The 218,693-nt window shown below is 39.8% G+C and overlaps 8 protein-coding genes and 3 long non-coding RNA genes across 23 annotated transcripts; 4 read left to right on the plus strand and 7 right to left on the minus strand.

Moving 5' to 3' along the window:
- Window positions 1–15,553: 15,553 nt before the first annotated feature.
- On the minus strand, window positions 15,554–20,106 carry LOC135327485 (tetraspanin-7-like). The gene has a single exon (XM_064506386.1). The coding sequence runs from the start codon at window positions 19,980–19,982 to the stop codon at window positions 19,266–19,268; it is 717 nt and encodes a 238-aa protein (XP_064362456.1). The 5' UTR covers window positions 19,983–20,106; the 3' UTR covers window positions 15,554–19,265.
- An 11,761-nt stretch (window positions 20,107–31,867) lies between these two features.
- LOC112990962 (uncharacterized) lies at window positions 31,868–39,239 on the minus strand. 2 transcript variants are annotated; one of them, XR_003261196.2, is made up of 2 exons: window positions 38,937–39,239; window positions 31,868–37,790 (listed from the first exon to the last, which is right to left on the minus strand). It is a non-coding gene; the product is annotated as an uncharacterized LOC112990962 (long non-coding RNA). The 2 variants fall into 2 exon arrangements; XR_010387673.1 differs by having other exon boundaries at window positions 38,726–39,239.
- A 24-nt stretch (window positions 39,240–39,263) lies between these two features.
- On the plus strand, window positions 39,264–77,266 carry TRABD (TraB domain containing). Of its 4 annotated transcripts, XR_010387671.1 has the most exons (11): window positions 39,264–39,438; window positions 49,534–49,596; window positions 51,743–51,821; window positions 54,459–54,625; window positions 55,651–55,791; window positions 61,195–61,305; window positions 63,817–63,956; window positions 66,276–66,448; window positions 69,182–69,293; window positions 72,169–72,548; window positions 77,026–77,266. XR_010387671.1 is itself a non-coding variant. In XM_064506395.1 (10 exons), the coding sequence occupies exons 2-10, from the start codon at window positions 49,573–49,575 to the stop codon at window positions 72,344–72,346; spliced, it is 1,125 nt and encodes a 374-aa protein (XP_064362465.1). In that variant the 5' UTR covers window positions 39,264–39,438; window positions 49,534–49,572; the 3' UTR covers window positions 72,347–76,962. The 4 variants fall into 4 exon arrangements, 3 of the variants coding, with proteins under 3 accessions (XP_064362465.1, XP_064362476.1, XP_025968836.1); XM_064506395.1 differs by lacking the exon at window positions 77,026–77,266 and having other exon boundaries at window positions 72,169–76,962; XM_064506406.1 differs by lacking the exon at window positions 77,026–77,266 and having other exon boundaries at window positions 39,264–39,434; window positions 72,169–76,962.
- Window positions 77,267–79,027: 1,761 nt separating this feature from the next.
- Window positions 79,028–85,700, minus strand: LOC135327489 (uncharacterized). The gene is made up of 2 exons (XM_064506425.1): window positions 81,500–85,700; window positions 79,028–80,934 (listed from the first exon to the last, which is right to left on the minus strand). Exon 1 carries the CDS (start codon window positions 84,828–84,830, stop codon window positions 83,355–83,357), a length of 1,476 nt encoding a protein of 491 aa, XP_064362495.1. The 5' UTR covers window positions 84,831–85,700; the 3' UTR covers window positions 79,028–80,934; window positions 81,500–83,354.
- Window positions 85,701–85,718: 18 nt separating this feature from the next.
- On the plus strand, window positions 85,719–101,674 carry SELENOO (selenoprotein O). Its single transcript, XM_026113032.2, has 9 exons — window positions 85,719–86,358; window positions 87,865–88,068; window positions 89,025–89,205; window positions 91,938–92,068; window positions 92,467–92,747; window positions 93,123–93,273; window positions 95,500–95,685; window positions 95,970–96,126; window positions 96,849–101,674. Exons 1-9 carry the CDS (start codon window positions 85,790–85,792, stop codon window positions 97,047–97,049), a joined length of 2,061 nt encoding a protein of 686 aa, XP_025968817.2. The 5' UTR covers window positions 85,719–85,789; the 3' UTR covers window positions 97,050–101,674.
- Window positions 101,675–107,027: 5,353 nt separating this feature from the next.
- Window positions 107,028–131,719, minus strand: TUBGCP6 (tubulin gamma complex component 6). Of its 4 annotated transcripts, none has more exons than XM_026113041.2 (26): window positions 131,440–131,716; window positions 130,134–130,947; window positions 128,470–128,633; window positions 126,866–127,076; window positions 126,158–126,331; window positions 124,953–125,074; window positions 124,500–124,575; window positions 123,559–123,668; window positions 121,587–121,678; window positions 121,356–121,495; window positions 119,583–119,732; window positions 118,954–119,035; window positions 118,787–118,875; window positions 118,488–118,603; window positions 117,682–117,820; window positions 117,474–117,590; window positions 115,920–117,231; window positions 115,363–115,424; window positions 114,910–115,099; window positions 114,461–114,629; window positions 112,934–113,078; window positions 111,569–111,763; window positions 111,153–111,285; window positions 110,687–110,900; window positions 109,414–109,613; window positions 107,028–107,509 (listed from the first exon to the last, which is right to left on the minus strand). In XM_026113041.2, the coding sequence occupies exons 2-26, from the start codon at window positions 130,878–130,880 to the stop codon at window positions 107,418–107,420; spliced, it is 5,241 nt and encodes a 1,746-aa protein (XP_025968826.2). In that variant the 5' UTR covers window positions 130,881–130,947; window positions 131,440–131,716; the 3' UTR covers window positions 107,028–107,417. The 4 variants fall into 4 exon arrangements, with proteins under 4 accessions (XP_025968826.2, XP_025968828.2, XP_025968827.2 ...); XM_026113043.2 differs by having other exon boundaries at window positions 112,937–113,078; window positions 131,440–131,715; XM_026113042.2 differs by having other exon boundaries at window positions 131,349–131,441.
- A 1,803-nt stretch (window positions 131,720–133,522) lies between these two features.
- HDAC10 (histone deacetylase 10) lies at window positions 133,523–152,516 on the minus strand. 4 transcript variants are annotated; one of them, XM_026113065.2, is made up of 22 exons: window positions 152,409–152,516; window positions 151,604–151,971; window positions 151,428–151,494; window positions 150,384–150,518; window positions 148,094–148,190; window positions 147,308–147,405; window positions 147,123–147,227; window positions 146,839–146,907; window positions 146,082–146,208; window positions 145,412–145,477; window positions 144,971–145,030; window positions 144,497–144,586; window positions 143,489–143,595; window positions 142,065–142,132; window positions 141,299–141,572; window positions 140,576–140,666; window positions 138,807–138,892; window positions 138,268–138,321; window positions 136,760–136,844; window positions 136,132–136,317; window positions 135,043–135,202; window positions 133,523–134,320 (listed from the first exon to the last, which is right to left on the minus strand). In XM_026113065.2, the coding sequence occupies exons 3-22, from the start codon at window positions 151,490–151,492 to the stop codon at window positions 134,295–134,297; spliced, it is 2,049 nt and encodes a 682-aa protein (XP_025968850.1). In that variant the 5' UTR covers window positions 151,493–151,494; window positions 151,604–151,971; window positions 152,409–152,516; the 3' UTR covers window positions 133,523–134,294. The 4 variants fall into 4 exon arrangements, with proteins under 4 accessions (XP_025968850.1, XP_064362521.1, XP_064362525.1 ...); XM_064506451.1 differs by lacking the exon at window positions 138,268–138,321; XM_064506455.1 differs by lacking the exons at window positions 151,428–151,494; window positions 151,604–151,971; window positions 152,409–152,516 and adding an exon at window positions 148,619–148,866 and having other exon boundaries at window positions 150,384–150,512.
- Window positions 152,517–152,680: 164 nt separating this feature from the next.
- On the plus strand, window positions 152,681–155,702 carry LOC135327492 (uncharacterized). The gene is made up of 3 exons (XR_010387690.1): window positions 152,681–152,928; window positions 153,312–153,462; window positions 155,572–155,702. It is a non-coding gene; the product is annotated as an uncharacterized LOC135327492 (long non-coding RNA).
- LOC112990936 (secreted frizzled-related protein 2-like) lies at window positions 154,110–158,522 on the minus strand. The gene is made up of 4 exons (XM_026113040.2): window positions 157,923–158,522; window positions 157,173–157,342; window positions 156,175–156,267; window positions 154,110–155,108 (listed from the first exon to the last, which is right to left on the minus strand). The coding sequence occupies exons 1-4, from the start codon at window positions 158,207–158,209 to the stop codon at window positions 154,798–154,800; spliced, it is 861 nt and encodes a 286-aa protein (XP_025968825.1). The 5' UTR covers window positions 158,210–158,522; the 3' UTR covers window positions 154,110–154,797.
- Window positions 158,523–163,809: 5,287 nt separating this feature from the next.
- LOC112990937 (uncharacterized) lies at window positions 163,810–178,861 on the plus strand. Of its 2 annotated transcripts, none has more exons than XR_003261189.2 (3): window positions 163,810–164,027; window positions 164,377–164,531; window positions 177,944–178,861. It is a non-coding gene; the product is annotated as an uncharacterized LOC112990937 (long non-coding RNA). The 2 variants fall into 2 exon arrangements; XR_010387691.1 differs by lacking the exon at window positions 177,944–178,861 and adding an exon at window positions 167,563–168,026.
- Window positions 173,534–217,710, minus strand: MAPK12 (mitogen-activated protein kinase 12). Of its 2 annotated transcripts, XM_026113038.2 has the most exons (12): window positions 217,490–217,709; window positions 216,506–216,635; window positions 205,274–205,332; window positions 200,534–200,645; window positions 189,859–189,888; window positions 188,035–188,082; window positions 182,712–182,826; window positions 182,005–182,076; window positions 179,698–179,777; window positions 178,855–178,933; window positions 177,092–177,265; window positions 173,534–176,355 (listed from the first exon to the last, which is right to left on the minus strand). In XM_026113038.2, the coding sequence occupies exons 1-12, from the start codon at window positions 217,603–217,605 to the stop codon at window positions 176,285–176,287; spliced, it is 1,086 nt and encodes a 361-aa protein (XP_025968823.1). In that variant the 5' UTR covers window positions 217,606–217,709; the 3' UTR covers window positions 173,534–176,284. The 2 variants fall into 2 exon arrangements, with proteins under 2 accessions (XP_025968823.1, XP_025968824.1); XM_026113039.2 differs by lacking the exon at window positions 189,859–189,888 and having other exon boundaries at window positions 217,490–217,710.
- Between the last annotated feature and the right edge of the window lie 983 nt (window positions 217,711–218,693).

A 218,693-nucleotide genomic window follows, 5' to 3' on the forward strand; every position in this document is an offset into this window, starting at 1 on the left:
GAGTCAACTTCTCTAAATTAGCCTGGTCTATTTATATGGAAATCAGTTGGGCTGGACCAGGAGCTATTCCCCCACTGTCTTGCCAAGTACAAATCCTGCTGGTCAGTCAGGATGTGCTCCTGCGCATTTAGGAGACAGAGGCAACAAATGTGTTGCCCTTAGTCCTCATAAAGGCTGTGACCATTAACCTGCCACTGAGTGCCCTTCACCAGAGCAAACTTGTTCAGCTGAAGTTTGTACTTCAGTAGCGTAACTGAACCGTAAATTTTAAGCCACAGAAATTCAGATGGGTGTAATGATCATGTTAAGATTGACTGAAGTGGATGTAAACTGCCTTTTTTCTCACAGACTCCACACAGGACATATTTCATAATCTATAAATAATTTTTAAGGTTAGCCAGAGATATGTGGGAGCACATTAACCTAATACATTTGGTTTTGGCAGGAGAATATGAAAAAAGTAGAAGCACACTTGTGAAATCTTTTCCCAGGTAGTGCTCTTTCTCCATCTTCTGCAAAAATGCTGATGGTCATGGGAGTGAAAACACCTGACCTGAACAGTGCAGAACTGGAAGAGAGAGAACAGCAGGTACATGCATGAAATTACTAAATGAAAACTCAGTAAAAACATGAAAAAAACAGCTTGCATTCTCCTGTCATAAATGCAAGCTGTGCAAAATTGTGTGTTTACTTGTCCTGTTAGAGGGTGCAAGTAAAATAAATGCTATATGCCATGCCTAAACTAAATGTGAAAATCAAGTGCCAGGCTGCAAAGTACTCAACACTTCTCTGTGAAATAAGTTTTTATTGACGTTCCTGTATCACTCCTTTTTTCTTTCTCCCTTCACCTCTCCAACACACTTGTAAACAGTGTGGCAAGCTGGTGCTGGTTTTGGGAAGCAGCAGTTGGGTGGGTTGAGTCCTTAGTGGGTTTGGATGGGTTAAGAGGTCAGGATTGTCACCTGCCTAGTTTTACAATGGACACGTCTGTTGCCATCTGAATTGTCATACACAAAGACATTCACCTGGGCAGGCATAACTGCCCTTTGTCCGAGGGGGTTAGCGTTTTTTAATTGAGACGCAGCAAAACAAGCTGAGGCATCCCTACACCATACATCCCAGGCCCTGGGGTGTCTACATTTTAGCCAGTGGCATATGCAAACTGGAGAAAGCTGGGGTGCCTGGCTCCTGCCAGAGTCCTTTGAGGATTCCCAAACTAGACTTCAGCTACCTATCTCACCTGCAAAAGCCAGCCAGCAACTATCTGGGGCTGCCTGAAAAAGACAGTTCTCCACTTTTGAGACTTTTAGGGTGGACAATGTGAGTATAGGCACATATGCTGATTTACTTAATAGTATAGTGGCTGCAACAATTCCATCCCCTTCTCATACCTGATATGAAGCAAAGACTTCAGTTCAGTTCTTTCATTTCCTAAAAAAAATATACAATTTAAAATGTACGTGGTAATTTTGGAGCAATGGATAAAAAACACTGAAGCAAAGTGATTTTTTTCCCTTCTCTAGGAGTCCAGTATTTTGAGGTAGGATAGGGCTTTCCTTTCAGTACCAACTCTACTTTACTATAGAAACTGCTCTGATCATTAAGAATCTAGCAATAAGAAAGATTGCCAGTAAGAAGATGGCCAAAAAAGATCTAGCAGTAAGTCTGATATCTTTACTAAGCCAGAGATCAAGTTCAGGAGCTGCAGCATGACTTCTGTTAAGCTAAAAAGGTGCTGTTCAATATTCACTTTCAACTTGACTGGAGTGTGATAGGTCTGCTCAGTCAGAGTCTGAGTGACCGACGCTGTATGCATGTGGTAGGTATGTATACATAACATTTCTACATACAATACATACCAAGCGTTTCGAGTTAGCTCATGCCATCTCCTCCCTTTCCCCCCGTCTCTCCAGGAGAGTTTGTGTTGACAGTTGCTGATGATACAAAACTGGGAGGAGTGGCTGATGCACCAGATGGCTGTGCTGCCATTCAGAGGGACCTCGACAGGCTGGAGAGATGGGCAGAGAGGAGCCTCATGAAGTTCAACAAAGGGAAGTGCAGGGTCCTGCACCTAGGGAGGAATAACCCCAGGCACCAGTACAGGCTGGGGACTGACCTTTTGGAGAGCAGGCCTGCAGAGAAGGACCTGGGGTTCCTGGTGGACAACAATTTGACCGTGAGCCAGCAGTGTGCCCTTCTGGCAAAGAAGGCCAGCAATATCCTGGGCTGCATTAGGAAGAACATTGCCAGCAGGCTGAGGGAGGTGATCCTCCCCCTCTACTCAGCCCTGGTGAGGCCACATCTGGAGTACTGTGTCCAGTTCTGGGCTCCCCAGTACAAGAGAGACACAGAGCTACTGGAGCCAGTCCAGAGGAGGGCTACTAAGATGATGAAGAGATTGAAGCATCTCTCATATGAGGAAAGGCTGAGAGAATATGTGTAAATACCCGAAGGGAGGGTGTAGAGAGGATGGGGCCAGACTCTTCTCAGTGGTGCCCAGCAATAGGATGAGAGGCAACGGGCACAAACTGAAGCACAGGAAGTTCATTCTGAACATGAGGAAAAACTTTACTGTGAGGGTGACTGAGCACTGGAACAGGTTGCCCAGAGAGACTGCGGAGTCTCCTTCCTTGGAGATATTCAAAAGCCGTCTGGACACAATTCCATGCAACGTGCTCTAGGTGACCCTACTTGAGCAGAGGAGTTGGACTAGGTGATCTCCAGAGGTCCCTTCCAACCTCAACCATTCTGTGTTTCTGTGACAGGAGTTAAATTCAGCACACATATGGAAATGTCTCCATTAACTTCAAAATTGCATTTAATCATAATCAGTGGGTTGAAGTAGAAATGAAAGGTTCAGAAAGGAGCAACTTTCTATTTCCTCTAATGCACTGATCCAAAAGCTGACATTTTGTATGTGATTTAACCAGCTGGAACATGAACCAGTCCTGAATATATTCACTAAATGTCCAATTTGTTGGTTAATACAGAATGCTACAGAATCCATTACTAATGTCATTAGAAGAGATAAAACATTAAAATTCATTAAATCTATCATATGAACAATTTTGACCAGTAGTATAAAGTATTTGTAAAAACCTCATCTGTTATCCAAGTAACTACTATCAACAACAGGCTTTCTAAAAGAACTATAAGAATAATTAATTAGACATTACCTTAATCACATGTTGCATTAATTATGCATTCACCCAGTCACAGCAATTAAAATTCAAGCCTTGCTTGAAGGTAGACTTAAGAATCAACAAACACATTCCTAACAGCTGAAAGCTAAAATCACCTTTCATGCAATTTCTTATTAAAAGATAAACATAATATTGCAAGTAACTTGCAGACATGGTCATTTATATGAATTTTTTCATACATATCCATTTTTTGTTATTATACATTTTTAACAGTCTAGCGTGCTACATGTTTTCACACGTGTTGTGCAATCTTATCTCTCTAGAGATTCATAATCAGTTTGTCAGGAAAAATTCTAATCTAAAAAATGCAAAGATAAATCCAAAGTGCTCTCAACTGCAGATGACAGAAATACGGAAAACTTGTTTTTACAAAGCTTGTGTAATAGGATCTGAATTAATGTCAGTGATGGACAGGGAGTAGAAATTCTTGTTTTACTAAGTCTTCTGCAAAAAGACTTTTTCCTAGCAAGAAACCGCAAGGTTTATTCCTTTGCTATCACAAGCCCTATATAGCTAAAATCGTTTATCCCTGAGTTGTGAGCCTTCATTCACAGCTTCTTTAAATAATAAATTAATATTGCAAAGAAAGAACTTGGAATAGTTTTCCATATATCTCTCATGTGTGCTTTGTGTTTATGTTAATTTATTTTATGGATTTAGAGTGTTCCCAGTGGTACTGCAATGAAATCAGTGCAGTCACTGTAATTTGATTTACCATGCAGGAGGAAAGGTCAGCTTTTGAAAAAAGAAAGAATTATTTTACCTTCCTTTTATCAGCAAGACTCCTCTCAGATGTGTATGCATAAAGCCTCAGTTCCCAGTTCTTTTGTTGATCAACAATTTTATCCCATTCTGCTTGAAAAAGCAAGAGTAATCCTCAGCTGAAAGCATTTCCCAGCTGCATTTAGAAATCATTTTACTCACTTCTGTAGTGCAATCACCACGAGTGAAGTGAAATGGCTTTTCTAATAGAAAGCAGCAATCGAGAATTTCAAAGTGAAATTTCAGGGGGAATGGAGGGAAGCCAGACTGTAATTACACCTGGTGAAAATTACCCGGGATTGAGAGCATCTCTTCTGGAGTCTCACGGGAACTTCTAAGCCACCAAAAGCAGCAGAAAATTCCCATCTCCGAGCGATGGGACCAACGAGGGGGAACAGGCAGAGAAGAACAGATACATGACAGGCCAGAGCTAATGCAAAGGACTCAGAGAGTCCCTGAGCAGTCGCTGATGCTGGCCTGAGCAGCGTAACTGCTAGCTCAGGCACAGCGCTGCCTTTAAACCACTTTCAGGCTTTCACCACTTTCAGGCTTACACCACTTTCAGGATCAGCTTGCACCTTACACTGCTTTCAGGCCTGCACTAGTGCATGTGTGTGTGGCACCACGGCCCCCCGCTTGCACACACCAGCTCCGGCCAGGGCTTACTCAGGAATTTCCATGCCTCCGTGTGTCGTGTTCTTGCGCTCTGAAGCACCTGAATAAGCACATTTCTGGATATCCTGGCACCCCAACAGTTACCAGGGAAATTAAATGGGGTTTTCCAGGCAGACCTTATTGAAAATCAGTCTAGAGCTAAACTTCATTTTGGAAAATCTTAACTTTGTATCAACCAAACTCTGTATAAACCAAACTTATACAAACATGGTAAGAGACTGGAATCACAGCTGGCGAAAATGGCTCCAGGTAGGGTAAGTGACAGCAGCTGACAACTCAGCCCCTATTTAGAAAGCATCTGCAGTGTGCAGCAAATATAATACAACTGCAACCAGTTTTTTCTTCAGCCCTCTGTGTCTCTCTCTGCAAGAAAGATTAAACATTTTTTACTTGTATATTTTTTGATGGGCAAGATCAGCCTCTGAACTGATGGGTATTTGATCATGTCATGCCTGAATACAAGTGTAAGTGACCCATGAAATTAAAGCACATTTTGGGGAATTCATCCAGGACAGCTGAAGTTTCCTGGAGTTATATCAGCCTAGAAAGTCCTAGCAACACGGAGAAGATATTCATCTCTGGGTGGAAGAAATAGCTGGAGTAAAAATATACAAACAGAAAGAGCCTGACTTGAATCTTGAACAAGTGTTTTTTTCCAAATAGAGAACAAAATGCAATAGAGGGAAAAAAGAGAATTCTATAAATAGATTATATCTTGAAACCTTTAAGGTACTGACACTATATAACATAAGTGACTATGGCTGTTTATAGGCAAGACAGCTCAGGTCTGTCTTTGTGCTACAGGGCTTTAGGAGAGACTTTGCACAGTATCTGTCTGATCTAGCCCTTGAAAAACAGGGGTCGATGGCTTAATATCTAGTACCTCTTGGATATCACTGTGTCCATTATATTGCTAAAAACCTGCTGGAGTGCCTACGGCCATATAGCCATAGCTGTCTTTTTAATAATACTAATAAATATATTTCAGAAAATCAGTTAATGTATAAGAGCATCCATCAGCTGTAACAGCCCAAACTGGCCTATCAGATAAATTGCAAAACTTGTGTATTTCTTGGGTGCTTAAAAATTGATGGTCTCTAAACAGGGAGATAGGAATTAGTTTTCAAACACAAAACCTGAAGGACCTGACTAATGTCTGCATCAAGCAAAGTGTTCACATCAGCTTTCTAATATCTGATGTAGCATGTCAAACACTGACTTTTTCTATTGCCCCAAAAGCCCCATCCAAGAAAATGTGCCCATGCACTGTTTTAATCTGAACTACAAGCAGCACTGCTGGGCATTGCAGTGACCCCCCACACCTGCCTGGTGTTTCGAACCCCTGTCACACTCATAATATCACCTAGTGTACAAGTGGAGATTTTCAAGAGGAGGAAAAAACAGCTCAGCATGAAACTGTATAGTACAGTTCCTGTTGCCAGAAATGGCATTAATATTAGAGACAAATACCTGCCCTGTCAAAGTATAAAAATTTTCCTAGAGCTTTATAAAACACGTAAGATACTCTGCCTAGAAATGAAATGCCAGGGAATTAAGTGAACAACTGACTTTTTTTTCTGTTTTTTACATAAGGGCCTTTGTGGATCCTACTTATTCCAAAAGAAATATGGATTTCAAAGCTGGTAATTACATGTTTTAAATGCAGAAGTTTTTGTTAAAAATAAAGAACAATAAACCAGGAAATCTTTACGTAAGGGCTTTATGAAAAGGTTCCTGGGATTAATAAACTAGGCTTAAATCATACAATATTGATGGTTTTTCTAGTGTTCTATAATGAATTTTTCAGAGAGATGTTCCATTAACCTATTGAATTACTGTATTTGTCCCAAATTATAAAATACAGAGCTAAGGTATTCATTTCTCCTACTTATTATTTTCTCCCTAGAAAAAGGTCTAACTGGATTTTGTGATTTAGCTATAGTTCCTATAAATGAATGCAAAAGGACATGGTCAGCCAGTGAAGAGTATATAGACCAGTAAAGGTATTTGGGGTCTTCTAATTTCATTTTTACACATTTCAGATTTTCAAGCACTGTGTAGACTAAAAGTCTATCAAACAGCTCTGATTTTCAGTAACCTCTTCATAGCTCCCAGTGCGAAGACCTGTAGCCCAGCACAGTCAAGCCATTCCCTCTCACATTCTCAATATGTTCTTTGTAGCCCACAATGGTTGAAGTCTACATGAGACATGGGCATATGGCTGGTCTTCTGATGTTTCTGACATAAAAAAAAATCTTTTCCTGCTCTTCCTGCCTCCTCTAAGTCTTCCTTATTGCTTCCAGCATAGTGAGTGGGGCAAAAATATCTGTATTTCCAGTAGCTTTTTGATTTGAAACATTACTAGCCAGCAATGTACTGATAGCTTAGTACTTACTGTCTTTCCAAGTATTTGTCAATTCACAAAGCCCCTTAGATATTAACCTTGCTTTGTTTGTGTTATAGATATGCCTATGCCCCTTGCCTAACTAGAGAAACAGGAAGATTGGGAATGTACAGGCTGTCATTTTTACATTCCACATCCTTCTTTCAGATGAAAACTGGCTTAGAAATGGCTGCTCAATTCTGGATATCAGCAGAGTTTTTTGATTTATTTCCATTGTAAAGTCAGTAATCTTCACTAAGCATTTGATGGCCATCTAAAGTACCTAGCACTGAATATGTATGAAAAGGTAACCATATAACTGCCTTATATATTACATGTGTACATGAATGTATACATGAAAGGTATGAATTTCATTGGAGCAGGGCTTGCTCTCCCATAGCCAAGCTTAATGTCAGTGTTCAGTCATCATGTTACTGTCTGAATTTGCTTGCAGTCTGCTGCTACACGAAGACTTAACTGAAAGGAAACCTTCCTGTTTGTGTCTATGAAATTCCTGCTTCCAAAAAACCATTGTCCCAGTGGGCGGTATATGTCAGCAAATTGCTTAAAGGTACTTCCTGAGATAATATCTTTGTTCTCCTGCTTTCTAAAATGTGCCCACACAAATGAAAGTAGCCAACTGTGGCTACAGTAGCCACAGCCAGTGGCACACTGGGTAGTAAGTACAGTACCATAATGTAAGCTTCAAAGCATTTTACTAAACCTTATCATAAAGAAAATGTAGCTGAACATTTATGTGCCAGAAAGAATATATTGTAGCATATTTTCAATACCCAATTTCTCTTTTCAGGTTAGGGTTTATAATACATTTGTAATCAGCATTTATCCTGGCCTCTTCAGAGTGTGTAACACATTCCCAGGATGTATAAAATAAAGATACAAGACTGTGTTAAACTATATTCTAGCCAAAAAGCTGCTGCATGTCAAGGCAAGATATCAAGAACACTTGTCTGGTTTAGTCACATCTGTTACTATTCAGTGACTATTGTTCAACATGTGGTTATATTTTTCAAGAAGTTTTATTCAATCCTTCTACGAACCAGAGGCTTGATTCATGTGTACACAATGAGTGCAGACTCATGGATGCACACAATGACTACGGACTCATCCAAGCTGGTAACCGCAGTGAGTAAACCCCAGGAGTGGCATGCAGAGATGCTTCAGCTAGCCCTGTGGGAGCCGTCACTGCAACTGGAAGCCGGGTACCCTATGCCAGTGTGTGCTCTGCGCAAGCTAGATGGACCTGCCAAGAGGCTTCAAGGCCCAGGCTGGCAGATTTACATGGTGCTTCGCTGAGCTGCAGGGACTCAGCAGCTGGCATGTCTCTGCGCTTCTGCCTCTGGCCATGCCATAGCTCTTCAGTCCCTTCTGAGTGGAAAACCTCCATCAGAATGGGTGAGAGAAGGACAACTGCACAATAGGAGCTCATACCACTTCAGCCAGAGTGCCCCCTCTCCATACAGTTTCCAGTCAATCCTGGCTTGGGAATAGGAACTGGAGATGATGGATGAGGTACAAAATCTATGGTCATACATATAAAATGAATTGTCCTGAAATGGCTGGATAAGGTAGTGAAATAGCCACAGCTTCTTGTCCCAGACGTACTGGTATTGAATTTAAGCATTCGTCTTCCTTGTAAAATGGATTGCCATGATCTCTCTGGAGGTGCAATGCTGTGGCTTCCTAGTGGTAATTTCTGATACACTTTATTCCCTCAAAGTTTGTTCTTTCCCTCTCAGTTTTGCCTCAGACCTGAAGTGTGACTATGATGTGCCTCAGTTCCTGTATGAGTGATCACTGCTTGATAAACATGGGGTGCAGGATCTGCAAATTAGGCAGCTCTAGTACACAGAAAACTGCATACTGGGCATGCTAAAGTATGCCACCAGATAGGTGAAGACAGCAATCTGACCTGCTGCCAAGCCTCCTCTTCTTCAAGCTGAACAAACCCATTTCCCTCAGCCTCTCCTCATATATCATGCTCTCCAGCCCCCAAACAGTCTTGGTGGCCTTCCTTGTACTGCAGGGCCCAAAACTGGACACAGCACTCAAGATGCAGCCTCATGCGTGCCGGAAAGAGACTGAATCACTTGCCTGGACCTGCTGGCTATACTTCCGCTAGTACAGCCAAGGACGCGGGTGGCTGCCTTTGCCACAAGAGAATGCCGTTGACTTTTGTTCAACTTGTCCTCCACAGCTGCCACATCTTTTTCTGCAAAGCTGAAAATGGAACAAACTCCTGAAACAATGGACTTTAAGAAATCCCAAAGAGGACAATTTGATATTTTCTTTTCATCTCTAGTGTCTATGCTCTGATGAATTCATATTCTGTTACATTCCCATTTTGGATTAGCTCCTTATTTCTGAACACATGCTCATGCATGTCAGCAAACAGACTCTACATCAGCTCTAATGGCTCACTGTGTCAATAGGGCACAGCTAACATTGTACTGACCCTCTCTATATGGAATACACTATTTATACAGACTATAAAAAGCACCAAAAGCTGTAAAATCACCGGGATGATGCTGCTCCTACAAGCCCTGCATAAACGAGCGTGGATTCAGAGAGCTGCAGCGGGACGGATGCAGAGAGGCATGTTTTCTCCTTGCTGACCAGCAGATGGGGATGCATTCTGCATATAAGGCATCTGTCCAACTCATTTGCTCCACAGCAAGGTGTATGCAAACACTTCATTTTCCCGTTGCCACCTGTGTACAGCTCAATACCTGCACTGACCAAATTCGGGGAGAAACATTTAAGAAAAGCATTTCATATTGTCCAGCACTGACAGTGACAGAATGAAGAGAGAATATTTCTCCCTTTTCTTTGTTTTCTTCCCCTGCTGCTAAATATATTGTAGCTCGCTGCTTTTAGTGGTCCAGCTGTATTGCCTGAACCTTTGGCACAGGCCACCAATAACTGTGCACCCTGCAAACTTTCTGAGGGCTGGTATCTGGTGGATTGCACGATCATACTCTTTACGCTCATGTACGTAGGTCTCCTTCAATAGTGCTATAAAACATACAAACCTAAAGACCCTACTTTTTGAGGAACAAAGTTTTGCTTTATTTTAAGTTACCAGTGCCTTCTGGCTTTGTGCCAGCTGGCTCTGGAAAAGAGTCTCAAGGTTCAGCATTGTGATAATTTTAATCAAGCTAAATATGAAATAACTGATCTGAGATTTAGGGAGTCAAATGGTTTTTTTAATCTCATTCGAAGCAGAGCAGCATGTCCTGAAGACATTTAAATACCAGAGAGAAATAACCTATATGATAAAAGCCAGGGTGAAAAACAAAGGAAATGCAATTCCTAAAAATATAACAACCAAGGAGCTGCCCAGTAGCATAGTAATTGTATGTACTACAATGTCATAATTAAAACCTGAAGAGGAAGCAGCAACAGGGGAATTACATTAATAAAGTTCAGATGGTACTATTGAGCAAACTCAGAAAAATAAATGGCTCAAAGGCAAGCAACACTTTTTATATGATAAAAGGCTCTGTGGACAAGAAGATTAATCTGTGTTTCATATTATAAATTGGAATCAAACAAGATATTGTACAGTGTAAGCCTGATGAACAATAGCGCTGTCTTTTTTAACAAAGGATGAAATCTATAGGAAGTGTTTGAGAAATCTCAATGGCTCAACTTACAGAGACAGAAATGATGGTTCAACAATGGTGTCTTGAGCCAAAAAGTGAGTAATAAATAAACGTGAATGTCATAAGCACACAAGGAACATCATACAGAATGGAATTAAATGATGACAGTCCTTGGCACATTGGAAGCATGACATACACAATGTTTATTAGACAGCTGGCTTCAAAACAGCACAGATTAACAAATTAATTAGAATTAATCTCTATTCTGCTTTGAAACTATAAAGCTTAGTTTCTGGGAGCTGAGAACACATCTGGGAGAGACCTTAATTCTATCTATCTCCACTTTCTCCAGAAAGTATCTGATGACACCTTTTTTTTCCGATGAGTTTGCTCAATGGTACCTTCTAAACTTTATTAATTAAATCTATTAACATAATCACTAGACCTGGTCAAAACACTTATTTTCCTTGTAAAATAAACAATCTAGCTTTTGCTTAGATTTCCCAGAGCATTATCATTTTAACAAAGCAACAACAACAAACTCTACCAACAAGCCAACCAAGAAGATATGGGGAGGGGCAATTGTTCTGGTAGGGAACAAATGTTATCTAAAAGAAAAATAGCTATCTAAAAATGCTGTTTAATTACTCCTTTCTACCAAAATTTTCATATGATTAAAAAATGCAAAGGTGACTATTAGAACTAGAAAGCTGTTGTTACTAAATCCAGGCAGATCAAGGAGGCAGGGGGAATTTATAGAAACCATTCCAACCAGGAGCTCAGACCTGGATGGACTGCCTGACTATCCTTTCGACAAATAGCAACAAACATTTTTTTAAAACAACACAAAAATAAATTTATAAAAAGTAAATAACCTAACTTTGGAATAAAGAAAACCCTTGCCTGGAGAGGTTTCCTTTACGTACTGGCAAGGATGTGTAAGGCCCAGGAAGTAGAGCACTGTATTGTTCAGATCATTTTCCCAACAGTACTGTTTTGTTACTTTACCTGTAAATTATTAAAAGGTAGTAGGCACCATACACAGTGGTGTCTGCAACATCTGGAAATTATACAGCACAGAAGGAGAGCTGGAAGAAGCACTCAGAATTGTAAGAAATCAACAGGACTATTCTCATTGACAGTTATTTTATACAAGGCATCATCAATGCTGGCTCTCCAGTCAGTTTTAGCATTGACCAGGGATGGTCCCAGCACCCTCTCTTTGTGACCTGAAAGAAGTGGAGCTACCAGCAGCCATTAAGCACTAAGCATGAAAGGTCTCTTTTCTTTGATTTTGTTATGAAAGTATATTGCAGCTTTAAAATGCTAGCAACTTAAGATGGATGCATCTCATGTAGTCAGCTGTAGGACTGATATTCTGGGCAATCTAATAACATTAATCACCAAGCAATGTTTGACTGATTTGTTGCAATGTTGGGATATGATACTTTTCCAAAAATCTCCAGTTCCGAAGAGTTGCCTCTCCTGATCAACATGGGCATTGCAGCTCCCTGTATTTTGTTGTGGGCTTCCCTAAGACACACAATATATTGTTAAAAAACAACAAACACAAACATAATATTCATAATGTCGCAGTCTGAGTACCCTGAAATTATAAAACATAGTTATTATTTATAAAATGAAAAGTCTAAGATTCAGGCTTCAAGCACTATTTATCTCAACATTTTGCTGCTGCGAATGCAGCCTGAGAGTGACTAGATATTAACAGCACAGGAGAAACAAGGCTTTATAGAAATTGCTTCAAGCAGATTAGATAAATCTTTATAGAATTATGTCCTTTGAAATAATAGTTAATTCAATAATTTTAATCCTGTAGCACAGAGAAGATTCTCTACTAAATTTTATTACATGGATTAAAATCATTAACAAAAGATTTCCTCTCTACAATAGATGGTACATGGTCTACTGAAAGCCTATGTCAAAGACAGAATGATGTGTTGGGTAGATATCTTTTTTTTTCTATTGCTGTCTCATCCACAAGCAGATCTCCCTATTTGACCAATACAGAGCTTCTGAATATGCATTTGTGTTTGTGTCTTGTTTGATACTATGGGACCATTGTATTCTTTGATGTTTGAATTTTACTTGTTCATAAAGTAGACCAGGACAGTGAAGAGCACAAAAAACATGGTTAAATTGTGATATTTTCAGCAGGTTCTCAGCAACCTACAGTGGCATACTAAGCAGATGATTGAAATTTATGGTCTATCAATCAAATTGATTTGTGCAGGAGCATGTAGTCTATCATTCTGAAACATAATGGATGCATGATGAATGAAGTATAAACTGCAGTAAAATTACATGGATAGATATGTTTAGCCAACTAACATACCAGTGTCAAAAACCTTATCTTACAAAGATGGTCAGCTTCTAAAGTAGAGTGAAACAGAAGCACCACAAGAGATCTTACCACTGACATGGCTGTTTTACACTCCGGTTTGCTCTGCATGTATTTTCCATGTTATCATTCTGAAAAGCATAAAATTCAAGGGCACGATAGTTTCTACAGTGACTCGCATTAACTTTTCATGGTGCACAAACAAAATAATGTCATTAAAAATTATGCATTGCAAGTATTGGAAGGCTAGTAGAAAAAGAGATTTACTCATACTGATGTCTTTTTCACAGTTCATGCTTAGATTCTGCTCAGAAAATAGTTTCTTTATTACAGTTTCACTGTCACCAAATTTACCTTCACCTTGGACATGTTTTTGTTTTCCTTCTCCTTCAAGTCTCTAGTCAGATCTAGACTCTTTTAGCTGTACTTCTGCCTGCTATTCATTCACCCAACCAAAAAGCCCATGAACTCATATGGGTGCAAAATAAACCAGTGCGCACTCTCTGTATTCCTGGTGAAAAGATCCTTTCCCACAAATAAATGCTTTCTTCAATTGTTTGAGACATAATTTGGGATGTCATGGGGAAGTGACCATGGCTTTGATAGGACCCCTGATGCAGAGATATGTGGTGAAGCTTGGATGGAGGAGAGGGACTGGACATGTAACATCTTTACAGAAGTTCCTCACATTTTATATGGACCTTTAGAAACCATTGCCATCTTTTTAAAGTCAAAGTATCTTATAACTTGCTCTGTTCTATGCTGGTGCCAGCACAGCTCAGCCAATAAAATAAACAAAACAGTGCTACTTTTCCAGTGGTACCTACCATCCTCCTCAGCTGAAGAGATTTCAGGCAAAAAGAAAATCTTGGACTCTGTCAGTCATGTGACTTATGTCTCAGTTTTTGGCCGACATTCTGTGCTGTTTCAAAACAAGACTGTGGTAAGACTTCTTAGCTTGACCTCCCAAACTTTCTCTGGATGTGCTTATTAGTACCGAAATACTTTATTAGGAAAACACTGAATTTCCAGCTCTGTTCCCATTCTATCCGAGTTACCAAAATTTCCTGTAGGTTGCTGAGTATTTACTGCATATTTACTGTAATTTAATTGCAGAAATAATAGGATGATTACTCTTCTTGTCAAGGTCTTTATACAATATCAGCTGATATCAGTGGAAATCACAGAGGTAGTAAGTGATTGCTAAGATAAATACAGAAGCATGAAAATCACTTTTTCACAGACAAAATCTTTTTTCTTCTCTGATTTAGCCAATCTTACCACTAATATCTAAATTTAAGGAAAACCAGGAAAACCATCTCTTCTCTAAGAATTCATGACTCCTTATAAAGCCCATTTTTAGTTCTGGTTATCTGTAATGTGAAGTTCAGCTATACGCAAGTACAGTAAATAACTCATGCTGGACAAAAGATCAGCGTCAAAACGTTCTCAGAGTTTGAAAGAGTCATATTCTTGGCATTCACTTAACAGAAAAAATAGATCAATGTTATAAAATATTCCTTGTTTCATAACAAGGCCTAATCCTACCACCTTGTTAATGCTAAATCTGTTTGTTCAAACAATAAAACTATTGTTTCTACTATTGCAACATAGCTTGTTCTTATATGGGTATGTTTTTATCTGATCAAATAATCCCTAGTTCTATAACTGAGTTCAGCTTTTTGTAGAAGATAGGATCAGCCTTTATTTAAAATAAACCATTTTGTTGAGTGACATGTTGAAGGAAATGATGGAAAACAAATACATACTTAAGAAAGAGGGAGATGGTGCTGCCTGGTCTAACATTTTCCAGTTACAGTCATTCTGATTGTTCCAGAAAAAAATTAATCTTGAATCTAGACTATTTTGAGATTTAAATTAAAACTGGTTCACTGGTGGGGTAAAAGCTACTGGTGGGGTAAATGTGGATTCATTCTAGAAATTAATTTGAAAAGAATGATATTTCTTCCATACCTTTATAAAAGTTAATGTTGTTTATTATTATTTTATGAACTAGCAAAAAACATTTCTGTTAAAACCCACACCAAGTTGGCGAACTTTTGAGGGATATAAATATGCCTAACTTTGTGTGATCATATGCCAAGGTTTATGGTTATTTCAGTGATTGTAGGCCAAGAAAGGAGAGTGGCAGTTTACATTTTGAATTATTCATTATATTAAGCTGGTATCCTCAGATTCAGGTCTGATCTCCATACAAACATGCACTGGTATGCTTAGAACCGTGTCATTCCTATTTTAATTAAAAATTCTTTTAGCAACTTAAAAAAACAAAACAAACCTACTAAAGTGAACATCTACAAAAGCTTTTTGGCTAAATGAGTTTTAACAGCATCCTTCATTCTGACTGAGTGCATTTGTCATATAATGTAATCAGGATTAATACAGAAATAATTTTAATAATCAAAAATCAGTGTAGCAAGAAAAAAGCAATGCCATATTCTTGTAAGTTTTCAAAGCTTATTGAATCAAATGAAGAAGACTGTAGTGATAAAGCAAGTGCAACTCCATGCCCCTTGCCCAACACTCTCCATAGCATTTGTTTTATTGGTTCTTTAATGGATCTTTCTGAATATGAAACCACAGTAGGCTTCTGTCTTTACATTCAGTGTACATTTCATTTACACTTCACTTGTACTTAGTTGAAGCATGAAGAGACATACAGAAATACAAGTTTTGAATCTGCTTTTAAATGGTACCTTGCATGATCCAAATCAGTTGACAGTGACCTCACATCTGTGTATATAAAATATAGACAGCTTCACTCATAACACTTGCTAGACTTTATTTCTGAAATACTAATACCATTACCCATACGAGCTGTACTTTTTGCCCATTGTTAAAACTGTACAAAATGACTGAATTCTGGAAAACAAGAGGAGTTACACGAGTATATAGCTCCAAAAAGAAGCAGTGTTAGTAAGGGGACATTTACAAACAACAAAAAAAAAAGAGAATAAACAATAAAAAATCAGTGATTAAAAAAATGAAACACTGTTTTCTCTATAAAGAGATATCCTAACACATTTCCTGAGTCCACCTATGCAGATGAATAATCAAATGACTGTAAGAAGCCTGTTTACATTGCACTTTTCACCTGGAACATGATTATCATATTACTTAGTTACATAGTCATCTAATTTCTGGACAAATGGACAATCAAGTCACAACTAACATCCAAACAGAGCATAAGCATTAATCCAGAATCACTCTTCAGTTCACAGACAAAGCTCCATCCATGCAGACCAGAACTGCTCTCCAAACAGGCATATTACAGACCAAGGCTTTGTAAACCTTCCTAAAATGAGGATACCTTACTTCTCCCAACTGCTAACACTTCCAAAAAAACCCAGAGATTATCATAACAGAACCCAATTTTTCTTTTTATACTTTTAACCTCCTGAGCTTTGGTCAGAAGTACTGACCTCCAGGGGACTGTATAAATGATCTTTGGTCATGGAACTAAATAGAGCAGCAAAATCAGTTTGTATTCCAATGTGTGCCAGATACTTCTGGCTGCTCCTTGCAGATTTGTTTGTAAACACTGTTCTGGATTCAAGCAGTCCTTCTCTGAATCTTATTTCAAACTTTAAACTACTTTATATATCTGGTGAGCAATGTCACTTACACTGTTTGCATTGTATTATTTTTTTACATTCTCAACTGCCATCAAGCTTGTGCAATTGTTAATGTAAATCATGGCAATTCTCTCTATGGTTTCTAGACAAGCCTGCAGCAATCTTCAGGAATACTACACCTTTATGAGAGCAGTCCAGCAAGTCAGCGACTGTTATCAACATAAAAAATTGCAGCACTATCCCCAGGTAGGAAAGAGTTACAGTCCTGCAGGTGGGACAGATTCACAGTACACTCGAGCAAACCCTCTTCCAAAAAAGGAGACTGGTGGAGGACAAAAAAAGGGGGGCCTCACTGCCCTTCATGAAGGGGTAGTATTTCCAGGTATTTTTAACTGGTATAAACCATTAAAAGCAGGAAAGATATTTAAAATAAGAATCCTTGAGAGTGAATATGGCCTCTTCCCTGGCTTCACCCCCAGGAATACTGTCGAACAAAATCCTAGAAGTCTATTTTCAGTGAGGACTGAAGATCTCCAAGGGGGAAAAATAGAAATACCGGGACAAGATTGTTTTAGGTACAGAAATTGCAAGGATTTAAACAGAAGGAGGAGGTTTAGCGCCACATCTCACATGATCCTTCCCGTGATGGAGTCCCGGTGACATGTTCTGGGAGCTGGCTGCAGCGTGGGAGAGCTCTTGCAGGATGGGGCTGAGGGAGGGCCAGGGTTTTCCATCTGTTTTTCCCCACGGAAAGGCAGCAATCGGTTTTGCTCCTCCCTTTGCCCATCTCACCTGAGGGAGCAGGCACCCCTCAAAACAGCGGTCTGGGACAAGCTCCATCCTCTGCTGCTCTCGCCTTCCTCACCGATGGGATGGAGCCTCCGCCTGGCTAGTCCTAGCAATCAAGCAATTGTGCTCCAGTGGGCAGAGAAGAGAAAGCCAGAGTAGTAGAAAGTAGTAAAGCCAAGCGATGAAGAAAATCAGAGCCTTCCTTGCTCCCTACCCCACGCATTCATTACTGTGGGAGTAGTGCTTTACTTCTAATCCCCTTTCCCTGAGGCGAACTCCACTCCTCCCTCCCAAGTGATTATTCATTTCCTTCTCCATTATAGATTACCTGTCTTGCTGGTATTTGTTAGCATTTGCCCTTTCTTCACTGTTTTGCTAGCTATGTTCCCAAGAGATGCCAAATCCTGGACTTCCGTTACAGTTTTTGGTTCTTTTCTGAAATCCTCCCCCTCCCCAGTTTGCTAGGTAAGATGAGTGTACAGCATGTCTTTGAGCCCGGAGGCAGAGAAATAGGTAAAAGCTCAGTTCAAAGATTTTTAAGAAATGGGAGGAAACACAGGGGAAGAGCTGAAAGTTCATGACTAAAATGCATACCTTGCTTTTCCTAAGGCTCTGGATAGAAGCCTGAAACTGTTGGGAAAAACAAAATTCATTATATTTGCACTGCTGCCACCCAGGGCTACACAGCAAGTCTTGGAGTCCTCTGCTTATGCTCAGGTTATATAGATCTGGCTTCAAAAATGGGAGGGGGGTGGAATCTCAGGGACAAATCTTTTGGAAAAAGTAAAAGTCAAGAATCCTGAAGGTTGATTTTTAGATCTGTTTTACAGTCTGTTCCACTCACTGAAGTCAATAGCATAAGTTCAAAAGCAAGTTTTGAAGGAAAGATGCTCTCCCCACCTCTCCCCACCCCTAGCCCAATCTGATTCTACAGCTTTTCCCATTGTTTGCTATGACAGAGCCCTGGGTTTACGCCTGCTCAGTCCTGCAGAGACGTAACCAGCAAAGCACTGGCTAAGAGAGTGAGCACATCCTAAAGGAGGGAGCAGTAGCACTTACAGCTTCTCTAGATGGAGATCAGGATCAGAAATACCATGGCAGGAAAACCACTCTTCGCAGCTGAATAGCTTTAACCTATACAAAACACATATAGGAAATCTTTGCACAGGCGTGCAGTGCAGGGGACCTGCCAGATAGTGAAATGCAGTGGCAGGTCATGCAGTGTCTAGTCTAGACAGTTCCTCATGCAACCCCTGACAGCAGCTGCTGGCATAGCTGTCTGGGAGCACGCTGACCAGTCCTGCACCTTTGGCACTCCAGCAGCTGCAACTGCCGATCATTTTTCAGTAACATTATGCTGTCCTCAGTTCCCAGTCTCAGAAGAAAACTCACCCCATGTAATGCTGAGAGACACCTCTCTTGCCTGCCTCATTCCTGGGCCCCACTTCTGTGCCCCAGTATGCACACATCACCAGGACAACTGGTGAGCCTTGACCCAGCTGTCCATGCTGCCCCAGATGGTGACACCTGCCCCTGCTGCCACCGCTGTCTGTGGAAGGCATCCAGAGGCTCCAGAGGGGCAGCGGGAATCTGCAGCCATGCAGGGGGCACAGCCAGAAGAGGAGGCACCTTCCCAGATCTGAGAGGCTGTGGAGCCACTGTATTTCCAGAGATACAGTGTGGGGGATTTGGAGATGCCTGTAGTGCTGATGCCTCTGGTACAGGCTTCAGAAGAGGAATGGGATTTGGTAGAGGAAGCTCAGGTGGAACTGGGGAATGTGGAGGAAGGATTTTCCAATCAAGGAGCACCCAGATCTCCTGGGTCTGGGGGAAGGAAGGGGCCTGGAGGGGAGAAGGGGACCCCGGGGGGTCTCAGCGGGGGCTGGTGATGCCCAGCGGGTGGGCAGGGATGCGGGCAGCCAGCAGGCAAGCTAGCACGATGCCAATGAGCTGTAGCAGTGCCAGCCCCAGAGCGGCCGTGGCAACATAGAACATGTTGCTGCTGACGAAGGCCGAGACCTTGCTGAAGCAGCCATCGGGGTGCAGCCCGTGGGTGTGGGGCAGCCGCTGCTGGCAGCCATGGCGGGCCCGGCAGCAGCTGAGAGGCACGGAGCCATTTTGTTCCACTGCCCAGGGGGAGGCGAGCCAGTCGCGGTAGCTCTCCACGCCGCAGCAGGCCAAGGCGCGCTGCAAGGCGTCCAGTGCGTCTGCCTTCCGCTCGTCTTCACCGTAGGCATGCAGGGCCTCGCGTAGCCCTTCCTGGAAGCCCTGTGCAATGTCCTGGCGGTACAGGAGTCCCAAGAGCCCTGCCACCAGCCCGGCCACCAGCACAGCAGTCAGAAAGGCGCTGTAGGTGCGCAGGAGGCCCTGATGCTCCGTGGCAGCACTGAAGCAGCCTAGGAAGCCCCAGATGATGACGGCGGCGCCTGTGGCCAACAAAATGGTGGGCGCGCTGGGGTAGTCATTGGCCGACAGCACCAGGTAGCTGCCCAGCGACACCCTGGCCCAGAGGCCGATGATAAGCATGGTCAGCCCTGCCACCCAGAAGACGAAGCTGAAGGCCATGAGGGACAGCTTGAGCACGGTCATGGCTCCCTTGCCCCGCGGCGCTTGTGGCCCGGCCCGTGGCCGCCGGTGCTGCCGGGATGAGGCAGGGCAGCAGCCGTCGGTGCTGCCGGGCAGTGAGGGGGGACTCGCGTCCTCCTGGGCTGCCGCTGCCCGCCAGTGCTGGTCTGTGGCCGCAGGGGAGGCAGGAGGCGAGGCCGGCCTTCCCCCCGCGCTGCCGGTGCGAGTTGCAGCACTCTTCCGCCCCGGCCCCTTTTACCTGCCCAGCGTGGGGGCGCGGCCACCACTGGCGCGTGATCCCAGTCCTGCTGCAGGGCTCTGCGGGGTGGGCCGAGCGCCCTGTGGGCAGCGTGCCGAGCAGAGCCGAGCCGTGCTGACCTGTACCGTGCCATGACGTGCCCTGCAGATGGTCGGACAAGAAGGTCCTGCAGCTGGGAGCTCGAGATTAATGTTTGCCGGAAAACGCAGCAGCCCAGGATTACCCTAGGCAGGGGACTGAACTCTTTGGAGTAAGCAGCTAAACAAAACACAAATAATCCACAGGAAACATAAAGAGTTCTTTTAAAGGAATGTTTCTATTTTTATTTCTTATGCTGCATCAACCTGTTCTATTAGAATGCTTTCTAGAAACAAGTATAAATCTGTACCTGCATATTAACTAACTATACATTCATTCATTCATTCATTCTGCCTTGATTTTCCCACTTGGAAAGTATTTTCCAGGTGGCCTGGCTCTGTTAAATATTCACTTGATTTAGCTTATGATAACAGTGAACAACAGGGAAGGCATAAAATGTTTGTGCATGACTGTCCACAAATAGACACTGCTGTACAGCAGTGGCCTCTGAAAGTCCCATATGAGATCCCATCCTGAGTCTCTTTGCAAAAGATAATCTGCCCCTCAAGCCAGATGAGCAAATGATGGAAACTTAAGTGAAGCAAGATCCCAGGCAGAGATGCAAATAGCATTCCCAGTGCTATCCATTGCTCAGAGTCTTTGACCATACTACATGGCTCATTTCTCTTTAGCATTTTCTGACTATCACAGAAGGTAAGTAGTACTTTTTAATTTAAGATTTTGCACCATCTCCATTGCTATGGGGCTCCACAATGACTACAGAAACTACTCAAAGGCATTGCAAGATATGAAGCTGACTTTTGTATGTCTTCAGGTACTCAGGAAATGAATTTTATTGTATAATGGCATATTGTCATGCTGCTTCTATAAAATGTTTATATTGCTTTTATAAAATCTTTTTAATGAAATTATTATTACAGTCCTATGAGCTGATCGAATTTCTTTAACCTGAATCAGGATTTAGTAGCAGTATTCAGTGCACTTCAAACTGTCAGACGTAATTCTTTTTCCATAATGCCTCGTCCTGGGACAATACTATTCTCAGTTTCATTTCCATTGCTATAACTTGGAGCAAACCTGTTTTTTAATTAGAATATGTAATAGCCACACTGAAAGGTCAGGTCAAAACTCCCTGTTGCTCACATCTTTAGCAAACTCCTTTGCTCCTGAATTCTGAGGTTGAATTGTGTTCCAGTAGTAATTTGGAGGTGGAAGTTTGAGCAAAAAGGTTTTGTTGGTTTCTTTGTGTTCCCGAATCATGGAAGGAAAGGAGGTGCCCTAAATATCACACTTTGATACATTTGTTTGACACACAACCAGAAATGCATAACTATCAAGGCATGAATATGGCACAACCATCACTGGGACATCATCTGTTCTTTGTTAGAGGCCTTAATAATTTAAGTAGAAGGGGACTGCGTGCTATAGTCTCTGCATCTTTCAAATTTTTGTCTTATGCCTTTTTACAAGATTGAGCTCTTGATCAGTTTCTTAATAGAGCAGTTCTGACTGGTTCCTTTAATACCCTAATCTTCTCAGAAGCTTCCCAGACCTTTGTGTGGATGTGATTCAGGAATGATGATTTCCATGCTCCAGAAGTACTCCGCGGTACATTGCATTATATTACCCAGTTTAGCAGTAAGTCATATTGCTAATATCCACAGTGAAAAATAAATGCTCACGATAGAGACAAACTGGGTTTGCAAGCCTGGAATTTCATAGGCAATAACTAAAAGATGATGGCTTCCAGTTTCACACCAAAGTAAATGCACAGTGTTGGGAGCTTCTGCAGCTGACATTTCATGAAGCTGTTTCCTCTGGAATAAGGAGCCTCTGTTGGCCAGGCAGTTGTCAGTCATGTGGAGAAAGGTCCTTGCTGGCCTCTGCATGTGCTCCTCATTGCTGAGTTGCCATTTTCTAACTTCTGTTTTTTCTCTTAGGATTTTATACTTTTTCATATAACTGTTTTTCCATTTGAATCCTTGAACTGCTAACTATCCACACCTCATCATTACCGCTGTAGTTTTGCCTTTCTTATCTTGCATGGCTCTGTGTACTTTCATATAATTCTTTTTCACAACTTGGCAACTTTCTCAGAAATTTCTCAGAGCCGGTCCTGTCAGAACTAAGCCTTGGACCTAATCTTAGGATGTATTAAGACATATAGGAATAGTCAAAACATAGGACTTGTGGACAGATCTGTCTCCATCCAGGCTCTTCTAGGATGTGTGAGAGAGGGAGGATGATGGAGGCAGAAATACAGAAGTGTCTCCTTAAAGCAGTTTTATGATTCATTGGTATTATTATGAAGTATTTGGTGTATAATACCTATTGATTTCACAGGCAACTGAATGCTGAACTTCCTCTAAAAAAATCATGGTAAGCTTTCCATATTAGGAGATGCCAGATATCAATATTCTGTGCTTTTTAACCAGGGTTAAATGGGGATACCAAATTCTGCCCATTCTCGTAGGCTGTAACACTGGAACTGTCTGGGTAAGTAAAGGAAGCAGGACAGGGCTTCTGGAATATAACTGAAACAATAAATAATAAACCAGCTTCAGTTCATGAAAAATAATCACACTAGAAGAGTTTGGTTTTTTCAGACATTGGCAGAATCATAAAATATGTTTGCATCTTAGTAAGAAAACTGTTATAGACTTTCATGAAATCATACTAGCGAACAAATGTTCATGACATTGCATGTGATACATGGACTGACAGCTTGATGAAAGAGGAGTGATATTCCCTATATGTCGTTTTGGAAAGCAAAGCATCTTGGAAATATCATAAGACGTGAGGATCCAGAAGTGCCCAGCCCACTAGTGAGAACAGCAATATTGAGCGTCAACGAGTGTTTACAAACATGAGCAGTGAATACAACGAGCTTGACCTTGGAAAATACAAACTAATATATTTTGGAGAAAAACAGTACTCAGTGGCAAGAAGAAACCTGCCAAACAGTACATCTGAAGGATATGTGGGTGATAGGAGATGGCTAATTAGACAGCAATTTGCAGTCCTATTTGGCAAGGAAAATGCAGTCTGAATGAAGCACAAATTTTCCTCCTTCTTTACTACTTTGCTATGGGCATGCCTGAAGTGTTACATCTTGCTGGCAGCAGCATAATGGTTTTCCATACCCACTTTCTGTGATCTTTTTTGCCCAAGTTTGCACTTGCAATTCTGATGTGACTATTCCCAATCAGCACATAACAGAGGGAAAAACAGTGCTGTTATTCTTCATGGCTTTTCAGGGAGTTAGGTGATTTTGTGCCTGAGTTCACGGCTATCTAAGCTATTTTAGTTTCAGGTACAAAAAGAAGTGGCAGGACTGACCCAGATAACAAGATTAGATAGTTGGGACTTTTACCATAAAAATATGTGTAACAGGGGTAACTTCAAAAAAAGCAAAATTAGTTTGCAGCTCATCTATCATAAAATCCTTATTTTGGTGTTTGAGACTTCACATTTAAAAAACAGAATTGTTGTGAAAAATGTGTTCCCTTGTTTTAGGCTTATCTCACATCTGATCATAAATCATGAAAAAGTCTGTAGATATCCTGCTTGAACTGAAATGCAGATCTACATATTTCAGGACAACTATATTTTCTCCACAAAATAATATTCTCTTTTATTGCTCCTGGCACTTCTATAATGATGTTCCCGATGGTTTCTTCCTTTAAAGCCTCTGTGAGAGAGATTTGGTCAAAAGGGCAAAGTATAGATTTCCCTTGATTGCTGGTGGGGAAATTAGATTTGAAACTATATGGCTGGCCGCTAGCAACAGCTAAATTCATAAAAGGGATGAAGGTATCCAGAACTTAGATCCTGAAAAATTCCCACCCAATTGCAGTCTAAATCTGGAAGCAGTTTGATTTTTTTAGCTGTGCAATTTTCTGTGAAAGTTCCTTTACATTTGCTTTTTCGGAAAAAAAAAATTGGGGATTTTTCAGAAGTGCTTGACAACCTGGTATGCAGCTCACACCTCTGTCTCAGTGGGTTGACAGAAAGAGCTGTTCTTCCTACTACCTTAGGCGAAGGGTCTGTCTGGCTTGGTAACTATCTCACACACAGCACCGAAGGAAGAAAGTGCGTCCTTCCCTCTCCACCCTACAGCCTGGGGGTACTGCCTGCAAGGATACGGGCTCACTCCATAGTGTGGGATTGTACAAGACCTTTCAGGGGATATTTAGGAGGTGGGGAAAGGGAGGGATCAAGGTGGTTTAGGGAGGAACAAGCATGGGAAAGTAGAGGGATAAGAGGATAAACAGAGCTGGTTGCATGTAAACGGGGGGACTGGTCAGTACGCTGGTCTGGCCATGCCCTGAGCCTGATAAGCACAGTCCGTCCTGTCGTCTTACTAAACTCCCTTTCAAACTATCTGGGAGAGGGGCTCTCTATTCTGTGTCCGTGTGTGTGTGGAGGTCAAGGTGCCACCACCGGTGTGGGATCATGAGTCCAGGGGCCCATGTGCCTGGGGTGCTGGCACCTGGCAACAGCAGAGTGTGTGTGCATTGCGCAGGTGTGTGTGTGTCGGCGTGTAATCGCTAGCAAACATTGGGCCAGGTGAGCTGGCAAGTAGGACAAGAGCCTGAGAGCCAAGTTTTGGGATGGCCATAAGTCCAGGCCAGGTCCTGGAGGGACCAGTGGGTCTGAGAGCTGGCTATTGGAGGGACCCGGAGGTCCAAGCCAGCTCCTGGAGATGCTGCGGGACCTGGGGGTCAGCTATTGGTAAGGCCATAAATCGGGACCAGCTACGGAAGAGACCCATCTGTGTGTGTGAGAGATGGCTAGGAGACCTGGGGATCCAGGGGGCAGCTACTGGGTAGACTGGGTGTCTAAGGCCAGTTACTGGTGGGATCCATAATGCGTGTGTGTGTGTGTGTGTGTGTGTGTGTGTGTGCACGCACATGTGCGCAAGGGGGTCTGAGTATCAGCAACTGGAGGGGAGCTGCAGGCCTGGGGATGCGTATGTTTAAGGAAAGTTATCAGGATCAAACTGAACTCATTTTTTACATAAAACCGAGTGACACCTTTATTTTAAATTGAATCAGCTGGGACTAAATCATAGTTCCACACTTTCCCAGGTATCTAGTGCAAGCCCGGGCTAGATGGGAAGAGAACATGGATTGAGAGGAGAGAATTTCCCCTTGATCTTCCCACTAACTCTGGGAAGGAGTTTGTATAACATAGCTGACTTCCAACTATGGGTCCGTTCAGGTATTTAGAAGATTATGAAATACCACACACTCTTGGCCCCTTTACAAACTTTTGATCCAAGAGGAAATATTGGATAAATTGCTGCTGCCTTATCTATGGGACTGTGAGATATGCAGCCTGAGCCAACTGGCATCAAAACGCAGTGGCGTTCTCACTAGCTTGCATACTCGAGCAGGAAATACGTCTCAGCCTATAGCAAGCACAATCTGAAGGCTGAACCCAACCTGCTGTTTCTTGGAATGTGCTTTACAAAACAGTAATAGCAAGAGTGCTATTTTTTTCAGGCTGAATTAATTTTAGAAACCAAGATATTCAATCTGTATTACAGATCAGCTACTTTACTATTAATAGCAAGGATCAGAGCTCCTTTGGATTAATAATTTACATCTAATGTGTTTTTTAACCTAAAAATAAAGTACAAAAATTTAATTCTAGCTGTAGCTTTGCAATAGCTACAAAGGATAGTATGATCCATGCCTTGAGCAAGTCTAACTCTCAAGGTAAATTCAATGCAATTCCCAGTTACCATGCAGAAAAATATTTATATGCTGAACATCAGATATGTTTCAACGCTAGCATATCCAAATAGCACACAGGCTAGATGAGTGGGAAAAACTGAAGTATATTGCACCAGATCAGAGGTAATAAAAAAGAGTCGGGTCTTTAGGTTTCTTTTTTTTTAGGGAGCAATGGGAAGACAAGACCATCTTAAAAATAACCAGATGTTGTGCCTGATCTTAAAAAGTTCCGAATATATTAATTCTCAATTTCCACTTGTTATATTAGGAGCTGAGGGCATAAAGTCTTTCACATACTGGGATCTATATAATGTATACGTTGTCAGCAATTAGGTGTACTTAGCAGGTCATCAGTCATGTAATACTCACCTATATTTATCAGTATGGATATCCATATATAAGGGGGATTTCCAAGATGTGCAGTAGCAAGAATATTTTCCTTTTGACTTGGTTGTTATAACTTTGTATCACCTTCACTTATTTTCAAAATTAAAGACCTTGTGTCTTTAAAATCCCTTTTCTTTTCCCACCTGATCTTAAACTAATCTCATTTTACTAATTATGGAGTAGCCACCCCCCCAAAAAATGAATTAGGGTAAATTAGGAAGTCATGTAGCATAGCACAACCACCTCTCTGTTCACTTCTGTCACAACACTGGAGGCTATCAGTTTGTGAATGCTGAATATCCAGGATATACAGTGTAAAGGAAAAGACCTATGTATGCATACAATAGACCTCAACAGACTATGTATTAATATATTAATGAATGGACAGTAGACTTTTTAGTAGTATTGTAAATGTGGCTTTATAGAATGAACACCCGGCATTCTATAATGATTACGTTAAAAGTATTATGTGCACAGAAGGATATATGAAGGTGATCAACATGTTGCCTGCAATGCAGCAGACAGTTGTTTATATCAACAAATATCTACCAGCAGCTATTTCTTCCTTCCTAGTGCTTGGCATAAAGGTTGGTGGGGGAAGAGAAATATTTGATTATAAGAAAGCTTCATGGTTTCTAGGTCTTTGACCTGATCAGGGATTCGGAAATCCTATGAATAATTGCCACAGTTAAAGTGTCCAGTAAGAAAAATGGAGTCCAGCAAAAGATTGGGGTCCAATATCAGTGCAGGGATTTCATATGCACAAGCCTATTCAGAGTGGCACATATATCCTCTTTAGCTTCGCCATTTTTCCAAGTCTTAGAGAAAATGTTGTCACAGAGAGGGCAGCATGCACTCTGTGTTGAGTGCTTAAAGGAAGCCATGGGGCACAGTCCGTTTTCCTGGGGTCACTGAAACCTCTGTGTGCCTTCTAAGGTGAATGGTTAGAGAGTTTCCATAATACTGCAACATTAGAGCACAGGATTTTCCAAGCCTTGGGGTCCAGATCCACAGACTTTTATAGCTTCCTTGTATTGTTCAGGTAGAACATATTTTTCTCAAGCAAGCATCACTCTTACCTGTTGAAAAGGTCATGGAAAGCCTTTTTTAAATGAAATGTTCTGCATGCAAACAACACATCGCACTGGCACCATTGCCTGAATCAGTGTAATCATTTGTCAACATGCCTGTCATCTCTGGCATGAAGAATCTTGTTTAGCTCTCATATAATGGTAATATGTTGAAGACTTTTACTATGATTTTCCTTGGAAAATGCCTGTTGCATCATCTGTTAAATGTTATAGCTTGTCTGCATGCAGTAAAGCATATACCAACATGATAGTGAACATCTGGATTACAGGCAGTTCTGGAGCTTCCTATAGGGATGACTGCTGAATATTTTCTTTTTACTCACTTAACACAATTTTCAGGTACTCTTAAGGTTCCAGATCTTTAACTCCTGGTCTGAAATTTTCCAAGGCAGATATTTATCTAAGTCTGAATTGCTATTTTTTTTAACTTCCAGCAACATTGTTTCTGCAAAAGCTGTTTAAAAAATGCTTGAGAGGAAGAAACACCATTTTTCTGCTTTAAAAATATTACTGCAGCCATCTCCTTAAAGCACTTCCAGGCTTTGGACTGGAAACTTGAAATTTGGCAAAGGAATAGGAAGGGTTTTTTTCTGTAATTCTCGCATGAAACTGATTAAATTTGGCCAGCTATCAAACTCTGCAACTAACTTGCTTCATGCTTTCTCAGTCAAGATGGTACCTTTTGTCTGAAACTACTGGAGATTCCCTCTGCACTGAGCATGGTTCAGGCCAGGGTTTCAGTTTCTTCCCTGAAATCTGTGCTCTTAGGTACTTTCATGCTCTTTGGCAAAGTACTGATACTCTAACTTTCTTGTGCTCTCAGTGCTCCTGTTGACAGTACCCAGGCAGGCGGGAGAAAGAAACTGTCTGGTGCAAATACAATGACAAAAGTTTGTCTGAGACAAAAGTTTGGCTTGCGAAAAGGGGTGACATGATAGTAAATTGAGAGAAGGACCTGGAAAATGGAATTAGAGCCTATCTGAATATACTAATAGAAATAAATTGGGTAGGGGGAGGCTTGGACTAGGAAATCAGGAGGAGAGGAGGAGGAAGGAAATGTGGAGACAGTCATGGTCTCCCCATTCAGACTAGCCTGTCTGGCCAAGGAGACTGTGAGTAGACACTAAGAGTCGTAAGCATGTTTAGTTTTAATTTATAATGTTAATTTTAAATACTCTGAAAAAAATCAAACCTTAGATGTCTCAAATGGAATACCTGAAATTAGTGCATAGTTCCTCATTTAAAAATTTCATCTAATCTCCTCTGACATGGTATAATGCAGATAAATTAATCCAGGCTTGTAAAACAGACTGGAATTAATGAAGAAAGTGAGAAAATCAGAATTTCAGACGCTGGGGGAGAAAAGAGCTTTCTTATTTTATAAAAGTAATGCACCAAATTTTTGCAGTGACTTAACTATACACAATTCTTTCTTCTTCCTTGATGAAGAACAAGGGATGTTGCAATCAGCTCAGGAGTGGCTATTTCATCTCTAAAATAACAAGTAAAATTACCCATCCTTAATCTCACAGAGGCAAAAGACACTTGAGCTAAAGGAAGATTTCTACTACAGAACAATATTTAAATTACTTCGAATCAAGTGGATACAGTAGAACATACCCCTAGGCCTGTAACACTTGATTTTTCACTGCCTGAGACAGTCATTCATTAAAAGCGAGCTCAAATTTGAGCATAGCACTATTGGACTGATGCAAAGCCAGAGTAACACGGGAATCAAGTCCCATAAACTGTGATGGGAACTCTAACCTCCTTTTCATCACAGTTCATAATATCTAAATGTTACAATCACCTGTCACATCTGTAACTTGCCTCCCTTTACCTGTTCTGTAACAGTAGCTTAGACCTATCTTTCTTTGATAGCACCTCTGACAGCTTTGTAGAAAACTGTATCATTAAAAGAAAAAGATGACCTGGAACCCAAGCTCCTCATCATCTTGCTCAGTAATTCAAAGTGTTTAGGATTTTAGTAATTCAGTAATTCAAAGTGCTAGCTTTAGCTAGCAGATCACAGCTCTCTGTAACACAATTCTGGTCATTATTACCACCCCCAAGAGACGTTTACCTTGTGAAGAACTTGACTTGATATGAAACCTCCACACGTGTGAAAATGAGTTCCCAACTCAAGCTGGGGTTAGTCACAACTGTTTATAAATATTGTATCATGAACTATTCTGCTCTATAATGGCAGCTTTAGGATGTGTCAACAGGACATTTATCATGCCAAGTAAAGCTCTTGGCAGTGATATTTACCATCTGTGGGTTTGCAAAGTCCTCTTCATTAGTGTCTTCAGTCTACTTCTTTAACAGCTAAGTAATCTTACTTCACAGTCTTCTGCTGACAGCAAGGTAAACTACATAAGAAAATGAACTCTAGGTCAATATTTTTATTAGAACACTTATAAGACATCGTCATTAACTCTGCCATCTGTAAACATGGATTTAAAACAATCTGTTTTGTATGGTGCATGAGTCATAGGCAACATACACTTCTATACTGTTGTAGTTTTTTTCCCCCCAAGAAGCACAGTGAGCTTAGGAAGCAGCCTGACTGGGGCCATTCTGTTTTTCAGATCTTTGCTGATGAGAAATTTTGCTGCAGGGCACGAGTAGCGCTTAAGCAAGTGGTTTAGGAAGTTATTGCTGTTAGTTCCTAGATTTTCATCTGATATGGAGGGACAGATTATAAATGTGCTTCTAGGCCACTGTCAAGCCAAGTACAATAGATTTTCATAAACCCTCACAAGCTCAGTGAGCATTTCAGCTAGGGGCAGTAACCTCTCAATGGAGCGTGGTAACTTTTTAAACTTTTGTACCAGAACCACAAGTCCCAATGCAGGGTAGAAGGAAGCTGTCAGTTGTGGTCACATGACAGTTTTCACCTTTTTTTGCCCGAACAGAGTTCTCTTCAGTCTTGTCTTTGTTTCCCTTTTAAGTTCTCCACTTTCTCAGAAGACATTTACCTTAAGGTGAAAGTCTGCATCAAGATCATAAGTATGTTCAAGACTCTCTTCTTCCATACCTTCAGCTTAAGCTCAACAAAGCAAATAAGGAGCATTGCTCTTTCTTGATAACATCTCCTTCCTTCTCATCATTCTTATGCTTAGGTGCATGTCCCAAGATTTTCTGCAGCAAGTTTGAACAAATTTTATTTCTGGGAGCTCACAACTCTTCAAGTTCTATAATAGGACACAGGCATAGGAACTCACATTTTAACTCAAATCCGTGGACCAGGTAATCAAATATCCTGATATGCAATAGCTTTTACTGTGGATTTTAGGTTGTGATTCTGCATTGTACAATTATTCCTTGCAATTGAAACACATGAACATAGGGTAACATTAAGACAGGCTAATTTCTCTGGCAGTGACTTAACTTTTCCAGGAGAAAAGCATTGTGATGGAACTTTTCAGGAGTCAGGCACTTTTCCCATCTAATCTACAATGGGAAAAGCAGCTGACATTTGTGAATTAGACTATTTCTAGATAGTACTAATAAAGGGATTGTAACAAAACACCAAGCTTGATTATTTAATCAAGTAAAACAACTTGGAGAAACGTCATGTTAATAGTATTGATTCTCTCCAGCCTTACCTTACTTGCAGGACTCACAACTATACAACTGAATTGTTATTAGTTAATTATTTCAATTTTAAGCATATCGCAAGATGCCTGAGATTCTGTCCCAGTCCCAGTTTTCTCTGCAAGTACAGCTCAGTACTTTATAAATTATCCTAAAGTCAGATTAACACCATAGGTAACTCCTGGAAAAGCCTCAGGAAAACATGTCTTTAGCTGGCCCATTTCCTACCTGCCTGTTCTAACCATGACCATAGTTTCAGTTGGCCATTAGAGCTGTCTAGTGTTCTTCACCCAAAGGAGGGAACAAGGAGCAGCCATTCATATCCCACCTGAGATCTGCCAGCAGGCTTTTCAGAGCCCTTCTGCCTCTGGACTCACACTAGTTGCACATCCTCACTGGTGATTTTCAGACCTGCCAGTGTCTCAGGTGTCACGTTAGGAGGAAAACTAATCAAATTTGTGCCCTGACATGGTTCAAAAGTGTATGAAGAAAATGCACATTTTGTGGAGAGCTACCTATGCTTTATATTCATTTATATTCATTTATATTCCATTCAGACCTTTTCTGCCTTGGAAGGCCCCCTGAAAACTGGAAAACTAATGGAGTCATGGCATTAGAAGTCAAAAAGCTAAAAGTCAAGCAGTTGAGTAGAACAAGTTACTTTACCACATTGTTTAAAACCCATTTAAGCACATTTTGGCTCCTCTGAAATAAATAGCAAAACTCCAATAATTTGAGCAAGAATAGGATTTATTTTAACTTCATTAACTGAATAATCTTCTCGATAAAAGACATTTCTGTAAAACTTCAAGACTCCATTATTTCCCGTGGAAGATGTCAGAACACTCAATAAGCTTGATTATTCTACTGATACAAGTTTGTCAGGAAAAATATCTTTTGAAAGTTCTTGCTTGCAGTAAAAAACATATTTTTTAACCTTATGTGGACTGCCTCCTAGAGCCAGATCCTGTAGCCGCTGAAGTGAGACAGAGCTTCACCACTGACTTCACTTCTGCAAAATCTGTTCTTAAATGAACCCACACAGAAATAAGGAATCTTAGAGCTCATCCCAGTGGGGGAATTCATCAGTGAACAGGCTATTTGATATTAATCTCCCATAGGGATGTGGGGAAGCCCCTGCATCACCTACTCCAAAACTAACTTGTTGTTTTCTCGGAACATCCTCCTGAGGAGTCAGCGGACAGCAGTCAGCACCCTGTTGACTTCAAGCTGACAGTCTTTACTTATTTTCTGGAGTTGTTAGTGGACATGTAAAAAGGAAAGAATTTAACATAAAAGTCTCGTTGCTAAAAAAAGAGTTTTCAGTATAACTTTAAACTAAGATTTTGGACCCATTCTTTCATTCCTTGTGTCCACATCTCCCATTGGCATCAATAGTGACTTTCAGTGCTTCCCAATCCTGCCTTTAACTCATTTATTTATTTACAGGGATTACACCAAAAGCCTCCCATACAGCTGCCATACAGCTTTCAAATCTGATACAGAATATTGTGTGCTAAGGATTGCAAGTTGGCTTTAGCCCAGACTTTTCTGCTCTGCAGCTCTAATCCAGACTGTTATTATCGGAAGACAGCATTGTACAATAATTGTTTCTCTGCAGGAACAAGACCAGATGCAATAGCTCCATTGTTCCTCCTTGTCTTCCAAAGCTTAGCAGCATTATATTCTGTTGTTGGGCTTCTGGTTACCTCTAATGAACAGGAAGATTAACTTGTGCAATCCAAGGCTCCCTTACAGACACATCCGCCTCCTTTTCTAGCCTTTCCGGCGAAGAAACATGAGCTTTGACTGCTTCCTGGTGATGCAGGAGTGTGCTGAACACCGGGACAAGAAAAGCCCTGAGCATGTCTCTCTCCCTCTAGCTGTCACTAGCAATACTGCACTGCTCCCTCTGCACCCTTCCCACAAAAAAGATCCTGAAAACAGCCCTGTGCTGACACAGCTAACAGCTTCCGTCACCCAAGCTGTGTTATTTTGAGCTGAGCAACCATTTGTGATAGATTGACCCCAAACTTTGTAAGAATTTTAAGGGTAAGTTGTAGCATTCAGAGGAGGTGGAGGCAAGCCAGTATGCGGTGTGGCCGCTCTGGTTTACCAGATCAATTTTAATGGAAGCAGGTGTAGCCGCATTAGACAGCTCTTGGTCGACGATGCAGCACTGAAGGGACAAGTTTGAAATATTCACAGTGGTGCTGGAGGTTGTAACCCTCAGGAGCAGGTAAACTCATACTATATAGGTTATTGGCTCTGGCTGGCCTCCTTTTCATATGGTAACCTGCAGTCCCTAGCCTAGCCTGGCCTTCTTTGCATGAGTAATAGGCAATATCACGTTTGGCAGCAGTAGAGTTTTACTTTAATTTCCTCCTTGGCAGAGTTAACGCAGTTTAGACGAGGCTCCCTTCTCCAGAGCTACAAAAATACGCTCCATACTTTGGGGCTCACTGTAGAGTATGATGGATTCTAGAGTTGGTCTGTGGATTGTTTTCCTAAATAATAACACAAATATGAAGAGTGAGCTTCAAACATCTGTCTGTCTTCCAGCAAAGTCAGAACCACGTGAATTCTGTGGAGCTAGACCAATTTATTCTGCCTGTACTTCTTGTTCGCACCTGCACTTGGCTAAAACCCAAGTCCGAAAAGAAAGCGATTGCGGCGGGTTGGAAGTGACTGCGGCGGGCGGTGCCGGCCCCTCCGACCGAGAGCAGCCCGGGACGGCGGGGCGCCCCCGCCGCAGCGCCGCCAGGGGCCGCCAGGGAGCGCCGCCGCCCGCAAAAGCGCCGTCGCCTTCCGCCGGCCCGTCTCCTCACGGCGGCTCTCCCGCCGCGGGGCCGCCCGGGTCCCCTCACGACGGCTCTCCCGCCGACGGAGCGGCCCCAGGTCCCATCACGGCAGCTCTCCCGGGGCGCCGGCGCCCCTCACAGCCTGACGGGGCCGCTTCCCGCCAAGGAGCCCTGCCAGTAAATCCAACCGTTCGGCCGGCGCCAGCTGTTATGGAAAGAGTCCAACAGCCTTGGCACGCGGAGGTGTTTTCTTTCAGGGCCCAAAATCTGTATATACAGTAACACTGAAGAAGCTTCTCCAAAGCTGAATGGGATTTATTTTGCCAGAAGCTGCCCAGGACGCATGAAAGGTCTTGTAATCACAAAGAGGCGCACGTGGCTACAGCCTGGCCTGTGGTGCAAGACATGGCTCCCTACGGCCCTGGCACAGCGCAGCGGTGCCGTCTCTCCCCTCGGGCGCTGTTTGCAGCCAGCTCCCCGCAGCCCCGGGCCCACCGCATTCCTGTGTCCACCTGCGGCAGCTATTGACCGTGCCTCACGCCTCAGGGCGGACTAAAACCCATCAGTGTATCCTGATCTCCTGGTTCTTAGTGAAACAGTACCATCTTCCTAATCCAGGCGTTGGTTTTTTTTTTTTTTTTTTTGAGTTGTTTCTTTAATATCAGTCTTCTTGTCTAGCTCAGGTGCAGATAACCCACCCTAAACACCCACGCTGGGAACAGTATTTCTAAGCAATACCTATATTTCCTTATTTTCCATGCTAGTGTCCCAAACCCAGTAATGTTCAAAACAGAACATCCTGACTAGTGACTGGGCCCTGGCTCTCACAGGTGGGACAGTCCTACCCTTCCTATGCCATTTCTGCAGGGGCCTTACAGACGGCCAAGGAAGTGTCAGGGAATGAAATGCAAGTGCCTTCTTGGCCAGGTACCTAGAGCCATGAGCTGTTACAGTTTTGTGGCCTGCGATGGATGTCCCAAACCTGTGCCCAGCCCTCCACATTGTAAAAATCACACCATCTTAATAAAGGGGGAAAGGGCGAAATAAGGAGAATAGTAAATGATGGGAAATTTACGGCTAGAGAGGGCTGAAAATAAAAGCGGAGTAAAGCAAACTTGAAGACATCTGGACACTACAAGGGGGCGGGAGGAAGCCAAAACAGAAAGACGAAAAAACCCTGGGAAGGCAAGAATCATATTCTCTTCAGAAGCCTCTGTTTTGTCAGTCAGACTGGGAGAACTGCTGCCAGATAAACTCTTTAGTCATCAGAGGTAATGGGAGAGATAGGGAGAAGCAGAGTCACCTTTGTTATCAAATAAGCACTTTTAAGTTCTTCTCCTGTTGTTTACAAACTCTGAAATGAGTCACAATGTACAGCATTACAGATAACCGGAACATGGACACGGCACGTACTTCATAAAGCCAGCCTTAGTCAGTAATCATGAGGCAAGGGTCATCAAAGCCCTCCAGGTTTGTTTCCTGGCCTGTACTTTTCACTGCCACCTCAATTTGCCTGTAGAACAGTTCTGTTCTGTATTTTTACAGGATACTGTAGGCCCCTCCTAAACTCCTGCACTTCAAACAGCAGTAATCACATGGACAGCAGCAGGCTTACTCATGTGCTTAAACGGCCAGATGTGGTAAAGTATCCCACCAAATTAGGATCTTAGCAATGGTCTGCTCAAGTGCATTTAACAGGTAAAGGTCAAAGCCCAGCTGTGCTACATAGTACCAGCTCCAGCCTAGCACCCACCTCCACTGTCTAGCATTCATGACTCATGAAGAAAATTCTAAGATTCACTAGTCTGGAGAAGGCAAAAGGAGAGATGATAATATTTAAACAGGTCACAACTGCTACAAAGACATGGGGAATAAGTTGTCCTTCACATCTGCAGTGAGGAAGAAAAGAACTACTCGGCTTAAATTCAAGCAAATACCAATTTAGGTTAGACACTTGAACAACTTTCCCAATCTTAAGAATTTCTTATGCTAGGATTCTTTTGGGTGGTGCCGATTCCTTTATTATTGGAAGTCCTTAAGAACATGTTAGGAAAGGGTTAGACAAATGCCCATCTCTGATGACTCACTCTGCAACTGGTTAAGGGTCTGGATTCAAATCTCTCACAAGGTCTCTATTTTCTATGATCCAGAGATCATGGAAGACAACAGAATGACTAGCTAATGTCATAATCACTGTTATCAGTTCCTAAGAAACCTTATGTTAAAATAATTTGTCAACAAAAAGAGAAAGAAAAGAGAGGGAGGGAGCAAGGGTGGAAGTGCACTCAGCCTCTCCACCCCAATCTCGGAAACACCTATGCCTAAAACAGTCACATGCGTATCATATATTAATAAAGTGACCTCAAATATACTCTGCTGTGGCTGATAACTATTCAGCAAGGCTCAGTTTCAATAAAAAAAATGCATCTTAAGGACAGTTAAAATGCTGAAAAAATACATGAATCAGCTGCCAAGGCCTCTCTTGACTATTGACGTCTGAATCCCTTCAGCATTGACCTCAAAACAATCCCAGGATTTGAGGGGTTTTAAGAACCGGATTTATGTATTACACTAGGCCACTTAGCAGACACTAGTGACCCATCTTGTAATTGCTAATTAATGGGGCATTCAATTACAGCAACCCTCTGCAAATATGGATCAGAGCACAATTTACAGTCATGTACACTCCAGCAACCATACCACAGCTATCAATGATGTCAGCTGCATCATTTGCACAAGCCTGGCAGAGAGCACCTCTAACGATAGTAGCACGTCTGCTGCTGTCAGCAGCTATGCACCCCTGCGCCCCTGACATAGCTGGCCATAGAAATGCCAAAGTATTTTGTTTGATAAACTTCTTCCTTTTTCAATGCTCTCAGCACTGCAGCACAGACGAGGCTGAAACAGCACAGACAGAATCACCAAAAGCATTGTTTCGTTTCAGAAGATACCTGCATCTTACCTTGGTCTTTGTAAGAGCATGTTCAACCACCATTCTGCTCTTGCTGAGCCAGTAGAGCTAACAATGCCTGCAATAATCATAAGTGAAAGCGCTGATACTGTTAACATAATCAGCGTGCAGCATCATGAACTAAAGGAAAAACAGGTTAGCAAAGTTCACAGTATTACCACAAGCGGAGGAACTGCTGAATCACATCAGGTCAGATTAGGTCTCTTCTACAGCCTAAGGCAAGTGCTACCTAGCCCTGAATCTACTCATTGTACTTTTGCAACTGAAATAATAGGAAGCTTGGGAACATGACCATAGTCCATCAAAAGGCTCAAAATGTTGGCAAAAGACACCAGTGGTGTCGTAGCAGGAGGAGGTGCAGCTCTAAAAATGTTAAATTCTCATGTAAGATGTATAGGTCGAACTGAACACATTGAAATACCTGGGGTCTGAGTGTATGCCTGGCACCTGGTTAAAGTAGTTGAGCGAATCAGAATGAAAGAGGATAAAATGAATGACCAGCTGTGTAAGGGACTTACTGCAGGTGTATGACTTAGATTCAGGTTGCTGGGCAGCGGGACTCACATGCTGCTTGGTCAGCATAAACAGTGTTACACCCGCTACCTACCATGTTGCAGCTGAGTGATGAATCCAGTGTCATGGAAAGCTTGTTCCTGGGCAAGGCCAAGTAAATCTGAGCCTAGAAAACGTGGTATTAGAAACAGACTCAGAAGCAGCTACCTGTGGTTAGTGGGGTGCAGCTGCATCTCAAAAGATCAGTATTTGTGGGGGGAATGTCTCTGGATGCAAACAAAGCCTTTTGGCACAGTTCCTGAAAGGAATGGCCAACTTTCTCGTCTCATACAGCGTCTCATCTTTTTCAGTGGCCTTCACCGATCAGGTTCTGGAAAAAAAAAAAAAAAAAGAAAGAAAATTATTTGAAATTTTAGTGTGGACAGCATTAGATCAAAATGCCCGAAGTGAAATTTTCTTCCTAATTTTTCAGACATTGGATGTCTTTTTTTCCAGAAGTACGAAGGTCTGAGTACCTTACACATTTACTTGATATTTTGAAAGTTCATGCTACCCTTCATGCAAATGCCTAAAGTGTGCTTTTATAGCAAGTTGAAGCTATTGTTACACCAAATGGGAAGTGAAATTCCCTACTGTATCAACATGTCCGTACATGATTTCTACATACCACATGCTTTCAAAACTCAGCCCAGTCCTAAGCAAGCCCTTAGCCAGAATATATCCCTTAATATTTGAGAAAAAGAACAAAAAATGAGAAAATGTACTCCCAAATCTGTTCCAATAAAGTAATAAATTTTTGCTTAGACTAAATGAGTGTTTTAGTCATACTATCATTAAACTAACCTACCCAAAACAGAACAGGGGAGCAGGAAAAAAGGGTGGAGACAGTTTCTGAAAATAATCACTTTCTATAATCAACCCTTGACACATCTTTCTTGAAAAAGTTTCCCTGAAAAGTATTTGTATGTGCCTGTCTGCCTTGTAATTTCAAGTATCATCAAATGCAGCTTGTGATTAAGCAGGTTCTGCAATATTGACTTTTCAAGTTTTCCGAGTGAAACATTAACTATCCGGCAGAAGAGGAAAGGTCCGCCGGGAAAGACAGTAAATGGGATAAAAGCGACAGGGGTGAGAGGCTGGACTGCGACACAGGGAAACACAGGTGGGCTCTGAGATGAAGCAATTCTGAACTTGGTCTCACGGTCCCTCCTGTCTACATTATACCTAGATATCAAACTCCCTTCACATATACGCCCCTCGTGGTCCTCGATGAAAGAGTTTTTTACTCCTCATGTCTGTATATACCTTTCCAAACCGCTTGCAACAGTGGCAGCGCAAAGGCCAGCACAGCCAAGCAGGAGACCTTTTGCTAACGATAACCGAGGAACATATCAGTCCTCCGGGTAGTGCCGCAGGGTCAAAGTCCAGGACGCCGGGACGGGGACGCAGACGCGGATACACCTCCTGCTCCCGTGCACACAGGGCAGCGGGGCAGAGCACGGCTGCGCTGCCTCACCTGGAACAGGGCTTAAAATATCCTGCCGGGAGCCCGGGCGTTGTCTTAGCTGGTGCAGGGAAACGTCCTAAAAACGGATGCGACTGGATCCCCTTCCAAAAGACCCGGCCCCTCGGACCCGCTGCCCCCCAGCACAGGCAGCTCCCGGCCCCCGGCCGGCCGCGGCGCCCCGAGCGAGAGACGCGGAAGCACAGCGCCCCGCCGCCGCCGCGGGGCCGCCGCGGCGCCACGGCCCATGCGCGCGCCGGCGCCCTGGGAGCTGTAGTCCGCCTGCCCTGGCCGCCGCCGCCCGCCGAGGCGCGGGGGACTACAGTACCCAGGCTGCCGCGCGGCGCCGGCCGCCCCCGCCCCGCCCGGGGAATGACTAATGCCGCATGTTGTCCGGGTAGCGTGCCCGCAGCAGCGCCAGCCCCGCGCTGCCCCGCCGCCGCCCGCAGCGCCTCCGCGAGCGGCGGGACCGCTGCCCCCGGGCGGGCCGCGGCCGCCTCCCAGATAACGGCAAGTGAGTGCGGCGGCCGCGGCGTCCTCTTCCCGCCGGGCGGGGGGCGGCGATGCCGTGTTGGGGCCGAGCCGCGGGGCCGCGGTGTGTTTGAGCGAGGCGGGGGGCGCGGGGCCGCGCCGGGAGGCAGCGGGCCGGTACCGCGGCGCGGCCCCCGCCGTCGGCCGCTCGGAGGCAGCGGCGGGAGCGCGCGGCGTGCAGCGCGCCGGGGCCGCGGGCCCTCCCGGCGGGGCCGCCGCGGCCGGGGCCCCGCCGCGCACCCAGCGTGCTGCAGGAGGCGGCGGAGCTGCGGGGCGGCAGGCGGGTCTGTGTCCGCCGGGAGCGGCCTCGGGGCGCCTGGCGCTGCCCCTGGCTGCGGTGCGGGTGTTTCCTGGCGTGCGAGTTCACAGGAGGGGCGGCGCGGCGCGGCGCGGCCAGGGCCTTCCTGCTTGTTTGATGTCTTCAGAGTGTAATAATAACGGCTTTGGGTGCGTTTGTGGCTTTTTTGGTCGTGGCAGTCGACTGGAGGAGAGAAAAGCAAAGCCTCACTTCTTTTATTTTTCCTTTTTTTGTGTCTAAACAGCATTGTGCACAGCATACAGTAAGTTGTAAAATCAACATTTTGAAAATAGCTCTAGTTAACCCTGGTCTTGAAAACAAACTTTGTCCAAAGCATAGTCTGCTCCCCGCTGTTGAGGAAAGTGCACTCACGGGCAATCCTGTATGCTGCTATATGTAAAATGCATGTAAATAGTGCTGGTAGTAGTCCCAAGAAGCACCGCAGGTGCCTGGACTGGCCCCACTTCTCAATCTTGTATAGATGCGTATCAGTGCAGGTAGTGTCCTTCAGCTAGCTAATGACACTTATTCCTTCTCTGAAAGCTAACTGAATAAAAAAATATATAAAAGGTCAGATTTCAGGGTTCTCATTGCTGTTTTTAGGAGAGAGTAGAGCATAGGCAATTGAGGAGAAACACACACATAATTAAATATCTTAAGCTAAATGCATGTGTTGACTGAAAATACGGAGTTTTGGCTGTAGTAGTTTGTGCCTTACCTGTTTGTGGTTTATGGTAGAATTTCAAGTTTCAATAACTTGGCTATCTGACAAGTATGCGTCAGCAGGTCATAACAGTGTCTGGCACTTCTGTTTTTTAACTGTAGATTCAGATATTGTTCAGTGATGGCAGAGTTGTATATGTTTTTCAGTCTTTCTTCCATATGGTAAATATGGTGAAACATTGCTGCTGCCACCACCACAGCTGTGAATAAAACACAGTGATACTGGCATCTTATTTGTGGGAGAGTCATCTGATTACTCTTAAAAAATGCCTTTTAGAAAATAGCTTCTCTTTGCTTATTTGCCGCTTGGGAAAACTGAGGAGATAGATACGGGCAGTCTTAGAAAATGGAAAAATTGGAGAAAGCCAAGGATAAATTACTCCAGATCTAATGGGAGAGGTGTACAGCTACAGCTATACATGTATAAATATGTATACGTATAAATTCATACTGGCACCAGTTGTCGGTCATAGAATACTTAGTGCTAAATTCCACAAATATGTCTGTTAGTAATGGTTGTTAGAAGATAGGTATTTGCAGATAGTTACCAGGACTTTCAATATGAATGTTGCTGAGGTGAGACCTTTAATTATTGAAGATTTTTGTAAGAGGCCAATCAAACTTGAGGCACTATGAACATGTTAATTAATACTGTAGTTCTGCATTGAACTTGCAAACTCTGTAAATAAAAAGTGATTTTTTTTGTGCCTGCAAAATGACTTGGATACGTGTAGTTGAATATTATCCAAAATCCGTAGATTTCAAGTATGGAAACATGTATACATTCAGTGACAAAACTCCCTTCCTTTTTGACTTCTTTACCCCCCCCCCCAAAAAAAAAAAAAAGTTAGAGGGCCTGTTTTCTTTCCCCTCCCTTCCTTTTATTTCCTCCTAGCTCATATGCTATGCCATTTGATTGAAGCTGCTGAGAGATGCAGGGACTTAGCATCTCCGCACATAAGAATTTAAATGTCTCGATGACACCCCATACCATGGTACAGGAGAGATTGCATTAGATCTCCAGGATCTCCTGTCTCTCACTTGCTGAATCCTGCAGGCTGTCTGCAAAATACTCCTGTCTGTATGGGCAATGCGGCGTTGCACATCTGTGTTCAGAGGCACGTGTCTTCAGGAAGGGTGTGGGCACGTGCGAGAGGGAGCAAGAGCTTGCGACACAGTTGAATAGCAGCTGTAAATACTGACAAAGTTGAAAACGGTCTTGTGCCTCCTGTGCAGTACGTATGGAGATAAAAATCTCACATTTTGCACAGCTGGAAACCATCCTTAAGTAGGACAGTAAAATAGCTAGTTACAGGCTAGCCAATAGAGAGGGCCTGTGCTTGAGGAATTTAGCATCAGAATTTGCTGAGGGTATGTTGTGTGTGGGGGTGTGTGGTTTTTTTAAGAGGGCAGCAGATGGGAACAGGAATAGAGTATCTTTCAAGGGAAGATCTTTTTATTACTGTGTTTGTCAGAGGCAGGCTACTTTGCATGGTGAATGAGCTGTGCAGCAGCTGGATGGAGTTGCAAGCAAGATATCTTTGTGGGTAGGCATGCGTCTGTAGTGCTCAATGGTCAACGTTAACATGCGGGGCTCCCCCATCGGCCAGCCGACAGGCTGGAATTAGCTTGCTTGCCTGCTGCTTTGTCTGTGTTAGTCAGGTCTGTCCTGAAACCTGACCCTCCTTCTCTAATTCTCTGCCACAGCAGAGCTCTCTGTCATTTGCTTGTTGCTAGCACATGAGCCCATGTCAAATAACAATGTTTTCAGCTTTTGTGGTCACCTAACAATTTTAAAAGAGAGTCGATCAGCTTGTTCCAGCTACTGTTGGGAGACTAGGATGGAAGGGGCAGGCAGAAGAGCATTGATAAATAATGTATTTGGCAGTTAGACAGAATTATGCTGTCCTACAGAATCCCAAATTTGCCATGATAAGCTTCCATTTAAGTGTTCATAATAAAATTAATGAATGTGAGTGTTTGCCTGTACTGTCGGGACGCAGCTCCTGAGTATGTCAGCAGACAGCCACTGATACCTACCTGCATGGGAATAAATGTGTATGTGAGCTTAAGAAGCCTCTTGCTACTGTTTTGTGGACCACAGTCAAGTAACTGCCAAGCCACCAGTTGCCCGTAGCATAACTCCTCTCGCCATCAACTTTGCTGGCTGTTTGTAGCTAATGATTAAAGTAGTTGAAAAAGCTGTTCCTTGTAGGCCTCCCTAGAAACTGTGCGAGCAGCCGCTGTGTGATTTTCCTGCTGCTGTGCTTGGGAGTGCTTTTCAGAGAGTTTCCCGGTGTCAAAAGTGTCACTTGGTTAATTGTTTTGGATGGTCTGGAGGCATCTGGAGAGAGGAGAGGTGCTGAATGGATACCTTCTGCTGATAGCAAGAGAGTCTAGTAAAATGGTTTTGGTTCCAAATCCTTTCCTGAATCCAGATGATTCATATCATAATAAAATGGAAAATTAGCTTGAGCAGATCTTTAGAATCTAAGAGAGTGCGAGTTCCCCAGTGGCTGGCCAGGCGTGGGCTGCATCACTTCTATCTTTCTGTCCCATGTTTCTAAATTTAGCAACCTCTTTCCAGCCTCCTAACACCATACAGATTTGACCTGTTTATTCTCAGTTCTACTCCATATTAGCATCCTGATTCAACTCATATTTTATTCAGTTTATCTGGTAGCCCTAGTGAATGTAATAGCAATAACTTATGAAGACATATAATAAACAATATAATACAGGAAACCTCTTGGGTTTTTTGTCTCTCTTTGATAAAGAATGCTAGTATGCAGTTTTTGCAGAACTGTAGAACTTAAACCAGACTGGAGTCGATTTTTGTCTTTCTACACTACTACAGTCTATTTTTGTCTTTTACAGTCTATTTTACTACTACAGTAATACAGTCCATTTTACTACTACAGTCGATTTTTGTCTTTTGTCCACGCTATTCATGTGGAGCAATACAGATTTTTTTTTTTTTTTTTTGGCTATGTGATTTACATTGCATTTGCTATATTCTAATTTACATGCAAGGCTAATCTGGTGATAGGACAGTCTAGAATGATGAACCAGAGCATGTTTTAAGTGCATGAGTGTCCCAGGCTGGCTGTAAGGTTGCAACACCTCCTATCAAATAAAATGAATCTGGTTGTCTGTGATTTTATCTTTTAGCTTCCAAAGTATGCAAAATGGATGTTGGCTCCAGCATGCAGGTACCTGAGTCCAGGTTGCGTACATCAGAGTTTGCTTTGCAGGAATGTCTGATTGATGCTCAAAGGGTAAAAAATCTGTATTTTGAAATTATGAACTTCTGAGTCATGAGAAACCAGAGCCATAATCTCCAACCATCTGTGATCACAGAGCCAGTTGCTCAGTTAAGTTTCGAAGGCGTGGGTGGTGTCAAAGAAATATGTGCAATGTGCAGAGTAGGTCACCTTGGTGATGGTTTTGAAATAATTTCCAATTCCTGAATTTGTGGCTGTTGCATTATTTGGCAGTCAGATTTCAGCTGATGCATCCTTCTGAGTATGAGCAGTCTATCAACAGAGAAGAAACACCATTTGGAGCTGACAATAATTTGTTTGTAAACATTTGTAAAATTTCTATGTATAAGCATGAAGAAATCCCATCAACCTTAAACACTTAGTCTGCTTCCATTGCCAAGTACAGTACTGACACAGAAGTGTCTGTCTGCTAATTGGTTTAGCCTCTGTAGTAGGTAAAATGTTCAACGTGGAAGGTACTGTGTAGGCACTCAAAATAGTAAGCAATGAGTGTAATGGTTTGTCAGTGAGAGAAAGGTCGTATCTGTATCTTCTGGTTCAAATTATTGACATGCCTCTTCTATTTACGTAAAAGAAATTACCCTGTTAATGGGTAGCAGCATTCAGATGAGACGTACTTACACAGTGTGTAATACAAACCCAAAGTACACAGACTGTACCAGCTAAACTCAATGTCCGTTGCTAATGGAAGTACAGTTTTAGAATATGAAAGGAATGTGGTTAGATGTAAGTAAATTTTTATTGCTGTGTGTCATGACAGACAAACGTGTGTGTTCTGGCCAGGAGTACCAGTTTTGGATGACTGGATCAGGAGGCTGTTAATGAAATAGTCATTTGTGTGTGCCTGCAGTTTGAGTCCAGCACAGGTCAGCAATGTTGAGCGTTTGAGTGGGATGGCTACGGCATGGTCTGGATGGCACGTACTAGCATCTCTGCTTTATTTCCACAGACCCCCTGCTTTACACTCCGACATCTTGCTCAAAGCAAATTCAGTCCTCCGCCTAATTTTCATCTTTCCCACGGTGACTCTAGGTGAACAAGGTTGAGTTATATTGGCATGTTATTGTGAGGAAGTATTGTCCCAGAGGTGCAGGGGGGAAGCTGCTGCTTAAGGGCTGTTGGTTGAAAACAAAGGAAGATTCAAGTTACAAACTGAAATGCTTTGAAAGCTCCAATAAGCTCCGATCTACTTATTTGGATACCAAAGGTCAGATCTGTAGATCTATTTAAGTATTCATATGCCTCAGTTCCTTACTGTAAAACACGAAAGTATGTTTAATCCTGTCTCAGAGATTGCAGGATTAATACTCCATGTGCAGTGAGATGTGGATACCTTCTGCAACACCGGTGTATATTGTGAATATCTAAAGTAATAATACAAGGAATTAAATGTTTGGGGGGAGGGGGGGGAAAGAAGGCATAAAAACTGGCTTTCTGTTTCAATAAAAGGTGAAAAAAAATTGTAGTGGTTTTGTGGCCCATAATTTCTTATTGGTTATTCTGATAATATTTGTGGTCAGACCATGGAAAATACAGAGCAATTTTAGGACTACAGAGAAGACTTTTTTTTCTTTTTTGCAATGTCAACATGTTGAGGAAAGAAAATGTGTGTGAACTTGTGTAGCTCAGAATGAAGAAAACATATTCAATAGAAGTGGGTTTTTTTTTTTTTTTTTTTTTTTTTTAGGAGTAGCTGACTATGTTGTTTTATAAGTAGAAACTTAAGAGGTTTTTTAAAGCTTTTTATTGATTCACTGTCTGAAGGAAACATTCAGACAGGCAATACAGGATCAAATGCAGCTGTACTGCAGAAGGATATCTTAATGAACTGCTTATCCACTTCTTGTCTTGTGCTTGAATTTTGTTACTAAACCAACTAGTTGTGGCAATAAAATGGAGAAGGATGGTCTTTCTTTAATGATAACTCATGTATTAGTGCCTGGTATTTGTCTTGATAGAACACCTGATTTGTGAGCACACCTCTCTGAGACTGAGAGCTAAGAGCAAGTTTCAGATGCCTAAATATTCAGCTAGAACTGAAACACTTTGGTCAGCTAAGACTAGCCAGTACGAAAAATGAGACTCTGCTGTAGCACGTAGTTCATCAGCAGATTTTGCAGAGAGGAAGCTCTGCTGAAGCTATTTAACATCAGGAAGGCTGGGGGATTCACATGAGATAGCACAGTAGGAAAATCTTTCCTTCCCCACTTTTGTCAGCCTTTGTGCAGGATAAGCAGTGGTGTCGCTAGAAGGTGTTGCGCTTACATACGCATTCGCTTCCCAGTTGGGGGAGGAAAAAGGAAATAAAATAACTTCAGAAGTGTAGGGGAAGAACATAGTCCCTTGTCTCCAGTGCTCTTGTTGGTGTGAACGATTGGCCTGTGTGTGCTGTTAGGTCAAGGAGAAGACCTTGAAAGAAAATATGTGCCCACCAATACGAGAATTAATGGCTAAATTCTAGGTTTGTGGTTCATTGAGTGGTCTCCAAAACTGCTGGTTAGCTGCCTAGGCATCTTAGTAGATGAGAGGAAGGGCTTTGTTTGTGTATATATAAAGAACAATTTTTTAATTGCTCAAGGGGGCCTAGCAGAGGGCCACCTAGGCATGGCAACTAAGAAACAAGCACAGGAATTCCCCTTTTCCTGGAAAGAAGGTGATTGAATCAGAGATTCAATCATTAAATAGTCCTTTGAGGAAAATTCTGGAAGTAAAACCCACAATTCCTGGATTATAAGGCTCCAGGTCAAGCTGGAGCTTGGAAAGAAGCCTGCTTGTTTCTTCTGCCTCCAGGAGTTTTGCTTGCTTGGTGGTAATTTCATCAGGAGGAATGAATGCCAGATTAAGACAGTCTCCTGGGAGTTAAGAGGACAGAAATATTTTCTAATATCTGGCTCTCAGAGGAGCCTAGAAGCCATATCTGCCACTTCCTCTGAAAGAAATCCACTGTCATCTAAGATTTTTCCATATGTGATCTCATGAGGACCATTACAGGCCTTTGGAGTAGTTGCAGGAGAGGTTTGGTTCATTTTGTTTTTTTCATGGCAATATCCCATGGTAAGTAGAAGAATTTGAGGAGCAATGCTGTGCAGACCTGATGTAAACACTTAACAACTTTGAGACTCTTACCTCCCTGCCACATTTGTTTAAAATTCACCCATGGGTTAGCAGGCACAGACATACAGGCACACAGCCTTACTAGCTAGTCTCATTTCTTTAGGAAGTTGGACTTTACTTAAAAGCAAGTCCAAACCATCTCCTCCACAGTACTGGGCACATCTCCTCTCAGTGGTGAGAATGGAGGAGGGGTCTGAAATTTCACTTGGACAAAAACCATTTGGTACTTCTGCCTGGGACTTTAATCTTTACTGAAACTTGCAGTTTACTATTTTTAGCAGCATTCCCATAGATAAGAGAGACTTTCAAACTGAGGTGAGCCTTCAAACAGGCTTAGTACTTCAGTTTGTATTTAGGTCAGCTAATTCACTGACAGAAAAATACTTTGGTACTTTGCACATAAACAGATAGAGACCCAAGTTCAGAGTTGAGTATCTAGGTGTCTGTACGTCTCTAACTGTTGCTATAGTTGGACAAGTGCTTTTTCAGAGGGCAGTGTTGGCTGCAGCAGCTCAGTTTTGCTGGCACAGTTGTTTGCGCAACTATTCGCTCAACTGTAGCTGAGCTTAAAATGCATTGTTAGGGGAAGAGAAAGAAAGAAAAGTGGTTTTTTGTTTTGTTTGTTTGTTTTTTTTAACCTGAATCTGTTCCCCGGTCTGATTTGCCCAACCCCATGAATTGTTAAACCAATGTAATGGGGACAGGGCAGCATATAAATGGGCATTGGATCTGCTAAAGCCAACACTGCCACCAAAAAACTGGTGAAGCCACCAGGCCTGCGGTGTCCACGAGGTTAGCATGTGTTGGTTCAGGCTGGTTGCCTTGGGGGGGAGTGCCCTTTGCTGTGCTTCTGTAGAGTAGCCCGCAATGCAAACAAATCGTGACAACGCTGAAAAGCAGATAGAGCAGCAGTTCAGCTTCACCTGCCATTTCAGCATACTGACATCCAGGTTTTGTGCACTTGACTACTTACAAAGGAGAAGGCAAGGTTGCTCTTCTAACATATATATTGCACATTGCAGCAAAACCAATACATAATGTAAAAACACAGGCTGTCATTTATGTTACGTGTGCAGAATTCTTGTATGCGTTTGGACAAATAAGCTGTTACTGAAACTCTTAGACTGTTTTGAATGTGTAATTTTTGCTTTAACAAGCTGGCTTGCCTCATGGCTCAAGAGCTACGTGTGTAGTTGTTGCCTGTGTGGGACACAGAGCTCTGTTGGATTTCATGGGGGTTTTGTCTCCAAGGAGTGTTCAGAGACAGCTTTTAGTGTCCCAGGTTTGGTGTTGTCTAAACTGCAGCTGTGATCTCTGGTTGGCCAGGTGACCACGAGTGGTGGATGATGCTCAGGTGTGAATTGTTAAAGTCTCTCTATACAAGTGTAGAGAGAGATATGTCATCTGTCTGCATTAGTTATACATTTCTTGCTGTCCAGGCAAATACTCTTTTTATAGAATCATATTTTAAGCACAGCTAGAAAGCAGTACAACTCCTTTTGAAATAAAGGCAAGGTGATTTGGTGAGGCATTGCATACTGTTGCTTCAGGTGGACAGATACAGTGAAGGGTGAAATCTAGTAAAGCCAGGCAAGGTATCACTGGTAGGCGTGAGGCTGCCCAGCACACGCAGGAGAACTTTATCGGTGGTGTAACAGAATACTGCCCGCATGTGCTGTGAAGTAGGTCAGAGGGATAAAACACAAAATGCTGTGGTGCCGTTTTCTTTTATGGGTGCTTTGATTTTAGTGAGCTAGCGGTAACAATAAGCAGAGTGAGCATTCATCATTGCTTTGCTACCTTTTGCCATCTCTTGGAATACCATCAAAGTCAGTTCAGAGCACTCTACAAGTTTCAGGGATAACGTCAATATTTTAAGCATATGTACAAAGAAGGAATCTTAAAACAGAGATAAGCATTCAGCAAGGGTTTGAAAACCTGATTCTTAGGGTCCTTTATACAGATATAATCTTACACTGGTGACAAAACACCAGTATTTGTAACCTTACATGTGATAACGTGACACAGACCAGATTCTAATGCATGTTGCCCCCCAGGTGAGTGTTAGGACTGAGATCACTTTCCTGTTCCTTGCGGTGTTGAAGTACAGGATATGATTCCTAAAATTTGCCTGAAAACTGTCTTAATATAGATTACATTGTGGACAAGACAGAAATATTGATCTGGTTGAGCAAGATTGTTGTTGTTGCTGAAACACGTTGCTTGGCCAGTCTGTGTTTCTGATTGCTTATGAGAAAAATGGTATTTTTGCAGAACGTTAGGCAGCAAATATGGCAAATTCTGAATTCCCATGAAATCCATTCCTGTTTTATTAAGGTATTCTCAGTGTGTCTGAAAAACATGTCACTGGTCTGGCTTTAGAGCCAGCTCAAAAGTTGGATTAATGAGACAGGTTAGTTTTACCCTACAGACACTTTCTTTTTCTTTTTTAAAAAAAAAAAAAAAAAAAACCACCAGCAGGGTTGAGAAGTTGGTACGTGTACATCTTCAGTTTGCTGCTTTCATTACTTCAGCTTTTATCAAAGAAATGGTAGAGATACACACCTCTACTTTTTTTTTCTTGCCATTCTTCCTAAACAAATATTCTGGTATTTGCCCTTAATTTTTAATTCTCTTCCATTCCTTTTACTTTTTGCAGTTCTTGTGTGATTGGTGAAAATAAGCCTGCATTCCAGGGATGCAAGAGGAGCAACAGCCTGAGGTAGGGCTCGGAGCTGAAGTGTCTTCGGTAGAGTTATGGGGAAGATCAGGGTTTAGAATCAGCCAGGTTCTTAAGCTGGTGCTTAGGGAAGGTCTCCAAAGAGAAGGATCGAGGCTGCCAATGTGATACCCCTTTTAAAATAGGGGTTTTTTAAAGTTTTGTTGTTCTGATACTTTGGGATGGATCTTTTCAGGGTTTTTTCTCCCTGTGATTGCAAGAGCTAGAAATGGGGGGGAGGGGGTTTGTATTAATTTATTTGCAAGTGAGGAATTGTGCAAAGTAGTCTAACCTATGAATTTAGACCTTCAGGAGAAAAAAATGTCTTGTGATTACTACATAATTGATTGTATATGGATGCTCCCACTGTACATGGTTTAAGTACCTTGCTGAGTTCAAGAGGTGCCTTTTTTCTACCCTTTCTGTTTCTTTTCTTCTCCTTTCATCTCCATTTATCTTAACCTTTTCCAGTATGATAGCTGAAGTTCATGAAGTTTTACTCTGAAAGTTAAGAATGTGTCCATGTGTCCTCTGTTAGTTAATTAAAAAAAGAAGGGAATGGCAGACTGTTAATGTGTTCCTTGGTGCTTTTCCCACGTCAACGCTGTTATGATGACAAAGCCAGCATAAGTGACAATTAATTCCCTATGTTACAGACTGATACATTTTTCAAAATATTCTTTGTGACTTGAATTGCTTATGCAAGGACTAGAGTTCAGCCATATGTTGTGATCAAAAGCTGAGCTGGCATTTGATGAGATTTGTGTGGGTAATTGCAATTTACAGTTGTCTCTGAACAGACTTTTGCTGTGTAGTGAAGGGGGTGATAGGCTGCTGGGAGTGTTTTAAACTTTGCACTGTAGAGCTGTTGTACTTTTTGGTCTTACTGCATGGATTGTGATGACAAATTTTGCCCTGCCTTCAGTGCAGCCAAGGTAAGACACCCAGGACTTAATATCTGAAAATTACCATATGGCATAATGGAATACAAAAAGAAATTAGTCTTGTTGAAAGCTCTTAACTGCTTTGTACAGTCCTGTTTTAAATCAGGTTAAGTACAAAGAAAATAAACCACTTAGCCTAGCTAAAATGTTTACATCCTTTAGGAGTTTGGCTGCCTACTTGCTGACTTATACTGTGCCTTTTGTTTGGAAGCATGTTGAACAATTATGTACTTGCATCCTGTGTCTAACTCCAACTTAATATTGTTAAAGAATTGCAGATTTTCCCAAGAATCACTCTGACAGAACTTTGAATTAATGTTGTTGCCTAAATATAGCTTACAGTTGGGCTTTCCCTTGTTTTTAACTCTTTTTCTACACTAACTGTGCTGCTCCAGCTTGGAAGACTGATTTACCCTAGGCAGAATAAGTGAAAATGTTTGGATTCTGTGCTAAGGTTTTAAAACTTGCATGTAGTGAATAAGAAGGATTTTGCTAGTCAAAGACCTGGCTAATGTACTTTTCATGATAATGTTTAAAAGTCAGTCTTTGGAAATCTTGTCAATTAACTTCTAATCTGTTGTGGGGGAAAAATGTGCAGGCTTCTCATCCTTTTGACTTTGATCTCTGATATAGATATATATAGATATAAATAAAAGTCAATATATACATAAATTTCATAAGATTGGGCCTAATGTGTAATTACCTTACGCTAACAGTAACAGTGTGAGATACTTAATCAGACTCCTTCTGAATGGATGTGTGTGTTCTTGTGAATTCATGTTGTCAGATTCCTGACAGTCTAATGCTGACTGGTTGGTAATTAAGTAAAATATGCCATCTGATAAGTGGCAATGTTTTTATCATTTGTTCACATTTTCATTTCCAGTACAGAAAATTTTATCATATTGTTAGAGATAAATTTGTTCTCATCTAGAATCAGATTTTTTTAACTCCATGTCAAGTATAAATATTATCTTTTTGAAATAGACATTAAATGTTCCATCTTAACATGCTGTTTAGCATACATATCCAGCTATGAGAAAAACAGTTGTAAAACCACAGATATTTTGAACCCTGACACTGCTTAAATTATTTGGTTGCTTGAATATTATATGTAGTTCAAGTCAAGCAGACTCACAAGGGGGAAAAAGGTATTAAAACATTTCATTATAATTCCCAGTCTCCTTTGAATTTGTTTCACACAGGCTGCTGCAGACCCAATGTCCTTCTCGGAAGCACCAGAAGATGGCCCAAAGGAAACATCAAGTGTATCGCAGAATATCTGTATGTTTCTGGTTTGACTGGGGAGGGTGCATCACATTGGAAGAATATTAAGCCAAATGTCTGTGCCTTTTCCTTACCTAGTAAGGATGCAGTTGTTAGCACAAAAGGGAGCTACGAACAAGGTCATATCTGACTTAATCTGTTCATGATTTGTAGAAAGGCCCAGCTGCATAAACCACATTTGAAAAGAGCAGTGGCATATTATATCGATTGTCAGTTTTTTGCTCCCAGGCTTTCAAAAGAAAGTAAATTGGTTTTTGATTTAATAGATATATTCAGCTATTGTTTGAAACTTGGTCTTGCTCTGTAAGCCAAATTTTGATAAGTACATGTTTGATTCAGCGTTCTGGCATGTGATGTTGAATCAGTTGTCACAGATGAAAAATTTTGCCCATTCCAATGTCATGATAATTTTTTGATATGAAGACCAAGCCTGCAGGATGTGGGAATAGGACTGTTTCAGCCAGAACTGTCTTAGGCAGCTCAGGAAGAGTATCAATCTTTACCTTTTAGTGGTGAGGATCAGATAATGAGACACATTTCTCTTTCAGGAGAAAAAAAGAAAGGCTTCTTAGGATATGCTTTTTGTTTATTGATATACTGCTGTGGTGTTAATACTTATGATCCTTCTTTTGAACAATAGGAGCATTCAGATTGTGCTTCCTGGCAAATAATAGGCTAAGAACCACCCTAAGGCAAGTTAGCATGTAACAGCAACATTTCTATAGTGCTGAAGCTGCTGAATAGTCCCTGGAGTCTATAGCTTTCAGAAATAGCAATCATGTGAGCAAATAGAGAGCCTTAACCAAAGCAATGGAAGAAGCATTCAGACATAAAGAAGGAGATTAATTTTTCATTTGTGTTCCCTTTTTCCCCAGATATAGCAGTTGGTTTAATAAAAACTGTAGCTGCTTCCGAGAATGTTTTCCTTGATTATATCTTTAAATGATAACATCTGTTACTGCACTGTTCTAACAGTTTTTTCACGTGAAACACAATTTAGTCAAGTTTTGAATGTATATATGAGGTGGAGGCTGGAAAAACTAATGGAAAAGAAATCCATTAAGGGTTACTGAGTACATAGAAACCACCTTCAACTTAGAGAATCTGAGACATAAATGGCTGGAGGCTAGGAGCATATTTGGGGAAGGTATCGTGTTTGCTTCCCTAGTTCTTATGCTCTTCCCTAGAAATCCACTTTTGACCACTATGGGAGACAGGATCCTTAGCTAGGTAGATTTTTGGTTGACCGCATATGGATGCTTTTGTAGTCATGTGACTGAATGTGCTATGGAACAGCCTTACCCCTTTTCCTTTCCTTTTACAGTCACGCTTTCCATATCCACTCCTTTGCCTTAGATTCATTTCAGCAGCCACATGGTCTTAGATCAGCTTATGTTGACTGCAAACCCAGGTTCTTGGGTATTGACCATAAAGTAGTAGGCTGCTAAAATACTAATTAAAGAAGGATGTTGGAGGGTGTTTTTATTGTGGGTTTTGAGGCTTTTGTTTTTTTAAATCCTGCAAGACAGGTACTTGTGGAACAGATCTGGGAGTCAGGACCATATGGTTAAACCACAGAATCATGAGAAGAAAGAGAATGTATAGTAGCCATCTGTAATTTATCTGTATCTTTGACATCCTGCCTACACACTGTACATTAACCTTTTTCTCCTGGAATTACAATCCTATTCCAGGCTTCTGGACCACTTCAGACCTCTGCTAACTTGTGTAGCAGCTTGCCAGAGAAAGAGTTGATTGGAAACAAAACTCTGCTTTCCCACTTGATGTTTTTTCTTTTTTTTCCCTAAGAGCCATTACAGCCTAAGAATAACTAATTCAAAGTTACCACATTTGCTATTGATGTAAGACTGAAGCTTCGCTATCTCAGTGAATCAAGCTTCCTGGCATTCCCTAAGCAACTGTGATGGAACTGATAGACCTTTCTGTTGTATTTCCATGGCAAGCTTGATATAAATAGGCTGAATTCATGTTGTACTGTTTTGGCTTAAATAGTTTGTTGTTGAAACTAGGGAAGAATGACTGGTTTTCTGACCTGAATGCCTCTTTTAATGTTTAATTTTCAATTGTGTACTGATCCATTGGTATTAGTCACAAAAGAGGCTAAGATTGGTACTGTTAGGTATGCTACACGCTCCCTCATATGTGCAGATGACTTTACCAGCATAACTCGTACCAGTATAAATATGTTGCTATTGTTTATACAGATAAAATTTCAACAGGGAGCACTTTTGTTCTAGAATTAAAGAAATGCCTTTTTTTTTTTTTCCAATTTAGTGTATACCTTTTCTAAGTATTCTTTGCTTCTCTATCCACCTCACCTGCCACACAGCTTCTCTCTTTCCCTTACTGGACTGCGTGGACAACCTGTCCCAGTGTCCACAGGGTAGGAAACCTGGACTGAGACCCATGCTTGGAGGCAGCCTCTCCAGTGGTGGCACTCTCAATGATGTAGCCTCAGAATTGAATGTAAGATTACAGTGGTAAATCAATGGCCTTTTAGCTCTGCTCTGCTGTTTAGTGGTGACATTTTTTTGTTTTTCTGTTTTACTTACCTGCATTTCATAGTCATGTGTTCTTTTTTGTTTTGCGTTTTTTTTCCCCTAACTTTTATAGCTGATGCAGATGCATTTAAAATTCTTCTGGAGATGAAGATGAAGAAGAGGCAGAAAATACCCACTTTACCAAGCACTGTGACTGAGCTTGACACAGAGGATGGTTCTAAAGTCTATGTGGTTGGAACAGCCCACTTCAGTGACAGCAGCAAAAAGGATGTAGTGAAGGTAAATGTGGAAGAGGAGCCCTTCAGCAGTGTTTTTATGATGTTGTCAACTTAGCATTAAGTATGTCACAAAGTAGAACAGGGCCCAGCTCTCTTGACTTGATTCTGTGCTGTAACCTCCAGATTCTGTTTTTGAAGTTAGCTGTTGTGGGGGCTGACAGCACTGTGGGATGAAATAAGAGGCAGCCATGTTATCTTGATAATTTTTTGACCCGGTAGATTGTTTTCCCATCCCAAATACTCGTATTTGTCCTCTAAACAGCAAATGCTTTAAAAAGTGCTAGTGTCAGAAGTAAGAATCTCACTTTTGAAGCTTCACCTTTCATGTCAAGGTGTAGCATCACATCAAACTGACAGTGCATGCTGTGTTTATTGCATACTCACTGGGGTGGAGACAAGCCAAGAAGATGCAAAGCCCAGAGCAGCAACTGGAGTTTTCAGCTTGCCTATGTGAGATGTGTAATACAGACCTAGAAAACAGTGGTGCCCAAGATTTCAGAATACAGTCCAAAGTGCAAATAGGGCTGAAGTTCTATTGAAAGTAGAAGCTATTTGAGACAGTACCTCATGCAAACTCTGCAATTTAGAATGGCTTTATCATCCAGGAACTTGAGGGGGAGGAATCTCTTGCCAGATTCATCAGTTCTGGGTCTTAAAAGGCTTATTCCAATGCAGATTATAGATGGTCACAAAGTACAGTTAAAGGAACTGTGCAAACGTGAAAGAAGTTTAACATCACGGTTTTCTGTGCCCCCTCCTCCTGACTACAATTTGGACTCCAGCTTCCCATCTCAGAGTATCCAGCAACTAAAGTATTTCGCTGATATCTTCCTTATTTTTTTTTCCTCAATAGTTATTTGGTGAAGCCTTATGCATGTTTTCACTGTTCTGTTAATTGAAAGTGATTGGTAGAGTGGGCTTTTGTTACACCCAATGCCTTGCAAATTATTCTCCTGAAAGATCAGTACAGGCTGCATAGCTGTTTAATCTTTCCTAAACTGGTGTAAATAAATTCATCTTTTTCAGACAATACAAGAAGTGCAGCCTGATGTAGTTGTGGTGGAACTATGCCAGTACAGAGTTTCTATGTTAAAGATGGATGAAAAGACATTACTAAAAGAAGCCAAAGAAATAAATCTGGAAAAACTTCAACAAGCTATAAAGCAGGTATGATTCCTACAGTGAGAATTAAAGATTTGTATTAAGAAGTAATTGGTCAAATTACAACCAGAAACAGTGTTCCTGCCAGCTGTGAACCTAATAGTTTTCATCTAGGGAGAGTTTGGTTAGAGTGGCAGAGTTAGGTTTGGAATTTTGCTTTTAGCTTCATTATGGGAGGCTTCTGTTCCACAGCAGGGTTGTCTGGGCAGTCAGTGACTGCCTCAAGACTCTTCATGGGTTTAACAGTTGCTCTATTTGCAGGACACAAGTTTAACTTTGTAATTGTAATGTTCCACTAATACATTTAAACATGATTATTATCCCTAGGATTTGCATCCGTATCATGGCTATTTAAGGAGCACCTAACTTTGCTATTGTTTGTGGTGATCTGTTGAGTTGCACTCCTTCATCTTAGTGTGTTGCTCTTTTGTGTTTGTTCCTTATTTTTGTTTTTTTTTTTGTTTGGTTGGTTTTTTGTTTTTGTTTTTGGTGTGGTGTGGGCTTTTTTTTTTTTTTTTTTTTTTTTTTTTTTTTTTTTTTGTGTGTTCCGCTACTCTTCCCAGTAGTTTGTTATTGTCGATAGGCCTTGGGAGATTTTTGAAAAATTTGGGCAGAGTGGGTAACCATTCAATTTGTAACTAGTTTGGCAATCTGTTGGTGTTTGGATGTGTGTGCAAAACATGAGTCTTGTCCTGTATTTTCAGTTTCACCTAGTTAGCTTGTATTTGAGTAATTTTAAGCTAAGCACAGTGAGATGATACAAAGCTGATCTTAAAATGATAGCATGTTTAATTAGAATGGCAGCATCTGGTCAGTAGTGATAAGTGTGTTTCCAGTGATCAGCTGAATGAACAAATTCAGTTGTTGATATTTTCGTTGTGAGGTGCAGGCACATAATCACAGTTGCTTATTTTATTGATGTCATTGGGGAATTTCCAGGATTGTAGCCTGAGTAAGAACGTAACCTACATCCATGAGGAAGCACATGCAGTGGCTAGAGGCTAGTCTGTTTCACGTGTGTATATATACCTAGTTTCTCAATACAGTCTTTCTGACTTGTATGGTTAAGCAATAATGAACCTTCCCAGTTTGTTTTATTTATGTCCTATCAAAGAATAGAACACTGCAAAACATTTAAATATTGATTTACTGTATACATCTACTTGTTTTAGGTAAGGTGGTTTGTCTTGATGCATGTAGCGGAAGAAATTAATCTTCGCAGCAACCTATGCAGTGTAGTTGGGGGTTCTGACCTGATAAACAGGCACATAAGCCTTGTTTTTGTATCAAAACTAAATGCAACAGTTCTTGCTTTGCTACTCTGAGGGAGAAGAGCAGTGAAAATCAAATAAAAAACTTATTTCTCTGTGAGGAAAATCTGTGTTGACAGTTTTGTAGTGTAGTTGGCAGTTTCTGCCGGGACTTGGAGTGATTATCTGTGCAGCCACTAGGCAACGCAGCTTGTGCTGACTCCAAAACCAGAGAATAATACAAGACTTCTTCCTGCTGGTACAGCTCCATCTCAGACTTTCCTTTGTTACCAGGGATAACGCAAGTAGTAATAACTTGGACATCCTACCTTTTAAATAATATATTTTTCCATGTATAATCCCAACAATAAAATGGAGCGATCCCTTCCCCCTTGAATCGGCAGCAGTGTGGATTACACAGGTGTAGGGAAAAGTAGGAAAAACACTCCATGAACTGTCTCACACTGAATTATACTGGCTTTGTTTTTTCCCTAGTAAAAATCAAACCAGCCACTGAGTTGCTCCATCCTCCTAGATGCTTCAGTTGTGCTCTCTCATTTCACATTGATCAAATAAGCACTGGGGCCCAAAAGTTGCACCAAAAGTCAAAACTACATATTACTTTAATCCTGTAGTATAAAATTAGAAAAAGAAAAGTCTCTTTTGTACTTGCTTGTGTAAATCTTAAGCAGTAAAGTTATGTTTTATTACTCTTAATCAAAGCTGGAAACTGAGCTAATAATAGGAAATTATTACACACTTGCAATGGATCATTAGTATTCACAGCTTATCAAGCAACTATGGCAGGTTAAAAATAGCCTTCCTCCAGCCCCTCCTTTGCTTTGAAACCGGTACAGTGGTTTACAAAGAACTGCCTATTCACTGTCCATTAAGCAGAGCAACCCAGAGCGGACTGGAATCTGGCTCAAAGGGGGATTACCTGAAGGTGCGCTGTAACAATTGGCTTAAATCAAACTGGTAAGACTGGTTTTGTCTTCTCCCTGGTTTTGTTTTTCTACTGTCCCTTCTGTGTCCTCACCAGAGCTCGCATGGCCATGTGGCAGTCTGAATATGGCTTGCTTTTTAGCTGGGTCATGTCCCCATGTGGCTGTGTGATTGCTGGTCCTGACACAAAGGAGGAGGTGGGAAACCTTGTCATCGGGGAGAGGAGAAAGTGGGCTGGTAGCAGCAAAATGTTAGATCAACCTCTTCTTCCCCCCCCCCCTTTTTTCTTCCACCCTACCCCTTTAGGATGGAGTTACCTGTGTAAAAATATATAGTAATGATCTTTGTTTCTAGCCAGTGAAAAAGCTCTGATTTTGCACAGCATAATGCAGCTCTTCATGTTTAGGTAACCTACAGTATATCCATTTTATTTAACAGATAATCGTGTAAATTGTTAGACAAAAGGTATCTCCGCATGGACTGCAGGCTGCAGTCACATGCTGTCTTCACTTGCACTGTGAAGTCGAACTTCTCTAGTGTGTTTGCAAGCAGTAGGAAAAGTGGTTCCAGTCTCCAGGCTGCAAGGCTGTGTTTGTACAAGACCATCCATGGCAATTAGCCTTTCTGAAAGAAGGAATCCAGGGGACTATAATATATTGCCTGTGTATTTCCCCAGTTCCACAGTTAGTGTTGGATTTGTAGCTTCTTACACAGTTGAAGAGTTAGCTGCAAGCCCCCTTCCGCAGGCTGTGTTCCCGTACGCGGGATAAGGACAGCTGTGCTACGTCTAGTGGGAGATTTGTCTGCTCCAGAAGCCCTCTGGCAGTGGCTAATAACAGATGCTTAGGGAAGAGTTTAAGAATTTGTGGTCATACTTTGGCCTGATACTCCTCTCTTCTTCCACCCTTCTTACTGCATCCGTGCTAGCCATGATGTCCTGTATATTCCATCTTCATCAGTCATCCCTTTCAGGGCTTGATGAATGTTTAATATAGTTAATCTCCTCTCATACATCTGATCTTTCTCTGTATGTTTTCTAATTCAAATATGTTGTCTTTAAGGCACAAGTCCACCAGAGATTATACAGTAGCACACTGATGTTTCTAACTTGTTCCTTTCCTGATAATCCCCATCATTCTCCTTGCTTTCTGACAAACTCAGTATTCCACGTTCTCTCTCCTGTGTGCCAATACCTCTGCATCCTGTTGCATGTGCAGTCATGTTTGTCTTTCCCCAGGTGCATGGCTTTGTGTTTATGGCTATTGCATCTAAACTGAGAATTTATTGCCAGTCACTCAGGGTTTAATTCTTTTTTTGTAGTCAGCTTTCCTTTCTCTGATGCTGAATAATCTTGTGTTGATGATAACCTCTTGTAGTATTTCACTCCCATCATTACTGCTGTGTTGTGCTCTTTATCCCCCAACACTCTCGGTCTGGCCAGTCGTTGCCGTTTGCTACTACACACTGCTGCTTGTCACTTCTAATCTCCTTCATGCTGAGCAAATGTGGGAGGTACTGAATTTTATGTAGCGTTAAGAGCACAAATGGCTCAGACACTTCAAAGTTGCATCCCTTTGATACTCAGCAGGATGAATCTTTCTTCACTGTGTTAAAAAATAAATAAATAAATAAAAATTAAAAAAAATCCAAACCTCAAACCCATCAATCCTGAATGGGCAGTAGCCCATCGATGACCTCAGCCTGCATTATCTTAGTTTTCTTCTCTTTGTGGGGATATTTTCTAAACCTCTGGAAACCCTTCTCCTTAGGGCTTTTGAACTGAATCTTAAGAATGCTGAAAACTGCTTCTCATTGCCCTCTTCCTTGTCTCTCCCTAGGAGTCCCATGCCCTTCTGTCTTTCTGCTATGCCCCGTGTCTGTCTGCTTAGCATGTTTATTTGATGGCTTCCTACTTCTGTTTGTCATTCAGTTGTTCTTACAACATGTCCCGCTTGCTGTTTTGTGGCATGATGAAGCACTCAGTTGGCTTTGAAGATAGCCCCTCTCTCTTGCCAGTTCTCATCCTCAATGATTCTGCAATTTGCTTAGCTGCAGAAAACTTGCAACTTCCTTTGGAGAGATCATGCATCAGAGCTGGCTCTGGCTGTCATTTGAGCATGGCACTGGGAGGAAGAAAGGGGACCAGCACCCTCCTGTGGTAACTTCTGGCAGTTATGTTAACACGAGCTATCCTCTCTAACCTCATCTTCAGTCACGTGAAGCAGCTGATCCAGCAGAAAACCTTTGGGGAAGGAGTGGGGGGGTACTGCCCCTCGTGGCAGTGGTGTGGACCAATGCCGAATTGCAGGAGATGCATAACTGGGGCTTGATTTGCCCCTGGGGGTAAGTAACGCTCAGCCACTGAGTCTCAGTCCTTAAGAACTGCTGGTTCAGGAAGAGCGAGAACTGGACCGAGAACAGAAGTAACAGCACTGAGTGGATTTGTGCGAGAGATTTTTTTTTTTTTCATTTCTTTAAGAAGAATAAAGAAATTTTGGAGAAGCATATGTAAGACTCCCCCTTTTTTAAAAAAGGAGGGGGGGAGAGGAGTTCAGCCTCTGTTCTTTGCACAAGGAGGAGTCTTCACTGTGCTTGTGGGAGTGAGTCATACCCAAGACTGAGTGTTTTCCTAAGGTTTCATGCGCTGAAGTCATGCACAGCAAGTTCTTGCACAAAGCTGGGTGCTCTGTTTCTGCAACTGCTAACTCAACTAGTGCTCTCTACAGTGTTTCCCTGAGATTGTGGGAGAGCTTATGATTAGACCACTAGATATTTCCCTTTCAGTATCCCTATGATGTAGAATTCAATGTACATTCAGTGGAATGTACTCTTATATTCTGGCTTCTTTTCTAATCAGGGAGGTTAAGAAAAAGTAAATGTGCAGTATGAGCTATTTTACCATTCAGTTATTCAGACGCTTCCTTCAAGCAGGTGGAATAAACATAGGAAGAAAAGCAGCCAGTCTTGCTGGCATTTGCATTTTTGTTGAAAGGGAAGATATCTTGGTTATACACTGAAGTGAAAAGCCACTTTACAAATGGTAGAAGCTGAAATAAAAGGTCTGTATTCATCACTGAATTGTCTCCAAAGGGTAGCGTCAGTATTTCTTCTTCAAGGTATTAACATTTTTTATGATTGTGAACAGTGCATTCTTCTCAGAAATCCAAACAGCTTGTTGGCTTTCTTTTTAATGTTTTTCTTCCTTTTCCACTAGAATGGAGTCATGTCTGGATTGATGCAAATGCTTCTTCTGAAAGTGTCTGCTCACATCACAGAACAGCTGGGAATGGCCCCAGGCGGAGAATTCAGGGAGGCTTTCAAAGAGGTGAGGACTTGAAATGGCTCTTTGAGGTCGAATTACTGGCCTTTTGCTCCCAGAGTCAAACTAAATAAAGCCATTTGTTAGTTACGGGAAAAGAGTACTCTGACAGTATTTGCACTGAAGCCTGTGAGGTAAGAGTTATCTTCAACTTCAAAGTATACTCAAAGCTGCAGAGGTTTGTAGCCCTGAGTGACACAAAGGTAGCTCCAGAAAGGCTTTAAATGTTAAAGTTTTCTCCTGATGATATGTTAATGGCACTTGTTTTAGTTTTATTAATTTACTTTTTTTGTTCTTGTTGAATAACTGTTGTTGGATAGTGAAATTGTAACAGTAAGACCACCAGCAGAAACTGAGGGGTCTAGCTATTTGTTTCGGATAGAGTTCTTTCTCTTTTACTATTCAATTTTTGTGGTCATCCACCCCATGCCTACACAAGTTGAAGTCTTTGTCTAGCTTTTGATTTAATTTACCTGGGCATCTCAAACAAATGCCCCCAACCATGCATTGAGTTTTTTTCTGTCTTGCACTTTCAGCAAAGGGTTGGAGAGTTGTTTTGTGTTCAGTCTGTCATGAGGGCAACACTGTCCCATTTACCAGATCACTGCTGATCTACACCCGTACGTGCCAAGGTGAAGAGTGACAGGCTTTATTGAAAAATATGTATATCATTTATGTTAAAGTCCAGGTGAAATCAAAACAAAGTTATAGCTGGTAAAGAAAACTCATGCTTGTCAACAGCTCTTTTTTCTTTTTCATTTCTTGAAACTTAGTTTTTTTTAACCCCACCTTGCTTGTCTTAAATAAAGTAAGACTTGATAGTATCCACTTGAAGACTTACTGTTTCAGAGCACTTTGCAATCTGTCTTTAGATTTTTGTAATCTATTAATAAATTAAATGTTAAGCTATGCTTTTGGGTTTGCTTGAGTAGTTTTGTGAGAATATGTAAAACTGTGCCCACAGTCCTTGGGAGATACAGTTTAAGTAATATGAATGTCTGACTTCCAAATTTTAGTTGTCTGTGATACATGAGAGAATTATTTACCTCATCTAATTTAAGCTGTTTAGAAGTTGTTTAGTCTGTCCCAATAGTCAATTGGAGGCACCAATATGCACAGCTAGGGAGCTATCTGGTAGTGGCTTTCCTCCCTCCCTCCCTTCTCCTTCTCTTCCTCCATTGAGTGTACCAGCATGCTGAACAACTACTTAGTTTAAATGACAGGTGTGCAAATGCATCCTGCCCTCGGAATTGATTCATGGAGCAAATGATAATTCATTTTTTTAGGATAAAACCTAGAAATAGATAGAACCTTAGAAAGGTTCATCATCCTCATTCGTGTATGTTTCTCAGAATTGAATACTTGTGTTATTAATTTGGATCAGGTGACTATGTGGTAATGAAAATTTTGTATATCAATCCTGGGCCCACTGTTGGTGTTGTCAGGATTTCAGCCTGGGGAAACCATCTCTGTGGCATTAGTGAGATTTAATGCATTCATCCAAAAAGCTTGTTTGGGGAAGCAGAATATGTCACTGGTCTTAGTCATATCTGTTCTTTTAACATGCCCTTTTGTCTTACTGCCAGCTGCAGTATTGGGAAGTAAATAGCAGCTGGACTTCTACTGTGAGTTAAAGCCACTGTTGTTGTCTGAAAATACTGAAAGGCTATTTCCTCTGTATATATCCACTTCCAGAATGTATCTTTTTAGATTATCTAAATTGGCTAGTAGGGAAACTTTAAATGGTGGAACACACCATAGCTGCCAAAGACTATGGAATAGTTCTGTGCATTTATCCTTAATAAAAATAAAATTGTTTCAAGGCCCACTTTCATGAGCAATCTGGACCAGACTGAATTTTTTTTCCAATAACAGAGTTAAAATAATATGAGCTCTGTTGCCTTCTAAAATGGTTGCTTGAAATTTTTTAGGACTTATATTTAACATAGAGTTTTTTAGTACTGTAATGTAGCTTTGGTTGACAAATATTTTAGCAAAATCTCACCTGGCATTGCTGTGTGGTATCTGGCATTAGTCTTTGTTTCATAAGCTCCTTCAGCTCTGAATTTATTGTCATCACAAATGGTTTGACAGGTTTGTGATCCTGACAAATTCTAGTTAAAAGCAGAATGATCAGAGTCATTTTACATGGGACTTTATGCAGATCTGGATAGGTATTCAGCCTCATCTGTTCCCCTAAAGTAGTCATAAACAGGAGCTTTCTATTTAGGTAACAGTAAAATAGAAAAAGAGGGTGGCATTACAATTTATGGTTTTATTATAAATCTACTGCAACTCATGGCTGACGTATTCCTTTACAAAGTAGTATTTTGAAAAAGTTATTTACTGCAAAGCCAAGAACTTTCTTGATGTTGAATTGTGACACTACTTTGCTCCTTTTCTTTTTTCTTTAAGATACCTTGGATAACATAATAAGACAAATTTTCTTAATCTGACAGTGTATAGTGCTGTAATGTATTAGAAATGTTGCATGGTAACTTGTATCTTCTCTTTCAGGCCAGTAAAGTTCCTTTCTGTAAATTTCACCTTGGAGACAGACCCATCCCTGTTACTTTTAAGAGAGCAATTGCTGCACTTTCTTTCTGGCAAAAAGTCAAGCTTGCTTGGGGCCTTTGCTTCTTATCTGACCCAATCAGGTATGAATACATATCCCATCTGATTATCGAGGGTGAATTCTTCAACTCTTCAGTGTGACTTCAGTAGGAGCCGAAAGTCCTCAGTACACAGCCTGAAATTTGCACACTTACTTTTTCTTATCCTCCCTCATATTTTTAAAAAGGCTAGCATTCTGAGCCTGTTCCCGCCTTTTTGGGGGGTTTTTTTGTTTGTTTGTTTGTTTTGATTCAATACTTCCAGGTTGTGGATGATATTGGTGAAGTCGGGGATTCAGTGCTGGAGAATCCCTAGCTTTACTCCAACAAACAAACAAAAAACTCTCTTTTTCCATTTTATGCTGAACAGAAAATCTTTCCCACTACCAGCATGTGGATTTTGTGAATGGAGGAGAGTAAGGCTTCCCTCTACTAACATATACTTCATCAAGGTTTCCAAAGGACTTGGGCCTACTGTGCTAAGTTGCTTCTGGATCAGGGCAGCTTGAGAACTGAATCAACATCATCTGCTGTCTGAGCAGATTTTTGGAACAAGAGAAAACATTTGAAGTTTGTGGGCCGCATGTGACTTAACGAATACTGCCTTTATAAAGGGGCATTGTTAGGAACTTTTGCCTTATGGTAATGCTTCTCAGATGGTTATTCTCTTGCTCAGTTTGGTTTCCTCTACCCTTCAGAGAAATCATTGTGCCAAGTTTCTTTCCTCTGTGCTTCTGGCCCCAAGTAAGTGTGAAGTAACTTACCTGGACTGGGTGAGAATATATGCCCAGCTCTCCTCCTAAATTCCTTGTGTTCCTAGCAGACTTGCAGTGATGGTAGGTTCGCCAGAAACTGGTTGCCCATACGTGTGGTCCCTGAATCTCAGTACCTGCCTTGTTGCCTGTGACTGGAGCTATGCATAGCTCATGAAGTGAACAATGTCAATTTTTCAGGCAATTAAAATCGAGCCAGGAATCAAAACATAGTAGGAGCAATCAAGTCGGCGTTGATGCAGTTTTAGCTTTTACTGTTGTTTTCTGTAAACACTTGCTTTTACATTTAGCTGTAAAATGAGTTTGAACCTTTTTCAATCTATTAACTGCAGTTCATGTGTAAAGTAAGTTTTATTACTCACTAGTCTAATACAAGCATGAAACTATTTACAGATTTTTTTGGAGGCACTGGAGGATGTATTTCTCTGCAACTTTTCCCATTCCTTCACTTATGCTAAGAAGATTTGGGTTTACATTTGCAATATTAACCTATAATCATGATAGATGAAAGCTAGCTTCCCATACAGATGAACTTCAGATTTGGCTGTAATAACATCTAAATCGTTGCCATACAATTGATTGATCTGTGAAATTCATGATTTCACAAATAATGTAGGTAGGAGTGGAAAAGGAAAGACAATTGTAATTAGGAGGGGGTGTGTGTGTGTATATTGTGTAGACATGATCACTGAGCCATCAATATGTGGTTCTACTGAAAAGGAAGTAATAATTCAACATCAAATTTGTGTCAGTTTGGTGTTTGAGTGATTTGTTGAAAGCTAGCAATGTGTTTCTCCTTTTGGTTGCCCCCGTTTCCATTTGTTTCGTTTTGATCTCAGAGGCTGAGTAGAGAAGGCATAGGGTGGGATCATTCTTAAGTGGCTTTGCATCATTGTCTGCTGATCTGGTGCTACAAACTATAACTGTATCACAACCCTGGGAACAAACCTGTAAAAGATACAGAAGCTCATTACATTTGCTCCTGCATTTCCTACCCTCTTTATTTCCTGCTCATTTCACATTCTCCTGTTCAAGGAATTAAAAATGTATAACTTTGACTTCCCTGCTGAAGACCTGTGATTGATGATAGAAACCTGCAGAACTCTTTCCATCTCCTCACACTGCCTCTGTGCAGTGTGGTGTTTTTTTGTTTTGTTTTTATTCCTTAAATACAGCCTCTTGGTGTTGGGTGATCAGATCCACTTCAGGAGTGCTCTGTGTTGCCTCTTTTAAGCTCATTAGTATGCAATGAGAAGTGGAGAGCCCTGGTTACTACTACTTTTGAATCTCCGTGCTTTTGCTCAGTTTAGTTGTCAGCTTTCAAACTGGGAAGGGTGAAAATCCATTCAGTTGAACTGCCTAAAGGCAAGTGACCCCTCTTGTCTTTCCTTTTCCCTGACTTCAGAGGCATTAAGTATCCAGTTTTACAGGTTTAGGGAGATTGTTTTCATTGTGGAGAGGAGAACTGTATAGCATATATTTACGTGTATAATGTGAATGACCCCTTAAAGCTACAGGGTTTTTGTCAGTCTGTCTCTTTCAGCTTTAAAAATCATTAAATAGATACTGAGAAAACTTATTTTTCTTTCAGTAAGGATGATGTGGAGAAATGCAAACAAAAAGATTTACTGGAGCAGATGATGGCAGAAATGATTGGAGAATTTCCTGATCTTCATCGAACAATTGTCTCGGAACGAGATATTTACTTGACCTACATGTTGAAGCAAGCGGCAAAGCAGATAGAACTACCTCGAGCTTCAGAAAGTAATTGTTTTATAGTAGATACCATAACCAGCAAGGTGTTCTTAGTGGGACGCTCCACAATTTCAGTTCTTCTCAGGAAATCTGGAATTTTCTGTGGGTTTATTTTATAGACAGGTGCCACATGTCACAGAAGATTACGGTGCTTAAAAAAAATAGAAAGTGGTATTATTGTTCTGTTACAATACTCTTACAACTCTTCTAGAAGTAAAGAATTTTCTTAGAGGAATGAACTCTGAATCATGATCTCTTTCTCATTGTGCTATTTAAAACTGGAAAATACCAATTAGCCTGACAAATTTTGAAAAAGGCAGGCGTCTGGTATTACAGCACAGCATGGGGCAGTCTAAGTTTATGTTGCCTAGCTCACTTCCACCCTCTTATCTCACCGAATTCACTGTCACCAGTAGCTGCTCAGGAACATATTTCCTGTTAAACTAACTGCCTCTAATTGCAGTGTTCTTCATATCTTGCTTTGTATTGTAAATTGGGCTGCTAGAAACCCTGATGACATAACATATATAGACTCTGCGTTTTTCAGTGAGGTATAGGCATACGGGGTAATTGTATTTGTCTGGCCTTTGAAAGCATTTTGCCCTTGTGTGGTCTCTGTGCCCTTGGGATATAAGCATGCTAGGGTATGGGTTACTTCTTATTTGCTGTCTTAAGAAGACACTGTTTGTGATCACTTCAGTGCAAAACTTCTGGTACTGTCTTGTGATTTGAAAAAAATTAATAGTGGGGAGATTGCACCTCTGTTCTTGCATCTCTCTTGTCTAGTTTTACCTCAGTGCCACCATCTTAAGTTTTGTCAGAACACATATTATCTCCTGTTAGCCCAGCTGGTACAGCTGAAAAAGGCACATGTGCATTCAGTCACACTCTCCAAAAAGACCACCTTAGCAAGTATAGGATAGGTCTCTGGATAACTCCTTCAGTGGATGCCTGTAGAACTGGAGGGGGTTTATATGCATTTGAAGGATTTAAAATAGAAAATGGGACAACAGAAGATGGTGATGTGAAGAGCAACCTGATTGATAGTCCTGTGTTTTAATCTGCTGAAAAATAAGAGACAGTGCCAGAGATGCTTTTGTTTAGAAGCTGTGCATATATACATATATAAAATCTGTTCCATGTACTCATGCTTATGAAAGGCAAAAAGAAAAAAAAAAAAGCCCAGTAGTGTACTTAAGATCTGTAATAAAAGACCAAATCCCACAATTGCAATGAGCAGAAATAGAGCATCATTGTCCAAATCCTTTGTTACTATAGGGACCTAATCAGGGGAAATTCCTATATACTCTTTGCAGTACTGAAACATACTTTTGGTCTGAGTTATTCCTTAACTAGGTCTCATTTATTCCTAGGCTTGGCCTCTGACTTTTTGCCTGGGGAGCTCTTCCAAAGAGCTTGCACATGAAACTTTCACATTTAGTTTTTCTTTCTATCTTTACCCACACAGAATATTTTGAGAGAGGGATAAAGCTTCTTCAGGAACTGTTTCAGATCAGTCTATTTAAACATGATTGGTAACAGCCTTGAATTCTGCCCAGGAGCAGATAGGATAGGATAAGAGTAGAGACTGGAGCTGATGTGATGAACTGGGGACAGCCTGCTCTGCTGAGGCACTAGGGTCTGCCTCTGCTGCAGTTACAACTGATTTAGAGAAGCCCTAAAGCAGGTTGAGAAAAGGCAAGTTCAAAGAAGCCTTTTCTTTTTCACTTTGCTGAAAATATGTGTAGTAGTTTTAGATGCTTTTAATAGTTTTGTTTCATTTCATGGCAGGGGAACTGCTTTTCAAATTTTTTTGTTTCACTATGAAAATTGGGGTTGGTATTTAAAGCAAGATAGTAGATTGACAGACATTCTGAATTGTCTCTTAAACATATTTTCTCACTTGCATTTTGTATTTTTCGTATATATCTATTTTTCCTGCTTTACTTATTATTTATTGTTACTGCTTACAAAGAAAATTATGTGAATTATTTTTATTCTGGCAGAAATTACATTTTTTTTTTCATTGGGGGAGTGGTGATCCCAAAACTTGCAGGAACAACACTTTGACTCTAGTGGGTGTTGGGGAATTTCGGTCCTGGATTGGAGGTGAGGATGAGAGCTGGCACACATTAGGGTAGTCTAATGTTGACTTTCTAGCCTGCTGCTGCACACAAAAGGTATCGGTTTTGCTGCTACTTGCTGAGGCAAAGCTGCACTAGCAAGCGAAGCAGGGCCAGGTGTGGTCTCAAGCACTGTTTCTGATTGTTCATTCTGTGTATTTGTTAGCCTGTGTCTTGGCACAGTTTTGATGCGTGCCAACTACCACTGTCCAGAGTTGTGCAGACTGTTCAGGAGACAGCGAAGAGCAGGACTGTTCCCAATAAGCAGTACAGAAACCAAACTCATATAGGGAAGGAAAGAAAGGAATTTAGCTGCAAAGCTCTGCTGAGCCGCTCACCCTGAGGCTAGAGCACAAGCCCTGGTCCATTTTGTTTACTAGAACAATTTCCCCTGAAAATCCAGACATCGCAGTGAATTCATTCAGACTTGGAACACGAGAGACAGTAGGAGAGATAAGTATTAGCTTTTAATATGTAATGTTAAATTTTAATATATAGTATTACAAGTACCTGCCTCTTGGAAAATTCTGCTTTGTAATCTCACGCATTCCCTTTATCTTTACAGCTTGCAATTAGTTCTTTTATTGACGTGTTCCTTTCTCTCTGTCTCTCTTTCTAGCTGAACCTAGACGATACATCCCATCTGTTGTAGTTGGTGTTGTTGGGATGGGTCATGTACCTGGAATTGAAAAGAACTGGAACTCTGACTTGAACATCCAGGAAATAATGAGGTAACAGTTATCCTTTCCTATGTGCTGAGGTTAGCAGCTCCTCTTGCTGAAAGTTGGCAATGATTTTTTGGTTATTGTTTGTCACAGCCTAAAGAGACGTTGCTGCTGTCATCCCTGCCCCATCAGCTCGCTGACTTGCTGTGTAATGCTTGAAGATTGTGCTTGTAGTAAAGGAAAAGGAACTATCAAAGGAAAAAAAATAAATAGTTGGATATCCAGGCTAATTATGAGAAAATAGCATTGTCTAGAAGGAAAATATCTCAATCCATGTCCGAAGCTTTTAAAATCAGAATTCAAACAAGGCTTGTAGGAGGTGGCAGAGGCAAAAACAAGCTTCACTCTAGTTTAGGTAAATATAAACTGTTGATTTCAAAGCTTTTATGGTGTCAGGGCAGTGATGACTCTGGGAAGCATAAAAACACAGTTGTTCACAACTTATTTTTCTCTGTATATGTAAAATGGTCTTTTAAAGTTTATGCTTAATTATGGGCTGATTTAAGCCACATATCTGGAGAACTCCTGCTTAAAAGTACCTACAAAAATAGATGTGGTATCTGCTTTATAGACTGGAGAATATAACTGAAGAACCAAAATGTTCAGACTGTGTGTATCCTATAAAGCCACAAGGGTCAGGACTTTAGAAGTGTAGGAAAGATTATAATACAACATGGTGATAGTGGTCTGCAGTGGGTTTAGGATAATAGAGCCTTTCAAAAATTAACACTTCATTATATCATATCTGTTTACTGTGTTATAAGCACCTTATGGAGTGCTCCTATTTCATGAGAGGCTCTGAATTATAGGGAGGAAAAAAAAAAAGCTGTAGCTCTGTTAAACAGAGTATTTAGGCATCTAAAATATGATTTAGGGGGAGTTTTGGTATCTGGATCCAAGAATGCAATGTGCAGAAGCCCTGCCTAACTGTTTAGAAGTCTACTTTTCCACTGAATGTTTCCTTAGGCATCTGGAAAACTGCCTCCCTCTTGGATGTTCTGAGCAGCTTCTCAAATGGCCTGCAAAATGGGGTTGCCAAAATCCCTATAATTGTATGGCTAATATTGGTTGCATCATTAACATTATAGAATTGAATGGCCCAAAGCCTGACTACTTGCCCTTATGTTTACATGCAGGGTCATTTCCAAAGTTCAGGCTCTTTGACCTGATTGTATTTGCCATGCCAGTGCCATAACTATGTGGGAGGGTTACCAGTATCTTTCGTAAGATGCTAACATCACATGAACATGACTTTCTAAAATGATACAAAATATAAATAATATGAAGCAAATAACATTCATAAGATGACATTCAGATTATGTCAAGACCCTCATTTCTTGTTAATCTTTTTTTCTGGTTTTGTCACATTGCAGTTGCAGAGCAAAATTATGCTTTTTGTGTTAGTGATTGTCATCTCCCTAAAGTGAGAAGTTCTTAAGCTATTACAGGTACCTAATCATGTTTTACAGGTTGCAAATGGTCAAAATAAAGACATGTTTCCCATACACTTCCAATTTTTAAGTTTTCACATTAAACCTGACCGTAGGCAGACCTTACTATTTTCTTCAGGTTATACTACTTAAATTGCACTGAGGGACTGAAACTGAGGAAGAATAGATAAAGAGTGTAAACAGGTGTAAAGGAATGTTTTACCCCATGCTTTGTTCAATGTATACGCTGCTCTTAAACTTTTCATGTATATTCCCTTAATATGCAAAATCTCATCAGTAATAACTTTGTTCTAGTTTAAGCAAATGGATCTAAACTCGGTTCTCTCCTGTTAGCGCACCCTGCCTGGTTTGAGTGTGCCTGTTATGGTTTTGCACTACACTAACTGTTTGTAAATGTATTAGAAATGTTTTCCAGAGATAAATGAGAGAACTTGGGAATCCTTTGAAGCCGCATAGAGAGCTCTCTCTACCCTTTGAGAGGACTATGAGTTCTAACATATGCATGCTGTGTGTGCAGAGCCCACCGAGGTACTGCAGAGCCTATTAGTTAAGGAACAGGACTATATGCATATGGCTCTGCTTTCAAAGCCAGCTTAATTTTGAAAGTAGTATTCCTGTTTGCCAAATGTGCTATGCTAGTAGTGCTGCTTGAAAGCAGGTGTAGAGCTGCTGTGCTTCTCCACTGCCTTCACAATCCCCAGAGCCCAGTGCAGAGGTTCCTGAGTGGCTCTGTGAGGATGCTGAGCTCGTTATACCTGCTAGACCTGAGACAGCTTCACGTGAAGCCTCTCTGATTTGTCTGCCCTGGGAGCTGCGGCTGGGCTGGCTCGGCTGCCTGGCATCCCAGGGTGCGCTTTGCTGAAACACCTCCGTGAATCTGCAGAGGCCAGGCTGACTCCAGACATCTCTGGGACTGGCTATATAGGATAGGAACACGTGAACAGGAGCAGATCCCATGCGAGTGTACCCTTATCCGGAGTATCCAAGCTCTACCTTTTTCCGTTACCCTGAATGACAGTGAGTTGATTGCACAGATGTTGGACTTGAACTGGCCTACGTTTCTTCCCAGTTTTTGTTCTGTGTAGAGATATGCATAGTAATGTTAAAAACAGTTCTACAAACAATACTTACTTTCTAGTGTTCCTCAAGAAGCCTTGTGTCATCTTGGTTATTTTGATGGGGCGATGGGCAAGACAGGGCCCCTAGCTGTTGACAGTGGCACCATACATAGGTGGAGAAGTTGTCTATTGCTTAAATTTGGATGTAGCCCAGGAACATGGAAGAATAGATTGCCTGTCTGCAAGACATCCCTTCTCTGAAAGGTCTCCTGCACTAGAAATGAGGAGGGAAAATGATCATTGTTTTGGTCAGAAGGTACCTGTTTTCACCAGATATGCAGTGTTAACATTGTTCTGTATTTTTTGTTTCAGTGTGCCTCCTCCATCAGCTGCAAGTAAGATTTTCAGATTTGTTGTAAAAGCAACAGTTTTTGGACTGATGGGATATGGCTGCTACCGAATAGGTCAAAGGACAGCTCAGTTTATTCTCTCAATGCCAGCAGCACAGAGCTATCTTCAGAAGCTGACAGAAATAAGATCTCAGCATTGAACATCAAGTAGAGGCACTATATGAAGAAGGTGGCTGAAAAGGGTGTTAGAGGCAACAAATATAAAGTGGACTGAAAGAAGAGGAAAATGAAGATTCTAGTCAAAGAGATGGTTGATGCTGAACAAAGCTGAATTGCTGTGTAATAAAGTATTGATACTAAAAGCTACACCAGCTATGATGTAATGAATAAGTTTGATCCTTGGTAAGTGTATTGCATGAAAGCACATAATTCTGGATTGAGGTAAATGAAATATATACACAAATATATATTATATATATACAAACACATGCTGTATATATAATATATTAATGGTTGTATAGTGCAGACAGTTTAAAGAGTGTGTGCTCATGACTTTTTTCAGAGGAACAGAAAAACACAGAGTAGCTTAACTGGGTGCATCTGCTCAGAAGTTCAGGGACACCTGTCTGAGTGATTTTTAGATTTTTTCCTTGGGTATAGTAATACCTAGTGGTCATTTCTGGTGCCAGGCACTTTTACACATAATTTAGAAGGAATCTTCTCTTTAAGTGTTTTATACTTAAAACATTTAAGCTTTTTTAAAAAACTTAAGAGCTTTCCAGAAACTTCAGAATTGAGCAGTGTATGTATGACAGCCTGTACAAGTTTTTTACAAGCCTTACTGAAAAACAGAAGTGTTGCCTTTAGATTGCATCCCTTGTTACAGCCGCTAGTTGAGGTTTTTTCCTCCTGCATAGAAAAGGTATAGCAACAGCATCAGAGTTCAATGTGGTTAGTGTCAGATGTTTACAGGACACTCTGTTCCTTTAGATTAGGATATTTAATCTGTATTAGTTAGCCAAATCCTGCTGGAATCAGTATTGTAAATTTAAGAGACTAGAACTACTGTACAACTTACTTTTATTTCTCAGACCTTTCATTATTGGAACAAGAAGTCTGGAACTGATAGTACCTGCCCCATGTTTTTGAGACATGAAAATATTTTATTTATCAACAGAACTTCTCAGTGGATAAATATTTTAATCTATTTAATAGAAAATCAAAGCTCAATTTAGTTTTTCAAACTAGCTGTGGTGTTTTATTTGGGTTGCTTGCTATTTATACAAAGAATTATGGGTACTTCAAACTGCTGTGATTTTTAAAATTTTCTAGGATAACCATCCTTTTTTTTTTTTTTTTTTTTTTTTTTTTTTTTTAATCCTAGGCTAATATTTAATAAGATTTTTTTGGTACCCTTTATACAGGCTTGTCCTTGATTGTAAAGTGCCCTCTGCAATCAGCTAGTCCCAGTCCAACAGTATGAATAATTGTCATATCAAAATTCTAATGTGATATATTTAAATAAGAGTCCCATTTGCTCCTCAGGCTCCTATGCAATTGCTAATTGACTTAAGTTCATATCTGTATTAATCTCTTTGGGGAGGTGATGGAAGGGAAAGGGTGTGTGAGACAGGAGAAAGAAAAGGTGTTGTGTGTGGGGTTTTTTTTTTTTCCCCTCCAAGTTTGTTCAATAAAATCAACAAACTACTTTGTTTAGAGAGTAAATTTCCAAAGCCTTGTGTTGGAAATATTCCCACACAGTCTGTTTGCCAAAAGTATGTGCATGTACCTGTGCAGTGTTGTCTTTTTCAAGCTTTTTTACTGAAATTAAGGGTCTAATGCTCTTTACAGTGGCATTGAATTTGCTGGGAGCTGGTCTGTCCATGCAACCTGATGCTTTTCTGCCTTGCACCTTGTGATTTTTATGGGTCCCAGTGCAGCAATCATTTAAGTGCTTGTTTATCTTTAAGCCTACTATTAAATCTAACCCAATTCTGCAGAGCTCTTAAGATGATGCGTAGGTGCTTTTCTGGATCAGGGCCTTACAGTTGTGCAGGGAATAAACCTTAGCAAATAAGAATGGCAGCAATTCCCACTTTGATACAAAGTGTAAATGATAATGCAGAGTACTGTGGAGTCAGGACCTTTGTCTTTCATTTTTCCATCAATTAGTGCTTAAAGAAAAAACAGACGTCTCTAGCAGGATCAAAAGCAGCATTTGTAAACAATTTATAGGAAACTAGATTGACTGCCTGAATTTTGATTCCTGGTTCTTTTCTTTTTGTAAAGGTTTAATATATTGTTTGCTATTAAGCAGTCCTATTTGAATAAATGTATTACATTTTGTGTACATTTTTTTTAAAGATGAAAGCAAAAGCTTAAGCTCATTCTTCTTCTGGCTTTACTGACATACCAAAAGATTTTTTTTTTTATTTCTGAGATCTTTCTAGCTGGTAGACTTCAATATATTGATGTTTTGCTTTAAGGTATCTACAGATTTTTAAGGTATCTGCAGATATCTTAAAAGCTCTGCAGATCTTTGATATCTGTACTCAGGTAATTTTACACAAAAGAAAACAAATCTAAGGTAAATTTTAGAAAAATGAGCCTTAAACTTGGGTGGGACTAATGCTAAATGATTGTCATGGAGCATTCTTGCAGATTAATGTTTTATGCTTTTTAGCCAGGAATTATCACCATGTAAGTTGTCCTTTTGTTATTCAGTCTTTATCTACAATTAATCTTTTAAAAGTCTGTTTCATCCTTTTTTACAAAGCATATCAGCAGATTCTTCAAGGAGGCTGTGGATGGAGAATTTGCAATCTATCTTCCCACTATTGCAAACTGGCAGATCATATGCATACACTGCTTACACAGTGGCACTTGAAAGCCTGATGAATTTGCAGAACTAATAATCCTATTAATCCATACATGAATGCTCAATGTTGTGTATTCAGTGTGTTGTACTATGTATGTAACATAAGCAGTGTTTTAGATCCATTCTTTTCTGTTCTAGTCAGTCCTTTCAGTGTTAAGAGCATCCGGTAAAATTTAAATATATGTTGAATTGTCCCAGCCCCGCCTCAACCTTATGAAGCCATATTGTATTTTTTTGGTGACATGTACATCTGCTTTATGCATTTGTACATCTGATGTAAATTTGAAGTATTTTTAACAATGTGTGCCTTTAATCTAAAGTGGTATAAAGTAAACAGCAGTATGTTCTATGATATAAAAAATAAAATATTTTAACCACCATTTCTGTCAAAGGCATTTATTTTCTGTATTAATCATTATTTTTCTGAAAGCAGGCACTAGTACACAAGCAATATGCAATACACAGTTTTGCTGAATGAGAACTTCAGTTGGAATAAATACCTCCCTATGAGAGGCATCGGTCTTTAATGCTGAATTAAGGAAACAAGTTCTTCCACCCTATATAATCAGTGAATAGAAGGGGATGCTTTTCCCTGCGTATTGCCTTTTGGCAGGTGTTTTCAGCCCTCTTGAACACACAGGAGCATAGGGAGACTTAACTTCTCAATACAGGCACCTAAACTCAGAATCTAGAATTAGGCATGGAGAGTGACTTTCTGGTGTGTGTGTTTTTTTTTTTTTTTTTTTTTCCCTTGGTTGTTTTTGTGTGTGTGTTCTTGCAGGGGTGTGCAGAGGTGTTTTTTGTTTTGTTTTTTAAGCTTCCTGCCCATGCTCAGTCCTGCAAAATGCCGGACTCCCAAGTCCCAGTCTAGCGAAGTGCTTGAACAGTACGTAACAGGCTCTGCTTGGAACCCTTTAAGTGGAAAAGGGGTTGAGTTAATTATTGCAGTTGAGACAGGTTAATCAATATGATCATTATTTAAAAAAAAAATAAGACCATGTGCAATACTGTATGCAATACAGTTTGAAAAATACTTGCTTTCAGATAACATACTGGCTGAGTAGTCTACTGATTGTATATCTTGTCGATGAATTCATACTCTGATCGTACATAGACATGTGAAGGAAAGGGTTGTGGAGGCTGGCCTGTTGTCCTTGAGCAGGTGCGCTGAGCTGGGACTGGGGAGGAGGAGTGCTGAGTAAGCCATTTAGATGGTAGGAGAGAACATGTTAAAATTATTGTAGTCGAAGCACTGCCTCAGTCAGGCAGCACTGAGTATCAGGGCGGCAGCTTCCACTGCTATTTCATCTCCAGACTCTTGTTACACTGCCAAAACGAATACAATAGGAAGAAAAGAGGACTTTTGCTGTTATAATGACAAGTAAATTTCCTAGAAAATATCATCATCTCAGTGGTTAGAGCTTCCTCTAAGAGTAATAAACAATGATTGGGATTTTGGTGCTCAGATATTTTGAGGAGACGCTTTCAAAGAAGCTTTGTCTTTTCACCTCCATCCCTTTTACACTGCCTCCCTCCCTCTTCTCTCTTGACTGTGTTTTCTCTCCTGTGGGAATGGAGGATGTAAGCTTGTTTTCTGAATGAATTGCTTACCTGTGTAGTATGCATACATAGTCAAGGTTGTGTTTATGATGCACTTCTTCCCCTTGCTGAGTACTGAACCAAACTAAGTAGTTGATTTTGAGGTGAATTAAAATTGGCTGGGTTTGCACTGGAAGCTGTTCCTGTGTGTGCACAGTGTAAAACATTCTCAAAAGCACTGACTGACAAATACATCAAGTTGTCTTAAAGTGCCAGGCAGTAGTGGGAACTGCACATTTAAAAGAAACAATGCACTGTCACTTGTGTAATTCTGACATACTCATGTACTTATTTTCCTGTTTCCTTCTAAAACTGAAATAAACTTTAATTTTAAACTTATGTGTTTTGGGACTGACTTTATTGCGTGTTTTTTGTTTTTTTTTTTTTTTTTAATATTTGCAGGAGAGGAGTCTCTTCTTCAGCTCTGACAGACCAAATTCAGAATGGTGCTGAGCGCTTTCAGTTGTCCTCTGAAATATGCAATGAAAATTTCAACCACAGAACACAAGTAACTGGAAAAAATGTAGAGCCAAAATAGGTGTAGTGCCTGTTCAGGTGAAAAAAGGCAACTAGTTGTGTTTTTCCATAGCAGCACGTGTCCACCAACAGCCCCGTTGTGCCAGTTTACATGGAAGGGGAGATGGGGAGCAGCTGAAGTGACTGTCATGCTCAGCAAGTCCTGTTCTGGGGTCGTCTTGTTATCCCATGCATTGTCATTCAGCTTCTACATGCCATAATCTTACCAAAAGGGAGCAAATATCCTTGGGGGAAACAACAGCAGCGAGGTGGGGCTAGCGTTGCCCCCAGGCCCGGGGGGGCGGCGTCTCTGCCGCCATGGACCTCAGTATTGCTCCCACCCTTCTCCCATCCAAGATGTTTGGGACTGATGCGTCAAGACTGTTTGATGCATGAAGGAATATAGGAAAAGAATCAGACTTCATTTTCAAAAAGCTCTCTTTGGGTAATTATTTTAGTTTAAGTAGATTGTATCTCTTCCCAGCTGAATGAAAGTCTTCAAACAGTAGTGGTAAAGAAGTCCCTCCTTCTGGCTATGCATGATTTGCAAACTGGGCAAAGTAATGAAAAGTCAAATTTTGATTAGTGCTTGTTGGTTGTCAACACAGATCATGACTCTACATAGACCGAAGCACCTACCTGCTAGCTTCAGTGACAGCAGAAGCGTTTGTAAGGTCATAGGTATCCGCGGTGCAGGTAAGGCAGAGCAGCTTTGTGATTTATCTTCAACAAGTGCAGAACGTTTCTAGACGCTTGGGGCCTGTTGGGGAAAAATCCCTGCATTTCCCTATCCATCTGTTTGTATCCATGTGCTGTCTCTTGACTTTTGATTACTTCATGAGTTCTTTGGAGTGAAGACTTCAGTGTTTCTGTTTATCCCGCCTTCTGATTCGGCTGGAAAATGCAAGGAATAGTAATAATAGAGTGCCATCTACTGACTGCAAATGGTATACCTTGTTTGTCTATTTTTAAGTGGAAGAATGTGCTGGAGTTTGAGAAGAGGTAAGTGTGCATACCTTGGAGAGGTTTGGTTTTGACTGTCACCATTGTTATAGCCAATATTAACTATAACAATAGAAAATAGAAGCATCCTAGGTAATTACTGGTTTATAGCGTACTTCCTTATATTTATTGTTCTTTTTAGTGTGATTATATTGATATTTGAAAGAAAGCTTCTTGAGTTAGGAGCAATGTATTGATTTATGCCATTTAAATATATATATATCTGGAAAAAAGAGTATGTTGTGTGTATGCTATTTTTATGGGAAATAGAGAAGGAGCATGACAAAAAAAGAACTTCCTTATTAAATAGTATTTTTACTCTTTTGTAAGACTTATATTTTTAAACAATTGAAATTAATGTGGATTGCTTCATTTGAAATGTTTCAAGGATAAACTTAGTCTGTCCCTAATGTAAGACCCAGCATCAGGAGAAGCTAAAGCTGTACTCTGACTTTTGCAAGTCAAACATACTTTAGTCAGTCGAGCTCAGGGACCGCTGCTCTTCTCAGGTGGCTGGAGATGCTAGGTGTTCCACTGAAAACCACATCTGCTATGACAGCTTTGGCAGGCTTTTGGTGCCTCTCTTTCACACAGGGCAGAGCAGGAGCATTCTGGGAACTAGCCTTAGCCTCCATGGTTTGTCATGGTTATCAGCAATTTGATCCTGGCCACTACACCCTAGGGACCTCTACCTATTCAGCTGTGCACAGGCTCACTAATAACAGCATTCCTGTGTATGTGCCGTTCAGATATTCTTGTACTTTCTGGGATGTCCAGGCCTGCTGCCCAGATACGTTTACAGCCCTCTCCTGGTGTGGACCACACTCTGCGACTGTGCCAAGGTCTGGCACTCAACCCCTTCAGATCAGAGACATGAGACGTAACAGAAGCAAGCTGACTAGGACATTTATTGATTGATTAACACACGACTAGGAAACCAGCAAAGCAGTAAAATGATCAATAAGCCATGTAACATACCGCTAAGATTAATTCACAGTTACATAATTATGCAGACCATAATGCAAAAATACATCACTGTGAGTTACAGATCATAAATCTAATCTCATATGTATGGCAAATGTTCAATTACAGTTCTTTAAGCATTGAAGTGCCAGTCTGTTCCCCCCATACCAAGTCCTATGGTCACACACTGACAGAGTTCATCAGGTTATGCCAGGTGGCTCCCTCAGCGTCCTGGTGGCCTTGGCTCCACAGGTCAATGTTGCTTCCGGCTGTAGGCATCCACACTCCTGCCGCTGGAAAAGCTACCCTCTGTCGGTCTTTGATTTTATACCTTCTTCATTCTTCCTGCGTTTGGCCCCACCTTTTTGCCACTGTTGCAGCTCCTTTCTTCTGACCAAACCATTCTGAAATAATTACTTTCTCCCCATTGCTCCCAGTTTTGCTACATCCACATCTAAATTTGGTATTTCTGATACCATTACCTAGGCGATCTTGGCCTTATATGGTATTACTGATACAGCTACCTAAGTGTGGGCAGCCTGGCTCCCTTAAACTCCCCTATCTTTATCTGGTTGGATTTAGTTTACTTCATCCAGTGACTAGACATAACTATTCCACTTTAGCCTTGATTCTTCTATGAGCTCTAGCTGAGCGCATGCAGGTCTTTATCTGCCAGTTTACATAACAGAGAAGCAGAGAAACTTGTTTTTCACACCCCTGCCATGGGCAGCTGCTCAGGCCTCAGCTCCTGGGGGCCATGCGCTCCAGCGGGATCTCTTACTCACAAGTCACCCCCTGGTCTGACTGACCTCCTCCAAGGACGCTCAGACCACTCCGGATGCTCATAAGCTCAATCCCTTCCGGCTGGAATCTGCCACGTCTGTTAGGATATCAGCATACGTAAGAGGTTCAACTGGGCATTCTCTCCTTTGAACCAAGAAAAGCATATGTACAAAGAATAAAAGAAAGAATAAAAGGATAAAGAAAAGCAATACTTCTGTCATAACTAATAACAGCTGCAGGATTAAGTGCATTAACTGTAGCAGTAGTTTCTGGAGGCCAACCCATGAATACATCATACTAATGATGTACAACTAACAGTTCACTATCAGTCCTCAGTTTTAAGTTTCTTGTTCTCTAAGGTGATCATCAGGCTTGCAACTTGTTGTCTGCTCTCTGGTTTGTAAGCTTCTTTCTGTACGCCATCATTTTGTCTGAGTATCTCATCCCCTGTAAGGTCAGTCAGTCAGTCAATTCCCAGACAGATGCCATTAGTCCATTGGACTGAAACAGAACTCTGCTTTTGAGAAAATACAGTCTGCAGGGCAACCGAATATACATCAGCTACAGTGACAAACATGATACCACACTTACGTTATTTTACTGGAGGTAGAGAGGTTGTGTTATCCTTCCATTCTACCATTATAAGTGAGACAGTATGTACACGACCCACACTGTTACCAAATACCATTGGAGTTCCCGTGCTGACTTGTTTCCATTGACATATGACAATACCCTCCTGTGGCCCATAAGGCTCAATAGATCATGCAGAACTAATACATACATGTCCTTCAGTTGTCCATTGTCAACCACTGGGTGGTCAAACTTCTTGTATTCTTACGTGCACACCATTCCTTTTTAACTGATGTTCCCACAATCCTTTACCCAAGACTTTCGGTAAGCCGATGCAAGGTTTAATATCCCATTGCTCATGTCCTTCTTGTAATTCATCTCCTAACCCCTAGCCTATCAGTGAAGAGCAAAATCAAGATGAAAATCTGTACCACCCATCTGTTAAACCTTGTAACGTGGGATCGCTTTGTTGTGCTCCTGATGAGAAAGAAGTTAAGCCATTACAAAAAGCATCTAAACATCGATTCACTGTTTCAATAGCTAACAATTGTGCTCAAATACAATAGATGGCCAGAGATCTTGCACAAAAACCCTCAAAGGCTTCTTTTTATTATTATTATTTTTTAATCTGGCAGTTGCTTTTACCACATGCCACATTTGGCTATTCCAAGTAGTTATCGTGGTTGCATCAGACAACAGTCTGAAATTTGTTACCAATTTACCTTGTACATAATTCAGAATTCCCCCATTTTACTATAGGTGTGAGCATTTCAATGTCAAATTAATTTAGTATTCCAGTTTCTGCACCAATTCCTCCTACAATGGTGCTTGCTAAATCTCAAGCCATCTAGACCTTGTACACAGTTTTTATGACATTTGCCAGGCAGCCAATATGCCATGTAGATAAGGGGCATGCTCTGGACGTATTCTAGAATAGTTCTAATCAAAATATCTAACTTACTAGTTCCATCATGTTTTTCAGTCCATGCTCCTTTAAAGGTAAAATCAGTTATTTCTGGAAAGTCTATTAACAAATACTTACTATTAGGAAACCAAGCATTTGAGGACCTTCCCATTGTCTCAAGGCTTAGCGCTAAAATTCTGTTGATAACTTTCCCTGAGGAAATACAATCATTAACAGCAACAGTGATGTTCCATGTCCAAACTATTGCTTTTACACCTAGAAGCCAGCAGAAGAAAACTGAACAGGGCCCAGAACTCTTTGAGAATATTCCTGGCGCCATCTTAAATCGATGATGAGCACCTTGAAGAAGATGGTTCTTGCTGAGGCTCTCTGGTGCACAGCTCTGAGCAATCCCACACCTACATTCAACCCTGAAAATTAATCTTACTTAAACATTAGTCAGAAACATTCTCTTTGACTTCACAGCAGTGGGTCCCGCCTACCCATATAATCTCTCCTTCTTTGTTTCCAGTTAGCACTGAGTTTTGCCATCCATGAGCCATAATTACCCCTAAACTTTCTCTCTGCCTTCCCCTTTGTATCTGAGGAATCCACAGGACCACGGCTCCCAGTGGGGGTTGATTTTCCCATTGCTGTATGTTGGCCCTTTTGTGTTCATGAGCTGTGTAATTCCAGACAGCTGTATGGGCCCATGCTCTTAGCTGAGCTGATTGCTCCAGGATCAAAGCACTATCTGGAGCACCTGACTGTTTAGCCCATTTACTGACATCACTACAGATCTTGTCCGTTTGTGTGGGATGGCCATGTACCAGCTCATACGGGCTATATCCAGTATCTAGCATGTTCCTTGTTTGCATGGCCCAGCACAAAAATGGAAGTGCTTTGTCCCAGCTCAGTCCTCTTTCTTCAGCAATTAACTTCAGTCTTGACGAACCTATTAGCTATTTCCACTATCCTGGAGGACTGTGGATGGTAGGAAATATGGGTTAATTGAGGACACCCCCCCCCATCCCTTTAGGGAATTTCTGTACTGCTGCATCTGTGAAGTGGCTTTCTTTATCTGAAACAATTAAATTAAGAATGGAGGACCAAACCTGTTCATCATTTCATGCAGACACCAAACTGTGGTATTAACAGTAGCTTCACATACTGCCATTGCCTCTATCCATCTTGTTGTTTTGTCAATGGCAACAAATATGAGCTGATTACCCCTCTTTGATCTTTTTAAGGGGCCCACATAATCAATTTGCCACTGTTCAAATGGTGCCCATTCCCAGGTGTTGAAGGCATTACCCAATGCAGGCTTACAATTCTTTGCAAGGGGTTTCCACCGCCCACGTATTCCACATCCCTGGATTTCTGCAGAAATTATGGGAATAGAGATTCTAAATCCAATCCTATTTAGCCTTCGCTGTACCCCCTGAGCTTCCTCACAACCCCTCTGTGCTTCTGTGCTGTACCGGTACTGGGACTGGAAGACAGGGTCTCTGGTTGAAGTCACCTCACATTCTTCATTTACTAGCCCTGCTCCTGTTCTGCTTTTAGTCCAGTACTTCACCAATTTGGTGACTCCTGTGATCTCTTCATTTTCTGAGGCAGCAACACAATATAATTTTCCCTTGGACAGATCTACCTTGAACTGAGAAAGAAAATTCATTCTTAAAATGTTTGGCCCTCCTTTAATCAGAATTATCTGCCCCTCCAGTTTATCTTCTCCTATGCACAACTGGGCTTCCACTTCTTTTCCCTTCATTCTTCCCCCTCCTCCTCCCAAAACCCAGACTGATTTACCTGGGAGTAGAGGACCCTGGTAATCTAGTACAGTTGCTTCTGATCCTGTATCAACTAAGAAAGTACTTGCAGTTTCCCACCCCCCCTTCAACAGACATCGTACCTCCAAGTAGCCCCTTCCCCCTGAATTCCAAATCAGTGTGGTGGAGGTTAATCCCACTGACACCAGGGGTAGGGACTCCTAATCTTTAAGGTCCCTTAAGGATGGGTATAGTTTTCTCTTTGGAATAGGAGGAGGAACTGATGGCTTCATCTGCTCCAGTTTTTCCCAGACCTCCTCTTGCTTCATTCCCTTTTCCTGAAGAATTTTCTTCATTTTGGCAAGTAAAACTCCTGTGGGCTGACTATCTAGCTCTTCTTCATTCACCCCCTGATTTATTAAGAATCTCCAAATTATTCCTCTAGGAATGTATTTCCTAGCCTTCACCCCCGTCGCTCCCTTCTTTGCCTCTCCTTTCCCCCCTGCTCCCATAAGCGTCCCCACGTTCTCTAACGTAGCCATGCATTCACCAAGGGGCCGACCAATTAAAGTAGATCCCAGGCTGATGAAAAACCCCTTATGCAGTTCTGGAGCACGGCAGGCCAATACCCCTATGTCTCCCGGTTCAGCATTCACTCCGTATATGTCAAAGTCGGGGGTCACTGGTTTCTCCCTTTGCTTTAATACCCGGAGTAGTACATTCCCACACACATAGGCTGACGCCTCCTGGACGTCTGTCCAGGGCGCCCCCTCCATGTTATCTTTGAGGGGCTCATACTCTCCCAAATTTCTAATCACCAGCCTTAGGATTTCTCCCCCGGATGTCTCGCTGGCAGGCAAGGCCCTGATGATGGCCCCTACCTTTGGCCACGGTAGCCCAATGGCTGTTACCACCCGCTTAGCCTCCTCATACGTGAAAGGGGTGCACTGCTCTAAAGTCCAAATCCTGTTTACCCACACAGGCCAGCCCTCCTTCTGCTTCTTCCAGACCGTCTCTTTTCTGGACATATCCCCCACTCCCTGGGTTTTTAAAGCAATGTCTCCCTCCGCTGGCCTTATTTTTCTAGTAACCCCAGCAGCCACCCCTTGCGCTGTAGAGTTTTCCTTGTCCTCCAGATTCCAAATATCCCCATCCCACGTCTCTGGGTCCCAATCTGTCTTACTCAAAGCTGCTACTTTCCTGTGATCTAAACCCTTCCCTAGAGCTAACAGCGTTCCCAAGCACTGTACTTTTTTTCTTAATCGGGCATTATCAGCATTCTCTGCCCTTAGTTTTTCTTTCAATTCTCTTAATTGCTCAGCCTGCTCATTTAGCAGAGAGTTATCACACCGCAGTGCTAGTATCTCATTGTGAGCCACCTGCAAATTATTTTGCAAGTTCTTTATACACTGGTCTTTTTCTTCGATCGCCATTTGTAAGGCACTGGCCAGATCAAACAACAGCCACTGCAGAGCTGAGCATTTCTTTTCCCCTTTAGGATGATACATGGATATATAATTTACCCAGTGTCTTTCAGCAGCTTTGAGAGTGGGATCCTGGCCAATAACTTTGTAATCCCAAGGATCTCCTCCATGCTCCAGCATTGCCTGTACTAGCAGACCTCTCTCCTCCTGATTGAGAGAGCTTTCGGACTCCTCTTTCTCCTTCGACTTGCCCCCTCTCGTTAACCAAGACATCTTAGTAACGGTTAGCTCACGTTCTGGACTGGGAGTATCCTGGGCAAGCCACGCTCACCGCTGAGGTCCGGCACTCAAACCCCTGCACATCAGAGACCTGAGACGCAACTGAAGCAAAGCGATTAAGAAGTTCACTGAATGACGAACACACGACTAGGAAATTGGCCCTGCAGCAAAATAATCCATAACCTCAGCGACATACCACTAAGACCGATTCACAGCTGTGTACTCACGCAGACCGTTACTTTATGTGGAACGTGGGGCTGCGAGCTGTGGATCTCAAACCCAACGGGCCCCACGTACAGCCAACGTCGAATCGCAGCCCTGAAAGTGCCGCCGCGCCAGTCGACTCCCCCCAGGCCGAGCCTCACGGTCACAGGCCACGGAGCAGGTCCAGCGGGCGGCTGGACAAGCCCCTGGTTCTGTGCCTTCTCCTCGCGTCTCCTGCGGCTGGACTCACCTTTCCGCCACCGCCGCACCTCCCGTCTCCTGGCCAAGCCCTCCCTGACCGACAGACTGCCCAGAATCGCTTCCTCCCCACTGGCGCCAGCTCTGCTACATCCGCACCTGAACACGCGGTTCTGATACCGCTACCTAGGCGACCGGGGCCTCGCACGGCCCTGTTGATAGGGTCACCCGGGCCCGCTGCCGCCTCGCCCGGCGCCTAGACATAACCACTGCCCGCCGGCCGTGCTGCTGCCACCAGCTCCCGCAGGCGCCCAGCTCACAGCTCACAGCTCACTGCCAGAGCCGCGGGCAAACGCGTGTCCGCGCCCTCACGCTCCCCGCCGCGCGCCCCGCCTCTCGCGGCATGCCCCGCCCCTCGCCGGGTGCGGGGCGGGCAGAGGGCGGGCCTTGGCCGCGGCGCGCCCCGAGATAGGGCGGGCAGCGGGCGGGGGCGCCCCGTGGGCGTGGCCGGCGGGCGCCCCGCCCTCCCCGTCGCAAGGCGGGGGGGGCGAATGGCAGCGGCGCTGCGCAGAGGGTGCCGCTTGTTCCCGCCGCTTGGCCTGGGCTCCCCCGGCGGCGCCATGCAGCAGCCCCCGGCCCTGGCGGTCCGGCCGCGCAGCCCCGCGCGCGGCGCCGCGGCGGCGGCGTGCGGCGGCGGCGGCTGGCTGGGGGCGCTGCGCTTCGACAACCTGGCGCTGCGCTCGCTGCCCGTGGACGCCTCCGAGGACAGCGCGCCGCGGCCGGTGCCCGGCGCCTGCTTCTGCCGCGTGCGGCCCAGCCCGGTGCAGAACCCGCAGCTGGTGGCCATGTCGCTGCCGGCCTTGGCGCTGCTGGGGCTGGGGGCGGCCCCTTCCGCGGCCGAGCGGGAGGTGCGGGAGGCCGAGGCGGCGCAGTACTTCAGCGGGAACCGGCTGCTGCCGGGCTCGGAGCCGGCGGCGCACTGCTACTGCGGCCACCAGTTCGGCAGCTTCGCGGGGCAGCTGGGCGACGGCGCCGCCATGTACCTGGGCGAGGTGCTGGGCCCGCGGGGCGAGCGCTGGGAGATCCAGCTGAAGGGCGCCGGGCTCACCCCCTTCTCCCGGTAAGGTGCGCGGCTGCGGACCGCCCTCGCCCCTCCCCCCCCCCCCCCCCAACGGCCGTTGCTTCCCGAAGGGCCGCGGCGCGGCTGTTGCCGGCCGTTACCAGCCGCCTCCGCGCCGGGCGGGGGGGGGGGGGGGGGTGCGGCCCCTCGTCCTGCCTCTCGCATTGCATCAGCCGTGGCTTCCGCGCGGTGCCCGCACAGCGGGCTGCTCCTCACGGCAGCGGTGACCCGCTGCGCCCTCGCGTCCCTGCGCCTGCTGCGGCGGACACGGCGCAGTTAGGGGTAAAGAGAGAAGGTGGCAAGACCTTGGTGTGAAAAACCTGCTCGTGCAACCCACGCCAATGTTATTAAAAATGAGGATATTTATTCTGTTTATGCTACTGTTTGCTCAGTCTGCTGCTGGTGGTGAAACTCCTCTTGTTTCCCGAGTCGTAGGAATAACGGGGAAGTCTAGGAAAATGTCATGCTGACCAGCTGCCTGCAAGGGGTGGAGATCACCTCTTACTGACTTAAGCCTATGCTGCTTTAAATCTTTGAAGTCACTTTTCCGTTTGCATTTCGTCTATTTTCTGTTTCAGCGATGCCCGGACTTAATTACACTTCAGTTATATACGGTTGAGGCCTGCAGAGGGTATGAAGGTTAAGACTGGTTGATCCAAGAAAATCTCAAAGAGTGGAATTTCTAGTTTTGCTGCTAACATAGTATGTCCCCGCTGGGAAGCTCTTCTGTTTTTACGTTCTGAAATGATCAGAATATAGCTCGAGAGCCACCAATGCAGATTATGTTCTGTATATTTGACCTGTATTAAATAGCTAATATTCACTTAGTTTATCTCATCATTTTGTCAGACAACTATGTCAGTATTTAATGTCTCATTTCTAGCTTACTTATCTGGAAAGATGCAAAATAACAGTATTTTTCAAGAGCCATAATAGCAGTCATTTTATTAATAAAACTTGAATTTAAAAATATAAATAACTTCTTGTTTTTGTTGTTTGCTGCTTTGCTTTTTTTGCAGTATGAACAATAAAAACTGATTTTTTGTTCATGGACAGCTAGTGTTAGTTAAAATTCTGCAGCGTATTGGTTAAGTATTGAAAAAATACTGATTTTTAAAACAGTAAAAATGAGCAGTTCTGATCTGAATTATTTTAGCAGTGTATTCTACACTATTTAAAGGTTTATTTGTCCTTTTACTTCTTTGAAAGAATCTACGGAGGCAATAAAAACAAGCTGATGATTGGAAGGGATATCACTGAGTGGACAATACTTCCTTCTGTTACATGTGGTCTTCATTGCAAATGTGTCCTGTCCATCTACTCTGAACTTTGAAAGCTGGATCTTCAAACTTCTATTATTCTAACTTATTTTGTGATTGTGGACAGCATGTTTCACTTCTGGGTTTTTTGGCTTTTTTCCTTCTCCACCACTAAATTGGAAACAGTCTAAAACTAAAGTCTACAAAGGAAGGAATTCCTGTCAATTTCTTTTGTTTTCTGTTGCAGACAAGCTGATGGTCGTAAAGTGCTGCGGTCGAGTATACGAGAATTCCTGTGTAGCGAGGCTATGTTTCACCTAGGAATACCAACAACAAGAGCTGGAACATGTGTGACATCTGACTCAAAAGTTGTTCGTGACATATTTTATGATGGAAATCCAAAAAATGAAAGGTGTACAGTTGTCCTGAGAATAGCTTCAACATTTATAAGGTAGAAAGAAGCCTACTTAATTTTTTCATGTTAAAACCAAGCGCTGCAGCTTTTGAAATGTGTGTGTATGCATATACATATATATGTGTGTGTGTGTGTGTGTGTGTTTATCTCCATAAGTGTCATCTGTATGTTTCTTGTTCTGGGATCTTGGAACTTCTTTATTAAACTGGAGAAATCTGCTCTTTCTGTCCAAAGGGTGAGGTGAGCCAACATCTTTGCATACAAGGAAATAGATGCCAAGTGTGCTGGCATGTATGAAGTAGAACTAAGTTCTGCAGATGTTGGAAGAGACTTTTCATGTCTATGCCTGTAACTGCAAAGAATACACACTTTTTGATGTTGGTAGTATTGGTTGCTTGGTTATAGTTTAGCCCTTAATTTTAAAGCTGTTTTAAAGAGACAATACTGTAGAAGTCTAGATCCTTCTAAGAGTGCCTTATGAGGGTGCTTTCGTTGCCTGAGAACTGTGCAGAGTTCGTGCTGCAGTGCAAAACACTAGGAGCTTCAGGAAGCTGCATACATAGTTCCTTGTAAGGCAATCAAATGTTAGAGAATGGTGAGGCAGAAGGAATGTGTATGACATGGAGAGATGTGTCTTTAACTGTTGATGTAGTGTTGTATTTCAGATTAGTTCTGTTCCTGTATGTTTACTCAGAATAACCATTTTTCTGCAGGAGAGTTTTTAAGAACCTGTAATGAGCTGCTCTTCAGTGCTAGCTAGGGTTCTGATCTGACAGTTTTCTAGGTGTGGATGTTTATACTTCCTTGCCTTGTGTCACTGAGCCTCATTAGTTTCAGAGTAGAAATCTTTCAGGTCTTCTCTGTCAGTCAAAGCATTAAACTCAAGAGAGTGTTACGTTGTTACAATAGCACTAAATGTTTTTACTGTATGTAAAAGCAAATAAAGTTAACAACATTTAATATATTAAAACATTTTTATTATTTTAAAACAGGTTTGGATCTTTTGAAATTTTTAAACCTACTGATGAGCATACAGGGCGCAAAGGTCCTAGTGTTAACCGAAATGATATTCGAATACAAATGCTTGATTATGTGATCGGCACTTTCTATCCAGAAATCCAGGAGGCTTATTCTGACAACAGTATTCAGAGGAATGCTGCTTTCTTTAAAGAGGTAGGAAAGACAAGTTTCTTTTCATAAATTTGTAGCTGTAGACTTTAAGAACTTCACCTGTGAGCATAGATGACTGGAGTCATTTAATATCTTCAGTCTTTTGATTACTTGAACTGTTCTTCTCTTTGGATAAAGCACTCTTAATAGAACTCTTTATTGATGAAAGCAATATTGATATCGATGAAACTGATGAAAGCAGTTTTACCTCTTTAATAATAAATTGTGTTTCCCCAGCTCTTGGAGAGCTTCCCGAGACTGTTCTCTCAGTTTGCTAAGAGTATGTCAGAATGCGAAGGGAAATTCTGGCCCTGATTGTTAGATAATGAGTAAATGGTACTGAGATATCATTTGTAAGGTAAAATACTGAGAATGTTCAGTCAATTCCTGCCTCTTATTTCCTAAATGAAAATTAACTTCAGACTTAGTGCTTGCCTGCCTTTAAACATTTGAATTCTGAGAGAGTTTACCTGAGGAAGTTACAAAACTTCCAACTTTGGGAATGGTAAGATCAGAAGAGATAAATATGTCCCAGGAATGGTGTAGTTTTAGGGGAGTCTACGGTGGCCCAGAGGTGAGGCTAGATGATTTCTCAGAGTCTCGTTTTTGATCCTGTTTTCAATTACTGTATAAGTTCAGAACTTATGATTTCTGGAGAACTGTAATAAAAGTTGAACTTTTAAACACAGCACTTGTGTAAAAAAAAAAAAAAAAAAAAAATCATAGCATTGCTATATTTACCCTTTGAAGTAAAATATAGCTGAATTATTTGGTATCTAAATTTTATCTCTTGAATATACGTTTCCACCTCACAGTTGATACTGGGTTGTTATTTTTGGCACTGAATTTCCTTTAATATTCCTTTTTTGAGTGAGCAAGAAAGTAATTAGAGAATAGGAAATAAAATGCTTATGTTCATGTCTTGGTGATCAGTGTATAGCAATGCACAAGGGATCTAGCTTGAAGTTACTGGAGAGCTGTAAAGGTTCTGACTGGGATCACTTGACATTCAAATGAAGTTTATAGTCAAAATGAGAATTTTATATATATATATATATATATATATATATATATATATATATATATATATAAAAATAAAAATTATTCTGATTACTGAGTAGCTATAACAGTCTTGACTAGTCATGTAAAAACTATTATGAAGTGTGATAAAATTTTCAGTTTAGAGACTGAAATCGTGTAACACAATGAATGTCCATAATGGACAAGTTAGGGGTCAAAAGGCAGACTTAAAAATCTGATATTTTTCTAACTTTTCTGAGTTTTTGAATTTGTGTTTTAACACAGCTTGTGTGTAATTGCCCTAGTTCTTTGAAAGACAACTGTTGCATGGTTCACTGCTGGTGCTGAAGGGTTTAATTTCACTGAACAGACCTTTCACACTTTAATGGAATGGTGATGATGACAGTAGGTTGTCACTCACTGTGGGCTTGTGCTACTCTGTAGCTGATGGCATGTTTAGTTTCTGGTGGCAGAGGAATGATGGACTCGAGGATCTCTGCAGTGTGTGAACACAAATTATTTTACCCTCGGCTACTCTCTTGTCCCATCTTCTTCAACCCAGTCCTATCTCACTGCTGCTTTTGGCTTCTTTTCCTAGTCTAATGGCCCAGTTGCTTCCAACCTATTCCTGCCCTTCTGGCATGCCCTACTTTTGCCTCTGGCCCTCTGTCTCATCCCCTTTGCTGTGCTCTTCCAGTCTGTCTCTCTCCTCACTTCTTGTCCAGCCAGCCTTGTATTTCTTAAGGTTTCTCTCCTCCATAGTGGAGACTTCCCATACCTGTCCTTATCTGAAACATGCTTCAATCCCACATCTTATTTTCCTAACGCTTCTATTTTTCTAATAGCAGGAAAATGCTGCCAGCTCCACTCTAACATGCTTTTTTATTTCTTTCTGCATGGTGGAAGAAATGGACTGGAGAGGGGAGTACAAGTGACTGCACTTGACAGCAGTGTCTATAAAATAAACATCGTTATCTCTATTTTTCAAATACTTTGTAGATGTTACTTAAAGAAGTATGATTCTTTTAAAAATAGTGTTTTTGTTTATATATGGCACACTTGTTAATGGGCATGACTATAATATTAGCAGGAGTAGAAAAATGTGGTTAAAAAGAATAATGGTTGATGTGAGTTGCAAAGCTGTCTCTTTCTAACCAGTAACCCATCTCTGAGTGGCAGCCAAGCTTGCTTGCTTGTGGACATGTATGCTTTTTCTCTCCTGTGCACACGTGCTTGCTCTTGCTTTCGTGCACGTGCGCTCCCTTTTGTTTTTCCCTCGTTTTACCATCTCAGCACAGAGCCATCATACAGGGTGTGTCTCTTAGTAGTTTACTGCATGCTAACAATCAGTTTTGTGCACATAGAGCTACTTGGAATGCCTTCTGGCATCTGACTTCTATCCTGGGAAGCAGCATTTAGGAAAACAGTTTAAAGTACCTAACATGAGAATATTACAAAACAGTAGACTTTCAAGTTAAATGTAGATGTAAAGAAGAGAGAGCAAACAAAAATGGGAGATACAGGAACTAGGCAGTTAATAAAAGGAGGAGAGAGGAGAGCATCCTTTAGGCTATTGTTTTTTATGCATATGGCATACAAACCAGAATTTGCTTCCATTGGAACTGTAGAAAGATCACTTCAAAATAGCAGATGCTTGGCTACATAAGAACATTTGTAAGTTGTGTTTGAAAAATTAAAAAAAAATTCTCTTTTAGATAACAAAACGGACAGCAAGATTGGTTGCTGAGTGGCAGTGTGTTGGGTTTTGCCATGGCGTGCTGAATACAGATAATATGAGTATAGTTGGACTAACTATTGACTATGGCCCTTTTGGATTTATGGACAGGTCAGTGTGGCGTAATTGAAATGTGCATGTATTTGCTATGTAGAGCAATCTTGACACTGTTCACTATTGCTTTCATATTTTTAACTCTAGTGAATCTATGAACCCTATTTATAGTAAAGTAGATTGTTAGTCCTAGTTGTCGTATTTTCTTCTGTTCAGCCTTTCTATATACAATTATGTTGCTGACATTGCTACTGTTAGACTGGTTTTGTTTGTAGCGTGTGGGTTTTTTCAGCATTTGAGAGGGCAGGAAAATACCTAATTAGGTAGCTTTGGGAGAAGAAAGTCCCGTAACAAGAAGTATTACTCCTTTTTGGCTTTTCTAATCTCCTAGAGAGCCTCACTTAGTATTGGCGTCCAGATAACTAGAAGAATGCTAACTATTTCTTTATTCGTAGATATGACCCTGAACACATTTGCAATGGTTCTGATAATACAGGGCGCTATGCTTATAACAAGCAGCCAGAAATTTGCAAGTGGAATCTAGGGAAGCTTGCTGAAGCTTTAGTTCCAGAGCTGCCTCTGGAAATAAGTGAACTCATCCTGGAAGAGGACTATGATGCAGAATTTGAGAAACATTATTTGCAGAAGATGAGGAAGAAGCTAGGCCTAATTCAGCTGGAAATAGAGGAAGATGATAAGCTGGTGTCTGACCTTCTTGAAACTATGCATCTCACAGGTTGGTAAGGAACACAGCAAGTTATTACTTCGTAGCCCATAAATATTTTACAATCAACCCAAAATGTAATTTTTATCTTGACTGTATAGGAAAGGAGCCTTGCGTGACTACATCATTGGTCTGAAAGAAGAGCAAAAGACTAAGAGATACTTAATTTCTTGTGAACTGTGTGACAGTTGGTGCCTTGATGCAGGGCTCTCCCTATATCACGTTTGCACCCTTGCTGAGTGAGTGGCAAGCAGAAGTTAGCTGCTACACATTTTATCTGTCTAGACTAGCCACTCACACTGCTCCTGGAGGTTAGGGAAGGAATTTGTGGGGTCTGTTTTTCTACTGATTTGTTAGTTCCATTACTCAAAGAATTTACTTTTTCAGGTGGGGACTTCACAAATATTTTCTACTTGCTGAGTTCATTCTTAGTAGATTTTGATCCTTCAAGATTGGAAGATTTCTTAGAGAAGCTAGCAAGTCAGTGTGCTTCCTTGGAAGAACTGAAAGTTGCTTTCAGACCTCAGATGGATCCAAGGTAATACTGGTGTAGAGACTTCAGCGCTTTTGGACAGTGATTTTAGTTTTATCGTTATCATGATCAAATTTGCATGCTCTAGAATATTTAACTGATTTTAAATTTGGAAACTTCACTGTTATAGTAGATGCATCATGATATACAGCAGTGCAGAATTTTTGTTTTGTGGCTGATGAATTCTCAGAAATCAGCTCTGGGCCTGAGACTGTCTGGATTGGTTTTGATTTTCTTTGTCAGCAAAGTGGGGAAAAAAAGCCAAAGAGAGTGCCAGATGGTGAGGTGATATAGTAATATTTTATAAGGAGATGGATTTAAACAAATTCTTTTATGTGTTCTGCCAATGCATGGTTAGCTAGTAATCACTTTCAGCCACCAATGTTCTGGGCTAAGTATAACTCAAATGCACACTCTATACTCAGATACTGTTTAGTGCCATCCATCTTTTGATGGGCCAGATTATCCAGCCCAGCTGCTGTGGGAATGGAAAAGTAGTAAATCTTGTTCAGCTGCTGTTTATATGGGGCCTGCATGTATTTTTTCGCTTTTTGAAGCAGTGGAAAACAGGCAATGAATGTCACACCTGAATTTTTCCTTTCTTTCTGGCATTTTCCCAAATGGGGAAAAAATTACAGCTTGGGGTATTTTGAGTAGGGTTTTTACCTCTCTCCATTTAGGAAATGCTCCATGAGTGTCATGAACCTACTGAATTCTTCAGTTCTTCTCTGTCTACTGGTATCACACTTACCAGTTTGGGTAAAGCAGATAACTGAGAAGATAGACTCATTCTGGCTGCTGTGGTGTGAAATTTGTTTATACAAGTTTGATATTTCATGAAGATGGCTGGCTGTAGTCATTTATCATTCTGGAGATATTACTGGGTGTTTAAGTTTTAGCAATGATGCCCTAAATTGAAAGGGGAAGAAATTAAGAAGGTTATGGATACTGCTTGTTTAATTAACTTTCAGATTTCAGCTCCTTTGAAATTATAAGCATATGTGAAGTAACATGAAGACAGTCTGTGTGACAAATACAAGACAATTCTTTTTTTTTTTTTAAAGGATTGTTATGTTCAGGCTTAGAGGAGTGTGAAAGGTAGCAATAAATCATTATATGCATGCAAAGCCCTAGGGTAGGGGTGTAGTACTTTGCTAAGCTGAATACATCATTGATTTTTATCGCAGCACTTGGATCGCGTAGAGCTGGGTACATCAGATGTGGAAATCAGATTTGGATGATACTTTATATAGACTGAAAAATCAAAGCACCTAGCTTATCTCTGTTTATATGTTACTACTTTTAGTAATGAGTTGTCTGTTGGATTTCAAGGTTGGGAATCATGTCTCTTCTCGCCTTTATTTATACACGCATTCACAGAAAGAAATGAAAAGATGCAGAGTATCTTCTGATACCCTGTAACTTGCACTATTTATTTTACTGTGTTTTACTTGCTATAGTGCAGTTATTTATACCAGGAAAAATAAAAATTGGCTAATATGATGTTCAGAATATGGTGAAGCTACTTTATAGCACCAGTTAACGCAGCCTTATGTAAAAGGGTAAGATCTTAATCAAGCATGCAGCAAAATAGCTGGGACGTTGTTAGGAATTTACTACCACAAAACAGTTTCCATTCCATAATTTAGATTGGTTAAAGTTGCTTACATTAAAGAATAAAATAGAAAAACTGTCTTGTATGACATAAGTCTCTTTTCCCTATGTTGCTTTGGGCTTTTAGTATCAGTAAGATTAATGTTAGAGCTTTATTCTGAATGCTGTTACAGTATTAATGCCCAATTTATAAAAAGGTATGTTAGAAAAAGAACCAAAAATATGGATTCTGTGTTATTCTGGTGCTTATGTAAGATCAAATTCCATATATTGAATGCTGTATAAAAGTGCTGAAGATTTTTCAAACTGTCTAGGTTGTTTTGATAATTGTGCACCTAAACCCAATTGGTACTTCTGAGTCTGAAAAGTCTGAAAGTCTGCACTTTATGCACCACAGAAATGTAAATTGAACAGACTGCAGAAGGAAAGGAAACAATAAAATGAGCATAATCTATTACAAATTTGTTTTGTAAATTATAAAATACTGGTATTTAACCTCTTTACCAAAATCATAGGTTATTGTGAATGTTTTTGTTTACTTTATGGTTGCAAAAGATAGGTCTTGGCAGGTAGCTTGGATTTAGTATCTAATGTAGTATTTTTTCCTCTTGTTTCCAGACAACTGTCAATGATGCTAATGTTGGCTCAGTCTAATCCTCAGTTGTTCGCATTAATTGGAACAAAAGCTAATATAAATAAAGAATTAGAGCGCATTGAACAATTCTCTAAACTGCAGCAGTTAACAGCAGCTGATTTACTCAGTAGAAATCAAAGACATTGGAAAGAATGGCTGGAGAAATACAGGTAAGGTGTATCAGTATTCATAGTAGAATATTTGTTCTGCTTTTTATTCAAAAACAATGTATCTGTCATATTCTGATGGGCAGTAATGCTGCTTTTTAAATAACATGGGAAGTGTCACTTTATATTTTATTGTTGTGCTGGATTTTATAAATTGAAAAGATTATAGGTTATGTAATTACTGTGTTGAGATCCTTAGTTTTCAGCTCTTAATATTTCAAGAAAATGAGTCAATTTTTACGTGTGATTCTTGAACCAAACAAAATTGTTTATTTACTTATTTTCAGAATCCGTTTACAGAAAGAAATAGAAAATGTTAGCAATGCTGATGTCTGGAATACTGATCGTGTGAAGGTTATGAATGCAAATAATCCAAAATACATCTTGAGAAATTATATTGCCCAGAATGCAATAGAAGCAGCTGAAAATGGGGATTTCTCAGAGGTATGATATTACTACATACCATCTTTATAGGTTTGTGTGGATGTATAGTTTTATTTCTGATGATTTGACATTCTGCTAAAGGAACTTGAAACACAGGTGAGATTCTTTATGGTATGTTAGGCAGTAAGGCAATTGGGAATTTACTATTATGAAGGTCTGTATTTTTGAGGTAGCTGTGGTTTTAATGACTGCAGAACAAAGGAGGAAGCTGAAAACCTGAATCTGAACTTCACTAGCTTTTGCAGGTTGATCCTAGGACAAGACATTTAGCCTTGTTTTCATATCTTTCACACCTTCACTTTTGGTGTTTGTTTCAGGAGACTGTCGGGGTTTAATTTATACTTGTATCTTCCTGTGACAAATGGGGTCTTTTAAAAGTGATGGCTTTTACCTATAGAGTTCAGTGTGCAGATTGTTACATGCAGAATGCAGACAAATTAACGTCTTTGAGAATAGCGACATGAGAATTTGTATATAAGACTTAAAATTGAAGTTATTTGAACTTGAGTTCCATACAAGTACAGATTCAACCAGTTATGATTTTAGAATTTTCATCTTGTTTGGTACATGTACCGCTCATTTATTTCATGTTTGGCTCTTTCTTCCACTGGAGTTTGTGTATTAATTACAATAAACTCAATCATTATTTGGTTTAAGGTTTTCTACACCCTTTTGCCTTTACTTTCTAAAATCTCATAATGATGCCATGTTTTTCTCTCTAGGTAAGAAATGTACTGAAACTTCTAGAGAATCCATTCCAAGAAACAGAAAGTTTCGGAGAGGTAAAGGAAGAAGCAGAAGCAGAAGAGGAGGGAACAACTGCTGCAGCAGCTGCTTGTGCTCAAGTGACCAGAAGTGGACTACCATATTGCAGTAAACCTCCCCTGTGGGCTTCAGAGCTCTGTGTTACATGATCTTCATAACTGCCTTGTTTTATTTTTTGCTGTAAACTGAAGATTCTAAGCCTTCTTCAGCAGTGAAAAATTCAGCAAGGCAAACATGAAAGTGCTATGAAGTTACTGAAAACAACCCCACATTTGGATGTACGTGCAACAATCTTCAGCTGTGCTTAATTTGAAGCAATTGTGGATCATGAGTTTAACCAAACCAATGACAGTTGACAGCCAATAGACATCATTGATTTAAATGTTTAGAGACTGAAAAACTTCCCTGTATTCATACTGCACTGCAAGTAGAAAGCAATATTTTATGTTGAAGCACACAGAACTTTGAGTATCCAAATGTAGTTGTTCTTATGTGAAGACAAAAATAGCAAGTCAGGAATCTGATCTGTTTTTGTCCGATGTCTTAACTAATAGTACTTCTACCATTTATTTACTGCTTTTTCTATGCAGGGATTTCTCATCCTCTTTAATGGAGGAATAGGTTCAGTGTTGCTTGTTTGAAGCTATGTTTCATTTAAATATGTAGTTCATTTCTTGTGAACCTTCAGAATGATATCTAATCATTATCTATTTTTAGAGAATTTGTGCAGCCTGGGGTTTGGGGTGGGGGGGCAATCAAATCCTTTTCTTTGTAATACACAAAAAGAGCAGAATTAAGGGAGAGTATATACTTGCACTTGAAAATCATGGTGGTGAAGTTTATTCAGGTTCAGTATATTTGCATATAATATACACATGTATAAATACTTACTAAAAATCATGGCTGCAGTTTATGAGCTAGTTGATTCAATCAAGGTCAGTTAGCCAAATTAGCTTAAACACTATAAACTACCCAGTACTCAAATACGGGTTCATTGGCTCTTTTACCTGTATATTCTTAACATAGTATGTTAAGCATGCAGGTGCGGTACCTGATTGTTCATGCTGGTCAGTGGAATTCTTCCATTCCCACTTTGGTCTTGTACCACTTAGTTTACTTCCATGGTCTTCAAAAATTTGTACACCGAATGTTGCCATTCAGGAACAGTGTATTTGAGCTTGTGTAAAGGATTTTCTACTTGTTAATTTTATGCTGTTTTGTTTGGGGACTGTTCAAATACTTGAAGTAGTTAGGGAGGGCTGAAAACTGTTAATATCCACCTACTTGTAATACTAGAAGGTTCCCTCTTGCTAAAACTATCTAACAGGCCATCTGAAGTAGGTATGAATACAGAAGATGAACAGAGAAAGTGTTTTGCTTAAAAATTGATTAGCATGAGTATTACAGGGAGAATGAAGCAATGCAAGTTGAATAAATTGAATAAGTTGAAAAAAAAAGTTTGAGAAAGGCTGCTTGTTTTAAAGTTGATAGAATAAGACAAACCTTTAGTAATAACTTTGTGCTTGAAGCTTTCTCTTGTTTCTAGTCAGCTCAGACGGTTGCAGAGGTCTCTTAAGAATATGGAATTCTCTTTTTTAGGCACAGTAGTAGGTAACTTGCTCAGAAATTACCCATTGCTAGTATTCTGTTTCTGCTTTATTTTCTTGTGTCTAACTTAACCAGTAAAATTGATCTTCCATACCTGATTAAGGGTATTACCGCTATAGTCTCTTAAGCATTTCTCACTTGCCTATTTTTGATGATGCTATATACATATCTTGCCTGTGAAAATAATGGGAAACCATTGGATTGACAGCAAATGTAAAACTCTTCTTGGCTGAGTTTTTTCTTTTAAAAAGAAGGTAGAATAGCACTGTACTTTTATAACACGAGTAGTTCTACTCGAGTTGTTAATCTCTGATCATCCTGAGGGAAGTTGGTTGCTATTATTGCTATCTCAGTTAAACGGGGAAAAATCATTCCTTTCTGTTCCGTAGTTAAAGTTAGTACTTAGCTTTCTGAACTACTTTGTAGAGGGAACTGTTACTGGTGCGGACATCTGAAAACTTCAAAAACGTGTGGTTTCATGCAAAGATTTCACTTTTCCAAAGAGACCACTGTATTACACTGTGAGTTTAAGTGTACTCTAAATTCTTCCTCTTCCCCACCTTCAAATGCAGGTTTGGTATTAACTCAGGTTGAATTGTTCTAAGTCTTCCTCAAAATATGAACTATGGAAAAAACAGAACAGTTGAGCTACTCTCTATCTGTCTGCATTAATAATCCATTTGTCCTGGTTGCTACCACAATAAATAGCAGATGCCTTGAATGGGAACATTCAATCTGTCTTGCCTTTGACCTAGCAATGCTAAATAGTGTTGTGACAGATTGGAATCTGTGGTGAACATGATGCTTCCTGTGACATTTTCAGAATTTTTACAGAAAAGGAGAATTTGAAGGTGTGTTTACCTAGTCCATGGAAGAATGGAGTAGTTGAAAGAGGAAGTACCCTTAAGTGAGCAGAGGTAGGTAATACTAGCTGGTCCAGCTGGTCATGTTCTAGGAATAATCCTTTTTTGTAGGAGTTTCAGGCTGCTGAAATGTCTGCCAATGGGTTATGGTTTCTCTGAACATGAGGGTACTGAAACCAAGCCATTTAATGGAAGTTTTAACAAAGTCAATGCTGGGTAAACACGAGTTAAAGGGAGGGACAGGGAAGGGAAATACGGTGGCAAGATGAAAGACAATTCAACAATTCAGAAGTTATGGTCTCTTATGCTGTGTCTGGTTTAGAAGGAATTAAAAAAAATGCTTCAAGCTGATCAAAATAACTCTGTGCTGTTTTTCTGTCTCTGCATATATCTATTTGTGGAGGCAGACAGAAAGCAACAGTGTTTTGGAGGATCTCTGTTATCAGGCTTTCTGCTGAATGACCTAAAAAGTAATGATCTTGATCTCTTGCGTATCATGCATGTGAAACAGCATTCTGATATAGTTTAGTTCTTTTATTGGCACTTGAGTAGATCTCTATTAAAATGCAGTATGACAGTGGGTTTGGACATGGTAGGTCTTGAATTAAATGCCAAATTATTTTGCATCTAGAAAGCATTTAAAAGCCTACAGAGTCAGAGTTTTAAAATCTGACTTTCAGATGTGCCATAACTTTTGCGCCTGAATTTTAATTTATCACTAAATGCATCTTTGGTTGGATTGGTATAATCTTGTTATGTGGGGGCTGCTGCTTGTGTGTCTGTGCCGCATATGCTACAGTTTGGCTCTAGATTAATGGTCATCATGATAATGCAACTTGTATAGAGAATAGATACATTCCAACACTGCTTTCTTGTGACTTGTTTCACATAAATGTAGATATTTGCTGGTGAGAATAGGTGACTGTCTCAGAAATTAAGTGTTGCTTTTCATAGTGGGGAGGGTAGGGGGAGAAAGCAATACTCTTAATTGCTGATTGAGCTGTGTTTTCTTTTTTCTTGAATATGCAAAGACATCATAATGCTTTATCTTTTTGGCTAGCAAGCTTGTCATCCCTATTTTAAAAAAGCACCCATATGTCAATTCTGCTGATGCTGTATTCAATGCAGTGTTTAAGATGGCCCATTTCACGGTGTGTCAATGTTAAGTTGTCCTGTTTACAATAGATGAGAGAATATAATGTTAAACTGATGGGGAGAGAGATACTTCAAAATAACTTGCTAGCAATTTTATCCTTAGATGGGAAATCAAATGCAAGAGTGAAGAATAATTAAAAATGTGATGTATGTATCCTGTTAAAAGCATACTCTGCTTACATGTAGATCAAGTGCAGAAGGTCTAACAATGCTTGAACTATGAATGGAGACCTTTGGCTTGGCTGCTTTGAGGCACCACTTAGTAAAGCTATACTAGCAAAACAGGCAGTATGTTCACAGACTGGTAGAAGTATGAGAAGGTATTCACGCAGTTCGACTCTGCTGTACTGTTTCTTTGCTCTTAATTGCTTAAGCTTTCATGGCACTGAAGCACTTGTTTTTTCAGTGTATGCAATAATATTGATACTTTTGTATTTGAAGGACAGTGATGACTGTAAGCCAAATGGAATAATTGTGCTCTTCTGGCATCCTCATTCCAGAAAGTGGCTAGTAGTTTCACAGCAGAGCACTGCTGATGATAGTGAGTTTTTCTTCTTTTCTTGTTCTTGGAGCAGTGTGCAAGTGGGTGATTCAGGATGCTTAGACTAAACTTAGTTCAGTTAAGAACTTGGTCTTTTGGTTCAGATCATCTGGGGGAATAAAACATACAACTTTGGGGGTTTCAAATACTTGAATCATAAATTGCCTCCTGATTCTACAACTCGTATTTGCAACAGATAAAACTGAAAATAATATTTGTTATTGATGAAATATTCTGCTTGTATAAAACCCAGTGGACTTGTACTTAAAATGAATTGGCGACTCTCAACATTAGCAGTTTTCTGTGGAAATGTTTTGATTAGACTTTTTAGTCCTGTGAATATACAGACTGAATTGCCCTTGCAGGTTGTATACCCAGATTATAAAATTGAAATGAGAAGCTCTTAGAGATGTGTTTCTGAATAGTCTCATATGGCAGCAGGTCTTCTCTCATGACTTTATAAGATTTCACCAAAGCTCTGTGTTTTGTGAGCTTGTAGATTTACAATTGCCTAAATGTTTTACCATCAAACCTCATTTTGGAATGTTTTTTCAAACTATACGTGCTACTTCTTTCTTTTTGTTATTAAAAAAAAAAATCAAAAATGGGACTTTAATATCCGTGTCCATGCTTTTTATTTCCTGAAAGAGTTTTGCTGTGTTTACCATACTGTTTAGAAGAGTTTGCTTTAGAAGTATTAGCTCTGTGTTAACATTAGAATACCAGATCTCATCAGGAAAGTCTGAGTATTTTTGCAGTGTTTTCTGAGAAGCAGACTGTCACTGTTGTTGCTCTCCTGCCTCCCCAGTAATGTTGGTAGTAGGCTTGGAGCAGGGTGAGGGTCTTTACCTTTTCAAAGAGAAACTTCCCTCTTTCGGTGTAGCTCTTACGCCAAGTAACTAAGACACATCTTTAATCCCAAGGTAACAATAAAAAATAATGTGAACAGATACAGGATGAGCTTTAAACTCTGCTCACAGAAATATTCCTTTGGGTTGAAGGGGAAGATGTATTTTGGTTGTATGTTAAGTTTAAATAAACTGGATAGACTGGCTTTAAGTCAAAACCTAATCTTTATTGTTATATCAGATATTTTAACAGAATCACTTGAAGCTGGATTGTTTATGCTGTCCTTGAGCAAAGCTTTGATTCCTTTTCTTTGGTAGTGTTGACAAGGGAGGCAGAGAAAGGAGAAATGCGAGTCTGAAGTAAAAAAGTAATACTTGCCCTGGCAGACAGATCATCAACTGTGTGCAATTTTTATGAGGCTTGGTATTGTTGTAGTCAAAATTGGTTCTGGACAGTGTGGCTCACCTTATATACAATCCAAAACTGTATGCATGGTGTGCAAGGAGGGCCTTAGAGAGTTAGGTTTCTCTGGCCTTAAGAAGAGAAGGCTAAAGGGAAACGTTTTGCTCCTTAAAACTACTAATGGGAGAGCGTGGAGACGATGGAGGCAGGCTCTCCTTGGAGGTGCATGATGATGGGATGAGAGGCAAGGGACACAGCTGGAATTTGGGAAATTCTGATTAGATATAAAGAAAAAAGCTTTCACTGTGAAGGTGGCCAAATGTTGGAACAGGTTTCCCAGAGGTTGCAGCATTGCTGTTCTTGGAGATGATCAAGACTTCACTGGAGAAGTCCCTGAGTGGCCTGCTCTGGTTGGACCTGTACCATTGGACGGATTGGTCTTGATGATCTCTAGAAGTCCTCTCCAACCTAAATTATTCTATGTATAGGGGAGTCCAGTTCTGGGCTCCCCAATATGAGACAGACATGGAGCTACTGGAGCGAGTGCAGTAGAGGGCTACAAAGATGATGAAGTCATTGGAGCATCTCTCATATGAGGAAAGGCTGAGAGAGCTGGGACTGTTCAGTCTGGAAAAGAGAAGATTGGGGGGGCGGGGGGAATCTTATCAATGCCCGTAAATAGCTGAAGGGAGGGTGTCAAGAGGATGGGGGCCAGACTCTTCTCAGTGGTGCCCAGCTGTGGGATGAGAGGCAACAGGCACAAACTGAAACACAGGGAGTTCTGTCTGAACATGAGGAAAAACTTCTTTACTGTGAGGGTGACCGAGCACTGGAACAGGTTGCCCAGAGAGGTTGTGGAGATATGGGTATCTTCCTTGGAGATACTCAAAAGCCATCTGGACACAATTCCATGCAACGTGCTCTAGGTGACCCTGCTTGAGTTGGGGGGGGGAGGGGTTGGACTAGATGACCTCCAGAGGTCCCTTCCAACTTCAAGCATTCTGTGATATGTTAGTCCAATTAAAATTCTAGGGCTGACTGAATTAGTGCGTTCAGTGCAGGGGTTCTCACCTTTTGGAAGGCACCTGGGAGAGGTGGCAGCTTCTGCCTCTTTGGGGCCTAAAATGCTACAGCAGCTCCACTGGATTTTTTTAGTCAGAGTTCTGCATGGCTCTTCATCTGTAATATGCTTGGCCAAGAAGATCCTCATGCACTGGGATTTTTTTTGTTTGCAGACTAGGTCACTTCAGAAAAGAGATTATAGACTATTTCCATCCCCTCCTCCAATTTATTTTTAAGCCACTTGCAAAGCATTTTTTAGGGGGTACAAGAAGTAACAATTTTTTTTATTATTGTTTAATTAGGGATGTTGGGGAAACATCTTGAGGTAGTTCTGGGGTGTTACCCAGCCCTGATTAGCTGGCTTTCCATCCAAGCAAACATGCAGCTCCTCTGGTTGCTTCAACTGAGGTAGATCTCTGCAATCTGAAGTACCAGGTGAGCAGAGTACACAGCAATATTGCTTCTGGTCCTGCCTGGCTTTCAGTCTTTGTCCACGATGGAGGTGGTTTTTAGGCCATGAAGTCCAACACTGGCAGCAACAGACACTTCCCAGCACTCCAACATTGTGGTCACCCTTCCTGCATTTATGCTGCAACAGAAGTGTCGGGGCCTGTTTGTGAGCTAAAACAATGTGTGCTCCCTTGATACAGCTCTGCCTGTCTATATGGGCTCTTGTCAGAGGTAAAGCTGCTCGAGGCCCATCTACCCTTTTATCAGATCTCAAGGCCCTTTTAGGAAAGGGCTTTGTGGCTATTTGGCATCACCTAGTGTGACTGAGCAGAGTGTGTGTGCATGTGTGCATGGTAGTGCATGATCAGAGGGAGGGTGATGCACTCCTGGGTCCATGCTTCATGGATTTGAAGTAAATTCAGGATCAGCTGGGTCTGAATCTGCTCTTCCAGTGGGCCCCAGAGGTTGCATCCACCCTTTGCCTAGACATGCTCCATGCCAAGGGCCAAGCAACAGGTTTGGCCTGAACATCAGGCCTCTGAGAGGTGCAAGATGATTGATAACCTGCACTTCGGCCAGCCAGAGCCATGTGATACTTGACTGTGTACTTGTATCCCCCATTAGGGGGATTTCACAGTACTGTTGCATCTTATGAGAAGATGAGACAGGTGAGACTAAATTCTAGATAATGTAATGAATAACTATTTTACTTCCTCTTCTCATTTTAACTTAGGCATTTTCAGTGGGGCACATTTTCCTGCAGTGACAGTGCTCAATCATTGTAACTCTTCTGCTACTGCTCTGCTTCTCTCACCTGTACAAAATTGTTGACTGTGCTCCCATTTAGCACCTCTATTTCTTCTTCCCCCTGGCCCCCAAATATGCCATACAGCTGATGCCATGGGAGGAAAGAGGGAGGCAGCTGCCTGGGGCTGGGATGCCAGTTTTGATAGCTGCCTGAGGTAGGGTGACACCGGAAACAAAGGGCTGCCTGGGTAATACGGCGGAGCTGGGGGTGGTTGTCTAGCACGTCTATAGTTTTTTGTGAACCATGCAGCACCAAAATCCTGGCACTGTAATAATACCAGTATTGGGTTTAAGATATAGTTCAGTCTGCTCTAGAGCTGGATGTTAGAAACACTATTCTTAAAACAGCGTAAGATAGTTTAAAAGAACAGCTCAAAGCAAGACCTCACATAGCTGCTTAAAGTGAGTGGCAGATCTGTTCCCTTTCTGGTTAATACCTTTAATCCCAGCAAGCTTATACCTCTAATTCTGAGAAAAGCATAAGAAACTTAGAGTGCTGAAGGACAATATATAGCAGCATTATCCCTGTGCCCTGTCTGTCTGTCTGACCTCCCCCCCCCCCCAACCTTGGAAAGAGAACTGGGCTGGTGGTGGTGCAGGCGCTGAGACAGGGTCGATCAGACAGCTGCACAGAATATTTGAGGTTGGAAGGAATCTCTGGAGATCATCGAGCCCAAACCTCAAACCCCATCCTAACTCCACCCTTGATAAATGTTTGAAAAAGGGAAATAGCAAGATTGAAAAAGGATATGGGATTAAGAAAATAATAAAGCACTTACTTACTTCAGGTTAAATTTAAGGTAAACTAGTATCTCGCTATGTCAGTGTAGCGTGTCTTTCATCAGCAAGGGAGTGACATATGCTGCAAGTACAGCAGTAGGTGAGGCAAGTTTTATAACACTACATAGGAGACCCTGCAGCAGCATACAGTGGGAAGATGATGAGCTGTATTTAAAGCTTGCATTTGACAAGTCTATGATGATTTCTAGCTACTGCTAATCTTGCTATCTCTTTCCTTCATCATACAGGACTCCTTTAGAAGTCAAATGAGAGAAAGACTCCTCATAAGGAGCCCCAGAGTTTAATTAGGTGCTCTGACCCACACTTTCCTTTTTCCCTTTTTCCACCCTCTCTTTGGTGAGCCTCCCTGCTTGTCAGTAACCTGCTTTGGCACTTCAGGCATTTTAGGTGCTTGACTATGGGTCTATGGTGTGGCCCTTCCTCTGAAAGTTAGACTGGGTTTATGAGAAAGCAAGCTAAAACTTTGTCCTTCTGCAATTACACTGCAGTTCTAGCTTTGAAATCCTAGATTGCTGCTCCCTACTGAAGCTGCGTGGCTGCTCTCTAGTGGAGAGTCATGGGCCAGGACAGGCATCAGCCTATGAAAGATGGCAAACTTGCACTTAGCGCTGCTGTGCATAAGTTTATTTCCTGAAGAGCAAGTCCATCAGACAAGCATAATAGCTAAATCTGCAAGCCACTTGCTCTTTCAGTCTCCTGTTCTGTACAGCAGTAGGAAGACAGTTACATATAGCACAGACAATAGAGAGAAACAAAATAGTATCTGCATGCTACAATAGCATATTACCTCATCTTTTATACTGACTTTGTTCCTGCTCCTGCAGAGAAGTGAGCTCTGGTGCCATTCAGGTCAACGTTACAGTTGGTATATTCTGACTCTAATGCTTAATTTCTATTTCAGGAAAAAAACCCATAAGACTATCTACATATCACTGAAAAAACACCATACTGAATATCCCAGAGTAGTGGTAGTATGTTGGTTATGCCTGTACCTTTAGTTAAGTGACTGTTAATTAGACACTGAGATTCTGAGTATATCCACATTTTTAAGCAACTGTGACTTCATAATCTCAAAATCCCCTTACTTCAAACCTGACAATTTCAAAGCAGATTGCTTCTCTGCTTTGAACAATTTCATGCCATTAAGAAGTTGACTGGTTTCTTTGGAATATGGAGAAAGGAAAGGAAAAAAAAGATCCAAAACAACGTAACAAGGAAAACTTGGAAAATTAGGAACAAATTGAAAATGTGAGCCTGCAGTTGAAACCACTGGAATTTGGAATTAGTTTTACCTTAATGGTGCTCTATTTTTATTTTGCTGTTTTACATAATCAGCACAAAATACAGTGTACACCAAACATTTTTCTTATCCCTGTTTTAAGTGATCCAACAATTTTGAAATGCTTGAATAATCAAATACTAATCTCCCTGTCAGGTCTGCTCACTGTGATGTGTTTTTATCATGTTCTCTTTCACTGGGACTAATAGCCTTAAAATTAACTACCATGCTTAGATTGAGAATTAATATCAATTTGAAAATAAAACAAATAGATATTTACATGTCTGAGCATTTGTACCTCATACTCATCTCTCAGAAGTTTTAAAAAGTATCTTTTAATTTATTTCACATGTGTATTTACATTGGAAGAAATTCACAACACTGAAAATAAGACATTTACACATTCACTGATATACAGTTTTACAGTCTCTTCCCTGTGAAGAATAGGCACTCATCTTCTCTATCCTTGTAATAATGACAACATCAATTCTCAGTGGACCGAACAACTGCTAGGTGCTATGGATTTTAAAGGGCATCATTTTCTATACGTGGTGGTTATATTCTTCAAGCTGCTAGATAGATGGATTATTTCATAGAAGAAAAATGCCTCTTGCATAACATTTGCATAAGCTTCTATAAAGCATAAGCATGTAAGTTTATCTATTTCTCTTTCACCATGCTATCAGTGATCCTTACTCTGTTCTAGATCTCAGTTATCCTTGTAGTAGTTATTAAAGTTGATTCGCAGCAGAAAGTCTTCCAAATGTGGTTGGTATCCTCTATTTACAAGTTTTGTTACCACTGGAAGAAAAAATAAAATAAGCTTCAACTAAGGTTTATATACTGCAGTCAGTCTTTTCTTGATAGTATCTGTATACTTTTTTTAATAAAAAAATATACAGTATAATATATATATATATATATATATTTTAAAAAGACCTACTGCAGAAATCTGAAGACAACAGAAAAAAAAACCATGTAATTTTGCATAAGGAAAGTCGTTCACTGCCTCTTTCTGAAAATACAAAGTATGTCAAAAAAGATGCAAGAGAAAGATTACGTGTGTCAATCCTAAGTGGAACTTGTTAGAAACTAGGAATATACTTTCTGCAAGTTGCCTTCATGATAGGGTGGTACGTTCTTATCATAACATCAGTTGACCAGGAACCACGTTTAGGTCCTGCTGTGACCTCTGTGAAAGGAGGTCTTCTGAAGTTTTCTTGAGCAAAGTCCATTGTGACAGAGGAAACCAAAAAGAAATTCCTGGGACAAACCCCTCAGCTCTATGAATGAACAAACTGACAGTTCTAAACATCCTTATTAACAAAGGAAGAACCCTTCTAATAAGCATACTTAACAAAGGCAACAAGACCTCCCTAATCTCATAAACATCCCATGCACTAATATGAAGCAAATTAGCAAGCGGCAGTAACATGCAAGGAAGAAGGGAAGGTGTATAGTTACAGGTTAGGGCCTGAGCCAAAGCCATTGAAGTCCACAGACTTTGTTTTGTGTTTCAATGGATTCTAGGTCAACCAGTGTGAAAGAAAGCATTTTACAATACATGGTGACTGGGGGAACATGTGTAGATGAACAAGCACACATTTGTTTTGTAGTGCTTAATAAAGAGGGTGTAAAGAACTAGGTCACTCAGAGTATTTCCTTACGGAATGGTCTATTAATCTCTGTCCATGAAGCAACCATAGATCTCGTAGTATGGGTTTAGGTAGCTCCCAAAGGTGTTCTGACTTCCTGTAGAATTTGGAAGCAGCCATTCTAACTCATCCTGAAATATTTGTTTTTGATCCTTTGGCACCATTTTTGGACACCCTTAAAGAATAAAAAGGGCAGCTCATTTCCTGAGGACTATAGTCTGATTAGAAGAATATTGTAGAAAATATATCTAAGGAAAACAGTTGCACCTCCCCTGGGTACTGGGATTTCTAAACAAAACAAAACAACAACAAAAAACACGATCCACTTTGTATTCAGGGAAAGTATAAGTTAACTTTTAGTTTAAAAAAAAAAAAAAAGAAAAGAAAAAAAAGCAAGCAAGGTCCGAAAAGAAAAAAAAGGAGAGGAAAGACAGATCAGCCACTTCCTCATATTATAGGCTAAGCTGACAGCCAAAAGAAATTTTATCACATTAAAAAAGACAAAGAATTTGCCAAATGATCCATGTAGCTGAAGAATACTTGCCTGGAGCACTCTACATAAGCTCCCAGTAGTGCTAGGAGACTCTCTGAGCCTTAGTCCAAAATGGGAATCAACATTTTCAAAGCTAATAATAACAGTAATATTCAAGTAATGCAGATATATATAAAATTACTTTTAAGCTGTATCTAACTCTCACTGCTGCCAATAATGAGTCCCAAAAGTCAATTCCAGAGAAAATGAAAATGTAAGCACATATATAGCTAAATATCAAATATTTATTTTGCAAACTAGCAAGGATTTATGGTCAGTTTTGGAGTATCTGTTAGATGGCAGGTGTATCTTTAACTGATAGATATGCAGATCTTTGCTACAGCACACAGACCAAGAAACTCAGTTTTCATTTGCAGACAACATTTTCTAGCAGAAACGCACTAAGTACACACATCTTACTACTGTTCTGCTACACTTCCAAAACCTTTTTAAGGATTTTCCAGTTATGAGTTGACTGATATCATCTATCTTAGTCCCTAATATATGCAATTTCTTACCTTTGAATAAGAAGTGGGAGTAATACTTAAAGGTATTGTAAGACTGCTGCATCAAACCAAAGTTGGGATGAACAGCCATTTGCTTTCCTGCATCGAAGCTCCAAGACTGAGAGATCAGTTGGCTGCGGAATTTCAAAATGAGGCTGAAGATGCTATGAATAATGTTCATCACAGGCGCTGCCTTCTCAGTCAACAGACCTCTAGCAAAACAAAAAACTTTAAAAAATTAGTTGAATCATTTATTGGCTGTAAGAAGGAAAAAAGGGGGTAACCATCCTTTAGGTCTTCTCTTCAGTTCCTTAACAAAATAAAAATAAGCCCACAAGACTGCAGCCAACTGTAATGGTCAGCAATTTCCCAAACGGTGCCCAAGCCTAACATAGTTTGATTGGTCTTCTAAGAAACTGTCTTTTGCATTAGTGTATCTGATTTCTAGAATGATTTCTGCATTGCAAAAGGGATGACATTTATAAACATATCACGCTCTGACTTTCTTCAAACTTGAATCCCCTTTCATCCCATCACTTTGTATCCAGACAGCAGCTTTAGATAAGTTATTCTTATTAAAACTGAAAAAAAAAGACACAAAAGGACAAGTTTCTCCTCCTGTTTACCATTTCTGTTCTTGTTCGCTAGTAATTACACATCTCATACACAGCAACCAAAGGGGCTAAAAGCTTGTGATTTCTAAAAGACTCTTGCACTGCTCATGAATCTGGATGGAGGCATTAGGTCATATTTGTTCTGTAAAGTGCAGTCCTGCGCACTGCACGTGCATTAAAGGCATATATAATGTACAGAGGGAGCATTTTACAGTCCTTTAACCAGGATTATTTGTGCACACTACTCATGCAGAATGAACCAGCATTCATTTACAGAAGCTATAACGATAAGGTGAGGGGAAAAACAAAAAAAACAAAAAACCCCCAGGTCAAACGTGCCCTTTAGCCTTCAGGTTAGAGCTGTGTAACTTGGATGGACTTGAGGCTTGCAGAAGCAGAGTGAATGGGAGTTGGAGGCAACTCCAAGGAGTCTGGGGGAATGAAGAGGATGAGTAGCTGAGGAAAAGCATCAAAACATAGATCTCATTATGTATCAGAATTTCCTTGCCCTTTTATAAGGGCCTCTCTACTCTAGGCACTTTCACATGTAAAGACTACTTAGTGTGTCACGTAAAGTCAGTTTTGCACAAACGCGTGAGGCCAAACAGATTAGTAGGCTGGCCACTCCATTAACTAAAATACTTGAGGTAAAAATAAGTGTGCTGGTTTACCTGAAGATCGCTTTGTTAAGGTATTCAGCATGCGTTCTGTGAATTTCTTCTAGGTTGCCCACAGAAGACAGTTTGTTTCCAAATTCACACCATGTAACGTGAAGAATCTGATTAGCAATGTAACCTTGAATAACTTTCACAAAATGCTGCATTTCATGTTTATACAGCTGGAGCTGTCGAAACTGAACAGAATGTGATGCACGACTCACTAAAGCTGAAAATCAAAACAGAAATACACTATCATCAGCACCCATTGAGACTGTCTGAAACCAGAATTTTTAAAAGGAAAAATGAAGGTTTCTATTAGTAGAACCTGTTTACAATGCCAAAGAAGTTTCTTTAATCAATTTTGGCTTTTGAAGTGTCATGTGACTGCTTTAAATGGTATGTTTATAATCAATTCTCTAGTAGAGGGTGCTAAAAGCATTTTAAACAGTATGCTCTCTAGCTCACTTATTATTCTTACCAGTGCGTTTTAAATGAAACCAAACATCCTTCAGAGTCCACACCATGTGCTTCAATTGTAGCAAGAAAGAGAAGATCTTGTTGTATTTATTCATGCAGCTCTCAGTAATGACAATATTCAGAGGCCAGTCAACCTAAAAGAAATAACTGAATGCTGATCATGCTACATTTCATGTTAGAAATGACTATTTTAGAATACTTAGATACAAGTATTTTAGAGACATATAAAACATTAATATATGTATTTTAATAATGTAATACAATGGTCAGGATAAGTAAATCCTATAATTTCAATTACACAATTCTTGGACTTCATTTTTAAAGGTATTCCATTATTAAGAACATATTCTCTCTAGCATGATACCTAAGAATCATGGTATCATTGCAAGACTACTTTTTTTCTACATACTTTCTTACCTTGTATCTTAGCTCTAAGCAGCTCAGAGCATCAGGTGCATTGGGCTTGAACACTTCTGGAAGGTACTTGAGTGCAAAAGAAAGATTAGAAGCAAGCTTGGTGTCACCATGAAGACTGTACTGTAATGCTTTATTTAGGATAGAATTAAGAACCAGTGGATTCAGCAGTTCACCAGGTGTTTGTCCTGATCCCAGCTACCAAACAAACAAAAAAAAAATCTAATTACAGAGTATTTATCTAATGGTGTTGACTTCTGAACATAGGTGAATTAAAGTGGTATAGTAAAGTAGTGACTATCCTTTCTTGCGCACCATTCCCATAACCTCTGCAGCCGTTTCTACCTCTGCAGAAGGGATGCACAAACAGCATATGATACAACTTCTGAACTATTTACTGTCCAGAGCATCAGGGCGATCTGACACCTGCACCAATTTTCTTTGATACGCTGGACTGCAGTTCAGCAGCTGCAGTTCAGCATTATACCTACTACAGGGAACACAGCCTTTAGGCTCTGGTGGGGCAGAAATCCAGGGACAGGACCTGCATCAGCTATCTGACTCTTGTCTGCCTGTCTCACCAACCTGGCAACCTTGGAGATATGCAAACCAAGGTACTTATGCAGCCTAAATCCCTAAGTGCTTTCCCTTGCTGGGTACAAAGCATTCTTAAGGTTTGGAGAGATGGATTAACTATCCTACAGCCGTGTATCTCCACTGACAACTGGATACGTTAGCACAGGCTATCACTCCTACCTTGCTGCCTCACCCAAGAACACAGGGATAAGTCATAAGAATACCATCTCGTCAGAGGGCCCAGCACTCTCTTCAGATGCCCTCCACACTGTAGGATGCTTGACATGAGAATACGTATTTTACAACATGAGCCTCTGTGCTGGGTCTCAGCCAACGGTAACAGGCTCTTCCAGTTTTGCTGCAAGCTGATGGGAAGGGACAGAGCAATAGTGTAGGAGCATTAATAGCATAATCTCACAGGAAAGAGTGAAATTCCCTTCCATAACTGCTGATGTGGCAAAATCAGAAATTATCATCCTCAGTGTAACAAATCATTGTACTCTCTTCATTGCTAGGATTAGCAATAAGAAATATTACTCTCTTCCCTGGGACTTCCTTGGGGCATGGGCATCCCTTCTGAGTATTTCTGAGCGAAAACCTTCTTTCACTTCAGTCCTTACAGCCTTAACAGAATTCCTTACTGTAAGATTTATTGAGATGGCAAAAAGAGGAAAATAGCACAAGCCAGGGTTCTAATTCACAGCATTCTCTCATTCCCATTCAAATTAATCCAGAGGTATCAAGCCAAGGCAGACAACCAAAAAAACGAAAGGGTTAAGACGACACAGCAACTACCTTCTCAAACAGCAGGTCACTGAGCGACTGAGCAAACTCCCCATCTTCCATTAATAAAAAGTGTCTCAGTGCCTCAAAATGCTTCTCAACATTCAGTTCCACAAAGTAGTAATCAACTATTGCTTTGTTCACAAGAGAAACACTAAGAATAAAAACACAAAAAAGGGATCATTTCAGCCATGGCTATAGCAATCAAATCAACTCTCCAGTACTTACTCTGATATCCGAGACTGCATGACGTTCACTTAAACAAAATGGGAAGAAGCTTATGCTCAAAATTCTTCATCCAGAGTATGCCAGAATTAAAACCTACCACTTTAAAGAACTGGGTTTTGAACAGTATTCCAGAAGTATTTAATAGACTGGCTACTTGAACAGTATTGCATAAGTATCTGAAGACTGGCTAGACATAATGATCTTCAGAACACATTGCTGAGCCTGGAGCAACATTTTCCTCAATAGCCTTCTCTCTGCCACCTCCATGAACAGATTAGGTAGAATTATTAAATCCCTGCTAAGACTACCCTAACGCGTAAAGCTCTCACACTAGATACTGAGGGCAGGTCTACACTACAGTTTGCAGTATAGTATAGGTACTCAAACTAGCTTTAAACTAACTTGCATATCAGGAACAATCCAATTCTGCCAGCACACAACTCAGGCTCACTTACTTTGATTTTTTGGTTTTTCTGAATACATGCGTCTGTGTACAGACAGCTCTGGTAGCCAATTTGGATGTTTAAAACTAAATTAGATCTTTCTACGTTGCACTAAATTTGAACTATAGCATACTCAGAGTTAGTGAATGGAAACCCCAAATCTACAAGAAAGAAGATTCTAAACCAGAAAGCGTTTCAACACATCTGTGAATAATGGTTTTCTTGACAAAAGCTGATCTTTTATGTATTAACAAACTTTTGTTCAATATACCATTAGATATACTAAGAAAATGGTCCAAAACATATGTCGTTTCCCTATTTATTCCAATAATAACTTCTATTAATTCAAAACAGCCTTTAAGAAGCTGGAGTTCCTGTAGAAACACAAAATATGTCTTGATCTATATTCAAGAGTTTTCATATAATCAAAAGATTTTCTCTCCTCTCCCCCCCACCAATCTTTCATCTGCTGTTTTTCTGCTCATCATCAGTCTTCATGGATAAAACCAAATATAAACCAGCACAAATAATAATACACTTTCTTTTAAAAGAACAAGGAAGCTGATGGTGACAAATCCATTGCTCCAAAATCCAGGAGTCTGAGAGAAAACACTTCTCTCCAAGCCCTTATATTTCAAATAGGCCTTCATATTTTTAATTTACACATAAAAGTGTAAGTTCACATTACCACTTATAACGTAAATCTGAACTTTTCAGTTACTAGTGGACCATCCACCGAGCCACTTTTGGAAGCAGAAAGAAAATTTAAGAGAATGAAGCTGTGTGTAATTCTTGTCTCAGAAAAGAACTAATAAGACTAAATAAATTGTTAAATTACGATTCATTATTTCTAACTAGTACTCACTGAGATACAAGTGGAGCAGTAATAGAGCGTTTCATCAGCACTGGCAGAGATAAGAGCTCACTCAGCTGCACAGCTGTTTCATCTGTTGCTGACTGTACCGTAGGATCCACAGGAAAAGTGTATGATCTTGGTATCACATGATGCAAGAGATGAGACACTGGTAGTTCAGCTAAGTTTAAAAATATTTAGACTTTGTAAGTTATTATATTTATGCAATTTGATAATCTGTTTCTACTGATCTCTGCAAACCCCTCTGGATTAGAAAATAACAATGTATCAAAATGTATTACACATCTTTATGCCTAGAAACATCCCTAGATTATTTGATTGCTACAGTTTGTAATATTGGTAATTTACTGGTAATTCAGGTACTTTTTCTTGTGCTTATCTTTCTTGCTCAAATTTATCACATTTTCCTATTGATCTATTATTCCAAGAGTTCTACTCACACATCAAATCATAACTATCTTGGTATTTTTCAATACAATATTGGTCCGATAAAGCTTTCAAATAAGCTTGTTCTTTCTTCCTTGTATCCTCTCCCTCTTCTGCCTCCTTAGTCTTAGGAGCATTAGCTTCAGAAATCAAAGCTGCTTGAGGCACAGTATCTTGTGGAACTGTTTTTTCAGGTTCTTCTGCCTTAAAGAAAAAAATGGACAAGTTAGTCTTATGAAAGCTATCGGCTTCAATTATTCACACCCAATGTGTTCTTATAAGTAATTGAATAGCTATTCCCATTGAAAATAATACAGCTTACTTACCTGTATTTTTTCAGACATGTAAAAACAGTATGATGTTATAGTGATTAATAAATTAAGAGAGAGACTCATTACCTTAACTACCAGGCTGCTTCATCTTTTGAACAAATGGGAAATCTTCTCCACAACTACCTTGTTTCTTACCTGTAAGCTCTGTGAGGAATCTGGGGAAGAGTCCTGGTTGGCCATATTTGCAATTACTGTAACTACAAGTAAATTAAAGACAGCAATTACTTAGAACTGTTTGTAATATTTAGTTCATACTACAGATCTGTCCCTGAAGCTCTCCAAAACTTCTCTAAAGAACATAAATTGTCACAAAAATAACCACCCCAGTAACGGTCCTATTCCATAGTCCAGCCCAGCAGTTTTGTGTTTGTCCTCTTCACCATATTAACACTGTTAGCATCTAATTATTTAAAAGAGAGTAAGAATTTCTTTATAATTCAGAACACAACTGGTCTACTCAAGATCACACTAGGTCCTGCTTTGCAAAGTTTCAGATCAGAATTTTTTTTAATGCTGTGGTAGGACAGGAAATGAGACTAAGCTGAAATTCTTATCTCTGTTTTTTAATAGTGTCTAAAAGCATATACAAGCAATTAAGAAAAAAGAAATACCCATTTTGAACATAAATATTTACAGTTTCTTTCATGAGGTCTTAAATAAATGCTGGATGGATAAACTTAATTTTACTTTACCTTCTTGTTTCTCTTCTGTCAGGTCTTCCTTATTGTCATCCTTAGTACTAGTGTCAGGAAAGACTGGAACACTGTCAGATGATTGTGACTGTGGTAAAGTCTTCTTGGCTTCTGATGTTTTTACTTCCTTATCTCCTGCTGAAGGAAGTAGAAATTCTTCATTGTACAGAAGTACCTGAACTGTGGAGCTGGATGAGGGACCAGAAATGGTTTTACGATGAGGTATTCGGTCATTTTCTGTAGTCGGGGCCCACTTCCCTATTTGGATGCTTGACTGGGATGCATGGCCAAACGGGCTCCAACGAGATTTCAGAGGCTCTGTATCTGAAACTAGCTCTCCAATTTTAATGTGCGACTGCGATGCATGCCCATGGATATTCCAGCGAGGTCTAGCTGAGACAACCTCCGACATGTTTTCGCCAATCTTAATATTAGCATCAGATGCATGACCATGGATGTTCCACCGAGGCCTTGTAGGCGCTACATTTGACACATACCCGCCAATCTTAATATTGGCTTCTGAAGCATGTCCATGAATATTCCACCTGGGCCTTGAGGGCTCTACCTCTGAGGCATATTCCCCAATTTTAATATGAGCTTCAGAAACATGCCCATGAACGTTCCATCGGGGTCGGCGAGATTGAACGTCAGAAGTATAGCTGCTGATTTTTATGTGGGAGTCTGAAGAATGCCCATAAGGATGTGAATGTGGCTGGTAAGTGTCCACACGAGGCACATATTCTCCCACGCTAATGCTGGCGTCAGATGCAGGGCCATGAATATTCCACCGAGGCCTTTTATAGTCTACATCAAACACATTTTCTCCAACTCTAATGTGTCCCTGCCAAACAGCAGATGGTCTGAGAACTGTACTAAAATCATATTCATTTTGCTTATATAATGGTGTATTGCCTTCTCCTTCCGGTGCTCCTCTCAGGACAGGCTGATTTTTACTTATTTGAGAAATCTCAGAAAGATCAGAGTTAATGTTTTGAAATGCTTCATCTAGCAAAGATCCTTCTATGCTAATGGCAACAGGTTGTTCATCTTGGGGTTTTGATAAAAAATCTTCTATATTCACATCAGGTTCAGGCAAGGAGTTAGTACTGTACAGAGGGCTACATGCCTGCTCTGGACTTTGGAAACGGCCTTCAGATCCAGCTGCTTTAGGCTGAAGATGCTGATCAGCCGTATCTTTTGTCGGATGTGGCATGGTCGATGCTTTGTCAGTAGAAGCAACATATTCTAGGCCAGGCTCAGATTCTTTTCTGCCAAGTCTGTTATGAGAATGAAGAAGTTTCACAGATGACACCTAAAACAGAAGTAATTATTACACTGTATGGCTAGTCATATAATCAAGATATTTATTACGACATGACTTTATTACACATAAGGTTTTCAAATTTCCAGCTTTTCAGATGTCCTACAAATCCTGTGATAACGACTCACTATGCCACTAGCATGAGTATTCTGTTTACTGAACTGAAATGAACCAATTCACCTCAGGGAAACTTGCAACAGCGACAGGGAGCTTATGTAAGAAAACAAACCCACCTGTGAACATGGATCTTCCACAACAATGTTTGTATCTAAAGCCAACGGGCACTGTTCATAAGGAATAATATCTAATTTTCTCCTATAGTTTCCATCTGGAAGTCTTTCAAGCATTTCCTATACATAAAAATGACAGAACCAAAAGTTTTTAATGTACCAGTTACTAAATGTTCTAAATAACATTCCTTTAAAATGTTTTAGAAGATACCTCAATTCGCTTTTGATCTTCTAATAGAAACTTGAGACGGGCTGTTTCCAACTTATGTCGCTGGATTTTCCATAAAGCTCTTTGTTCCCTACGGGCTGCGTCATCAGAAAGTTTGCTATAATGGTCAATTAATTCTTGCCTAAATTAAAGTAAAAATAAAACAAAGTTACTGATTTTCATCTTACCTTCTGAAGAATGAGACCTTCTTATACTTCAGAAATCAGAAATCAATTTTTAAAACTAAAAGCCAGAGGCATCATTCACAGAGTAGAAACAAATGGAGAAAACAAGACTGTATTCTTAATCAGTATGTGTTTCTATAACTATGCTAGTAGGTCACTCATTTTTCATAAGAATGTTTAGATATAACAGAAGAAAATGAAATACAACTAGATGTATAACATGAGTAATATAAATAATTAATTATCAATGTAATTTCTCTGTCTGCTTTTTAATTTCTGCTTTGACATATATTTGACCATTTTTGCTGTGGTCTCAGTTTTTAATTGTAAGACTCATTTAAATTTTTTCCTCACTCTGATCATAACAAAAAACAAACTGCATAGTGTTGGTGCAAATCAGTGGTTCCCAAATTTTTGAACTAGCGACCATTCCTAAATCACAAGATTGCTCACAGACTACCAAAAATCCTTACATCAGTCTTTTTACTGGCAACACTACCCTTGTAGAGCAACATCTGGGAACTGCTAGTATCATAAACAGTGATGTAAAATAATTTTTCCTGTGGTCTTTATAAGGATTATGGAGTTTCTAAGTTTTGATAGACTAGTCATAGACACATTTACCTTGCCTTTTTCTCCAGTTCCTCTTCTAAAGCTTTCAGTCTTTTTTCCCTCTCTCTGAGCTCTCGGGCATAGCTGAAATCATCATCAATCTCCTCTTGTTTTATTGCAAGGCGACGCTGTATAAATATTTAAAACTCTTAAAAGCCACTCTCAACACCAGCTGAGAAGCACACAACTGCAAGAAGTTCTTATTTGTACCTCACAAGCTATCCATGTAACTTCAGTACAGTAATCAAAATATTCTTTCAGTTATTTGCCTAGAAAATACACTTATCCTTTAGAAATACACAAATAAATACCTCTTGGTCTTTTGCAAACTGCTCTTTCAGCTTCTGAAACTGTTCCCGTTTCCTCGCATCCAAAGCCATTCGCTCTGATATTTGTCGATCTGTATTATAATAAAGATACCATTATTTCACATTAACAAAAACACAAAGAAAACACACAAAACTTCATTGCAACTTACCATTAATGGCTTTTAGTACTTTGCTAGCAGTTTCTCGAGCATGAACAATTAACTCTTGTTTGGCTATTTCCATGCGCAAATCCTAAAAAACAAATACTGTGTGGGAATTTTTCTATTATTTTAGACTTGAAAATACACTGTTGCAATGACAGGTGCACACTTTGGAATGATTATTAATCTGTGGTCACTCTACCTGTATATGAATAATGCAAGTAATTAAATGGAAAGTCTGTACTTTATTAGTTAAATTAATATTGAAAGTTTATTAATACCCCAGACATCACACTGAACCAAATCAGTCTGATTTATACACCAGATTGATGGCATTTGACAGACATAAGTCTGTTTACACTAAGAGTGTTCTGACAAAACAACTGGCCAATAAGGAGAGACTTCCCTGGTTACTAATTAACTTATGGCATTTGTCAAATTATAACCTAACAGAATCTTTTCAAAACTTTCTGACGGAAGTCCAAAACTCATTAAAAATATGAAAATAACAACAAATAACAACATGCCACCTAATTTATTAAAAATTATATTAAAAGCTTGTTTGCTATGATAACAGTTCAAACAGCAATTGGTCAACAGGAAAATTCTGATCATGAATACAAATTCTTTCAAAGTACCTTTTCTTCCTTGCTTATTGAACTATATCGGGCAATTCTTTCCATTCGACCTACGTACACTGCACAATCTCTCTCTATTTCTTTCAGCTCCTCAAGGGAAAAAATAACTGAAATCCGGGGAACAGGGATGTCTGACCAACATATATAATGCTGAAAAATAATGAGAAGTTTCCATTAAAATACATTTTTAAATTGTAAAATGTTAAATTATTAACTCCTGTTGTAACTTTTTTTTAAACTTAGCAACATTTCAAGATATTGAAACAGGACTCCACATAGGATATAAAATTTTTAATGATAAACCTTTTGAGCATTCTGTAGCATTCAAAGAAGGAGAGAGAGGTATAGTGTTCAGAACTTGGATCACCAGTCAGAGTTCAATTCTCACATCTCCTCCCCCAAAATTTGCATAGGCATTTAAAATCTGAGATACATCTATACTAGTAATGTTCTAAATGCCAAAAATTCTGCTTTTCTGAATATCAAAATCGACTGAGAATGAGTAACTCAGCACTGAATGTGTCTTTCTTATCAAAAGTGATCTTAATTAGATTTTTGTTTACTTATGTCCCCAACGGACTCTCAATTAATCAAACAGTTTGGAACACAACTAACACAAGAGCAAGTTCTACGCAAAACATATCAGTCAGAAATACGACCAGTGCACATCACAGAGCACCTATTCGGTAAGCTAAGTATTTTAGTTGCTTGTGCTCCACCTTCCCCTCTCTAAACCTCTGAAGCTGTTTTACTCAGCACAAAAAACAGATCAGTGAACCTTAAAAAGAGAGTGCACAAGCATGCTCGCACTTGGATTCTCCAACCTACTGTTAAAGGCGAGAAGATGGGATGCCCAGAGCTATGCTCCTGGGACTGTCAGCCTCAGCAAGAGGGAAAAGCCAGTTGTTCAGGACACTTTCATGGAAAGGGATGAAATGTGTCTGGCACTCTCAAATAGACAGAATTTGTTTGAACCTGGGCCCCCATATCCTGGGGGAATGTTCTATTAAGATACTGTGTTAGGGACTGACAAAGCTGTCACTGTTTTATAACGCAAATGACAGCTGACGCTGCTTTATGCAGAGCCCAGTACTATTGGCACACCTGAATTATGGTTTGAGAAGACTTACTGGAGCAGCCTGCGAGGAGAACTAGCAGAGGGGACATCTCACTTGAGACATTAGGCTTATGCATGATGGAGATGCTGAGCTGCTCAGCTCTGACAAGACTGGGCAGCTCAGACCTTACACAGAAGCGGAATTCAAGTCACTCGGCAAAGAGTGCCTACAGACTTCAGAAGCCTCTGTGGCTGTTTCATTGTTAGAGATATTTAGAGAAGGAAGACACTAAGCAGTTGAACATGTTCTTCTCATCAAAGAGAAGACCTGTTCTACTAAATAGGAATGAACTGCTTCTCAGAAATGCAGTGGTAGACAGAGCTGAAATAAAAGAGTAACAGAGGTGTACTTGTTTGGAAACATAAAACATTCCTGCTTTCAACAGAACGGAAAATCAGAAGTCTAGAATGTACATGGGATATCATAAATTTGATGCTATTAAAAATCTGTATTTCTGCAGTGAGGTGTCAGCAAGTAGAATAGATAATCAGCTCACAAATATCTAAGAGTAAATAACTATTGTACGTGAATCAACATTGTGCTTATGCAATATCACTTATCAATAAAAGAGCAAATTTGCTAAAAACCTAACTAACTTGCTCTAGAAAGTCATGGTTTTCTCAATGTAGTAAGAAAGAACCAAACCAATACTTACCCTAGGACAACACAATTTCAGTAAGTTTATGGTTTTCCCACATATGTACACATCATTAGCAATATGTTTAAGAAATACAGGGACACAATCCTCTACTTCTTTTGAAATCAAAACGTAGCCATGAGTCCAGTAATGTTTATCTGTACATCAGACAAAAGGATGAAAGTATAAATTTTTAATTAACATAGTACAGATTGCATAAATTAAAAGTGTTCCATATACTTACTGTACCTCTGAAACAAAGATAATCCTCATTCACCTGGATCATGAATTCACCATAAACATCCCTGAATACACCACTGTATACCCAATCATAGATAAATCTAAAAAATAAATAAATCATACAACATCGAAAATCAATCCTCTGATCTTCTCAAATTTATTGCAACCAAATAATAATTATGTTCTTTAAAACATCAAAGCATACCAAGCTGTAATCAGGATAAAAATAAGCAATTAAGCACTGTTGCACTGATATTAATCTAAAGATAAACACAAGACTGCATCCCTGCTTTCTTTCTCAAAAGAAACTGCCCTTATGTTGCACATTTCAGTAAAAAATATTTAAGATCAAAGAGCATTGCCTGAATTAAAAGAATCTTCTTATTTCTGTACATTAAATTACTAAGTATATATTAAAAAAAATTCTAGAAATCTATCAGGCACATCTAAAGCACTGGGAAAGAAAAGCAGGAAGGATTTATTTTCAGGAGATATAACTGGCAGGGAGAAACAGGAAAGAGTATAAAACAAAGATACAATACCAAACACTTTTTCCTTGGAACTAGAGATATTTTTAATATATATGCAGAAATGAGAAATACGATTTTAGAATATTTGTTCATGTTTTTTCATATTTCCTCAGTATGATAAAAAGCTTTTGAATAATAAAAAAGAAAATTATCTGAAGCTATAGATAAAAAAGCTCAACGCTCCTTCAAGCTAATACTTTTCCTACTAGTTGCAATACTAGCACTGTTTCTAGATGTTGGCTCAGTATAATAAAAAGAGAAATGTTAAGCACAGAAACCACAGTTCAATTTTAAGCTTATAAGTAAAAAGCTGAGACCTTTTTACATGTTAAAACTCATGTTTCAATGATTTATGAGAGCAACAACAACTTCTTTTAGCTTATTTCTTTCAGGTTAATGAATGAGCAGGCTAACACTTTCTTTAGACAATAGCTGTCTTCTTCCGTGGCAGCCGTGATTGCTTATATGACTGATGTTTTGACAGCGATGTGCAACAAATTTAGGCGTCAGTCCCCCAAGTACTATGTATGAGTAACTGTACTTTTATATTTTTAGGTTTGTAATGATGCCTTGATATCCTATCCTTGGTATTTAAGAAATGTGACTACATGCTGTAAATTGCAGGACAGGAGCTGTGGTCTTCTGGTAAACTGAGGAAATCTGAAATTAATTTCTCTGAAAAAGAGTTTAAGCAGAAGGAAGAAAAAACAAGAAGGGTGGCCATGGGAGAAATATTCAATTTACAACATCCTGACAGGTTTTGTTTTGTTTTTTAATAACATTGCATCTATTAAATATCACTGTAAACTGATAATGGACTACACCTATAATCTCTATAAATACCTATTTTTAAAAATTTACTAACTAATGTGTCTTCAGAAATATACAAACTGACAACTTCTAAATTGATGAGTACTGCTTAACAAAACCATTGTAATCCAAGGAAATCTATTTCCTAGTGCTACTTAGCTATACCTACTTAATGAATAACAGATTTATTTTACTTTCTTTTTGTTTACTGAAAAGCCCACACAGAAAAGGCAGTGGAAATAAGCATGAACTTTTCTGGTTTGCACAACAAGAGAAAGCTGTTGCCAGTGTCTGGATTTTACTAGAAGTGATGGTATGTGAGAAGATAAATTGAAAGTTTATTTGAGTCTTAAATTTCAGTGTGATTTTTCCAGGCCAGTAGAAGAATCTTATTTACATGTATTTATTTACTAATCTAGTCATATATAAAACCTTTATGTTGTTAATGGGTTGGAAAAGTGGGGGAAAGAAGGAAGGCAGTAAAATGAATGAATTTTTATGCGCGTTTTGCAGAGAGAGCCACAGCTTACAGTCCCTCTGAAAATGTTAAAAGGCATTGTTAAATTAGCAGGGTTACTCACTAGATTAGCAATTCAGAACTGCTCTTAAACACAATTATTCAGAGAATAGTATGCACACACCTTGTGTATGGTTCACAGCTGGTCTTTAACAAAGACAGAAGAACTGGATAATGCTCATTGCTACAGTTGTTGAGAGCTTCTTTGTACAGATATGAAAGCAATTTCACACCCTGAGAAAATGAAGAATATTCTAACGTTAGATATCAAATTCTATTACAACGCTGGTAAGAAAAGATTCATAAATACACATCTTTACATCTGTTTCACTAGACACTGAGGACAGGATTTGTCTCACTTTAGATATCTGCAGTTAAGATCCCTTCATCTCAGCTAATTACCCCAAGCTCACTTTACGGTCACTAGAAAGAAACAGGCATATTCAGAATTGCATTCATTTGACTTGCTACAGACATCTCCTTTACAATGAGATGAAATACACTCTAAGGCCTATTTTGAGTCCTTTGTTTACTTCAGGAATTGAAATCACAGGATAAAATTTCAAAGTTTAAAGTATCTGGAGAAAGGACCACAGCATTATAAATGTAGGTTCCAAGGTTCGTATCATATCCACCTTGGCCTGAGAGGCAAAAGATTACCTTCAAAATGCATCCAAAACAACCCTTCTAATCAAAACTTAAAGATTGCTTGAGCCATTTTTGTGTAATGGCATGATTTACAAATGATCTGATTATTCTGGTTTGTGGCTTTAAATAGTTTCATATTTACAAAGGCACATACAGATGCAGAACACAAAAAATTAATAAGTAACATCCCCTGAAATTGTACTTTTTCAGTTCATACTGCATCTGTGGATTTTTGAAGCATTTCAATACTGGATCAGTGGTATTTTTACTAAAGTCAAGGATGATTTTTTTCTGGGCTTTTTTGTGACCGAGTGAGACTAACACTAAATATTTTATATAAAATTCTACCTAATTTTATTTGAAACATTTTATTATTCTAACCCAAACCAAACATAAAAATATGAAATCAATTATCACCGTAGGAAATGAAGCATCAGCTCCGCCACTGATCCCCAGTGTTGTTGTTCCTATGCCACAAAGCTCAGCTAGGTATCTGAAACACAGCAGTATTGAAACATACGCAACATCTTTCAGTCAGAAGTCTCTGAGATCATAGTGATGTGAAGTTTGCTAGAGCTGAATATCATACAACCACCGTATAGTATCATCTGAATGATAATATGGATAACGAAGAAATGGAATATGAAATACAAGTTACAAAAGAAATGTAGGTTCATCTAGTTTAAAAGACTTAACACTTTTTCCCTAGTACCTTTTGGGACATAAAGAATTCTTTCCACAAAAATACAGGAAAAATGCTGAAGACTGTATAACAATGTCTGTCTAATATTGTCCCTTTTAGCATATATGAAGAAAGAGATTGCATTTTTCTTCTCTGAATAACTTAAATATTTAATGTTATTATCTTACCTCAACTGACGACCTAATTTTCTGAAGAGAAAGCTGATTGTTAGAAGACTTAAAGTAGGAGGTGTTGACAAAACACAGGCTCGGTAATATTGAAGATACTTTCTCAGCCCACTTGTGAACGCCTAGTATCAACAGAAAATATTTACAAAGTCTTATTCTTAGAGCTGTTAATAGCCTACCTATGTCTTACATCAAGTACATCAGCAGGAAAACAAACCCTTTTCCAAAAAAATTTGCGTACAAAAGTAAGAGGGAAATACTCTCACCATGCAACTTAAGACATCCAAGTTAGCCAGCTGGCTTCTCTATACCTTTGGTACATCCAATGCACAGAGACTATAATAAAGCATTTGGTTCAGCTTCTTTGAACTGCCACTTTGAGGAGGTACTCACTCTCTAACAGCCATAAGATGAACCTAGGGAAACCTGTATCCTTATTTTCATGTATAAATAGGGTTTTGGGGAAAAAAAAAAAAGTCCTTAAATGTCTAACTTTTTCTAGCAAGACAGAGACTTTCTTTTCTCCTCTTGAAATACACACACAATTTCTATTAACATTACTGTAAATCAAATATTCAGAAGGAAAGCATTTTCATAGCTGATCCTCACTGAAATCTATGCCTTAGAAAGAGATGAATTCACCTGATACTACACAATGCACATATAGCTCAGCATAATACACAGATGACCGTCAGGGGAAAATTTATACTTAAGAAATAACTATGGATGGCGAAGAAGTAATTAAAGCTACTGAACATCATCTTTATTTTATTTCAGTTTCAGTTCTAAAACTAATATACATATTTCTATATATATATTTATACACACACACATTCTGTATTTAGAAAGTTATTGTATTTTAATGTATAAACATGTAATGTTTCTAAAATGTCTAAAAAATTGTATTCCTTAAGTTCTCAAGAGAACAACAGGACTAAACAAATCACACTTCAGGTAATGAAGTGCTTCCATCTCTTGTCTCACTGCCTGCAAGCCCCAGATACACACAGCTCTGATTTAAACAGGGCTTCACAATGGCAATGCTCATTGCAGAATTGGGATCAGCAAATACAAACACTTATACTGAAAATGCTTTGCAGTTCTGCACAGTGCAGGCATTCCAGCTTCACCTGAAACCAAAGTTATCTTCTCTATCTAAAATAATCAGCCTATTCAATTTAGATGATTTAATAAGAATATATTACCTGAAATACAAGCCCTTTGTTGTATGAAGAATCTAAGACTGGCTGAAGAGAGAAACGACTTAGTCGTGTGTAATATGTTCCAAATTCTGCCACTTCTGAGAGTAGATTGTGCATTGTCTCTGGTGAGGTTCCAGATACGTAAACCCCCTCCTTTATCACAAATGTCTGAGCAGCCTAAAATGATAAAGGAGGAAAAAAAAAAAAAAAAAAAAAAAAAAAAAAAGCAGCTTCAAATATGTCACCGGTGTATTCTGATTTAAAATAGCGAGTGTTTACATACAAAAATAATAGCAGACAAACATATACTTTAGGTACTCTGGTTACTGAGACTTTATAGCTAGGACACCGACATAAACATATCAAATTTTAGCAAAATTTCAGGAGTGTCAATGATATTTTCAAGTATACAGAATGAGACTATCTAATGCTTTAATGAAAACCCAACCTACAAAGCTATTTACATTTCTATATTCAAGAATTCTTGAACCAATTTTCACTTAGTGGACTACAAACATTCTTTGCCAACTGTATTACAATAACATCACTATTGCAACATATCCATACTTCCTTACTGCATTAAGGTCACATTTAGCTATTTAACAATATTCATAATTGTAAGATCTCAAAGAAGCAGGTCTAATCCTGCTGAGGAAATCTCTACCAAAGCTTAGATGCAACTAAGAACTGTAGTTAAAGCATCTTCCATACCTGATTGAGTGAAAACGTAGCAGATACAACGCCAATGAGGACATTCAAGACATCCTTAACCAGTTCAGGTTCTTTCATTAGCACAAGCTGTGGAAGCTGAAGTACAGTATTACTAAATAGCTGCAACTCCCCTTCTCGAAGTTTGTAAAATTTGTCAAAAGCTTCTCTCCCAGCTTCAGTAAGGTATGGTTCTTCTTTTTTACCCGGTGGGCTGTTTCAGAGTAAACAAAAGATTAAAAGACGATTGTATGAAAAGGAAATATGAAGGAAATATACCTCCTAAAAAAAGGAAAAAGACATTTCTGATTTTTATAGTCAGTAATATGTATTGTCCACAGAAAAAATTGCTACCAGTATCATACTATTTTGTCAAAGAAATGTGCATTCAGTCAATATAACTGTAGCCATAATTCAGTACAGCGAAGAAACTTGTAGATAATTTGAACATCTGTTCAGAGACAGAAACTTTGATGGAGAGTTAGCAAGCTTCTATGGTGGCTTTCCCTGCTGCAGCTTTCGCATTACGAAAACGACGGCAATATATACCAGATTTCCAGGATCATTGTAATATTAATATTCAACTACTTTAAAAAGAAATGTGCTCAAAATACTATTATGACTTAAATTAACACATTTTAGTTCTTCCCAGTGAGGACAGCTATTCCCTCCAAGACAAATTCTTCTTCCACTGCTTTCAAAAATAATGAATTCCAGCAGCGTTCATTCCATTAAATGTCAGGCATGTGGGCTTTCTTTGAATCTGAGAGCCTTACAGACTAAATGCATCAAGAAAAACTGTCTTGTACCATGAACAAAGCTAGAGAGAGCTACAGTGGATTTGGAAAATCAGATCGAGGGAACAGAAATGGGCTTCTGAGGCTTCACATTGAAAAAACATATGACTCTGCAACAGATGCAGTACTAGACTATCACTTAAAAAAATCACAGAAGATATAAAGAGCAAGTTTTCTCTGAAAATCAGGCACATCACCATCCAGCAGGAACACCTGCCATCTGTACTTTTCTTTCCTTTTCAGATTAAAGCACTAAGAAGCAGGACTACATAGAGCCTTCTTTCAGGAGATGTATCTTCTGTTCAATAGCTAAAAGAACTGCAAGTCTAATAAAGAAACCAGTTATAAAGTTTCTGTTTTGGTTACAGACACAGGAAAAAGAAATACAACACTGGGAGATATGCGTTTAAGTCTTTCAGTACAACTACAACTTTCTCTTTTGAAACTGAAAATATGGAATAATTTTAGATTGAAAGGAATTGCATAGTCCATAAGAAGTCTGATTAATTAGAAAAACATTTTACTTCAAAAAAGCAGCAAGTGTTCCATTAATCCCTTTGGTATTTTTGATAAAGATGATTTTTTAATCTCCTCCTATGAAATGGTTAGCTGCAGTCGTAAAAACTAGTTTGGAGAAACTGCAGGACCTTTTTTTCCTCTCTCAATTATTACAGCAGCTTATTGAAATCTGTGTATTAAATTTGCACATTTCCTTATTTATACTGAGGTTACTTGGAACTAAGATGAAATGCACCTTCACACACATGCAGATGATGCATAGTAAGTTTGCTAGTAACATCAGACACATACTATCCAATTCTTTCCCAACATCTTCGTTTGCTGGGTCCGTAAGTAAGCACTGCATCCCACAAGTCTATGTCTGGCGTCATGCTGGGTTCTGACTGAGAATCAGGAGTCAGATTGGATGCTGACTGGAATCCCTCATCTTCTGACTGGTCTACACTTTGAGGAACCTGTCAAAAGAGTTCACATACTATACATGAAATCATACTACTGGAGAAACTTATGCTAATAAAGCATAGGTTTTGCTATCATTTGTGATACAGTGATTCAATGTTTTAATCTGTTTTTCCCTTTTGTATTAAGTTTCTCTTGTAAGCATTCTTTCATTTGTTACATCTGTGGGTACCAATACCTATACATAAAACAACAATCACCATTAAAATAATACATTTTGTTGATATTCAAATTGAAACTTCTTTTGTAAGCATACCAACTGACTGAGAATTGCATCTCTGGACATTCAACAATATGCAGCACCCCAGTAAAATCGAACTGCTCAGAATTTCCTTTCAACAAATGATTCAGGCCCTAATTCTTCAAATTTGTATACATTTTGTTAACTATGATTAATTCCACTTGTTAAATCTATTCACATCCAGAAAATTTGTAGGTATCCATACCCTCAATACCACACCCTCAATACCACACCCTCAATTCCTGCCCATTTCTACAGGAGTTGTATGTGCATTTTACTAAAATACCTGATTTTAGTAAAAGCCAACCTTGACAAGACACACCCATGTAAAACACTGTGTGTTCCTCAAGAAGTTACCCAGTCTGATGGAAAGGGTACAGTGCTTATTGAAAAAGGTTCTTCCCGCCCTCATTTGCAACTTACATTGATATGCACACATTAAATGGCACAAAGGCTTTCTTTTTTAATGCATCTGCCTTCAGGCTTCTATGAAGACATCAAGCAACAGCAAATGCAAAAGCTACCCATACGTTAAACAAAAGGAACAAAACAATGATTAAAAGCACAGAAACGTAAGAAGCCTGCCTACACACTGAATAAACTGGAAAGAAGGGGAAAAAAGAACAACTCTGTTTATCTAGTACCTAGTAGTGTTATATGAGAATATAATACAGCAAAAACAAATAGAATGGACAGCAAAAAGAAAATAAAATGCCATAGAAACTGTACACACTGAAAAGGTATAAGGACAGTGGGACGTGAGAGGTTCAATGAAAAATAACTACTCAAACGATCAGTTTAAGATACAATAAGCCAAGGAAGCACAAGTAAGGCAGTGTGATCTGAATAGCAAAACACATGCATTCAGACAGGAATGCTTATGCAATCAGTCTGAACAGTAACAAACAACAATGCAAAGAAGCTCAATATATAAGCAGGCAAAAATGTAAGCAAAAGATTACCAAGGTGGGGAAGGAACAGATACAGCTGATAGCTTAACTTCATATGCCTATGGCCAGATGACTTTTTTAGCACATCGCTATAGATGACACCAAGACTTTCATGATCACACATCTCTGTATCTGAAAAGCCTATCTGGCTCTAAACAAAGAAAAGAATCCCTGTTTTAGCTTAAATTCAATCACTGTCATGTTTCTATTACACAAAAAAATGACTACGTATATTTAAAAAGAGTTTCAAAGTAGCATATTGGAAGTATGCATTCACTCTGAATCAAAAACAAACAATACCATACTTTAATTGCAAGTCCAGACAAATCCGCATTGTCAGGCACTGGTGGTAAATCCAACTTGATGTCCATATCGTATGTGCGGCTGTGGACCAGAGCACCGAAGAGCGAGACCCGTGTTTCCTTCTCAAACTTGTCACCAGCAGGATAGTTTTGCGAGAACAACCCGATAGCAGGGAGTCCCGTTCCAGGTGCAGCCTCCATGATCTGAAGAGTCTTTTGAATAGTATCATTGAACTGACACTCTTCATTTGTGATTAGAGATTGTATATCAGCTTCAAATACACTTACATCGTAATAATCATAACCCTGGTATTTGACATTTCTCCCAACATATTTGTTGTTTAGAAAATAGTCCTTTTTTTGTGGTACAAGCTGCGGAGGCCCTGTTCCAGCGAGCTGTACTAAGAGATCCAAGACAGAATTAACTTCGGTAAACGGTAAGCAATCAGCTGTCTCCAGTTCTTCCACAAGACTCTCCAGCCTATCTGCTTGGGCACCTAGACCGCCAACTCTCAAGTTGAAAGACAGCATCAAAATTTTGTTTTTCACTGGAAGCCTGGAAATGTTCGACTGCAGCTTACGAGCCTCATCTTGAAAAAGGTTCATGAACAGGGCGTTATATGCAGCCCTTTTCAGATTTTGCTTAGCCCTCCTCTTGCAAATCTTCCGCCTTCCCAGGTGGACCTTCCACGACAAACCTGCCAGGTGTGCTTCACACAAGTCATTGAACAACTGCATAATGCTCTCCATTTCACATCCAACTGCCAGTGTACAGCAATTACAGCTTTATGCTGAGTCTCAGGTTTCATGCGAAGACCTAGAAAACAGCAGGAAAAAGAGGAGACAACTTGAGGCCATCCACACATATGTGAACTCCGCACATTTTAACCTAAACTGAAAAAGGGACAACCCAAGATGAGAGGCAAGAAAAATAACCTAGCACGTATTTAAGATATGAGTTATAAAAATAACACCGTGGCTCTGATCACAAACTTGTCTTACAGCGGTGCAAGGTGACTGCAGGCACCTGCCTTTGTACACGGACCGCCGCATTCCCCTGCGCGCACCGACCGGCGAAGCCTCCCCTCCCCGGCCCGCAGGACACACGCCGCCGCCCCAAAGGGGACCGAGGGCAGCTCCCCGCCGCGGCGCCTGCCCCGAAGGAGCCAGCCAGGCCCCAGCCCCCCCCCCGAAAAACAGGCGCCGGCCCCGCGTTACCCCGGCAGGTCTGCGCGGAGGCCATCGGCGCCCGCCCCGCGGCAGCCCGACGACCCCAGCCCCTCCGGCCCCCGCACCGCCCCTCCCGTACCTGGGCGGGCGCCGCCGCCGCTCTGCGGTGGGGCCGCCCGCCCCCGCCTCAGCGCGGCTCCCAGCGCCGCCGCGCAGCGCCGCCACGTCACGGCGACGCGACGGGCGGCGGGAAGCGGCCGCGCTCCTCCCGCCCGCTCCCCCTCGCGGCGGGCGCCCGCGCCGCCCCCAAGCCCCCACAGCGACCGGGGAAGGCGGCTGCGTCCCCGTCCGTAAAATGGCGGGAGTGTCCGGCCGCCGCCCGCACGGAGGGAGACGGTGGGCGGGCGCGGCCCCGCGGCCCAGCCCCCGACCTGCGCGGCCTCCTGGGGGCGCCGCCCGCTCCCGCAGGAGGCTTTAGAGGAAGCAAACGTGCGCGGCTCTAGGCGTGCCGTGGTTTCAAACCGACCTCGTTTAGACTGGGAAACTGTTACTGTGATCCTCATTTTTAACATTTTCACTCCTACTCTTTTCAGGCGGGCTAAGTTAACAATAAATATGCTATTACTGTGATCCTCATTTTTAACATTTTCACTCCTACTCTTTTCAGGCGGGCTAAGTTAACAATAAATATGCTATTGCCGTAAAGATACAAACCCTGTTTATTTTACTTTTTTTTGCCCCGGAGAGCGTAACTCTGCAAACCATTTTCTGACGTTTGCAAAGTAATTTTCCTGAAAATACACACAGCTCTTCTCCCTTAGTTTACATCTGAGAATCATCATCTTAGAAAAAGATGTATCAAAATACCACATTCGCATCATTCACAAAGTAGCTACAGAATTTTATAGCTCAGTGAAAGGAGGTAAAATGGTGTGAGAATGGAATATTTTTGAGCAAATGCTGATACTTTTTTCCTCTATGGAAGAGAGAGGATGAGAGAAGAGTAAACTCCACTAAATCTCTTTCGGAAATTTTTTGAACCTTCAGCTTGGCAGTTGCCCAGATAGCCTATTTGGACACATTAGCACCTAAAAAAATAGGTTTTCAATTTAAAGCAACTTTTCCTAACAGTTTACAGTTAAGCTTATTTTAAATTAATGAAATTCTGAGTGGAAACAGAAGAACTTAGTAGTTTTCAACTTCTTCTGTTTGTGAAAAATATTTGATACGACTTTTCCTCTCTTTTGGAATAGATTTTCTTTGCATTTCAAAACTTCCAAAGATTAGAAACCTTTTTCCATCCAGCAATAACTGAAAATCAGTATGAACTAGAAGAGTAGCACTTGGCACAGTTATGAAAAAAGGACCATGAAAAATGATTTAGTTATTCAAATTATTGCTGTATTCAAATTACGTATTATAGTAGTATTTATAGTAATTATAGCATTCAAATTATGATCCCAGTACCAACCCTAGTAGTTGCGGGAAACCTGTGGAAATGTGCATAAACATTATTTTTAAGTCACAGAAAAGTGCTCTTCAAAATGAGCACTAAATGGTATCTGGGGTGCTGTAAAACAAGACCCTAATTACTGCCATTGCTTCAGGATGTTTATGTCTGACATTATGTCAGTCCTAGGCCCCTCCCAAATCTGCAGGGGATTTTTTGTTGTCATTATTCAGAAATTTAATGTTTGAAAGAGGGGAGAATTAAGTCCCTTATCCACAGAACATTTACAGCATAGAGAGGAACAACGTTTCAAAAAAGACAGAGTTTGTCTGTAGACTTACAGCCAGCCTTTGGTCTAGTACCTGAAAACTGGCAAGAGCAGCAGTGGTAACTACTTCAATATAAACTGTTGCTCAAATATTCAACAACAAATCAAGACTTTTCAGGCTACCAACTATCTCCTTTAAAGATACTGCCAAAGTTGAAACACGCAAACCCTGTGTCAGAACGCAGTCATTTTAATGCTGCATTTAATAACACCACTCCCTATTTCTGCAGAGCTTTTCCATTTTAAAATGTTTCACATAAATGTGACCTATTTAAATCTGAGCGGGGAGCAACATTATTTTTCACAGGTGAAGAAATGCAATCAGAAAGATAAAGGGGATAGCTGAAGTCACAGAAGAAACTGCTAATAAAGGGATGTAAAATCAGGAATTTCTTGCTTCCTTATTCAATAGATTAAATAAACAAATACAAGTACTAAAAAGGCTCTCTCTTGCATATATGTTATTTTAATCTTTTCATTGCTTTATTCAATTATATATTTGTAATTTATATGTATGCAAAATATTTTTATCTTTTTCCTCTCTTATGTCCTGTATAGTTCAGGAAACTGAATTTAATCTCAACCACTCAGGTGAGATTTAGGAAATACAAATATTACAGCTGTTCACTGTTTTTTTTCTTAACTTCCTGCAAGTACTTAACCAGACAATTATTTATCAGAAAAATTAAGAGAAAAGTCCATGTTAGAAGAATCCATTAAATCAGAAAAAACATTTCATTAGGCTGAGGGATCTGCCGTTAAGTTTAAACTCTCATTAAAAGAGTAGTGGTGGCAGTAGGGCAAGCATTTCGATATTATGTTGAACAATTTAAAAATATTTTGGATATTATTATTGCCCATTACAGACTCCTATCTTCTAGACTACTTCTGCTTTCATGTAGTCAAGCTACTGCATATACAATCCTGACTTCACAGTCACAAGTAACATTGGTCCCAATATGCAATGAGGAAGGTACAGGAGTAGGTTTTCAAGAGTCAGTCTTGCATAATTGGTGCCAATATAGAATTTGCATGTACAATTCCTTAGATACAGAGATGAAAATATGGATTTTACATTTTAAAAAGATGAAGCAATTGTTAATGGCTCTTGTTCTGGCTACAGATTGACTATCCTTTTCTTGATGATTTAGAAAGCAAACCAAACAGCAATGCATTTTCTTCTGCTGCTGCTGTGTAAAATGATTCTGAAGTGAAGTCAATTTCCTGAAATCCCATTCTTCACTAAAAAAGAACAGCAATAAAAAAATGTTATTAGTCAAGCTCACACTATAATTCCCAAACCCTTAAGAACATTTTAATCAGAACAAGACTACTGCTGTTGACCACTTCCTGTGAAAGAGAGAATCACATCTTATTTCAGAGAGGTACAGCCACCTTTATCATTATTTCTTTAAGTTTATGGTATTTCTGCTAGAAAGCCTAAGTTATTCAATAGAGAAATATTTCTAGAGAAGTATGCTTCAAAGCATATACACCTGCTTAATCTGATTCCTGTACAAATAGACTACTTGATCCTCAACTACTTACAAATGTACCTTAAGAAGAGTAATCACTACTGAGTTATATGGAATTTCTGGAGTCCAGTTAAATACATAAAAATGTTAGCTGGTTCTGAGCTATACTCAGAAAACAAGTTAACAGTCAGAGCCAGTGTACATCTTATAACGAATCTTCAGAATATTTTGGTCGTTTCATTTCAGGATAGATAATATAAAATATTGGAATAACAATACTGACAGCTCCTTAGAGTAGTTACTGTGCTACAGTTTAGTGCTTTCTGGCTCAAGTGGCAGAATCAAATGCATTTAAACTTTCATCCTGTTCCCATTAGACCAGTGAAGAACTCCCACTCGCTTTAATGCTATAGGATCTAGCTATATTTTATTATCTTTCAGAAATTTACATGTATTAGTAAGAACTAAAGATAAAAAGAGATGACTTACCTGAACACTGAAGCATCTTCCATTCCTGCTGAAGTTGGTCTCTTAATATTTTTATTTTATGTACTTTTTCTTGGGTAGGAGGTGCATAGACTCCGAAGTCAGGTGTAGGATCACCCACTAAAGCTTTAGCTACACTTTGCATTAGATTTATCTCTGTGTTCTATTGCAGGAGAAAAAAATGCTCCAGGAAGGGAAGGAAAGAATGGAATTTGTTTGCTTCATGCATTATTTACAGTGGTACATTTTGCTTCAGTCTAAATCAATGTAATTTGCTCACAGAAATTATTTTCGGAAGTATCCATAATATATGAAGATTATTAACAACTATTTTCAAAAACATAACTTTTATTTTAAATGGATGAAAATGAATTTTCAATTATTCTAAAAAGCAAAGCACACATTAGAAAATCCACATGCATTAGAAAATCCTGCTATGGGGTTATCTGGAAAGTACCAATATAAAACTCTGTATTTCAGTTATTTCTTCAAGGCATGTGTTTACCTTTAGTTTTTGGATGATGGAAGTTGCTGTGATAGAGCATAGCACGGGACAGAGACAGAATGGAAATCTAGTGTTTTAGGATAAACAGAACAATATGCTGCTTTCAGTCACTTTTGATGAAAAGAGACCATATCACTTCTTTAACAAATAAGAGCAAGTTCATTTTCAGGAGAGAACCCTGAGCTGTGGAATCCCAAGTGGACAGGGAAGCTAAACCACAAGCTGAGGCAAATTATTAGAACAACCTCTGTTCTCTATAGATCTCTCTACAGACATAACCATTAGTTCAAGCATGGGATTCATACCTCAGCTTCTCAATTATGCAGATTCTCTACAGCTTGGTACGTATTTCTGTCTGGTCTGGTTCTCAGGCATAGGGATGACAATAGCTTATACTCAAGCTCTGCCCCCACAGATAGAAACTTGGGATATTTGTGCCTTGAACTCAGAGGTACCAAACACAATGTAGATACAGCCAGTATTTTCTACTGGGCAGGTCTAGGCAGTTCCATGCCAGGCGTGCTGCTGCTCAATTTGAATTCTGTCCTACACACTTTGAATGATCAGAGCTTAGTACCATTTCTCACCTCAATCACTGCAAGAATTCGAGACTCAGCTAATCCTCGTAGTAAACCAAAAAGTAAAGAAATCTCATTTATTCCAAGGCTCTTGTTTGGTCCAACAGCTATTACTGTTAAGTTGGCTTGATAACTATATGCTACAGGAAGAATGAATCCAAATACAGCAGAAAAGAAGTCATTTCCTTCGGCACCCTTCAACAAAAATGAGAAACAGTTTAGCATAAATGTAAAGGTCAAATTCACAGGTATAAAATAGAGAAATAAGGTGAACCTCAAAAAACTTGTAATTGACCTAGGAAAGAGAATACTGATCTGTTTTCACAACAATCTATTAAAAATGCAGCTTTATTCAATACTGATTACTCATCACCCCCTTACTCTCTTCACATTGTGACTCTGCCTTCTTGAAGATAAGAAGAAGTAGCTACTGAAGTTTTCCTCAGACCTATGCATTCTAACATAGACTAAACACCTGTGAAGGAGAAGCACAAGGGATAGGGCAAAAAGGAAGTATTTTCAAATATTCAAACTTCAGTGAGGGATATAACTCTGTGTCATCTTACGAATCTGCAAATATATTCTATTCATTATGTTTAAAGAAAAACAGTTTTTACCTTATGGAAGTGAACCTTACCTCCTTCCAGTTCAGTGAAATATAGTGTTTAGAGTTGGTCTTTTCAGATTGTTGTTTCTCACAAACATGTATCATGAGTATTCTTCTGTAAATAAAAAGCACGTCCTAGTATTTAACCAAAAACTTCCAATAAGATAAAAAACTCCTCTATCATTCTTTAAACACTAATTCTTATCTCAGTAGCAAATAAGTTATTTACATTATTAAATGCCATAATGCTGATGCCAATTAAAATTGAAATCTTACTTTTTTCATATTTTAAAAAAGCATTGATGACTACAGACAAATCAGTTTTAAGAAAAAGGAGAGCTGGCAAAGAAAGATACAGATATGTAAAGACGACTTTCAATAAAGAACTCAACATCAGCAGTATGTGCCCCTACAGTTAGTACATAGTACACGTAACAGGCTGCAGCAGACTGTTTACTCTCTGTAGCAAAGGCTATGTAAAAATTGGCATCCTTGACACATCTTGGCATGGTATTTGACAAGGTATGTCTGTAACAGATGCCTGGTGCCAGCTGCAGCTCTGGAACAGTTAACTGATACTGTCTTCAATAAATCAAGGACCTACACAATGTTTTGTGAATACAAACAGATCTAGACTTGAAGATGCAGTTCTGTCTGGTATAGATCAGCTGAAGAAAATCATCCATTCTCTGAAACTCATATGGACTTTGGGAAACAGTGAGAGGCTACAGCTACTTGCACAAAAATCTTGTGTTTCTGTTCACTTCCTTGACAAGGTGAATTACGGACAGCTGGGGAACAATGTATGAAGTCCCAGCCCTGTCCATTCCTTCTGATTTCTGCCTCTGCTTCCCTTCCGTGCATATCCAATCACTCATAAAATACACCTAACTCTGGGTAAGAACAAATATGTTGTTTTCTGAGTTGTTTTACAGATATTGCCCAAGTATGTAGCCAGCTTTTCTAACTGTTCAACAGGACTAATCAAGACCTGGGCCTTTATTGGAGCATCTTTTATTACTGTTGCAGTCTGACACAGTCCTGGATTACTTCCATACAAGGACCTGAAATGCATCTATCCTGACCTGTGGTTCAGTGGATAGATACAGATTACACTTTGTATACCTTTATTAATGTATTTAATTAATTTGTGATTTCAATTTGTTCATATGCAATTTCATTTTTATCATATCATTTTAACATAATGCATACTTTCTTTCCTATCTTTTCTCACCATTTTTAATTCCCTCTTAAATATTGCCATCTTTATTGCTTACATATTCAGTAACAATCTAAATTTCATTCGCTATAAAAGGATAATACCTCATGAGTTTAGTGGTAGGTTTAAAGTGCCATTTAGAAATAGAGGTTTGTCTTTAGAGATATATTTGGGGATGGTTTGTATTGTGTCTCAGGTTAAAATTAATAAACATCAGGTCATGAGTGATTCCTCAGTGCATTTCATCACACATATAGACACTTAGAAACATTTATAAAGTATTTGGGATCTGATTCCCTAACGTAAAGAGAAACCTTACCCATCTTCCGTGTTTGGTATGATTTCCCTGTCTCCAACAAATATGCAGAGCACTCTGCAGAACACAAAGTAAAACCATGCATACATACACTTACATTTATGAGTAGTTTTTTTTAAATTAGTGCTATTTGTTTAAAGAGTTTGCATATAGATTAGATACATAAAAAAAGGAAACTGTTTCTGCACTTGGTCCATTAGAAATATAAAGAAAATATATCCAGGACAGCTCAAGTGAATGTCTTCTCTCCTGTCAAACATGGAGGGGGGAAATGCCCTCAGGGAAAAGATAATCAAAATTTGACACAGAAAGCCTGGGCTATCACAGCAGTCATCCTTAGAAGTGTTTTGCCTTTGGTAAGACAGAAGGCTTTTGGCAGTATAGACAATATTGACTGCACTGAATATGAAAATGCTATGCCTTTGGTGGTGCTATTTGTTTAAAAATGAAGCTTTTCTAAGACAAATTGAAATAGTTTATACACTTTTATCATATTTTTACGTTTTGTCAAAGGGCCCCGAATGCAAAAGACACAAATTCACCTTTGAAATCCGAAACGAACAGAATGTCTTAGTGCAACAGCAACAGAAACAGAAGCTGTGGGTGATTCTGCAATTCCAGTGCACACCTACAAAATATATTTTTTTGTTAAGGAATAATTAGTGCTTCACAATACCATGCCATTTTTATTTGTAACAAATGTTTCTATTTTTTATTTGTATATAAGTATCATTCAAACAAAACTAAAGCTGCATGAAATGGAGCTATATGATGCATCACAGTAAGAGTAAGAAAATGTTAGCAATTTTCTACAAAAAGGCCGTATTTGATTGTTATGCCAAGGAACTCTTCTGTTTGGCAGCTTACTTCTAAAATATTGTACTATGTTGAAAGGCAACTGTGAAAAAGGCTTCCCTGGGGGAAGGATATCTTTATTGGCTCTCTCAGTAATGTGTAGATCCGATATACACTTAGTGTGCCAGTAGGCAAACTGCACCAGAAGAATGCACACCATGAAAAGAAGATTCTTTCTGATCTCTAATTCTGCCTCTTCCTCTCACTATGGCAAGTGACTTTCTGGTAAACACAAATGACAATAATATTCATTCAATCTTCAAGTGTTCATTTCTGTTCTGTAATACTTTGAACTACATGAAATCTAAAAAAAAAAAGAAAAAAAGAAAATGCTTTCCTTCTCTTCGTATCTGTCAACATAAAAAGCTCAGCTTAGCATCTGCAGCTCATGGCAAGTTCTATTTCTTTTCGCCAGTTATCATTTTTTGAACTATTTATAGGATTTCCTAGAGCTACATGCAGTCTTTAAAGCTAGCAAATGTTAACAAGAAAAGAAAAAAGAAAACAGAGAAAAAGAATGGAAAGTTGTCCCTGAAGTCTACAGATGTGGCTACCAACAGTAGGAAGGAAGCAAGGTTACAAGGAAGAGGCCGTTCTGATAGTAACTCTTCCTCACAAGCTTGATACTTTTAGAGAGGGCTTTTTGTTCAAAGGGCAATGCTGATTTATTAGGACGTAATTATAAACTTGTGTTTTTCTTTTTCTTTCTTTCTTTTCTTTTTTTTTAAACTTGTTTGCCATTTTTCTCCTTGGTTCTCCAGGTTATTATACATAAATACAAACTTGCACCCTCAAAGTTTGTCTTCTCTGCACTCCTGACCAGTAAGAGTCCAAATCCTGAATTTGAATTACTCCATTCATAGCATACAGTGCTGTTTTGAACAATATCGAATTGCACCTCCAATAAATCAATAAAGAGGGAGAAAAAAAAAATCAACTCCAAGTAAACTTTACAAATAATGGTAGGTGGGTACAGCTTCACATAGCATGGCAGCCTGTAATAAAGACAAATGCATAAGTTAACTATCTCCTAAAGACAAAAGACAAAACCCTGAGCACTAGGACAGGAATAATTTGTGACATTTCTTGCTCGAAATTCTTGCTGCTGCTCAGTGTTTTTTTTGACACAAAGCTTCCTGATCCCCTCAACTGCAAGAATGAATATCTGGCTCACCTATGTATCTAAGGGTGATGAGAAGGTTCTTACTGCCTCATCTGCTGTGGCTGCAGAAAAGCAGGACAATATCTTGCCCAAAGATAATTAGAAAAATATCTTGGAGTTAACAACTATTCCTAAATGTTTTCTGATCTTGCATACATATTCTTGTAACTAAGAAAAATCTAGCTAAGACTAGCAGGGTTGCGAAAGACATAGTAACTAATATATTGATGACAAAACAGTAAAAGCAGAAATCAGAAGTAACCAACACGCCAAATAATCAAAGCAGATTATTACCTGTTTCGTAAGTATTTTATCTAGGACGGCCAACATACTCCCAAGAGAAAGCAAAGTTTCCTCCTCTTTCACAAGGTCTGCATAAAAGGCACTGTAAAATAAGTTAAATGAAGAAAAACTAGGTTAAGGACAAAAAGCCAGTGCTTTTTGAAGAGGACACTGATATGGTACCTTGCAGTAGTACTGATAGGGTACATTTTGTGTGCTGCATATTAGTTCTTGAAGACACACTAGCAGGAAGATGACAATGCTCTTGCCAGACAATCCTGAACTCTCTAAACTTGTTTCCATTCTGCACTGCAAAGAAAATACAAATCTCTGAATATATTCAGGAAACAGAGTTCTATCAGAATTGGAGTTCCTAAGTCAAAAAGTTGAGCTCCTCAGATCAGGCCAGTTTGGGTGTTTTCAGCTAAAGGCAATCACAGAGCTTTAAGAGACCCTCCTAACAAAATCCCTCTCTAAATGAATATGCTTGCACTAACTGTTCTAGCACCCTTGAAATAATTTGCTCTAAGACATTCCGACTCTTTCTACAAAGTGCTTTAAGGATATGAGTGGTAACCAACACCAATTTCTTCATTTTTCAGAGGAAGAAACTCTGGCTAAGATTGAGTAGACTAAGGCCAAAAAAGACAATGGCAAAGACAGAACTAGATGACAGTCTGTGCCAAAATCTCTCACGCTCATAATTATGTTGAGAATTAGACAAATAGGGCCAACCTGACAAGAGCTTTAACTTCATTCATGTCCATTTCCTTCACCACACGTATGGACAGCGGGAGCAAATGTGCTGAGGCTTTAGACTCAATTGTTGCTGCTGTTTTGATGGGAGGCACTGGAAATAGAATATTTTTCATGTGCAATTCCAAAAACCTTTCTACTTTGACCATTTCATCTTTGCTGGTTATCTTAGATTCATGTTCTGTGGAAGGATTTGTATTAGCCTTCTCTAGTAGGTGTGATTTGGTGCTCAGATTTTGTAAAAAAGATGTGTCTAGAGAAAAAAGAAAAACAATGAGGGGTTTCACATGTTTTAATTCCTGATCAGTGTTAGTATTTATATTTACTTACAAAATACAGTACATTTATATTAGTAGTGTGCGTATTTATTTCCATGTGCAATGTTTCTTGCCACCGATGTTACTCTCCAGCGTCGATGCATTTATTTTAATCTAGTGAAAAGGTCTTAAACAATCATAAATCTTATGCCCATACTTTTGGCACAGAATATAGAATCCTCAAAAAAAGATATTAAAGGACTATTTTTTGGTCTGATATTTACCAGCTTCACTCAGAAGTCAACCAAACAATACCACTGCAGATCAGCTGTGGATTTAGCCCTGAATGAAGCCTCAGCGTTTCATCGATCATTTGATGAATAACTGGTAGTTTAATTATTTTAACCCATTGGCATTAATTTTAAGCATTTTGAGTTTCAGTATGAATCTGTTTACCAATCACATTTGCTTGAAGAAAGAACAATTACCTTCATACATCAAACATTTCCAGTAGGGTTTATGTGCTGCTCTCACATTTTGAATAGATTCAATAGCACTACAAAAAAAACAGAATTAACAACATCAGCAATTATGAAAATACGGAGAACATGATTCACCCCAGTGAAAAAAAAAAAGGTCTGAAAATGAACAAACTCTGGTCCATTCCAAAAAATGCAGAACAGAAAAACAGAGCATGAGAATTAATGGGCAGATCACTTGGAAAGATTAGATGAAAAAGCCAAAAAAAGTGAAGAACATGTATTCTGAACACTTACAGTAACTGCTTTTTAAGTGCACATTTACACACACTGAGTGAAATCCTGACACTATTGTTTGAGGAGGTAAACCTCTTCCTGACTTCAAGAAAGGCAGGATTTCACCTGTTACTCCTTGCTCTCTCAGAGATTTCATCTACAGAATGTAAAGGTGCAATTAGATTCACCCAAACCCTCAGAGAGCCCCTTCTAAACCAATGAGGCTTTGCAACAGCAAAATTACCTGTTCAGGAAGATTCAAAGTGGAGCAGAAACTACGTAAATCACATTCCTTGACATTCTCTGTGTTGAAATCTCTCCTTCCTGTTACCACTATTGTTGGCAGCACTATAAGCAAACGGTCCCATTACACTAGCTACCATACAAACATAATTCAGGTCGGACAAATTTTGTATGTTTGGAGATTATTTGTAAGGTGCTTGGGGCTGGACTGATATAGTAAGATGAATATGTAATCAAATCTGTAGTATCAAGAATGGTAACAACCTGAAATACTACAGTTGGTAAAGGAGTAAGAGAGATGATGATACAGGTACTGTGAGATGTCCTGGGAGTGCAACACAGATACCCAGGACAAAATAACCAGCTTTGATCCATCAGAGCTTACAAATCCAACTCCATCCAGCAGCCTATATACATCAACATTGCTTCTCTGGCTGATCTGAGTTTTTAATTTAAATAATACAGCCAACCAGTAGGTGCTGCCTTCTACCCACCCAAATGCAAGAGGGATATTACTGCTGAGGAAAGTCACAGGACAGCTACTGAGGTAGGAGACTGAAGATAGGATACTTGGAGATGTGCAGAAGATACAGTACAGAAAGCTGTAGAAAGACACTGTTTAGAAGTGGGACTGATACAGGACCAAGGTTCAGAATGCTTTACTAGGTCAGACGCGCTACTGTGCAAATGCAATTTTATTGTCTCCAAGAAGAAGTCGGGCCCAAAGTTTAATTATCTCAGTACCGCTCCACACAGTTGACTGCCTTAGCACCACAGGTCTCAAAACTTAGCAGAAAATAGTATATTTTAAAGTATCATATTAAAATCTTGTTTCAGCAAAACGTTTGAAGGATGTACATCTTCAGTTTCTTTGACAAGTACCTGAGATGTTGTAAAATTCTTTATAGGCTTACCTTAGGCAAGGTGCCATTTCTCCACTTATTTGAGGTACAGGATCTCCAAGCAAAGTTTTTACAGTCATGCAGACTGATTCAGACAATGACTTCAAATGGTATCCACCCTAGAGAAACAAACAAGAAAACTGTGCCACATAAGGAACAAATACTTGTAAAATTTACATGAAAAGCATTGTGGGAAATAAGCTAACCTTCTGAAATATATCTGAATTTGCAGAAATGGAAAATTATATGCAAACACATCTAAGTCAGTAGTTTTCAACCTGAAAACAGTAAGTTAGAGGCAACTTGGTGAACTTCACTGGTGTCACACGATTCAACTCACTTTAGGATGGTTGGATTAATTTTGGAAACTCTGACTTTGCCATGGAAATCCTGGAAATATATCCCTTCCCTAATCCTATCCACGACATGCCACCTTCAACAATTCTTGTGGAAGATTCCTTAGAAGGCAAATACTATCACTGTCATCTAAAACGTCAGTACAAGGGAAATACTCCATAGCCTGACACTTTAAGATCTAGTTGACCTGATGGTTTGGCAGAAGTTGAAGAAGGACTAGATTTAAGACTGCTAGATCAGAGACAGTGGACTGCTTCCTACACACTACCAGTAGAGCAGTTACATCTTCAGCACTGGGAGGGGAAAAATGCTGCAGCAAAAACATCCATAATGCAGCTTATTCATCAAACACATTTGAATGAGTCCGAGACTGTACAGAACAGCAGTCTAGTCACTGTGCACAAGAACTGAACACATCTGTGGAGGATGTGTTTTTTGAACAGTTAGTACAGGCTCCTTTGCATCAAAATTACAAATTAAAAAACATCACTTTTTAAGACATACATTTATTTCAATGTGTAAGAGCACTGTCAAATCATACTTATTACTGATTCTCAAAAGACATATGAAAAGAATAAATTATTTTGTTAGGAGGTTTGCCTTTCTAGTGTCTAGCTAGGCCTATATGGCTCTAACACAAAGACCCTTCCCCAGCAAGCTTACCTCCAGAATAACACACAGCTTTCCATTAGCTAGCTGCATCAGGAAGTGGGTAAGGTGGGCAAAAACATCAGGAGTGGCATTCATCTGACCCTAAACCAGAGAAAATTATTAGTAAGAGTTGAAACTCTGACTCAAAATGTTGGTTAAAAAAAAAGAAAAAAATTGACAATCTGAAATACATAGGCCTAAGTCAGAATACTGGAACATTAGCTCTGATAGTATGCATCTAACAAAAATGCTGAACCAACTGTTTTAAAGAAAGGTGCAAAAAATGACATATAAGTTACACCTCTGGGATAATCTGCTCTTTACAAGTCTGATCATAATATTTAATAACCTGGAGTCACTTAAAGACTCAAACACTTGTTTGGTCAAAGTGAATTCCACCTAGCAATCATTAGACATTTAAGATGTAGAAATATTTTACAAACAGATTTATGACAAACAGCACACAGACCACAGCAAGTTACTTACTTCAGGGTCTCCAATTCCTGAATCATATCCAGAAGATACAAGAACCAGTTCAGGATCAAACTGTTGTAAAACAGAGAGATAGCTGTCTCCATTCTTAAGTCGTATCTTCCATTTTGTACTAGATTTCAATTATACCATGTTCAACTGTATTTCAACTAGACCATAAATAGGAATAAAGACTCTCCTTGAATAAAAACAAAGATTGTGTCTAACTCATGCTAGAGAAATTACAGCTCTTTATATTGAATATTTAAAAATTAAACATTTCATAAATATTATTCAGTTCATCAGGACATCAGTCATACCAGCAGAAATAATGTACTACTTGCATTACTGGTAGGTACTGCACTTCTACAAAATATTCAAAGGAACCTGCTTAAAATGTTTTTAGGAAATAGTCTTTGGTTTCACTATTCAAATAACAGAGCAAAAAAAATTTACCTCAAAAGCCATTGGAAGCAAGACATGAAAAAAAGCTGCAAGATAATCTGAATTTCCCATGCCAACCTGAAAAACATAATATAACAACATATAGTATGTTATTTTTATATTATTTTATATTATAAATATACATACATATATGCAAATAATGTAACAATAACATTAAAAGATATTATATTATGTAATAATAAAAATATAATGAAGGTCATATTCTTCTCTCAGAATAACAGATTTTCTAAGGTTCGTCTAGACATTATGGAAAGACAGTATCAGGAGTTAAAGATGAAGAAACTTTATGAAGTCAAGTAAAACAAAATCCATTTAAGTATATTAATTTCTATCATTTTTGGTCTTGAATATGAGCTTCAAGTCTTTGCTGAGCAATGATGGATATAACGGTGTCCTGAAACACTTTCCGATTTGATGTCTAGGCAAGATATTGATAAAAACAGAATATATGCATATTTTTCTCTCTCCATCTTTTTTTTTTTAAACATCATCACATTCTGAGACATATTCCTCAGCAGACATTCCACGACAGGAATGAGGTGTACTGTGCCGTGACATCTGCCAAGTAAGTGAAGCAGTGCACTTTTCAGAGAAAGTGTCACCTAATGTATGAGAAATAAAGCTGCAGCATTTGTCTTTCCATGTTGTAAACAATATTTACCTTATTCCAAGGCAAATTTATATTACTCCCTTTTCCTCTTCCCAAACCTACAGCATCATAATCAGATTCCTTGAGTGACGGCCAGAATTTCTGATGTTCATAACGATGCCAGGAAAAATACAAAACACTGAAAGACAAAAGAAACAAATACAACTTGATGAAAATGTCCCAAGACTGATATTATATCCTGAACCTGAAGGCCCTGACTGAAAGCATGAAAATAGAATCCTCCTTTCCCCTTAGCTCTCTGAACAGACTGGAATTGTGAAAATTCATATAGTAGGTCCTATACCAAAATTAACTTAGGACAACTGCTACAAATTTCTTGTACGGGTTCCTTTAAGATGAAAGACAGGGCATTTTCAGAAAAGGAGACTGTTTCAAGAACCTAATCCTACAGCTCTTCAGAAAGCAATATAAAACTAATGCGTTTTGTCTAACTATTACTTAAGTACCTGAACAGAGAGATTCCTGAATAGACAGAATAGACAGATTACTTGAACACTGGCTTAACAAGATTTTTTTTTACTGACAAACCGAGGTAGTCATATTGCTCATTTTGTGCTACTCTTTAGGGTAGATTTATGTATTTCTTTTTGTTAGATCTTTCCCCATTTGATAACAAATAAAGAATGATATAGAAACTAAAACAACCAAGAGAATGAAAGGCATTCTGGAAGATTTTCTATTTCTAGAATGTTAAGACAAACAATATATAACTATCTAACACAAAAAATAAACAAAATATCCTACAAACCTTGGATCCTCTTCAAATATATATTGAGTTCCTTGCCCGTGGTGCACATCCCAGTCAACAATTAGGATTCTGCATAGATCGGTAAAAGAAAATACTGAACGGAACAACCACAGCATCCCAATCTAATGGAGGTACAGATGAACAGAGATGATTTTTATACACAAAAGGTACATGACACCCAAGGAACACTAGATGTTAATCTAAAATGGTACAGTATCAAATGGTATCTAAATGCCATTGAATATGCCTATGAAAAGCTTCTCCAGAGTCAACCATGCACTTACCTCTGTAGACCGTATTTTCTTTTTGCATATTCTGCTGCAATAGCAACATTGTTGAATAAACAGAACCCATTAGCTGCACTCCTCTGGCTGTGGTGACCTGGAGGCCTAAAATAAACTTTTATATGGTTATTCACTACAAAGGAAATTTTACTGAAAAGCAAAGACTTTCTCAGGTATTTTCTTACCTTACTAATGCCATTCCATTGCATACTTTTCCTGACATCACAGAGTCTACCAGCTGCAAGCTTGCTCCAACTGCTAGTCTGGCACAGCGGTAAGTGCTCTAAAAAATGAAATTTCATGGTTATCATCAAACACTTACCAGCTTGTTTTTAAACTAATCATACATGACATGCTTTGCACCACAACAGCAAGTTGTCTTGACAGAGGTCTACTCCACTGAAGTTGTATGCAGGTAACTGAAAGCAGAATTTTACAGCATAAATTCTAATGTGATCTCTACTAGGTTTATCTGTGATCATCATATTCTTTATAAGGACATTCTCTCTAGAACATATAGGAAACATGAGATGGGCATACTGAATTGACCAGTGGAATGACATGATATCTTTGAAAATAAGGTACGAAACCTTACAGAAGAAAAATACAAAAGACTTCTGCTCCTTTACCTGAAACAGTATTTTAGAGTGACTGTTAACAAAATGTGATTTGCAGGTCACTAATGGTCTCCAAAGATGTGGCTAACTGACAAAAATAAGGAAATAACATTTGGTAAGTGTGCTATACTGGCATGATACAATTAGAGAATAGATGACAGAACACTTAACCAATTTATATTACGGCATTATAATAAACTTGAAACAGATACAATAATACCATAAATACATCCAAGTGTATTTAAACAGCAAAAAATGTATTGCCAATTTTCCCCTACGTGGAAATATGCCATTCAGACGCAATAATACAAATGCTTGTAACTCCCAATAGAACAAGCAGTTTAACTTGCACACCGGATGAAAGAAAAAAGCATCATAATTCGCAGAGACTCTTTTCAGTTCCTCTTCATCCATTGTCTGGGTGCTTTTTGCAACTTCCAAGTGTTCTGGACTGCAGAGGAGAGAAAGAAATTAACACACCATTTAACTAGGCAAATATACCTATAATTTTTTTTTTAAATGCAAAATGTAATGAGAAGTAATAGAATTTATGTTAAAATGTTTTTTTGTGAGACTTCATAAGTCCAACAGGAACTCTGGAATGTTAGTTGCAGCAAGCAGTAAAGAAAACAAGGACTAGCTAAGACAGCAAGGGTTCTTGTTTGTTACAGGAATATGAGAACATTCTTTTCCCTTTTCCAGTGGTAAGAGCAATTACTCTTGCTATCACAAAAAGACTGTTCATTCATCATGCAAGTCTATTTTGCAATCTATCATATATATAGTTACCACTCCGAAAAGAACTAAATTATGATTTTGACAGTCATCAGTGTGAATTATGACCCTGACGGAAAAAAGGCATTTGAATCAGTCCCTTACCAGGTGTGTATCATCTTCCTCTTTTCACTAGTTCGAGAGTGCACTAAGTCTTAAGGCACTGGAATCAATGTTTCACCCATTCTCTGCCACTGCTTTCCTACTCTTCTCTAGTGCGATATAAAGGAGGCTGATGGCATCTACCCTCCTAGCTGTGCCATAGTTCAGGATATAATGACCATATGTGTGTTCCTCTTGGCCGCCAAAGCAACCAGATTTTCACCACACGGAGTGAGACACACTGCTGCCATCTAATAGAAATAAAGCAAAACAGTGGCTTCAAAACGAATGAGTTAACAGGATTAAAATGATGAGAATCTGAATGACTACAATTACTAGTTGAACTTCATCATCAGCCTCATAGCCTAACTGTGAACAAATACAAAACATTTCCATAGTACCTATATATTTGTCACTTATACGTCTGTTTCAATCTAACAGTGTTTTGTTTAGTGATTCGTTTAAAAGCTAAAGAAAGGAGAAAGCACTACTATCTCTAGCTTATCCATGGAAACAAAGACAGTGAAATAATCTATCCCAAGTCATCTAACAGGAACTAAACTGGGAATTAGTAATCAAGTCTCTTTAGTACCCAACCAGCAATATATTAAACATAAAAAATAATTTTTATTTGTATATGGCACTAATTGCATTCTGATGAACAAGTACTTTCTGAGGAAAAATACTGTTCTGCAAGCTGAACTATTTTCAGCATGCCTCAGGATCAAGCGATGGTCTCATTACAAGCGTCAAGGCATCCCTCCCCTCCTGGGGGTTTGGCCACTAGGCTCAGGACCAATTTAGGGATAGTACAGCTGGTGGCCTAGAAAGAAAGAGCTAGAAGCCTCAGCGGAGGCCCCCTCCAAACCACTCTGCTAGGAAGTCTCAGCAGGGGCTCCCCTCCTTCCCTCAGGAGCTGCTTTCAAGGTAAGGCTCTCACCCTTCGCTACACTGCAGCTGTGCTGCAGCAATGTCCATGCCTGGCCATGAACCCTGTTGATCTGCACCTGGACTTTGACCCATGGACTGACTCCCTAGCTTGACCTCAGACTTGTCACTATGGACCTGTCTGGCAATCTAGCGTCTTGGCTGAACCTGGTTACCATCACAGGACCTGCACTGTACACCTTGCGCGGGTACTGTTGGGACCCATAAGGCCACTGCCTCTGCCTGTCTTGCCACCATGCTCTGCTCCCAACTCCACTTCCCTTTCAGAGAAGTCTACCCTTGCTGCTCCCTGCTACGAAGGGAAAACGAGCACACAAACGACATGCGTGTCTGTTGCAGAATCATCACACAAAGGCGACAAATGCCAGAGCAGACTTCATGGCCATGTCTTCAGAACAAGCATGTTGCTGTTCCTCTGAACTTTCCCCAGAAAATTAGCTGCAAAGTTTTTCTGTTTGGTTCACTCTACCTCAGAGAAGTTTGGAAAAAAGAGGAAAAAATCCTACTAAAGAAATACCCATTATTTTGTCCTTTTTAGGTCTTGTCCCAATTCTTATTAGAAATTACTTTTCATGTTGTGCATAAATCAACACTCATAACTCAAAGGAATTCAAAGAGTGAGAAAGGGGATTTAGTGGAATAGCAGATTCATGCTTCAGCACCTACCCTGCACTGAACATTACTTATCTTCCACTGAAATTTCTGGAAGTTATTGAGTTTTGGATCAGATTTTACAAATGGAGGAAAATACAATCTGGAGATATGAGGGTCTGTTATTTCACTGAATTAATCTGAAAGGTGAGGAAAGTAAAATTCAGACCTGTGAACCAACAGGATCTCCTCCTCGCTTCCTTCTCTGGCAGGCACACGGACACATCTTTCCACAAGATGGTAACATTTAAGCTGCTCGTAAGAGGATGACAGTCTTTCTGGCACTTCAATATCACAAATGGGACTAAAAATAAGCAATAATCACATTACTATCATACCAAATCAGCATGGCTTACAAATACACTTTATAATGCTTAGGTTGAAACTTCCATTGTAAGAAGATTTGTTATCCTCATAAAAAGATGTGAGAGTAAATACATCTTTAAGCACTCTTCAGTTTGGAATTAAGCCAAAAAAAGATTGGTTATAAAATACATAAGCAAAAAAAAATGTATATAGTTCTTAAATAAAAAACGAAACACAATAGCTACTGACACAATTCACTACTGAATCTACCAACACTTACTACAAACACACCAGAACTGAACTGAACTGAAAAGCAGTAGGTTAAGACAAAGGTCAACAACTGAGAAGTTGGTTTGGGAGAAGAGACAACAGTGAAGTTCTATTCTGAGCACAGCATCAAACACATTGGTCTAATTTATCTAAAATTTACGAAAGTGGCATTTATCCATGTCTAATCTGGGCAACACTGAATTCACCACTAAACTACTGGAAAAAGGGTTTCAGCTGGTATATCTACATATTTTTCCCAAGGTCCCAATGTTGTTGCCTTTCAGCTTTACAAGCAATTTAATTAGCTTAAAGTACTTTTTTCAGAGGATTACTTAGATGCCTCCAACTAAACACTTCCTATTAAGGCCTACTGGACTGAAGGCCAACAGCCTGTTAAATCCAGCTTCGGATTCTCATTATGGCATCCGGATACCAGTTGGCAATAAAGTTTTTCTACAAAAGGAAGGACTTTCTATTTATGAAGAAAGTGGCAGGATATCTACCACTAGGTATTTCATGTAAACTGAGCTAATATATACATGTCACAATATATACATATGTCATATTTACATGACACCTCTCTTAGCAGCCCTAATAAGAATCTATTCATAAAAAGGACAAGATGTGATTGACTTACTCATTCCAAAGTAGTTTATGAGTGGTCATTTCCTCATCATAAATCAACGCTGTTCCTGAAGCCATTGCTATAGACAAAAGAAGACAAAAATCCCAAGACAAATATTTCAGGCAAGCAGTAAATGTGTATTAAAACATTATTATGTTACTTAATGAGAAGATAATATATGTACATACTGTATCTGCTTGTATGGCCGTTTTGCGCTTCGGGCTTTGTAATTACACAATGAAATCCAAGAAAACCATTCAGGAGGAACTCTGACAAGACTGATTAGCGAGGAAGCAGCGCAAAAGTAACGGCACCAAGCTTGAAACTGGATTATGCCCAGGCAGAACCCCGCTTATCTGAGTTTTCAGAATGTCAGCGCAGGTATTCCTGGTGCAGACAAAAGGATCGGGCGATCTCTCCAAGCCCCTCTCGCCCGCATTACAGGCTTTATGAACATCGCTGAGGCGCTGAGCACAGGCGGAGACTTGTCCTCGTCTCAGCTATAACAGAGACACTTCCTGCCAGGGCTGATGTGAGATGAGGTATTTGTGAAAACCTGCATTATAAAACCACAAAATATAAAAAGTATGACCACATATACCACAGATGGCACAGTTACAGGGACTTGTTATGTTTACAACTTTTTTATACGCCTTTTAAAAGACACAAAAGAGGCATTATTTAGGGGAGGGAAAAAAACTTTTCAAAGAAATTAAAACTCTCGGTTAACCGCTGAGGCACCTCGTCGCAGCAGAGGCGCAAAACCCGGCCCCCTCCGCGCCTCTGCCCGCGGCCGCCAGGGAGGCCTCGCAACCCCGAGGCGCCCTGACTCCGCGCCCCGCCGCAGCAGCCCCGGACGGCTCCGCCGGGCCGGGCCCCGCCCCGAGGGCGGCGCCGGGCGGGCATGGCCTCCCCGCGCACACGGGCCGCGCCCCCTCGCCTGCCCGCGCGGCGGGCTCCGGCCTCCCGTCCCGCGGCGGCACCGCCACGTACCTGAGCGCTGCGGCCGCCGCAGCGGAGCAAGCAGCAGGCCGCGCCGAGGCCTGAGCCGCTGCTACCGCCCGGGGGCGGCGCGCACGTAGAGGCGGCAGGGCGGGCCGGGCCGGCGGGGGCGGGTGGGGCGGTCGCGGCAGGCCGCAGCGCCCCCAGCGGAGGTCGCCTGGCCCCGGCACGGCGGCTGCCGCCTGCCCTGGGAGAGCCCGCGGCGCTGGGCGGGTACAGAAAGCCACGGGCGAGACGTGTTGGGCGATTATGTCTGGGAGCGAGATTGCCTTTATTTTATTTTATTTTATTATTTTATTTTATTTTAATTTTTTTTATTTATTTTTTATGTTATTTTTTCCAAAAGCAGAATCCTGGTCCGGGACTGGTGGCTCTGCCCACTGTAATCGGAGTTATCATCCTCAGTAAATGGCAGTATTTGTATTTTTAAAATTACAAGATATCACTCTTATGTTTTCTAAGAAACCCCCCTGCCCTAGGAGGCAGATGCGTTACAAAGGCCGCTCTGAAGGTAAATGTTCCCAGGGCACTGCTCTTCTGAACGCCTGACACTTGTGGAGTGAAAATTTCTCAAAAACTCCTAGATTTCCTTTTCACTGGCGCTAATGCCGCTTTACATTTCATTGGTATATAATGGAAGGTCTTGAACTGGATATAAATAAAAAATATCTTCACTGTATGGCCCCTTTCCTTTGCCAGAGCTCTGTAAAGCAGGCCTGACAATTTGAATTATATTTTAATGCCAGTGACAGTTGAACTAGAATTATTTTCTTTAGCTTTTAGTGCGTAACAAATCCAAGAGCAAAAACCCCTGAACTGTACAGTATCCTCTAAAGTAACAGGAAATTAAAAAAATGCTATTTGAAAAAAGCTATTACTCCTTTATTTTTACAGAGTAACGAGAATCTAATCCTCAGAAATGGTATATTCCACAGCAAAACCAGGTTACTGCTGTTTCTCCCACACTTCTTAACTGGGTCACTCACTGCTGGGTCTGAGCATCACGCTGACACGAACCCGCATCAGCCGCCCTCTGGAACAGCTGGTATGTGTAGAGCAGCGACAGCCTTGTTTAAATATTTACTGTTTTACCAGCGGAGACCTACACAGACTCAGCAGGATCAAATGAACTGCACTTCTGAACAACCTACTTTTTTCTAAACTGTAACTTCATTATACAATACAAATTGAATATAGGTTGTTTCAACTTCTCTTTTTTTCCTCAGTTTCTACTAGTTTTCCAGTTCGTGGTAGGAAGTGATGGAGCAAGTGTCATCAGGAGCATGTATGTGGCCTACATTCACCGAGGTCTTGTCAGGAACACAGATCATGACAGACTGGACTTTTAGAAAGCTGCTGGCCATAAACTTTTCCAGTATTTGTTTCAAAAATATACAGCCACAAACAGGTGCTATATTACTGAAACACCTTCTAATTTATGTATTGTCAATTACCTGTTTTTGTGACTATTACACATCTTCATTGAAGTAAACTAAAATTAAGCCAAGTCCATCTTCATGTGCTCTTTGGTAGCAGCTCAGAATATCACACTGCAACTGAGGATGCCAATTATGTGGCCACTGTCCTGTTTTGTATTTCTTGAATTGTTATTATCCCCTTAGCCTCCTGCAGTCTTCTTAGACAGTTAGTAACATTCCTGAATTGACTTTTTTAATGTATCTAATGCTTTATTTCAACTAAGAAAATGAAAATGGACAATTCATTAGAGGAGGCTGATGAGATTCCAGTTGAACCATGTAAGTTCAGGATGGTCACTCAAGAAGAAGAAGATTCAAAAACACATTTAGCCTATGCTCTCATGTTACCAAGACAATGTCAACACTGTCATTGTAAAATGACAAGAAATAACCAAATCTTCCTATGGTTAAGGGCTAACCACTGAGTCTTTACACAGTTATTTATTCCTCTTTATTTCGATTCCTGCAAAAGTGACCAGCAGAGGGCCACCTTCTTTTACGATACTCTAATGGGAGAAAATCAAGTGGATTAAGTAAACATTAAGGAAAAATGTAGGTAACTCCGAGAAAATGGCAGGATGGACAGTACGGGAAACTACATTAAATGTACTTGGCTATGATCTGAATTAAAACTGTTTTATGTCAGGTTTCATACATATTTGAAAACATTTTTGAAATATATCAAAGAAACATTTTTATGTGGTTGACCAATTTCAAACTTGATGCGAACAGCTGGAACACCAGAGAAAATAGGCCTGCTTACATGGAGTCTGAGTTCAACTTATAATACATTTTAAAAGGAAAAGAAGACTTTACATTCCACTTATAGTACATTTCTATTTACAAGATAGGTTTGGCATGAGAAGTGTAATTATCTTTTTTACAGATAATAAGATAAATATTTATAAGCATTTATGGTATCTCCACTTCTGAGTGGCCAAAGTCAGCTGGGAGTCCCTCCTCTGCCAATGATAAACCTGATTTACTAAAACGACACCCGCTTCAATATTCCCCACAAGAAGATACACCATAGGACGATGGGTCTGAGTCATCCTTTCTGTGCAGTTTTCATTGATAAGCAGCCACTGTTGTATCATATTCTGTGTTTCATAAGGCAGAATTGAGCCCTGGATAATGAATTCCACTTGACATTCAGTGTTATACTCTTGATCACCAAGTACTGTTCTCTTTTTGGACAGCTTTACTTTCACTGCTAAGGAAAAAAAAAACCATGTAAATCACTCCATTTACTCAAATGTAGTAAGAAACACTACCAGGTAAAGTGGAAAAAATTCCTTAAAAAATACTATTGTAATTTATGATGAGAGAGTATGGTGATGTCTTCTTCAGCAGCAATATACAGTTGGAAACATTTTTAAAATAAAGGCTATGTTGAGAATTTCTTCACTGAATCATGCAACTAGGAAAACATAATATTTTCAGAAAGGTCACTAATATTTTTATCATCAGGGTGTATGTTAGACTTTGTGGATAATTAGATATTCTAACCTTATTAATTAGATATTTTAAGTGTTATTCTAACATCACAAGGCAGCCCAAGTCACCCAAGCAATTCTACTGAAACTCACTTTGTTGGTGCTATGAAGCATTCAGCAAAAATAGCTGGTAATTCTTGCTGATACCATCCTTTTTTAGCTATTCCCTTTTCATTACAGGCATCTACCTCTCCCACTTAACTCTACCAACACTTGATCTATCACTAAGAGTCTCTGCATTGACTTCAAAGGGCTCTACAGGAAGCTTCTAGGGTAAACTCAAAAGTATTGCCTGTCACTCCAATAAGACACATGAGGTAAGAATTTCTTTTACTGTTATAATTCCGAGTCTTCTTTTGAGTAAGCCGAGTGTCATTAATACAACTCATGCATACAAGTAACAAGGGCCCTTACTCACTGGTAGAACAACCAAAGCTTTGCTTTGGGTTTAACCACTAAGACAACAGACCTGCTTATTTGGCTGCTTTTGCCACGCATATTTTCCATTTTACAAGGTAACCAACTAAACAAGAACAGAAAAGCTACCTGATTGTAAAATAGATCATAAAGAAACCTTTCATGTAAAATAAATCCTCCTTATATTTTATTTAGAAAGAACATAGTCTAAAAAATAACCTAGGGTTGGTTAAATCAGTAACCAAACTCTCAGGATTTAGACTTTGAAATCCCAGCAGAAACTGCCAGTTATTTTAATCCTAATTTTAAAGCATTTTAGAAGAGCTATTAGTTTCTTTAATAGCAGTCATATTAGCAAGAACTTACCAAAGTTATTGTCACAGAAAACTTCAAGTATTCTTTTGTGTGTAAAGAATTCTTCCACTGCTGGGCAGGTCTGGCACACAGGCTTTGGCAGCACTGGTAATAAATGTTAAAGTCTCATCGTTACCTTTTAGAATCTTTTGCATTAATTTGTGGCTGTGAAAGTTGGGAGCCCACTGTTTAACTACAGGTATGACAAAGAAAATATACAACTGGACAGTGATAATGTAAATGTCTGCATGCTTCCCTGAAAACAGCTAGTGATGAAAAGGAATTTAATTCTCCATGCCCATTCAGTCCTTGTTCAGACTGACAAAGTCAGTTATCAGCATCAAATACTATATTATTTTTTTATACAGCTCTGGTGGATGGGGAACAGGTTAGGTGAACAATTCTGTTAGTGATCCTGGTTTCAGCTGCACTAGGATTGTGAATATATGAATTTGGATGTGCCAACATCAACCAATTTCTACTCTTTTCTACGGAAGTTAATAAGCCTGAGCACATTTGAGGATTTGAACATTAATTTCACAGTGTCTCAGGTTTTCCTAAGGAAAATCAGAAAATGATTCCTCCCAACTTTTCTGAGCTGATCGAAGACCAATTCTTTGTGTATATAAGTTTATCAGACCCCACAGTGATAAGGGCCATTGAAAAATTTATAAATAGACTGCAAAATAAATCAAGTATGCTGTAGTGGATATGATACAGACTGTCTCCGTGCAGGATGATAATCACCTTCCTCCATTTACTAGACTATCTACATGTCGTTTTATTGAGACTATGCTGATTAATACCAGCTGAAATCTGATCCAGATTGCACTGCAAATATTAGCACTTCCCCCTGCTATATGCACAAACAGGATACAGAAGTATGCATAGACACGACTCCATTTACGGAATTACACTGTCTGGGAACCAGATACCCTTGTCTCTTCTTGATTCTGTGGAACACATTGTATGGCCACCTTCCCCTTTCCCTTCTCCCATCTTCCATTTACCTTTGTGCAGGTAGTTATATTCCTTTGCAAGAGATGCCAGACACATGTCCTCGTCTGCAGGGAATCGATCACAGTCCAGACTGTCAGGCCAAGAGTGCCCGTGGCAGGCCAGCACGGGTGCACAGCTGTCACGAACAGCAATGCACATACTCCTGCAAGGATGGATAAACCTGCGCCAAAGGAAATATCGGGCTGAATCAGTTAAACTCACTCAGAGATAACAGAAACTATTTCAACAGTAATTTCTGTGCAAAGTACATCATCTTCATTGACACTTAACATTCCCCCATAATAGTACAGCTCTAGAAGTGGCAGCTGTGCCTATTTTATGCAAGTGGTCTGTATATGGACTGGACTATGCTTATGGAATTAAGTCACAGTTTTTTAAACATTTTTTATCACTATCTAAGAAAAGATTTGGTAAAAGCGTAACTTTATTCACAATAGGTGTTTCATTTCAGTGGCACCTAGGTTCAACCCTAAATTAAAAACAAGAATAACATTCTAACTGTAACAAAATAAAACATGATATTCTTTAGCAACAGTGTTCTTTCTCCCTAAGCAAACTAAAGTTTAAGTGGAACATGTTTGTGGTACATTTTTATCCAATGAGCAGGAAAAAAGTTAACAAAATTATTTCAGATAAGTTATTGGAGTGGAGGTCACCTTTAGATTAAGATAAACCTGCATTTGATTTGATCCCTGTTTTGGCAAAGAGTCTGGATTTTTGTACTGTGATGTGGTACTTACGTATCTAAACAGATGGGTGCAAACAGAGAGCACAGGAACGTCCTCACGTGAGGGTGACAGTCAGTGTGCACCAGGTACTGCCAGGTGGTGGACTTCAGAATAACCTCTGCCATGCTCGTGTGCCCCATCAGGTTGGGAAGCCTCATTTCAGAGTAGCCAATCTTGTGGCACATATCCATCTCCTTAGGTATCGCTACACATTTGGTGGATAATCCAATGTCAAAGCCTGTTGCCATTCTTAGGAAAGTGCTCAGAGCAAAAGCAAGTATCTTTGCTGTCCAGAACATCTTCCAGTGACTCCTGGGCTGCTGGATAGGAGTTGTCAAAACCCTTGGGGCTTATATACCCCAAGAGCTTAATGAAGCATTGGTTGTCAACTACTTACCAAATCACTTGAGACAAGACCTGGTCTTATTGCCTACTCAAGTGATTGTTGTGATAACCAGGGAGGTGGAGACAAAAGCATAGAAGTATGTTCCTTAAAGACACAGATTTGATAGAGGGTTTCACATGCCTGAGTGTCGGTTGCTGCAGCGTGCTATGTGGCATATTAAATTTTGACACCTAGAAGGCTTGCTGTATGCTTTCTGAATCAAATTAAGAGATCCCCTGGAAAAATGGTTGGGCAGACAAGCTGTCTCCTAGGGCTGCTGTGTCTCCTTTGTTTTCAGACACTGCTGACTGGGCAGAAAAAACAGCCCAGACTGACTTATCACGTGAAAATGTTTTGCTTGTGCTAATTGCTTGCGTCTCTTCCACTGTTTTACAGTGTAGGAGAGGTACTTTCTTTATTTGGTCTAGTACTATAAAAAAACAGCCTTATGCTATTAAGATAGCATTTTGTCTGGAAATTTAGATCCCTATACCATGACATGCTAAAAGTTTTAGCTTCTACTTATTTCAATAGGCACCCTAAAATAAAGAATTGTTTTACTGATTAGGGTATCTCACTATCAGCTGGCTATAGAACTTCCACCTTTCATTTATGCAAGTTCAGTGGTGGATCAAATCTTTTCTAACCGAAAAATATTGTAGTACTACTATGACTATTGATATTTATTTGAAATGAAAAGATGGGTAAGCCTATGAAGTTTTGTTATTTCAGATGAACATGGCTCCCCTTACAAATGCTCAAATAATTCAGTATTTCACATATTTTATTAAATAATTATAATTACATTAAAATATGTGAAAGAAAATACTGGGCGTGTACTTTTTCCATTTGTAGCATAAAAGCCAGTATTAATTTCTTAAATAATAAATTAAAAAACCCAGAATTACTGACACAGTATGTCATTACTGCTCTTAGTGTAGTACTGAAAAACAGCTGTTAGCTGTAGAGGTGAGGTTGAGGAATCAGTTCAGGTGACAGAGTTCTGAGTAATATGTAACTTACCTATTATGAATAGAAAAGTTTCAGCATGAAACAGATAAAGGAGTAGAAGATTTTAAAAACAGATTCGATTAAAGCATTTTTTCCAACTAGATATGAGTGTTCCTTTTTATTTCCATTTCTTTTTATATGATTTATTAGCATACATTTTTAGATATCAATAACATGCAGGTAGATTTACTAATATTAAATCTACCATGAAATGTATGGCTTGATTAATAGATTAAAATAAGAATGTTCATAATAGTGTAGCAGATGATAGTACTTACTGATGTTTCATTAAAATACATTTTTCAGAAACAGCAGATTTTTACGCTTATAACTAGATGTAGTACACTTAGACAGTGTGGTGCATGCCATCTATATGCTTATACCTAAATGTTAGATTCTTAATCCTAGCATCAGTGAAATCAATGAAGTCAGTGACAACCCCCCACTAATTTCTCCTTAACTGTTTTCTTTATTCTAAGCTACTGAAGAATTACAGTTTCTGTTTAAATATGTTGAAAAAAATGACAGCACGCAAGGTTCTAGGAATTAAATACATATTTAAAAAGAGAAATGCTCAGTTTTTCTTTTCATGTTTTGTTTCTGGCTCTGAGTTTCTTCCAATTAATGTGGTTTCTTGGTATTTCTTATCTCACTTCAAAGCAGAGGAACCCAATACCTAACCAGGCTGATCTGGCTGGATAAAACACCTCACGGTAGTATCCTTTTGTCAGGTGCTTCATGTATTCCATAAGTTAAAGAGCCTTGTTTACAACTCAGTGAAAGTCCTGTTGTTGCTATATCTGCATGGGTATCACTGGGAGCCACAATTTCACATGGCTCTTCCTAGTACCATTTTGTAACAAAAATATGGCAGAAAGCTGTCTCAGAGGGAAGAAGCCAGGCTTATGCTCCAAACCAACTGCAAAGCCTGTTTGAACTGGTCTTTCATATGATCTGGCTCTCAAGCATGCGCCAAGCTAAGCCGTAAACCCAACTTTTATGCATGCGCATAACTACCATTGAAAATAGGAATTTTACTATTATCTTTAATTGGCAGGCGAAGCAGGAATTCACCCAGCACAGTAGCCTAGGGATATTTTGTGCCTTGGCCATCCCCATTTCCCCCACCCCAGCTGTAAAAACAGCTTGGGCCTATTGGCAAGTCATGTAACAGGAGAGAGACTCACCTCGTGCACAGCTCACACAGGTCCAAGAGATGTTACAGACACCTTGACATCCCTGACCCTGAGTGTCACCATGGCGTTCAGCAATAGGAGTGAAACTGAACTTAAATATACATACAAACATCCTCCCTTATAGAGCAGACTTCTACATCTGTCCATGTTGTAGATGTCTTTACAAAGTCATCCCTTAATTTTATGAAATTAATCAGATCCCTCTCCATCCCTAATCACATTCTTTTGTAGTACTTTTCTCATTTGGTTGGTATCTGAAATTAGGTGGCAAGATCTCTGGGAAGGAACCCTTTCCACTGCATGTGTGGCCTGGCATTATATACACATTTCTGAGTGACGTAAGATATATAAGAAAAGGTATTCGGTCTCTTAATTATTTAGATGTTTCTCTCTGTGACTGTCTCACAGCTAACAAAAAAACTTGATTGATCCAAAAAACAGAATCAACTCTGTTATTCCAAATAATGAGCGACTGGAAAATCTCATCTGATGGAGAAAAAAAAGCAAAAGAAAAAAAAAGAAAGCAACTGCTAATATATTTTGGGGTTACCTTGCAGAAGTGCTTGCTAGGCTCTGGATGGAAGCAGCTTGGACTTCATAGGCCTAGGTACCGGAAATGGAATTTCTCAACCCGACATGCTTTGGAAGCAGCACAGCTGCATGCTTATGGCCCTGCACACAAGCTAAAGAGCACGTTTATATCCAGCGGCAGTAATCTGGCAGGCGCTACCTGTTCCTGCACTGCCCTGCAAGAGAGGCCTTGGCAATGCCTGCACAGGGGCTGCCGCTGCCCTGGCCGCCTGCATGGCAGTCCTGCCTCCAGCCTGGCGATGGCCCTCATGCCAGCTCTCGGCCACCACCGGGCTCCAGTTGCACCTGAAATCAGGCTTGCAGACTTACAGAATGAGAGATCTGCTTTTGAGAGCTCCCCTGGAGGCACTAATAGACAGAATAGACATAATGAGGGGTGGTGAGACTAAGATGATCTTGTAGGAGCTAATACCTCCCCTAACAAACCTTGCCTCTGCAGGAACTTTCTTAGAAATAAATAATTGTGCATCTCTGAGTCATGGTTTCTTACTGGGGTTTCTCAGAGGGTAAATCATTAATGAACCACCACACAGAGAGCTGTACCTTACAGTTTCTTCTAGCCTCGGATATGTCTCAAGGGAAGTTAACTATCTTTGAATTCCTTGCTTTTGGCGAGCAAAATAATTTTTCTTTGTGTGAGTGCACTGGTATATTTGGAGGCTGATGGCTTGACCACTCTGGAGACTTAAGGCCTCAGTGCACTGGAAAGGAGCAGCACGAGTTACTGCTCTGCACTGTCTGGCAAAGTGCTTCAGCCGAGAACCTGCAGGATTCAAAGGCAGAAGGGGAAGAAACTCCCCGATTTTAGAGGTCCGTGCAGACTGTCAGAGGGATCACACAGTGGCTACCCTTCTACACTGCTTCTGTTTCTTCTTGTTTTACTGTTTCCTTGTTTTGACTAAAGTACTCCCAGGAAAATGACAAGACTTTATGTATTTGTCATAAATTATGAAGCATGATGATTCTAAAGGCCCTTGACACTGCTGAAGAATTATCACTGTCTCTGAGAACAAAAAAACCCCAAATATCTTTGCTTGCTATCTATCATTGCTTTTGGTTTAAGGCTGGAGCCGAAGCTGTAGCATTATCCATAATTCCAGTCAGTCATTTTTATTAGTCAACGTCTGTCAGAAAAGAGGATCATTTGGGGGAGCTTCTGGTTCTGGTCTCTTTTGACAGTCACTGGATTCAAGATGTTAGCTGAGTCAAATTGCTTAGCCTGTACTAGTTTCAGGATCATCATTTACTAAGGAATTTATCAATTTGACACTTTTTTCCCCTACATTCACCAGTCACTTTTAAGCATGGGAAAGATTTTGGCTATATTTCTGTGTTGACTTAATTATTTTGATATTCTTCATGAGAGGATGCCACCTGGAAACTCAGTCTGACAGCAAGCCTCATCATTTATCATTTTTAGCAAGAGTCTTGTAGAGCTGTTATTAAAAAGGCACATGCAAATCGCTATTGCTTGGAAAGTGCTTCAGGTCAGTCATATGCTGACTCCTTGGCAAAACTGTGAGCTACAGCACCCAGTGTTGCTATACCATGGTTTCTCCTTTCTTGCTAACACTTAGCTGCTCATCGACATAGTGTGGAAAAAACTGTCATGCAGTTATGCACACAGCTTGCTTTTAGGAACACAGTAATCTGTGATTTACTGTTATCACACCAACTAAACATTTTAATTCAAATTATGTAATCACTGAAAGGGCTGCAGTATTTCTAATAGTAGTGATTTCTATGCACACGTTGCGTGAATAAAGACTGCATAACATAAAAAAATATATATGGTTGAACAAACTATCAAAAGAATTGCAGATGTCCAGTCAAAATTTAAGACCTCAAGTTTAGAGGAACTTCTGTCTCCAAGTCTGGATTCCAGCTAATTCTCTTTGAAACTTTTGAAGAAAGCTGTGTGGTTGTTCCATTAGCCACAGGCTGTATTTATTGTTCCTGGATATGAGAAACGGTCACCTGCTGATGGACCCTGATAACATGAATAGTTGTTGGAGACTACCTCCCTGCCCACCTCTGTTTCGCTTCCTTTGACTGTTACCAGGGAGACAGACAGAGATTAACCAGGAGCCACTCATCAGACCTTATAAGAAATGGGACTGAAATTTTCTTCAAAGAAACTAGGAGTTTGAGAGCAAACTAGCAGAGCTAGGGATTTTTTTTTAATCTAAACATTTGTTGCAATATTCAGCTGCAGTCATTTTTATCTAAAGTGTAATTGCAAAAATGCAAAACTCTTAGACAAGAATCAAAACTTGTAACTATACATTCAGAGTCCTAAAAGGGGGCTTCAGACGGACAGTTGTTGCTGTGATGACAGCTTTGCTGGATCAACATGCTTACTCTGTGGGGCATCATTTATAATTTTTTCCTTTATTTTATTAAAAACCAATTGGGCCATGTATGGCATCTGCAAAACAACAAAGGGAGAGTCATGGATGGTTTTGAAAAATGCCTCTTTAATTTACTCATCACAATGGCTTTTGCATTGCTTCAATTTTTGAAAAACAAGTACAATTTTTTCTTAAAAATCCTTGTAGATCTTTAATGCAAATAGTTAAAGGCTCACTGCCCTGGCATGCTAAGATTTATCCTTATTACTGTTAATTGATTAATTGAGAGGAAATTTTGCTTAATAGCGAAAGAGAAAGTTTAGGCTTTGGGTGACCCAAATTTAGTTTCTTATCCTGCCACAGGCTTCCTGTATAACCTTTAACCCTGCTGTATTTTACTCTGTCACATGCAGAATTAGGATAATAGTACTTCCTTATTTGAGAGGGATGTAGGAAGTTAAGTGCATTAGAATATGAAGTGTTCAGATACTACAAAAGTGGGGAGGAGGCATATAAATACCTACGCATATTCCAACAATACTCCTCAGAGGCACAAGTGTGCTGAATACTACACAAAACCTGGGTAAGTGCATTTCCTAAGTACACCAGATAAGTCAGTGATGGAAAGATTAGGTGACTTGTTAATCAGCTGCAGCAAAAGCATAGCTTTGTTATTCGAATGCAGTAGGATATTCATTGACCCATTCAGCTTTCAGGTCTCTGCTCCAGCAGTATTTTGCTCATAGCTTAGTGGGACAAGTCACGTAAAGAAATTTTAGCATAAGAACTCAGATGCTGTGCTGACCTACAGACTACCAGCACATGCTCAAAACTATACTAAGCAACATCCATTGTGCTACAACATAAGATCTTATGATAAAGACAGTATTGGTTAAATGCTGCATTTGCTTTCAATGACATTCGCTTTCTAGGTGACAGGAAGGAGAAGAGAAACACTGGGAAGATTATCATCAAGAAAGTGGAATTTCCGATATTCAATCGTAAACAGTGTGGCAGACTCAACATTTTTGTTATTTTTGCTACAGTCTTAAGGTCTTGGAAGCAAATTCAAGATTATGGCTTTCAGGTAGGAGCAAAATACTCTCTGTCTGAATTTAGGTTTTTACACTATTGATCATGTACGACATAAACACCTTTACATGAAGTCAGTAGTAATAGTCACTCTTCTTTTTTTTCCCTGAGGTAAAAAATTAACCTTTTTTTGTTATTGGTTTGCTGCTTTGGCTAATTTTGCCTATGTATCCGTTTAATTTTTAATTAGTTTTACTGGGTTTCAATCTAGTTTTGCTTGATTTCTCTTTGTGGATGAAGGGCCATTTGGCAGATGGAGTTTTACGTATTTTGGATGTAATCCTGCTATGCAGAAAAGCTCTTGTTTTTTAAACTTGAGAAACAATTTTTATAGTCTTCTAGGGCTGATTCTGGTTTTTCCTTGTCTATCATAGAAATTTATTTCATAGTTGAGTCCCCTCCCATGCATAGTTTTTAGTAAGCAACTACGAATAAAATAAAAAGCTGTGTTAAAAGGAGAGTGTGTTGAATCATTTCCAAACTTCTGTGAAAAAAATTAGTCAAAGTAGTTTTGAGAGTGCTTCATAAGAACACAAGGAAACAACTGTTTTGACTACAAATAAACAGCAAGTACATGCCAACTATTTGTAGTCCATTGAGAAAGTAAACAGGGTCATCTTGTCTATTCGCAATACTTTCTTTGTCTATGGCCTGTAGCCAGCTACTGATTATCGCGATAAGACAAAACCACATTAAGTCTTGAAAATTATGTCTGGCTTCTGGCTGTTACTGGAGATAGCTCTATCAGTTAAGCAAGTAAAACTCCGGGTGAGTGCTCAGCTGACTCCAGCAGGCCTGCAGCCGACCCCCTTTCAAGTGACTTGACAGAATTTTGAATCTACCATCTATGTGTTCCAGCCACCCGGAGGAAAGACTATCAGAAGTTGATGTTATAATGCCAAATATATATATATATGGCAGGCCAAATCCACTTCTTGTTAATGTTATTAAAATCAGTGGGCCTTGAGCATCCATTTAAAAGTCAAACTTTAGCCTAAGTGCTTTGCTGAATAAGGGAAACTTAAATAATGTCTGGAAGGTTTCTCAAATAACTCAGTGTGCTTAAAATATATGAATTGAGATATTATAGTCAAATCCTGTCTAAACAAAATTCCCTCTGACATTAGCAAGAATCTTCTTGAATAAAAGGTAGTCTCTTTCTGTGATTTGAAAATATATTTGAATGTAAATAATCATAACAGTGTTTCCCTTGCAAATGGTTTTAGTAAACAGAGGTTAAAAAAAAATGTCAAAAAATGGTTAAATTTACACACTGGACATGAATATTAGAGTAGTGTGTGTTGTTGGACTCCTGTTTTTTTTTTTTTTTGGTTATAAATCTGTCTCCAAACCATGACCTATTATTTTTAAGAGTGTAGATTTACATTTGAAGATTCCATAAAGAAAAAAGTTTTTTTGGATAAATCCTAGCCTTTACTTTTAAATTTCTATGTGAGAGTATTCTTGGATAGAAATTTTTTTCTAAAAGAATTTCCAAAATTTTGCATTCAAATACACACATGTATATTAAACTTAACAAATAGCTGTGTCCTGAACTCAAGTGTGCATACAGAGTCAGTTTAAAAAAAAATAGCTTGGGACTCACAGGAAAAAAAATATTTATAGTTGGGGCAAACCCTTAAGGGAGGATCTCTGCTTCAAAAATGAGTGTACCCATTCTTAGGAGGACAGTATATATGTTTTACCTCACTGCTATGCAAATATTCAATTGGAATGGTTCTTTTTTTGTGTTATTTGAGTTCTGTGCCAGAAGGGTAAGACTTGCTGAAGGCTGGAATATTCTTATTTTCACTCTGCTTTAGATATTCTCTAATGCAGCTCATTACTCTGCCAAAAAACACATTTGCTATTACAACGATCACTAATCTGCTTTCCTTCAGTATTTCTCATGCAACTCTCAAGGAACTCGAAACATTTTACAAGTTTCAATTAACTAAGCCAGAGGCCTTTTGTGTAACCCATTTTGATTACAAATGCAGAGCCAAATCACACCTCTCTGTGACATGGGAAGAACAACATCTTGGGTGCAGGCCTTCAGCTCTATAGCTTAATCCAGATACACCAACCCTTCAGTCAGGTATTCTTAGTTCCATCATAACGTGAGCCGATTCAGATGTTTAATCGAATCCTCCAAAGAAGACTTTGTGCTAGCTTCCTTATTAATTTCTGTAGATTAATTTAGACAGACTACCTGCTCCAGCAAACAGCAGGGCATGTACTGATCCCAGGTGCCGTTCCACAGCATCGTCCGCTGCTGGGCTTGTCCAGCTGGGAAATGATTGTTCTTTTTTTTGTGGTTAGTTTTTTCTCAGCTTAGTGAAGTGAAACAGCTCTGTATGGACGAATTCAGAGGAACAGGTCACTGCAGCAGGTAGACGGCAGGACTGTGTCAGCCATCGGCTTGATCGTCTTGGGCTGCTGTGGAAGCAGAGGCCTGGATGTCAAGTGTGATAATGAATTAACAGGCACTATTTCTTTTTTTGTATCAAACCACTGTGATTTTCTCTATGTTGTCATATAGGTATGGGGTGGTATCCCTTTGGGTAGTCTGTAAGCCTTCTTGTTTCTCTGATTAGAAATCTGTTAGAACAGTTGTGTAAAAGTAAGTGGATTTCCATCTTGTACAATTACTAAACCTTTCTATTTACACCCTGATGGGCTCACATAATGCCTTCAGATAATGCTGGGATGTAGAGAATTAAACAGCAACAGCCCCTCAAAATCTGCAAAGCCTCGACAACTGCTCCTATAGAAAGTGCTTTCATTGCTGTAATGACTCCCAGAACAGTCTCGAGAGTTAAATCAACTGCTGACTCCCAATGGCTTCATTTTGTAGGACAGCCCCATTTGTAGTTATGACAGAATTTAAATTCTCTGCAAAGTGGGAGAATTCAATAAAAAACTGAAACAAACAGGGGCGAGCCTTCAAATAAAAAACAATAGAGACAACGAGCTTTGGAAAAGGTGGGGAAGGAAATAACCTTTCTCTTTCTGTTGGCCTCCAGGCTCGGGGAGTTCGGAGGGCAGCAGCGGCGTGTTCCTTCCTCTACGCCACGGCTTGCGTCATGCGCAGGGCCTCTGTTGAGATCAAAGACATTTGCTTTCTATTATCCTATCTGGAAGAGAAGTTGACTGATAAAGAAGTCTCCACCCTAATGATTAAACCCTATTTGGATTTAAATACCTGGATGAGACCCCTTCAGCCTGCAGGCAGGATTAGGAGGCCCATGACTCCAGTGCCCATTTGCTAATCTGGATGCAGAACACACTCTGCCTGTCTGCAAAATGTTGTGTCATTTGGCTTTCATAGTCGGTTACTGTCATCCCAGGGCATTTTTTTCTTCCAGTGGTGCCACTGGGAAATGAAATTGAGATGAATCCATACTAAATAGCTACATGACAGCAAGAGCTGAGCAAATAAATAAGGGAAGATTATGGAGCATTCATTTATAAACTGTTTAAAACTAAACAGTGCCTGAAATACTTTTTTAAACTAAGGTTTGCTTAGGATTATTTTATGAAGCTCAGGGAAGGAGATCTGAACAAGAGAAATAATTAACTTGAAGGTTTATTAGGAGAGGCCGATTTTTGCAAAAGGAGCCATTTTCATTCCCTGAATATTAAGGGTTTCATGCTGGTTGCAGTGACCGAAGATTGGTAACGGTAGCCATGGGAGGCTGTTTTCATTATGGAAACTACAGAGGAGTAAATAGTTTAGTGGGGAAGGTATTTCGAAGACTTCAGATTTCAGAGACAAAAGATTTGTGATTGTGGTTCTAGTTTCAGACCTGAAAAGAGCTTGTTTGCCTGAGAGTGTCTTGTTTTTTTCCCCAGTTATGTCAGTTTGTCTGATAAAAACTATTACCATGTCCCCTAGGCCTTGCGTTGCTTTATCTGTCTCTAGAACAACCTCACTGTTAAATGTACTAATGCAGAAGAGCTCTTTCACTGCAAAGGAGAAAAATACTTTTTTAGAAAATGTATCTAGAGAGTGTAACCTGAACACTTGGTTGTGTAGGTAAATGCTCTGAGTGGGTTTTTTTCTTTAATAATTTAAATTATTAAAGAAATTAATAGTCAGATTTTGCCATCCTGACTCACACTGAGTAGTATTTTTCTTCCTGACATCCTATGAAAATGGAATAGAACTACTGGATTTATTGACAGGCTGATCCTGTACTCAAGGAAGTCAATGGCAAAGTTTCCATAATCCATTCTGCCTACTTTCATATCTTCCTTTTTTTTTCCTTTCCAAGAACAAATTTCCAAGAGGAATGAAACATTTCTGGTTCAAACTTTTTATAACTAGTCATATTGACATTAACAATTATTGACAATTCTTGGAGGGGGTGAAAGAGATTTAATCTTCTTTAAACCTACTTCAATGATCACAAAGGATGTAGGAAGCAGCTGATGATGTCATGTGACCATATCTGAGAAGAATTTATTAACCCTAAGGGAAGCCACAGCCATCTTTTGGTATGAATTTGACACATTAAGGAAAGCCAGTCTTTGGGGGATAGCAATGTTGACGGCTTGCATGTCTGCTTGCTAAGCTCAGCTCAGCTCAGCTCTTCAGCCTTTCCTGACCATGTTCTCATGGGAAGCCGCCCTTATCCCACTGCTAAGATTTGAGGTTACAGTGCAGAATGAATTTACCATTTACATAAATAATTTATTCCTCAAACTACTTTAGCTAGTACTGCCAAACACTAGCTACGGAAAGCAATTCAAACCTGGAAGACATGCAGCAAGTTCATAATATTAATCATATCGAATCCAGGAGATCATAACCACTAAGTCAGTCATAAAGCATAAAAGGCAGTAAAATCAAAAGCAATTGAAAAAACAAAGGAAAAGTATTTAATATTTGGTTCAGAGACTTAAAATAGCAATACTGAATAGCTACAGTAATGAATGGATAAATGGGTATAGTGAGCTCTGATTTGTGGAGAGAATCTCTCTTGTTTTGGAGTCTCCAAATGGTCCTTGTTTACATATGGTCACAGTTTCACACTGTTCTGATAATTCAGCAACCTTAATTTAAAGCACTAACAAAGTGTTTTTAATGTAGATAAAGGAAGTGATATTTAAAGCCTGTAGTGTGACACGGAATTGGAAGTTTATTTTCATCCCTAGTGATTTAGCCTTCCTAGTCTCCTGGCATTTGGCACTCCATCTCAAAATTCACAGTATTCTCACATCTATGGTTTAACCTATCTGACAAGTCTGAATGTTTACTTAAAATATCAATCAACAATGCCTCGAACCTCCTATATAGTCTTTTCTTTGTTTTAAATGGTATCTGTGCTCTCTAGTAGTTGTTTTCCTTCCTATCTAATCATTATCTTTTGCACAAATGTATTATGTAGGAAAAACATTATTAGGGCAAATTATGTTGTTATGACCCTTACTATGGGCTTGGTCCAACACCTGTTAATAGGAAATGACAGACTCACAATGACTTCAGTTGATTTCCCAAGTAACAGGGAAAAATATGTATTATTTTCCTTTTATTTTGGGATATTGTAAAGTAATCTTTTCAGGTAGAACTTGACCATAATTTAATACAAACCACCTAAGACCCTGAAATCCACAGGCTTTCTGAAACTAGCAGATGCAAATTTTGGCCAAAGTTAACTGGCATTTTTATTTATGGATTTATTTAGGCCTGGACCAGGTAATGGTGTTAGCAATTGACAGAACAGACAATTGCGGTCCAGGACCTGGAAACATTCCCCGGCACAGTGAGTTCACTAGCACAGCCTGTCCAAAGCACAGTTCCCGCTGGCTCTGGCTGTGTGCAAGCACACACGCAAGTACTCACAGCTGCATCAGGTGCGGAGGGCTCCAGGTGACCAGCCAAAACATTAGGAAACAGTAAAAGGCAGCTTTGGCAGAGACAGGGGGAGGATTCAGTTCTACATGGGATCGTTTCAGGTACCATAACCATGAGACTATTCTTTAATGTCCTGCTCTCTGCCTTGTCTTATTCACCACATACTTACCAACTTCTGCAAGAGCTGGGAGGCAGGAACGATAATCCCTTCCAGTACAAAGTTACCCCATCACCCTCAATGAAAGTGATATCATATGAAGAAAAATCACATGAAGCCTACATGATAAAAAACATAGACAAGGAAAGTAAATTAAGATCACCTAGATAAACTGTGTTCACGCTAGTAATGATACAGACAGACTAGGACTACTGGGACTATGATAAACCCGTAAAATGAGTTTTGTTGTATTTAAGTTTTTGCCTGAAAATCCAGAATTAAAAAAAACTAGCTACCCCACCCACTGGAGATGCATTGCATTTAATTTAATCATTTAAACCTAATTAAAATTTGCCTGGTTTCATTATCTTGTCCTGCCAGTTTATAGTTCAACATACATTTTGGGGAATTCCCTGTGGTATTCTTCTGTCTCCCTTATCAATATGCAAATCTATTCTTAAGAAAGTGCCCTACTTTAGGACTAGCAGACATTCTGTAAACACCAGTCATGCCTTCTTTTTATTGAACATTTATACAACATGAATTTTCTGAATTAAAAAAGTGCTCCTTGGGATTCTCTAAGAGTTAAAATTGTAACTGAAAATATCTGGTTACTCCAGCCATTGTTCAGAATTCTTTCTGAATAGCAATTTTGATTCCTTATAACTGAACTGTATTTTAACATACTCCAGATCTTTAGAGGAGTTTGCTTTAGAGAAAGCCTTAGTTAATGTTTTTCTGATTTTACTTCTCAAGACATATTTTCTCTCCCTACAGTAGCACACTACTGTCTTTATAAAAAAGCAACTTCAAACTTGAATCAAAAACAAAAATGTAAGGAAATTCCTAGGAATAGCAAAATGGTTGGACACATGCTGAGTAGTACCATTCAGAGACAGTAACTCTGACACAAACCAATGGGGCTTTTAAAATACCAGAAAAAAGCTACTTTGGCCCAGCCCCACAGTGGACTAAATGCCCATGATCTCTGGAGCAGTATAATTTTACTGTTTTAATAATCAGTGAGTTTCTCATTAATATTAGACTGAATTGGATTAGTTGGCCATCTTTGCTTGTTACTGTATTAGTATCATGAGTCTCACTGACCTCTAAGTCCCATTATCTCAGGCCCCATCCAAACCCAGTAAGACATTTCCTGCTCTGCACAAGCATGTGTACCTCCAAAGAATGTTCCATAGCAAAAAATGGGAAATTCTCAAACAGAATCTGAGTAATTTCTTTCACTACACTTAATTTGGTTGCTTCACTGCTGTCCCTCACAAAAATAACAGTGCATTTAAAATACGTCAATAAAAGTCATAGGAGTTGCATGCCTAGATTACCCAAGCTTGGTTGGGAAATTCATCTCATCGCCTGCCCAACCAGTGATGAAACAGACTTTGGGTGAACGAGAAAACTCCACTATGGAAATGTAGCAAGGCTAAGCATAAGGGAACTCTGCCTGCACAGTAGTCTAACAGCAGACAAAAATAATGAATCCTTAAATTACTTGTCCCCATTTGCCTCCTTGCAGAGGGATGCTGTTCTTAGTAGTTAAATTTCATGCAATCATTCCCATGCATGACAGCTGCATATGGTTGCTAGATGGCAATTTAGTTTTCAGATCATTATGTTGCTATCCCAGAAAAATGCAAATCTTATGTGCAAAAGAGCTGCTCATTAACTGCTAGTCCATGAAATTTCAAAGGCTGTCTCTATGATGCAAGTCCTCCTTTTTTTAATTTTTCTCCAACCCGTGCTTCTTAATTCTTAAAAATACTTAGGAAGGGATTTTAAGTGTGGTAGTCCCTAGAATAGCTTCTGATAATATTTGACTTACACAACCTTACAGTGTACTCAGGAGACGGAGAATTAATCAACAGAGACAGCAGGTATCATAAGGCCCTGTTCTTTCCCTGTTACTTGCTAAACCTTTTCTGAAAGTGAGCCCCAAAAGCTATCCTTTCTGTTCTTGTTCTCCCTGACTCAGCATGTACAGGATCCTAGCAGTACTACTCAGCATTCAAATGATTAATACGAGAAAACTGATTTTAAAAATGTGCATTTTTTATGCCTATTTATTAGGCTTCAAACATGCACAGGCCACATGACAGCCTTGTGGGAGTATTTCATGCCAAGATCCAGTGAATGGTAACACCTAACAGCAGCTCTGACATAACAGTTCTGCGATAACCTTAGCTGGAGCAGACCAGAAACATCTGATGTTTGTATCTGAACAGCTGATCAGAAAGCAGGAAGCTCAAAGCATCCCACCCAGCTCATATGCTTATTAGTTCTGAAATGAATAAAGTGGATCTTTTAAATACATTTTGCAGGCCACACATTAGCACTCACCTCAGTGTTATCCAATAATAAAAAAAGAAAATAATCAAGAAGTCAAATCGTGAGCCACATCTGGCCATTTTCAAAAATTTCTCACCATTTTCAAAATTTAACAGGAATGATGACTCTTCTATGCAGTAGACACTGTAGTTTTTAATGGGACAATTTCTGCCCTAAAACAGTCAGGAGGCATACAGGTTTTCCAGGCTAAGGTCCCACGTATGCTGCTAGAACTCTATGAACTCTGACTTCCCTTTCCAACTCGGGGATCTATATGTCATAGGGGCTTGCTGATTCTCAGTCAGTCTCTAGCTCTTAAAATCATGCTGAGGAATGTGTGTTTAAGTATTGAAACGCTGTCCTTCAGAACAAAGCAGAGATGTCTGGTAAAATCCAAGATGCTCTAAGAGATAGATGGCAGCAGTACAATCAAGTCAGTTCCGTAGCTGACTTTCTCTTTTGGAGAAAGGTTAGGATTTGTGGTCTGACTGACTTCCGAAATAAACTACGTCAGCAGCTCATATTACATGAAATGTACCTACAATATTAGGTTTCATACTGTTTTGTTATACTGAAAATAATATTTTCAGGAATCATTACACGTTTGGGAATTCATATGGGGAAAATAAGACCACTATTGTGCAAAAAACAAAAACCCAACCTTTATTTTTCACAATACATTTCAAGTACATGCAGAACATATTTACATTTCTTCTTAAGGCAAACAGAAATTGGGTTCTTATTCCTGAGTTGCTTAGCACCAGTAGAAATAGCAAATAAAAACCTAGAAAATGTTGTCTCTCCCTTTGAAGCAGCAGCTGCCTCCCATGCAAAATAATTCTGCTTTCACCACATTTCTTTTAATGAGCTATTTATACTAATAATCTCTACTGCTGTTTCAAGCAGATTTTTTGTATTTCAATCTCTTCACAGAAACATCATGCTAAGATTGAACAAACTTTTTTTAGTGTTTGCTATTTTACCTTACAAACTGTTTACTGGCAAGACAGCATAGCAGTACTTTACTTAATCTGTCTTTGCTAGCACATACATCAAGGTCTTCTCTTCAGTTATTTTAAGAGTTTTGTATTCCCCAAATATCTAGAAAAACTAACATTATTTTCTTATGTCTCATGTGGGCTAGCTGCTTCTACAATTCTAAGTCACAACCAAGAGAAGCAGAAGTCCACCTCAGGCAATGGAGTTTTATATGGCTTGATTTCACTAAAGCTGAAGGGGCAAAAAGAGTTAAAAAGCCCATTGAAGTGTTGGATTTTAAGAAAAAATCTGAAAACCAGTTTTTCAATTAAAAAAATGCTCCAAGTCTGACTAGCTTTTGAGCCATTTGCATTATCTCAAGACTTTAGACATTTGCCAGAACCTAAGCTGCTGAAATTCCATTTAAAGTAAAAAGGAAACATTTTCAAAGAAATTTTGACGTTCTTTTACCTTCCTTGACTGGCTCTATCAAAAATTCCTAACTCCAATAGGCACTTTTCTCCCTTGACTTTTAGGAGGACTACAGGGCATGATCCTAAAAGAGAAAACATTAAGTAAAAAATAAAGTTTCTATTTAACATAATTGTGTAGCTCAAGCAGAAAGTCAATAGTGCAAAATTGGCTATGACTCTTCAGCATGCCTTCCTCAGTGACCTGCAGCGTGGAAAAATGTTTTGTTTCAAATTACATTCACTGCCTGCTCTCTCAGGCATTCCTGAAACAATCGTTTTTAATGGCTTGTCAAGTACACCAAAAGTTCAAGGTTTCTGTTACCATGTAGTCTCCCTCAGTGCCTGTCTCAGCTAATCAATGTCCATCACAAATAATTTTTAAACAAATACTGATATTTACAGTTGTTTAACTAAAGCACTCATTAAGAGAAACAGAACAACTGTGGCTTGATTAAGCTTCTGTTTTAAAATGCATATTAAAGCAAAAAACCAAGTAATTTCTTAGTTGTTTTTCAGAGACTTTTTCAAGTCGTCTTCTTCTGCTAAGATTGTATGTCTTCCTTCACAACTGTTTCACTCAGCAGCAACACACAACAGTATGTTGCATTGGGAATTACACATATCCAAATAGTTAAAATTACCTTTAACAAGGAGAAGCAATCCCACAAAAAAATCTGCATCCCACAAGTCTGCCAATTTCTTTTTCCTCTGAGAGATTATTATGAACTAAGCACCTAGGAAAATACAATAAATGAACCCAGATAATAAGAGGGACTTAAAAGTGCCTCACCAGTATCCCACAGGAACTCAAAAGGGAGTTGTCTACTGCTGGTAAGGCATCTCCCCACTGAGACTGAGATGCCCCCTTCTCCCCTGAGAAATTAAGATGAGTTCCAAAGGCTAAAAAAAGAAACAGTTATTATTCTGCACCTGGCATCACCTCTATACACTATGAACAAAACAACTTGCTGCAGGTCACAAGAATAGCTGCACTGTAGTATTTTTATTCTCATCTCATTTTCCATAACATGACCTGCATGCAACTTTATTTCTAATATCGGCACTGGTGATTCTCCAAACACTGTTCCCCTCTGAGAAGGTGCACTTTTTCAGTGATTGTTTCAATACTAAGATGCTAGAAAATTAGAAAATTTTAGAAAACCTTTTAGTTTCTCCCTGGAAATCCCTCATCCCTAGGCTGTTAAAAGAAACTGCACTGTATTCAGACTAAAATACTGTACACCCTGAAAGTGACTGTTTATCTAGTGACAGTTCACCTCGTGCATTTGGGAAATCTTGTCCTACTACACTGGTTACTTCATAAAAATCTGGGACACTGACACTTCTCTGCTTCTTGCCTCTTGCAAAAATCCATCAGAATTGGTTGGAGCTCAGATCTCCACTCATGTTGGACAAGGGAAACAGGCATTCATTCAGGCTGTCTTTCTGGTACCCGCTACACTAGCTGAGGTAGAAGAAGCTGATGAGCCTCTCCAGGCACCTTATCAAGGTAGAATAGTCCAGAGGAACTCACGCTAATACTTCTAGCATTTCAAATAGGTCACTGGCCTAACAGTACTCACTGTGCATCACTGACATAGTCTGTGTTTCAGCTTGTTCAGAGTGGTAACTTGCACTCTTTTGACCTCTGATTTGAAGAATTAGTTCTACCTGCTCTTTTGAAGATGACACAGTGTTATCACAATCTGAATTCCTTCATGCAGAAGGGAGATGTGGGTAGAAATAAGTTTCTGGATAGTTTTGAAATGCTATTCCCAAAGGCATCAACTTCCACAAGCAGAGTAAAAGACATTGCTCTTTCTTACAATGCAGATGAAACAGATTACATCCAATTTATTTATAAAAGTTTTATACACCTGAAATATCATAAACATTTACAACATTCCTGTTTTCTTCTGAGTTCTGAAAAGATCAAGTCACACTGCTGTCTCCTTTGACTCTGATGTTTGTGGTGGCTTAAAGTTCAGTATCTCTGTATACGTAATACCTGGAAAACAACAGAAGAAAAACAGTGCTACTGGTATATTGAGAAAAGCAGCTGCACAGACTTGAGCAAGTGGCAACTGCCAGCATGGTTAGGCTTTCATCTAGGTGAGGAAGAGAGAGACCTCTTCAGGCAAAAAAGGTAGAAAGCGTACAAAGAGTAAGGAAATCAAGGACCATTTTATCCTAAGTTACTACTTCAAATTTGAAGAAGCAGCCTGATACTGAAATGTTGTAGGTGCTTTCCAAGGGATGTGAGCCGTGGCTTTACAATACAGTGGGCATTATCTTCAACAAGACCTGCTGGGCACAGCAGAATTAAAAATCAAGTTCTCATTTAAAAGTCAAAATACAACCCTCCAAAGTCAGATAAAAACTGGATTCAGAGGTAGATCTCTGCTGAGACAGCATCTCTCAGTGACAGAAAACAGCTAACTTAAGCCAGCAGTTTAAGCAGCTGTTCCCTGCTGTACACTGAAACGAACATGTTATAGAAGTGATTTCTTTCCTACATTGCAGCAGATGGGAGGAAAGACACACAGAGAAGTAGAGGAGAGAAGCCACTGTTAGAAGGAAGAGAAGAAAACCTTTGGGGATGGCTCTAGAAAGATCTGATGAGAGGAACACTGGTTTGTCAACAGTGTTTCTCAGTCTTACTGCTGTCTACTTACTCCTTTACGAGTTATTTGGGTGACCTTTCTATCTGTTCCTTTTTAAAACCATCACAAAACTGAACTCACGCTTCCATTCATCCAGTGGAAGATCCACGTTATCAAACGTGTCATCATATTTCTCAGCTTCAATTTCTTCCTCAGGATCATGAATAGGTTCAAAGTAAGGATGCATCAAAGCCTCAGCTGCTGTGACTCTTTTCTCTGCATCTAGCACCAGCATCCTCTCCAAAAGGTTTACAGCTATTCAACAACAACAAAAAAAAACATTGCATTCAAATCATACCACTGATTTCAGCTTGTACACAGTAATGTTGCCTTGGGGCTATTTTAAATAAATAGAGTTACAAAACAGAATCACTGGGTGTTTGTTCCATAGCCACTAGGGCCCATCTGCACCACACAATACAGTGTTGTGAACAAAACTGGGACACATAAAAAGCCTGATGCAAAGCAGAGATGCTCTGCTGCTTCCAAAAGCAATACAGCCACATCACCTCAGCTGGCAACTCTTCAACTTTTGGCTCCAGAACCACTGCATTTAGGGTTGCACAGGTGTCTCTGCAAACTGCCGCCACTGTGTTGTAGTTCTAGGGTATATGATGACTTGACAGCAGCAGAATGAACAGATGGGTGAAGAACTAATGAGGATTACTCTGCATGTGACCAAACCCAAGCCCTCAGCCCCAGCAGTACACTTTGAGCCACACTACAGCTCTCCATGATTAGAATCTCAGCACAGACTTTATCTGCTATGTATTCTGGACCTCAGATGAAACACTAAAAATCTATGAAAATCTTGTATATTCCTCTCCAATGGATTTTGCATCAGGTACTATGTGAGACTATCAGAATGGGTGAGTGTAAGCAGACAAGATGACTGATTTGTTTATTCTCCCATTTTCTATTATGTTCCTGTAGGAATGTTCCTGGGTCAGATGGAACACTCTGAAAGGGGAGAGACAGCAGCATGCAACAGGGAGGTGTAACTCTCGCCTGTTACATCTCTTCCAGAGCATGAGCAGTTGTTCTCTATGAAAGGAACAGCCTAACTAATTTCCAACTAAATGGAAATGTGTGGAGTTTGCTGTAGCTCAAAAGGTCAGTGAGTTAACTGAGCAGTCAGATAAGAGTTGCTTATTGATCCTACTGATTTCCATTGTAACTGACCTTATTATTTTAACTTCTTAAATAGAGAAGACTCAATTATCCTAATTTATATTTTAATAAAACCTAGCTTTTTGAGTGCTCAGGTTACTGGAGAACAGATAAGGTTTGGTCAGATCCACCTCAAAGCTCTGGCTGACTGTCACGTCACAGTTGTGCACACTTGGTATGCTCTTCTAGTTGTTTATATCTTTCAAATACAACCCAGTTCTTCTTAGGAATGCACAGATGTTTCTCAGAAAGTATTCATTCCATCACTGAAATGTCACCTATTTGCTTGCATGTCTGTTATGGATCAGAATCAGCTTTCAGAATTATATTTCAAATATAATATATAGAAAAATTTATTACAGCTATTTTGTTTCCCAGGACTCTTGAGAAAGCAGGTCCAGCAAAAACATCAAGCATAGGCTGAATCAGAGCCTAAAACACAAAACACTTCTTTTTCAACTCTTCTAAGAAACATCTGATTCCTGGCAGGGTATAAACTTGGCTAAGTTCAGACCTTAAAATCAAAGTTATGAATTATGGAAATCAAGAAGTAAAACAGCATGAGAACCATCGCATAACTGTCACGGTTATCACATGACTGATGTTACTGCTGCTGCCTCCAATACAAACACAAGAACGATAAAATTTGTACACATCCACACAAACTTTCTTACCCAAAGGATTCGCATACTTCAAGATGGATGCAAAATCTTTTTTCTGAACTTTTGGGAGGCTTTTGATATAGTTTTTTGCCTTAAAAGAAACATGAATTTTGAATTAGAAATTTGAGTTGTTTGTAATGTGACAACATTAACTTTATGCTTAATAAACAACTTTTAATGATGCTTTGATACCACATTGTACAAATGGATTTGTTAATTTTTTTCCTATAAATGCTGATTATATTCATATTCTTGCTGAGAAGAACTTTTTAAATCAAGCCTTATGATTGTGATTAAGAAATGACATATAAAGCTGAAATTATCAGTGCTCAATATTTAATATATTAATTAGAATCAATGTGTAGGCATCATTTGAAAGAATAAAAGCCATACTTTTATTTAAAAGACAGACTTCTAAAGATTCCTGTAAAGTAATTTGTTAGTATTTAAATTGTACAGCTAGTCTAATGATTAATTTTAAGTGCTTTATAGTAGGGGTTTAAGGACTCCAGAAAGATGAAGTCAGAGACATCTGCAGAACAAGTGAGTTTTCTGAATAGGTTCATATTTTCAGTATAATTCCAGTAAGGTAGTAATACAGCTAATGCCTAGCTGTTTATATGCTACACACTGGGAACTTTAAAGTATTTAAATTTATAGATTTGTCAGGTGTTCTAATCATTTTCTGGCTCCCCTTAATCTCCTATAGTTATTTTGGGTGCCCAAAGCACTTCAAGGTAGATATGCACCATCAGTGGTCATTTCAATATATATTATTTCAGTCAGTCTGAAAACTGAGTGTGGCTTAAGTAAAATTAAGACTCATATAACAAACTGACAAAGCAGAATACTCACATCTTGACTCTGCAGTTTTTGAACAAAATCTTGAGTTGGCGTGCCCGTTATTTTCATTATTTCTGTGAGTTGGTCCAGATCTGAATACCAGAAATAAGGAACAAAGTCCTTCACCATAGCAAAATTAAACACCTTACAAAAAGTGCGTGTTTCTTGGCAATTGGAGAATAAAGCAGAAATCAGAACAAAAAAACTGCAAATAAGATTAATAAAAGATGAGGTGAAAGTTCTCCATTTCTCTTGCAAAGGCGAAGACACTGAAAGCACCTGAAATAAAATAACTTGGGAACACACAACTGAATCATCTGCAAACTCCTCTAATATTTTTGGTCAAAATTGGTCCACAAGTTATTAAGTTTCCATATGTTCCATGACAGATAGGTAGAAGAGATCCTGGGAGGAGGAGAGACCCTCATTAACATTCCCATGGAGGAAAAGGTTGTATTACAAATTCAATAACCATCCATTTTGTTTGATGTTGTGCCTGGACAAGCAACACAGACCATATCCATTGCCCTGGTCTATCCAATACTAAGGTGACTAAGTAAGAGCAGCCAGAGCTACTGTAGAGGCAGGAAAAGTCATAGGGAACACCAGGTGGTAGGGGAAACAGAATAAAAATCAGAGGAAACCAGTCTTTGTTAATTCTTCTCCACACTGAGCAACCTAAGAAAAAATCTTCCTCCTCATTTCCCACCTGCTTTGCTTAATTCCACATGCTGAGATGCTGGAAACATAGTACTTGCGACAAGGCATCAGAACAATCCCTCGTCTTCTGTGTCCCAAAACAGTACAGATTAATCACTAACAATATTAGCTGTTTCAAAGAAGAACCACCATATTTACAGGGGGGCTAATGCTGTAAAGAACAGCTTTGCATCTCATTTGCTACTCTGATCACCCGGACTTAAGGCACATACAAATTCCACAGACCTCTGCAGAAAAAGGAAATGGTGGGTAATGCTGATCAAACAAACAAACAAACAAGAAATCCCAGACCAAGTTTGTAGGATAACGTATTCATAAAACTAAAAGAAAAAAAAAAATCACTAAAAACAGTTATTTTTTCCCTCATCTACTCATAGCTGAATTCGTAGCTGTATTGCCCTGAAAACGGGTAATACTGATCCATATATCTGAAGGCAGCAGGGACAACTATACTAGGATAATTTCCTTTATAACACTGGACATAGAATTTCAGCAATAATTCTGAACTATCCAAAATCGAATACAACTAAATACTAGCTTTTATACTCTTACATTTACAGTGCAACTTGAAAATTACAACTCATTCATTTCTTATTTATGCACTAGAATTTTCAGGGTTAGCATTAGCTGAGAAATGCTATTTGTTAGTCAACTGTTGTCCTTTAGCATGTGTTTTACTATTTTCTTGTTAAAAAGTGACGCATACTTAAACTCTGTAGAGCTGAAATAATCTGATGTATTCTCCTTTTCTGTAGCCCCGTCATTTTTTTTGTAAATACAATCTTCTCTTATTATGTTTTTCCTCACAGACAAGAGAATAATAAGATCCATGCAAAGAAGTCCTAACCTTACAACTAAGTACTTAAATACAGAGCACATTTATAAAAAATTTAAACAAGTATTTGCAGGGTCAGCACTTTATTGACTGGAACTCCACAAGGGGAAAAGCAGTGCAAAATGATTAGGTTGAGCTGTCAAACATGCAAAACATATAAACAAAAAAATTAGAAGTAAAAAAAATTCTTGCTGTCCTCTGTTAACACTGGGTAACTACCACAACTGTCTCCAACAAAGTATCACTTACATGTTTTAAGTGTGGCTTGATCTTAACTATTTTCTTAATTCTTCAGCAATGAAATGACATGACAGTGTTTTCTGTAATTCTAAAATATCTTATTAGACTATAACAATATTTGATAAGTCTCAAAAACCATGAAATGCACCAGCATGTGCACAGAAGTCTGCATACCACACCATACTTCTCTGCACATGTTCTGGAGTTGGGGAACCTACTACTAAAAAAAGAAAAGAAAAAGAAAAAAAAAGCCTTTTCTGTGAACACTGAATCATTCACTTGATTCAAGACACAACTCAAAGATCAACTCTCTCTAGTGAAAAATGTTCAGTAATACCAATTTAAATTTTCAGATGTGTAAACTTGGTACAAGTATTAAATAACCAACAAATTAAAAAGGTGAAAATCAATTTACTATTACTTTCAATTTATACTCATCAGTTTCTGAATAGACTTACTACATTGCACAAGCACCTATCATCGTTTTCTTATCTTAGTGCCATAAATTTACTGAGGAAGGATACGATCGTTTCCTTTGAACAGAGGCCTCCCAGTTATCATCTCAGCCATTATACAGCCCACAGACCAGATGTCAACTGAAAAAAAAACCCAGTAACATTAAATTGCTGAATATTTGCCTATTTAGATACAGATAAAGTTTAATTTAAAATATATTTTAAAGAAGTGTAAAGTTTGCATTTATAGCCTTTTATAAAATGAGTGTGTGCCTTGCAGAGTATGATAAAAAGTATACATAAAACTGTTAGTTTTTTTTATTAGCAAACAAAAGATCATCTGATACTATGCAGAATCAGTTTCTCACTAACAAGCAGATGTATGTAGGAAGTAATTTTTCTATGCTTTCAAAACTTCCATGGTTATCTTGGTATTACTTGAATCCTCTTCTCCTGCCATATTTCTCTGTCACAGTTTGAGTAACAGTCTGCACATCTTGCAGAAAGATTACAGGCAGTGGAGAGCACAAGAATGTAGACCAGACTGTTACATCTGTATACATTTACACTGCTTTTTTCCAATAACCTCAGGACTTTCTGTTAGTCTCAGACAGTATACAAACAAAACCTCCCCCAAGCTATTACCTGCAATTTATCTACAAGGAATTTATTATTTCCACCTCCAGTTTCTTATTCATTTCAGAAACAAAGACTATGTATTGCCTGATTCAGTGAATGCTTCAGCTCAGTTAAGACTTTTCTGAAAAGATGCTAACCTGTTTGTGTATAATGCATCCAATTAAGTATGACCTCTGGGGCTCTGTACCATCTGGTGACCACGTAACCTGTCATCTCACTGTCTGTATGCCTTGCCAATCCAAAATCCAGAATCTGGAATGGAATCATAAAGAACATCCTGATCAGACAACCTATATACCTATTTCATATAGAATTTCCAAATATGGAAAATAAAAAAAGAGCAGTCTGCAGAGATTGGTTTATTACTGCATCTTTTGCTCATTAAAGTGTCTTGTTCTCATCAAAATCAAGGCAGAAGTAGCAAGGAACATTAGAATTATATTATATCATTATGGATATATAAATATATATAATATTTAGCAACACTAAAAGCTGGAACACTACCAGTAAAGAAAACAATAAATGCTTCCATTTTGGTTATAAAGATACAGGTCACATTCAACGCCAAAACTCCCTGACCATAGAATGACTATCATATCTTGTCAGGGCTGAAAGAAGAGCATCCATTCTAGGTGTTTATACGGTATCCATTGATCTGATATCCGAGGGGGCACAATTTTTAAGAACAGTGTTCTAATAATATTCTGAAATAAGGAGATACCATTATCTTCGTTTTATGAATAACTAATAAAAAGAAAAGCTTTCTCAAGGTCACATTGAAAATCTGCAGTAAGAGTAGGGAATTACCATTATTTTATTCCACTGAGTTCCAACCTGCTGCTTAATTACAGAACAATCCTCTGTAAGAAACTCAAGGTCAGTACAATTTTTCAAAGGATTATGTATAATTCAGCTTATTTCTGAACCTCAAAGATATTTATCTTCAGCTATTGTAAAGTCTACAGCATTAAGATTAAAAGGAAGTATTACAGTCTTTTGTCAGCTTCTACCGAATTGGCTAACGTTGCCCAGTTGTCCGAGCCTAGTTGTATGGACTATCAAAAGATATATTTGGCTAATAGTGAGGTCCACTCCTGGAATGACAGTTGGTTTGTAGTTTATCAGTAAATTCTTGATACTAACAGGACAAGAAGGGCCCTTGGGTGAGGAAAAATTATTCGAAATAAATCATCATCCACAGATACCCGAATACGTAGTTTTGCATGAACAGCCACTAGTTTCCATGTGTATCAGGTTTCATACATATATTTACAGAGCAGAAATTTTCACTAGAAGCACTTGTTTATCATGGTACCAAGGGTGATGGATTTGTAATGCTCTCAGTGTAATTAAACATTTAAAAATACTTAATTTTTTAACACACAGTTTCATCATTCCTTGGCACTAATAAAGAAGGAAAATTATATTTTTATTCATGGATCAAGAGTAGAAAATATAAATGTTATGGCTTATCTTCACTGACACATTTAAAACATCATTTCCATATCTCCCACATAGTTGCTGATTACCTAGCCATTTAAAAAAAGGGAATCAGATGCAAACAGAGAGATGTTGATTGAATCAAAATATTTGCAATAGCAAAATACACTTGTATATACAGCTTTCAAATTTATTATATACGTATTTTACATTATATCTTCCCGGTAGCATCAGAGAGGAGAGGGGAAGAAAAAAAAGGTTTTCATAACAGCTCAAGAGCCACATGTGATACCATTTTTTCTGACATAACTTTTTAGGACTTTTCCATACTAAGGTTTGTGAATTGGAGTTGGAGACACCTGAAGTATAATCTGGGTTTGTATTTTTGTAAAAGCAGAAAATGACAGCAAGAATGTTTTTGTGCTATGCATTAACTTTAGGATTTTTTTTCCATTAAAATATTCATTTAGTCTCGTAAGCAAATTTATCCTTTTAGTATCTGATGTTAGCATGGTACCACTTCAACAACGGTATTCACATAAAACTATTATTCTGATACTCTGCCTGATCTTCAACCTTTGAGCTAGAACTTCCAAGGCAATTTTTAGAGCAAATTTGACCAAAACCATTTTTATGACTTTGGAATAATGAAAGGGAGAGCAGATTTCCTTTGGCTCCTCACGGATGAGCTCTCCTTCTTGTCAGCAAACGTAATTTTCCTAACTTGCTTCAATAACCATAACAAAAATAACTTGTAACCTCAAGACTGCAAAAGGGGCAGGCCTTTCCCTTAAGGCACCCTCCAGTTGAGAGAGTCAGACCACAGAGTGAGAAAGTTCATCTGGAAAAATGAAATTGATTACTTATTAATTATTAATGCAGGGAACTGTTTCAACTTGCCTCCAGTCACATAGTTGCTCAAGCCGATGCAAGGGAAGCTGCTGAGTGCACAGACATGGGGAAAAAGGATAGAACAATCCCTGCCAAATATGATCTTGTGCCAGTGTAAACTCACTTAAAAAGCGCACTCTCTAACCTGGACTGCACACACATGGTGAAAGTGCAAGTGAAATCTGAATTATTCTGGTATAAGTGAGATCAGAGTTAAATTGTTACCCTGATTTTTTTATGCACAGCTCTCAACATGTTACAGGTTGCTTTCTGTTCAAAGACTGGAGTAGCATTTTAACAGCCAGTATTTCCTAATTAGAGGTTTGCATATTTCTTCTGTATATATCAGAAATTATTACAAAACCCTGGACTACAGAATTTGCTGACTGTTGAGATACATGAAAACTAGGGCTTAATGCTACATTTTCCCCTTGCCATTTCGCAAAAAGATGTTGTGATATAGAATTATTTGCCTCAGCTTATCTGAAAGTGTAAAAATATCCAAGGTAACAGAAAAATAAGTTGTGCTAAGTAAAGAAATACAGTGATCATATCATGAAAGAATGTCCCTGACTTGGGCTGCATCTCAGAATCTAATCCTGTAGCTCAGCAGTGGGGTGGGGGGTGAAATGTACGTGTGTAACTGGTTTTTCCAGATTCTCTTTTTTCTCCTATCGCACTGGGACCTACTCACAGTTTGGCAACATACTTCCAAAAGCCAGAAAGAGACAATGGCTTTTTGTTTTGAATAGGGAAATCCTAAAACAACAGGATCCTGAACATTCAGACCTGTTCTACCGAGTTTCCAAAGAGTGTAAAATTTTATTACAACAGCTATGTGCTTGCACATTATACACTAAAACACATTTTTGCAGTGTTCCACCCACTTTTATTTTATTTAATTAAGGGAGAGCTTTACAACCTTTGATCTGTTTCTGTATCTCCCAGCTTGCAGAGTTAAGACTCTTTGTGTTTATTCTAAACTGGAATTCTCACATAACCAAACACTGCCCATAAAGTCTCACTCATCTCTTTTAAGGAGGAAAGCTTGGTCTTAAGATCTAAATGTAAACTGAAGACTCACATATTAGGAGACAAGAACCCTTGCTCCAATTTACTGTTGTTTTGTGAAGATATATAGGCCAGTCATGATGCAAGCACAGGACAGAGGAGAAAGCTTGATTTTTAAACTAACTGAAAAATAGGGACTAGCCTTTCAGACTGCTAGAGCTATGAGAAGATAGGTGACAAAAAATAATTCTAGAAAATTAATAATGATCTATTAAAATATGAGACTAGAATTAAGTGGGGATTGGAAGCAGTAGGAGCCTCCCATCTCTGCATCCAAGAGAATAAGCTATATTCTTAAAATGAGCAGTGATAAGTACTACAAAATTCTACCTAATAATGAATTATTTGCTTTTTTATAGCAAACTCATTCTACACAAATAAACAGATATATTTTGCTAGGTCAGGATACTTTGCATAATTTTTTCTTTGTATAATTACTGGAGTACAAATATTACATTCTCTAACAGGCTGAACAATTGGAAGATTCGCAAGACAGATAAGAAACTGAATAATAAAATCAAGCAGGTCAGATTCAGTATTTCCGTTTAATGATCTAGAAGGAAGCTTGAGATGACACGACCTCCATGTAAAGGAGATGAATTACTATTCAGGTGGACTTTACTGAGAACGTATGCAAGGAAGAACCAGCTGGAGTGGCAGCACCCACATTTCAGGACAGATACCTCTTACAGAGAGCGCTAGAGTGCATGGCAGCTAAGTCCAGTTTCCATGCTGGGAAGAGACTTGGGCGTACATCATTCTCCTACCTGTCTTTGGAAGGAAGCTCAGACGGGTAGGACAGGAGGGGTCCATGGTATATGTCAGTATTTCCCCCCACTTTGGATAAGCAGGAAACAGGTAATGCAAGAAATACCATACAGTGCACCAGCCTTGCAGTATAGAAACAGAAACATCTAATAGCTGAACTACCAGGGGCTGAGTTAGCAACTGCCTCCCCTTAATGAATTTTTTTTTTCAATTAAGAGCAAAAATCAAGCAGAACTGACATACTCCTGCTAGAAAATATACCGTAGTCTATATGCAATTGATACTAATGTTAGTTCTAAGTTCTAATAGTGCAAAAGGAGTCACTTAAAAAAAATATATTCTTGTTCATGCTGAGCAGTATTTGATTCCTCTTACACCTCTCTGCAGTGATTAGCTGCAACATATCATAAAAACAGTTCTCCATTACAGCTCTTAAACATGATTTTCTTCTTGAAAAGTCTTTTTAATTAAATGACTGTATAGCAATATAACAGTATTCACTGCAACCTGCATATCACACATGAAAAGGCTGATTATTACAGTTAGGCACATGCACTTTCCTGGGCCCACAGCTGCTGCACAGACTGCTGCATAAACACCAAGCCAGAAGACGACAGTTTTAGTTCTTACACTGCCCTTCGCCTAGCTGGAGGTACTGAAGTCACTAATCAATCCAACAATGTCATGAACATAACCCATGGCACAGACTTGCTTACCAGAAATCATCCTCTGTACATCCTGGGAGTCATGTGAAGTAATCCTCAGCTGTTCCCCATTAACATCCTATACTAGTTTCCTGGAGCATCCTATCTGGATTTAATGTCTTTATCACTAATATTCTGGGCAACATTTCTAATTAGAGGCAGGGCAATTTCTTGTGCTTGGCTCCATAATGATCTTAGAAATTGACCATCACATCTGCCATTTGTATGAAACATACATTTATTTACATCAAGGACATACAAATAGGAGACTATTGGATTCCTAGCAAGCAGGGCTTTATTTCTTAAATAAATATTTAAATTAATTAAATGTGGTAACAAAAGTCAGACAAATGGGAAAATAATTATAAGGATCAGTCTCCCATAATTTTTTCGAAGATTGTTACCATTCTCCGTATGATCCTCTTTCCTTTCATTTTCCACTATTCAATACTTCTCAAAACTGATGGGTTGAAATCCTGGACTATCACTGAAATCAGTTATCAGTGTCTACAGATGTTGCCCACATTGTTTTCTGTGGTGTATTTCTAATATATTTGATTATTTGTTTCAAATAAACATTTCTTACCTTCAATTCACAGTCTTCGTTTACTGCCAGGTTTCCAGGTTTCAGATCCTGTAGATATAATCAGATTTGAAATTGGTTTTATTTATTTATTTTGCAGGAGACAGAAAAAGCACACTTTTTTTTAAAAGTAAAACATTTATTTCATTTAGGTTAAATGGCTTTCATACAACTACTTGGAACAGCAACAGGTAAAGCAGTGTCATCAATCTAAATTAGAAGATTAATCATAATAAAGAACAGAAGCAAAGACACAAATTTGAATAGATGTATGGCTTTTTTCCATTATGTTCCTCCTCTCCCAAACTAGTTAACCTTTGTTCCATTAGTAGTCATAAGTCAGAACAATACTTTCTACCAAAGGAACTGTCATCTTAATGTGTATGTGGCTTGAACATAAATGTGTACCATTTAATACTACCACAAAGTTAAGGATTCACATATAGCCAAATGGAGTAAAATAAATTTCCTTCACTACTTCTGGACTGTACACATTGAATATCAAGATCTACTTAAGACTCCATATCCTGATATACCTGGAATAGGTATAGAAGGAGCTAAACAAGGTTTTAGGATCTTATATAAAAGCCTATACTCTTTTCTGTAGGAAAATGAAATTCCTAACAAAAGAAGTCAATTGAATGAGGACTGCAACATAAAACAAACAAACAAAAAAAAAACCTACCAACCCTCTATAAGTACTGTAGAGACTTCTTAGCAATACAACTTCTGAAGATCAGTAGTTTAGCAACAAAGGGAAGAGTACTGGCACTGTTTAAGAAGATTTTGCAATGTCAGTGATTCTTAGATATTCACAGTTACAGAGATAAGCTTTCCTTCAGCTTTTGCAAACCTTTGTCACACTTTAGCACACAAGATGTTTAGAGGAATCTTCTCTCAGAACTTAATAGTCACCCAAGAGTTTCACACAGGATATGGACTGAGATCAGAAGGGCCTGAGAGAGAAACAAAGGGGTGCAAAGGAACTGTCATGAGACAGAAGTTCAAGAGTCAGCAAGAGGGAGCTCAGAAAAAGTCGGAGCAACTATGAAGTTTAGACCGTGATTACAAGAGCAGCAGAAATGAAAATATCCGCTTATCAAAATTATTCTGGCAATTGGCATAATTTCCATGTCCATCTTAAACCTACTGTACAATGTGCACTTTCTGCAGTGCTCCTGGTATTTTATTACAAAAGGCCAGCTCCTATTGTTCTGATGCAAACGGAGTCTTTGGGGAAGTTAGGCTACCATGAATATACCATTCAAAACTCATCTCTTCCACAGTGCAAAAGCAATTTTATGCAGGCAGCAGAGATTCAAAAAGAATCAGAATACCCAGCTTCATTTCCCTCAGAAAAAAAACGAGGTTTTCAAGGCTCTGAAATTTTGGGTTTTCTTTTCAATTCCATGTGTTCACTCTTCCTCTAACAATTCTAAGATTAACATAACGTTTAAACAACATTTAATCATTGCTTTTAAAAGTTTACTCTAACCTTTGTAAAAAAAGCAAGAAATCCATTTATCTTAATTTATACACTATTTGCTCTCATGGGGACTTAAACCCTTTATGAACCTGAGCTTTTAAGAAATCTAAACATAAAAGATCTAAAAGATTTTAAGAGATCTAAATCTAAACTGACTTTAGTGCAACTTGGGTGCCCAACTTACGCTGATGTAGCCACACCATCTCTATTAAACAAAAAAAAAGGCAAAATCAAAATGAAACATCGTAAATAGAAGTTCAGACATATTTATGTGCATGCTTACACACAAATACCACTCACATTATCAGAATATAAACATATTTTATATTATTTCCACTTACCCTGTGAATTATGCCTGATGAGTGAATATACTGTAAAAACAGAAAATATTTTTTATTTAATGACTTTAAGAAGTTGCCTGAGGGAGAAAAAGTACTTTTTCATGGTGCTAAAGTGACTTGAAATTAGAAAATGTTGGTATGTTGTGCAGAGAATCTTTTCAGCTTTGTTTAGCTTTAAGTCACAGTAAATGAGCACGAGTCATATTATATAAAAAAAAGAATAAAATGGTGTTCCAAAAGGAATACGAGCAGATAGGTTAGAAGGTGATGATCAAAAAGATATATAACAGAAATTCATATATATTTTTAAGTACAGCATTCTGAATAACTATATACTTTCTATCAAGATCATTATAGAATGATTTCAAGAAAAAGTCTTAATTGAACTCCTGGATCACACTTCAGGTGACAGCTTTCTAAAGAAAAAATAGTTACTGATAATAAAGCTAGTATTTTGCCCTCCCCTCCCCTAATACCTAGTTATCAGTAAAAGAGTTTGAGTATTCCTTCAGATCATATAGTTCTTCTAATTCTTTCCATATATAAAATCCTCTTTCCAGTTAATTTTGGTACTGCTAGATATATATGTTTATCAAAATTAACCCTACTATTTTATATATCAGAACTGCTCTCTTGCAAGAGAGATCTCAGCTGTACTATCATAGTTTCAATTCCTATGCTTCAGCAGGACTGCATTTTAAGAAAGCATTTAAGAACACGATGAAGTCTAATCCAGGTCTAACTGAAAAGTCTTGTTATATGCTTCAATACTTCCTGAATGAAAAACCTAGAAGTCATGCTACAAGATGCTTTCCCTTACCATAACCTTCCCAATGATCTGTTTGAGGGCTCTCAAAAGTCGAACCAGCAACTGGATGCCCAAGACTAGTTCTTGGAAGCTCCGAAACGAGACAACTGATCAAATATAGTGTCTACACCTGTGTCTTTCACCACAGCCTCCTCATTACAAATGGAAGGGTACCTCTGGTTCCCAATTTTTTTCACCAGCTGAATAATGCCCTAGAAAAAACTGTTTTCTCCACTATCAAGGGAATCTCTAGTAACTAGCTGAGACATAGATACCTGTTTTGCAAGCACTGAAAGGCAGAAAGTGAATCACACCCTTGATACTCGTCTTGAACTGACTTAAAAAAGGCTACACAGTGACTACACTGGAGCAACCCCAAGGAGGAAGGAAGAGAAATTAATGGTCTCACACCTGTATGGGAAGTTTTCTGTTGTTTTATTTTCTGCATGTGAAATGTGTGACAGTTCTGGGAACTGGAGATTTTTACACTATTACTACACCAAGCCCAGATTCAGTGAATTGCTAGCCTCACATGTAGTAGTAAAATATACTTGTTATTTAGTAAAAAAACAAAGTAGCAGGTATATTGCACCACAACAGAAGTTACCCCTTTTCATGATGCTGTTTTAGAAGTTTGTCTAATGTTAAACTGCTACAACAAAGGCCTTTGGGATTATGATAAAAAAATGCAACAAAGCCAGGCTCCTGCTATGACTTAGCCTTCTCAGAAAGCCTCCTTTCCATCTGTTACAGGGGAATACACACACTAAGTTGACTAAGTCAGATACCTGAAGTCAGTGAGCATTTATATTTTTATTACTCTATTTTTGTACAGCTGGTTTCATTTCAATATGTTTGCCTGTCATCCTAGCTTTGGTGTTCTTCCACAGTTTTGGCTAACATAATATGAACAGGAGGTGCAAAAAAAGAGAAAAGCTGCACAATCGCAGCTTGCTCAGCCTCTCCTTGCATGTTCTACACTTCAGCCCCTTAAACATCTTGGTGGCCTCGCTCTGTCTGTCAACGTCTTTCATGTACTGGGTAGCCAAAAACCAGACACAGAACTTCAGACATGGGCTCATAAGCGCTGAATAGAGGGGAGAAAGATCGCTTCCCTTAACCTGCTGGCTACTCTTTTACCAATATAGCCCAGGATGTGGTTGGCCTTTGTTGCTGCAAGGGTGTTCTGCTGACAGCAGTTCCTGCAAGGCCTTTTCTGAAAAGCTGTTTTCTATCCAGCAGGTGCCCAGGCTGTACTGTTGCATGGGTTCTTCTACCCCAGATGCAGGACTTTGCATTTGTTGTAGATGGCAGTTCAGTTCCTGCTGCGTATTATTTGCAGATTAGGGAAGTTTTAACATTGCCAGTAGAAACTGCCGAAGTGTTTCATGGAGTTTCCTGGGGTTGAGGGAACAGAATGGCTCCCCCGAACACAGCCTGTAAAACCACTACAGAAAGTGAACAACTATAAAGCAGTATTTTTGTCATGGATGTGCACGAAGTGGATCAGGGTCGGAGGAATAAGACGCAAAAAGAGGAAATCTGACAGCTGTACACCGACACAAGAGATACATTAAAGTAATGTATCTCTAAGTAGGCAAGCTCCCAACAAAACCTGTTAACCAATAAATGAAGAAAAAGCTGATGTCTCCTGCAAACACCCATCTTTATCAAGGATATCAGAATGACCACTTACATTCTAAATTATTTCAATGTCTTCTTACTGAAGACTCTTGATTCTCCAGAGCACATATGCTTAAAATATTCTATAGTCTAATTTTGCTGATATGACTGTACACAGTAAGGAAATAACTAGTAGACCCAGGAATGTCTGCACCTAAGAACATAGCATGTAGAAACAGGAATTACAGAACTGCAGTTTCTGAAGTCTTAGTAAGAGTCAATCTCAACTGTTTAGGGGGAAGAGCATGGTCTCATTGGGTGTTCTCACCCCACTGAGGGTTTTATGAGTGTTCGCAGCACAAAAATCATGTCAACACTTCAGGGAGAACTCATGTATTTTCTAAACATTCCTCTTAATACAAGACTACTGAGATTACATGAAATAGCATTCACTTCTGGCGCTAATTTAAACCTTTCTGTTAGCTGCAATATTGTTGTCTGTGCTGCAGTGTTTTTTAAGAATAGCAGTATTTTTTAACTCCATCTTACTATCTACTGGCAGGTAACAGCAGTGGAATTATGCTAGGCTTAGTTTAGAAAAATTTCTATTTCAATTCAATAATCTTCTGAAATTGGATCCAATTTTCACCAATTTTGCTCATTAAGTAATCCATTTATTGTCAGATTTTATCATTCTTAACATCAAAAAAATATTCAGACCACAGCACAGAATCGCAGAATGGTTGAGACTGGAAAGGACCTCTGGAGATCATCTAGTCCAAAGCCCCTGTTCAAGCAGGGTCACTTAGGGCACATTGCATAGGACCCTGTCCAGATAGCTTTTGAATAACTCCAAGGAAGGAGACTCCACGGCCTCTCTGGGCAACCTGTTCCAGTGCTCAGTAACCCTCACAGTAAAGAAGCTTTTCCTTATGTTCATACAGAACTCCCTGTGTTTCAGTTTGTGCCCACTGCGCCTCTTGTTTTATCGCTGGGCAGCACTGAAAAGTCTGGCCTCAACCTCTCTACACCCTCCCTTCAGGGATTTATACACATTGATAAGATCCCCTGCTCAGTCTTCTCTTCTCCAAGTTGAACAGGTCCAGCTCTCTCCGCCTTTCCCCATATGAGAGAGGCTCCAGTCCCTTAATCATCTTAGTAGCCCTTTGCTGGACTTGCTCCAGTAGCTCCATGTCTCTCTTGTACTGGGGAGCCCAGAACTGGACACAGCACTCCAGATGTGGCCTCCCCAGGGCTGAGCAGAGGGGGAGAATTACCTCCCTTGACCTGCTGGCAATGACATACCCTTCATAATGTTATTACCACTAAATGTGGACAATATTTGATTCAAGAATCCAATTAACATAACCAAACTGCCGTTGGGACACAAAACAGGAGTTTTGTGCATTACCCTACAGACAATTTTTGGTAGCATGCATAAATCCTTGAAAGAAAGTTTCAGACTGCACTAGCAAGCTATGCAACAGCTGTCTAAATTCTAAGCATTCTTGCCTGTATATGTAACGTACACACAAAATACAAAGCTAATCAAAAGGGAATTAGAAAAGATTCAGGAGAAAGTATTCTAGTGAGCAAAATGAAAATGAGAAGAGTGACTTGGCAGGGAAAGGAAAACTTAAACGGAAATGGGTGAGTGGGGAAGGGACAACAGAGAAGCAGAAAGAACAACCTAAATGTGAACAAAAGACAGTAAATAGGGATGATAAAAAGGAGAGAACCAGAGCAGGTAAATGTTACCATTAACACAGCAAAATAAGCTTGGAAAGATGTTTGTGTGCCTATCCCTCCACTCTCAAATACTGCATGAATACAGACACATGGCTGCTGCTCACATCCGTAGAGGATCACTGACCCAGCTGGCATTCCCTGCAGAAGACGGACTCAAGACGGAAAGAGCTGAAAACTCCAGTCCCATTCCACCTACACCAAGACATTTATTTACAGTTTGTCTCCTGCAGTCTTTGACAATCATTAGTTTTTCTGTCAAATAAAAATGAAAAGGCATAGCATATTTGAAAGATCTTCCAATTTGCAAGCTCACACTTCAATAAAATTTAACACTAGGCTAAAGTCTGACTAGGAAACAGACAAAGGCAACGCATCATTGTTTTTAAGCCATGTCAAATCCCATTGTTTTTTCCACCACGGCTGTAGTTAAATTCTGATAAATTACAAGGTTCACAAGAGAAAGAAAATGAATATTTCTTTCTCTACAGAATGTAGTAAATTGTAAATTGTGACAGTAAAATGGCACAAACATAACTGACAAACCAGACTGTATAGACTTACAGAGCAAAGCACTGAGGGCTTGATACAAATCTTCCTGAACTCAACATGAACTTTCCACTGACTTCAAAAAAAAAAAAAGTTTTTTCTTTTTGAATCAAGCCTGTGGAGCATTTTAGTATATAATCAGTTCAGAACCAGACTACAGGAAATACGCAAAAATGAAGCGTGCAGGGAACTGTCCTAGGGCCTTAGCAAAAAGGTATCTATTTTATTCCTTCACATAAAATAACTCATACCATTATTTTTACATACATGCAAAAGAGACATGTAAACAGGTCTCTGTTTACAACATGAGTCTTAAATGAGGCAAAAATAAAGAATAACATTCTTGCCTTTAGGTAGACTTAAATACAGATACCATAAAACGCTTATGTACTTTACACAAGGGACAAATGCATATTGCAGTTAACACCTGTATCATCAAGCAGCCAAAACAGAGCCCATCGACGCGAAAAGGTGCAGAAAAAAAAATATACATTATAAAAAAGAGAGGCTAAGCTAGGGAAGTTGGAACAGTTTTACAACAAAAATTTACAGAGCTGCCTATTCCTCCTACCCAGGTGTTGCAAATATTTTTCCCCTATAATGCTTTAACTGAGTACTACCTAAGTGTATGCTTTGTTTCCCAACAAAAAGCAAGCTTTCTCAATAAAACACAGATGTGCTATCTTTAATCCAGAAACATCTTTACAAGATTTTTATACAAAATCTGGCAGACCCTTTCTTACACAGCCAACTTACTGATGTCTTTCAAAGAAGAAACAAATTAATGACCTGTTTTCCTTTTTTTCTGCATGCTAGCAATACTGATTTCAGATTAATCATGGACAGTGCTATGGGAATGTCCCTCAAAAAGCACTGGAGCATTCCTGTTATCTAATTTCTTGAAGATATTTCCAGCTAGGTGTATTGGTGGGGTTGGATGAATTAGTGCAAGGAGACGAATCCAAAGTTTACTGGAACAAGTGAAGAAGTGAAGATTGTTCTCAAGTATTTGGCTTGCAGTATGAAATAACAAAACATCAGAGTCTAGAAGGTATGTCTTATTTCCTGCTGGTAATTTTGAAGTATGTACAGCTGTTCTCTTTAAAAATTTAGGGTGGGAGAAAAGGCAAAATATTCACATGAAACACTGTTAATAGAAGATCTAATACAGTTACAGAGACCAGAGATATCAGTTTACGAAGATTATCTCAATATTCCTGCTGGTCACTTGGTAACTAGAATGAGAAATGCTTCGATTTTTATGAAGTGCTGGGAATCTCATCTTACATCAAGAACTTCCTGCTCATTTTCTCCCTACTCAAAGTCCTGCTCTGTTTTCTTCAGATATCTTCAGATGTTCTTCAGATATGTTAGCTGTTTTACCTGCCTTCTACATGTACTGATCCAACGAGTTCCAGAGTCAACTCGTCAGGGCCCACAAAGTCTATTCTGTAGGCCTCTACAACATGATCTAGACCACTAGAACAAAATAAGTTTCTAAGCCATTTTATTGGAATTAAATTCATTATTCATTCACTCCACTACATTCAACTCACGCTAAATTTTTACAGTTCATATGTTGCATATATTGTAGAGCCAAGGGAAACAAATAAAACAGGACTCAACAGCAAAATACACTTACTAAGTCTTGGGATGGGAGTAAAACAATTTACTTGCCCTTCTGTATCTGTTAAATATTGAGACAGAGTAATCATGGGCACACTGTTCTTGCTGTTCTTGTCCAGAAACAGCATGGTATCCTGGGATTTTTTTTGGTCTTTTTTTTAATAGTGTTTGGCAACACGAATATAGGTCTGGAAGAACAATACACCTTTCTCTGTAAAGTCCAGTTCTGTATTTCCACTGCACAAGCAGGTCCTCAGGCAATACAACTCCCTTCCAGCACAGACTCCACTTATCTCTGTATGAGAGCAGAGGGAAGTCTGTCCATGCTTTGAATATTGCAGGACCATAAAACCAAAACTGTATGGTGTAAGGAGCAGCCAAAGAAACCACATTCAATTCTAGCTTGTGCTGTTCTATAGCCTGTTGTAACATGCGTCTGTGGAACAGCAAAAGGAATTAAATGGCTGTCACTGCCAGAAAGCGAGGCTTCAGCCTGCAGAACTAGGTTAAGAGATTCACAACAATAACATCCCAACTACATTCTGAACTTCTGCTGTAGTGCAGAACAGCTTTTAGGGTAAGCTGCTTCTTCTCTTGGAACCACACCACCAAAAGAAATAATAAAGGAGTAATGGTCTTTTTGTCATCAATGTCTAGTACATCCAAACAATAAATACTGTAATTTAAGACCTGCAGTACCAGTTGAGCTTGAGAAGTATTTTCATATCTCATTAATATAGGTTAGTGAGGAACTCGGAGCTCAAGGACCTTCTTTTCTGCTATAAGATACAAGCTTTGTGCTGTAAGATATGAGTTTTAATCACTGTCCATTCTGTAAAAGCCCAATATAGAAAGGAAACCCACTAGTGATAATAAATAGTCTAGCAGAAAGATGAGAAAGAGAAACATACATAGTCTATGATAGCTAGTATACTTAGAATCATCTTCGTGAGAATCAAAAAACGTTAAAGAAAAGTTGTGCAGATGGCTCTGCAATCCATCACAAAAGTTTAATGAGACCCCAGGGATAAAAGCTAGAGGAGCACAAACAACATTATCTCTGACAAAGACAGGAGGATTAAACAGTCGGGGTTAATTGGGCTTACATTCAGGGTTACCCTCTGCAAAAAATGAGTCAGGAAAAAGACCCCCAAACTAACTAAAGGATGGCGTTTTGGTTATACTTTGTTCAAGTACTTGAAAATTTTACATTGAAATTATTACTCTCCCCCAGAAACCATGTTCAAGCTAAGTCACGACTTACTGAAAGAACAACAAGATGAAGATCTCTTATACAGTTAAAAACTAGACAGATCTGAGTGGTCCCTTCTAGCCTTTTATAAACGCTTTCATTATTTAATAGTGTAAAACACAGGTGCATTATGAAAGCAGGCACTAAAAAATCAAAATAAAGCAAAGGTGGCAGGAGGCCTGCATGCATGAACAAGGAGGTCCTGACTAAACTCAAACATAAAAAGGAAGCCTGTAAGAGGTAGAAGCAGGGGCAGGTCACCCAGGAGGAATATAGAGACACTGTCCAAGTATGCTGAGACTGGGTTAGAAAAGGCAGAGGCCAGCTGGAGTTCAATCTGGTGAGGGATGTTAAAGGCAGTAAGAAAGGCTTCTACAGGTGTATCCGCAACAAAAGGAAGACCAGGGAAAATGTGGACCCACGGCTGAATGGGTAGGGGAGCTGGTGACAAGGGACATGGAGAAGGCCAAGATATTCAATGTCTTGTTCTCGTCAGTCTTTTCTGGCAAGACTTGCCTTTGGGAATCCCAGGCCATGATGAGCAAATAATCTTGGAAAACATTTCCAAACATATTACAGACAAGCAGGTGACTGGGAGCAGTAAGCATGGATTCACGAAGGAGAAAATTATGCCTGACCAACTTGATAGCCTTCTATGATGAGACGACTGGCTTGGTGGGTGACAGGAGATCAGCAGGTTTTGTTTATCTTGACTTTAGCAAAGCTTTTGACAGTCTCATAACAACCTCATAAACTAACTGAGAAAGCATGGGCTAGATAAAGGAACGGTGTGGCGGACTGAAAACTGGCTGAACACGCTGGACTCAAAGTGATCAGCTACACAAAGTCCAGCTGGAGGCCCATCACTACCAGTGTCCCTCAGGGGTTGATAGTAGGGCCAGTACTATTTGGCATCTTCATTAGTGACCTGGATGATGGGACAGAGCACACCATCAGCAAAGTTTGCAGATGATACAAAACTGTGAGGAGCAACTGATACATCAGGTGGTTGTGCTGCCATTCAGAGAGACCTTGACGGGCTGGAGAAATGGACTAACATGCACCCACTTAAGTTTAACAAAAGGAAATGCAGTCCTGCATCTGAGGGAAATAACTCCATGTGCCAGTACAGGCTGGGGGCCAACCAGCTTTGCAAAAAAGGACCTGGCGGTCCGGGCGGGCAACAAGGTGACCATGAGGCAGCAATGTGACCTTGTGACAAAGAAAGCCAACAGCATCCTGTGCTGCGTTAGGCAGAGCATTGCCTGCAGGTCGAGGGAAGATGATCCTTCCCCTCCACTCAGCACAACTGAAGCCACATCTAGAGTACTGTGTCCAATTCTGGGCTCCTCAGTACATGAAAGACATGGACGTACCGGAGCGAGTCCTGAAGAGGGCCACAAAGATGACTGATTGTAGCACCTGTCATAGGCAAAGAAGCTGAGAGAGCTGATATTGCTTAGCCTTGAGAAGGCCCAGGGTGTATCTTATCAATGTCTATAAATACCTGCTGGGAGGAAGTAAAGAAGATGAAGCCAAATTCTTCTAAATATTATCTAGTGAAAGGACAAGAGGCAACACGCACAAATTTAAACACAGGAAATACTATCTGAATGTAAGAAACAACTTCTTGAGCTATAAGGGTGATGGAATGCTGGAACAGGTTGCCAAGGGATTTTGTGGAGTCTCCATCCTTAGAGATATTCAAAACCTGCCTGCACAAGGTCCTGAGCGACCTGCTGTGGATGACTTTGCTTTGGGCAGGGCATTGGACTACACGGTCTCCAGAGGTCCCTTTCAACCTCAGCGATTCTGTGAAAAGTCATTCAAAAATTATGTTCTTTCAATGGAAACCCTTTTGACATCTTTCACAGCTTTTTAACTCAAGTGCTTATTTCTTGGGCTTCTAAGTGATTCATCTGTGCTCCTCTCAGCCACCTCCCACTCACATTAGTCACTAAAAATCCATACCCCCTCCTTTTTATCAAATCTCTCCCAGACTTGGAGACTTCAGAGATTCTTTAACTTTATGCATAAAATGTTACACAAAGGATATATACTTTTAAATTTCACAAGAAACATTCAGACATCTGGCTAAAAAAGGTATTTGAATATATGAATAATCCCAACAAATTCCACAGAATGACTTGCCTATTTAAATTTAGGAAAGAGTTTTAGTATGTTGCAGAACTGGACTCTGAACATACACGAACCACACTGACATGTGCTGTTGTCCCTGAACACCCACCAAAACCAGTGCAAGCACTAGGAGTCAAGGAGGCTCAGAGTCTCTCTCGAGGTGAGATTTTCACCCCAAACACCATAACTACAGGTCTTTATTTACTGTATTTATAAAAACACCTCTAAAACTGTATCAATCAACCCACATCATCTAAAACAAACTCAAATCAAAGAAGATAGGCACAGGAAGAACTCTCCAGAGTAATTAACTGAAAGGAAGAATCCTAACAGGAGAACAAAACCTTCCTCAGAAGAGCACATAAAGATACTACGTTTACATTAGGTTGGTGCAGACTGCCTTAGCAACAGTGCTATCAAACCAATACTGGTAAGACATGGGAAACTTTCCAAACTAGAGAAATTGGAGCTGATGACATAGCCAAGGGCTCTGATCTATCATTTCTGGTCAAACAGGATACGAGCTTTGGCTCTGCTGAAGTCAACAGGAATCCTGCCTCTGACTTTAATACTTACTCCTCAACTAGCCAGGGTAAGAGAGGTGGCTAAAACACTAAATCTAAAATCAACTACCGGGGAAGAAGGCATAACTAAAAATCACAGCAGTGACCTTCTGGTTTACTGAAATAAGGAAATCAAAGTCATCCCAGATTAAAGTATTACAGATCTATAATGAGATTCAATTTTTTCCTTTTCCTTGAAACAAAAACAAAAAGGCAACATTCATCATCACAAAACATCTGTTGTATAGAATGTCATTACTTGTATCATGAAATTTTATCCTGCTATCAAATGCTAAGTATCTATAGTGTTCCATATCAGTTTACTAGGAAAAAAAAGAAAGTGAAATAAAAACAATAAAAGTGGCAAACCTTTAAGCCTTTTAACATCTGATATACCAGGAACTGGATTCGGTCTTCCGTTAGCTTCTCATGCTTCATTATCTTACTCAAGTCTGTTCCCATAAAGGGCATGACTAGGTAGCTTAAAAAAAATATACAGAATAACTATAAATTTGTAAAGTAAATTGAAACATAACGTTATAGTTCAGTGTCATAGAGTTATAGTTCAGTGACAAATCTTTAACGGCAGATCATTCTGTTTACCAAGCAATTCCACTGATCTCCCCCTTCCAAGTTTTTCTTTTTTAATCTATTCCTTGATTGTCATAAACAGATATCATACAACCCTGCCACTGGTTACGGAAAGTTGATAGTTATCAGAAGAGTACAGATTCTGAACTAGATTAGAAGAACCTAATCAAGAGCCACGTGATACTTCAGGGATACCTGTACAGAAAACTAGGACATTCACACAATGCTATTTATCTTACAACCATGACCATAGGATCAGTGGACTAGCGGATCTTAGCAACAACAAAACTGACTAGGTGGTTCATTCAAACAGACAAAGTCAGACATATCAGGAACAGAGTTCATCAAATTAAGAGGCAACAACTTTTTCCATTAATTTTCATCTGGGATTATAAAATCCTTAACCTTTGGTACTTCTTATTGGTAACAGACACCAGCAATAGAAAGCCTGAGAGTGCCAAGCTGACATTTCAAGGATAGTCTTCATGAAAGACCCATAATTGTTCTTCACATTGCTTGTAGTAAACTCATCAGAAAGCCTCCTGAGAGCCAAGTCTGGACACAAACAGAGCTAGCCACATGCCTGGCATCTGAAGAGAAAGTCACCAGGTTTTCTTCTTATTGCGGAAAAAAAGTGGATGCATTTTCATGAAGGGAAGAGTTAGATGTGATCATTGTTTCATGGATGTAAGTTTTATTAATTAGCCTTATATGGTTAAAATATGCAAATTTTAAAATATGGTTAAAATATGCAAATTTTAACTACACTGAGTTCTCTCATTAAAGCTGTATGAAAAACTTCACTTGTTGTGTTAGAATTGTACTACAAACTAAACAGATATTAAACACAAAGTTACAGGAAGATAGGATACTGATTTAGTCACAAAGAGCTACAGATAGTATATTCAAAATTCCCTAGATACCCCAACTTTGTTCTCATGACTTGGGGGATCAGGACTCAGGCTCCCAATCCCAGCATTCAGAGACAAATCTGCTATCCTTTGGATAAAAAATAAGTGAATTTAATTCAGTAACTACATAAGGACAGAGCAAATATGGTGAAGAGAAAGAAATTTCTTATCTTTCCCCAAGTATATAACACAATATGTTTCTCATCAACAGAGCAAATAACTTAGAAAATGGAGTTTAACTCTGCTTTGTTGATGTCCCTGAATCTTGAAAGTGTATTAAGTTCTACCCATATCCAAAGTTACTGAATACATTTTCTCAGAGGTCATAAATATTTGAAATGAGCCAGAAAAAAAAAAAAGCTTAAGTGACCGTTCTAAAGAAAACAGAGGTAGTAAGATGTGAGGTGAGAGACACAGAGAAATATCTAAACGTCTTATACTACTGGTGGTGACCTTGAAGCATCCATAAGGAACTTTGTTAGCCTGCCATCATCTGTGTAAATCCCATGGCTCCGGATGGACAGTGATTTACCTAAACAGACAAAGTCCAAAACAGCCTATAACCACTAAGTACTGTAAAGAACAGGATGGAAAGGATAAGTAAGAGTGCATTTTTACGCATGCACAATTCGATGAGTTTACAATTTGATGACTTCAAATTTCTAGTAGTCAAGACAGAGAGAGAACTGGGGCATGGGGGAACAACAAAAAGAAGAATAGGAGATGGAAAACCCACTCCTATTTGAGTTTGAAAATACAAAATTTATTAACACTTTATGAACAATATTGGAACAGGACAATAGTGAGATCGAATACTATGGGCACTCATGCACAGATGAAAACGGGAAGAAGAAAAAAAAAAAGGGGGATCAGTTACACTGTAACATTCCATAAAGGAGCTTCATATTTTGCTAAAAAAACTCAGTGTTACTTCATACAGGCCTATCTGGGACACAGATTCATGAATGAAAAGTATTACTGTGGTCAGGTCACAGCAGCTGCAATTCTCATAATTTATTATCATATTATAGGTATTTAGAAGTGTGGTAGCTACATGTGGCTTCCATGGCTACACATAAGAATTACTGCTATGGTTTCAGAAAGAGTATCATCATCATTAGCAAATATAGGATTTAAATCTTCCTATGCAAACAGCTCTCACAGATCTGGGTTGGACAAAAGTTACCTGTTCTTTTGAGGTATAGCTATGTTGAGTTACTCTATCAAATATCTGACTGGTAGTAAGGTTCATGACAACCACAGTCTAACTAAACCATTTCAGTTCAATACTTTGCCTGAGGGATTTCTGAACATTTCTACCTTGCTATAAATCTTGCAGAGTTTTTTGAGGGGGGGAAAGGAAGAAGCCACTTCCAAAAGAATCCTCTTTTAAGATAAATTCCAATGAGCAAACTCCTCCAGAAAAGGCAAAATCAGAAAACTTTTTATGCTGAACAACTGCTTAAAACCACCCCACTTCCAAAATACATTTAAATCATGAGGTAAGATTTGTTCTAAACACATTAATACGAATTCACAAATTCAAGTAGTGAGGACATTACTGACATTGACTTTCAACACTTTGAAATCAGTAGATGTATTTTTATCACTAAAAATGTATTTACAATCTACAGCTGGAGACCTAAAATAATCTAAGGATATTAGCCACCCAATCCATAATTCACTTCAATAAAGAGCTTGATGCCTAAGTCTTGGACATTTCTTGCAAATTCCAGTTAAGGCCCCTAAACTCTTAAAACATTAGGAGCAGCAACCTTTTCTGGCACATTTTGTATGATAAAAGCACAGCCAATGAATGCAAGGAATACAGATCAAGGGGGTAAAAAGAAGCTGTGTAGTAGAATTTAAACTGGCAAAGATTTATCACCTCTCTGATTTTGCACACTATTTCAATCAGCTGAACTCCAGCACCAAAGAAGTTAAACACAAGCATGAGTATGGGAAAGATGTTGAGTGCTCCTTCCTAAAGGAGAACAGACTTTGTCTTCAGTTGTTACATTGGCTGGTGGAGTATGGAGTCAGGTAGGGGAAGAAGCATGCTCCCCTCCAGATAGGTGGGCTAGAAGTGAGCTATAAGGTAGGAGGGCTCCATGCCATGTTCCAAGGAAACCTGAGGTCTCAGACAAGAACAGCTCTAGGGACTGACTGTAGTGAAACCACCTGCCACACTTCTGCTGCTTCTAGATGCAAATCAACTTGAATTTTGATCTTTATATAATAGGTCACAGAAAACTTCTCATGACTATGACTAGCCAGTAAAAAGGAAGTCTCTCTCAAACAACTCTTTTGACCTTTAATCCACGTAAACTGTTCCTCCACTTCTGTTTTAAATGTACACACATTTACCCTTGCTCCTATCTAACAGCTTACCAAAAGTCTTGAAAGCACATTTGGCCACAGGTCCACCTGTTACATAGTTAGTTATAACAATGTCCCTCCTACTTGACCTGCACTTCCAAAACTTGAAAGATGACTTTTTGTTTTATATATATGTATATACAATTATATATAGTATATATCTAATTTGCATTTAAAATGCAGTCCTCAAATGCTAATTTTATGTATGTGTGTTGTATTACATATGTTACACAAAATGCTAGAATGATAGGCAATACGGACAGCAAAATTCATGGCTCAAAGACCTAAATGATCTATATGATCCAATGGCCAATATGATCCATGGTTTTTATACTTCATTTTCTATCTTTTCTTGTTAGATAACCTTGCATACTTGTAGGTTAACAATAAGAAAAAGAAGTTTTTGAAACATAATTTACATTAGAGGAAATCCAAAACAGTTCTACCAATGTAACATGAAATCTACATTAAGTACAACAGGACCACTGTTTCTCTAGTGAATTGAATTCACAAGAACTGCAGCAGGGTCCACTGGCAAGACAGACATGCTAAATATCTGCCTGAGATGGTGCCAAAAGGTCAGAGATGCACATGCTTGGTGCTAGAAGCAACCTCTATCATGTACTCTTTGGTTCATTTTGTTTTATGGGGAAAGCCAAGAGGAGTACAGACCACCTCAGCCGGATGCAAGCAATTGCAGAACGGGTAGTCAGGGAGCACAACAGAGCAGAGCTCACGGATAATCACAAAAATGGCAACGAGCAGCAGCAGTTTTGAATTAATCCTAAAATTAGGATGGATCACATTGGCGATGTGTCAGGCAGCAGTCATCATTTTCAGTCTGAAAATGATGACTGCTGCCTGACACATCGCCAATGTGATCCATCCTAACTCTAGTTTGAGTTAAGGACGGTTCTATCATTTGGTCATTCTGGGCTTTAGGGTAAGAAATCAATACTTTAAAGGAGGATTAGAAATTCATCAGACTGCAATTTACTAAGGATTGAAAGAAGTACACATCTTATAAGACAGGTAAGTGGTTCTAATAATAATCCAGAAACCTCAGCCTACCAATCTGAAGTAGCACACAAGACTTATATTAAGATGAAATTCAGAAAAAGCCATGAAGCAATGCTTTTTGGAATTCTCCAGCATAAAAAAAGCAAACAATCCCTCCTCCCAAACAAGCAATAACCCCGCTCCCAAATACAAACAGCTCAAAACTTACAAGTCATTAAATTTCTCCAGTGTTATATCTGGTGTGAACACATCCAATATTCCAATGACCTAAAAATAAGAAGGGAGAGGAAGAAAGGATTAATATTTTCTTAACATAAAAATTCCCAAACTGCATAATAAGTGAAAAAATATAATCAAAAACATTTCCATAAGATGAAACATTAGCTATAGGCATACAGACAGAAGAAAGAATATTTAAAGTAATGCCTAGCAATATCAAGATTTATTATGTGTTAAATTTTACAACTCTGAGGACCATTCAACCCAGTGGTAAAGAAAAAATTAAATTGTATTCATTTAAATAAAAATTTCAGAGGTCAACAATTTTATGTAAGAGGAGAGATTACCTTTTAACTTGAACCACTTAAGTACTGAAAATAAACTAGCAAATTAGCTTATACTTTGCAGCAGTCCTAAGTGTTACGTACCAAGCTGGGCCAGCTACCTGCCAATGAAGAACACCAAACACTTTAGAACACCTAATTTCAGTTAGGGGGTAATTTACATATTTAGATTACAATCTCTAAATGGATATGCGGACAGGGAACTAGGACTAAACTCTCTATAAAAAGAGTAAATTATCAAGAGCTTAATATAACTTACTTTGGCTTGTATCTTAGGTTCTCCCTAAGGGCACTTTGTGTCAAACAAATGCATTCTATCACCCAACAGAGAAGTTACAAACTAGTAAAACAGACTTCCCATCACAGTGTTTTATATGAGTATGTTTTTCAATAGAACTATAGCAACTAACCAAATTAATTATGGTAACTGCCAATGCTTCTCTGAAACCCATTAAACATTAGTAAATTAAATATACAGAGCCAGATGCTCCAAAGGATGTAGCTACAACGTAGGTGTCTAAAGCCAAATCTCTGCTCCAGTGGTGCCAAATCCAGGAAATGCCTGAACATTTCAGGCATTTAGAGTTGCTTCTTTTCAACTTCCTACATTGCCCAAGTCCTGACAAGGCCCAAGGAGGCTCAAGGTCTTGCTCGAATCTAAGCCCAACAGGAATCCAGCCATCAGGCATTCCTCTTAAGAAATCTGGTAGGTACAGCACATCTAAGACAGACTGACAGGTGGAGATGTCTTACAAGATATAGTTAAGGCCACTGCTTTCTTTTAAAAGATGGCCAGAGAAGGCAGTCTCCTGAGTTCCCTCCTTTCATAAAAACAGCCAAATATTTGAGCATTCAATCAGTAGATGAAAGGCCTAAATTTAATTCCCTTCTCAATCTGCAGGGATCAAGCCTTTCACAGAGATAGTCGATCTCAAACCATAAAGGTTTTCCCAAAGAGGGAGGAAAAGCGCTCTTGCAGATCTTACTGAAAATGTCACTGCTGAGAGCATTCATAATCAGGCCACACGAAGAACACATGGAAGACCTTAACCGTTATCTAATAATAAAGGAATTAATTTGCGTATAAGGAAGACTCCCATATTCCTTATTCCAGACATCTAGGCCCTAATTCTTGACAACTTCTGTTTACTAAAGAGGAGTCTTCTAAGCAGGGAACACGATCTAGGACACTGCTGGCAGTCAGCTAGGGGCTCTACACACAGGACTACTCATACTCCTCCTTGGATCCAGGCTGCCAAGTCAGTACTGAAATACAGTAATTTGGGTTGCTGGAAGGTGTGCTGTCTAAAACAGTAGCTCTTTGCATCAGTCTTCTGCTGGTGCACATGCTTCTCCCAACTTCCTCCTATAAGACAGGTTTTTTTGAGAGGCACACCAGAAATCCGTGGTAACTATGGTAATGAGAACAGTTGAAAGTCACACTATAAAAAGTTACCCAAAACAGTTCTGACAAAAATTACATTAGGTCTATAAGCTAGGCAGGGAGACAGACTATCACATCATCACCAAATCGCGCCAGTGCTGTCCGTCTCCGATCCCCTTGTTAATGTTCACTGGCCTCTGGGCTGAGGTTCTGAAACCTCCTGAAACCTTTTTCCAAAAGTTAACTGTTTAATCAGAAAATTTTTGTCTTCCTATTTTCAACAGATCTGTGCAGTGTTAACAAATGGGCAGATTCTATATGCGAATGAAAACAACAGGAATGGAGAAGTGAAGAGAACATTACTATTATTCCTGAAAGATTTATAACCTTTTTAACCTTATTCAAACCTATCTCCATGGCTACACAGTTTAAGGACACTGGATTATACACCAAATTAGAACTGTATAAAATTAGTAAACAGACCTCAGGAAAGAAAGCACAGCTAGCAGCATATTACATTGTCTGATAGTATAGGTGAATTGTAAAATCTGCTGATTTTGACAACAGTGAAGATGCATTTTGGCCATTGTTCTGGGGAATAATTAAGATATTTTAATAGAGATCTTTAAAAAAGTATCTGGAAGTAAAGAGAAGTGAGGTCACAAATGCAGGAAAAAATGCAGGAAAAGAAAAAAGACTTCCTTTATTTAAAGCTTTAAATAAAAACCTTCAATGCTGATGAAGACCTTAGTGCACATATTTTTATCCCTTCCTCATTCGGGGGGAAATACTACAGTTAGCTTGGATGCTATCAAAATGTCATAAGAATAAACAAGATAGAAAATCTAATAAAGATGAAGACAGGAAGATTATTTTTTATCTTTGTAGCCACATACATCTGAAAAAAATCACTAAGAATATTTTCCCTTGGATTTGTAATATGAAACCAATTAAATAACATACCCACCATAAAAACAATAATTAAAACCACAGAAGACATATGCATTTGCGGTAATACCTTTAGTGCTAACATTACAGAAAAAAAATATTTTTTAGCTTTTTACATCAGAGTTTTACATAAATCTACAGCAAAAGTTTTTCATTTCTGATGTGGAGGCAAGGACAGGAGGGAATACGGCAGAACTGGGAAGGTGTATGTAACAACAATGCAGCACCATCAACTCAAAGGGCCTTTCCTAAGGCTAAGGTAGTGTATGTATAAATACTACATATACAGTCAGAAAAGTTGTATGCTCTCCTTATTCTAAAGATTTCACTATTACAAAGAAGGGAGTTAATGTTTTAACAGTAATTTTATCCAAAATGTACTCCTTTCCCTATCAAAACCCACTTTTTCAGGGGAAGAAGTCCTTCTTGTTCTCTTGATGGTTTTCATGCCTTCATTTACATAAGTTGTTTGCCTAAGCAGCATGAAACATAAGAATATAAACTCCATCGTATCTGAATATAGCACTGAATGATACAGGGGCAACATGAAAAGAACTGACAGAGCAGAAGATGAAATTGCATGGCTGCCATACCACACTGATCTGTATATAAAACTGGTATCGAACTCCTGGTGTGAAACACAGAGACACGAAATACACATTTCAATACAGATCATATCAGACTTAAAAAAAAAAAGAATGAAGTTCAGTAAAATGTTACTTCATCTTCATTAATGTAAATACAGCTTCTGGTAGTTACTTTATGCCTGCTGAGATAGAGAATACACACTGAATTCTGACGCAAAGCTGCAAACTAATGGAGAAAAGTGTATTTGCCTTCATTGTTGCAAAATCTGTGAAGTGAAATAGATCACAGAGCCCAACAGTCTACTCCAACTGAAGGGCATTTTAAAAAATAAAACAGAAATCAGCTTCTCTTTTAACATGCCGAGTATTTCCACAATACATCTTTTTTTTAGTTTTATGAAGTGAGCTTTCTAATATCCCTAAAATCTATGCTAGTGTCCACAATGGCAGGTCATACTAATAGTTAATCATTTAAAAAAAAAATAAAAGTGAGGGATCTATTTCCTTTTCCTCGGTGATCTTTATTTAACAGCTGTGCTTTGGGATAATTCTCCTTTACTGGAACAGAGTCATTATTATTTCCATTTATGTCACAGCTTTCTGCAGATATGTTAAGAACAAGGAGGTACAGGATAAAATAAATCCTCTGAGGAAGATGCAACTCCAGCTACTTCTTTAGGAAAAGGAAAAGATCTGGACAGAGTGTAGGAAACTCCCTTCTCCATAACATCATGGAAAATCCTGTATTTGTGAAAAATGCTCTCTCTTGATTAAACATAATATTTGTAAAAACTTTACAGGACTTAAAGATACCATCCCAACACAAAAGTAAGCTAGAGTAAAACATAAACTACAAGAATAATTTATTTTTCTTAGTGTGATTTATACAAAATATAACTGAGGTATCTTCCAAACATTCTGAAGTTATACTTTGGGTGTTAATTCAGCACACTTACTGCGATCAGAGATGGAGGCACAGGCAAGGAACGAACTCACTACACATTCTGGAATAGCAATGAAAAGCATCTGTGGAAAACAGCAACAGAGCTACCCTTCCACGGTCTCATTTTTCTTCCCATTAATTCTACTAAAAGACAATTTCTAGAGTGAAGAAGCCCACAAAGGATGCACTTTGTTTACTACCGGCCATCTAACTGAAAACAACTTGGATTTCTGTAAACTCACCAGCACACCTTCCTTGTTTTAAAATATATAACCTAAAGTAGAGAGCATAGTACAGTGTCTCTCCCCTTTTCCAGCAGAATTTTGTAGAACAAAACCACAGTCACAGCAAAACTACACTTCTACTGGTCTAACTTGTTCTACATGGGATATGTTTTTACTCAAATATTTACTCTGTTTTGTCTCTTTCCAGAAGCTAGTGGGGAGAAGGTGGCAGTAAGTGTGTTCAGCTTTTCTCCTCTCTCTCTTCCCCCCATACAAGACATTACGTACTGACCAATTTTAACAACTGTCAACAAATAAATAACAGCTTTGTGTTTGTAAGGTAGTTTCTGTCCTTCACTTCTCAGTAGACAGCTGCATCCTTTTCCAAAACTAGTTGCATCAATGGAGCACATCAGTAAAGAGCTCCTAATCTATATTCTCCCATGCACCTTCATTTATTTAATTACTTGTATTCAAGGACTGTTCCACTGTATTTCTTTAAAGAAAATTTTCTGATGTAAGGAGGACATCCACCAAAGACTCAGATCTTGCATAAATTAATAAGTAATGTAGCTTATGTCTCTTACACAGCAATTGCTTCTTTATCTTGTGGATGTTACGCATGAAAACACAGTGAAATTGAGTGGCTTTGGCATTCAGGCTACAAATGCAAGAACATTTTTTAAGAGAGATCCCTGCTGGGGTGCACTGAACTATACATCATACTGCATTAAATTTTCTGCAGGATTAGCTTCATTTTCATGTTCTTGTGCTGTTCCACATCACAGGGTCCCTGCATCCTTTTACTATGCTAGGAAGTCTCAGTCTTTGTATAATCCCTGCACAAGGCTCGTATGGCAGTCACTTTTCCTCCTCACTGGATTACCTAGCGGTTCTACCACATGACACTGAGGGATGTCTACTGACGGACAGAGAGCTCCTTTCCTTTTCTTCTGTGTAATATTGACAAACCAAGCACAGCATCCTGCCACAATGCCATAAAATTTTATGCTGTAAAAGAACAAAGAACCAAAGGAAAAAGCCAGAAAACAACAAGGCGTGGGGAAGGGAGGCTACTTTTCTGATCAGATTCACTGTAGTCCTGAGGGCCTAAGGACTCTCTGCCCTTAGTGAAATAAAAGCACCTCAAGGGGAGGAGAAGGGGAATACACCTACAGACCCAAGCCATACCTCCGTAACTGCATTCTTCTTTCAAAGGACCCATATGTAACATTTGAGAAATTCAAATCCGGTAGACATACACTTCTTCATCTTTGGATTAGATGACAATCCAAAGAGAAAAAAGACTTGGTTTTCAGTGCTGGCCTCCTTATTTTGTTTCACTGGACTGAGCTAATCAGTCTGCTTTATTAGTATCTAAGGGTGGGATGCATACAAATGTCTAAAGGCTGAAGCTCAGCCTATATAAAAGGCACCTATTAGACAGCTTTATGAAAATAAGAAGTGACAAAAGATACCACTATATGGATTTACTGGCTTTTGATTACTAAAATAACTGATTCTGGTGTCCTGTCACATCCCTAGTTGTTCTAAGCTTTCAGCCAGCAGAAGTTGCCAAGAGTGTTTTCCTCCTACAACCAGCAAAAGCTATACAGCCATAACTGCATGTTTGCTTACAATCCCTATGGAAATTTGCCACCTTCATCCCAAGCTGCACTTTACTGGCACTTAAACGTGAAGGATGTGAATTTTTAGCTGGCACAGAAAGTGGTGACTCACTTATAAAGCAGCATTTCCTGTAGGAAAAGTCTTCTACCACAGTGAGCACACACACTTGGTCCCCTGCATTTGTAATCCTAAAGCCAGTTTCATCCAGAACTTGGTTTGGTTTTACATATCTCAGAGACTGTTGTTCTTCTTACACTCACGGCAGGTTAGATGAATCATAAAAGCTGACAGTTTTAAGATTTTCTCAGGCAGAAGCATGAAGTTTCCCACTATTTTCTCTGGAACAAACTCCTCCCTTGGTTGACACTGTGTAAGTCTAAACAGCCAACAGTTTTTTTTCCAAATACACAATTCAACATATTAAGTACTAGCTACCCTAAAACTGAATGCCTGCATCATCTCAGAAAAGTAACTGGAGAATGAAAGCTGATTTGGTGTCTGTTGGACACCCGAGTTCCTTCCAAAAGGCGGGGAAAAAAAGCTAAATGGTTCTCATAATGTAAAACATACATTGTTCTTCAGAAGTGGGAATACACCAGAGAATAATTTCCACATAGAGCAAAGAATAAGAGCATAATATAGAGTATTCTTAAACAAATATTGCAGCTGACTCTTATATGTAGGGTTTCCAGGAAGGGAAAACATCTGTAGAATATTAACTGACTCAACTTAAGAAATGTTTAAAGGGCATTTGTCAAGGATTTTATGCCAAAAACACATTCAGAACTGAAGTTGGTAAACTTGGTCTGAATTTCCGTGTGTGCCTGTATGTATGTATTGATACATACATACATACACACAGAGGTATATACATTTTCATGAAAACCACACTCCCTTCTAAAACAATACATTAGCATTAGCCACTGCTTTTCTCTCGAGTGCCATCTTCCCTTGCCAGCAATTCTGTACTCCTGATGGTAACATCAAAGTTTCCATTAGCAAACCGAGAGGTGAGAAGGGCACTAGGACTGAGCTAGTATGGGTCACTACACAGTTGCCATTTCAACGAAAATGGGCATCATAATGTCACTTCCAGTCCAAATGCAAAACAAAATCCAAGTTATTTGCAAAATGAAATGAAAGCCACCTCCACTTACTTGTCTGGGTTTAATTTTACATACATAAATATCTCCATTACCTTCAGAATGATACATGGACGCAGAGCTAAGTAAGTGTTTGAGAGACAAGGCCAGGGCCAAACTAAGCACACTGAAAATATTTTCATTCTCTTTTTGTTTTTACTTTAGAGTTATAAGAGATAGTTCTAAGGGCTCCCCACTTTAGACAAACTCAAAAGGGAATGACACAGGGAACAAAAGCAGCATTACGGAAAAAGCTGCCTAACAGTAAGCAGTCTGTTCTTCTACAGATGCTGCAGTGGATGCCAAAGAAGAAATCTAGATTTACTGAAGCTGTAATCATATTAATACCTTAAGCTAGCACGAATAAATGAAAAAAAGCAGTGCTTCCTTCATTCTGCCTTAGCTCTTTTTATTCCTCATTTTTATACCATTCCCCCTCTTGTGCAGCATATGGATTTATGCAGCTACATAGTGATCCAGCAGCTCATCCTGCTGGAAACTAGCTTTTCTTTTGACAATGTCTGAGGAACTGATCTGGGTTAAACTACTTCTTAGGCAGCAGAATTAGCTTAAGATGTTTGTGAAACATCCCAACCTCCACAAATTAACAGGCCTACCAAAAATGCATACCACTGCCATTAAACCACAGGAGTAGCTCACCTGTTAGCACCCAGGTATCCCCTGCTTCACACGTGGCCTCTACCCGTGGTCCTTGACACCACTCTTCCCCATGGATTTGTTTGCAGACAGATGAAGGGAAGTCTCATGCTACCAATTTCCACTGCTTATATAAAATACTGTCCACTACATTTAAGTAATGTGCTGTTTGGGCCATTAGTGAGCACAAAAATCCAGCATGTATAATGAAAGATGGTCATCCCGTCCCTGCAACAAGAGTTGTCTATTCCTGAAAATGCCTAAATAAACAGGCATATTGACCCACGTGAGTTAACTTCCTTACAAGGAAAGAGAAAAATCAAGCAAAATTCAGTAATATGACTCCCAGATTTGTTTTTATGGGATGACTGGTCATCCTACAGCCTTTCCTTACAAAGTACACGAGCATGCTCCTCAAAGGATCAATAATGGGGGTAAGGAAGTCTAGAATATTAGAAGTTTTCTTCAGTTTTCTGCAACAAAGCATGGCATACTGATGTATTATGTTACGATGGCACAGGTTTAATGGTATCTCCTAATATCTTAACGGAGAATCTGAGATGCTATTTTTAACATAATGTGTCAGATCACTGTATTTTCTTCTATCATTCTGAATACAGCATAAAGATAAATGAACTAAGAGAATGTATCGTATTGCTACTGTATTGCTACATGTTTAACACAGCACCTCCCCCAAAACTATGAAGGACAGATATATTCCATTTAGAGGTAATCATGGTGGGGGAAACAAACAAAACACCACAAACACTTTTCACGTGAATCTGACAACAAATGCATAATGACCGCAGAAGCCATTTTAAAAGAAAAAGAGATTAAAACAGCAAATTGGGCGGAATTTTAACCATCACACAAATAGAACCTTTAAATAGTTTATATGCTGGAGTAGGAAAAAAAAAGCAAGAGAAAGATTTGCACTAGCGGATCAGTGCAATGTTGCAACAATATCCTAAGCATAATACATAGGGGCAATACAGTTAAATTGACTATTACACATCACCTCCTCTACGTACTTAGATTCCTAGTATCCAAGACAGAGATAACAGTGGAATCACTATTTTATTGTGGTCTTTGAAACAATCACTTCAATTTCATTCATTTTTAATAGCAACTGCATTACAGTAGAGCCAGAAAGACAGGTATCTGCTATTATGCAGAAGTATACTCTAAGGTATTAATTTGCAGAAAAATCAGGTATGATATTTCAACCACTTTCCCATTCTACTAACTCCTCCAAGTGAGTAGAGGACTTTCGAAGCACAATAGCTAGCCCTGTAGAACCTACAGTGGGGATGATGGTGACATGGCAGTTGTGCTACCACTACTGTCATTAAAAGTGTGCACAACACACTAGGGAACACTATCATGAATGGGAATTGATGACAAAAGACAGAAACTTCAGGCCCTATTGTCTTCCTGTAAATCTATCTTTTGGTGGCAAATACAAAGAAGGGGCTCTTTGACAGAACGGTGGTGGATCAAAAGGGAGGGGCTGATAATCCCACTAGGAGTGACACTGCCACTCTGGCCTAATTTTGGAAGGGCAGTGTGATTAAGGGAGCATCATAGGATCATCAAAGGGCTAGAAATCCTGAAGGGCTTTGTTCCTATTCCTAATTCACAGCGGGTGAAATGCCTGGCAGAATGGTATGAGACTGGAATGGAGGATGGACATTCTCCTGAAGGGTTGTACTGCCATTTCAGCCTCCTCTTGGACGGGTGGAGTAGTCAGTTTCTGTCTCCCCAATGCTCACAAATTCCTTGTGTGACCATTTACTCAGTCATTGCTCTCTAATGAGTAAATTCATGATGAAAAATTTTCTTGGTACCAAGACTGAATTTTTCCTTCTGTGGTCCAAAATGTTTTCTAAGGCTGTAAGTTCTTCCCTTCTTTCACATGTATTCATCTGTCCCTTCTACAGATTGCACTCACATTCCCCAGTGTGTGTTTTCTTGAGACTCTTTTAATTATCAAACAAGTCTATAGAAGGGTTCCAGAATATTATCCTGAAGGGCATATGCAGCACAAAAACAGCCAGTAGTAGAAAACGCTAACCAACTGAAGAACAAATTATTCTGGGAAACAGAAGAAAAAAAATCTCAAAGTTCTGAATACAGTTAACAGCTTGGCAACTGCATGAGCTGATCCACTCCCAAACATTTAGTAAAACAAATGCTGAGAGTATGAAAGACTGTGTACAACACACAAGCTCCCCACAAATGTTAACTCTTTAATATATATACAACAATGGTACAAATCAGTTACTTCAAAGGATTCATCAAGTAAAATGATCAAATATATTAAAAGATGCAGACTAAAAGGTTAACAGGCACACAGGTTCATAAGCCTACAGTAAGGTCTGTTTTTTTCTGGACAGCCAGGACATCCCAGAGTTTATTCTTCAAAATGAACCTAGCCATGTGCAATGGCAATGACTGGCTATTCCTATTACTACCAGCTTTTCTCATTCTCACTTTCCATCTCTTAGCTCCATTCAGATAGCCTCCAGAGAAAACTATAATCTCCCACATCATTAACATTTTAAAATAGATTATTGTATGTATCTCTTTAATAAGTCATCTGAAAGTCTCTTTCTTCGCATGCACTCTTCAAAAACAGCATTTAAAGCCACTACTGTGATCTTCCGGTCCCAGCCCGGGATCCTTCTGATCTAGCTTCCATTCATGCTTTCATCACACAAAACTGTTTTCACACAAATCTCTTCTCCTTGAATCCGTTTAACCACTAAGTACCGTTGGGACTAAGTATCCTTACCCCAGTATCCCATATCCCATAAAGACACTTTATCCTTGTAAAGCAATTTATTTTAGTCATTCCCAAACTATTCCTGTTTCATGTTAGTGTAAACCTGAAACTTTCAAATGTTTCATGAAGGGCAATAACAGACCCCTTCCCCCTTAAAGACAGGCGTGTGTACCACATCCAAATTCGAGCAAAGAGATGCTAGCAGCACACATCCACGCTCTCCCACCCTCCTACATGTCATGTGTGGTGACTGAGATACACATTTCTGATCTCTTAATCTCTCTCTCTCTAGCTTTAAGCACAAATTCCACCATGCTCCTAACGTTCTCCACCCAACCTCACGCGTATGGATTGCAATGAAACTGTCCCACGGGACACTCCAGTTTGCCTGAACTGGCACTGCAGATTAAAAGACAGATGGACAAAAGACAGACAAGCAGGTCCTATGCATCCTATGCAGCTACTCTGCTACCTTGTCAGGGCTTGTATATTATGGAGGCAGGGCACAGCAGATCAGACATTTCTTTTGGTGCGTGCGAGCCGCGGCCTTGGGGGGACCTGCTAATGACTGAACTCACATTTTCGTGCTTCATGTGCTTCAGGAGGCGCAGCTCTCGGTAGGCTCGTTTGGCAAAGAGTTCGGACTGAAATGGGCGGTACAGTTTCTTAATGGCCACTTTGGTACCATTCCTTCCATCAACGGCCGAGCTTTAAGGGAACAGGAAGCGTTTCATGAGCAAGGGCCGGCGCGGCACTGCCAACCCACCGCCACAGAGCAGGTGCATGCGTTTGGCACCGCATCGCCCAGACCTCGACCTTCCACCTGCCGCTTGCGCGGCCTCCCCACGCCGCCATTCCCCGCCTCGAAGGAAGGGGTGGAGCCTCTCCCTTGAAGCACCTCGCCAGCACTGCCTCCAAGGTCCAGACTCGTTAGTTTAAACGCTGCCAGGCCCCGTGATGAAAAGTAGCCACTTTTCAAAAGCTTTAAAGACATCGGGGAAAAAAAAAACTAAAAAAAAAAAACAAAAAAAAACTAAAAAAACCCCAACCAAACAAACAGAACCAGGCAGCCTGCACCAAGGGCGCTGGTGCCCCCCCCCATCCCCCGGTTTGTATGCCCCCTTGTTGGGTCTGCGCCTCCCTGCGACGGGGTCACACACCCGGGGCAGGACAGGAACCCGGGGAGGGGGGACACGAACCCGGGGGCCGCGGCCGCCCCCGCCAGGGGAGCCCCGGGGCAGCGCCCCGGCCTCTGCCCCTGCCAGCACGGCAGGAAAACACGTGCAGGACGGGGCGGTTAAGGACAACCACAACGCAAACACCCACCACACCGTCCCCCACAAGCCCGCACCGGGCCGGGTCCGGCAAAACAACCGGAAAAAAGTTGTCGCGGAACAAAGCGAGAGCGGCGGGCGCGACCCCCGGCCGAGCCGCCGGCAGCGCCGCCATCGCGGCCCCCCGCCGCCGCAGCGCCCACGCGGGACAGCGCCCCGCCGCCCCGGGGCAGCACCCGCCGCGCGGGGGAGGGGGGGCGCGGGGGAGAGGCGCCCGGCGCCGCTCACCAGACGGCTCCGTAGGCGCCGGATCCCACCGGCTGCAGGTCGCGGTAGCGGTCGCGGACTTCCCAGAGGGTCTTGGTGAGCTCCTGCCGGTAGAAGCCTTTCTTGGGGGACGACATGGTGCTGCAGCCCCCTGCCGGCGCTTTCCAACAAAGAGCCCCGGCGGCGGAGCGCGGGGCGGGCGCCGCCGCGCCGAGCCGAGCCGAGCCGAGCCGAGCCGAGGGGCTGGGCTTGGCCGCGCTCCCTCCGCGGCGAGCGGCGCCCGCCTGCCCCCTCCCCCGGCCCCCGCCCGCGCACCCTCCGCGGCGGGGGAGGCCCGACGGGGGCTGCCCATCCCCCCCCGCGCCCCGCCGGGCAGCGTGGGTGCTTGTGCGGGTTCCCCCCACCCCCGGCCCTTCCTCTCAGGGCGGCGTGGGGGGAGCCGGAGATCGCCTTAAAACCGGGCTAGGACTAGTGTTTCCCACCCGGGGCCCCGCTGCCCGCACCGGAAAGGTGCAGGCCTCCTGCGGGCAGCTGCCGCGTGTGCGCAGCGCACCCAGGCCACCGCCCCGGCAGGTGTCAAACGCGGAAGGAGCGGTGTGTCACCGCACTGCTCTTCACTCTTCTCAGTCCTAGCTTGCTTTTGTGCCTTCCTCTCTTGCAGCTCCTTCAACAGCTCGGCACCGCTTCCCTCTTAGGTTTGTGCTCTCCTCCGTGTCCCTCAGCGGTGCGGCTAGTGGCCTGTGGCCCTCCCCGTCGCTGCCTAGCGGCTCCGGAGCGAGCGGCTGAGCGCCTGCAGCTTTCCACCACAGGTCACCCAGCCGCAGGAACGGTGCAGCAGGATGCAAGGACACTAAGTTGTCCCTGAGGCTGGGAAAGCGAGCAAGTTGTTGGGTCTGATCCAGCATGCGTGCCCAGAAGCGGCCCAGTTGTAGCAGGGTGTGTATGTGCACAGAAACAGGTGCTGAGGCGCTTGCTGTCTAAAGACGTGCCTAAAGCCCATCTGCTTCTCTGAGCACAGTTGTGCATTGCCTTGTGTTTGTGAATTTGAGGGAGTGATATGTATTTTACTGTTCTGTAGTTGCAAAGCTCAAGGTCTCTTCTCAATTCCAGTATTTCTCCGTGAAATCTGTGGCTGTATTACTTCTGCAGCAGGGTAGTGGCGTGGTGAATGCAGCTGGGACTGGGAACCGGGAGTGAGGAGTGGGAGCTAGCAGCAGAAAACGGA

Source organism: Dromaius novaehollandiae, chromosome 1 (assembly GCF_036370855.1).
Source record: "Dromaius novaehollandiae isolate bDroNov1 chromosome 1, bDroNov1.hap1, whole genome shotgun sequence".
In the NCBI taxonomy this organism is placed as follows: domain Eukaryota; kingdom Metazoa; phylum Chordata; class Aves; order Casuariiformes; family Dromaiidae; genus Dromaius; species Dromaius novaehollandiae.

Coding starts and splice junctions, on each gene's coding strand:
- LOC135327485 (XM_064506386.1), bottom strand. CDS start 19,982: ATGACCGTGCTCAAGCTGTCCCTCATGGCCTTCAGCTTCGTCTTCTGG.
- TRABD (XM_064506395.1), top strand. CDS start 49,573: ATGCAAGAGGAGCAACAGCCTGAG. Junction 55,792..61,194: donor TTCAACAAGCTATAAAGCAG/GTATGATTCCTA, acceptor CTTTTCCACTAG/AATGGAGTCATGTCTGGATT. Junction 61,306..63,816: donor TCAGGGAGGCTTTCAAAGAG/GTGAGGACTTGA, acceptor CTTCTCTTTCAG/GCCAGTAAAGTTCCTTTCTG.
- LOC135327489 (XM_064506425.1), bottom strand. CDS start 84,830: ATGTCTTGGTTAACGAGAGGGGGCAAGTCGAAGGAGAAAGAGGAGTCC.
- TUBGCP6 (XM_026113041.2), bottom strand. CDS start 130,880: ATGGAGAGCATTATGCAGTTGTTCAATGACTTGTGTGAAGCACACCTG. Junction 125,075..126,157: donor ACAAAGGGCTTGTATTTCAG/GTAATATATTCT, acceptor TGTTGATACTAG/GCGTTCACAAGTGGGCTGAG. Junction 117,821..118,487: donor GAACTGGAGAAAAAGGCAAG/GTAAATGTGTCT, acceptor ACTTTAATTTAG/GCAAGAATTAATTGACCATT.
- HDAC10 (XM_026113065.2), bottom strand. CDS start 151,492: ATGGCTTCAGGAACAGCGTTGATTTATGATGAGGAAATGACCACTCAT. Junction 147,406..148,093: donor ATGCTTTTTTCTTTCATCCG/GTGTGCAAGTTA, acceptor TTCATTTTTTAG/AGCACTTACCGCTGTGCCAG. Junction 138,322..138,806: donor GTTCGTTTCGGATTTCAAAG/GTGAATTTGTGT, acceptor TGTGTTCTGCAG/AGTGCTCTGCATATTTGTTG.
- LOC112990936 (XM_026113040.2), bottom strand. CDS start 158,209: ATGTTCTGGACAGCAAAGATACTTGCTTTTGCTCTGAGCACTTTCCTA. Junction 156,268..157,172: donor ATATAACTACCTGCACAAAG/GTAAATGGAAGA, acceptor ATTTATTACCAG/TGCTGCCAAAGCCTGTGTGC. Junction 155,109..156,174: donor TTTCTGTGACAATAACTTTG/GTAAGTTCTTGC, acceptor TTTTTTCCTTAG/CAGTGAAAGTAAAGCTGTCC.
- MAPK12 (XM_026113038.2), bottom strand. CDS start 217,605: ATGTCGTCCCCCAAGAAAGGCTTCTACCGGCAGGAGCTCACCAAGACC. Junction 205,333..216,505: donor AGCACATGAAGCACGAAAAT/GTGAGTTCAGTC, acceptor TCTTATTTTTAG/GTCATTGGAATATTGGATGT. Junction 200,646..205,273: donor CTGGAGAAATTTAATGACTT/GTAAGTTTTGAG, acceptor ATTTTTTTTAAG/CTACCTAGTCATGCCCTTTA.